Source organism: Pleurodeles waltl, chromosome 4_2 (assembly GCF_031143425.1).
Source record: "Pleurodeles waltl isolate 20211129_DDA chromosome 4_2, aPleWal1.hap1.20221129, whole genome shotgun sequence".
NCBI classification, from domain to species: Eukaryota; Metazoa; Chordata; class Amphibia; order Caudata; family Salamandridae; genus Pleurodeles; species Pleurodeles waltl.
The window spans coordinates 408,295,909-408,584,266 of record NC_090443.1 but is presented as its reverse complement, the minus strand read 5'-3'; the positions used below and the strand labels follow the sequence as shown (position 1 = coordinate 408,584,266).

At 44.5% G+C, this 288,358-nt stretch overlaps 2 protein-coding genes across 6 annotated transcripts; one reads left to right on the top strand and one right to left on the bottom strand.

Annotated features, from left to right (window-relative positions):
* Positions 1-51,919: 51,919 nt before the first annotated feature.
* Positions 51,920-201,605, bottom strand: DARS2 (aspartyl-tRNA synthetase 2, mitochondrial). 5 transcript variants are annotated; one of them, XM_069231585.1, is made up of 19 exons: positions 201,482-201,605; positions 174,988-175,262; positions 169,770-169,869; positions 168,397-168,463; positions 167,169-167,270; positions 166,750-166,845; positions 162,891-163,014; positions 143,112-143,158; positions 142,378-142,484; positions 139,911-139,980; positions 137,175-137,354; positions 131,153-131,275; positions 117,111-117,173; positions 114,107-114,259; positions 112,508-112,726; positions 96,838-96,948; positions 91,149-91,224; positions 52,890-53,119; positions 51,920-52,049 (listed from the first exon to the last, which is right to left on the bottom strand). In XM_069231585.1, exons 2-18 carry the CDS (start codon positions 175,139-175,141, stop codon positions 52,938-52,940), a joined length of 1,974 nt encoding a protein of 657 aa, XP_069087686.1. In that variant the 5' UTR covers positions 175,142-175,262; positions 201,482-201,605; the 3' UTR covers positions 51,920-52,049; positions 52,890-52,937. The 5 variants fall into 5 exon arrangements, with proteins under 5 accessions (XP_069087686.1, XP_069087688.1, XP_069087689.1 ...); XM_069231587.1 differs by lacking the exon at positions 51,920-52,049 and having other exon boundaries at positions 52,321-53,119; positions 131,168-131,275; XM_069231588.1 differs by lacking the exon at positions 51,920-52,049 and having other exon boundaries at positions 52,321-53,119; positions 131,168-131,275; positions 201,456-201,593.
* Positions 201,606-202,159: 554 nt separating this feature from the next.
* Positions 202,160-245,933, top strand: CENPL (centromere protein L). The gene is made up of 5 exons (XM_069231583.1): positions 202,160-202,346; positions 211,457-211,633; positions 217,866-218,117; positions 221,104-221,649; positions 245,112-245,933. The coding sequence occupies exons 1-5, from the start codon at positions 202,287-202,289 to the stop codon at positions 245,184-245,186; spliced, it is 1,110 nt and encodes a 369-aa protein (XP_069087684.1). The 5' UTR covers positions 202,160-202,286; the 3' UTR covers positions 245,187-245,933.
* The last annotated feature ends 42,425 nt before the right edge of the window (positions 245,934-288,358 follow it).

The following is a 288,358-nucleotide window of genomic DNA, read 5'->3' as shown; positions in this document are numbered from 1 at the left end:
CAGGGAAGGGCCCAAACCGTACTGTGGCGATAATGATAACTGAGGGGAGTGTCCTAAGTAGTCCTGGGATCTGGAACCATTTAGGGAAACCTACCAAAGCTAGACGTTTAAAAAAAAAAATAGACACCCAGGGGAGTCTCCAGAGGTGTGGCTTGTGTGAATTCCCCAAAGTTTTGTTTACCCAAAATACCCTGCAAAGGTGAAATGTTGAATAAAAACTGTATTTTCCTTGCATTTCTGTGAAGTAAACTACAGGAATATGCATGGATCCACAAATCTTACCACCTAGCGTTCCCCAACTTGTCCTGATAAAAACGCTACCCCACTGGTGTGCCTGGACCTGGTGCCCGTGACAGGAATGGATCACACAAGTGTCAATGGTAGTCCTTGCATGAGTGCTACTATTGACACTGGAGTGATCCATTCCTGACGCGGGCACTAGGCACAGGTACACAAGTGGGGTTGTATTTTTATCAGGACAATTTGGGGAACGCTCGGTGGTAAGATTTGTGGGTCCAGCAGGACAAGTGGGGAAACACTGGGTGATAGGAGTATTTTGGGTCCCTGCACATTCCTGTAGTTTACGTGACGGAAAAGCAAAGAAAAATAGTGTTTTTAATCAATGTTCCACCTTTGCAGGGTATTCTGGGTAAGAAAACTTTGTGGAATCCACACATGACACACTTCCTTGGACTGTCATAGGTGTCTACTTTTCTGAAATGACTGGATTTGGTAGGTTTCCATATATAGCCACCAATCCCAGGACCAAATAAACAGGTGACTGTTTTAGAAAACCAGGCTGTTTTGTGATAGGTAATTATGATGTCTCCACAATACGGTTTGGGCACTTCCCTGTTGCGGTCACCTGCCCACCTATACAAGAGAGGCAATGTTTTTCTCTGGAGTCTTAGGGGAACACTGGGTGGTAGACAATTTGTGACTGCTTGCAGATTACAGGGCTTTCCCTCATGGAAATGCAAGGAAAATGTGTTTTTAAGCAAAGTTTGAGATTTTCAAGGATCCTGGGTGAAGGAAAACTGGTGAGAGCCACGCAAGTCCTGCACCCTTGGATTCCCCTGCTACTAGTATGTTAAAGTTAATCCACCACTCACATACTGATTGGTTTTAGCATCTCCAGAAATTTTGGTTTCAAAACATGAAAAAATTACCTGAATATTGAAACCAAACCTTCTGAAGGTGAGCCATAAAGCCACTTCAAGGCACCAACCGCTTTATGGTCCATTCACACGCCATTCACGCACAACACTTTCATACCGCTGGCCATGGGCCCAATCCAACCAATCACTGCACTCACATCAACTTACCACTGCAGACAAGGGCCCATCACATTCATACGCCACAGGATGGAAGACGTTTCACTACATTTTACCACCTGTCAAGTAACTGCCTCCTTCTTCCTGAACATTACCGAAGGCATGCGTAAGGAACCTTAACTCAGCTCATCCAGCACCTAGGGAAACTTTGCAAACCTATGCATAACTAATGGCTCCCATGACAGCCACATGAGGCTCAGGAAGACATATTTTTCGTGCACCTTTAGCGCATTCACGGTGCTAAATCCAACTCCTTCCAGTTTGTGGGTGTAAGTTGGGGTGTCCGAGTATGCCTTGTGAGGCCTATTCTTCGAACTGAGAGAGCATATCTACCATTGAAACTAAGGCAGACATGATGGTGAATACATCCTAAGGATTCTAAAGTTAAAAGTCAAACAAATATCCTGTGGGACTCATTCACCAACACTTCTAACTTTGCTTTGAAAGTGAAGCTACAACTTGAGTTTGCACACTTTCAAACAAGTAGAAACGTTGGTGAATATGTCCCACAGGACATTTGTTTGACTTATTACACTTACTCTGGTTCTCGTTGGCAACCATGGTGGCCCATGTGTAGCATACGTAAGTTCCCTACCAAGCACTTCAAAATTCAGGCCCGCCTTCAACATTTTGCCACACAGGGTACTCAGAGACAATGTGGCAAATGTTCTGTCCACCATTATCTGCAGCGTGGGGACTATAATGCACTTTAATCAAACAGAACACCTACTATGTTCTGACGATGGATAAAGGTGTCAAGCAGGCCATAAGGAAGTCGATGATTTCCTGAAGTAGATGAACTAAAATTCTGCAGCTGCTTGCCTAACGAAGCAGTGGCCCATGGACGTTCGGTATCCAGGCACAGCCACTGAAGGTTTTACCCAATGGCAGCTCCACCTCAGTCGATTTTCCAGAACTTTGCTTTAGTATGACATATCGTAAAGCAAGCAGAGAAACAGAGGCCTGGGTGAGGTGGGCACTGGGGACAGTAATAACGACTCTCCTGCCCCTTTCCATGCTTCAAACACGTTTTACAGCAATGACATTGACAATCCTTTTTGGGTGTTTTAGGAATTCGATCAGCAAAGTGGTGCTCCTGCAGCCTTGCCACATCCTCCCGAACATATGAAGTGGAGGCTGCTGCTACTGTAGCAGTAGTGAGGCTTTCAATTACAGACAACTGGAAGTCAAGGAAAGGCATGAGTCATCCTGTGACTGTCTGACAATAAATAACATATGCATTGTATGTTGCAATCTCGATCAGGTGGGTAAACTGTTTTTTGTACCAAGTGCGAGTTTTACGACACACATTGTATGGTTGAAGAACCTGGTTGTTCTTGTCCACTCTGCCCATGTACTTATTGTAATTAAGTATACAGGTGCCCTTGTGGACTTCAGCCATCTGACCCCAAACCGGGATGGGGTAAGTACTCTCATCATGAATTGTAGTGAGCACGTATACATCAAGCCTATCTGAGAACTTGACTGCGAGCAGTTCGTTGGAATGCAACACAGTAGTCTGGGATTTCTGTAGCTTCTTGCAAACAAGCACCTGCAGGAATCCTTTGTGGTAACAATGAACTGTACTGCATACCACAGTGCCAGCTTTGTAGAGCTCACAGAACAGCTCTACTCCTGTATAGAAATTGTCCACATAAAGATTATAACCTTTGTGAAGGGGTGGCTGGATAAGCTCCCATACAATATTCCCTGTGATTCCTAACGTGGGAGGGCAACCTACAGGGTTTAGCATGGATTACTTCCCTGTATACACTCTCAAGCTGTAGACAAAGCCAGAAGAGCTCTCACACAGTATGTACAGCTTGATTCCATAGCGAGCCGTTTTCTCGTAATGTACTGTCTGAACAGCAGTTGCACCTTTCTACAGGATCAAGGACTCATCGGCTGCTATATTCTTTCAAGGAGTTTAGATCTCTGGAAACCTGGCAGATAAATGTTCCACGACAGGCTGAATTTTGAACAACCTGTCAAGGTCTAGATGGTCCTAGGGCAATGCAGCAGAATTTTCATTGAAATGCAGCATGCGCTGCAATAGCAAAAAATGATCTCTGCTCATGTACGGTGCAAAGACAGGGGTAACCCAAACCGTGCGAGTCATCCAGTAGGACCGCAAGGTGGATTTCTGCACTAACCCCATTTTGAGCGTTAGGCCCAATAAAATCTTCAACTCTGCCAGCGAACTGGGAGTCCACTGGCGTGCCCTAGAACGGGACCCTAGAGTGCATCCATGCTCCCTCAGAAATAGTTTTGCATGCAAATTTGTTTGCTGCATAATTTGCTGAAGGAAATCAACATCCAATAATAGATGGACATGGTCGACTGGCAAAAAGTTGTCCGTATCGACCTTACATCCTGCATAACCAGTGAAAGGTAGAATTTGGGGCTGAAATAAATCGGGGGTGCTGCCAAGACAGCACTCTGCTTGTGCTTGCCGCCGCACGCACCTACTCTTTGAGTTGGGCTAACCCGCTGTTGTCCTGCTGTACAAACTGTGCTTGCAAAGGGACAGCATGACTCCTCATGGTCTCCCTCAATATCACTGGAAGAGGTGTCGTCGGATGGGACTCCGCCGACTGAAAAATCACTCCCAGATTCTGCTCCATTGTCCTCTCCCTCAGATGCTGTCTCACTCTCTGATCCTGCCTCAGAGCTGTCTGCCAAAACCTGAGTCAGCTTCAGTAGCAGTCAACCAATGAGAAGCTAGCTCTCGATGTGTTTTTGGGGAGTGATTTTTACTGTGCCGCAATCAACCTATAGCCCTGTTACAAGACATATAAGAAGGATGCAGGTTGCACAAAAAACTCCCCATCATCCCAAAGGGTCCAGTACTACGTGGGAAGCAGCGATATATAACAACAGATATGGAAGTTCTGAATCGGCTCTGACTGCTCCTTTCTTATTGACTATTGAGATTTTATTCAAAGCCCCTCTGTGATTTCATGGTAAAGGTGTGTTAAAGTTTACATTTACACACACACACACACACACACATATATGTATAATGTACGTATATTTACATCATGCCATGGTCTAACTGCTGACATTGAAACTGTTGAATAAGGTTTGAATCCAGCAGAATTAACCTCCTGCGATACTGGTAAAATCACTTAATCAACCCTTGCCTAAAAACCACAAGCATTACCAAAGTCAATAGGTCCTACTCATGCAAGATCTACTAGCTTTGTCTATGCTATTTCTTTCCCATGTACAGCAGCGTGGCTGCTATGCAGCATGCCTGAAAGTAAAAAAAAAAAAAAAGTGCTATGACGCGGTCAATGCTTGCTTCATCATAGTGCTTGTTTTGGTTTATTTTATTTGAACCACGCTGCACAGCAGTCACACAGCTGTAAAATGTGGCAAAAAAGATTGACAAAGCCAATAGATCTCACCTAGGAGAGACCTACTGGCTTGATTATTGCTTTGGGGAAAAAGCAATATGATAAGGCTAGTGCTGGCCCTATCTAACTTCTTCATTTTTTTTCTGGCAAGAGGATGGCGGAGGGAGGGGCAAACAACAACTGGGTTTAGATCAGCAAGACCTGCGAAAGCAATGACAGGGGAGGAAAAGGGAAATAGGGAAGCATCAACTCAGGTGAGGGACGGGGCAAGGAAGGACATCAGGGCAACAATATGGGAGCGGGACGGCAAGCAATGACGAGAATTGGGATAGGGAGAAAGGAGAGAGCCTGCAAATACATACTCTTATCAAGTGCTACAACTTAAATAAAAAATTACCTCTGGTGGTGCGGGACCAGTGGATGGACACTGACCACGGACCATAAGAAGTACTTGGTCCATGCTCCACTGAAGGGACAAACACAAAGAGAAAGTGAAACTGGCTTTAGCTGACCAATTAGAAGCAAAGAAATGAGAGGGACGATGAAGCCAAATAATGGTAACTAATGGGTAGGCTCCAAGTCCCATAAATGTACACCAAATGTCCCACAGGTGACAGCTCATGCGTTGTCTCAGGCGAGACATAAAAAAGAATCTGATCTAGTGTGATATATTATATATTCTGGTGCTCACCTGATGAGCTCTGATGCCCTAGGACCACTTTTGCACTAAGTAAATTGAAAGAAAAGTGCTCCTTCTAAATATTCCCTCCTCGTTAGATCCTGGTTTCTGTAATTTTATCTCAACTTGATTTCCCACAAACAATACTGCTTTATGTAAATACAACTCATGTTTGATGTACCCCGGCTGCAATCAAAATCTAGCCTGGCAATTACCCCTGGCTCTTCAGAACGAGATTCAAGCTGAGCTTAAGTCACTGGTTTCCCAATCTGTAATACCCAAAGGCACCACAATTCAGCAGTACCCTTATTCGTACCACAAATGTATATCTCTCTATGTGTTTCATCCATCTTTCCCATGTATTACATATAAGCAATGTAATAACTAGGCAAGCATTTACCAAGCCAATAGGCTTGCCTTTAGAATCCCAACACAAGTAAACAGAGACATTTACGAATGCTGGTTCCATGCACTGCATGCATGAGAACGGTGTACCTCATTGGAGCCTGTCCTGTTTTCTTTGCTAGTGCTGGATCAAAAACAGCAAACAAGTATTGTTTTCTATATAAAATGCATATAGGATATGAAGAATTGATTATTCCACAAAGAGCAATTGTTGAGTGTACTTTTCAAATATAAAATAATCCCTCTTGAATTCCAATGGTAGCACTTCATAAAAGGTGCAATGGTACAACAAATAGCCAACAGAAGAAGTGACACAGTTATACTGCTCTGGGTGGAGCCAACGCCCACTTCATGCATATTTAACAGCAGTAATATGTTGAGCTGGTAGATGTGCTATCGAGAGAGACAGGCCCACCACTCTCTCGGTGTCAACCCAGGCTCTTTTGTGAGTGTTACGGGAAGAAGAGGGGGCAACAAAAGCCCTGTGATTACCAGACTCTTATAAATTTAAATGTGGTGTGGTATAATCTGAAAAGGCTGTGATTTCAATTGCGAATACCTCCTCTCTGCCCACCACATAAGCGCTATAGTACGCAATATCTGTACCATTATCGATACCGCTTTTTATGTGCTTCACCAATCCACAGTCAATTTAAGCAGCACTACCCGCTTGATGATCTCGGGTGAAGCTTTTTTTCTTATTTAAGCTGAACTCTCTCAAAACATGCAGATTACCATGTGGTTTGTGAGTACCCTCCACCCTTAAATATAGGGCTGCTTCAGCCACCGTGTGCCAATGCCATACTTCATTTTCACACTGTAAGGGTAGCCGCCATCATTCCATAGGATTTGGGACCCTAAAATCATCGTAAAGTTTCTGATGTTGACACAAAGATATCTCCTAGCCAAGTTCCATTCTAGTTGCACGGAAATAGAGTCTGTGAAAGTACGAATATTAAATGGCATCTATAACATTAGCTTTAGGAGACCCATTCGCTACGAGGAAATACCAAAGTAAACTGAACTAGCAGTGAAATGCTTTTCAGCCTAGTACACGAGGTACTCATGATTCCGGGTTGTCTACTAGGAACACACAATTTATGCTCAATCCATCCCACCCTCTTTCACGCTTACTTGTAAAGTCATTGTCAAAATCCTAATGATTATTGCTTAAATTAATGTTGTCTTAAGTGGGATACTGGTGGTTCACCAATAGTGATCACCAGATCCACTTCTCACCATAAATGCGTTTCATTATTATTTAGGTAAACATTCAGGAAACTGTGACCCCTCGCATGCCATGAACATAAGAAAGATACTGGGGAGGTTTCTGTTGGGACATGAATGTTTTCTGCATGGCATTAGGGTGTGTTCCCCTGCCCTGAGTGTCTGACTGCCTGCATCTGGTACGCTGATTTCTCAATTTTTTTGGCCTTGGCATCATGATAATCTAGCATGCGTGCAGAGGCCTCTCCTTGATATGAGTAAGTCCTGGTCTTGTCCTTTGACCTGGAGGGGCGCACAAAGTGTGGCCTCATTTTATAAGACTGCACTACTGCCCCAGTCATGGGTTTAGTACATATGATGGTGGTAGCATGCCATGTTTTGAGACTTACTAGTGTGATCAGACTTTTTTTTATATGAATCTCCGGAGTGAAGGCCTACTGTTCAATTTGTGTTAAGTCTCACTTCTTTGCACTTCCCAAGGCCTTAGCTCTAAGATCTAGAGACTGCCTTAAGCATGTTGAAGTGTGTAGCCTGCGTGGCTCATGCATGCTGTGTGTGGGTGAGCCAGAGTAATAGAGACCAGTGGTAACCTTTTTGCTTACCCCTGACCTGGTCTTGCACAAGATGGAAGTGAGAGCTGGGGTCGCAGGCAGTGAAAATGTATTGCTCACATTCCTGTAACTGGAGGGAAAAGCGAGTGCAGGAATGGTTAAATTAGTTATTCTGTGAGGCCTTTTGTTAGCAAGGAGCCGCTGATTGGTCTAGCTAAGCCATTTGATGAAGGATAGGTGTGTGGTTGGAGGACTGCAGATGAGGGGGCATATTTACAAACAATTCACGCAAGGCAGCACAGCAGGTAAAGTTGCTGCGCTATGTTGCAAGAAAGGAAGAGAGCAGAACTGCACCATGGCTTAAAATAAATGCCAGTTTTCTTCTCTCTCCTTGCGCTGGTGCACCAACGTATGTACACTTGAGTTATGCCCAATCTTAGACCTGAAACCCTCAGGAGGTAGTTCCCCAAATGTTTTGCCTTCACCCTCCAGTTTTGCTATATTCATTTTTGTTGGCTTTAGGACTCTGTGCACTTTAGCACTGCTAACCAAAGCTAAAATACTTTTCCTCACTCGTTTGAACATGGTAAAGCTGAATTACACCCAATTGGCACATTTAATTTTACTTATATTTCCTTTGTAAACTGGTACTACAGGTACACAGGGCCTGTAAATTAAAAGCTACTAGTGGGCCTTCAGCACGTATGCTGCCACCCACTTAAATTGCATTTTGAAACATGTGCCAGAGCTGCCATTGCAGCCTTATGCAGTTTTGATCTGCCATTTGGACCTGGCAAACAAATGTTTTACCAGGCCTAAACCTTCCTTTTCAATAAATATGTCACCCCTAGGGTAGGCCCTAAAGAGCCCATAAGGTAGGGTGCAGTGTATTTGAAAAGCTGGACATGTTCTTTTAAGTTTTACCGGTCCTGGCAGTGAAAAACGCTTACATTTGTTTTTCACTCCTGCAAGGCCTACTTTTCCTATAGGAAAACACTGGGTTAACTAATTACATTTAATAAGTGGTAACTTGATTGGGAACTAGTAGAAATGTCATGTCATGTTTGCACTCAAATGAATTGTAAGTTGAAACCCTCTTCAATATTAAAGTTGGATTTTGCTTCGCAACTCTGAAAATGCCACTTTTAGAAAGATGACATTCTCTTTAGCTAACTGTAAAGAAATGGCTCCCTGTTGCAGTTACCCCCCACTTTTTGCCTGATACTGATGCTGACTTGACTGAGAAGTGTGCTGGGACCCTGCTAACCAGGCCCCAGCACCAGTGTTCTTTCACTTCAAATGTACCATTGTCTCCACAATTGGCACAACCCTGGCACCCAGGTAAGTCCCTTGTAACTGGTACCCCTGGTACCAAGGGCCCTGATGCCAGGGAAGGTCTCTAAGGGCTGCAGCATGACTTATGCCACCCTAGGGACCCCTCACTCAGCACAGACACACTGCTTGCCAGCTTGTGTGTGCTGGTGGGGAGAAAATGACAAGTCGACATGGCACTCCCCTCAGGGTGCCATGCCAACCTCACACTGCCTGTGGCATAGGTAAGTCACCCCTCTAGCAGGCCTTACAGCCCTAAGGCAGGGTGCACTATACCACAGGTGAGGGCATATGTGCATGAGCACTATGCCCCTACAGTGTCTAAGCAAAACCTTAGACATTGTAAGTGCAGGGTAGCCATAAGAGTATATGGTCTGGGAGTCTGTCAAAAACGAACTCCACAGCTCCATAATGGCTGCACGGAATACTGGGAAGTTTAGTATCAAACTTCTGAGAATAATAAACCCACACTGATGCCAGTGTTGGATTTATTAAAAAATGCACACAGAGGGCATCTTAGAGATGCCCCCTGTATTTTACCCAATTGTTCAGTGCAGGACTGACTGGTCTCTGCCAGCCTGCTGCTGAGAGACGAGTTTCTGACCCCATGCGGTGAGAGCCTTTGTGCTCTCTGAGGACAGAAACAAATCCTGCTCTGGGTGGAGGTGCTTCACACCTCCCCCCTGCAGGAACTGTAACACCTAGCAGTGAGCTTCAAAGGCTCAAGCTTCGTGTTACAATGCCCCAGGGCACTCCAGCTAGTGGAGATGCCCACCCCCAGGACCCAGCCCCCACTTTTGGCAGCAAGTCCAGGAGAGATAATGAGAAAAACAAGGAGGAGTCACTGGCCAGTCAGGACAGCCCCTAAGGTGTCCTGAGCTGAGGTGACTCTGACTTTTAGAAATCCTCCATCTTGTAGAAGGAGGATTCCCCCAATAGGAATAGGGATGTGCCCCCCTCACCTCAGGGAGGAGGCACAAAGAGGGTGTAGCCACCCTCAAGGACAATAGCTATTGGCTACTGCCCTCCCAGACCTAAACACACCCCTAAATTCAGTATTTAGGGGCTCCCCAGAACCTAGGAAACCAGATTCCTGCAACCTAAGAAGAAGAGGACTGCTGAGCTGAAAAACCCTGCAGAGAAGACGGAGACACCAACTGCCTTGGCCCCAGCTCTACCGGCCTGTCTCCCCCCTTCGGAAGAAAACTGCTCCAGCGACGCTTTCCCCAGGACCAGCGACCTCTGAATCCTCAGAGGACTGCCCTGCTCTAAAAGGACCACGAAACTCCTGAGAACAGCGGCCCTGTTCACCCAAGACTGCAACTTTGTTTCCAAAGGAGCAACTTAAAGGCAACAGCGTTTCCCGCCAGAAGCGTGAGACTTGCAACCCTGCACCCGGCAACCCCGACTCGACTGGTGGAGAAACAACACTTCAGGGAGGACCCTGCGGCGACTCCGAGACTGTGAGTAACCAAAGTTGTCCCCCCTGAGCCCCCACAGCGATGCCTGCAGAGGGAATCTCGAGGCTCCCCCTGACCACAACTGCCTGACTCCCAGATCCCGACGCCTGGAAAAGACCCTGCACCCGCAGCCCCCAGGAGCTGAAGGATCGGAACTCCAGTGCAGGAGTGACCCCCAGGAGGCCCTCTCCCTTGCCCAGGTGGTGGCTACCCCAAGGAGCCCCCCCCTTGCCTGCCTGCATCGCTGAAGAGACCCCTTGGTCTCCCATTGATTCCAATTGAAAACCCGACGTGTGTTTGCACACTGCACCCAGCCGCCCCTGTGCTGCTGAGGGTGTACTGTCTGTGCTAACTTGTGTCCCCCCCGGTGCCCTACAAAACCCCCCTGGTCTGCCCTCCGAAGACGCGGGTACTTACCTGCTGGCAGACTGGAACCAGGGCACCCCCTTCTCCATTGAAGCCTATGCCTTTTGGGCACCACTTTGACCTCTGCACCTGACCGGCCCTGAGCTGCTGGTGTGGTATCTTTGGGGTTGCTCTGAACCCCCAACGGTGGGCTACCTTGGACCCAAACTTGAACCCCGTAGGTGGTTTACTTACCTGCAAGAACTAGCAATTACTTACCTCCCCTAGGAACTGTGAAAATTGCACTGTCTAGTTTTAAAATAGCTATATGTGTTTTATTTGAAAAGTATATATGCTATTGTGATTATTCCAAGTTCCTAAAGTACTTACCTGCAATACCTTTCATGCAAAGTATTACATGTAGAATTTGAACCTGTGGTTCTTAAATTAAAATAAACTAAGAAAAGATAATTTTCTATACAAAAACCTATTGGCCTGGAATTGTCTCTGAGTGTGTGTTCCTCATTTATTGCCTGTGTGTATGTACAACAAATGCTTAACAGTACTCCTTTGATAAGCCTACTGCTCGACCACACTACCACAAAATAGAGCATTAGAATTATCTCTTTTTGCCACTATCTTACCTCTAAGGGGAACCCTTGGACTCTGTGCATACTATTCCTTACTTTGAAATAGTGCATACAGAGCCAACTTCCTACACTAACCATTTGGTGTGTGCAGCCTGTTCCTGTGCCACATGACTAGGTGTAGTTGGCAAATGGCCTTTTTATATTCCTCCTGGACAGTATAAAAAAAACGCGACTGGGTGTTCGTAGGATGGGCTGTCCTGCCTTAATGGGAAGGGCAGGGCTGTCACTATCACACTTGCTCTTCAAAGGAGCTGCCTCAGCCCACACACAAAGAACTTCACACTATCCTTTTGTGAACCCAGACCCAGTGGAGCCAGGGCAGGAAGACAGGAAGGGCAAGAATCCTCTGTAGGGGGAAATTTCCAGAAGGTTCTTCCACTTCAAAGCTGCCATCAGGTGTAAAAATAGGACCCTCAGACCCACTCTTCTGTACCCTCCTGAGCCTGTGGACACTACAGAAGAAACACTGTCCTTATGCCAGATGACTGCCCTGCTGCTTGAGGCCTGCCCTGCTGTCTGAGAGGGAAAACTAGGCCTGTTCCCTTCACTCTGGGCTACCTGAGTGACTCCAAGGGCTAGTTAGCTGGACTCCTGTTCTGAGCTACAGGGGCACAACAAGCTCTGAAGGCCACCCTGTAACTGCCCCTCTAACCTGCTTCACTGAACCTGCAAATGGACCTGCCTGAGCACTGCTAGCCTCTGCTAGACTGAGTTCCTGACCCTCAAGAAGTGCCTCCCAGGTCCTGGACCCTTGCTGTGTTATCAGTTGAGCTTCTCCCGGAAGAAAAGAAGTCGTTGGTTCCTTGCGACTACAAACACATCAAAGATCTTGCCCCCGACAACAGCACGCTCCAATGAACCTGACTCTTGGCAGCTTACTGACCATCAGCATCAACAGGAGATCTGGATTTTGAGCTACAGTATCAACATCCCGTGGCAACTGCCAATGCGAAGCTCCAGCAAGGACTGTCTGTAAAGCCTGGTCTGCTCTCCACACTACAGCGACGACCGTATGAGTCACCCCCCTACTCCTCCACCGAGAACTGGGCTCTCTGCCCCATCTTTGAGAAGGTACCTTTTTCAGCAGGACTAAGCTGGTCTCTGCATCCGGTCTGCACGCCATCAGCCGGCCTGAACTTGTGACGTTCAGCCAGTCTCGCACCACCAGATAACTGCGACTGGCACTTTTTGCTTTTGGGCGACATACTGATCTTCAATCTTCGGAATTGAATATCTCCGATCCTACTGACTGGATTTTTGTCATTTTCGTGTCAAATAATTGATTACATTTTACTCTAATTTTCTTAAGTTGGTGTGGGATATTCCTTGTGTTGTGTTTTAACTTTATTACTGTTTGTCTGCTGCATAAATATTTTACACGTTGCCTCTAAGTTAAGCCTGACTGCTTTTGGTCCAAGCCGCAAGAAGGTTAAGTACAAGTTAATTGAGTAACTTTATGTGGATCACTCTAACAAGGAATGGGACTGTTGCTTGAGAAAGGCTCACACACCCACCTCCCTCAACCAACAATCCAATTTCTCAACGTCAGAATAGGTGTTTTGTGCAGGAAAACATACTTGCCTCACAAAAACTATAATTGGAGGCTTTTTCTTCTATGTATGTATGCTGCAGAACGAAGCACACATGCAAAGAAGAAATGAGGAAAAACAGACATATTTAGCCTCTTTGCGCCAGCCTGTGGCAGGTGTGCCATTTTGAAGCAAACCCATGTCTACACTTCTTTGACCCAGGTCTACATCTCTTTGAAAATATAGGTTTGAGTCAAAATCCAAGGGTGGATGTATGAGAAGGCCCATGCCCCACCCAGATAATGCCTCTCTGATGCAAAGTAAGGCAAGGAAGCGCAAAGCACTGCATTTATTTACTATTTATTACAAAGCCATGGAAATCAACTTTTGCATGGATTTGTAAATACCAAAATGGACTTTCCAACGGTGCTGCATCAAAAAAGTGAAGCAAAATCTTTGTAAACCTGGGCCTCTGTGCTTGTCCCTCCCCTGGAGCATAACCTCTTTCCTATCTCCCTGACTTCTATCATTTCATTGCTCACATTTAAGAAACTAGGGCCTCATTTAAAAGCCCCTTCGGAATGTCATTTCTTTTTTAGTTTTTTTTTTACATCTGGTGGCACAGTGTGCCGTACCATATTTACAAGGCCACGCAAAGTCACCTGGTGTATGGGGTCCCTGGGGCCAGAATGGGCCGGGGGCCACGCAGCCCCCTCTCCTCCTTTTATTGAAGGACGGCCCCGGGGGGAGGAGGAGGGGATTGGGTCCCTGAACTGAGACCAGCCTGGGGAGGGGGAAGTCTCCCCACACAGACCATTACGAGGTAGCACTTAATAACTAACCATTAGAAAGTGCTCCAGTTGGATGGACATTTTGTGCAAACTGTGGACTCTTGTCCCCGAGGCTTTAAAGTGATATGATGTGGGGAGCTGTGCAACCCCCCTCAGCCCTGGGGCCTGCCACCTCCCAGGGGCTACGATATAAGAGTAAAGAGGGTCCATGGCAAACCCCCGAGCCCCAGGGACCACAACCTCCCCGGGGCAAAGCTCAGTTGAGGGGGGCCACGTGGCCCCCCTTGAGGAGCCAGTGATGGCCCTGGGGACTGCCTCCTCCCCAGGGCCGGCTCCTGCTATGTCCTGGGGTGTCCAGCCCTTGGACATAGCTGTTTGCTTTTGCCTGGTGGGAACTGACAGCTACCACCAAGCAACAGCAAACAAGGTCCGCTTTCTGACACTGAGAGCTGTCAAACAGCTCACGCTGGCAGAAAGCACACAAATATGCGTGCAGGGAAACAGATGAAAACATTACTCCCACAAGCAGGGAGCTGCTTTTTAAAGCAGCTCCCTGCTTGTGGGAGCAATGCCGGCTCCCGCAGGTCCTGTCAATCTGTCTCTTCCATCCCATAATGGGACGGAAGAGAGAGAGAGAAAGAGAGAAACACATTAAGGAGTCACCTATGGCCTAAAGGTTAAGGTCACAGGCCCTTGCACTAAAAGTTGAGGGTTCTATACTCCAGGTGTGCCCAAGGTCGTTTTCCTTCTTTAATGTTTTTTAAACTTCAAAAATTTTCTTTTCAGTTTGTCCAGAAATATCTCATTCTAAGTATATCATTCATCAAAGCCTAAAAAGCTCTCTCTCTACCTCTCATTCTCTCTCAATTTCTTTTTCAATCTCTTTCTCCCATATGAAACCTTACGCACCCACTCACAGACCCACTCAGACTCTCACACATCCACTCACAGACCCACTGAAACCCTCATGCACCCACTCACAGACCCACAAAGACACTGAAGCACCAGCTCTCACACCTAGACAGACACTCTCACAGCCACTCTCACCCCCAGATACACCCTCTCACACTCAGAGAGACAGGCCGGGCCAAACTCCCAACACACACAGCTAAAGGGCTGTGCGCAGCGTGGGGTTGGGTGGTTAGAGGGGTTGGTCACAGGGTCTGGCTGTGGGCCAGGCCTTAGAGGCAACCCCTGCGGTGCACGGCACAAGGTTGGGTGCTTATAGGGGGTTGGCCTCAGAGCCTGGCTGAAGGTCAGGCTTTGCGGTAAACGCCACGCACAGCAGTGGTTGGATTAAAGTATAGTAATGAAAATTACTATATGTTTAAAAAAAACAGACATTCACTGAAAAAACCAAAGGTTACAGGGACGTTATAGTTAGGAAACAGAATTTAAAAATCCCCATAGAAATTCACTTTACATTCAGGTTACAGAGACATTAGAGTTAGGCTCACATTTTGAACATACAAAACCACAGAAATTCACCTGTTATTGTTAGAGCTATCTCAAATAATTATTGATTGATTGGTTGATTAATTAGCTGTGCATGCAAGGACGCTAGTTATAGTTACATTAGGGAGCGAGTTATAGTTACTTGCATTAAAAAAAACTATAACTGCTGAATTTCTATAGTTTTGTGCGGCTATATTCAAAACCTAACTAAAACATCCCTGTAACTTTTGTATTTTTCAGTAAATTTCAACATTTTTTGTATATATTTTAATTTTGCAGCAGGGTTTGGAACTCAGTTGCTCCATTGCAAGGGGGCCGCACTGAGAGCCGCAGTGGAGTCATGACTCCAGGATTATGGAAAAATAACAAGTTTTAAACCACTTTACAATGATAAACGGTCCCTCAGTCACTCATTATTGTACATCAAGGGGTCAGAGTACCTCTATCTTGACCCATTTTACTGTTATCAGGTCAAATTTCCATACTCCTGGACCGTGCATTGGTGCATAAGATAGCGGCTGCAATTTTTCCCACAGCTTGCGATCAGCAAATCACAGTACTCCTTCGGTCGCACCAAGCAGCGATGCTCCACGCAGGAGCCACGAAGGTTCCACGTTGCTATATAAACAAATTTGTTTTCCACTTAATAACAAATAATCTACTGAACGGATTTACACCAAATAACAAAAAGGCCCATTTCTGGAGCAAGAGCTACCTTACTACCAAATATGGTGTAATTCCGTCCATTGGTTTTGGCGCCATCGCTGTGCAAATTCCCTATGGAAAAATGAATGGGGATAATGTGTTTTGGGACCCCCCCTTTTTCTCGGCCCCCGCTTGATGAATCACCCGAAACTATCCAGACAGTAGCTGATGTGAGCATGAACGTTTTTTGGAACATTTTGTGAAGATTCATGAAAGGGCACCAAAGTTAGCAAAACAAAAAAACACTTTATCTATAGAAGCTAGGTCCTAACTATAACTACCTAGTGGTGACCGTCACTAGTTTTTTTTTTTATAAAGAATTTTATTGATTTTTGCAAAAGAAAGAAAAACCATAATACAAACGTCAAAACACGATGCCAACGGGCACCGACAGTCACTAGTTAACATATTATATATATATATATATATATATATATATATATATATATTATAGTGACCTACATTGAAATCGTAAGCAAACATTCATATCTATATCCTTTAGCTAAATAAACATTAAGAGAACAATCAAGCAGCAACATACTGGAGTTTGAAAAGCGTTTGAATTTAATATGAATAAACACCTCTATTAAAAGAGGCTCACCTTACTGGAATAGATGGCTTAACACTGCCTGGCCTAAGCCTGTGTTGCTGCACTATGTCGAGTCTAGGCAGTAGTGCTGCTTGAACATGTGGGTGCTCTTCCATGCCGCTGCACAGCATATCTTCTCCAGCAGAATGCCTGCAAACAGATCAGCTGAAGGGGACACTGCTGTTGTAGGATGCGCTTTAACTTTTGTTGCTAGGGGTTTGCCCGCTTTGGAATGGCAAAACTGAATTGTTGCTGAAATCCATTGTGCTATTGTTGCTTTTGTCACTGCAGTCCCTTGGCGACCTTATCCATAAGAGACTAGCAGTTGATCCGTTTTGTGAACATGCTTAGTTCGGCAGAGGTAAAAATACTGTTTAATGTCAAATCTATCGAGAGCCCTTTCAGCGGGCGTGGCTGGATTAGGAAAAAATGTGCGAAGTAGGAAAGGCTCATTGAGATGAAATTGAGAAGGAACCTTTGGAATTCATTTTGGGTTTGTTCTGAGAAATTCAACTGTGAAACGTAGAAAAGGCTTTTGTGTCGTGAAGGCCTGTATCTCACTAATCCTTCTCATAGATGTGACACCAAGTAATAGAGCAACTTTCCACATGAAAAACTTTAGGTCAGCCTTATGAATGGGTTCAAAAGGATGTTTCAATCATTGCGAGAGGACTACTTTGAGATGCCATTCCGGGGGAGGAGCTTGCACCGGTGAGAAAGCTCTGAACAGCCCCTTCATGAATTGCTTAATGAGTCTTGTTGAGCAGAGAGATAGAGTCTGTGTAGAGCATCTGTATGTTGAAACTGCAGCAAGATGAACATAGACGGATACATGAACAAGGCCTGACTGGCCAGCAAGAGGAGATAAGGCAAACCTGTACGGGAGAGGCTTAAAACGGGTGTAAGTCATGGAACAGAATCTTTTCCATTTTAACCTGTAAGTTTTGTTTGGGCCTTTCGCTCTTACTTTGGATATAATATCTCTGCGTTCTTGAGCGATGTTTAAGTCTCGAAGCTCATAGAACTCAGGAGCCATGCGTGCAAATGTAGAAAGGCTGGCTCCGGGTGTAATATTTGGCCCTGGTTCATTGTCAGGAAGGTTTACATATTTGGAAGGCGAATGGAGCTGGTCTCTGACAGGAGGATGAGCTCCGTAAACCAATGCTGCCTGGGCCACTTGGAAGTGATCAAAATGAGGCAAAAGTGTTCCACCTTCATCCTGATGAGAACCTTGGGAATTACTGGGAAGGGGGGAAAAGCATACCCATAAATTCTGGACCATCGCATCAAAAGGGCATTTCTCTTTGACCCTGGGAGGGGGTATCAACTCATGTAGAACTTGCATTTGGTATTGCTGTCTGTTGTGAAGAGATCCAGTGCTGGTTTACCCCACTTCAAGAATATTTTGTCCAGCTGTCATTGGTCCAGTATCTTCTTGTATCTGTAGGTCCTGCAATTGGCCTCCCCAGCCATCTAGTGAAGCATCAGAGGAGATGGCAAAATCCAGCATCAATGGCAGAAACGTGAGGCCGTGTGATAGATGAGGTCTGTAAGACCACCACTTTAGCGTATTTATAATCCTTGGGGTTATGGATATCAAGTCCTCAAAGAACCCTTCTGATTGAATCCATTGGAGCTGCAGTTCTTTCTACAATGGTCTCATCGTGTGGTGTGCCTACGGGACTAGGTTGATTGCAGAAGAGATCATGCACAGGAGCGACTTGAACAGCCTCACTGAAACATAGATTTTTCTCGATATTTTGCGAGGCAAGTATGCTAGCCTCTTTTGTCTTTCCTGGGAGAGAAAGGTTTTGTTCTGAGTTGTATCTAGGTAGGATCCTCGAAACATCATTGCTTGACTGGGAGTACTTGAGGACTTTTGCTGATTCACAGTGAGACCCAGTTTGAGAAATAGTGACAGACAGGCTCTCATAGCTCTGGCAGCCTGTCTTGGAGTCGAATCTTTTAGCATCCAGTCATCTAGATAGGGGAATACCTGATGAGTGGCTGCTACAGGGGCCAAGCACTTGGTGAATATGCCAGGGGGTGACTTGAGGCCGAATGGGTACCAGCTAAGGTGAAGCAGGGATATTTGCAGTCTTTGGGATGAATGATGGAAATATGCATCTTTCAGGTCTAGAGATGTCATGAAGTCTCCACTGTTCAGTAGGTGAAAGATGTCAGAGAGAGTAATCATCCAAAAGGATTATTTGCAGAGGAATTTGTTTAGCTTCCTGAGATCTAGGATAGGTCTCCATTTCCCTGATTTCTTGCGTATGAGGGAAAATGGGATTAGAATAGTCTTCCCATTTGAGCAACCAGAACCCTCTCTATTGCTCCCTGGCAAGCATTATGAGAGATTCCTTTCAAAATAAGTGAAGACGATGGGGGTGCGCTCCCCTTGGCGGAGTGTTTGGTGGTCTTTCCATAAACTCCAAGGTATGGCCATAGGTAACTAGGTCCAATACCCATCTGTCTGATGTGATGCTTTCCCAGTAATGGAGGTGACTGGAGATATTTGCACCTACGGGGTGAGAAGAAAGTGGTGTAGCTGGTACCTGGGTGAGGTCACTGCTTGCAACCGGAGTCCTGGCTCTGAGGTGTGGCTTTCTGCAGGGGCCTTGCTTAAAGAAACCCACTGTGGATGGTTGAGGTATGCTTGCTGTTGGTACGCAGACCTGTATTGGGGATGGTAGGACCAGTACTGCTGGGAGAGTTGGTAGCTACCCACACGCCCCCCGAAAAGGCAACTTCCCGTACTGGAGGGTGTCAGGGATTTGGCTGTGTCAGTATCTCTCTTAATGGCAAGAACAATGTCATCAATGTGCTTGCCAAACAGTGTGTCCCCATCATATGCCACGTCAAGTATGTTAGATTGGACTTCAGGACTGAAAGAAGCAGTTTTAAGCCATCCCTGGCCACCTTAAAATGGCTGCGCTTGCCAGTTGATGGAAGCCTATGGAGGTGATGTCCATGGAGCAATCAATGATCTCAGAGAAGGTGCCCTCGCCCTCCTGTAAGATCTTCTTGGCTTCAGTTTTTTTTTTCTTCCGGGATGAGGTCAATGATGCAACAGATATCGGACCACATCTGCTGGGGATAGCGGCCCAGAATAGCCAGGGAGTTGGCTGCATGAACTGTGATGGCACACATGGTGGAAAACCTCGTGCCGATGTTGTCTGAACGGCACCCTTCTTTGTCCGGCAGCATAGATATAGGAGTGGACAGGTTCTTGGATCTGTACTGAGCCGCTTGAGAAATGACCGAATTGGGTTTAGGGAGTCCTGTTAAGCATGAAGGGGAATCCTCTGGGGCTCTGTACCTCTTGTCAGTAGCAGGCAGGACAGCCGCCACTGTGGCAGGTTCTTCATTTTTATGACAACCTCTTACCAGACGAAGTTGATAATGGGTATAGCCCAGATTGACTTTGTTTATTCCAGGAAGCAGTCGGATTGCTTAACAGATATAGGGAGTTGGAACCTGTTTGCCGCTCTTTCCATTAAGTTATGAAAACCTCAGATGTTCAACCAGTGGAGGCTGAGGCTCAGGAATCTTGCCTTCCTCTCTGTTGTCATCATATGATGATGGATTGTGCCCTAGAGGTGCTGCTATATGGGAAGCAGGCATAATTCTTGGAGTGCCCGACAGAGAGGTAGGTATAGGAGTAAAAGGAGACACAGGTCGTGGTGGTGCCGCTTGTTGCTCTTCAGGATGTTGCATAAAGTGTTTCCTGTAGTCAGTGAGCATAGCCTGAAGATCCTGGACCAAGGACCTAGGCACTTGTACGTCATCTTGTCTAGGTGGAGGATCACAGTAGTATCTGAAGTGCTCATAATGCCTTTGAGCAGGAGGATAATAGTCTTGATAATCTTGTCCTTCTTCATCAAAGTCATCATCTTCATCCTGGCATTTCACGTGCAGCTCTGAAGGGCTGCGAGCTGGTCTGAAATGGCCATTGTCCTCAGACTCTTCAAGGTCCAGTAAATGGCTTGGAATCAGGTGACACTCTGCTGGGTGAAGTAACTTCAGGAGGTAGTGAGGTTATCTTTGTCATCTTGATCCTCATTGATGGGGGCATCACCGGTATCGCCATCAGAGCAATGTAAGTATCCCGTCTTGACAGCCTTGAAGATGTTGTACCCCTTGTGGACAGAATCATAAGTGACATCGTCGACTGGACTGTCATCGATGGAGTCATCGTAGACAGCATCATTGTTGATGGTATCATTGATCGGGACATCATGGAAGGTGGTAGCGTCAGCCAGGTTCTCGCTGACGTGTTCTTAGTTGACGCCGCAATCTTCGTCGACGAGATGGGAGTGTCTATGGAGGCTCTCGTCGTTGAGACAGTTGTAACGGTCGTCGTCGCCAATTTTGCTTTTGACGGTGATGGTGCCATCAAGGGGGCGTTGATAAGAGGATTTACGACTTGTCATCAACGGGTATGAGGCAGAGACATGATCTCTATCCCTGTTAGACGGCATAGTTGGTGCAGATAAGGCTCTTTCTGAGGAGATTTGCTTCTTTTTTTTTTTTTTTTTTTTTTTAGTCCTTAGTCTGATGGGAAGTCTTCAGGGATTTCCTGCCCTCCTCTAATGTCTCTTCATGGGACCTAGATCTCTTGTGAGATCTAGGAAGAGGTATCATTATCTTCCTCAGAAGATGTTCTCTGAGTTTTGGATTTTTGAAGCCACAAGAGCAGACTCCACCCTGTCCTTAAATGTTTTTGAGGAGAAAGTGCGACAAATCTTGCACTCTTTCACCTTGTGCTGGGGGAAGAGGCAGAAAAGGCAATCCTTATGTCGGTCATCCATATGTACTCTTTTCTTCCCATAGGTCTTGCAGGGATGGAAAAGTTCATTTATGTCAGACATTGTAGAAGTAGAAGAAATTTCAATATCTTTTTTGGAGAAAACTGAGCAGAGCTCAGGGAGACACCCTTCACACATGACATGCAATGAAAATCTGAGGGACTCAGCCTCTCTCTTGAGTGTTCTATAGGGTGCTAGCACATGATTGGTATAGTTCAAATGTAGTCTTTTTTTAAATAGGGCACAGATAGGCTATAAAACCGATGTCTTTGTGCCGCCATAGACTACAAAAGTTTTACATACTGCTTTACCATGGAACCGTGAAACCCCTACTTTGACAAAGGGGAATGATTCAAGCATGTGAATCTATGAAAGATACAATACTGGATAAACAAGAATAAAATAAATTATCAAAATATTTAACACACTTCTGGGGAGTGAATTTTACTGTGGTGCAGTTAACTAATAAACCTGTCACACGACATAAGAAGAATGCATGCTGCACAAAAATCTCCCTATCATCTCAAAGGATTCACTACTATATGGCATGCAGCGCTATATGACAACAGATAAGGAAGGATCAATTGGTAAATAAAACACATAACAGCATCCAATCTGGGGTTTATTTCTGGATCAGCTCTTGCTTCTGTGTTCTCATTGACTATTGAGATTTTATTTAAATCCCCTCTGTGACTCAAATTGTAAAGGTGTGTTAACGTATACATAATGTACGTATATTTACATCATGCCATGGCCTAACTGCCGACTTTGAAAGTGGTGAATAAAGTTTGAATCCAGCAGACTTAACCTCTTGTGATCCTGGAAAAATCGTTTAATCAGCCCCAGCCTAAAAAAACACAAGCGTTAGCAAAGCCAATAGGTACCTATGCAAGATCTATTGGCTTTGTCTATGCTTTTTCCTAGCTATGTACAGCAGCAAGGCTGAGAGTGAAAAAAAAAAAAGAACAAAGAAAATGCTATGATGCAGTCAGTGCTTGCTGAATAATAGCACTTTTTTTATTTTACTTAGAACCATGCTGTACAGCTGTACTACATGGCAAAAAAGATTGACAAAGCTAATAGATCTCGCGTAGGTAAGACTTTTTCGCTTTATCAATGATTTCGGAAAAAAGAGCTATGATGAGACTAGCCCTGGCTATGCCTGGCTGATATGTTTTTTTTCTGGGAAGAGTAGGGTGGGATAAGGGGTAAGCAACAACGGGGTGAGGGTCAGCAAGACGGGGCAAGCAATGAGGGGGAAGGGTGGGTGTGGGGGACAGGCAACAATGGGAAACAAGGTCTAGGGAAATGGGGCAAGCAACAGTGGAGAAGGGCAGGCAACATTGGGGGAAGGGACAGAGGGAATGGATCATGTAACAACATAGTAGGGGGGATGGGGACAGGGTAAGAAACAACGATGTGGCAACAAAGTGGGAGGGGCAGGTGGAAGGGGAAAGAAACAACAGGAGGTTAAGGTGAAGCAGGTCAAGCAACAACACAGGTGGGGGATAGGGCAACAACTCCGGACAGGTAAGCAATGATGTGAAGCGGGATGGAGAGGAGGGAGACAGCCTGCAAACACATGTACTCTTATCAAGTGCTACAAATTAAATAAAAAGTACCTCTGGAAGTGCGCAACAAGTGGATGGACACTGACTGCCACCCGCAAGAAGTATTTGGTCCATGCTCCACTGAAGGGACAAACACTAAGAGAAAGTGAAACCGGCATTCGCTTACCAATAAGGAGAAAGGGAATGAGAGTGGCTATGAAGCCAACAAATGGTAACTAATGGGCAGGCTCCAAGCCTCTTGAATTTAAACAAAATGTACCACAAGTGACAACTCATGCGCAGTCTTCGACGAGACCTAAAAATAAATCTGATCTGGTATGCTACATTCTGTAGCTCTCCTAATGAGCTCTCATGCCCTTGGGCCAACTTTGCAAAATCTAAATTGAAAAAATATGTGCTCCTTCTAAATGTTCCCTCTACATTAGATCCTAGTTTCTGTAATTTCATCTCAGCCTGATTTCCTACAGACAACACTGTTCTATTGAAATATATCTCTCTTTTGAGGTACACCAGCTGCGACCAAAACATAGCCTGGAGAATAACCCTGACTCTTCAGAAGTAGATTCAGGCTGAACTTAAGTCATTGGTTCCTCACACTGTAATCCCAAAAGGCACCATAATTCAGAAGTAACTTTATGTATACTACAAATGTATATCTGTCTACGTGTTGGATCCTTATTTCCCTTTATTACATATCAGCAATGTAATAAATAGGCAAGCATTTGCCAAGCCAAAAGGCCTGGCTTTAGAATGCCAACACAAATAAATGGAGGCATTCATGAATGCTGCTCCTACGTGTAGCATGCACAAGTTCTGTTTACCTCATTAAAGCCAGTTCTATTTGTTCTGCCACTACTGGGATAAAAAGCAGTAAAAATCATTGCTTTCTATATAAAATGCATATAGGATATAAATAATTGATTGTTTCAAAAAGAGCAATTGTTGAGTGTACTTTTTAAATGTAAAATAATCCTTCTTCAATTCCAATGGTAGCACTTCCTAAAAGGTGCAATGGTATGACAAATAGCCAACTGAAGAAGTGACACAATTACATTGCTCTGGGTGGAGAAAAGCCCATGACATGTATATTCAACAGTACTAGCAGTAATATGTTGTGCTGACAGGTGTGCTATCAAGGGAGACTGGACAATAGAAGAGGTCTCGGTCTCTCTCTCATCCCGGGCTCTTATATTAGCGTTACGGGAAGAGCAGGGGGCAGTAAAAGCCTAGAACCCCTTCACCTTTAAATGTAGGGCTGCTTCAGAAACCCTGTGAAATGCTGGTTTTAATTATGCTTTACTTTCACAGTAACAGGAACTATATTTTTTCTATGGTAGTTGGCATTCTAAAATCGCAAATTTTCTGATGCTGACAACAGGATATCTCCCAGCCAAGTTCCATACTAGTCCCACAGAGGTAGTGTGTGAAAGTACGAGAGTTAGGTGGCATCTATAACCCTACCTTTAAATACCAAAGTAAAGTGAACTAACAGTTAAATGACTGGACTACAGCAACGCCCTCTACGCAGGGACCACAGCCAAGCTTCAGAGAAAACTCCAGCGAATCCAGAACGCAGCTGAACGTCTCATCCTCAACCTCCCCCGCCACGAGCACATCTCCGCCCATCTCAGATCCCTACACTGGCTGCCCATCAACAAAGGATCATCTTCAAAATCCTTGTCCATGCTCACAAAGCCCTCCACGACACCGGACCAGCATACCTCAACGAACAAATCAACTACAACAAACCAACTCGACAGCTCTGCTCCGCCGTCCTCGCCCTCGCTACAGTCCCCCGCATCCAACGCACCACCTCCGGCGGCAGATCCTTCTCCCACCTCGCCACCAAGACCTGGAACTGCCTCCCCACCAACCTATGCAAGACCCAGGACCTCCTAACCTTTAGAAAGCACCTCAAAACATGGCTTTTCGAGCAGTAACCCCCCCCCCCGCCAGCGCCTTGAGACCCGACCGGGTGAGTAGTGCGCTTAAGAAATTTGTTTGATTGATTAATATTAAGCCTACTACACAAGTTACTCGGGTACTTTATCAGGAACACAAATTTTACCCTCAATTTGACTCACCTTTTACGCTTACTAGTAGGATCATCGTCGAAATCCTAATCCCTTCAATTAATATTGTTCTAAGTTGGGTCCTGTTGATTCACCAGTAGTGATCACCAGGGCCATTTCTCACCTCAACTACATTCCATTGTTATTTAGGTTAAAATTCAGGAAACTGGGAGCCCTCATGTGACATTAACATGAGAAAGACCCTATGCAGGTTTCTGTTGGGAGTGTAGTGAGTACCAGTCTGCATGTATCAGGTATCCTCATTTGGGATTGTTTCGGCCCTGACGTCACTTTAATCTAGCGTGTGTGCAGAGGCCTAGGCCTGCCCCTGACATGAGTAGGTGCTAGAGTTGTCCTATGACCCGGAGCTGTGCAGCACAATTGTCCTCATTTGACAAAAGGGGACTACTGTGCCTGTCATGGGTTTAGTACACAGAGCAGTGGTGGCAGAATGTTTTGAGAATAGTTTAACCAGACCATTTTTATATGACTCACCAAGTATAATCCTACTGTCCCAGTCGTTCAAAGTTCTGCTTCAATGTACTTACCCGGTCCTTAGCTCTGTGTCCATCTAGCCCCGAAGTAGATCTGCTCTAGAGACACAAGATACTTACCAAGGATCCAGGTGGGACTTCTTCATCTAAGGACTGCCACTTTCCCTGAGCATAAGAGTTATAACATGCCCACCACCAAACACAGCTTAGCACCTCAGTTGAGAGGGACTTTAGGACTGCCTGCCAGCACGCTGCCACTCATTACAGTGAGCAGATATGCCCAAGACTAATGAGCGAACCGAGCAAGATTCAAGAAGACTGAATTCCCCTGTGAGTGGGTAAGGGACTAAAAAGACTAAGAGCACATAATGTGTAGGGTCGACTGCTCTGCACACGTGCTACTCCTGCTTTCCCCGCAACATTGAGGGGACTACCCAGAACCGGAAGAGAGATTGGATAACGCGAGGTAGTTGGGTGGGCACAAGACCTCCTGCCTCTGCTGAATGCCGTCTAGAGACTGTGACTTGATTTAAGCTGCTAGGATTGTGTATTATTGAGTATCATTGTGTAATAAAGTAGTTTCTTGAAAAGATAAGCACTAGGATGGACATTCACTTAATTGGTTTGTTAAATCTGAACTTGTTGAGCTCTTAGCTTAAGCACCCCCACACTACCTCCCCGAGAAGCTCGCTAACTGAGAGTTGAGTGCTGGTATGGATGTACTTGGCCCAGTTTGAAGAGCACCAGTAGGACAGATAATGGAACTTCACAAGGGAATGATTCCCTACCTCCACGGTTGTGGACTAATTCCCCCTGCTGGCCCCTTGGCCCACCCAAATATGGTCTACAGTTTCTAAAACTAACAACTCTACCCTGGACCAACCTCATAGAGGTCTTCCTGCGAGTTATGGTATGTAACTCTTTTCAGTGTTCTCATCTGTCTAATCTCTCTCACAAATAGCTGGCAGTCAGCAAGACTGGTTGCTATTTCACCGGGAAGAAGCACAGATGGACTTCAGGTGTGGAGTTTTTTTTTTATTTACTAGGGGTGCCCTCTCATGTTCCCGTTTCTTTTTCCTTAATGAGGGGTGCCCCTGTGTCTCTACTTCCCATTTCCCACATTGTTTAATTGGTGTAATGCCGCTTTAACATCCTGTGAGGCCCTTACAGGCCAGTTTACAGCTCTTGACTGGTCCTGGATGTTCCCCCAAGTCAAATCACACAAATAGCACTCACAGAGACCAACCCCGAGATCAAAATGTAAACACTCAAAGTACATATCAAAAATAGACATTTGATCTGAAAAGCATACTCAGTCACAGTAAAAATAAGGCACAGATTATCTGCAGCACAATCCTACTCATTCCTATCACTCTGCAAAATAACTGTACCTCACTTATAGACCTGGTTCGAGGCATCACAGGGTGGGCAGGGTCAACTGGAATACAACTGTGAGGGTTGGAGGTCTTCTACCTCTGGTCTCTCTCCTATAGTGGATCTACAAACTGGGCCAAGTTCAACCCTACTGCACTTTACTCTCAGGGTAGCGAGGGCAGACAATCCAAGGCCTTTCAGGGAGGCAGTGATGGGGATGGGGTAGAAACTCAGAGCCAAAGCAGTCAAACAGCAGATACAATATGTGAATGCTCAGCCCAGTCCCTTCCTTTTAAGAAAAAAAGAAGTACTTTAGTCACAGAACAACTCAGTACTATACCTAAGGAATAAGCAGCACTGTAGGGAAAGTATTCTATAGATGTAACAGGGGTTACTACACAAACAGAAGCTTTCAGTTTAAACATAGGAAAAGTTCTGTAGGTTGAAAGGAGGCAGCTTTCCAGAGTTCTGTGACCCACAGGGGAGGCCACTGGAATTATGCGGCAGGGGAGCACCAAATTATACGGCAGTGTTGACTAAATTATGCACCAAGGAAAGACAAATTATGCTGCATAATGCTGCACCTTTTTATAGTATTCATAAGTTTGTCATTTGTACACATAGTAATACAGCCTTTACAAACATTTTGCCTCATTAGTGTCAGTTTAACAACCAAATACAAAAATAAGCAAGTGAAAGATGACCAGTTAACCTTTGTGAATGGCCTTCGACTGCGCGCGAACACATCAACGCACTTTTATTAACTTTTGATCTGTTTGAGCTAGAAACAAAATAGTTTTTTGTTAAATTATGCAGGTCATGCAGCAGATGATGGATTATGTGGCAAATCTGCCATGTCCATAATTATACCAAAATAAAACATGGCCACCGACTCAGATAATTCCAGTGGCCCTGCCCAACGGCTCGTCTGTATGCTTTAACTAGGCAGTCATCCTAAACAGGTTGCAATAATCTCAATAAAGGCCTATCTAACTCTATTAGTGAAGCTCTCAGACAATGTTTTGTTCAGGTGTTAGAGTTACCTTAGGTGAAGCACGCTAGGGATCTCCAAGCACAGGTGTGCAGTCTTCAACCGAATAGTGCAAATGATCATAGGGGCTTGTTCAGGCCGCCTTGCTTCCTGTCTCCATGTCAGACTGATGGAAGCTGCAGAGACATGGACAAACACCCCAAGCTGTGGTATTCCTTCTTCTGGTCTGTGGTACAGGATCACTGACCTCAAAGTGCAGCAAAAGTCAGCTGTTATTTATCAAAACAAAGACCAACCCAATAAGTCCACCAGGGTATACATAGCAGAAGGAACAATGGTCTCTTGGGACTACCAAGAGAGTCACAGTGTGTGGTCAATAAGCGGTAACCAAATCAAATCTGAATGGTCATAAACCAACCACCGGTAGTCCCACAGCAGTCCATTATTTCTGAGCAGTACTTCTCTCTAGACTCAATGGCTAGGCTTCACTTCCTTGGACACACGATTTATGTGGACAAAGTTCCTAAGTCTCCAATCTCAGCAGATAGGCTGCCAGGTCTCAGGCAGACCCACAGCTCTCCAATGTTTACTCGCTTCCATGAACATTGCTATAAGCAAAACAAGCACTAGATCCAAACAGCTCTGTGAGTACTCTGTGTAGCACCCAGGTTCATGGTCAGTGAAGAACCTTGCAACAGGAATTAAGTGTAGATGCTTGGATCCCTTTTTAATACATGACTTTCCAGACAAGAGATATGAATTCCCTGTTGGTTCCTTTTCACATTTTATTTACTGGCAGCAGCACTGATTATTGTCTTTGTGTAAGACCATGGCTGTTCCAACAGGTAGTGATGAGACGGGCTCCAATTAAGAATACCTATAACAACATGAGCACAATAAAGTGTGAAGCTCTGCAGATGGCGGCCATCAGCCTTCCTGGATAGGCACTCAAGTGGAAGACAACAGCACCAAGCCCTGCTCAGAAAGGCAATCCCCTGCTAGAAAGGTTATCATAAGATTTCCCTAAGCAGCTGTCTCTCCATCCCTGCACACCTCAGTGCTTAGGGCTACACCCTCCAAGTTACAAATGCAGGCAATGCACATCCATTGTCTGGGGAAGCTGCACCAGGTCCTCCGCTTTGTGCCATTTCAAACCAGGGGCAATCTAAAATGGATCCTACTTGCTTCAGCATTCACACAATTGCAAACAACAAGGAGTCCTGCTACCATTCACCATAGATACATATGCGTTCAACATACATGTGAGAGGAACTCACACGAGCAGGACTGTCACACGTTGTCACTTTGAGCGAGTAAAAGGTCTGTCCAATTCTATGGATATAAAAATGTTATACTGCCATCACAGCTTACAGTACATATCCCAAACGACACAGATGATTTCCAACTAGTGAGTACACTTTCGGTGCCTCTCCTGAACTCAGAGCCAGGTCCAGGGGCTCATGGACTCAGGAGCCTAGGCCTTAAATGGTACACAGTATTTTGTGTGTTCTGCAGCAAAAAGAAAATCAGGATACCAGTTTTCCATGCAGTTGGGTTACTCAGGGCATATCTGTTTACCCTGCAGGGAACATTTCCATCCCAACACCTACCATGACTGTATGCAACACCAATACCTCACAAACCCATTCAATTATATAACACAAGAAATGTATGTAGTTATAAACCTGGATATGTATTATTTTTCATTTGCACTCACACGTTGTACCTACCAGCTCAGAACTCATTACCATGCACTTTCCTAAAACCTCTATAAATAGAATTATAATATTGTTCCTTTATCATATTAATTTCTCCTCGGTAGAGCACTATTACTATAAAGTGAACCAGCCGGAATGCACTTTTCTGTAAGTTCTTATGGGGAGAGCATTCAGGTTAAAATATGCCCTGGCAAAGCCAGTAGGTCTTGCATTTGAAACGTGTTAGCCAACCTTTTGGTTTGACCAATGCTTGTTGTCGATGGACAAAGAAAAAAAAACAGAACTACCCCCAGAATTATAATGTATTTGTTTGCATGTGTCGTCATGGATGCACATATATAGATACATCATGATGCAGCAGCCATTTTTTTATTAGTTTCCAAGATGGTGAGCACTCATCTTGGAGCTGTAAATTCAAAAACCAATATGCGCAAAAGTACATTTACAGACAGGAGACACTTAGTAGGAAATTGCAGCTGCTGGGCCCTCCTAAAATGAGAAAAAAATTGAAATATTGAAATTAAAAAAAGAACAGTTGCAGCCTTGGAAGCAAAAGAGGAGAGGGTGTGTGGAGAGCTAGTACATGTGGTGAGCAGGGAGGGGTCGTGAAGCAACGTAGAGTGGAGTGCGGTAGGGTTTAGGGGCAGATGCAGCAGCAGGCAGATATTTAATCTCCTTTCCTAATCTCGCCTGTTTCCATCCTCCCAATTACTTGGGTATCCTTAAGGTGGCATATAGAGCAATGTAACAAGAAACATAATTTAAGTTTATTGATAAAACAATACACCATTACTGTTAAAACGCTCAAGAGCAATGTGTGGTATACAAATTTATTAGGCATTCCTTCCGCTTATTGAGAGCACTGGCCATAAACCATGAGGCTAGGAGCTCCTTATAGGAAAGATGGATGCGCAAGACTAGACATATGAGTGGCACACTTTACATTTCTATAAGCAGCAATGTCTTCTATCCACTCTTTTGTGAAACACTTTAGAATAGTTGAAAAGAAGTGTAATCTTTATCCAAACAGCGTGGTCGCCGCAAATGCCAATGGTGGCAGGTGGGGAACGAACGAGGGGAACCTCTTGTGCCGCAGCCGTTGCCTGCTGCCTTGCTCGTTGTTCCTCTTCATGTGGTGTCCCAGCAATTACTGAGACACTATCACAGGCTTCCCAGCAATCCCGGCGATGCTTCCATGCTGAAAGCTAGCATGAAATCAGCACCAGGATTGGTCTGAGCGGTTTGGACTGCTGCTCAGACACAGCCCTGGAGTCTGTGCAGCTTTTGCAGCCTGGCTGTTCAACACAGCCGGGCTGGAGAAACCTAAGCGTGCATGTGTGTTTGGCCGGCCTGAGACAGACAGCCAAACACACATACGTACTCTCACCCTCTCCGCCCTCCCATTCCCCACCCCCACCCCTCCCTGCAATGCTGACTGAGCCAATAGATGAAAAATAAAATAATAGTAAGCTATCGTTTTATTTTTCCTCTCCTCCGCCAATGTACATACAAGTGACTATGTGCAGTGCAATATTCATGTTTGATGGAAGGTTAAACACTTAGAACCTCATTATGATTGGCCTGGTAAATGGTATGATTTTTATCTCACTTAAAAAAAAATCAGGGTCTGCCGAGTCGTAATTTATAGGGTGTGAAAGATACCATCCGATTATGAATTTTTTGAGGGAAACTTGCAGGTTTTGGTACTTACTACAACAAAATCTGCATGTCTGGGTAAATACTGTGCATTTTCTCCCAATATTTATCACCAAACTCATAACTGCATTACATGTGATAACAGCAATTATTGCACATATCACATTTAAACTGGCCACTTGCTTTTAAACAAGGGCATCATACAATTAGAAACAAGAAGGCTTTGTGCTACCATATGCGAAATATCATCCAGTCTAAAGATTATGCATTAGTGCTGATATAATGTTGGTGCAGCTGGCAGTTTTAGAGTAGAAATGCTAAACCCCTCCACCCACAAGAAGCATAAAGTGCTCTAGTAAGCAAGTGATTTAATAGGCAATAGAAAATAATCTGCTTACAATACACTTGTTTTACAATGTAAGGGGGGATTTGGGGTTTAATGCCGTATTGGTGCCAGTGTTTACGAAGATGTGATAATGCTATTTTGTGATTGGACCAAATCGCCTTCTGCGAACATCTTTAAATTTCTAATCTTAGGGACTTCATTATCTTCGATTATCTGTCTTTTCAAACGTAATGGCAATGTTAAGGCAACTCATTTTCTAATCACCCTGAAACATAAAGAGGGGCAACAATCGCACTGCAATGAGCTCCTTATAAAAAGAAAATGGTGTCAAATAAGCCACCAACAGAAATGAGCCAATGCCCTCCAGTTCTTCAACCTATAAGAAGTTGTGAACACTATTCACCATAACGAATTACTTCATTGCTTTAGTGGAGTCTACTGGCAGCAAAGGTACTAAGGTGGCTTACCTCCTTTACAGGGCATCCTCAAAGGAGAAAAAGTCTGCCAGTTTTGCTCAGCATATGGTCCGAAGTGCCAGCGTGGAGGGATTCGTGTCTGCTCTGCCACATGGGTTAGAATAGTACACACACACGTTTTTCTAAAATGCATAACAGTACAGAGAAAAAAAGCACTGAGCAGTATCTTTGCATATTACTTTATAGGTCTAAGGGCACCCGCCAAAAAACTAGCCACATTGTGACAGATTATTGGGGATTGCAATATTTGTAAATAAATCAGAGAAGGTTTTGCCTGGCAAAAAACGTTCCCCTCAACAAAGGCAGTATAAACCGCTGTCTAAAAGTGCAATAGTGACCACAAAATAGATAAAGTGCATTGTATCCTATGTTGAAAAATTATCACAAGAGCAAGGGGTCCGGTAATACCCATTATTACTGTATCTGAGGATCTGCTAGGATCCAATGTAACAGGTTTAATCTAAACTGTGTTAATAAAAAACGGTGATGTGAAGAGTTCACAACACAAAGGTAGGGCTCCATTCTTAAATCTGTCTTCAAAAGTACGTGTGACCCAACCATAGATTTTTGCAGCTCCTTGCACTTTCTCTCAATTTTAGCTTATTTCATAAATTGCCGCTTTATCCACAGTACATTTTTTCCCTCAATTTGCTCAAGGTCTACAAAAAAATCAGGACAACCCAACCTCTCCAGAGAATCCTTGATGTAACGCAACCACGGAATACTGAGACCTTTATCTAGGGCAAAACAGTCTCTAATGGCCTGATTTAATTCCAGTTTGGGGTTTGACCAGACTTTAAACCAGCTAACTACAGGGGCAAGGGCCAATTTATCAGAAATATAGTCCAAGCCCAGTTCCTCGTGGGCAACAAAGGTAGAAACTGACTACGGGAGACAGAGCACTCTTCTTACAAAGACATTCTCTGGTCTCTGAATCTCACTACAGCCATTATAGGCCAAGAGCCCACTACCATAGCTCACTATCGCCAATTATTTGGTGACTTAGACTTTCAATATAGCCAGTACCGGTCTAGCACCCAACCTAGCTTCAAAGTCAAAAAACGAGGTCACTGCCCTAGCCAACAAATTTCTCTATATCCTTCTTTGTGTGGGGCCCAAGATCCTCTCTCATCAGAAACAACCCCTAAGTATGGAAAGGTAGAAACCTGCCTCACCTCCTGCCCGCCACCAAAGATTTTCTTATGGCGCTTGTTTGAATTCCTAATTACCATAGAGTAGGACTTGGAGTAATTTACCTCCATATCAAGAGAGGACAGAAAATCAATGAATTAATTTAGGCCATTCGGAATTCCTTGCAGTGCTGATGTGATACGATATATCATCCGCAAATGCTGATGTGGCGTGATGTGACCTGCAAAGTTCTCAAATCTATTTTTATAATACCTGCGTATCAAGATAATTAAGGCTGTTGCAATTGCACTCATTAGCAATACATAGACATTAATTTATGTTTTTTAGGTTAATGGATTGTATTCATGATTTTTACTTCACCAAGTGTCTCATATTTGTCTGCCCCCAGGTTCTATTTGAACGCTGCATTGGTGCAGGGCTTAGCTTTTGCATCAACTTGCGCCAATTTTCACTGACCTCACAGGCTGAAGGGCACAGATTTGACCCCAACAAGCAGAGCCTGTGTGGCATCTCCATGTAACCTTTGGAAACAGGGAGACTAGGCACAGTGCATAGTCTTTTCGTCAGACACTCCACCAAAGACTGCCAGGCATGAACTCTGCCCCCACTCTACATGTTCTGAGGATCTGGTCTGCACCCAGAGCCTGCTCATCACAGGCAAAGTCCACACTCTGGAAAGAGACTGGATGCAGTACGAGGGCAAAGGCTACAGCCTGCGCCCACCACATACGGAGGAAGATGGCCCTGCCCAGCAGACACGGAGGGCATGGGAGGCACTTGCTCAAGTAAATCATAACACAGACCAAAATCCATAAGGGCTCCTTAATGAGATCATCAAGTACATAAAATAAACACCAGTTACAAACCTTCATTACTACAATCAGGACTTTATTTAACTTTGGGTTCCCAAGGTAAAAATTATAACAGCCTTCTGCCCAAAGTGTGAACGGGATTATGTAGTCTGCAGTCCACTACTGAAAAAACAACCCTTCCAGCAGGATGGGGCTAAATTTAAATTACATTTGTGTCATTTCAGTGATTTCACATTACGTTTCTTACATTCAAATTCTGAAATTACTTTGCATAGTTAGGAGAGGCTGTTGTTTTGGGTGCTTTGGGTACATTTCTTAGCATGAAATGCGTTCTTGTGGCAAAGAAATGCCAGAATGATGCATTTAGCGTTAAAATATAATGCAAAATAAAGGATATGCCTTTTCCTTATTTTTGCTAAACTTTGCATAATTACTTGAAAGCAAGTTATGTGAATTTCACACACTTTTACTGATCAGTCAAGTTACGAATTACTCTTGCATCTACATGAAAATGATTGAAAGATGTCTAGGTTCTTCCTGCTCATCTAACTGGACTCTCTCATGTGCTCAGTATTTACCTCACCAGTGACATTACAAGTTCTAGCTCTTTTATTTAATTGCGTGATTACTTAAAATCATTGCAAGGAAGAAACACAGTATAAATATGAGAGAGATAAAAAAAATGTGCATGTTAAAATAGTGTTGCACAAACAGACAATCGTCCCTGTAAAGTTCTGTGCATGTAAAATTTGTTAAAAATCATTAATGGAGATTTGCCTGAGTGCAATTCGTGACCGCACAGAAGTCCATAAGATAATTAAAGCTAAGATTCATGTAAACATATTTAGTTTAAAATATAAAATGACACCGTTTTTTTTTTAGAAAGATCTAAATAGTTGTCAGACGATTGTTCAACTGTGCTTGAAGTAGCATGCTGAACTTCCCAAATTGGGCCAGGTCCGCTGGTTCCTTTATAGAAAACACCAGTGATGTGGCCTCAATAAAGTTTCTTATGCCATGGCGATGAAAGAGAAGTCTTAATAAAGTGTGTTGTGGGTTCTGCAGAGACAGGCAGCAACATAATAGATGGATAAAAGACTCAAATTTGACATTACACATTAAATCCCCAGTGATATCATCAATGATATCACTGAAGTCGCCAAAGATTGGCCTTTTCACATCTGTTTACAGGAAGTGGATTGAAACTTGTTTTTCAGTGTTCTTTGAGGACATCTTTATTACAACTATAAAATTTCTCCTGAGTGCTACCAAACGTGGGGTGCATGTGAACCCCTCCTTGCACCACTTCCACTTTTCACAACCTCTCCTCGAGTTATCAATATACTAATCCGGAACCTGGAATTCTTAGGCCCCAATTACAAGTGCAGGGCTAAATTTCAAACCAAGGCAAATGTGTTTGCACAGGGTTCAGAATTAACAATTATGTGATAATTATCACTCCCTCACAGTTTTCCCCTGATAAATTCCGGCAGGCCAAACCTGTTGCAATGCATCATCCGAAACGTCCCGTAAAAATGCAAAACATGCGGAAATTGGTGTTTTAAATACCAACTGTGCATGTTATGCCTCATGTATTAGTTAAAAATTCAGAATAGGCCGTATTTACCACATGCGGTAAATACCTCACTCCGTGGTAATGGTATTTACCACAAGTGGTAAATACCTCACCTATTCCGCGAAACTTGTATTGAGGTCCTTAAAGTGCAGAGATGATATGAGAGTAATGATAGACAGACTTCTGTGGCACACGTGGCTAAAAGCATCTGCCCTGAACCACACCAGGGGGGTCATTCCGACCCTGGCGGTCGGTGTTAAAGCGGCGGCCAACCCGCCAACAGGCAGGCGGTAAAAAAAATGGAATTCTGACCCTGGCGGGAACCGCCAACACAGCCCGCCACTTTAACACTCCGACCGCCACGGCGGGGCAAACAAACAGCGCAGCGGTCACCGCCAACAGACAGGCGGCAGACAATGTACCGCCCACCCTATCACAACCCACCAATCCGCCACCTTTTCCGGGGCAGGAGCCCTGCCGATAAAAACACGGCGGAAACAGACCACGAACGGGAAAACGCTCACCTCTATACACTCCACGAGGAATCTGGACAGCATGGAACCCGAATTAAACATCCTACCAGCGATTGTCTACCTGCTCCTCTACCAGGAGCACGAACGCCGCCGCAGGAGACAACGGTGAGTACTGCACCTACGACACAGGGGAGGGGGGAGGAGAAAAGATTGCGGGCACACACATACGCGTCACCCTCCTCCCCCCCCCAAATCCCCACACACCAATGCAGAGCAACAACTCAGATTTACACCCCCCAAACTCCCCGGAATAATTCAAAGACAAAATAAAATGATCATTAAAATAGAAGTATATTAAAGCATATTTGAACTTAAGTGAAATATGAGATTTTTAAAACAAATAAATCACAACATGAACAATGTATACATATTCCAAAAGTCTGGCACATCTTGGCTACATGCCATTGTTCGTGGGCCAATGTGCATAAACACATGGGCAAAGCCCACACACGAGACCCGATTCCATTGGAGAGAACACTGCTGGGGCATCAGATAATAAAACCACAGGCACCTCAGGGGGAAGGGAAGGGGGGGCACCTCAGCCACATGAGTCCACGACGCCAGATCCACGAGGGGCCTCCATGCCCACTGTACCATCCTGGGGAGTGCAAAGCCACAGTCCCACAAGTCTTTTCAGTGGGTGGATTGCCCACTGTACCATCCTGGGGAGTGCAAAGCCACAGTCTCACAAGTCTCTACAGTGGGTGGATTGCCCACTGTACCATCCTGGGGAGTTCAAAGCCACAGTCTCACAAGTCTTTTCAGTGGGTGGATTGCCCACTGTACCATCCTGGGGAGTGCAAAGCCACAGTCCATCTGGTGGATTACAGACTCCACTGGTCATGGAGGAGGCATGGTGCCCAGATTGCTTCGTGAAGCCCTGCCCGACACAGATCCGGCCCTGCCAATGGGCCAGCGGTGCTTGAGATGAAGGGCCCAGCGGAGCGGTGCTTGACAGGAAGGGCCCAGCGGAGCGGTGCTTGAGATGAAGGGCCCAGCGGAGCGGTGCAGAGACGGCAGGGCCCAGCGGAGCGGTGCTTGACAGGAAGGGCCCAGCGGAGCGGGGCAGAGACGGCGGGGCCCAGCGGAGCGGTGCTTGAGATGAAGGGCCCAGCGGAGCGGTGCTTGAGATGAAGGGCCCAGCGGAGCGGTGCTTGACAGGAAGGGCCCAGCGGAGCGGTGCTTGACAGGAAGGGCCCAGCGGAGCGGTGCTTGACAGGAAGGGCCCAGCGGAGCGGTGCTTGACAGGAAGGGCCCAGCGGAGCGGTGCTTGACAGGAAGGGCCCAGCGGGGCGGTGCTTGACAGGAAGGGCCCAGCGGGGCGGTGCTTGAGATGAAGGGCCCAGCGGAGCGGTGCTTGACAGGAAGGGCCCAGCGGAGCGGTGCAGAGACGGCGGGGCCCAGCGGAGCGGTGCTTGAGAGGAAGGGCCCAGCGGAGCGGTGCTTGAGATGAAGGGCCCAGCGGAGCGGTGCTTGAGATGAAGGGCCCAGCGGAGCGGTGCTTGAGATGAAGGGCCCAGCGGAGCGGTGCAGAGACGGCGGGGCCCAGCGGAGCGGTGCTTGAGATGAAGGGCCCAGCGGAGCGGTGCTTGAGATGAAGGGCCCAGCGGAGCGGTGCTTGACAGGAAGGGCCCAGCGGAGCGGTGCTTGAGATGAAGGGCCCAGCGGAGTGGTGCAGAGACGGCGGGGCCCAGCGGAGCAGTGCTTGACAGGAAGGGCCCAGCGGAGCGGTGCAGAGACGGCGGGGCCCTGTTCAGCGGTGCTTCTCACGGCGGGGCCCTGTTCAGCGGTGCTTCTCACGGCGGGGCCCTGTTCAGCGGGGCCCTGTTCAGCGGTGCTTCTCACGGCGGGGCCCTGTTCAGCGGTGCTTCTCACGGCGGGGCCCTGTTCAGCGGTGCTTCTCTTGTGTTCCTAGGGAAGCAGATCTGGCCAATCATTCCCGCTCAGTCGCCATCCGACCTATCGCTTGCGGGGCCCTCCTGTGCTGGACTCGTGGGCCCCTGGGTGTCCTCCGTCACACCCCAAATGGGGCTGGTGGGGCCCTCCTGGGCAGCTCGCCTGCTGCCGGACTTCTTCGCCTTGCTGCCCTTGCCTTCCTTGGAAGAATCTCTGGGGCCCTTGCCTCCCTTGGAAGAATCTCTGGGGCCCTTGCCCTCCTTGGAAGAATCTCTGGGGCCCTTGCCTCCCTTGGAAGAATCTCTGGGGCCCTTGCCTCCCTTGGTGGATGGGCCAGGTGACGGTGCAAGGCTGGTGTCCTTGGGGGCAGCCGTCTCAGGCCTGTGGCGCCGGCCCTTCCCTTTTTTGCTTCTTTTCCCAGGGGGTGGGCTGGCTGTCCCCTTGCTGCTGGCCGATGTTCCTGCCCTAGGAGCTGGTGGACTCCAATAGCCCTGAACGATGGTCCTAGTAGGTGCAGGGCTTGTGGTGGCTGAGGTGCTGGTTGGAGTCTTACGAGATGGAGGTGGTGTGTCAGTTGTTGGAAAGAGGTCAAGGTTGGAAAGGAAAATCAATTTAGAAAGACAGGGACGGGTAGTTGTAGTGGGTATGGGAGTGGAGGAAGAGGATGTGGTTGTAGGAGAGTCAAGTGTGCTGTCTTTGGGTGCAGGTGCTTGTGATGGAGGCTGTCGTGAGGTGGATGGCTGTTGGGTGGGTGGCTGGCTGCCTGCGTTTGTGTGGTTTGGAAGAGAGGGTGACAGACACACTGGGAGAGGACACAGGGGACGTGTAAATGGTAGTGGGGGTGGTGACTACACGTGTGCGGACTGTTCTGGTGGGTGTGGTGGTGATGGACGTACTGGCTGATGGTGCTGTGCATGCAGGTGTGAGTGGAGACGTCACAGGGAGGGAGGAGGGAGACGAGGAGGAGGGGGACACAGTGGAGGCAGTGGGTGTTGCTGTGTCTGCATGTGGATGTTGCTTGGGTGAATGCTTGTGTGATCTGTGGTGCTTATGTCTGGATGAGCTGCCCTTGGGTGTTGATGTGTGTGCAGGCTGGTCTGTAGGTGTGTCTGGGATAGGCAGAGGAACAGGGGAGTGGGACTGGGTTGAGGAAGTTGGAGGGGGAGGCTAGACACAGGGACAATTGCTGCCGTCAGTGCTGAGGCCAGAGCGTTGAACGATCGCTGATGGGCTGCCTGACCCGAATGAATGCCCTCCAGGTATGCATTGCTCCGATGCACCTCCCTTTCTACCCCCTGGATGGCATTGAAAAGGGTAGACTGCCCAACAATGAGCGTCTGGAGGAGGTCAATGATCTCCGCACTGAGGGCAGCAGGGGTAACTGGGGCAGGACCTGAGGTGCCAGGGGCGAAGGAGATGCCCGGCTTCCTGGCCGAGCGGGCACGGGGCGAAAGCTGAAGGGCTGCTGGGAGGGCGGAGCTGGTGCGCTGGGTGGCGGCTGTACCTGTTGTTGCGGTGGGCACGGATGTTGCCGCCACCACAAGGGAGCTCCCTTCCGAGGACGTGTCGGTGTCGCTGACGTCTCCACGGGTCCCCGTTGTGGAGCCCCCCTCGCCCTCCGTCTCATTGGTTGACTCGGAGTCGGTTGCAGGGCCCTCCGGGGCCATGTGAGATGCAGCTCCCTCGTGCGCCGATGCCACTTCTCCTCTGCCTGATGATGCTAATGCACACATGAACAGGAAAACCAAAAAAAAGGGGGGGGGAGAAGAAAGGAAGACATGTTGAGTGCATGCATTGGCGGCACCGTTGGCGGAGAGGACAGACACAGAAGCCCCCTGCACTACGCTGCGCACTCGGGGTACACTACTCAATGATAGTGACTTGGCCTACAAGTCTATGGATGACAAATGCACACATAGGTGAGCCCGGGCCATGGATAGCTGTACTTAGCACCCTACAGAGGTGGGGTGCGGGGGCACAGGGCCATGTCTAACGGAGGGGCCTAGCCTACAGAAACCGCCCTGGCCTAGAGATAGCCACAGCCCTCCTCCCCCACCCAGACGCCTCCACTGTGCGCTAATATAGCGGAATGTGCTGATACTCACCCCCTTGTGTCTGCTGTGATGTCCTCACGCGCCCATCTAAATCGGGGTAGGCCACCGCCAGGATCCGGGACATCAGGGGGGTCAATTGACGACTGGCACCCCTCCTACGTTGGGAGGCCATCCCCAGCAGAGCCTCGGCGGTCTTACTGCTCCCGCGGCGGATGTCCTCCCACCTCTTGCGGTAGTGGGTGCCCCGTCTGTTGTGGACCCCCAGGGCCCGGACATCCTTGGCGATGGCACGCCAAATGTCGATCTTCTGATGGGCGCTGACCTATGTGACATGTACAGGGTTGAAAAATAAAAATCTTCACTTTTCTGCATGGTCGATGTGCGCGGCCCCCCCTCCCCAACCTTGCCATGTGGCACATGCTCTCATCTGTCGTGCGTTGCACTCCTCATTCGCTCCCCTCCCCACCATCTTACATCTACCCCACTCAACACAGGCATAGCCCATACTACGTGCTCCCAGTGTAGTTACCTGTTGGTCTGGAGGACCGTAGAGTAGCGCATACTGGGGGAGGACCCCATCAACAAGTTTATCCAATTCCTCAGATGTGAAGGCAGGGGCCCTTTCTCCAGTCGCAGCAGCCATTGTCTCTTCCAGACCGAGTTCACAGCAGCACTTCAGTATAGGTCCTCTCCTGTGGATGATCAGGTCTCGAGTGATTAAGCAAGTAGAAAATGGCGGTCACGCCCGCGGCGGTGCGTACCGCGACCGACGGGCGCACATCGTCATTGGCTCCTGAGACCCATCGGGTTCAATGTTAACCAATGCTGCTTTGCGCCACGGTCTTCGACCGCCTACTGCCACGGTGTGCCACGCCAGCGCATTGATCTCACATCCCATTGTCACACTTCACAGGTCAGGCAGCCGCCATTTCAAGGGCCCACATGGCTGACTTTCTACGGCGTCACACAGGCCTAGGCCTTGCATTGCCACTCATACAAGCCATTCAATGCATAGCGAATCGTGTGATGTGCAAGCTGTGGTTACGTACCTGTGGGTTGATTGACTCTGTGCTCCATGTTGTCCTTCCTAGGCACCGTCCGCTGGGACTAGCGAGGAGATGGAGGAATCCTCCCGTGTACAGACCGCTGGTGGACCTGTCGACAATGGAAGAACGACATGTCATACTTACATACAGACTTGACCGAGCCACTATACAGGAACTGTGTGCCCAGCTGGAGCCAGACCTGATGTCCCCCATTCGCCAACCCACAGGGATTCCCCCTCTGGTGCAGGTTCTGTCAGTACTCCATTTTTTGGCAAGTGGATCATTCCAAACAACAGTGGCCATATCATCAGGGATGTCTCAGCCTATGTTTTCTAAGGTTTTGTCCAGAGTGTTGTCTGCCCTGATGAAATACATGCGGAGCTACATTGTTTTCCCTGAGGTGGGAGATTTGCCTACAGTGAAGAGTGATTTCTATGCCCTTGGACATATCCCCAACATCATTGGTGCCATTGATGGGACCCATGTGGCCTTGGTTCCCCCCAGTGGAAGTGAGCAGGTGTACAGGAACAGAAAAAGTTATCATTCTATGAATGTTCAGGTGGTCTGTTTGGCTGACCAGTACATCTCCCATGTAAATGCCAAGTTCCCTGGGTCAGTGCATGACGCCTACATCATGCGAAATAGCAGCATCCCTTATGTGATGGAACAGCTACAGAGACACCGTGTGTGGCTAATAGGTGACTCTGGTTACCCCAACCTGTCGTGGCTACTGACCCCAGTGAGGAATCCCAGGACAAGGGCAGAGGAACGTTACAATGAGGCCCATGGGCGAACTAGGAGGATTATAGAAAGAACCTTCGGCCTCCTGAAGGCCAGGTTTAGGTGCCTGCATATGACAGGGGGATCCCTAATGTACTCACCAAAGAAGGTGTGCCATATCATCGTGGCCTGCTGTATGCTTCACAACCTGGCTTTGCGACGCCAGGTGCCTTTCCTGCAGGAGGATGGTCCAGATGGTGGTGTTGTAGCAGCTGTGGAGCCTGTGGAGAGTGAAGAGGAGGAGGACGACGGGGACGACACAGACAACAGGGACACAGTGATACAACAGTATTTCCAGTAGCACACAGGTACGAATCAACCCCGCCATTTTACATTTACTTAAAGTCTCCTGCTTCTCTACTGTCTGAGTCCCCCCCCAGTTCCTGTTAACTGAGTTGTGACTTTCCCTTCCGTTTTCAGAGCTGTGGGCCCCACTGCGTGACCTCTGCTTTGTTTGCCCATGGACTACAGCTGTGTGACAGTGGTATGTTGTCATCACAATGTAACTGAACATTTTGGCACCGTTATGTCTAATACATTTGTTAAAAATACAAGCAGACTCCAGATTTTTTTAGTGCAAGAAGTGATTTAATTCAAGTGCTAAATTTAAGGGACATGATTGTAAAACGGGGATGGGTGATGGTGGAGTAATGTCCATGGCAGAGTCCAGTTCTCAGTCGCACAGGTGCATTGTCCATATGCCTGTGGAAGGATGGAGCAGGGGCAGTTCAAGGTTGGACAGGGTGACAATGTGGGACAGTGGGATGACATCAGGGGGTATCGTTTGCTGGCGGGGGTCTTGCAATCCTACTCTGTCTTCTTGTGAGATCTCAGGTTCCGCTTGCGGGGTGGTTCTTCTTCTGCAGGAGGTGGGGTTCTGGTGGCCCGTCGTTGTGTGGGGGCCTCCTGTCCACTAGGGCCGGCGGAGGTGGTAGACTGTTCCTGGTCCAGGCTAGTGACAGGGGCCCTTTGTGGTGCCACATGGTCCCGCAATGTGGTGACTATCTGGGTTAGGGCCACGACGATGGTCCCCATTGTGGAACTAATGTTCCTCAGTTCCTCTCTGAACCCCATGTACTGTTGCTCCTGCATGACCTGGATCTCCTGGAACCTGGCCAGTACCGTGGCCATCGTCTCCTGGGAGTGGTGGTATGCTCCCATGATGGAGGAGAGGGCCTCTTGGAGAGTCGGTTCCCTGGGCCTGTCCCCCCCCTGTCGCACAGCAGCCCTCCCAGTTCCCCTGTTTCCCTGGGCCTCTGTCCCCTGGACGGTGTGCCCACTACCACTGCCCCCAGGTTCCTGTTGTTGTTGGGGTGGTGGGTCAACCTGGGTGCCCTGTAGTGGTGGACACACCGCTGATTGACGTGTCCTGGAGACAGAGGCATGGGCCCGCTGGGTGGGAGCTGTGCTGGTGTTCCCAGAGGGGGTTAGGTATGGTGTAGCCTGTGGCTGTCTGTGGGGAACCGACTGTCCCGAGGTCCCCGATGGGCCGGGCTGGTCATCAGGGTCCAGGGAGACAGAGCTGCTGTCATCACTGGGGGCCTCTTCTGGGGGTGGGATGGACATCTTTGGACCCTACGTGGCGGTGTGGTGGCGTTCGGGTCCTGCAGGGGTATAAGAGTATGGTTATTGCTTCTGTGTGTGGCATTTCGTGTAATGGGTGGGTGGCCGTGTCCCCCAGTGCTGGCATTCCCTTGTGGGGGCTTTTGTGACGGTGGCTTGTGGGGGTGATGGGTGTGTGCAGTGGGCATGCTTTGGGGATGGGTGTCCATGCTTTGGGGACGCACGCAGGGCTAGGTTTTGGGATGGGTGGGATGTGATGGTGAGCCATTTGCAAGGAGTTGGTGTGATGGGGGTGGGGGTGAGGGTGGGGGTATGATTTGGCATGCAGGTGGGGTGGGGGGAATGGAGTAGTGAAGATTTGACTTACCAGAGTCCATTCCTCCGCCTACTCCTGCGAGGCCCTCAGGACGCAGGATGTGCAAGACTTCCTCCTCCCATGCTGTGAATTCTGGGGGAGTAGGTGGGGGTCCGCCGCCAGTCCGCTGTACCGCGATGTTGTGCCTTGATACCATGGAACGCACCTTCCCCCGTAGGTCGTTCCACCGCTTCCTGATGTCGTCCCGATTGCGTGGATGCTGTCCCACAGCATTGACCCTGTGCACTATTCTGCTCCATAGCTCCATCTTCCTGGCAATGGTGGTGTGCTGCACCTGTGCCCCGAAGAGCTGGGGCTCTACACAAACTATTTCCTCCACCATGACCCTGAGTTCTGCGTCAGAGAACCTGGGGTGTCTTTGGGGTGCCATGGGGTGGTGTGGATGAGGTGAGGGGTGGTGTATGTGTTGTAGAGTGTGGTGAGTGTGGTGGTGTATGGTGTTTTGTGCGTGGAAATTGTGTGGGTGATGTTGTGATTTGCCTCTGTGTGATGGTGTACTCTATGCTGTGCTCTCTCTCTCTGTCCTTCACTCGCAATTGTGGTCGTAGGGGTTTGTGGGTGATGTGGGTGTGTGTTTTATAGTTAATTGGGTGTGTGGGAGTGGTGTGTGTATGTGTCTCAGGTGTGTGTATTTTGAATTATCCAATGTGGTAGTGTTTTGTAAAGGTGTGTGTATTTTGACCGCGGCGGTGTGTACCGCCAATGGAATACCGCGGTTGAAAGACCGCTGCGGGGATTTGCGGGTCGGAATGGCATGGGCGTATTTCTGTTGGCGTGACAGTGGTGGTTTGGTCATCGCCAGTTTCCCGCTGACCTTTGGTGTGACGGACTTTTGTGGATGTCGGGTTTTTGGCGGTTTGCCAGTTGCGGGTCAGAATGACCGTGGCGGTTTCCCGCGGCCGCGGCGGTGTTATGGCGGCCTTCTGGCCGGCGGTAAGCGACTTTTACCTCCGAGGTCGGAATGACCCCCCAAGTCTTGAGAGGGATCACACCAAGTCATGAGAGGCACTCATGATTAGCCCAGAGGCACCCATGATTAGAACAGAGGGACTCGTGATTAGAATACAGGTCTCCTGCTTCTGAGGTTGCCTGTAGACTATATTAAGTATTGAATGCTGACTTAGATTTTTAAACTGTTTTAAATGAATGTGTTTTAGTTTGCAGTCTAACTACATGAATGTGTTTGTTCATATTACGTTAATTTCATTACATAGGTATTCTGTAGCGTTCCACACCTCTGGGGCTTTCATGGCTGTGGAGTAAATACTTCATGAATGAAGTGGTGGTAAAGCTTCTTTATTGAAAAAAGGTAGAGCAGATGAAAGGGCCTGTCCTGCCATTTGATTAATTTTGTTTGACCAATGACTTTGTGTTTCACCACTGCGCATATTAGTTGCTCAATGTTCACCAGTAGCACATTGTATGTTTTGTTTAGTTGAGCCGCCTATTGGCTTTGACATTGCATTAGCCATTACATTCTGTATTCTGCCTATTGGCTTTGACATGCTGTATTCAATTTAGCCGCCTATTGGCTTTGACATGCTATTAGATATTCTGCCTATTGGCTTTGACATGCTGTATTCAGTTTAGTTGCCTATTGGCTTTGACATGATATTTGATATTGCATTTTGTATTCAGCTCAGCTGACATTCTGTATCCAGCTTAGCTGCCTATTGGCTTTGACATGATATTATATATTGCATTTTATATTCAGCTTAGCTGCCTATTGGCTTTGACATGATATTATATATTACATTCTATATTCAGCTCAGCTGCCTATTGGCTTTGACATGATATTAGACATTGCATTTTGTATTCAGTTCAGCTGCCTATTGGCTTTGACATGATATTATACATTGCATTTTGTATTCAGCTCAGCTGCCTATTGGCTTTGACATGACACTAGATATTGCATTTGATATTTAGGTTAGCTGCCTATTGCCTTTAGCGTGAAGTTAGACATTGCAGTTGAGAATCCAAGCTGTATTTTTCCAAGCTGTGTTTTTGCACAAGATGAACCAAGATGTTTTTCTTCTCACAGTAGACTAGACCTGATAAGAGAGGGTACATTGGTTGTTTTTCTCTCCGCTTGAGCTTGGGAAGAGGAGTAGTCTAGGAGATCTGGCCAGTCTCCAAAGGCTTGCGTAGTTTTCCCGAGTCTGAGAGGAGGGGGCACACCTTTGTAACGAATGTCACAGGCTTCAGAGAATTAGATTCGAATCTGCCTGACTTCGTGCTGGAGCTTGGCGCCAGTTGCCAGCATCCCGTGTGGGTAGATAAATCTCTTTCTCGCAGCTGACAGGGAGTCATCAGCTTGCAGACCCTAGAAAGATGAAGCTGTAAATAGTTTCTCACACGGTGAAGTATTTGTTTTGCTTTGCATTCAATATCTTATAAATATAACCTGCTGTGTATATTGCAAACTGATATATTTTGTTTTCATTGACGTGTGCTTGAAATCTACTGATCCGTCATTCACGATATTGCGGCTAGAAAAGAATTAACAACAATAAAAGTCTTCTTTGAACTCAGAAGTGCATTTCTGGTATGTTATGTAAGTGCTAAAAACTAGATAAGAGCAAAAGCACTACAGGGCCAACACGTTTACTTGGTACAGCAAGCAATCTTCAACTGACAATGATAACATTCTATATTACCTGATAACATTCAACAATGATCCTATTACCATTCCAAATGTCATTATGGTAAAACAAGAATAAAGTAGACAATACATCTCCTGCCTTAAATTAATAAAAATATATCTTTTCATACGAGGAAGAGAAAAAATATCAAAATAGAACAGATGGAACTAATACATATCCTAAATTAAAACAAAATGTCCCTGTTTCAACTGACTTCTAGCCTAGGAAAAAGTAACAATATCACATATAAACCCTCTCTCTTATTCTGTAACATAGGGCCTCATTACGAGTGTGGAGATCTGGAGGCCAGACTCGCAGTGGCATACGGACTGCCGCCAAATGCGTCCGTCCGAGCGCCACATTCTAACAGTGGAGGTTGTGCCGCAGTCGGACTGCCAGCACCACCAGGATTAGTTGTGGCAGTCCTAATCCACCAGGGCTGTGCTGCAAGCAGCGCTGCCCTGGGGATTACGACTTCGTTCTCTGCCAGTGATTTCATGGTGGTAAAAGGCTGGCAGAGAACAGGTGCAGGGAGCCTCAGGGGGGCCCCCTGCACTGCCCATGCACTTGGCATGGGCAGTGCAGCCCCCCCTGGCCAGCACGTCACAATGTTCACTGTCTGCTTTGCAGACAGTGAACATTGCGAGGGTGCTGGTGCACCCTGTGCACTACAGCATTGCCACTGGCTCTGTTACGAGCGGAGATAATGATGTAGGCCATTTCCCGCTGGGTCAGCGGGTGGCAACTGAGGTCCACCTACTGACCCAGCGGGAAACTCATAGTGGGCCCAGCAGGGAGGCTGCCACAATGGCGACAACCTCTCCGTCAGAATTTCAGTGGACGGCCTTTTCCATCCACTGAAATCGTAATAAGACCCATAGTCTTGCAGATACATAGGACATTTGATTACTCTACCAAATTTGCTATTAGATGGTGTTCCTGAACATTTTTGATTATGTTTCTCTTCTGAACTGGAAACAGAGTCCTGAATTAAGTCTTCTCTCTCATCACTCAAAAGTATAGATTTATTAGGAATCTCATCACCTTCTAATTTGTGTGAATCCACCCAAATATACATAATTGGATATCTCCCACTTGTTATCTTTACACTTCACAAAACTACTCATATGCCACACGTCCATTGCTCAACTTCGCAAAATTATTAAAGTATGTCTAAAACTTCTAAAGGATCACAATATTAGCTTTCTCCTTTCTTAACTTTAAATGGTAGCTTAACACGCACCACATCAAATTATTTTGCTCCCCTCTTCCTGTCCTCATATTCTTTGTATGACACTTGTGCTTTCAAAATGTTTCTTTTTACCCCGGTAGGTGACCATCTATTTAATCTAGAGTTAACCTACCACCCTTGATTGTCCTTTGTGAAAGGATCTCTCCCCCTCATGATGGTAAATGGACTGTATTCTGTAACAGTTGGGGTGATACAATATATCCACTGTTTTCTTAACACTGGATTTTCAACTTAAAAGAATCTTTACAATTAGCAAAGAGTAAAAACTTATTACGCAATTAAACCTGGTCACTTCTAGTTTGTCACTGTTTATGTTCTATGCCATTATGCTTCAGAAAATTTCCACATCCACACTTTTAAACTGCACTCCATTGTCAGTTATCACCCTTTTGGACAGTCCTTCCCTTTGGAATTACTCATCCAAACACAACACATTTTCAGCACTGGCCTTAAACTTCTGGCCATTTTGAAAATTACTCCATTGCCACAAGTACATACCATTTTATTCTATCATTGGTCCCACAATATCAACCCCTATAGGTTTCCATGCCATTTCAGGACATGGAACTGGAGAAAGTGGTGGTTTCAATACAGTGCGATTTGCCTGCTTCCATGCATACATTATATTGTCTAATTATCCTCTCTACCTCCACATCTAGTCCAGGCCACCAATATATTTGATTGTTCTCTTACTCTTAACTATACCTAGGTGTCCATCATAACAAAACTTAACAACAGACTTTTTCTAAAACCCCTGGGCGGGATCATTCTATTTCCTCTCAATACACTGTTGTGTATCACTGATAATTCACAATGCACATCCCAATTTTTTTTTTAAAAACAGAATCCAATGTCCTTTTCTCTGGCCATCCTTTCTGTACAAAATCCTTAAGATTCCTTGGAATAGGATCATTCATGCTAGCATCCACCTATTCCTTGCTGCTGATAGCATCCCCTCTATTTCCTGCAGCCCATGCTACACTTATTACTTCCCAATCACCTTGATTTTGTCCAATGGCAACGGTATCCTACTTAAGCAATCTACAACTTTATGTTTGACAGTAGGAAAGTAAACCAATGTGTACCTGAAATCCAATAGTTTTATGGACATCCTTGGAATTCTGAAGTTTGCTTTTAGAAGACCGTATGCAGACAAGACTTTTAAAAGTGGTTTATGATCCCACCTCATTTCTACTCCACACAAAGGGGGTTATTACAACTTTGGAGGAGGGGTTAATCCGTCCCAAAAGTGACGGTAAAGTGACGGATATACCACCAGCCGTATTACGAGTCCATTATATCCTATGGAACTTGTAATACGGCTGGTGGTATATCCGTCACATTTGGGACAGATTAACACCTCCTCCAAAGTTGTGATAGCCCCCAAAGTGTCTAAGATTTTCGAACCCCCAGGCTACTGCAAGTGTTTCGTTTTCAATTACAGAATACTGTTCTTCCTCTGGTGACAATGCTTTTGACGCAAATACTATAGTACATTCTTTACCTTCTGATTTGCTGACTCAGTACAGCTCCAAACCCTTTATTACTTGTGTCTGTAGTTACAGTACAAATGTGTTTTTATTGTCAAAACCATATACATTTTTTAGCCTTGCATATTTCATCCTTTGTGTTCTCAAAGTCATTTTATAAAACCTCTGTCCACACGAATTTGCATTTATCCTTTAAAAACTGTCTCAAATTGGATGTTTTGCCTGAATAATTATTTACACATTTTGCATAAAATTTCACCGACCCGAAGAATGATCTTAACTCATCACAAGGCGATGGTGCATCTTTTACCACATTCATAGATTTCTTTTGGGGTTTTATACATTCTGCTGTGATTTCACGCCCCAAATAATTATAGGCTGGGACTCCAAACTTGCAGTTTTAAATTTCTGCTGTCAAACCGCTCTCATGCAACCTTGCTAGCACACTATTCAGACTGACATGATGTTGTTCTTTACTCGCCCTCCGCCCCCACACCTCTGGTCCAGGATGTCATCTTGAAACAAATTATGCATGGCACGTCCTTAAATACCTTATGCATTAACTTTTGAAATATAGCTGCTGCAAAGGAAAAGTCACATAGGAGGCATACATATTGAGAACATCTTTGTGGTGTCATAAAAGCGGTTACGTTTTTAATCTCATCATGTAGCTTTACCTGACGGTACGCAGGCGATAAGTCGATAGATGTGAACCATTTCAATCCTGTCATCAGTGCAAGCATCTCATTCACTTTAAGAAGTGGGACTTTTGCCACAACAATGTTTCTATTCAACTTCTGAAAATCAACATATAAGTGGATCTCACCATTGGCTTTAGAGGCAACAGCCAATAGCGCAAACCACTAAGCTGCCTCCACTTCCTCAATGATTCATCCTTTAAGTATCCTTCCAGTCACGGCACCAATTTTCCCTGAAAAATATTTCTGGAAAATCATTCTTGAATTTGCCACCTTGTCGTTCACTTTCTTCCTTGACCAATTCTTGTTCTACACCATTGGGGTCTAGTATAATGTCAGATTCTCTCTGATCAATCTACCCCAACATGGACGGACCCTTTTCCACCACATAGTTTACCAATTGCCTTTCTCCCCTTAAATTCAAAATGTACCTTCCTGTTACCCATCGTGGTTATTGGCTCCCCAGTAAATCTTTCTGGAGTCACATCTGAAGGATTCAAGAACATACCCAGAACTCCCATTAACTTTTCTTCCCATACTTTCCTATCAATTATTGTAGAGGTTGATCCAGAGTCTGCCACAATGAGTATTTCCACTCCTCCCAAAATTATATTACATACAGGTTTATTTCTAGACTGTATGCCAAGGTGGTTTACGTCATTTTCACTGTTCCTTTCCTTGGTGAAAGTGACATCCTTAATAAATAATACACAATCATAATCTTTAGAAGTACACTCTCCTGCCGATAATACGGATTCTGAGTCTGTGTTCAACTCCTCTTTAATTATAGCAACATTTTTGGTATTTTTCCCTTTCCTACACACCTTAGCAAAATATCTCTTAATTCTGCATTCCCCACATTTCTGATTTTTCGCAGAACATTTTTTACTGTATGCCAGGTGATCCTTACTGCCACAGTAGTAGTTTGGTGTTGTGAAGTTACTCTTTTTGAGTTCATCCTGGATTTGTGTATCTTTCTTTTTCTAACTTTGTGAACAATATATTTCTGAAATTCTTTTGCATCAATTATAAAAGCTTTAGAGCACTTATTAGAAATGTCTGCTTTTTTAACTATAGCTACGACCTCTCCTAGTTGAGATTCCACATACACCCACAACCTTTCTTGTATACGTTTATTATTTACATGCATAATTATCTGATTTCTTATCAATTAGTCATGTAATGTGCCAAATCTGCAAGCCAATGCACTTTTTTTTAAGATCAGATACATACTCCTTAATAGTCTCTGTTTCACTCTGTTGTCTTCTGAAAAAAGTATGCATGTCAATTGCAATGCATACAGATGTTGAATGGTACTTGTCTACGTCTTCCAATGCATTAAGAAACACATCAGGGTTGATAGCAGTCCAAACCTGTTTTTTCATAGAATTGTATACCTCGAGACCCTGTGGCCCTACAGAATGTAAGAGAATTTTATTTTTCTTGGTTTGAGACAAATCAGCATCCTCAATAGTATCCACATAGTTCAGAAAGTACTCCTTCCAATCATGATACTTAATGGGAGGATCATCTGCCGTTGTCAAGAAAGGTTGTGGCAGAGTAAGCGAAAAAGTTTGAGCTGCACAGATTTGAACTCTCGGCGTATGAACCACAATATTATTTTAATATTATTATACTGAAAGGCTGTATCTTTTAAAATTAGAAAATCAAGATTACAAATAAATGGTAACGGAATATTCAAGTCAGCGTGGAATTCCTTCTTCCTGAACAGCGTACCCGATCTGCACTCTAAACTCAGAGCGTTCACCAAATATTCGTTCTTTACATTTTTTAACGGATCCCCTGCAGCATTTATATCAGTAGTGTAGACTCAATTGAATATAATCTCACTTGAAAATAGCCTCCAACGTGCTGAAGTCACGCCGCCTTCCTGATGTGCAGTGTGCGTTCCCAGCCCACAATGTCTCAATGATGCAGAAGCCACCTGGGAGGTCTGATGCTTGCCGTATTCAGTATTCAGTGCTGGAGCTGCACACACCAAGGTTCCAATGCCTGAGGTAAGCACGCTCGGCTGTAATGGTTAAATATGCGCAATGGGGTTGAGCACATATAAATGCTGTAAGTATGCTCTGCAAACTTGTATTAGCTCCCAGCCTTTGTTTTCACTACTGGCAGAACTTCTCCGTAGCAGAGGATGGTATAAACTTGCTCACTACCACTTTGTGTCGTAGTGCCTTTCTATACAGTACTCAGTCTGAACTTGCTGTCCGTGCTCCTCTCCATATAATCAGCTCGTCGCTAAAATTGTGAGTAAATACTTAACATTAACCAAATATCTTATTTCGTTTCATAAACGTAATACTGATCTGCATGTTTCTCTGTGGCTTCCCAACCAAGTTACTCTTCCTAGCAAAGGATGCAGGAAATAAGACAGTATACAAATTCAATATAAACAACGTTTCTTTCTCTATATGTAAAAAACAAGAAGTCCATTTGGAGGTTTCTTTCTATGATTATGCTTAATACCTCATATAAAGAGGTATTGAAAAATTAAATGTAAACGTGTAGCTGTAGGTTGTTTCCAATAAATTTATTATGAAAGAAGTCTTTGTTAAAAAAGTATTATAAAATAAAACTCAGTGTGAGGCTGCAGTCTTTAACCATTAGGTTAGTCCCTCTGCATCATGTTCTGATTGCTTAGCCAAGATCCATATATATTACATTTATACAACTTTACAACTACATAAAAAAATTCTTGAAGTCTGTTCAGTTTATCACTACAAGAATCACCTGCAAAGAGGCGCTGATCACTGCGCTCCAGAAATTCACAAGGAGAGAAAGGCAGTGGGCCAGCGAAGTGACTTCCTATGTCCTGTCATTTTGATGTACAAACTCAAAAATGAATGTTTGCACATTAGGCAAAGGTTACAACCAAGCTCTACTCATCTGTCCAGCACTATGAGTATGACCCACATGACGGAAGCCTGGGGCTGGCGATATTTTTCTTGGATACACCCACCACCGGAATGCTGACATCGTAGTCCCAAGAGTGACGGATATAATTGTTGAGGTGAGCTCCCAAAAGGCGAGAAAGTACCTGTTCTGTTCAATTCATGCATAGAATGGCTATCTGATTACCTCTTGTTTTGGGCCCTCTCCAATTGCCTGTTGATCACAGCATAGTGGTTATGGGTTCTCCTCATTGTCTGCTGGCCATGTGACCTGGATATGATACGGCTTTAGGTCCTCAGCTGAAACAATATCAGGGGCATTGCTCATGAGGTCGCGGCCCCGGAAGGACTTGGGGAAAGCAATGACATCACGAATGCTTGATGCTCCCACAATGAGGGAAACTAATCGGTCTAGCCCTAAAAAACACAAATTATGGGACAACATGATTCTGTGAACATCAGCATATTTATATTTTTTTATAGCCCATAATACATTCAACAAAAGAACCCATGCTCAAGAATGGCTCCCGTCTCAAAATTGCTACCTACAAGAAAAAGTCCATGAATGGAACAACTTTTTCTATTCAAGCAGTCAAATTATGGAATTCCCTACCCACAAACATAAGACCCAACGATAATCTCCACCTCAGAAGACTAGCCAAGAGATGACTCTGCCCCACATGACGACTATACTAACAATTCAAGGATATACCTCAACAGTACACTCAGACATGAAAAGGAATATGGCTCTCGTTATACAAGTATGTCATTGTACTTTGCACTATGCCTCATATTATAATTAGATTCATTTAAATAAATATGTGTATATCAGACCATGTCAAATTTAATGTATCTATGTAAATATTGGTGCACATTTAGAGGGTTATGCCTGCTTCCTTTAACTACAATAAGTGGCATATGTATATTTATGTATACCTAAGTTAATTACACTTATCTGAACCATGGGTTTAATCAAGCTTAACTTTACCAAGCATCATGTGTATTACATATATATAAAATATGTTTGCACTGATGGTGTTATAATTGCAATAAGAAGAAAACATTAACTTTTGGAGCCTGCGATGCTGTCTTTCCTGACTGTGGATAAGCAGAACAGATTATATATATATATATATATATAAATATAAATATCTTGCTATAAAAAATTACCCTTCCATCCTTCCCATCTCTCCCCCCTTCTGACTCATCCCAAACCTTTATGACTAATGTAATCTCTCAAATATCCTTCTCAAACTTTCGTCCCACCTTTGGCCATCTCACCCAACTTACAAGCACACATGATCACGGCTTACAAAAACAATTAATTCTTCCCCTTTACAAGTCAAATTCATTCACATCATTCTATTCCTCCTCCAAACTTGCCCTTTTTAAACCCATCCCTATCATTGATGAAATAAAAAAACAAATGTAACACAACCAAATACACAAGAAAACACACATTTTTTCTTTTATTTTGCTAACTACTAATCCTGGGTTCTTGAGTAGCAGCCTACTCACAGAAAGTGTGCTTCACTGCCTCATCAAGGGTTATAAGTGCTATATAAATACATTTACAATAATTATTGTATAGTAACAGCCGCTTTTTATAGCACTTGCAATACCGTTCGATTTCCGTCTTCTAGTGAACTTATATTACCAGTCGAGCAAGACCAGACTTTTGAACGATGAACTCAGCCCCACCTTCTACCAAAACTGTGAGTCTACTGCCTAAGCCATAAACTGGTATGCAAGAACAGGTATTGGGGATTTACGCGGTGTTGAGTTGATATGGACAGTAGTAAGGTAACAAGCTTGCTGTACTTTTTCTGTACTATGCAGACAAACAGCTTTTGATAAGTGTCTAAAAGCAAAATTATCTGGATGTGAATCTGGTTCATGCTTAGCAGTTCATTTTTGGTACATTTTTCTTTTTTGTTGGTGTGTCATCCGGTCTTGGCCCCCGCTACCTCTGCTAGGTTTTATGGTCTGGCCTGACAGTGAAGCTGTGCCAATTTTTTTTTTTGAGAATCACAAGGAGAGAGGCTTTGGCTCCACCCACATGTTGAGAGCCAGGAGTACATGTTTTGATCGGGCAGAGGTTGTATGCTATCAAAAAAAAGTGCTTGCCCTCCCCACAGCTGTGATCATTTTATTTATCCAGCTGCTTGAGCTTGAAGTTTCAGAGGCACCCACATTATGCTGTAATGCTAATAAAAGTGTCTCAGATAACTAGATAATTTATGTTGTTTTTCTCTGGTAGCAGCACAGATGGAAGAAGGGCAGTCATAAACCTATAGGGATTTTTTAGCTCTGGCTTGACAGGGCAACTGTTAACTGACCTTTTAACCTAAACCAATATATATATTTATTTTTTAATTGTTTTTATTCAAGATTTTATGAGCATACATGGCAATGGGTCATCCAAGATATTGATCAAATCATGATTACAAATTGTTCATACAGATCGCAATACAGTGAAGTACATTGCCTTTTATATCTCTTTATGTAATAATAATAACCTAACAATTTGTGTAGCCACATTAATTTATGCCCTTCAGGTTGATTTCTATCTTTTTAATCAAGTTTTTAAGCTGGAGCAGTCTTGCCTCATACAAAAAGATGCCTCAGGATGGCCCCGATTCTTAGTGCATAAAGAAGCTCTCTTGAATGGACTGTTCTCATTGTTTTCCCCCAAAGATTAAACACAGGAGTGTGGGGTCTTCCATTGATTGCAAAATATGAAATCTTGCTGTTAATGTTGCAATAAAAAAGTATTTCTTTGAGTACTTCAACGGACCCAGAATGATTGGATGTACCAAAAAGTGCTTCCCTTGGACTGGGGAGTAAAGATACCTGAAGCTTTATGCTAATTGAATGAAAAACTTGGCTCCAAAATTTAGTGATATCCAGGCAAAGAAAGCAGACATGAAGCCAACTCCCTACTGTGTAATGACATTGAAAACAATTGCTTGGTATTGATAGAGCCATCTTATTCAGTTATGCAGGAGTATAATAGAGCAACCACTTTAAAAAGAATGCAATTAATTTTTTTTTTACTCCTTTTAAAGCTTTGCACGAAGAATTGTTATGATGCTTCCATGTTGGAAGATCGAAAGCACAGGTTGAAGCAGCTGCTATCAGGCTTAGTGCGGCAGGAAGAGCTCTAGCTGACAATTCTTCAAGAAGGATACTATACCAAATACCGATCCCTGTCTGTTTCTGAGCCCACATAGCTTATGTAATTTTAAACTTTAATGATTCGGTTGAATACTGGCCTACGGAACCCATAGATTGGATAAAATGGCCTATCTGAAAATAGGAAAAACGTATACGTGCTGGAATATCTGGATTAGTAATATGAAGTTGTTGCCACGATATAACACTATCCCCTCTTAGAAAGTCATGCAATTTTCCTAGATCCAGATTTTCCAAGTTGTTTAGAGGTTTCGTAGACAGAGGTACCCCCGAATGCAGTGGCTCCCCTTAGGGAAATGGTTGAATGATAATGAGTAAAATGAAAGTTCTGAACCTCTAGACCAAAAGAAATTAGGGATCTTATATCTAGTATGCTTCGGAAACCATGGCATTTTGAGAAAGTGAGCTAGTTGAATATTATATTCCAGAAGCATCTGCTTTGAGTAGAAGTTTGAATCAACATGGGATATAGAGGCAGCTTTTACAATCCAGTCTATGTATGTTGCTTCATAATATTTTTATAATGGGGTAAGGCTAGGCCACCGTCTTCTGCAATCAGCTGGACTGTCTCGAGTTTGGTACGAGTTTTTTATTTGACCAAATGAATTCCTGCGTGAATTAAGTTAAGATACTTAAAAAACTTTTGAGGAACCTTGATTATAACATTTGAAAATATAAACAAAAATAAGGGCAATATCATCATTTTTATTAGGGCAATACGACCTATGATCGTTAAGGGTGTGCTCTGCCATTTGAGCATAAGAGCCAGCGCTTTCCTAAGAGTAGAGAGATAATTCATTGAATAGAGATCAATTATATTTGAAGAAACATATATATCAAGATATCTAATAGGATGGGGAGTCCAATAGTTAACTCAATTGAATTAATTGAGATGTTGGCCTCCGTCCCTTGATACAGGTTTGAAAGAAATTGGACTAGATTATGTGGGAAATTTAAATCTTCGAAGCACTGCAAAAAGAAGCTCCCATTGTACTAAATCGAAGGCTTTTTCCGCATCAAGCATAATTATAGCTGCTTTGATTTTGTTCACTGAATAATAATCAATAGCTTTGAGCAGGAAATTTGTGTTGGTGGAGATAGATCTTCCTGGGAGGAATCCACACTGATCGTGGTGTATCCAACCATGAGCTCAAGGTGTTATACAGGCTGCCCAGACTTTCATAAGTATTTTATAGTCACTATTAAGAAGACTAATCGGACGATAAGAATCCATTTTTTTGCTAGGCTTATCTTTTTTAAGAAAACTGACTATTACTGCCCAAGTAAATGAGGTTGGTACTTTTTCTCCATCGAGTATTGCATTGAAAAGTGCGGCTAGGATCGCTGTTATCTGGGATGCTAGAATCATATATAATTCTGCTGGAAGACCATCTTCCCCTGAAGCTTTACCAGTTGGAGATTTCTGAATGGCTTCGGCTACCTCCAACTTGGTAATTGGATGTAATAATGCAGAGTGCAGCTCTTGGTTTAATCCCGGTAGAGAGACTGCATCAAGATATACGTTGATAAGCTCATTGCATATGGCTGTCAGGATTATAAAGTTTTTGATAATGCACTAAAAAGACCCATCCTATCTCCTTAGCCTGGTCAACCTAACGTCCTAGAGATTCGTCAAAAATAGATTTGATTGGGGAAGCATTCTGAAGTTTTTTAATATAATGCGCTTGATATTTGCCCACATGCTCACTCTCTTCGTAATGCTGTTGAAAGCATGTATTGTGATTAACGATCTCTTGTTCTAAGAAAAAAATATTCAATTGACTTTTGGCCTCTTGGAGACAAATCCCTGACCTACGGTCACTTCCTACATGATGTTGGTATGCAGCATGATTAAGTTCTTGCTGAAGCCTACTCACTTTTTCTTTCCTTGTTTTATTAAAAAGGCCTTGAAAGCTATGGCTTCCCCTCTTATGTGCGCCTTGCATGACTCCCAGACTGAAAAGATAGAAGCGGTTGCTTCATTTCTAGTTAAAAAATCAACAACAGAAATTTTAAGAACAGAGATCCAATCTTGATTCATTAATAATGATTTAAACCAATATTATTCTACGTTTTTTTGATCCAATACAAAGAAATATTAATTCCCACATTGTTTACTTGTAAAGCTTCAAATTACCATACAACATTCCTTTAAAGCCAAATCTATTGACATTTTCAATTCTTGTTGTTTAGAGTTTCCCATTTGGGCACTACAGCACCTCTAATGCCAAAGTTGGCATTGCAAAACTGGCTGATGATCAAAAAGTTACACAACAACCTTTGCCTCAAAATAGGACTGCATCCATTTGCAGTGTATCATATTGCTGCACGTATGAGGGCAAGCATGGCATACTCATTCTTTTTGTGCAAAATGATGTTAACTCCTTGTGATTTGCTTTTTTCACAAATGTGAATGAAGTAGTTATTTGGAAATTGTAGCTTTCCTTATAGTATGCAAAAGCAGCAGTTCAGAAAGTCTTGGGGCAATTGATATGTTACTTTCACTATTATTTACCATAAACAATTTCTGTAGTACTTTTACATAGATTAGCTTTATTTTCTCCACTGAATTATTCCTTGTTTTTTATGTAAGAGAGTGAAGTCTCATAAACAGTGTGTTTCCCTCTATTGCCCGACATTCGGATCTTCAGTCATTTTAAATTCTTCACATTTTGTAAACATCAAAACTTTCAGAACTGTGGAAAAGAGAGCCAGAGAAAGGTCAGAGGATTACGTGATTGGTTGTCTGTCACCGAGTGATGCCTAATGAAAATGTCACTCCATGTCAGTAGCTACCATATTGGGTTTGTACTTGACCAAAATGTATCGAAAGCTCTTCGGCATGTTTATCTGTATGAATATTAGAACATTCAGTAAGACAATGTGGAAGGGAATTATATTGTACCATACCCGTCAGCAACAAATGAAAATGAACAAAGGATAATGGGACGTAAAAGTTATGTGAAAATATACGTTAAAACATACCCTTTTAAACTAACAAAACCAATGAAATTCACCAGTTCTAGTTATCTCAAGTTTGTCCAAAGCCAAAGCTTGTTGTTTGTAACGTTGTGTTCCTTGCCGTCAATTTTCTAAAAGGTTTAGTATCAATTGTATTTTCTCTGATGTACACCAACAGATCTAAGAAATTGACTTCGGTATCACTGATGGTGCTCATAAAATATGCATTCAAAAGGTTGTCATTAGTATCTCGAATAAAGGCTTTTGCACATTCAAATGAATCTTTCCAAATAACAAAAAGGTCGTTTATATAACAAACCTATAAGATTACATCTTCATTCCATGACTTTGCATGATCACTTAAGAGCACCTGCTCCTCCCATTTGCAAACATATGAAAACGAGCTTAGCTGGGGCAACGCAAGTGTCCACTGCTGGAACCCTCACTTGACAAAACAATTCTTTGTTGAACAAGGGGAAAATATTTTCCAAGCACAATTTAATCATGAACAAAAGAACTTGAGAATGTCTATACAATCTTAAGGGACATCCCCTAAGAAAGTGCTCCGCCGCATGCAGACCATCACTATGACAAATGCTGGCATACAAAGTACCAACATCTAGAGCAGGGTTCTCCAATGTCGGTCCTGGAAAGCCAGATCTATGCCATATTTTAAGATAACTACATATTTCTAAATGTGGATATGCTTAAAATCTGGCATGGATCTGACCCTTTAGGACCAACACTAGAGAACCCTGATCTTTAGACATAAGTAAATAATCTTGTCATAAATCCTGTTAAGAAATTCATCTGTGTCCTTTACAAACAATGGTAGATTACATACATGTTCTTGGAGAAAATAGGCTATAAATTTAGAAGTGTATTCAAATATACTGTTCCTGGTGGGTATTATTGGTCTTCCAGGGGCCAGAAGCAAATTCATATGTACTTTTAATATCAAATAAAATAATGGCATTTTAGGGTAATCATTCCTTACAAAAAGATATTCTTCTTGACTTAACAAATCTGCATTTCTCAATTCGATCAATTCAGAGTGATAACAATACTTTGCTTGGCTAACTGTTTTCCGACTGCTCGTGATATAATAAGCTGTATTATTAAACTGCTTGTACACTTCATTTTTATGCATTTCTAGTAGCTAGATCACAATATTACCACCTTTATCGGAACGTCTGACTACAAGATCCATTTTGGCTTTCAACTTTGCAATTAAACTTCTATATTGCCTCTGATGATGGTTTGGCTTATTCAGTTTCTTACAAGTGGCACTATACAATGTTTTATTTCATTAACTACTAACTCATTGAATACGTCAATCGAATCTTTAGGTGACACTAGAAGAATAGTAGATGCCAGCTTTAAAGGCATATCTGCTTCTCAATGCATGTCCAGTTGCATTGATTCAGTTATATCCTGCTCTGATGTAGATTCCATGATGCCTAAAGTCTCATTTACAAGTTCTTGTAACTCCTTCATTAGTTTAAAATCAGAAATTATGAGAAGATCTTGATTAGCATTGCTTCTCGCTTTCTGTAGACCTGGCTGTTTATTTTTCAGCTGGTGAAATTTAATTAACTTAAGTTTGCAGATGAATTTGAAAATGTCAGCTCTTGTTTGAGTGTGATTGAATGAACATTGCAGGCAGTAAGATAATCACAGTGATAAAATGTGTTGTTCTGCCTTAGAGTAATATTTGAAAAACTGAATTGTATTTACATTAGAAGATATTTTTTTCTTCCATATTTACTTCTGCTTTGCCTTAACTGATGATGTTATGTTGCTTTCTTCTTCTCTTCCTCCTCCTTTGTTGCTTCTATATTTTTGCCCCGCGATCTTATAGTCTGGGGTCGATCGAGTCTTAAAAACCGCAAAACCTCGATCACTAATAATTGGCATGCCACCAAACTTTTCCCAGGAGCCGCTAACTTTCTCTGGTTCAGTATCTACTTCAGAACTAATTTTAAATCCAGTTTCACTTCATTGATTTTCTCGTAGAAGCCAATTACCTTCAGATAATCTCAGTTGTTTTAAATTAGCAAAGAGGCTTGCAAAAGTGTAGATTTGGCCCTTTTTGTAGTCTAAAGTATCTTTTAGAAATGTCTGGGATTTCCTCAATTTGATAATTTCCTCTTGTTTTTTCAAACGGATTTTCATTACATCACAAAACGTGATCACCAGTTCCTGCTGACGCTCTCTGTTCAGTTCCTCAATTAATTATTCTGCTTTTGTAAAGCTACTGTCAATTTCTACGTACTTCACTAAAATATGATTCAACTTATTAGATGTTTCAGTATTACTCATTGCCCATTTTTTAAGTAGCTCAGTTTGAATTTTCAAAGATGGGGCAATTTCTAAGGCCTCTCGGTATACGACCGACCTCCAAATACTTTTGTAGTGATTTGTGCTCCCACCATTTGGATTGCTCACTGGAGTTTTTCTAACTGTCTCAATTTATTCCTAAAATCCTTGTCCTTAAGACCTCCAGTGTTTTTTGATGAAGTGCCATCTTTCGTCTCATTCAGTACATCTTTAAACAGCCTTCTGGCTGCTTCCTCCCTTTCCTGCAAGTTGTCAGTGGACATCGGACTTGTTCTTGTGTTTAAAAATGCAGAAATGCACACATTTAGAGCTTCACACAATCGGTGTGAAAAGATACACTCCCCTCTCCCACTTGTCCGTTCTTACCCGAGAGCTTTGTCCTGCAACATCAAAGGTCCTCTGACTCACCCGGTTACAGATATAAGTTAGCAGGTGTTCTCCGTGTTGGGGCAGAGGGTTCAGCAGCGGCTTCCACTTGCTTTTGGCAATGCAGTGCTGCGGTTGAACACCACTGCTGCACACGATGGAGGGGGCGAAGGAGGGTCTGCTTAAACCGGCTCATTTTTCTCAGTAACATATATGCAAATATCTATCTTTCCACTGAATAAAACCTATATATATATATTTTTTTGTTTTCACTGAAAAGAACAAAGGTTACAGGGACGTTATAGTTAGCAAATAGAATTTAAAAAACTTTAGAAATTCACTTAAGAAAACTAAGTTACAGGAACGTTATAGTTGGGTTCTGAATTTACTCGCACAAAACGAAAGTCCCTGCAGCTAACCACCCAACCCCACGCTGCACACACCCTTTGGCCATGAGCAGCAGGAGTAGGGCACGAAGCCTGTCTCTCTGGGTGTGATAGGGTGTCTCTGGGTGTGAGTGTCTGATTGCACTCCAATAGATGGAGGATTTCAGATCAATTTTTAATATGGAGTTGCAGAGTAAATACACTTGCTTTGCCTTCGCCAAGCCCGAGAGTGAGGATCATTTGTCATTTCCAGAAGTGAAGCTTCAACTGGGGCACCTGCTACGTTTATATTTGTAAGTGCTTCCTGTTGAGGGTTAATTTCTGTGAAATGAGCATCTTGGCCAGAATGGAAGCTTACCTACTCGTTTATCCAACAAGAGTCCACAGTTTGCACAAAAAGTCTATCCAACTGGAGCACTTTCTACTGGTTTGTTAGTAAGCACTACTTTGTTAAGTTAATGGCCAGTGTGGGGGAGGGGGCCGCACTGCCCACCTCCTCCGGCCGATTTCACCCCCAGGAACCCCATCCCCTGGGGCCCACTACAATTCAATTAGGGGGGAAGGGTGCACGGTCCCCCTCCCCAGGCTGATTTCAGCCCCAGGGACCCCATCTCCTGGGGCACAGCCATCTGTCCTGGGTGCCCCACAGCATTAATTTCATCATTTGCCCTGGGAAGGTGGCGGTCCCTAGGGCCCATAGTCTCTGGGAGGTGGTGGGCCCTGGGGCTTAAAAATGCCCTAGGAGGGGCACCTCCCTCCTTTATTTTTTATATGCCCCTGGGACGGATTGACATTAAATAACAAAAAGCATAATCTGCGTACCGAAAGCTACCTTTCTGCTAAATTTGGTGTAATTCCGTCCAGTGGTTCGGGCTGTAGTCGTGTTCAAAGCTCCTATGGGAATTAACATGGGAAATGCACTTTTTTTTCTTTTTTTTAACCCTCCCCTCCCCCCTTTTTCCCAGCCCCCTCTTGACGGATCACCCCAAAACTTCCCATGTATAACAAGATTCTCAGGAACATTTTAATGGGAAAATCTTGTGAAGATTCATCAAATGGCACTAAATATATAGGCAAGTCAGAAAATGCTTTTTCTATGGAAACATGATCCTAACTATAACCCAGTAGCTGAGAAATATATATATTTAAACAAAAAAAAAAAACACAAGGTTATAATAATGTTTCATGCTTTAGGGTAACTATAACTCACACCCTCTACCTTGCACAGTTTTCTCATTAATAATTTAATTACAAATGTTGCAGTGATATTTCAAGGATGTAAGATGTCAGGAGTGATGTAAGATGTGGAGTAATTAGTGCATAGCGAGGGCACGAGTTACATTTAACTGACAACACAAGTTATAGTTACTTCATTTATGTTGTAAATATCTATATTTTTTTACTTTAAGCTTAGTTTTTTTCAGTGAATTTCTAAAGTTTTTTTCCAATGCAAAGTAAGATATTATTATCATACCTAAGTATAATGCCACTTTAACTTTTGGTTTTCAAATTTTTTTTTCAGTTAATTTTTAGGGCTTTTTTAACATAAAGTAATATTTTATTACTATACGTAAAGCCACCCCCACCCCACCCCCATGTACCCAAACCCCACACCCTATATATAGAGCAGATCTATTATCTTTCTCCAAAAAGTTCCAATACTTTTAATCAAATGTATATTTCAATAAAGCACACAATCGAATGTTTATTAATATTGATAACTTAAAAATATTTAATTACATTTTATTTAATTATATGTCTGTGACTCTTTCTTTTTACATAGTTTTTATTATTACAATTTGAGGGTGAAAAATGTGAAAATAAGTAGTCAGTGATATATATTGTTTTTTCAAGAATAAAATAAAACCTTTGAACACTTTACACCCAAAAAAAGGTAATCATAAAAATAACCATATAAAAGCATTGTATTTGATATTATACAGCTTCAGGCCACATAAAATGCAACCATACAACCAACCAACCCCTGGTAGCACTGCAGTCCCAGCTGTAGAGCAAAAGTTCCAGCCTGTGAAATGCTTTAAAAAAATATGGTAAGTTCTCATGGTGTTATGGTTTCAATGATCCAGGAGACTTAGGACCTGAGTATGAGTTTAATGGTCGGAAAACCAGAGCGCCAGACCCGTGGTGAGGATACCACAGCGGACCTGACGGTCTCTCCACCTGCCCTATTACTAGTTTTCCACTGGCCTGACCAGCGGAAGCCAAGGTTTCAGTTGGTCAGCCCAGTGGAAAACGTGCAGTGTCAGTCGGGGGGGCGACCAGCACCCTCAGAATGTGCACTCTCTGCTGAGCAGACAGTGCGCATTCCGATGTTGCTGGCGAAGGGGCCCCTACATAGTCCACGACAATGTCATGGACAGTGCAGGGGCCCCCATTTGGCCCCCAGCACTTATTCTCTGCCAGCCTGCTCATGGTGATTGATCTGCCATGAAAAGGCAGGTGGAGAACATGGTTGTAATCAGCAGGGCAGCACTGACTTCAGCGCCTCCCCCCCACCTGAACGCAACAATGACCGCTGTCAGCCCATCAGAGATCCTGGCAGAGACAGCAATCCCCGACAGTCCGACCACCAGGGTTATAATGTGGCAGTTGGACCACCACCGCCGCAGCAGTCTAACCGCCACCGCGAGTCTGGCGGTCTTGAGACTCGTAATCAGGCCCTTAATATTTTTACTAGTGTTGCTGGGGGAACTCCCACCAGCTCCACAACCCCCCCCCCCCAACCTAAGTACATTAAAAAGAATTTTTGGTAATGTGCCTACCCCTTCTAGGGACATCACCAAAAACAAAATATATGTAAATAGCCCCCCCAAGACATTATGGGGTGGTCCTTGAACAAGTAGTGAATAATAGATGAGCAGCTGTGGCTGCTCATTTATTATTCACCTTTTGGGTGTCCCAGTTCCACGTACTTTTTTTTTTGTATAGGAGGCTGCGGTGGAACCCCCAGAGCACACACGGCCTCACTGGCTCCCTGCAAGCAGCCCAAGAAGGCCATGCAGGAACCAGATTTTTTAAAATATAATTTAAGGGGTGTTATGGTGCCCACTAGGGGTACCTCAGGCCATTCTTCTTTTTGGAGGATGAAGGAGGGAGCCTCAGGGCTCCCCCTGGCACCCTGCTCCTGCAGGATCCGGCATCAATACACTTATTTTTTTATATATTGGCATGCCTCAGTGCCCTCCTGGGGCACGCCACAGCTGGTCCAATGTTAAGGCCTGCGTGGGGAGGCCCAGGACCATCGCAACCCTGCCGTCTCCCCTACTTGCACCCATCGTGGATGCAGAAGGAGCTGGCATTGCTCCAACCCCACCAGAGCAGTTTTCTTTTGCTCCGGTGGGGTGGGAGCAATTCAATACTTTTCTCTGCCCAAGAGCATGGGCAGGGGAAATGTTTTGTTCTCCCCCCAGGCGGGATCAGCATTGTGCTCCTGCCCAGTGGGAAAACAGTTGCACTATCCCTGCCTGCGGGCTGGGAAATAGACTGTCACCGGGGTTGGGGACACCGTCACTGAGCCGGGTCCGGGGGATGGGATTCCTATGGCAATTATATGGCTTATGGCGGTGGGCTGCACAACCCCACTACCCTTTATTTAAAACATGACCCCAGGGGATGGGGTCCTTGCTGCTTCTTCTGGCTCAGGGAGGGGGGCTGCGTGCCCCTTCTCACTATTAAATTATTTCCCCCAGGGGATGGGGTTCCTGAGGCCTTTTTGTGTTCTGGGAGGGGAGCCGCATGCTCCCCTCCCCTTAATCTGTTTTACGGACTCAGTATCCCCAGGGTCTTTTCAGGAAGGGGGCAATGCGGCCACCCTCCCTTTCAATAATATGTCAGACCCGGAGGATGGAGTCCCCATTGCCCCTTGGCGGCTTCGGTAGGGGGCCATCCACCCCCCTCCTCTTCACATATATTCTCACCCTGGCCCTCGCTCTCCATGGGGGGGTTGACTTTGGAACAAGGGGAAGCCCCTTTAAAAAAAAAAAAAAAAATACCACAAATTTGTGTCAACATTTAATTAAACAAATAAATAAAATAAAACGCTAGTGGCCCTTAGTAGTCTCTCTCTGGGACCCCACCACCAGGCCTAGAGGGCCGGGAGGTCCCTACTCTGTCCCCTATGTCTTTTTGTTGCATTTTTATACAACTCTGGACTGAGTCCTGGGTCATAAGATGGCTGCCACTACTTTCTGATTGATGTGATGGCATCCATTCAAATCTCAGCAGGAGATCTGTCATGTCCACAGATCCTCCACGGCGTGATATATACGTAAAATTTTTTTAACCTTAAGTTCTCAAAAAGAACTGAACAGATTTACACTGAACCTCAAAAACAAAATAGTTACTTTCCTGTCAGAGTAGTTTTGCAGCTTGAAGAATGTTCGGGATTCACATGTTGTGCATTATTCCATCAAGGGTCCGGAACTCTCTTTTTCTATATTAGTCCTTCTTCTATTTCCTCCTTTTTTTGTTGGACGCAGACTGTCCCCACTCTCTGATGCCTAGTCCAACCTCTCCTGAGGTCAGAAGCGTCTCCCCGGAAATCTCCTTGTGTGGTCGCCATCTTCAGATTCTTTTTTCCCCACAACCATCTGTTTATTCGATGTTTCGTGGTCTTCCTCTTGTCTGTATATTCTTTGTCTCTTGTTACTTTTGCTTGCCTCGTTTCCTGGGGAGGTGGCAGGGTCACATGTGAATCCAGAGAATTCTTTAAGATGCAAAACTTCTCCTACAGATAGTAACCATGTTCTTTTGCAGCATGAATCTTATCTGGAATCACATGCTGTGCATTGATATTGTAGCAGCTTTCTTCACTGTGGAAGCTGGGTTGGAGTTGAGGTTGAGCTTATAATCAAATGTTTATGTAATCTCTGTCCTACATGTGCCTCTCTGTTTATCTGCACGTTGATGCAGTAGTGTTTTGTGAACATGAGTTTTGACGACCTAGTAGCGGTCATACATATGTTCTTTAACAGAACAATTGCCAGGAAGGCTACTGTAGCTCATTTCTTATGTGTCAAATGAGCTCTTGGTTTAGTCTCTACTTGAACGCCAGCTGTCCTGTGACACATCTGGATTGTTTTAGTAATCCTCCCAATGCATTGCAACATTGCTCTTACTGACTGATTTTCCTTTGTTATAATTTGAGATTTGAATGATATGAAGAGTTGTCTTCCTTTCCTGACAGGCTGTTTTCTCCATGTTGCACATTATCGCCCATCGGGCATCTAGAATATGTAGTGCTCTTTCTTTGCCCGTATCTTTGGTTCTTGGAAGAAACTCAGTATTTGGATTGTCTGTTTTAAGTGAAACTGGGATATGACCTTTGGTAAGAAACATGGTTTGGTCCTCTTGACTATCCTGTCCTTGTATATTTGCATGTATTGTTCCTAAATCGTGAGCGCTTGCAACTCACTTACTCTATGGAGAGATATGACTGCAATTAGAAAGGCTGCTTTAAGTGTGGTAAATTTTAAGGCAGTCTTGAATGGTTCAAAAGGTTCTATCATCAGTTGGGTCATCACCATATTTAGGTTCCATGTAGGTGTTAGTGCACTACTTGGTGTGAATATTCTTTTGGCCCCTCCCAGAAATCTTTTGATTACGGGTGTAGTGAAGTAGCTTCTTCCTATGTATACCCTTGTGTACGCCATTAATGCTGCCAGATGCACCTTTAATGAGGTATAGGTTAGCTTGCTGTCTAGCAGTTGCGTGAGGTATCTGATAAATGTAGTGTCTTTGATCCTGTCCTGAAAGTGGCCAGCTCTGTCACTGCTTTGTATATCTCTCCCACTTGGCTGTGTAGCATTTTCTTGTTGTTGATCTTGCTTCTCTGAGGACCGCTATTGTTTTTTCTGGAAGTCCTAGGTATCTGAACTCGGTCTTCAGGCGCCATGCTGCTAGATACAATGTGTTCGGTTCTGGGTAGAGAATCTTCCCCCGTTGCATGGAAAGCACATCTTGTGACATTAGTAGTCTCTGCACATTGTTGTGGGCCATCTCCATAAGGTCAGAGAAGAACCAGGTCTGTCTCACCCACTTTGGAACAATGAGAATTAAAGTCAACTGCAACTGTCTGCATTTGTTGATTACTAATCGTAACATTGGGATCGGGGAGGAAAGCGTAAGCAAATCTCCCTGACCAGTCTATTGACCGTGCATTCCCCAAGGTGTGTCGGTGTGGATGTCTAGATGCGAAGGATTGGCATTTTGTCTTTTCTGGTGTTGCAAAAAGGTCTATTTCTGGTGTCCCCCATCTTCTGAAGACCTTTTCGATTACTGTGTGATTGAGATACCACTCATGTGAGGCGGATGCCTGTCTGATCGGCTTGTCTGCATCTACATTGTCTTTTCCTGGTAGGTGTATCACTTTTATGTTCATTTGTCTCTAGACGGCCCATCTCCAGGTCTTTTATTCTAACCTCACAAGGACAAAGGATTTTGTTCCTCCTTGTTTTTCGAGGTAGAAGATAGTTGTTATGTTGTCCATTTGATTTTGTATTGATTTTCCCCACAGGTGCCTCTGAAAGGCTTTTAAGGCTAGGGACACTATCTTTTTCTCCAGTATATCTGTGTGTCACACTGCTTCTTTTTTTTTTTTTTTTAACATCTTTTTATTATTATTTATTTAACATTGCACACAGGGATATACAAAATGAAAAGAAGGGGAGGGAATGAAAGCAAATGTCGATTGTAATGTGAGAACATATAAAATTACACGTTTATGTTTTGCACCAAAGTTGTAGTACAGTCTTTGTGTACCGCATCCTTATCTTCTTGCCTCCCTTGGTGCGTATTGCTAGTAATCTTAAATATATTTTGGAATGAAAAGAAAAGGAAAGAAAAAGACAGGTGCTGAGAGACGTTTAGTGTGTTAAAGGGAAAGTGCAGGGAAAAGGGTGGATATGGGGAGCCTAGTGGCCCATCTGCAGAAGTATCGGAGGTGTTCTGTTGGTTGCTCGCGATTAATGGGTGTATGGGGTGTGTTTCGTGATTTGTAATGGTTATGCTTTGCTTTTTGTTTTGTTGTTATTCACTTGTTCGTTATTTTGTGCTCAGGGGGGGTGCTTGTCGTCTTTACTTTCTAATGTTGTGACAAAGGAGTTCCAGGTCTCTGCACCCTTTACTTTAATCCCTCTGTCCTGCAGCGACTGCAGTGTGTATGTGTAAGGAAATGCCTCCTTGGCATGGTTGCCCCCTGACTTTTTGCCTTTGCTGATGCTATGTTTTGAATTGAAAGTGTGCTGAGGCCTGCTAACCAGGCCCCAGCACCAGTGTGCTTTCCCTAACCTGTACTTTTGTATCCACAATTGGCACATCCTGGCATCCAGGTAAGTCCCTTGTAACTGGTACCTCTGGTACCAAGGGCCCTGATGCCAGGGAAGGTCTCTAAGGGCTGCAGCATGTCTTATGCCACCCTGGAGACCTCTCACTCAGCACAGACACACTGCTTACCAGCTTGTGTGTGCTAGTGAGAACAAAATGAGTAAGTCGACATGGTACTCCCCTCAGGGTGCCATGCCAGCCTCTCACTGCCTATGCAGTATAGGTAAGACACCCCTCTAGCAGGCCTTACAGCCCTAAGGCAGGGTGCACTATACCATAGGTGAGGGCACCAGTGCATGAGCACTGTGCCCCTACAGTGTCTAAGCCAAACCTTAGACATTGTAAGTGCAGGGTAGCCATAAGAGTATATGGTCTGGGAGTCTGTCAAACACGAACTCCACAGCACCATAATGGCTACACTGAAAACTGGGAAGTTTGGTATCAAACTTCTCAGCACAATAAATGCACACTTATGCCAGTGTACATTTTATTGTAAAATACACCCCAGAGGGCACCTTAGAGGTGCCCCCTGAAACCTTAACCGACTATCTGTGTAGGCTGACTGGTTCCAGCAGCCTGCCACACTAGAGACATGTTGCTGGCCCCATGGGGAGAGTGCCTTTGTCACTCTGAGGCCAGTAACAAAGCCTGCACTGGGTGGAGATGCTAACACCTTCCCCAGGCAGGAGCTGTAACACCAGGCGGTGAGCCTCAAAGGCTCACCCCTTTGTTCCAGCACCGCAGGACACTCCAGCTAGTGGAGTTGCCCGCCCCCTCCGGCCACGGCCCCCACTTTTGGCGGCAAGGCCGGAGAAAATAATGAGAAAAACAAGGAGGAGTCACTGGCCAGTCAGGACAGCCCCTAAGGTGTCCTGAGCTGAAGTGACTCTGACTTTTAGAAATCCTCCATCTTGCAGATGAAGGATTCCCCCAATAGGATTAGGGATGTGCCCCCCTCCCTTTGGGAGGAGGCACAAAGAGGGTGTACTCACCCTCAGGACTAGTAGCCATTGGCTACTAACCCCCCAGACCTAAACACGCCCTTAAATTTAGTATTTAAGGGCTTCCCTGAACCTAGGAAAACAGATTCCTGAAACTACAAGAAGAAGAGGACTGCTGAGCTGAAAACCCCCTGCAGAGGAAGAATAGAAGACACCAACTGCTTTGGCCCCAGACTTACCGGCCTGTCTCCTGCCTTCCAAAAGAAACCTGCTCCAGCGACGCTTTCCAAGGGACCAGCGACCTCTGAATCCTCTGAGGACTGCCCTGCTTCAAGAAAGACAAGAAACTCCCGAGGACAGCGGCCCTGCTCCAAAAGAACTGCAACTTTGTTTCAAGGAGCAGATTTAAAGACCCCTGCAACTCCCCGCAAGAAGCGTGAGACTTGCAACACTGCACCCGGCGACCCCGACTCGACTGGTGGAGAACCAACACCTCAGGGAGGACCCTCCGGCGACTCCAAGACTGTGAGTAACCAAAGTTGTCCCCCCTGAGCCCCCACAGCGACACCTGCAGAGGGAATCCCGAGGCTCCCCCTGACCGCGACTGCCTGAACTCCATTTCCCGACGGCTGGAAAAGACCCTGCACCCGCCGCCCCCAGCACCTAAAGGAACGGAAGTCCTGTGCAGGAGTGACCCCCAGGAGGCCCTCTCCCTTGCCCAGGTGGTGGCTACCCCGAGGAGCCCCCCCCCTTGCCTGCCTGCAACGCTGAAGAGATCCCTTGATCTCTCATTGAAAACCATTGTAAACCCGACGCGTGTTTGCACACTGCACCCGGCCGCCCCCACGCTGCTGAGGGTGTACTTTTTCTGCTGACTTGTGTCCCCCCGGTGCCCTACAAAACCCCCCGGTCTGCCCTCCGAAGACGTGGGTACTTACCTGCTGGCAGACTAGAACCGGGGCACCCCCTTCTCTCCATTGAAGCCTATGTGTTTTGGGCACCTCTTTGACCTTTGCACCTGACTGGCCCTGAGCTGCTGGTGTGATAACTTTGGGGTTGCTCTGAACCCCCAACGGTGGGCTACCTTGGACCCAAAACTGAAACCTGTAAGTGACTTACTTACCTGTTAAAACTAACATTACTTTACCTCCCCCAGGAACTGTGAAAATTGCACTGTGTCCACTTTTAAAACAGCTATTTGTGTTTTATGTAAACAGTATACATGCTAATGTAATGATTCAAAGTTCCTAAAGTACTTACCTGAAATACCTTTCAAATGAGATATTACATGTAGAATTTGAACCTGTGGTTCTTAAAATAAACTAAGAAAAGATATTTTTCTATAACAAAACCTATTGGCTGGATGTCTCTGAGTGTGTGTTCCTCATTTATTGCCTGTGTGTATGTACAACAAATGCTTAACACTACTCCTTTGATAAGCCTACTGCTCGACCACACTGCCACAAAATAGAGCATTAGTATTATCTCTTTTTGCCACTATCTTACCTCTAAGGGGAACCCTTGGACTCTGTGCATACTATTCCTTACTTTGAAATAGTGCATACAGAGCCAACTTCCTACAGTATGCTTCTGCCCAACGCAATAGTTCCCTGTGCCATAGTTGTGTCTCTGGTGCGTTGGGGGCCTTCCAGTGCATAGCTATTAGTCGCCTGTACAAAACTATCGCTAGGTCTATGCATTTGTGTATCTGTTTTCTGCCTTTAGGTCTTTCTCTTATACCCAGCAAGCAGAGTTCCGGGTTGGGAGATAGCGGGGTGTCTAACCATTCGGATATTTGAAATATTATGTCACTCCAAGCCTTCAAGATCGGGGGGCATTCCCAGGTCATATGAAAGAAGGTGGCTTCAACTGTTCCACATCTGGGGCATTTCTGAGATGAACGAGGAAACATACGTGTAAGACGGTGTGGTGATAAATATGTCTGATGTAAGTAGTTGAACTGTGTGTATCGGAGCCTGGGATTACGTGACACGGTGTGTGTCAGTGCTACCGCCTGGTTCCACTTGTGTTGTGGGAGAATGTTGGCTAGAGTCTGGTCCCATCTGTTTTTGGCTTGTTCTTGGCCTTGTGTGTATTTTGTGGTAAGGATTTTATACGTTTCCGAGATATTGGTTGGATTTTGCAAACAATTTAGTAGTTCATGTAGGATGGGTGCTACGGAGGGTTCTTTGTTACCGCAGTTCCAAGTGGCCCATATTAGTTGTTGCATCGCGCCATATGTGATGAAATTGCCGCGCCCCAGGTTATGGGCGTTGGACAGTGCCTTGTATGTTATTATTTGTCCGTCGCTGAATAGGTCGCCCACTGTTTGTATGCCGTTCATCAGCCAAGCTGTTAAATCTAGTTTTGCAGCTACCCTTTCGGCTTTGGGTATGTCTAGCAGTGGTATCTTAGGGGAGTATTGTGGTGTCTTGTCACTGCTCAGTACGTAGCGGTGCCATATCCGCCGTGCATTATGAAGTAGGATGTTTTGCGTACGTCGTGGTTCGTCTCTATCCATTAAGTGGCGTATTATGTTGGTGTGCCCCAGTTCGCTATGTATAATTTGTGCTTCTATATTGGCATGATCGCGTATCCATTTAAACACCCATTGTAACTGGGCGGATACATAATATAGTTCAAGTCGCAGCACTCCTAACCCACCCTGTGTGAGTGGTTGGTGTATTTTGGTTAGGGCCACTCTGCGTCGGCCATTGCCCCAAATTAGATCTGTCAATATGCTGGATAGTGTTTTAAAAAGGGAGGCTGGTAGAGTCAGAGGTAGCGCAGAGAAAAAATATAGCAGACGTGGCAGTACAACAATCTTAGCTATGGCCACTCTGCCCAGTGGGGAGAGTGGGAGTGAGCACCAGAAGGGCAGAGAGCCTCTGAGGGCTCTGATCGTGCGTCCTAGGTTTCCCTCCCTGAGGTCTTGAGGGTCGTGGTAGATGTTTATTCCCAGGTACTTAAATGTGGTGTAACACCATTTCAGCTCATTCAAAGAGTGGTCTATACGGCGTGTCTCTGGAATCACTCTCATGGGAAATACACAGGATTTCGAGCAGTTTACCTTTAAACCGGATATGGCACCGAACTGATCTAGCAATTCGAGTATACCCGGGATGGAGGTAGCGTAGTTGCGTAGGAATATTAACGTGTCATCTGCGTATAGTGAGATTATGCGATACTGGGGGCCATCTTGAATGCCCCACGCGGATGCATGTGTTCGTAGACGGGCAGCTAGGGGCTCCATGGCGAAAGCGAACAACAGTGGGGATAATGGGCAACCCTGTCTAGTGCCCCTTTCGATTCTGAACTTCTCCGATATGGTTTCACCTGTTTTGACCCTAGCTGTCGGTTCAGAGTATAAGGTCCTGATCCACCTAGTATATGTCTTGCCGAAACCCATTAGGTCGAGTGTTTCTAGTAGAAAAGGCCAACCCAATGTATCAAAAGCCTTTTCAATGTCCAGTGACACCGCTACTCGTTCGTTTTCGTTCTCTGGGGTGTTTGCCATCATACGGATAAGGTTCCGTATATTGACAAATGTGTTTCGGCCGGGTATGAATCCCGACTGGTCGTGGTGCACCAGTTCTGGTAGCAGTGGGAGCAGTCGGTTTGCTAGTATTTTGCCTAGCAATTTGCAGTCTGAGTTTAATAGTGACAACGGCCGGTATGAGCGGACATCCATAGGATCGCGGCCTGGTTTAGGCAGCACCACTATTATCACCTCGCGTTGTGATTCAGACAGTTGGCCACGTTCTAAGGCCTCATTCAGCATTTCGTAATATGGCGCTAGTGTTTGCGTCTGAAAGGTGTCATAATATTCTATGGGGAGGCCGTCACTTCCCGGTGCCTTTCCGTGTGTCAATTGACGTAGTGCCTGTTGCACTTCCGCGATATCTATTGGTCTGTCCAGTTTCCCGGCTTGTGTTGGTGTGAGGTGATTTATTTGTATCCCACTGAAGAACTTGCGCATCTGTTCTTGTGATGGAGATAGGTGCGCCCTATACAGTGTACTGTAATATTCTTTAAAAGCGTTGTTTATTTCGGTTTGTGTGTTTATGATTTCTCCCGAGTTCAGGCGCAAGGCTCCGATGGGTGCATTGTGACGTTCGCTCTTCAAGAGCCACACCAGGAGTCTGCCTGGTCTGTCACCCTCTGAGTGCATGCGGGCCATATGATATCTGTAGTCGTACTGCCTCAGACCGTGGTCTGCATCATTCCACAGTGTTCGCTGTGCCGTGAGGCCCGCCTTGTCTATTGTACCCTCTGCAAATTTACATTCTGCGGATCTTACGTTTTACTCATGTACGCGAATTTCGTTTGTCAGTGTTTGACGTACCCCCTTGGACATTGTCATGCATATGCCCCTAACTACTACCTTATGTGTGTCCCATTCGTTTGCTTTGGATTTCGTGGTTCCGCTGTTGAGTGCAAAATATGTGTTAATTTGAGTGGCTATTTCCTGTCTGAAGGGGGGATCTAGTAATAATCGTGGTTGCAGGCACCACGTCGGGATACGTGTACGCGGTCTGCCCCACTTAATATGTGCTATGAGAGGGTTGTGATCTGAGATCACTCTCGCGGAGTATTCTGCTTTAGTGAATTTGTGTATCAAGTCTTGTGAGCTGAATATTAAATCTATGCGGTGTGCAGGAGGTGCACAGGTGAGTAGTAGGAGTACTCCCTATCTAGTGGGTGGAGATGTCTCCACACGTCTATTAGTCTACGCTCTGATAACCAGGTTTGCAGCATTTGTGAGTTTTTCCTTACTGGGGCGGCCACTAGTGGGGGGTATGACCTGTCCATGTCTACTTGTGGGACGCAGTTCATGTCCCCACCCCATATGTTAGGTAGATTTAGGGAGTTTGATAGGTGTGATATGGTGGTTTGTAAGAATTCACCTTGTTTAATGTTGGGGATATATAGCCCCGTAATCACCAGTGGCTCGCCGTCCTGCGCACCCACCAGCTGGATGTATCTGCCTTCCTTGTCTGTTATGATATGTCTTGTGACGTAGGGGACACCAGGGGCTATCCAGATCAAGACCCCCCTCGCGAAAGAGGATATTCCTGCCGCATATATCTGTCCCGCCCAGCTCTTTTCTGCTGCTTTGGCGTCTGCTGGTGTGATGTGCGTTTCCTGTAATATGGCAATGTGTATGTGGTGGCGCTTTAAGTGTGCTCGTACCTTTGCTCGTTGTTTCTGCTCGTCGCACGGCGCAGATCCGGTACAACGCATTAGTCCCCCACCCGATTTCCAACCCGTATGTGTAGGATTTTGGTAGCCCCAGGAAATTGATGTTAGCACCCGTGATGAGAGGGGAAAGAAAGAAAAGCTGTAAAAGACAATAAAAAGGATATACTGGGCAAAGCCCAACTTTAAACGCGGTGGCACAACTGGTGCCTAAATCGTGTAGTTGGGGGCGTGAGCTGGTAGAGGCCTGACCCATGTCCGTGGCCCGCTGCAGTGTTGATTGTTTCCAGCGCCGGCATGTGGGTTTCCGTGCAAAGCAGCGTTGGGGTTTCCGCGTTTGCGCTCGATCCCGCCGGGTCATACCATCTTTAGTGTGGTATAGCATCGCTCTTACCCGAGTTCGGTGTCCATTGTTGTATTAGTGCAGATGTAGCTAGATTCCACTTCTTTAGGGTTCTGTCGCGGGATTCTTATATTTCGTCTGCCGTGCGTGGAGTAAGGCGCGGTCCCCTCATCAGCAGGGAGGGGGAGGAGCTGGTTCCGCTGTGTTGCGAGCCGCTGTCGTTGAAATCTGCTTCGTTGGTGGTGCTCAGCTGCGAACGCAATAGTGTGCTGATCTCTTTTAAGGCTTGCGCCTGATCGTCTGCCATTTGTGTTTTGGTTGGGCGCGCCAAAGTGTTTTTCTTTTTTTTTCCCCCTGCGGGGGTAAGGTGTTATCCAGTCTTCCTTCAGCCTGTCCTCTTTAGCTGGATGTACTAAGCCTTTCGCATGTGCCCATGTCCAGGCGTCCTCCGGTGTTGGGAATATGAGTGTTTTTTCATCTGAGATTATCCGGAGGCGAGCTGGGAACATGAGTGAATATGTGATTTTATTCTCGCGCAAGACTTGCTTGACTTTGAAAAACGATGCCCTCTTGTTTTGAACTTCCGCTGTGTAGTCCGGATAGGCAGTGATGACACAATTCTCCACGTTAGCTGTGCCTGAGGTTCTGAAGTGCTGTAAGACTTGGTCCCTATCTCTGCAGTTTATAAATCTCGCTATCAGTGGGCGGGGTGGGGCGCCCGGGCGAGGAGGTCTGCCTGGGATTCTATGTGCTCTTTCTATGATTGGCACTGTAGCAGGGTCTAGTATTTTCATTGTGTCTGTAAGCCAGTTCTCCAGGAATTCTTCAGCCTTGGGCGATTCTGTTCTTTCTGGGATGCCTAGGAATCTGATATTGTTTAGTCTAGCACGGCCCTCTGCATCTTCGGTCCTGCGCTGCAGCAGTGTGATTTCCGTTTCCAGCTGCTGTATTTTGTTTTTCATTGCGGTTACTTCTGGTTGGACGTCAGTTAATGCTATTTCTGTGATGACGACCCTTTCAGTTAGCTTGCGGTGATCCGCACGTAAAATAGTAATTTTCCGAGATTGCGGAATCAATCTTGCTCTCGAGGGAGGTCTTAGTGTCCATGACTGCTTGCAGAAGTTTTTCAAATTGCGAAGAGTGCGTGCGCAATGTCTCATTTACTTGCGAAATGGTTGTTATCTGTAAGTCTGGTGGTGATCCGCGGTCTGAGAGGGGCCCCAGCTTGGGCTGTTTGGGTTTGACCATTGTTTCCAGTAATGGTGTGCTATTGGGTCAGCCGTTGCCTTTGCAGCGCAAGGCCATTGCAGGCTCCAATGGGGTAGTTTTAACTTCCCACAAATGGCTTTTTGGGGGGGGCGGTGGTGGGCTGTGTTGGGCTGCGATTATCACGTCTGTGTAGGTCTTAATGGTGCCCGACTGAGTATTAGCTGATTTTATGCCGTTGTGGACAGCTTCTTTAGCCAGCGGCGTGGTTATATTGTTGTCTAGGCCTGTGGTTCATGTGGAGCCCCTCGCGGTCCTGCCGCCGGGCGGGGCTCGCGTTGACCGTTGTGGCCTTCTGCTTCTTTGAGCAGTTCGGGGCACCCCTGTTCACAGGTCTACACCGGCTCCAGTGCCGCTCCGGTCGCCGCCCCCACTCTCACCTCGATTGCTGCTCCTGGATGTCGCGGCCCCGGCTGATCCTCATTCGCATTGCTGCGGTCGCCCCTCGGGCTTACTTTGTTCACTGCTACTTCGGCCTCTTCGTTGTGGGTGCCCTTCCCGCGGTCACCTCCAGCAGCTCCCCCGGTCACCAGGGCCCGGTCTCGGGGGCCCCGATGCTCCCCGAGGCCGCGCACAGCTCTGTGGCCGCCCGTCCTCGGACGCCGCGATCTCTGCCCTCACCGCACCCGGCCCAGTGGGTCGATCGGCGGTGGTAGTCTAGTCCGGCACGCGCTCTTAGGTGGCGCCGCGATCCGGGCTCCGCTCAGACGTCCGGGCCGGGTCGCGCCCTCTGGCGCCTCCTGCCGCTCTGGGCCCTCAAAAGCATTCGACGTGCTTGCTACGCTTCTTCTTGTGTTCCGTATCCTTACGAGAGGGGTGCAGTGGGGGACACCTATTGCAGATTTGTTATTTATTTGGCGCTGGGTACAGGATCGATGAAGGATTTGGGTGGGCCGCGAGCGGAGCTCTTAGTTTAAGCAACCGCTCCAGCCGCCATCTTGGCCACGCCCCTCGCACTGCTTCTTCTGGTCTGCAGATCACTCTGATCTTGAGCTTCCCCATAGGAGCTCCCCATCCCAAATGTGAGGCATCTGTAGTGATGGTCATTGTTGGAGTTGACAATATGAAGGGTCTTCCTGTTGTTTTATTCGTCTTGTTCCATTCCACCATTTCCCCCTGCACTCTTTGTGTGACAACCACTAGATATTCCCAGCTCCCTGTAGCTTATGAACATTGGCTCTGGATCCATTCATGTATTGGTATCACGTGTGCCCTTGCATATGGTATAAGAAGTATGTAGGAAACCATCATTCCCAGCATCTTCCCTACAGTCCTCATTGTCAGAGACTGACCCTTCTAGTATTGGTGAGTTTCTTGTGTTATCAACAGTATTATCTTCTCACAAGGGTACACTTTCGCCTTTCGCTGTGTTGAGTCTCGCTCCTGGAAGAGCTTCTCTTCATGTGGTGTGAGGGACGATTTTTCCATGTTTATGGAAAACCCCAGTCTGTGGAGTGTAATCCTTAGTGTTTTTATGCTTTTGTGTAGTGAGTTCACCTTCAAAAGCCAGTCGTCTAGGTAAGGTTACACATGTATTCATTGCCTTCTCAGGTGTGCTGCAAATGATGCAAAGCATTTTGTAAACACTGTGGATACTGATTTTATACTGAATGACAATGCCCTGAATTGGCAGTGTAGTCTGTCTATGATGAAGTGCAAGAATCTTTTGTGCGTGTGGTTCATTAGGATGTATAGATATGCATCTTTAAGGCCTATGGTCACCAAATAGTCTTCCTGCTGCAGCTGCCGAATGACATCTTGCTGTGTTATTTTGAACTTCTAAGTCTTTATGAAGAAATGGAGGTCTAGTATAGGCCACAGAGACCCATCTAGTTTTGGTATCAGAAAGTATCCCGAGTAGTTTCCCTGGCTGATCTCCTTCCGGGGCACCCCGCTATGGCTTTTGTTTCTGCAACAATTTTCTCACCTCTTGTTGTAGGCCGGTCTTTTCTTGTGAATGGGTGTTTTATTTCTATCCTCGCCCTGGTGGGTGTTTGACCAATTCTATTCAATAGCCATGTTGGATGATGTTGTGTATCCACTAGTCGTGAAGTGACCTTCCTCCACTCCTAGAAGAAGGCTCCTATTCCCCCCAACTTCAGAGGTGATGGGTGTGTCTTGGTTTTTTAAGTCTCTTGCTCGCTGATGCAACCACCCCTCTCAGTGGCAGTGCTCTGCCTCAAGCCCTCCTGTGAAATGGTTGTCTCTGTGGTCCTTGGTACTGCCACTGTTGAGTCGGTGTCTGCATCTGGCTTGTACTTTGGAAGTTCTAGAGTGTAGAAGTAATTTGAGAGCCCCTATTTCCCACCTGTCTTCTAACAGGTGTACTTCCTTGACTTTGCTGACCCCTTCATTGCAAGGCGCCCATCGATTTTGAAAGGGGTGTTAATGATATTGGCCCGAATTTCACTTTGAATCCCAACAGCCGCAGCCAGGCATGCCTTCTTAGGGTTGTTCCTGCAATTCGTTGTCTGTTCACATTCCTGCAGCTTCTAGTGCATATTCTAAACAGATGTTGGACGAGGGATGTCGCACTCCTTTGATATTGCTCTGGAAGGTGTTTCATGAACTTTGCCTTGTCTTCGCAATGTTGGTAAGCATATCTGTTGAGCAAGGCATTAGAGTTAGTGATGTGCCATTAGGTTCCTGCTGTCCTTTTAAATTTCCTAATCACCATATCCATTCTCTTGCTCTCTTTATCTGGAGGCAGTCTGGAGGCCTCTGGCGGTGCTGCGATGATATAATCCATTGGCATGTTACCTCTATTATATGCAGAGTCATTTGAGGAGTGTTTGTACTTCTTTCCAGCCCTGGGTGTCACTGACCTGCAGGTTCCTTGATGGCCTCTCTTCCCTGGTTCAGTGTGCTCTGGAGCATGGGCAAATATTGACTCTTTCTCTTCGAAGGTGCAAATGTCTCTAGTAAAAAACCTGTTATAGACTTCTACTCCTCCAATTGTACACCATACTTGTCTACAGCCATCTTTATAAGTTGGTTGTACGTGTCTATATCCTCTGGAGGTGAAGGCCTCAACGGGTATGTGTCTATTCCCTTCCCTGGGGGACGGGCACTGAGGTCCTGCCATTGTGTGTCGAGGCATTCCAAACCTTCAGTATCTTGAAACAGGCCCTGGGACTCTGGGTCATTTTCCTCATAGAAGATCTCCTGATCCTCTTCTTCTTGTGGCTCTCGCGTCATTGGAAGCTCCAGTTCCTCTAAGTACTTGTCCTCTTGTGTGTCCTCTGTCTAAGCTTTCGACAGAATTGTGAAATATTGGAGAGATGCATTGAAATCTTTCTTCTTCTGGACGATCGCGGACATTTTGGCTTTGAGGCGCCTTTTTATTCCTGTCGATCTTGATTGAGTGCCCTTCAGTGTCAAGTGTGGGTGTCAATCTCTTTTTTTTTTAACTTGGAGGCCTCAGGTGCAGATGTTTCTGTTGTCCATTTTTTAGCTTTTTCTCAACTCCGGGCATACTTTGATGCTAGTGTCTTCTCAGATGTCCATCCACCTGCAGTGTCCTTGGTGTGGGACCCGAGGGGCTCTTTCGAATTCGGTTTGCCTTTGGTCGCTGATAACTTTGGTGCAATGCAGTTTTGGAGGTTTTCAAGATTCTGCTGATCAAGACTCTGCCTCTTTAAAGTTACCTTTGGCTGCTTATTTTTATATTTTGGTAGTGTCGCTGACCTCCTTTTCGATGCAGAGTCCTCTTCCTCGGATCCTTTTGCAACGTTATTCTCCTCCTCACTTGACAACGCAAGGTCTTAGCGACATAGTTTCCTTCTGTCCCTGCTTGGCATAGTGTGCTTGCCTTTGTTTCTCCCTTGCTCTTAAGGTCTTCGGTTTGAACTCCCTGCAGGCCTTGCAGTTGTCGGTGCTGTGGGCTTTTTATAGGCAAAGGTTGCGCACTAGATGATCATCCTTCTGGGCACCAGATAGTGGCAAAAAGGTGTGTTTGACATACTCGTTGGAACAGAGGGCCACATGCCAGTGCATTCTCCAGTCTTCCTTGACATGTGGTCTCGTAATTCCCTTAATTCTCCACGGGGCAAAAAACTGACTAGATTGATCTCCAGAACTTTGATGTTGTCTTCGAGAAACCCTTGGTATAACCCTCTTCTTTTGGTGCTTGGAAAGCTTTTAACAGTGCTTCTAGACTGAATGGTGGAAAAACTAATCTGAAGATGGGATCACACGTGGATACTTCCGGGGAGAGGCATCTGACGTTAAAAGAGACTGGACTAGGCACCAAAAAGGAAAGAGAAGGACAATTCTACAAGAGGAGACTTCCGGACCCAACCACTAGATGGCAGAATAATTCACAGTATGTGAATCCAGATAAGATTCTTGTTGCAAAAGCCGTGTTTCAGGATCAAGATCTAGATTTTCTGCCAAATTTGGTGTAAATCAATACAGCAGTTTGGACTGTAGGTGTGTCTAAAGATCCTACTGAAAAAGTAATGGGGAAAACGTGTTTTGGAACCCCCATCTTTTCCGGCCACCACTTGAAAGATCACCCTGAGACTTTTTGGAAAGTTTTGTGGAGAGTCGTCAATCGGCACCAAAGTTATTAGCAACACAAAAGGCATTTTCTATGGAAACATGATCCTAACTGTAATTACCCAGTGACAAACTCCTCTAGGAAATATATTTATATAGCTATATGGTGTTGTAAAGTCCGGCAGGGTATCGCAACACGTTGTAAAGGTCAATGCATTGTACTGCCCGTTGGGTAAAGGCATGTTAAGTAAAGCCCTACCTTGTAAAGACTGATATTGGATTGCATTTGCCAAAGAGGTGATGGGTTCTTAAAGTTTGGGAACGGGAGAGTGCTGGCCAATAGCACTGTGTGCTAATCTGGAAGTACTGAAATAGTAGTCTATAATTGGTATATGGCTGCTTTTGACTGTTAAAATGTATTTATTTCCTGTTTGCACAGCTAGATTGGAATGTTTTTCAGATGGACCAACACAAAATGATTTTGATGCACTGTATGTTTGGCTTCAGTCACTGCTGTTACGTTAGACCCCCACCCAATGAACTTAACATCAGCGCATTTACAGAACTGCATTCTACCTGCTCACATTAAACCCTAAAAAGCATTTCTAGTTTGTGCGGCCATTGTGGAAAGAGGTTCTTGTAGGAAAGTAGCCTCTTTCTTGGCATGGTTAACCCCATTTTCTGCCTGTTGTCAGTATGTTTGACTATGTCTACTGGGTTCCTGCTAACCAGGAACCCAGTACATTTGCTCTCTCCTCTAAATTGTACCTTTTTCTTCCCACAGTTGGCGTATTGGTCCCCCCCACCATGTAAGTCCCTAGTATATGGCACCTAGGTACCCAGGACATTGGGGTTCGAGGGGATAACTATAGGCAGCAGCAGTTATTCTGGCACCCATATGGAGCCCATGCAAAGGGTTCGGCAGGCCTGCCATTGCAGCATGTGTGAAACAGGTGCATACACCCGGTTTCACTACATGTCCCTACACCAGGTCACTATAAGTCTCCCCTATGGTAGGCCCTCTCAGCCCAGAGGGGAGGGTGCAGGTACCGGTGTGTGAGGGTATCCCTGCACTAGCAGAAGTGCCCCCACAAAACTCCAGATCCATTTTCCTGGACTTTGTGAGTGCGGGGATGCCATTTTACATGTGTACTGGACATTAGTCACTACCTATGTCCAGCTACATAATGGTAACTCCGAACGTGGGCATGTTTGATATCAAACATGTTGGGATCATACCCCAATACTGTTGCAAGTATTGGAAGTGTGATTCCATGCACTCTGGGGGGTCCTTAGAGGACCCCCAACATTGCTACCACCAGTCTTACAGGGTTTTCTGGGCATCCCAGCTGCTGCCACCCCTCAGACATGTTTCTGTCCTCCTGCTGCTTGATCTGATCAAGCCCAAGAAGGCAGAACAAAGGATTTCTTTTGGGAGAGGGAGGCAACACCCTCTCCCTTTGGAAATAGGTGTGACTGGCTTGGGAGGGGTTGCATCCCCAAACCACTGGTTTGCTTTGAAGGGCACATATGGTGCTCTCTGTGCATAATCCAGTCCACACCGGTTCAGGGACCCCCCCTCCCCCCCAAGTCCCTGACCTGGCACGAAACTGGACAATGGAAAGGGGAGTGACCACTCCCATGTCCATCACCACCCCAGGGGTGGTGCCCAGAGCTCCTCCAGAGGGTCCCTGGGTTCTGTCATCTTGTTTCCAAGGTTGGCAGGGAACTCCGGGAGCATCGGAGTGGCCAGGCAGGTGACGTCAGAACCCCCTCCTGATAGGTTCTTACCTGGTTAGGTGACCAGTCCCCCTTTCAGGGCTATTTAGGGTCTCTCACTCTTGGGCTGACCCCAGATTCGGCTTGCAGGGTTCCAGCAGGACTCCTCTGCAACCTCTGCTTTGGCTTCTGGCCACTGGAACCGCAACTGGGCCCTCCAGGAACCGACAAACGCTGCTACAATGAAGAAGACTATTCTGCAATTTTGTTTCTAGTCTCCTGCCAGCTTTGCAACATTTCCCCAGCCGTGCATCCTCAGAAGAGTGCAACTCTTCAGTCTGCACAAGAAGAAGAAGGAATCTCACTTGGAGTGAAGGATTCACTCCCCTGCAACCGCAGGCACCTACAACAAGCGACGACCGACCGCATGGTTCCCCTCTCCTACTGAGCTGCGTGGATCCTGTATCACAGGTGGTGGTCCGGAGTAGACCTCTTGGCCCTCTCTGGCAGCTGTCCAACTTTGGTGTAGGTAAGCCTTTGTCTTCCCACGCAGGACAGTACCCCTGTGTACAGCATCTCTTGCAGCTGCCAATGCAAGTTTACACGGGATCTTCAGGCAACGTGTAGCTCCAGCCCCCAGCACTCCATCCTGCAAAGCACAGCCTCCTGCGTGGTTCTCCTGCAGGGTGGGCTCCTTCTGCGACTCCGGTGTCCCCGTCCTGTGGGACTCCTGTGGGTGCTGCCTCTGCTCCTGTGGACTCTCTGTGATGCTGAGGGTCCCCTGTGACTCTCCCTCCTGGGTTGAGTCCTCCTGGGCCTTCCTGGTCCCCGGCAGATCCTCTTTTCCGCCAACCGCCAGTTTGCCTTTGCCAATGCTTGTTGGTGGAATTTCTGCACTGACACCAGTCTGCAATCTTCCTTCCAGCGAGGGACTCCATCAGGAACTCTTTACCGGCTCCAGGGCTGCAGTACCGACCTGTTCTTCATCACGTCTACCAACTCCTGCATCCACATCTGGGTGGGTAGTACCTCCTACTTCTGGACTCCACTGTGACTCTTGGACTTGGTCCCCTCTCTCCACAGGTCTTCTTTCTTCAGGAATCCACAGCTGGTTTTCTTGCAGTCTTCTCTGGGTGTCCTCCTTTTGGGTGGTTTGGGGAAAATCCAGTGTTTTACTCCTGCATTCCTGGTCGATGGGGGTACAGTGTTACTTACCTATGTGGTTTTCCAGTACTCCCAGCTCCCCTGTACACATTTTACTTACCTAGGTGGGTGTACCTTGTTCATATTCAATTTTTTTAAATATATGGTTTGGGCTCCCCCCTAGGGTCACTATTTGTTATTGCTATTTGCACTGTTTTCCAAATTTTCTGTGCCTGTTTCTGATTACTAGTGTATAGATTTAGTGTATTACTTACCTCCTAAGGGTGGGTTACCTGCCTAGTATTTTGTGGTAATTTGTTCCAAAAATAAAGTGCCTTTATTTTTGTACAACTGAGTGTTTTCTTTCATGTGTGTACGTTCTGTATGACTACAGTGGTATTGCATGAGCTTTGCATTTCTCCTAGATAAGCCTTGGCTGCTCATCCACAGCTACCTCTAAAGAGCTGGGCTTCTAGACACTGCCTACACTTCACGAAGAGGGGATACCTGGATCTGGTATAAGGTGTAAGTACCACAGGGACCCACCACACACAGGCCAGCTTCCTACAGTTCTACAACAGAGCATTGCAATAATAGTATAATAAGGTCAATCAATTATATGCATGGAGGTATAAAGGAGGTCAGATGCTGTGTACAAGCGTATTAACTGCTTATGTTACTGGTCTAAGATGAGGTCAGACTTCATTCTCTCAAGAAACAAATGGAAAATAGTGTTTTTTGTGTTTTTTTTTAAATAAGGTGGCTATTAATTCACTTTATGCCTGGCACAGAGGTGCTTTGCTATACGAGAGGAAAACTATTGGAAGCTTTCATTCACAAAATTAAGTATTCGGCAGGAAGTAGCTGGATCCATCACATACCCATGCATTGTCTGGTGCAATGGATGAACAGTGAAGCATCCATTGGTGTGGTGGTAGCGTATTCATCCCCTTCACGTAAATGTCTGCTTCTAAATCTTAGATTGGTGTCTACTGCATCCTCAGCACGAGAGAGGACAGAATCCACCACTGATAGCCACCCTATATGTACTAATGTCAGGGGCTCAAATCTCCTGCTGACACCTCCTCAGCACTGCAGCTCTTTGATGGATCCAGTCCCTACCCTAGGCCTCCATTGCAGAACAGCGCTTGTGTGCAATTATAGCTGCAACTTTTCTCGGAGGCTTCTGAGGAGACACCTCTCCTGCAGCCCAGCCTCAGGGACGGGGGCCCTCGAGGTGCAATGCCCACTTATCACAGCATTTTCACCCTGGAGAGCCATCTCAACTGTACAGATACCCTAAGTACCACCAGCTTCAGCTTCCACCACTCACAAACATTGCAGGTCGTTGACCATAGCCATCCCCCATGAAGTGTCACTGCTGTTCCTGCTTGGATGACGCCCCTCCAGCAATCTACTTATTGGGCCAGTACATACGCTGGCGATAGCAAATAAGAGCTGCTCTTCACGGCAATGATGCTGAAACTGGGGTAAGTATTGAGCATATGAGGGGAGTCTTCTGTTGAGGCTGTACCTGAAACGTGAAGGAAGCTTGCTCTAAAGCTGAAAGTACTGTACCTGTCCTGTTTGATGGATGTGTATGCTGCTGTTGCATCTGCTGTACCCGTTATGTGTGTGAGAGGAACACTTGCATGGCTGGTGGCATGCAGTACCTTACCTGACGCTTGAACTGATGATGCCTATGCTCTAGCTCTTCTATGAACAAGGGAAGACTACACTGCTGGGTCTCATGTTACCTGATCTGCTTGTGAGTAAGGGAAGCTTGCACTGCGTGTGTCCATGTACTACTCGTGCAAGGGTCGCTTCTTCTGCGGATTCCTGTGTTTTATCTGCTTTGTGTGTGCAGGCGAAGCTAGCACTGAAGAGAAAACATTTTCACTAGATAAAAGTCAAAATGGTTGGCACTGCAAAAGCTTGCTTTGCTGCTTTTGTTTTGGAATGCAGGTTTCAGATGAGTTCAATTTCACTGTGGAGTGTTTGGAAACCTTCAAATATCCAGTAAGATTTGAAGAGCACCAGCACCAACCCATGATTTGAATACTGAATTACTGAGCATCCATTAGCAGAGCAAATATACCTTGAGAGGGGCACAATACATTATGGTATAGGCCTCGACTGGCATGAGGGAAACCAGATCTCAGGTTTGACTTTTTACAGCCAACCATGAAGAACGATATTTGAGGCTGAAACGTGAACATTGCATATGAAAACAATTAGACTGACAGAATAATAGTGACGATCAGCTCTTCTGTTGTATGGTGATATCAATTACATTTTAACTATTTAGAGACTGATGGCTAATACAAGCCCAACATGCTGACAGTGACCATGTCACTGATTCACCTAAGTGGTAGGGGTAGCGGAAGTGACATCACATAACACCATCTGACCCAATGGCATCAGATGAAGTGACATCACAACATAATCTTTGACAGTGAATCCTCTAAAGAAGTGATGTCACATGACTAACTCATGACACTGCTGAAGGTATGAGCCTCTTAAGGGCACATCTGTCTAATAGCACAAAAGTAACTAACACAGATAAATAATGTATGTACCATATATATATTATAAATAAATAGTGTGCATCTCATGGTATGATAGTAACGCTACACATTTTTTTTTATTCTATGAAAATGTATGCATTTGTTGGAAGAAAAGAATATAGTGCTACAAAAACACAGGACACCAGAAAGTCAAATTATCTGTGCCATAAACTATCACAATTTAATGGTTTGCCTAATGTATACCCCAAGTATAAAATGTACTGGTAAATTAAAGTAAGACGAACAAAAAGATATAAAAAAACAATAATGCTTTTGTCCTCATGTATTACTTCAATTAGACCACATTCCGAAAGTGAACTATTCTAATGACTTGCAAGTATGTATGTATGTTTGAGGTACTTTCATTGCGTAAACCTACCCAAAAGGCAGTGGAGCACTGTAAGGAAACAGGCATTAGTTGTGTGGCCTGCACAAGTAATGGGTCCAAATTTCCCTTCCACTGGAAACCAAACAGCCCACTGTAGTGGTCGACTCTCTCAGGGTAGCAGAGCAGAGCAGTCTAAGACTTACTCAAGGGAGGTGGTGTGGGCTAGTCATCACTATTCGCTGGCACACAATAATAACACTCAATAAATGGTTGTTCAGTCTGTGCCTTTTCTTTTGAAAAAAGAAAAGTACATTTATTACACACACTCTACTTAATACTATGAATTCATTTACAAATCTACATCAGACTGCTGAACATACCTTTTGATGATAGTGCCTAATCACCTCTGAACCCTTAAAGGGGTTAAGACCAACATACACATCAGGTAAGTACACTAACTTGATCAAAGATTCAAGCTCAACAAACCAAGTCAAAACATCATCATTGTACGAGAAAAAGCAATAATAAAAAATAACCATGTTTAAATGCACTCATTAAAGTTAATAATAAAGCATTGACCTTTTCTTCAGAAATCGCTGTCAGCATTATTCTTTTAATAAAGCATTTTAAAATGGCAAATAACTAGTGTATCTGTGTGTTTTTTATGTACATTTAACTGGTAATAATGCATTAATAAAAAAAGGGCCCATAGGGCTTCACATTTGGTTCACAAAGCATTTAACCATAAACTTCTACCCTAGAGGGCACTGCACAACATGTACACTCTTTTTGGAAACCTTTAGATCACACTGACTGTGACCATAAACTTTGTCTCTAGAGGGCACTGCACTCTCGGCTGAAGAACACATGCTGCAGTCTAGGGAATGCTTGAAACTTGAAAGAAAGTCCTGGGTAGTCATCTCTTCATGGACCCGTAAACCTAGGATCAGTATTTAAAAAAAATGTCTTTGGGCTTTTTTTGTGGGGGTGGGAGACGGGGGGGGGGGTGAGCTGCAACACTCCTTCGATTCCCTAAAACTCGTTTTAAATGACTGGCGGTTGTCCTGCTGTCCTAGGGCCACCTCAAGCAGCAGAAAAGGTCTTGGCCAATTTCAGCCCTACAGGGCATTATGGACCGCTCCTCTGGGAGCACATGAATATCATTAAGCCAGCTCCAGAAGCTTTCTTTATTGAAGCTGTGCAGCATGCAGTTTTACATTTTTCCCTTTTTTCTCAGAGGGTGCTCAGTCCCAACCGAGCACCCTTGTGTGCTTACTTTGTAGGGGGACAGCCCTAAACCCCCCCAGCTGGCTTCCAAAACAAACGGCACTTCCGCAGCGGCCATGCTTTCCTTAGACACGGGCATGGAAAGTGGGGGAGGGTACCGCCACTGGAGGCGGAGGACCTCCTCCTTAGTATCAGTGGCTGGGGATGGCGTCCATGGACCCCCTTTTTGGCATAAACAACGGGGTTGATGGGGTCCATGGGCTAGCAGAGGGTCTGGGAAGGGGGCGCCACGCACACCCCTCCTCAGAAATTTTGTAAGTGTTGGCACCCAGGGAGATGTGGACACCGGCGGGGGAGTGGGAGGGGGAGAACGAATGACCCTGGGTATGAAAATAAACAAAAAAAAGGTCAAGGAATAATCCTTGCACCGACTCCTGGCCCACCCCAGGGGGTTTGAGCAGTCGGGCAGCAGAGCTCCATGATTGCTGAGGGGAGGGGAGGGAGGAGGGGGGGGGGAAGAGGGGGTTAAAGGTCAAATCCTTCCCTTGCAGATATCTCCAGCTCAATTGAGACGTTTTACTACATCGTGTGATCATTTTGCTCCTGGTGGTGAACCCTAGCCAACTGGAGCACTTTCCTCATGCCTCCTGCCCTCTAAGGTGGCAGAATTTCCAGGGGACTGGTTCCACTGGCTCCTTGCGTCAGCCTTTGTCTCCTGTTTCTTCTGAGCCTCTCTCCTCTGTGGTGCAGAAGCCCAGTCTTTACACCCACTAGTCCTCAGTGGGTGTAAGGGGACCAGCTTTCCTGGTCCTGGGGAAAGCCCCACCAGTCCTGGGGTTAACTGAAGTTAGAGTCCTTAGTTCAGTTGGCATCACTGGGTTCTTCCTTTCAACTATCCATGACTGCTGCCTCCAGCCTCAGTGTCCAACAGAAAAACACAACCAAGAGCGAATTCCCCACCCCTCCCTTATGAAAGACCTTTTATGTGGGGGCGGTAGGTTCCAGAAGTGAGGCACCTCTGACCTACCCTGGGGTGCATCATTACTTCTCCCCCACTGTCTCAACCTTCCTGCACAGCCTGCGTGGACATTTCAAAATGGAGTCACCCAGGATTCACTTGTCACATCCGCCCTGGGGGCCTTAGCTATACTCCTTTCTGACATCACTGTCAGGGACTTTCCCACAAGATTTTCAAAGAGAGCCTCCTCCTTTGTTGGCTCCAGAGGTCTGGGCACCGTCCTTTGTTCAGTGGGCTTGGGCTAGCTCATCCCTGGCACAGTGTGACAGTTGACTGATTGATGCAGATCCTTTACCCCCACCCCTTTCCTCCTCAGGAGCGGAGTCAAGTGCTGTTAATTGCTCCCTTTTTGTGGGGGAGGCCTTGTTCCTGCCGCTGGAGAGAAATGTAATTAATTTAGCACAGCAGGGTGACAAAAGGCCTTGGTTCTGATCCTGAGCTGAGTCAGAGAACCTTGACATTCCTGGATGACCCATATATTGCACAGGTATCTTTTAAAACTTGTGGAATTGATTTTGCACACGAATTACGCAACAATTCGATATGTCACTGGTCTCCGTAGGCCAAAGGGAAGAAAAGCTGCACTCCAAATCAGCCCTTCCCATAGGTGTATGATGGAGTTTCACTGGAGACAAGACAACAAACCACACTGACTTTCCCTATGAGTGTACAGTGACATTATGAGACCTACCCCAGGTCAATATCCAATCCTGCAGAGTTCCCTCTGTGCCAGGCTACCTGTGCGCAGTTACCATGTATGCACCACAGGAGTCTCCCACCTGCAGCTCTCACATGAGTGCACATAAGTGCACACACATTCATGCGTAACAAGCCAAGTGCCCCTTACCCTTGGTGCATCGCAGTGGGCTCATCTTAAAAAGGTGGACACTGGTGGTAAACATGCGCAGTTTACTTTTCATGAGTTTACCATGGGTGAGTCATCAGTTGTGTTGTTCACCCACAGTAAAAAAGGTTGCATACCAGATGGTCGAAAAGCAAAAAATCAGGGCGGATTTGATGGGCAGAACCCATCTCCTTAGAAGCACGGTACAGGGTCAAAGGCAAGCATAAAGTCAGTAGGTGATAATAGAGGTAGCTGAGTTGTGGACTGTTAATGCATTGCAATGTACAGTTCTTAAATTACTCCTTAGCACTGTTAATTTATTTTGATCTTCAATACTTGTAAGGCATAATCACTTTATTGAAACTCATCATTTTTTTTCAATGTTATAAAATCTGCAATGTCTTGTTTACAAAATATGTATTTTTTTCATTTCATTTTTTCATTTCATTCACAAGAGTGTACATTGCACTGCTGAATATATCAGTTTAATGCCCCAAGTCACAATGAGAGCTGCAGAAAGTTAACAGAGCACAGCAGGGCACCATTCACCTTCCGTTCTTGGCATTGCCTTTGCCACTACTGAAGCCAGGGGTCACAAAAGCAGAGACAAAGAACACAAGGGGCAAGCAGGGGTTGCAGCTGTGAACCTTGGTGCCCCCTAAATTACGTCTATGGCAGTGATGCCACGGTGATTTGGTGACTGGAATGAACTGGAGAATTTCCATAGCCTGTAGAAAACAGGCAACTGACGTCACCTACCTAACGCAATTCCTCCATGTGGGGGTGCTCCAGATTCCAATGCTTCCAGCAGGTGAGTGAGCAAGGAAACGTCTTCCTGAGGGACAAGAAACACCCATATAAAAAGACATTAATAACTTGACTCATGATTTGAGACCAGAGTGAGGTAATTCAGCTGCAAAGCAGAGAATGTCAGTCACTCTGAAAATTCTTAGGTTAACCACATATGCTACTTACAACAATTGCATTAAATCTTACCTCTGCTAACGTTTCACCATAAAAATGCATAGGTTCTCTTGGCGATCTCCTTGTGGTGAACTACTACATTGTGAACTACACCGCACTCTCATAAGCAGATCTCATCAAATGTAAAACATTCTAAAACGAGGGCACCCAAATCATATGCTGCATGAGATGCCATGACTACTTCATGCCCTGCTGGAGGCTTCCATTTAAAGAAATATTTCAGTTGAGAGCACAGGGTGTTCCCACTGATGCAGCGAGGTACATCTTTTCAAAATCATCAAGTTTTATTAGCCTTCCAGAACCCTATGATCATCCAGCCACAACTTTCACACCTTCCGGCTTTATAGAAAGAAATATGTTACATACCCTGTAAGCGTCTGTTCGTGGCATGCAGTGCTGTAGATTCACATGCTATGCATACTCCTGCCATCTAATACTGGGTACGGAGTTGTGAAAGTTGTTTTTCTGCAAAGAAGTCTTACGAGTCACACAATCGAATGACTCCTCCTCTTGTTGATTATACGCATGAGCATCGACTCCATTGTTGGATTGTTTACTCTCTGCTGTCAGGTTTGGACATGTGTGCCTTCACTTAGTGCTTCAACTATGCTTCCATTTTTCCATCCTTATCTATATCCGACAGTATTATTGTTCACGCATTCTACATCTGCACCTCCTTAAAACCTTTGCCAGTTTAACCTCGTCCGACCAAGAGCCCTTCGGGGCACCCCCCTTCTGGGCCAACCTTTGACGTTATTACCAGCCCCTCTGAACATATGTTGCTGGTAATGGAACAAAAGCCTTTTATGTTCTGCCTGCCTTGTCACACGAAATACCTGCACACAGACCAACACTTGGTGTGCAATTTGTATCTCTCCCTGGGCCACAAAGAAGCAGACTGCAACATGTGTAATTTGTTTTGGTCGAAGAAGATACTTGGGCTGCACTGCAACCCCTGCCCACCCTTCCAACCAAGCCCACCAAAAACAATTTGGCTTCAGCTGCACAGTCAGAGGTCCACCACTGCTTCCCACCACAGTTGGATCTGGAAAACTACTTTGGATACCCTGCCCTTAGGCCGGGCACCGAAAGGACATACCAAGTCCAAGCCTTCAGCAGTGCACTCTTTGGACAGGGGACACTCTTCGGCGCCGACTCGACCTTTGGTGCCAGCCCAGGAGTCGACTCCCTTCACCTCAACGAAGCCTCACACTTCAAAGCCAAAATTCTCGGTTCTGAAACCCTCAGAGCCGAAAGTGACTAAGCGTTCATCAGCTTCCACTTCACTCATTAAACCGAATTTTGAAAATCTGGACATTTGACAACGAAAAATTCAAACCCAAGCAGGGACTGGCCATTTACTTGCTACGCCCTCATCTCCTCGATCACTTAAGAGGAAATTGACTTTTGAGGAGGCACTGGTACCCCTTCCCCCTAGGAAGAAAACCATGGACAAGGGCATCAGCCCTGCCTTTCTTCCAGTTCCTTCCACATGTCCCCCTCCACCACCTCCATCAGCACATCATTCTCCTCAACCATTATCTCTACCACAAGACCCCCTAGATATATCACCTCAGAGGGTGTGTTGGGGGTGAGGGGCTACAAGGGGATCACGACCCATGGGACATGTATGACACAGATCCCAATACAGGAAATTACACTGATCTCTACCCAGCTCGCCCTTCCACGCCTGAGGACGCAACCTATTACCAGGAGGTCACTGGGAGAGCAGCAGCTTTCCACAGTGAATAACTACACAGGGAACCACTAGAACAAGACTTCCTTTTTGACACTTTAGCTACCACAGACAGGGACACGCAGTATCAGCCCATTCTGAAGGGTATGATGTGTCAGCTGATGGCGTATTTATAGGCCAGAGTGGATATAAAATATAAGCCAGACCATCTGCCCCTATTTTCATTCAGGCCCAAGTACCACCGGACTCCATAGTTACCAGTACTGCACACAAGAGGGATAACTCTCAGGCGACTGGTGATACTCCGCCCCCAGAGAAAGAAAGGAAGTGGATAGACACCAGTCATTGGGATATCACCAACTCCCAGGCTCTACTAGCGCGAACAACAATGCTCACTGGTCAAAATGGAGGAGCTACTCCAGTACCTTCCAGAAGAGCATAGGAAAAGGGGTCAACAAATTGTCATAGAGAGGCAAACCATTACTAACACCTCTATTTGCAGCGTCCTCGATGCAGCAGATACTGCACCACAGGGAATTAACACTAGTGTTTTCCTAAGGCGACACACTCGGCTAAGGTGTTCTGGCCTTAAATAAGGGGCCCAACAGGCTGTTTTTAATATGCTTTTCGACAAAGCATTCCTTTGGTCCGCAGATAGACTCCACCTTAGAAAAGTTCAAGAAGGACACCGGCACATTTAAAGTAATGGGAGCATTGCAAACACCAAGTCCCAGGGGGACTTTGTCACCCAACCTACCATGGGGCCTACAAGTCTACCTCTACAGAGGCTTCCACCTCACAACAAAAGCAGACGCAAAGTTCCTACACCAAAGTTTTCTACCATGGCTCGTTCAGGGGCAACAACAAGGTTACAGGTAAGGGTGACTCCCATCGCAGAGCAACACCCTCCATCAAACAGTCACTACCCTATTCTTCCCAGACCACACAACACCTGTTGGGGGCAGACAGCAATTTTTTCACGCAACATGGCATTCTATCACCACAGACAAATGGGTATTAGCCATTACCTAACATGGCTATTGTCTGAAGCTCATTACCACACTCCCAACATTCTACCTTGCGTTCACAGGTTAATGCAGGAACATCAAACACTACTCAAGCAGGAAGTTGAAGCCCTTCTCCTCAAAGTGGCCATAGAACCTGTACCTGTTCAACATCAGGGCTCAGGTGTATATCCCTATACTTCCTAATTCCCAAAAAGGACGGGTCCTTAAGGCCAATTTGTGATCTCAGGCTTCTAAACAAATACATCCTATTGGAACACTTCCATATGGCCCCCTACAGGATGTCATTCCCCTTCTTCAACAGAGTGACTGTATGGAAAAACACTAGACCCAAAAGACGCCTACTTCAACATACCAATACACCCAAGCTCATTACAAATACTTAAGAATTGTCATTTCGGGCAAGCACTATCAGTTCAAATTTCTTCCATTCAGGGTGACCACCACACCTTGAGTGTTAACCAAATGCCTAGCAGTGGTTACAGCTCATCTGCGCCAGCACACATAATCAGTGTGAACAACACACTCAGATGACAACAGATCTACTCCACATCCCAGGGATTACTATTAACATCCCCAAATCTCACCTATAAACTCTACAGGTTCAACCATATTTAGGTGCACTCCTAAACACACAGTTAGGATTAGCCTATCCCAAACCCGCTCAAATTCAAAACTTTCAAACAACATTGCCTCAAGTTGAGACAAACCAGAAACTCACAGCGAGGACGAGTATGCATCTGCCAGGAATAATTGCTTCATGCACTGCCATAGTTCCCAGCGCAAAGTCACATATGCATCCATTACAGGAATGTCTAGCTCGTTAGTGGTCCCAATCACAAGGTCAGTTCACAGATCTAGTGTCGACAGATCACTATACTCACCGTTCTCTGCAATGGTGGAACACCATCAACCTGTTAAAGGGGCGGCCTTTTCTGGACCCTGTTCCCCACATCAATCTCACGTCAGATGCCTCACAGACAGGTGGGGTGCTCACCTACAAGACCTCACAGTACAGGGTCTCTGGGATACCAAATATCAATATCTACGCATCAACTACCTAGAGCCTCAATGTGTTCGCCTAGCATTGGAAGAGTTCCTACCTCACCTGCCTCACAGGTTTGTCCTAGTCCGGATGTACAATATGACAGCCATGTATTACCTACAAAAACAGGGGGAAGTGCACGGCCTTTACAACTATCACAACTGTCTCAGACCATCTGGAAGTGGACCCTACATCACAACATTCACCTGTTGGCGTAATACCTTCCGGGAACAGACAAGGCATTACCATGAGTGGATACATGGAGCCTGGCCTCCACACTGGAGCAGGTCAAATCCGTTATTTCAAGGACTATCCTTGTGACTGCAATTGCCATGTCCTTCAACTCAAAATTCTCTGAGGAGGCTTCCACCTTCCTGACATACTTTACAAATACAATAAATAATAAAATTAAAAAAGCTTGGTAAGTGCCAGGCACAAAGTTTGCCCAAAAAAAACACAGTCCACGGGACCTCAAGTGCTCTTAAAAACTGATGGATGTCTTCTTAGCATCTTGGTGCATCCTAATAACCACTGAATTTGCAACCTCAGACACCAGTGTTGCTTTCCTAACTGTTCAAGAGCAGCCACCAATTGCAGCTGATACATAACATGCTAGGAATGTAGTACAGGGCACAAGTTATGTTAGCACAGATGTCACAAAGGTGAAACACTGGCTCTGCACACATATGATGTGTGTGATACTGAATGTACAGCAAGTATTGGTGAAGGCCTGGCATAGCATATACATCATGGGATGAATACTAAGTATACTCATAAGCGATGAGCACAACATAGAAGTCAAGGTTGTCGTGTTTTTTTCACAGAATAGGGACAGCACAGACTGGTCCTGGTGGCCTGACATTACGTGTACACATTATAAATGTGAGAACTGGCACTGCACACAGAATGAACTTGATGAGCACACATACTTGTGCAAATTTATCACAGCAGAGTTAACAAATGATGGCTGTAACATTGCTATGTTTTTAACACCTGGTGTAGTTGAAAGATCAGCGCAGCACAGAAATTAATAATACACTGCTTTGTTTACAATGTGTAAACAAATGCACCTGGTAGACAATACCACAGCGTACAAATGACAGGAGTAAGTTGGGGAGTGTTAATACTTTTACAGGTGACACAATAGCACCAACCAATAGACTAATGACAGGATAAGAGGATGGTGTGTGAACATGTGCACAAATAAAGGACTGTCACTGCACACAAAATAGGTGTTCTGCACTTTAATGGCTTTATGAGAGGAGTGTTCAGCTCAGTGTGATATTGCCATTACCTCTTATAAGAGATGTACTGCCAAACTACTATTGGGTGTGATAATGCCTTATGAGGTTGAGAATTAAGCACAGCAATACACATTTCAGAAGTGTGCTGTTGCTGTCACACATCTCAGTTGTCAGACTGACACAACATTATCAGTGTGGGCTACATAGATTATTGTGTGCTCCTGATGGGAAGTAAAGTCCAGCATGTGTTTACTTCAGAATGTGCTACAGTCACCTCCTACAGCAATAGATTGGCATGGCACTGCTAGATGAGGTATTGCCAGCCACACCTCACTGAGGTGAAAATTAGGCATCCGTGGCATATTATAGTGGCATTTCATACAGATGGCACAGTAGTACAGCACTACTGAGGTGGTGTCCCTAGTAGAAGGATACTGATCAAGTATACACCTACCTTCAGTATGTTCTCTAGCACATGGCGCTGTAGTTCAGAGTTGTGGATTCGAATGGAGCCACCTCCTATCTCACTGCCATTCAACACCAGATCATAATGCTGTCCCCGAACCTGGAGGAAAAGGGGGCAAGGAGTAAAAAGAGAGGAGAAAAAGAGATTCATAAAGGTGTAGGTACGTAATACATATGTGGTTTATATGTAAAAAACAGAAAATTACATTATTTACTATTTGCAAATACCTAATAATAAGAATCTAGCCGAAACACATACCAGTCACACCTCCCATAAAATACCACAAAAGTAGTAACTGACCAACATTATAAATGTACACAGTAACTCCAAGGAAAAGGGTGGTTTCATAACTAGTAAAGAGCAAGTTACTTACATTTGGTAACACCTTATATGTTAGAGACTATTTAGGTGCAGATTCTTTACCCTAGAATAATCCCCATACGTCAGACTGGATCAGGAAGTTTTCAAATAATACTGCTAGGCACCAGTAGGTGGAGTTGTTCGACTCCGTGTCAGTGGCGTCACTCGCACCGGAAATTACTTGCACAGTACCTATATAAGTGCCATCCTGGAGAGCTGACATCAGTTATTTTTGCGACTTTCCACAACAGAAGCGTGGTTTCATGATAAAAACTGACCTCTGGTCTAAACTACTAAGGCTCTGAGAAGGGTGTCCCTTACACTGCAATTGGCTTGCAGAGCAGGGAGGGTGGGAGGGCCGGTAAGAAATCTGCAGATATGACTGAGTCTCTTCCAGGTAAGGTATTACTAAAGGTAAGTAACTTGTTCATCTGACAGACTTCTAGTTGCAGATTTCTTACCTCAGAATAGATGCCCAAACTAGTCCTCCATGGAGGTGGGTCTGCAAAGACAATTTAAACCAAGAAAGCCCTGCAGGACCGAATGGGAGAAGTGCCCATTGCGATGGACCTGAATGTCTAGACAGTAGTGTTTGGGAAACGTGTGCAAAGATGCCCACGTTGCTGCCTGACAGATATCCAGGACAGGGACTCCGCGGGCTAATACAGTAGTCGCAACCTTAGTTCTGGTGGAATGAGCATGCAAACCCCCACGGAGTCTACAGAACCTTCATTTTCGTCTCTCCTACATACCCCATGAAGAGTTAATCTCCACTCTTGTGCGATCAAGGCAGAACAACAACGCTCTTTTTGGGTCCATATAGTGAAGTCTCTTCTCTTTGGAGAGCTGAGGGGGAATAAACAAGGTCGGCCTACATGGAAAGGAGTCACAACTTTCAGAAGGAAGTAGGCATTTGTCTAGAGCACCAGCTTGTCCGGATAGAAGGTGGTGTAGAGAGGGTATGCCAAGTGTGCCTGCAATTCGCTTACCCTTATGGTTGATGCAATAGCCACTAGAAATACAGTTTTGCTGGTCAAAAGCCTAAGAGGGGAACTGTGCAGAGGCTCAAAAGGTGCACTCATTAGGAAGGTTAGACAAAAAGAATAGCTCCCACTGGGGCATGATGAATGGCTTTGGGGGAAACGTGTTACAAGCCACAACAGGTGACTTGAACAAAGAAGGTTGGTCCAGCAAGCGCAAAAATGCTGAAATGGCAGATAAATAACCTTTAACTGTGCCCAGAGCAGAGCGCTGCTGGGCCAAAGATAGAGCAAACAGAACATTAGAAAGAGGTGCAGAAAAACAGTTGATGTTTTTACAATCACACCATGCCACAAATGTATCCCAATGGCAGGCGTAAACTGAGTTGCTGGACAGAAGCATGCTGCCAGAATAACAACAACAGACTTCAGGAGGAACGTCGAAAGCTGTCAACTGTCACTGCTCAATCTCCATCCATGAAGATGAAGGGTGTGCAGGTTTGGGTGTAGAACCCTTCGCTGCTGCAGCAACAGAAGATCTTCTCCTAGAGGCAGCCTGATCGGGGGACCGTTGCTCATGCTCAACAGCTCGGGATACCAAACTCTCCATGTCCAATCCGGAGCCACAAGAATAGCTTGGGCCCAATAGGTCCTGATCTTCTTAAGACCTCTGGACAGGAGTGGTAGAGGTGGAAAGGCGTTCAGTAGGTCGGAGATCTGTTTGAGACAATTAGCGTATCTGAGCAAGAGTCGCCTTGGACTCCAGTGCACGAAACTGCTGACATTGCGCAATCTCAGCAGTGGAGAGCAGATCTGACCAAGCTCCCTCCTACTGCTGAAAGAGGACTCGCACCACCTTCAAATGGAGACACCATTTGCAATCCACTAGGCATCTCCAGCTGAGTTTGTCCGCCCTGGCATTTTGAGAGCCCACCAGGTGTTGAATCAACAGGGAAATGCCCTGGTGTTCCAGTCATGTCCAGAGACACAGGGCCTCTTGACAAAGGGTTTATGACCCAATCTTCCCTGTTTATTGAAGTATCATATGGTGGAGGTGTTGTCTGTGAACACCTGCACGAGAGTGCCCTTGATGAAAGGAAGAAAAGCTTTCAATGCCAAGAGAATCGTCCGAAGCTCCAACAGGTTGATGTGGAGCCCTGGAGACAAGAGGCCTCTGATCTCAACCTCTCCCAGATAGTCACCACTTCACAGAAGTGGCTGGGGGAGGGTGAGGGGTCTGCAACTGACCCAATTGTGATTCGTCAGCTACCACTGTAGATCTTTCACAGTTCCTGCTGTGATCTAGACCATATCGGAGAGATTCCCCTGATGCTGCGGTTATTTTGACTTCAGGTCCCACTGCAGAGAATGCATATGCCAAGAGGCACGGGTTACAAGCAGGATGCAAGAGGCCATGAGGCCCAATCACCTCAGGATCCTTCTCACCGAAATCCAGGATAGAGGCTGAAACATCAGTACGTAGCCTGAATATCCTGGACTCGCCGCTCAGGAGGATAGGCCCAAAACTGCTCTGGGTCCAAAGCAGCTCTGATGAAAGGGAGCATCTGAGAGAGACTCAGATGAGACTTGGACATGTTGATAGTGAACCTGGCAAGTGCAGAAGATTCCCTGTAATCAGAAGGTGGGAGACTATTGCCTGTGAAGAGCTTGTCTTCAAAACCTAATCATTAAAGTAGGTAAAAACTGGAGCCCCTATAACCTACGCAGATGAGCTGCAACAACTGCCATCACACGAAGAGCGCTGGTAAGGCCGAAGAGGAGCACAGCAAACTGAAAGTGCTCTTAGCCCACTGTGAACCTCAGGTAACGCCCGTGGGCAGGCAGGATGGGAATGTGGAAATATGCATCATGCAAATCCAAGTCTCCTGGAACCAGGGCAGACAGAACCTGCAAGTTTGCGAAAATTCAGAATTTCTCCTTTTCCATGAAGTGCTAGAGAAGGCGCAGGCCTGACCTCTAGCTACTTGGCCCATTTGGCCTATGGGACCCGCGTCCTCAGCCATGAAAAGGCTACTAAGTCTGCAGGCTATGGTCACTGGGAACGTATGGACGTGGTTGGAACTCCCTTATGTGGCCACAAAAGGGGTGGAAGATGGACTGGGGTTGACAAGGGCCCATAGACAAGCCCCAAGGACCTGGCTACAGCTCTGATTTCCTTAAAGTGCGCCAGCGCTGAGTCCGCCTTCTCCCCAAAAAGATGAGAGCCATCAAGGAGCATGCCGGTTAGTGAGTCTTGGACTTTCCCTGACAAGCCAGTGGGTCTCAGTCAGGCATGGCGCCACAGGGCCACTGACTATAAAATCTGACCCAGCAAGATGGTTATGCCCAGTCCACATAGTATGGTTAATTATGCTGAGTCACTCCTTTCAGCAGTAGCATGGGAAAGTATGGCTCGGGCCTCCTTTGAGACTATCAGCAGCCTTGTGCAACCGAATCCCAGATCGTATGAGAATATCAGCCGAAAAGGCACGCAATGTTCACCGACCACTGTGCAAGGCTAGTGGAAGAGAGCATTCTCTTGCCAAAGATATTCAGCCTCTTGGATTCCATGTCTGGTGGAGTGGTAGGGAATGTGCCAGGATTGACCCTAGATGTGGAGGCTTGAGTGACTGAGCTCTTCAGGGTGGGGTGCTGGGTAAGGAAACTGGGGCCCTCAGGAGCAGAGCAATGTTAGTGGGCAATTGTCCTATGCACAGGTGTCCCTGTGCAGGGCTTTGACCAAGCCCAGAGTAGGATGTCAGTAAGGGCTTCATCAAAAGGGAGTAAAGATTTGGAAGGGGCGACTCCCAGCAGAAGAAACTCTGTCAAGACATTCGTCTTGACTGCCACTAAGGGAAGTTGATGGTCCAAGACCTCAGCCGCCCTACTCACCACCATAGTGGAAGAGGCTTCCTCCTCTGTAGTCACGGTAAGAAGAGAGACCAACCCAGTATCAGGTGAAGTGTCTAACCCACTGACCTCCGCCGGTTTCTCATACCAGTTGTCCTCATTCTCTCCAGGAGATGCTGGTATCCATAAGGGTGTTCAGACCCCTCCTATTTGTCTCCCTCTCTGGGCTGTCAAGGGCAAAAGGCACAAGCTCTGATCCATACAGCATGGTCCCAGTCGGCGCTGGAAGACACCCGTCTGGCTCGGTGTTGGAGCGGGAATGACGATGGGGATGAAAGCCACCATGGGGCGTTGGCAGCGCCGCAGGCATCAACACTGGAGTGGGTAACGAGGAAGGTCTCAGTCTCGCAGGTTGCTCCACTCCTGATCTAACATGGGATCCATGGGGCCAAAGGGTGAACCCAACAGCAAGGTTCCAGTGGGGGCCCCTCCTGAGGCCTTGGGGCCCAAATTTGCTCCAGAAGGGCTGAGGCCCCCCAAATATGAGGTGCATGCCCTCTAACAATTCTTTAATCTGGGCGGGGGTCGCTCTGGGAAAGTCAGGGAAGCACGGAGCAGACAGTGACTTGGACGAAGCATGAGGCCTAGAGTGCCGACCATCCCACTCCTTGTCAGAAGACTTCGACAGGTGTTGCGAAGTTGAAGATCTTTTTGATTTCTTACATCTGTGGGGAAGCTGGATTCTGGGTGCAGTACCTCTCTGCTCCCACTTTTTTGCCTGGTTTTGATGCAACAACTTTGACTGAAGGGCACTGGGTTCCTGCTAACCAGGTCCCCAAGTGCCAGTGTTCCTTCCCCTAAAACAAGAACCCTAGTCACTTGATCCCCAAGTGACCAGGCCTTAAGCACCTTTTGTGACTCCCTATTAAATGATACCCCTGGTACTTAGGGCATGGGTACTGAAGAGGATCCCTAGAAGCTGCAGCACAGCTTGTGCCACTCTAAGTGACCCAGCACCAACCTCATACAGACTGCCACCGCGTGACAAAGGTGCTCCAAGAGTGAAAATGCAACATGGCACACAGCCAGTGTGCCATGTCCCCTAAACACTGAGTGTAATATTTGTAAGTCACCCTCTGCAGCAGGCCTTATACCCATAAGGCAGGTTGCATTATATTACATGTGTGGACATATCTGCAAGAGCAGATATGCCCCTACTATGCCTTTGCTGATTCTTAGACATAGTAAGTGAACAGGGAAGCCATTTTAAGTACATGTGCTGGTCAATGGTTGAAAAGAATTCCCCAGCTTCATGATGACTTCTCTGAAACTAGGGATGTTTGGTATCAAACATCTCGTATTAATAACCTCTCACTGATTTCAGTGATGGATTTATGAATACATGCACCCAGAGGGCACATTTGAGGTGCCCCATGAAAACTATCATCCTCTGGTGAGCTGACTAGTTATAGCCAGCCTGCCACCAACAGATGAGGTTTTGACCCCCCCAAGGTTGACAGCCCTTGCTCTTTAGAGGTCAAAAACAAAGCCTGCTATGTCAGAGGTGTTGCACACTCCTCCTACTAGGATGGACCTGCAAATCTGCATTTCAAGGAAGTAAGCTTCAAAGGAGCCCAACACCTTTGGTATGCAGTTCTGGCTCTCCTCAGAGGGAGATGCCGACCCATTCATTTAGCACCTGGACAGGCAGGAAAATTAGTTATACAGGAGGCATATTGCAATTGCGGCTGGACACACCCCTAGGGTGACCAGCCTGAAGTGAACACAGCCTTAGGAATTCTGCCATCTTTGTGTGGTGGAATTAGGAACTCTCATACTAGGTGATACCCACTCCTCAAAGGAAGTGGTCATCTAAGGGGTGTAGTGACCCAAAGGGTAAGGAGGCCTCTGGCTACCACCCTTCACTCCCCTTAACGCCCCTAAATTGAGTATTTAGGGGACCCCCTGATACCAAGACCTCAGATCTTCGCTTAACACAAAAAAACAAGTGGACAAGAAGCCTTCTGAACCCGAGAACCGAGGAGCACGACTGACTTGGCGCCTAGCCTGCCTGTTGCACCCGACCCTCGAGGAGCAACTGATCTGTCCTGCCGCTGCAGCCTCCAAGAAACCAGGAGAGCTGCCAGTGCTTCGCAAATCACCAAGAAGAACTCCCTTGGAGCAGAGGATCTGCTATCCTGCATCTGCAGGCAATCCAAGAAATAACTGTGAGGACAGGGACTGCAAAAAGCTTGATGCCGGACAGCACCACTGCACCCAAGTATCCTGGCTTGAGCTAGAGTGGGCCAGTGGTGCCAGAGTGGTTCCCAGGCCCTCCAGAGATAATGTGCAATGGCTTCTGCCACTTGTGCCTGCAGACCCTCCCATACTGCAACCGCCTCCAGTGAAAGTGACCCGATAGTCCACTGCACCTCTGAAACAGGACTCCCTGCACGGAGGAGAAGAGGACCACAGGTGTCCCTAAGTCCCTGGGACTCGTGAGACCTCAATCCACTCGTTGGTTCGGTCGGACTGGACTCCCAGGCCACGCCTGCAGCCTGGTTCTGTGGGCCCTCCTCTACCACCACCAACATCTAGTGACAGAAATCTGATGGTCCAAACCACCTCTGCACCCGAATGCCCCTGACCAAGGAGAGCAGAACCAATGGTGTTCCTACAGCATCGCAAGACTTGAACCCTCTTGGTAGTTCGCCCGGAATGGACTCTCAGTCCACCCATACAGCAACTCTGTGACCAGACCGATCCCCATAGACTTACATGGGGCACCCAATGTTGAACTGCACCACTGCATCCGACTGCCCCAGTGCCGCCTGAGGTGACCTGTTGGTGTGACCTTGGACTTTGCTCCACACATAAGTTAAGTCCAGCAGACTGGTCCCGTAAGTCGCTGTACTATACCTATATGCAGTGCTTCTTCTTCCTCCAAAGGACAACATTGCCATATCTGAAAAATTTACTAAGTGACAACCTTTGCAAACTCTAAAAATTCATAACTCGAAAAGTACTATCCTCTGATAATCTTAACTGCTCACCCATGCTACCACAAAAGAGAGCATCTGGGATGTCATTTCTGCCTTTGTGATACCTTTGGGGTTTTCCTGGACTCTTTACAAAGTGCACCTCTTTAAGGTCCACTAAATAAAGAGCCAGTTTCATACACCCATGAAGGGTCTCGGGACCTTCAACACAATTGGGATCTTGTGTGCTGAGGGGACCACCCATATTGGGAGTGCATAGTGCTGCAGTCCTTGAAGATCCTGGAGTTGTGGTGCCTCGCCAAGCACCACAAACAAACCAAGTGTGGGTCATTCACAGACATCTGCCTGTGACAGGAACCCCATGGTTTCAAACTGGTCAGTTTCTTTGGGGACACACTGTCACACCAGAAGAGAAAATCTCTCAAAAATAGGGTTTGACAGAAGTTGAGAAAAAAGCCAGTCAAAAAACGGTTTTGGCTAGCTCTTCATGGATCAGAGCTATCGAGCGTGAAAAGGAAAGAACTGCACGCCAAGGTGGTGCTTTTGCAGGTACCGGCGCATGTCATTTCTGACGTAGGCTTGATGATGTGAACCGAACTATGCTCACTAGTCAAGAAGGGAAAACATGTTACTGTGCATCTGCACCAGCTACGAACAGCAAGCAAACTAGAAATTAAGGCACTCAGCTGTGTTATTTGGGAAACTGGGCCGAAATACAAAGAATACATGATCCAACAATGTAATTTATTGTGAACCATAAGAATAAGTAACCACACGTGCTCGTTTAGCAAAGTCAAACCACAGTGACCACAGATTTGAAATCGTCCAAAAGAAGCACTTCATAAAATGTTAATTCTGAGAGTAAATCATTCACTGATCTTCAAAACTAAACTGACCATGTGATGTTCCCCTGCGTTGTCTTTTTGACCTTCCCTATGGTGCTCGCTGTTCCTGGTGAACTCCTAGGAACCTTCTTTATACTACAGTGCTTAGAAGCTGCTACAAGGTGGTGTTCAGCGTGCCACCAAAAAATAAAGCCAGCTGAATGCAAGTATGATGCTCCACACAGTAGAGTCAAAATTAGATGCTGAATGCAAGTATGATGCTCCACACAGTAGAGGTAAAATTAGATGCCTGGCCACAAAGGAAGAGGAGTGGTCCACATATGGTGTTAATTTAACTCAGTCAGTTGATCACATGCTGCAGGTCTGTAGGGAACCTACACACCACAGGTTTGAAATACTTCCTCATCCTTTTATCTTTCAGAGTTAGATACACTCTGTGGTGTGCACTACAATAGTCCTTATTATCATTATTAAATATGCCCTGCTTTATAAGTTAAAAAACATTTCATATTGAAATTACATTGGCAGATTGTGTTATGTAATTCACTTCCAAAGTGTAAACTACATCAATGCTCCAGCACAAAACAGTCTGCTTTGAGCAGATCCAATGTGTAGGAAAGTAGCATCTTTCTGACATAGTTACCCACACGTTTTGCCTAGTGTCAGTGTGTTCAGACTGTAGAACACTGGGATCCTGCTAATTAGGACCCCAGTGTTCATGCTCTCTCCTCTAAATTTGGTTGCTGGTAAAGTTTTACACCCAACAATTGGCATACTGGTGCAACCATGTAAGTCCCAAGAATATAGTACTTGGTTACCCAGGGCACTGGTACACCAGGGGTCTCCCCTGAGCTGCAGCTCCCCAGTGACTGTGCTCTCTCCCTCTAAATTAGGTTGCTTAGGACTTAGCACACCCCACAACTGGCATACAGGTGCCCCCGTATAAGCCCCTAGTATATGGTAGTTAGATATCCAGGGCATTGGGGCACCAGGGGTTCCCCATGGGCTGCATGTATTGTGCCACCCATGTGAAACCATGTAAAATGTGTCTGCAGGCCTGCCATTGCAGCCTGCGTGAAAAAGTGCATGCATCCTTTCACTACAGGTCACTGCACCAGGTCAGTGTAAGTCACCCTATGGCAGGCCCTTCTATCCCAGAGAGCAGGGTGCAGGTACTTGCATATGACGGCAACTCTGCATGAGCAGAGATGCCCCTACAAACTCCAGCTCAATTTCACTGGTCTTCGTAAGTGCGGGAAAGCCATTTTACCTGTGTACCCAGCTAGACAATGGTAACTCCAACCCTGGGCATGCTTGGTATCAAACAAGTCGGAATCATTCCCCAATATTGTTGCGAGTACTGGTTGTATGATTCCATGCTCTCTGGGGGCTCCTTAGAGGACCCCCAGCATTGCTCCTACCAGTCTTCTGGGCTTTTCCGGGAAGCCCGTGCTGTGCCATCCCTCAGACAGGTTTCTGCCCTCCTGCTGCTTAACCAGCTCAAGTAGAGGAAGGCAGAACAAAGGATTTCCTTTAGGGAGGGAGGCACCCCCTCCCTTTGGAAATAGGTGTTACATGACTTGGGAGGGGTAGCCTTCCTAAGCCACCAGTATGCTTTGAAGGGCACAGTTGGTGCCCTCCTTGCATAAACCAGTGTGCACCAGTCCAGGGAACCCCGGTCCCTGCTCTGGTGCAAAACTGGACAATGGAAAGGGGAGTGACCACTCCCCTGCTCATTACCACCCCAGGGGTGGTGCCCAGTGCTCCTCCAGGTGGCCACTTGATTCTGCCATCTGGGATCCAAGGTGGGCAGAGGCCCCTGGTTGCATCTGAGTGGCCAGGTCAGGCAGGTGACGTCACAGCCCCCTCCTGATAGGTGGTCACCCTGCTAGGTGACCAATCCCCTTTCCTGGGCTATTTAGGGTCGCCTCTTTGGGTGGATCCTCGGATTCGACGTGCAAGATTCCAGCAGGACTCCTCTGCATCGTTTACTTCATCTTCTGGCCACTGGGACTGCAAATGGACCCTTCAGGAACCGACAATCTGCAACTCCAGTGATGACTTTGCTCTGCAACATTGTTTCTCCGGCTCCTTCCTGCAACTGCAATATTTCCCTGACTGTGCATCCTCCTCTGACAGGTCTTCAGCCTGCACTAGAGGCAAGAAGGAATCTCCCTTCGAGAGAAGGAGTCACTCCCCTGCATCTGCTGGCACCAACTGTAACGACGACTGGCTGCGTGGATCCTCTCTCCTCCCGAACTGCGTGGATCCTGCATCACAGGTGGTGGTTTGGAGTGATCCCTTTGTTCCTCTCTGCCAGGTGTCCAACTTGGGGAGACGGTAAGCCATTTCCTCTCCTTGCAAGACGGAACCCTGTGTACCGCGACTCTTGCAGCTACCAAATCTCGTTTGTTCCTCCTCCAACGGCTCTTCGGCTCCGTGTAGCCCCGGTCTCCAGCACTCTTCCCTGCAAAGCACAGTCTCCTGCCTGCTGCTCCAACGATGTGGGGCTTCTTTTCAGGTGTGCTGTTGGGGCCTCACTGCGACTCCTGTGCCTGCTGCCTGTGGGTTGCCTGTTGGGGCTGCCTCCTCTTCTTGTGACTCTCCCAGCTGCTGAGGGTCACCTTGGACCCCCTACTTGGGTCGAGTCCCCTGGGCCTTGCTGGTCCTCTTCAGCCTTGCAAAACCTTATTCTCTGACTTTTTCATTTGCCAAGGCTTGTTGGTGGATTTCCAGCACCACTGGCTGACTGCATCACGACCGCCGACTTCCAACATCACTTGCATCACCTCTGGAACTCCTCTTCTGCTCCTGTGCTGCACTGCTGACTTTCTTCATCCACCGTTGACGTGGTCCTGCATCCACTGAAGGCAGGGTAGTGGCTCCTGCCACAGCTGGACACTCCAACTCGATCTGGACTTGGTCCCCTTCCTTTGCATGGGCTCTTCTGTCAGGATGTACCTTCGGTTTCTTCCTGTCTTGTCTGGGGCGTGCACAGTCCTTTTCCAAAGTTCTCCTGTGGGTTTGGGGGAAAAAACAGCTACTTACCTCTTCCCTCCTGGTCGCTGGGGGGCACCCTAGTACTTACCTTTTGGGGTTCCTAGTTCCCCCAGCTTCCCTCTACTGATTCCACTTCCTTGGGTGGGGGACTGCCTTTCACATTGCACTTACTTAGTATATGGTTTAGTCTCCCCCTGCGGCCTTCATTATTTCCTACTGCTTTTACTATTTGCTATTGATTTCTATGCTAATCACTGACTTCTAATGTGCACATAATAGTGTGTTTACTTACCTACTAGTGGAGTACTGCCTGTACAGTATTTTAGTATTTGTGTTACTATAATACCTTTATTTTTGTAACACTATATGGTTCTTTCATGAGTGTTACTGTAGTGGTATTGCATAAGCTTTGCATGTCTCCTAGATAAGTCTGGGCTGCTCATCCACAGCTACCTCTAGAGAGCCCTGGCTTCCAAGACACAATTTACACCTCACTATTAGGGGACACCTGGACCTGGTATAAGGTGATAACACAATAGGTGCTCACCACAAACCAGGCCAGCTTCCTACAGTGACCACCTCTCCCTTTGAAATAGGTGTCTCTGGGCTGGAGTGGCCTCTGAACGCCACCAGACTGCTTTGAAGGGCCCATCTGGTGTCCTCCTTGTATAATCTGGTTTGCACAGTTCATGACCCCCCATTTTCTGCTCTTGTGCGAAACTACACAAAGTACAGGGGAGTGACCACCCCCCTTGTCCAGCTCCTCCCCTAGGGAGGTGCACAGAGCTCTGCCAGGTGGCCAGTTGATCCTGCCAGCTTAGCAACATGGTGGGCAGAGGCTCCTGGGATCATCTGACTGTTTAGGCCAGGTAGATGGCGTCCCGGACCCCCCTCTGATAGGTGGGTCACGACAGAGTGACCAACCCCCTTTTGGGGTTATTTAAGGGCTCCCCCAGGGGCGGGTCCTCAGATTCATTGACCAAGACTCTACAAGAAAGTCTCTGCAAGACATCTTCTGCCCCTGGCCTCTGGAAGCACTGTTGGTCTGCTTTTGAAACTGAAACAAGACTGTATCCAGTTGGGAGAGCTTCCACTGCAACATTGTTTCTCCAGCTCTTGCAAGATTTCTGCAACATCCGTAGCTGTTCATCCTTCAGGGTCACAAGGGCTTTGTTTGCATCCAAGAGGCAAGAAGAAATCTCCCTTGGTGTGAAGGAGTCACTCCCCTGCATCCGTAGGCACCTAAAGACGAAAACAACCGGTTGGTGGGTCCTGCTGTCCCACAGTGAACAAAAAGGCTCTGCTTACAAGTGCTGGTTCTGTGGTCCTCGCTGGGTTCCTCTTGCCTTCTGACCAACTTGGGAGATGGTGGGCTCTTCCTTCAGCCACTGGAACGGAACCCCTGTGCAGCGCGACTGTTGCTCTTGCCAAGGATTGTTGACTCTTCTTCCAGGAGATCTTCAGGCTCCAAGAAGCCCCAGCCTCCAGCACTCTGCAATTCAAAGATCAGCTTCCACTCTGCAACTCCTGCGACGTTGCTACTCCTGTTTTGTTGTATCACTGAGGCCTTAATCGACTCCCTGTGCCTGCTGCAAGTGGCTCACTCGTGGGGGCTCCTCCTACTCCCAGATGGCTTTTTTCCCTGCTGAAAGCCTGCCCTGGCTCTCTTCCAAGGGTTGAGTCACTAGGACCTTGTTGGCCCCCAAAAACCTACAATCTTCCTCGCAACAACTATTTTGTTTGCCAAAGGCTTGTTGGTGGTCCTGCCAGCCACTGACCCTCCTGCAATCCGGCCACCGAAGGGGAACAGCTAATGGGCAACTCCAAGAATCTTCTGCATCCCCTACATTTTGCAGCTGGACTTCTTCCTTCACCGTCCTACAGGAACTTCCCCTCCAAGAGGGTGAACATTGCCTACCTGTACTGCCTGGACATCTCCAAATGGTCTGGACACTGTCCTCTTCTTTTTCAGGTTCTTCACATCTGGAATCCACCTTTGGGTTCCACTGGCTTGGTCCATGGGTTGCACCAGCAGCTGGACAACTGAGGCTTCCTCTGGGTTCAACAATGATTTCCAATGCCACTTCTCCTTTATGCACCTGGGCTCCCTGGCGTAAGTACTCCGGTGTTCTGGGTATCCACTGGTAGGGGCACTATTCCAAACTTCTTTGTGCCAACTGGTTTTCTTGGGTCCACTGGGAAGGTTCCTGAATCCATAAAAATCCAACTGCCTATGGGACTCCCGGCTCAATAACAACTCTGCACCCGGGCACCTGTGGGATTTCTGGTACTTACCTCTGGTAATTTCTTACTCCCCCTGCCTCTGGGATTCTAACATGTCTACCTTGATTGGGCACCTCCATTCTTATACCACTTCCTTAGCAAATAGTTTGTTCCCCCCATAGGGCCTCGTGTATTTCTCTGTTATTCCTGTTTGTTTCTAAGTGTATATTTCGGTGTAGATATCTCCAAGTGGAGATATACCAATGTTAGTATTGCAGTAGTGTTATTATAAAGAATACTTTATTTTTGCAACAGCTGGTGTGGTTCTTTCTTGTGTGAGAGTTACTGCCTGGCTATTGTGGTATTGCAAGTGCTTTACAATCCTCCTAGATAAGCTTCAGCTGCTCACCACAGGTATCCTTAGACAGTCTGTGCTACCTGGACACAAACACTATCACAAAGGGTTGCCTGGACTCGGAATAGGGTGCCACACCATAAGTGTACACCATATACTGAGCCAGCCCCCTACACAAGGCTCCTCTCACACTGTGTGGACCATAATTATGTGGAAAAGGAAAGAAAAGGGACACATATGTAATTGTAGCAGTGGCAAACTAATTGAACTCTTGGCATGTCATTTGCCTTCATTCAAGTCTGTCAGGGCTGCCTGTAATTGGAATGATGTGAATGTGAGGTACAATTTCAAGGAAAATGGAGAAAAAACTTTGAGTCAGCACTTGGTGGCACACTGAGCCACCAAGTTCAGTGGCTATTTAACTCCTTCAAACTTTGAAATTTATCGAACCCTGCTAGCACTGGTTAATGTGCAGAAACATAACTGTTTCAAAGTAACCCTCATTCACAATAACTAATAGTAAGCTCTGACACAAATAAGTGAAAGCAACTCAACAATCTGTCTCAGTGCTGACTTAGGTACTTAAGAAACAGAGGAGCTACTGGAGGTCATGCCCAGATATTTGGGATACATTCTGAACAATACTAAAGCTCTGGCCTCCAATTCCTTACTATGGAATATTCTCGATGTAGACTGAGCAGCAAACATCTTCAGTCACACAAGTAAGATTCTCTTTGTACTTGGACTAGTTCATCTCAGAAATGTTTGGCAATAACAACAAAGGATTGTTTCGACCTAGACAAATAGAACTACTGGGAGAAGGTGAACACAATTACATTACTCACTGCCTGTCGACGGGCTATGGCTATGGTCAATTTTGGAGGAAAGATCACACATGAAGGCATGCAAGATGTATCACATCCTAAGTAGTTCAGAGTTCTGTTTGAAATTTGGAATGGAGGCTATCATTAGCATCACTCAAAAGTCGCTAAAAAGTCTCATCCTCCACATCTCTGGCAATAGTCTGTTATATCCTAATGGTGGTTTCAGAAACATACTACTGCCCTCTCCATGAAACCTACGTGGTTCAACAGCAGAGGTACCTGACTGCTCAAAAATGTGTAAGACGTGCAACAGATGCTTTGCTGCATCATAGATCTACTGACCGCTACCCAGTACAAAATGGTGTAGCTAAGTTTATATAGACGCTGTGGAGGCAATTTCGGAGTGTCTTCCCAATTATATTAATATATACTACCAGCATCCTTGCTAGAGGATTCTACAAACTAGAGTGGCATAAAGAAAACCAAACCGAATGTTTGTGTGCATCTAGTGTTAAGTGGCACATTGAAACATTGAAGAATATTTATATTCAATGAAAAAAAAAAACAAAGGTTGCAGGAATGTTACGGTTATGTACTGAATTTACTCGTACAAAACCTAAGAAATTCAGCAGTTATAGTTATTTCAAGTAACTATAACTCGCACCCTAAGGTAAGTATAACTCGTGCCCTCACCATGCACTGCTAATTACCCCACGTTATACATCACTCATGACGTCTTTGATATTATCAATGGTGTTATCAATGTAACATTTGCAGTAAAAAAATTATCAGAAAATTGTGCATGGCGAGTGTGTGAGATATAGTTACCTCAGGGCATCAGTTATAGTTACTTTAGATAACTAACTATAAATGATGAATTTCTATGGTTTAGTATGTTTACAATGAGAGCCTATTTATAACGTCCCTGTAATCGTTGTTTTTTTTAAGTGAATTTCTATGTTTTAAAAAAAAAAATCTATTTCCTAACTATAATAATGTCTCTGTAAGCTTTATTTTTAGTGAAAAAAATATATATATACACACACACACACACAAACAGTAAGTCCTTAGATTTTATATATATATATTTTTTTGGTGATGTGTTATTGTTTTAAATATATAAATATATTTAACATTATGACTGTAAAATTGCAAAGACTAGGTCACGTGCAAACTATAATTGTGATAACAAGCAAAAAATGCACATTGTATTTTTAGGTACCTTCCTGGGGTCCGAGTAAAGGAAGACGCAGTCACTTGGGTGGGGAGCAGTGAAAGGGTGGTGGGCTGATTCCAGCCAGTCGGTCTGATCTTCTTTAGGGAGGAAGAGCGGGAAATCCACTACCCAGAGAAAGTGGAACAAGGATGGGTCTCGCAAGACAATTCCACGGGACTCCAAAAATGTGGCACACTCCAGTCGCAATTTACCTAAAACAGAGCACTGGTGGACGGGAGAGAATTAGAGAGAGAGAAAAAGAATAAGAGACAGAAAGAGAACCAGTAAATTGTGTGTGGAAAAACACAAAATGTAAAGACAAATAGATCAATTTATTTTTATTTTTAAGTTGACACTTTTCAAAATGTTCAAGTTAAGGACAGATGGCCACGGGGAGTTAGCAGATGGAGACCTGAAGCCAGCCCAGGTGTAGCACCATGGGCAGCCATTTGCTAGGGGGCAGTACTGAAGTTAGAAGCATACAGTAGCCACTGGCGGCCAGTTATTTTAGGAGAGATGGGGGCGGGCAGGACACACAGGCACACATGCACACTCATGCTTACTCATTCACACATCCATTCACCTAACCTAACATCAGCCAATGAGGGAAGGCAGCAGTCCCAGCCTCGTCACTGAGTGGGATGGGGTCAGTGAGACTGCTGACCCCACCCCACTCTGCGACGAGGTACCACTGAATGACATTTGGCCCTGGGCGCTTCAGGGCTTAAAACTGAAGTGCCCATATCCGAAGCAATCGGTGACGTTCCCCCTCATCATGAGGGGAAGGGCCAAGAGGCAACTTTGCTAGGCGGTTCAGGTTACGTCCACATGGCTGTGACTTTTTCAGCCCAGCAAAGTTCAGCTCAGGCAGCCGGGAGCCTGCGCTAATAGCGCATGTCTAGCTCCTGGCTGCCTGACCTGAAAATGAAGAGTGCCTGTCAGGCTGACCTTTGCTCAGCCTAACAGACACTCTTCTTGAGGGGCAAAAAATGGGGGAGGGTGCGAGACCCCTCAGCCCCACAGGACGGGCCATGCCTTAGAACACTGCACGACACTTACATAAACGAGAGGGTGATGTGGTGACAGGGGTGAATCCCACGGGCTTTAAATAAGTATGGTCTGCCAGCAGCAAGCACAGTGATTGCTCGAGTGCAGCACCACAAGCTGTTATAACCTGGGTTTGACTTCCACATTCTGAAACGCCAATTTCCAACACAATCTGCATCATTTACTGTACTCATTTCGTTGTACCAAAAGAATGGCTCTCACACTCCAAAAGATTCACCATACTAGTCTTGCCATGCTCTACACTTATTACAGCATTATAACACTATAATTAGGGAGCACTGTGTAAATAAGGTATTTTTAGGAACAACAAAGACACTTTAGTACATATTTCTGTTCATATGAAGGTTTATGATGGAGACCGTACAGAATCTGTGTGACAACTCTGCAGGTGAAGACACAGTGTGGTGGACAGGAGGTCCTGATCAGATCTATGTCTGGATCTTTTAACTCTGAATCACCAAAATCTTTCCAATCAAACATTATGTTGGGTTGAAAACAGCCCTTCTTTCAGGCAGAGAGGCGGTGCCTCTTGCTTACCGTGGCCTCATGCTCCCCAGCAGCAACAAGGAGAACGTCACCGGCCTTGGCACCCGTGAGCTGACTGAGTTGTGCTTTTTGTTCTTCAGTCCACAACTTGGCCAATCGAGCCTTCCAGCTGCCATCGGGCCTCAGGATTAGCCAGGATACATCCTGCCCATAGAGAAATATTATGAAGACGTGACAGCAACTGGCCACACACAGTGCCCAACTCAAACTTCTCCACGGTCTCCAGGCAGGGAGAGTGTCACCTGTGATAGATCAGGCCGCCATTCTTTTTTTTTAAGTGTATTTATTAGTTTTCTGATAACAGTACAAAACCATAACAATGGACACAAAAGAATAGTGCAAAACATCAGTATATTGTAGCTCATCCCCCGACGAAGTGGGATAGCATAGACAAATCCATAAGCTCACGGTTAGCAGTGTTGAAGGCATTATGACAGTCACAATATGGCATGGATATTGGACAGTGGCCAATATTTTCGACTAGAACAAAATGAGTGACACCACCAATAATAAGAGTGAGCATGCCAACAGTTACCAGGCAACATACTATGCACCTGGGACCCCCACCGGCTATCAATGAATCAAGTACAATCAAATACAAGTGATGACCATAAATAAAACTGCATGTCTACATTCAAGTGTAGTGATCAACATGCAAGTGGGCAAATCATCCTGCAGGTCATGGTACGGCGTCCCATACCTTATGATTTTTTTGGGAGCATCCACGGGCTCTATAAGTCACTCTCTCAGCCTTATATATAGATCCATTCCTCGCCTCCACTCTGTAATCGTGGAGGGCTAAGGAGAGCCCCAATGCTTGGCGACGTCGCTCTTTGACACCACCAGTCCCAGGTCACTGAAAAGGAGTTTGACGTGCGGCAAATCTACATCTGTGTGGATGCAGAGTAATATGTAGGGGAGTTCCGTTGGTATCTGTGTTTCGAGCACCTCCCTCAATTTGCCTATATTATTTACCCAATATTTCTGTATACTCGGACATGTCCACAGAGTATGCATGAACATGCCCTCAGGGGACCCACAGCAGAGGCATGTCGGGGTCCTTCCCATCGAGTGCAGTCTCACCCTATCATAATAAATCTTGTGCAGGATTTTAAACTGAATGAGTCTCAGTCGGATTCGTATGGCCACTGTGCGGGGGCGCATTAGGGAGGTCTCCCAGTCATTATCATCCATTGGCCCCAGGTCTCCCTCCCATTGGCACCTGAGACACCCGAGTGTATCTAGCATATTATTGTTTAAGGTTTTGTATATCCAGGAGATGTCTTTCTCTTCCACTGTGCCCATAAGGAGACAGCCCTCTAACGGGGCGTAATCTGGAAGGCCAAATACATCTACGTTTTCGGCTCACCAACCGTGCGCTAATTGGATGTAACAATAGTATTGAGATCGGGAAAGAGAGTATTCCTCCTGTAGGTCGGAGAAGGTCTTCAGTGCACCCTACTTTATAAGGTGACCCAATTTAGAAATACCGATGGTTGCCCATCCTTGAAAGTCCAGCAAACTACCCAGTTCCCTCAAGTAGGATCCCTCCCATAACGAAGTTACCCTGGTGAGTGTAGCATTCCAACCTATCTTGCATCCAGCCTTATGCCAAGCCTCTATCATAAGTTGTGTGGGTAGCAAGAGGGCTTGCGTGCCCCTGACCACCATATAGGTAGTGCAGGTAAGATTTATGCATGAATTGACTTCTCTCAAACAGATATGTAGGGTGGCCCCCCGGTGTGTGTTTCCAGTCACTTTTTGCTGTCAAGTGAATTGCCCAATAATATGCCCTTAGGTCTGGTAGAGCTATCCCCCCATGGTATGAGTTTCGGTGGAGTGTCTGAAGTGAGATTTTGGGGTGTTTCCCGCCCCAAAGGAATGTAAGGACCTCCTGATCTACTTTGGCAAAGATGTCATCCGGCAAGTTCATTTAGTGGGAGTTTCCCCCATCGCTCCTTGTCCTTGTGGAGCTCAGAGATAACTGCTGTTAGAATTTGCGCTCTTCTTTTAGTGGGGTCTGTCGTAATGTAGATCCACAAATATTTAAAGCCAACTCCATCTATGTTTAAGTTAGCCAATGGTAAAATACATACACTGCGGCCCCCCCATGTGGAAAAATTTCGATTTGGACCAGTTGATTCTATAGCCCAAATAGGGGTCCATATTCTACAAGTGTCTCCCAGACCCGGGCAAACGTCTCTATCGCTGGTGACGCATGCCACCTTTCTTGTGATCCCTGCTTCGCATCAGGACTAAAAATGGATGGAAGATCCAGGAAGTACTTCCTAACTACCCCAATAATTGAAAATAACTAATGCAAGGAGCATTTTCAAAATTGCAGTGGTCTAGCTGACCCTTTTACAATACATATGGCCAGTTGGTAGAATCACATTGGAATACAAAGTTGGTAGACAGTAGACTGATGGGAGGTCAAGAAAAAAGGAAATAATTTATGTTGGAAATTATCTGAGGTTGTAAATTACGATCACAAGAAGCCAAGTAGCAGGGGAATTTACATTTCAGGCATTGCATTTCCTCTTACAAACCACTGTAATCTCGAGCTTTAGTCCACTAGATCGAGATGCATTTCCCAGAAGCCCAAAACTAGAAACATAGCCACTCTGACGTGGACTCATGTGGTAACTCAATAATTAGCACATTTCTTGCCAATTTTGCCTTTAGGGACATAACCCATTGTAGAGCAATCCCGTCACTGAGGATATTTAAGGAATGAGTGACCAACGGAAGGCTTAATATGCAGGATATTCACATAAGTAACATAAAGTAACTATGTTGAGAAGTAAATTACATAGTCAGTGGCTGTTCTGAAAATCTGGCTTAGCCCAAGACAGGTTTAGGGTGTTTATGGATGTGGGCTCCAATGTGTGTACTTTCCATCTAGCGGTAGAGAGGATCAAACAGCAGACTGAATGAACTCTGAAGAGAGAACCGGATTACCACCAGGGAGTAGCAGAGTCTCCACTCTACATACCTGATTGCATTCGCTCTTGGCCAGTTGTCCCAGAGTCTCCAAATCTTTGCCCTTCAAGTATTTCTAAAGAAGAAACCAAAACGGAACAAAAGGATTCACATCAGTGTATGGTGAGATATTTTATGACACAGAGAGACTGCAATGAGAGATTGTCTACCAATATTCATGAATTCCAAGAAATGACAATCACCACAACAAAGAAGCAAAGGAAGAAGGAGGGCCCCATCTCAACAGCTGAGCAGCAGAAGTGGTGGAGTGCCCCAACCAACCAGACATTGTATAAAAGTCTAATCAACACTGAAGTCTTTACAAGTTGACAGACAGAGGCTCTTTGTTTTCATCCAGCAGCCAGAGGATCACTATATCACGTGGGATATATTGCTTTCATAACAAACAAAAATGCATCCACTAAACCAACTACCACCATATCATTAAGGTACGTAGATGTAGAGTAAATAAATCTGTAAGTTGCCTAGATGATACAGTAATGGTTGATATATTGGATGCAATATTTTTGTAGGTCAATATTTTGACCATGATATAGATACATACAATTGCTAGACTCGACAAGTATGAGTCTCTCAAATAGAAGCGTGGCACCCTTCCTGCTTTATCTCCCCAAAACCCAGATGGAAAGGAATATTAGAAGGCTCGGTATGAAGTTATTTTTGTGCACTGATACTTTAATTTGACACGGAGTGTGGTAATAGTTGCAAGAGATGTATAAAATATTAATTGTGCCAGCAAATACGTGAGGCGTGTTACTGTCACAAAACATTCAACTGCAGGAGAAAATTCTGTCAAGAGTTTTAGACAAATACTTTTTCCTAGCCACTGCAGATTTTTTTTGTTGCAAGTATATTTTTCAAACTTCATGATGTTTGTGGAGAAAAACCCTATGCAGTTCTACACACACCTGATTAGCAACACCTTTTATTTCCAGCTCTGAAATTAAGAAATGTTTTAACTAAATGTGGGAAGCTACACAACACGACAGTAAGACTAGCAAGGCGCCCAGAGGAAAGGAGAAGGCATTTATTACTGTGTAATGAATGGTGCTAGAAGAAAGACTATAGTCAATTGTGCTAAAGAGACCTGCTTGTGGGAATAGCCTGTCGTGGGAGGGGACCATCCCAAACTATAAGGACTGAGACATGGGTAGCGGTGTTGTTCTTCAATTTTTTTTTTTTTAGTATAATGATACGTACACAAACTTGCATTTTTGTTTGTATCAGAGATATTGCTAATCGGTTTAAGTTTTGGATATGCATATTGATTCTCAAATCAAGCTAGCAATGGGGAAGACAGAGCACTGCAGGAAACTACCCTCTTTTTGGCATGGCTACCCCCACTTTTTCCCTGCTGTCAGTATGCTTTGACTGTTTGCACTGGGTCCCGGGTAACCAGAACCGCAGTGATTGTGCTCTCTCCCTCTATATTTGGTTACCTAGGATTTTGCACATGCCACAATTGGCATACTGGTGCCCCCATATAAGTCCCTAGTATATGGTACTTAGGTATCCAGGGCATTGGGGCACCAGGGGCTGCAGCATGTATTATACCACCCGTGGGAGCCCATGCAAAATGTGTCTACAGGCCTGCCATGGCAGCCTGCATGAAAAGGTGCATGCACCCTTTCACTACAGGTCACTGCACCAGATCACTGTAAGTCCCGACTATGGTAGGCCCTCCTAGCCCAGACGGCAGGGTGCAGGTACCTGTGTGCGAGGGCACCCCTGCATGAGCAGAGGTACCCCTACGAACAGGGCTGGCTTTAACGCTGGTGGCGCCCAGTGCAACAGTCTTTTCTGACCCATTACCACCTCCTCGGTTTCACTCACTACCATCCCGCAAACGTGCCCCTCATCTCTCTATAGCCCCCCTTCACATACATTAATTTGTTTTAAAGCGCTTGTAAAGGCCTCTGTTCTTTGCTGCAGGCATATTAACCCTCTATGCTACTTTATGGTGATTCGAAGCTGCCCGCTAGACAAACCTCCCATCTCTCTTTCTAGCAAGAACATTAATGACAAGAGGTATCTTGACATTTTAGTTGTTTCCTCAAGGCTGGGCGCATAAGGACATTTTCAGCAGGTGCTTTTAAATCACAAGTTTCGTAAGTCATTGCTAAACACAGCGCCCTCCTGAGGTCAGTGCCCCCAATCCAGGTCAGCACCCGGTGCGGCTGCACCGCTCACACCGCCTTAAAGTCAGCCCTGCCTATGAACTCCAGCTCCGTTGCACCGGACTTTGTGAGTGCAGGGACCCCATTCTATGCGTGTACTGGGCATAGGTCACCACCTATGTCCAGCTACATAATGGTAACTCCAAACCGGGGCATGTTTGGTATAAAACATGTCGGAATCATACCCCAATACTGTTAGAGTATTGGTTGTATGATTTCATGCTCCTACTGGTCTTCTGGGGTTTTCCGGGCAGCCTGCACTGCTGCAGCCCCTCAGACAGGTTTCTACCCTCCTGCTGCTTGACCAGCTCAGGCAGGGGAAGGCAGAACAAAGGATTTCCTGTGGGAGAGGGGGGTAACACACTCTCCCTTGGAAATAGGTGTTAGATGGCTCGGGAGGGGTAGCCTCCCCAGGCCACTGTATGCTTTGAAGGGCACATTTGGTGCCCTCCTTGCATAAACCGGTTTGCACCAGTCCAGGGACCCCCGTCCCTGCTCTGGCACAAAACTGGATAAAGGAAAGGACCACTCCCCTGTCCATCACCCCACTAGGGATGGTGCACAGAGCTCCTCCAGGTGGCCACTTGATTCTGCCATCTTGAATACAAGGTGGGCAGAGGTCCCTGGGAGCATCTGAGTGGCCAGATCAGAGAGGTGACGTCAAAGCCCCCTCCTGATAAGTGGTCATTCTGCTAGGTGACCAATCCCCCTTCCTGGGCTATTTGGGGGTCTTCCTCTTGGGTGGGTCCTCAGATTTGACACACAAGATTCCAGCACGACTCCTCTGCATTGTTTACTTCATCATCTGGCCAATGGGACTGAAACTGGAACTACCAGGAACCGACAATCTGCAACTTCAGCGACGACTCTGCTCTGCAGCATTGATTCTCCGGCTCCATCCACAAACTGCAACATTTCCCTGGCTGTGCAACCTCTGAGGGTGGGGACTCTTCAGCCTGCACAAGAAATAAGAAGGAATCTCCCTTGGAATAAAGGAGTCACTCCCCTGCATCTGCAGGCACCAACTGCAATGACAACCGGCTGCGTGGATCTGCTCTCCTCCAGAACAGCGAGGTTCCTGCATCACTGGTCGTGGTCTGGAGTGGTCCCCTTGGGCCTCTCTACCAGCTGTCCAACTTGGGAGATGGTAAGTCCTTGCCTCTCCTTGTAGGACAGTACCCCTGTGCATCGCGACTCGTGCAGCTACCAAGGCTTGTTTGTTCCTCCTCCAAGGGATCTTTAGGCTCCGTGTAGCCCCAACCCCCGGCACTCTTTCCTGCAAATCACAGTCTCCTGCTTGCTGCTCCAGCCACGTGGGACTCCTCTTCAGGTGTGCTGTGTGGGCCTCACTACAACTGATGTGCCCGCTGCCAGTGGGTTGCCTGTGGGGGCTGCCTTCTCTGACTGCTGAGGGTCACCCAGGACTCCCCTCCGTGGGTCGAGTCCCCTGGACCTTATTGGTCCTCTTCAGCCTTGCAAAACCTCTTCTCCGTCTCTTGCATTTGCCAAGGCTTGTTGGTGGTTCTCCAGCACCACTGACCGACTGCATCTCAACCGCAGACGTGGGACACCACTTGCATCACTCCTGGAACTCCTCCTCTTTTCCTGTGCTGCATTTCTGACTTTCTTCATCCACTGTCGACCTGCTCTTGCATCCACAGAAGGGTGGGTAGTGGCTCCTGCCATCACCGGACACTCCACCACTAACTGGACTTGGTCCCCTTCCTCTGCAGATCCTCTTCTGTCAGGATCCACCTTTGGATTCTTCTAGTCTTGGTTGGGTCTTGCATAATCCTTTTTCTAAAGTCCTCCTGTTGGTTTTGGGGAAAACCAGTTGCTTACCACTGCTCTCCTGGTCGCAGGGGTCCCTTTTACTGATTTCACTTGCTTGGGTGGGGGACTGTCTTTCACAATCCACTTTTTTTTAGTATGTGGCATAGGAAATGCCCTTTTGGCATGATTACCCCCCACATTTTGTCTGATATTGATGCTGAGTTAAAACTGATAGTGTGCTGGGATCCTGCTAACCAGGCCCCAGCACCAGTGTTCTTTCCCTAAAAATGTACCATTGCTTCAAACATTTGGCACACACCTGGCACACAGTTAGGTCCCTGGTAAAAGGTACCCATGGTACCAAGGGTGGTGTGGCCAGGGAAGGTCCCCAAGGGCTGCAGGATGTATTTGGCCACCCTGAGGGACCCCTCACCAAGCACGTGCACACTGTCATTGCAGCTTGTGTGTGCTGGTGAGGAGAAAAAGACAAAGTTGGCATGGAATCTCTCTCAGGGTGCCATGCCCACAAACCACTGCCTTTGCCATAGTTAAGTCACCCCTCTAGCAGGCCTTACAGCTCTAAGCCAGGGTGCATTATACCACAGGTGTGGGCATAGTTGCATGAGCAATATGCCCCTACAGTGTCTAAGACCATTCTTAGACATTGTAAGTGCAGTGTGGAACTATAGAGTATATGGGCTGGGGTGTTGTCATTACGAACTATACAGCTCCATAATGGCTTCACTGAAGTCTGGGAAGTTTGGTATCAAACTTCTCAGCGCAATAAACCCACACTGATGCCAGTGTTGGATGTATTGAAAAATGCTTCACACCTCCTCCCTGCAGGAATTGTAACACCTGGTGGTGAGCCTCAAAGGCTCAGGCCGAGGCCTCCTGTTACAGTGCCTGAGCGTACTCCAGCTAGTGGAGATGCACGTACCCCAGACAAAGCCCCACTTTTGGCAGCAAGTCCAGCAGGAAAGTTAGGGAAAACAAGGAGGAGTGACCACTTCAGCTAAGACCACCCCAAAGGTATACAGAGCTGAAGTGACCCCCCTCCTTGCAAAATCCTCCATTTTGGTTTGGAGGACCGAGAACAATAGGGTTAGGTTTGTGTTCCCCTCCCCATAGGGAGTGGACACTGGAAAGGGAGTGGACACTGGAAAGGGTGTAGTCACCCTCAGGGACAGTAGCCATTGGCTACTGCCCTCTGACCCCATTAACACCCCTAAATCCAGGATTTAAGGGCTCCCCTGAATGTAGCTCGTCAGATTTCTGGTGACCTCAAGATGACGACAAGAAGAAAGAAGGACTGCTAAGCTGACCCTCAGCAGAGAAGACTGAAGACACCAACTGACTTGGCCTCTTGACTGGGGCCAACTGACTTGGCCCCAGTCAAGAGTACTGCCTGCACCCCAGAGGAATAAGATGTCCTGTGGACAGCAGCCCTGTCCAGAAAGAAAATCCAGCAAAGGACTCCGGAATCGCCCCGGCTCTGCGAGTCTGCCCACTCTACACCAGACGCCCACTGCCTGTGTCCAAATGGCCCAACCAACTAGACCTGATCCCTAGGCGATTCCAACCTAGTGTCCACCCTGGGTTGACACCCCTCCCCCCCCCCCCCCAACAGGCCGACACTTGTAGCCTAAATCCAGAAGACCCCCCTGACTGCGAGAGAACCGGACGAAGAGTCCAGACATCTAAAGGTACCTGCAGCCCCCAGGCCTTGGGGAATCCAAACACTGGTCCAGCAGGTGGCCCCTCCTCCTTGTTCAGCCTGTGGTTTTCCGGGAACCGATCCCCTGAACCTAGCCTGCTGCATCTTTGTGACCCCCTGAGTCCCCCTATTGAAAAGCATTGGGAGCTTGACGCTGTGTTTGCACCCTGCACCCGGCCACCCCTGTGCCGCTGAGGGTGTGTGTTTGATGTTGACCTGTAGGCCCCCTCGGTGCTCACCTAAACCCCCTAGGTGTGCCCTCCTAAGATGCGGATACTTACCTGCAAACAGGCATGATACTCCATTTTAAATCCTGCATCATCTTTGACCTCTACACCCGGCCAACCCTGTGTTGCTGGTGGTGGGTGTTTGGGGTTAACTTGAACTCCAACCTGTGGACATCCTAACCGTCAGAGACTGGAACAGTAATTCTTGTACTTATCTCAAAACTGTACTACCTTTTCTCCCCCCAGAACTGTGCACTGTAAACTTTTAAAAAAGATATTTGTCATTTTCTTGAAAAACGTTTAACTTGCCAAATTGAAACAAAGTGGTGTTGATACATATGTTGGAAACGTACTTACAAATGTACTTACCTGCAAACTGAATCTTGTGGTTCTAGAAATAAAGTAACAAAATATATTTTTGCTATGTAAAACCATTGGCCTGAAGTTAGTCATTGAGTGTGTGCCTCCTTCATTGCCTGTGTGTGTACAACAAAAGCTTTGCACCACTCTCTGATAAGCCTAACTGCTCGACCACACTACCACAAAAGAGAGCATTTGCACTAACTAATTTAGCCTCTGTTAAGCCTCTGGGGAACTCCTGGACTCTGTGCATACTATATCTCCCTTTGTTATGGTATGCACAAAGCCAGCTTCCTACGTGTGGTTTGGCCCTCACTGTTTATCTATATTTTTGCCAATGCTTATTGCTTTGTATGCTCTTTAGTAATTGCTAATGTGCATATAATAGTGAGTTAACTTACCTCCAGTTGGGGGTTGCCTATTAGGTATTCTAGTATTTGTGTTACTACAATAAACTACCTTTATTTTTGTAACTCTGCGTGGTTCTTTCATGTGTGATAGTGTTGTGTGACTATAGCGGTATTGCATTGCAGTTCTCCTAGATAAGTCTTGGCTGCTCATCCATAGCTACCTTTAGAGAGCCCTGGCTTCCCAGACACTGCCAACACTTCACTAATAGGGGATAACTGGGCCTGGTATAGTGTGTTAACACCATAGGTGTCCACCACACACCTGGCCAGCTTCCTACAAGCACATCACCCGCCAGGGCACAATCATTGCTTTCACCTCAGGGCTTCGTGTCTGCAGCTCAGCCCCCCGAAGGCTCTCAGCAGAGTCCCGATGCTGCCAGAGAGCAGGGCGGCCATCACAACACCCTGTTTATGCCCTCTATGCAGCTCTCTAATCACACTCTGCTGCAAAAGCAAAGGTCTGAATGCAGTTCTAAAACATGCCAGAGAAAAGTCACTGCACGAAGCGAGTGCACACAGCTTCATAAATGTCTGTTCAGTGCATGTACGGAGTAATAAGAAGGCTTATCTTCATGCTACAACTGTCATTCTGGCTTTGGCACTGGGGAACCAGGTTTGGGCATCGGCTAAACAGCCTGTTTCTCTGGGAGAACTACTTTATCTCCCAGACTCTAGAAAATGAATGCAACTTATGGAGTGCTGGTCGTAATTGAAAAAAAAAGAACTTGTAAAATGATGAGCAGCTAACAGGAAGACACTGATCAGTAGCCACTGGCAGTGACCAGAAGCTGTACTTGGTCCAAACTCCACACGATGGCATGGACGACAGAGCAGAGCAGGAAGTCAAAGGAGACGACATACTGTCCAATCAGAAGCTGGTATATTAGAGTAACGTTGGAATAAGCCAATGGTAAGTTGAGGTGAGGGGCAGGATCTAAGCCCCTTTTAAGATTTTTTCTTTTATTAACAAAAGACTTCGCAAGCACAGTGCGCAAACACTTACCGTGCAGGCGCAACCTAAAAAGGTGATATAGCGTGGCTGCACCAATACAGCCTGTAGTTCACTCACCTAATGAGCTGAAGTGATCGCAATGAGAAAGAAAGTTTTGTGAGTCAGAAGGCACAGCAAACAGCCATACATGGGCTCATGGAGTGCACATTAGGTCATAAACAGTTTGGGAGGTAACGTGCATTAATCCTTCAATAAAATGTTATCACATTTAGGATAGGTCCGGTAAATGTAAAAGGGCTGAAATGGCAGTCAAACATATTTTCATAGTGTCCACTGCTTGGCTTTGCTGGGCTTATGACAAAACAAAAAGTAAAACACGCAACAGTCTGGCTAGCAAAGAGTCTGTACTGCGGACTCCAGGCCACAAGTTTGTTCCTGCACCAGGCATAGATGCACTTTTCAGAATGACACCTTGACAAGAGGATGGCATCCACAATCTCAAGTAGCAAATCAACTGCAGTTAACTGCAGCTGGTCAGTCTCCAAGCATGGAGATGTAGATTGACCAGGTTCAGGAGAAAAAAAAACTCTGCCCTGCTGCTGCAACAGATCCTACCGAAGCAGTAGCCTGATCGGAGTATGAATGCTCAATCCCAGACACTTTGGGTACCACACATTGTCTTGGCCCAAATGGGACTACTAGGATGACTTAGGCCTGTTTGTTCCTGATCAGAACGTGAGGCGGGGGAGGCGGTGGCAGAAAGGTATACAGGAGTCACATGCTCTAGCCTGAATGAGTCTTCTGGAGAGTGTGTTCTTGGGAATTTCAACGCTATGGAGTCATAACATTGCGAATTTTGATAGTGGCGAAAAGATATAGCCAGGGCTCTCCCAACTGTCAGAAGATGTCCTGTGCTACCTAAGGATGTAGTCACCATTCATGATCCACTACGTGTTGCAGTGCCCAGGATCCCACTTCACCATGCTTGCTGCAATACCACATTTTGATGGCATAGTCTGTGAGAACCTGCATCAGCCTTCCCTTGATAGATGTCAGGAAGGCCTTTAACCCCAAGTGGGTAGCCCAGAGCTCCAACAAATTTTTGTGGAGCTGTGTTTCCGCCAGTCATCTCCAACTCTCTCAGATTACCAACCCAAACCCAGCAGTGACATCTGTCACCACCGTCAGGTCTCGGTGGGGAAGGGAGAGGGTCTGCTGCTGGTCTGGTTGCAGTTAGACACTGCAGCTCTTGTGCAGTCTCCTCTAAAACCTGGATGCCAACAAGCAGGTTTTCTTGGGGCAAGGCCCACTAAAACTTAACAGGCCACTGCCTAACCTACATATGCATCCTGGCAAACAGGCCAAGCAGGATGCATGAGGCCAACAGTTTAAAACGCTACAAAGCCATACTCTCCCAGATTCAGGAGTGGGGCTGAAACATCAGGATCACAATCTGAATGGAACCTGATGGAAGGCTTGAAACTGCACCATATCCAGAATGGTTCAGACGAATGGAAGCCTCTGTGAAGGGGTCAGGTGTGACTACGGAACGTTGCTCGAGAACCCCGAATATGTCAAGAGGTTTGACTTGGTCTGGAAATAGTCTACGATCGACTATATCATGCCCACCATCAATAAACAGTTGTCGAGGTAGGGAGAAAACTGTCATATCCAACCTCCAAAGATGTGCTGGAATCATTGCCATGACTTTCACGAACAGCTGAATGGGAGCACGGCAAACAGAAAATGTTCCTGGCTGACCTTGAACCGCAGGTAGCATCTTCAGACGGCAGATGGGTGCATGAAAATATCCAGGGCAGACAGAATCTGGATCAAAATGAGCGTTTTGAATTTGTCCTTCCTAAGGAAAGCAATCAGAGTGCGAAGATCTAAAATAGGACGAAGGTCTCTGTCCTTCTCTGGCAGAGGAAGTAATAGTGGTACCAATGTGTCCCTATGTCCAGGTCAGACACCCTCTCGATGGCCCCTTTAGCCAACAGGGCCTGCACCTTATGCATGAAGATAGAGAGATGCTCCTCCGAAAGCCGGTGTTATGGGGTACAGGTGGGTCGGAAAAGAATGGAAGATGTTAGCTGTGTTCGATTACCTGGAGAACCCATTTGCTGGATGCGATGCGATGCCACTCTGGAAGAAAATCTCTCATCCTGCCTCCCACGGGATGGTTGTGTGCTGCTAAGGACAAAATAAAACATTTTGGAGACTGATAAGGGACAGTGACCTGCATAATGTCTGCCTGGCCCCCCCATCCTCAGTCCTGAGAGGACTGGGACGACTGCTGTGGTGGAGCTTGGCGGCACCTACACACAGGTCCCCGGAATAGTTACAAAAGGTTCAGAACTGTTGAGTAAACAGTTGTGCAGGGGTAGACAGGTCCAAAGAAGGCTCTGTCGATCTGCTTTCTTCAAAATGCTCCAGGGTAGAATCAGCATTTTACTCCAAAAAGGTGGGACCAATCAGGAGACATAACCATTAAGGACGCCTGCAGCCCCAGTGGATCACTTCCACATATGAAAGTGGAGCACTAAATTAGTGCCCACTGCACATCCCAAGAAGTCAGTATTATCCATGCCAGCTATAATAACATACCTTGCTGCATCCTGACCTGCCTGAATCATTTGAGCCAGGGAGGCTGAATCTCCTCTGGGATTGCCGGGAAGATCTCACTGGCTATATTCCAAAGTGCATGTGTATCACAACCTAATATTCAGACCACACTGATGGATTTACAATGCCAAGCTGGAGGATGGGAACATCTGCTTTCCGAATGCCTCAATCCCGTTTCTTTGCTGTCCAGAGGGGGCGTAGGGAATTTATCACAGATAACTTTACTGCTGGAAGTTTGGACCACCAAACTCTCAGGAGTCGGGTGGTGTGTAAGAAAGTCTGTGTAGCCTGGTGTTGGTCTATGGGGCCTTGCCCCTTGCCTGTTTACTGGCGAGCCAGAGAAGGGCTTTGCCCAAGTGAACATGAGGGTTTGAATCAGGCCACACTGAAAGGGAGAGAGGCCTCAGATGAAGCTGGACCCGGGTGCAAAACTTCAGAAAGCACATTAATTTTGACTTCCACTGAAGACAGCTGTACGTTTAGGACCTCAGCTGCTCATCTAATCATTACAGCAAAAGATGTACTCTTTTCCATATGGGGTCCAATGGGCGGCACCAACTCTGGTGTCTGGGAAGGCATCCAGCCCACTGGCCTCTTGCAAATCTATGTGAATGGCATCATCATCACAGTGTGGGGCTAAATCACCTCCAACTTCTCCATCATCATTAGGCTGATCAGAATCTGACTCAGAAAGGTGATGGAGCCTCAGAAGAGGAGGGGTTTTGTATGAATCAGAATGCACTGGGACCAGGTGAGCTGAAGTGGATTCAAGGCATGACACTGTCCGGGACCCCCGGACTGGTCAATGGAAAGGGGATTAATCACTCCCCTGTGCATCACCACCAAAGGGATGGTGCCCAGAGCTCTTCCAGGTGGCCACTTGATTCTGCCATCTTGAATCCAAGGTGGGCAGAGGCCCCTGGGAGCATCTGAGTGGCCAGGTCAGGCAGGTGACGTCACAGCCCTCTCCCGATAGGTGGTCACCCCGCTAGGTGACCAATCCTCCTTTTAGGGCTATTTAGGGTCTCCCTCTTGGGTGGGTCCTCAGATTCGACATGCAAGATTGCAGCAGGACTCCTCTGCAACGTTTACTTCGACTTCTGGCCACTGGAACTGCAAACAGACTTCACAGGAACCCACAATCTGCAGCTCCAGCGACGACTTCGCCCTGCAACATTGTTTCTCTGGCTCCTTCCAGCAACTGCAACATTTCCCCAGCTGTGCATCCTCTGAGGGCAGCAAGTCTTCAGTCTGCGCTACAAGCAAGAAGGAATCTCCCTTGGAGTGAAGGAGTCACTCCCCTGCATCCGCTTGCACCAACTGTCGATGACCGGCTGTATGGATCCTCTCTCCTGCAAAACTGTGTGGATCCTGCATTACAGGTGGTGGTTTGGAGTGGTCCCCTCTACCAGCTGTCCAACTTGGGAGGTGGTGAGTCTTTGACTCTCCTTGCAGGACAGTACCCCTGTGCACTGCGACTCTTGCAGCTACCAAGGCTTGTTGGCTCTTCTTCCAAGGAATCTTCAGGCTCCATGTAGCCCAGGCCTCCAGCGCTCTCCCCTGCCAAGCACAGTCTCCTGCTTGCTGCTCTAGCGACACAGAATTCCTCTCCAGATGTGCTGAGTGGGCCTCACTACGACTCCTGTGCCTGCTGCCTGTGAGTTGCCTGTGGGGGCTGCATCCTCGACTTCTGGCTCGCCTCACTGCTGAGGGTCGCCTGGGACTCCCCTCCTTGGCTTGAGTCCCCCCCGGACCTTCCTGGTCCCCAGAAGCTCTGCAACTCTTGTCTTTGCAAAGGCTTGTTGGTGGTTGTTCCACACCACTGACTGACCGCAACTCCTTTCGACGTGGGACATTGAATACATCACTTATGGAACTCTTCTCCTCCTGCTCCTGTGCTGCATAGCCGACTCCTGGTCTTCGCTGTCGACCTGGTCTTGTATCTCCAGAAGGGTGGGCAGTGGCTCCTGCCCCAACCGGACACTCCAAATGGAACTGGACTTGGTCCTCTTTTATTTGCAGGTCCTCTTCTGTCAGGATCCATCTTCTTTTTCTCTTAGTCTTGGACAGTCCTATTACGAAGTTTGCCTATGCGTTGGGGAAAACCAGATATTTACCTCTTCTCTCCTGGTCACTGGGGGCACCCTGGTACATACCTTTTGGGATTACTAGTTCCTCCAGCTCCCCGCTATAGATTCCACTTTCTTGGGTGGGGGCCCACCTTTTGCATTCCATTTACTTAGAACATGGCTTTCTCCCCCTAGGGTCTCTACTATTTTCTGTTATTTCACTGTTTTCTATTGCTTTCTATGCCCATTCCTGATTAATAATGTGTATATAATAGTGTGTTTACTCACCTGCTAATAGAGTATTGCCTATACAGTGCGTTAGTAGTTGTGTTACCATAATAAAGTACCTTTATTTTTGTAGCACTGTGTGGTTCTTTTATGTGTGTAAGTGCTGTGTGACTGTAGTGGTATTGCATAAGCTTTGCATTTTAACTAGATATGTCTTGCCTGCTTATCCACAGCTACCTCTAGAGAGCCCTGGCTTACTAGACACTGCCTACACCTCACTAATAGGGGATATCTGGACCTGGTATAAGGTGATAACACTATAGGTGCTCACCACACACCAGGCCAGCTTCCTATACCCCGCAAGTAGGTGGGATTATTCAGTGCTTATGCCTATTGATAAGAATCCCCTGGAAGAGAACCAGGTGTGTGTTCTAGGGGCACAGACAACATAGAGGACGGATCCTCAGTCAGTACCCCTACTGGAGGACCTTGTGGATCCTTGGACCTGAAGGCATGCCAGTGGGAAACGGAATAGTGCCAGAAATAAACAGCAGGGTGTACTTGAAGGCCTTGACATTCTTAACAATGCCAGTGACCTAGGGAAATCAGGGTACAATGGGACAGGTTGTGGTATTACGGGATGACCGGGAATCAGGAGCAAGATTGGTTGACACCTTGACATCCTCCAGACTTCTCTTTGGACAGAGAGTGGAGTGATGGTGTAGAGACCTGCAGTGACTTCTTGATATTCCTCTTGGACTGTGACTATTGTACAACTTCGCCAGTAAAGATGATCTGCCACAGGAGCGGCTCGAGAGTAGGAACGAGTCTCTGTCCTCGACTTGGAGCAGGTCTTATGCGAGGTCCAAGACTTCTTTCATTGTTCAGCGTCATACAACTTCACATCACTTCACTGTCCATGATCTCTTTTGTCTGCATAAAGGCACATTATTTGCAAGTCTAGGAGTCGTGCCCACAACACAAAAATATGAGGCAGACCGCATTCGGGTACGTCACTGCCATCCACTTCCGACATTCAAGGCATGGTCTGACTCCTGTAGTCTTTGGTAGGGACAGCATTCCCATGCACACTGGAAAAGAATTTGTAAGGAATTTGTCAACCAAAAAAGGAAGTGAAGCTGTGGATCTGGGTAGGAAGGTTCAGAAAGCAAGTTAGTGATGCTGCAATGCAGGAATAGTGCTTATTTGCAGCTTCACTCTGTCACTGCTGTAGTGGAATGAAGTCAATGTGCAGCTGCTAGGCGACATGCAGAGTACTGCTCTGAAAGTGTCCAAATCCAGTCAGATGCCTGAGGAATACTCTACTGGTGAGGAATCTGCAGTTCGTATCCATCAGAAATGCCAACTACTGGTGTAAAGAGTGCAGAAAATAGAAACATTATTAGAAAAGAACAGACCTATCGCTCACAAATGGCAATCCTCACCACAGTCTCCAAGTACCAAATCGCTTACCATTCATATCTGTGATAACTTACTGCAGATGCACTCACCGCTCCTTCGGAGATACAGATGGCTTTGACAGTGCTGTCGGGCTGCTTCAGAGCTCTCTGCATGAACTCCGCTTCAGACATCCTAAAAAAGTCAGTGATGTCCACAATCTGATGGAGAAGTCAAAGAAGAGAGTCAATGGGAGTAGGTATCCACTGAGAAAGATTAACAAAACAACATAGAAGTTAGACTTAAGAACAAACAGAGATATTGAGTTTTCATTATGAATATGGTGATCTAAGATTACTCCCCTATGTTTTGGTCAGGCAAGTTGTCCTGGCAGAGTAACAGGCCTGCTTTTGTTTTGCCCAATCCCAGACCCCTCTTCACGTTATTGTATTATATACCACTTCCCCTTCCTGATGCTTCTACATTTGCCCAATCTTATGCGGGGCTATTCTTCATCTATACCAAATGACAATTGTAATTGAATATATGGGCACAGTTCCATGCCTCACATCTGCATTTGAGAGGAAGACTGGAAATACAGTTATTTCTGAGAGGCAGAAACATACAGGGGACATAAAAGGGTTACAATGGATGCCTCAAAATTGGAACCATGGTTTATTGTTCCAGTTTTTACAGTAGTCCGTTTTTTAATAAAAAATATATAGACCATGCTTCTATACAGCTAGCCTTAGTAAATTATATCTGGGCAGTGATTAATTTGTAAATAAAAATGTGCCAGTGCCCAAAGCCCTCCTCTTAAACATGCAACTGCTGCAATTAAATGTGCAAACACGAAATACTGAGGCAGCGTGATCCTGAAGCCATCACGGGCCTCTTCAACCCATTGATAGCCACTCCCTGCCGTTTCAGCTCACCCTTGCAGCGTTCTGCTTTCTCCCTCTTTGTGACCCTTTCTCGTTTTTCTCATCCTCCGTCCGCAGTAAATGTTTCAGGCAGAAAAATCAGTGCCAGTGCTCTGCACCGGAAAAAGCAGCACACATTAAGCACTGCATCGGGGCTTTAGTAATTGCAGGTCTTCTTCGTAGCAAGATCAGAAACATTTTTAAAAATTTGTTTTATAACTTTATTGTTTTTTTTGTAATCTTTTCTGTTATCAGTCATGATTTAACAATACAACAACATAAGAAGTACAACAATCAGTGCATATTAATAATTCAATGAAGGGACGGTCTCATAGACCTGGTCATGAGCGAAGGACAATACATACATCCAAGGTCACATTGCCGACCGAGCAGGGCCCCTTGCACTCCACGACACTCCGATGCCCAAGTGACCCATCAACCCACATGGAAGGAGACCATCTGGTAACACTTCTAGCCTTCAAAGATCATGGTATCAAAGATTACAGTAGTGCCCCACATCACTCCCCCTCACTAGCGGCATCCATAGAATCGTGTTTATCCTCCTGTAAAATTATGGAGACCCCCACAGCATGATTGCCTCCGAGGCCCCCCTGTCCCTGCAGGCATTACGCATATGCACCTCTTCCACTACTTCCCATTCAAGGAGATCCCTCTGCCACGAGGCCAACTGGATCAGAAACATATTTAGAGTGTTATGTACATTCCCATAAGCATGATGGAAGTATTTCTCCAAGTAGGATGTTGAGCTCTGTGTGCTTTAGGGGAAGTGTTCTAACTGTGACAGTCTTCTTTGGCTATTTCATTCTTATACAATGGAAGTCACAATCTTTCACAATTTATGCAGAATCATAGTCATGTCTGCCTTTAGACACTGATGTTGCCTGACCTTATCTTTCTAAGAACTGTGAAAGCGTCAAGCCATCCGATCAATGACAGATACAACACTTGATGTGACATTTGTCTGGGTTAAATGTCTACTTTTGACCATGTCAAGGTTAAATAAGAACACATACAGACATATAACCATAATAGTGTAGTCTGAATTGACGTCCTTTCACCTTATATCTTCATAAGGAAGCATCTGGGAAGCACACCTTGATGCACATAATATATTTCAGACATTCCCAAACTTATGTCAGAAATTCCAATTTCTAATAAGATTTAGTTTATAAGAACTATTGCTTGACCACTTGTCAGGAGGGGTCCTATGCCCACATATCCCCCAGGATTCTACCAGAGACGGTCTCACCTACTGCCAGCAAACTTTGCAGATGCTACATCTCGCCTGAAGCTGATAAAGGTGAATCCCGGAGGAAGACAGGACCACTACCGCAGCTCGTGTTTGCCCTTTGCAGGGAGCACTGTCTTCAAGTCTCCGCAGATAAAGACAGCCTTTGCTGTCAACAAGGTATGCAGTGTGTCTTATCTCCCTAAATAGCTCTAGACTGCAAGTTGCTCTGCCTTCCAAGCTTTCCTAGTATAGAAGTAGTTTTTAGATGACATTTTAAAACATGCTAGAAATGTTCATACTATTTTTGTTATTTATAATGTGTCTTCTTGGTGTTTTTAAAATATTCTGTGTAGTTGTTTTGCTGTACTAAGAAACAGATTCTTCCTTTAGTAATAAATACTTTTAACTTATTGGTGTTTATTATTCTTAGTTCAGTGTGTGTGATACAGTGAATAACGAAATAAGGTTTGTGATTGTTACCACAATGCTATGATCCCTTTACAGGACTGTTAGTAACCCAAAAGCAATACTTATTTGTCAATTACACTTTGAATATCTTCTTGTGGGCTACAATAAGTAGTCTTTCACATTCATCACTGATGTACTTGAACCAAGTTCACCCATGTCACATTTCTTAAAATGTCACTTTTATAGTTTGCATTTCCTGTTCCAGTCATTTCTGCCAGTGCAGAATGACTGTGAATGGCCCAGCTGTTGGGGTTTGTGTATTCCTCCCAGACAGTAACAAAAAGGCAACAAGATGTGGGCAGGATGGGCTAGACCTGCCAGGAGGGCTGGCGGCAGAGCTGTACCCTGCCCCAGTTACACTTCAAAGGACCTTACCTCCAGCACACACAAAGAAACTTGACACCAGCGTTTTGGCAACCCACAGTTTGGAGCCTTGACAGAGGAAGGAAAGAGCTTTCAAGACCCAGCTGTAGGGGTAGGCCTGTATATACCCTCCCACACAAAGGCTGGAACAAGGTATAAATATTAGACCCCAGAAACATTCTTCAGATCACTTCTGGACATGTAGAAGACTCAGAAGAAGGACTGCCCTGCTGCTGGAAAGACGTCCTTGATGCGTTACCACTGGGGAAGGAAGACTGGACCTGCTCCTTGAACCAGGACCACCACAATGACTCCAAGGTCTAGCTGGCTGGTCTCCTGTGTGTGCTACAAGGATACAAAAAGCTCAATAGATCCTGCAACTTAATTGTGCCCCCTCAGGCCCTGGACTCTTGATGAGGTGCTAAAGTGGCCTCCTCTGACCAAAATCAAAAACCTGGAACATTTTCCAGTAAAAACTGCTCTGAGAACCGAAAGCAGACAGGGACATACCTGTAAGCCAGTCTGACAAAGGTGCATCGCTGGTGGGATTGACTTTGCTGCAACTTCTGCTACATTCTTCTTCTCAGCAGCAGATCCTCTTCAGCGGAACTTCCCAACAGCAGTATCCATCCTGATGGAGCCCTCTTTGGATAAAGCCTGCACTCTAGTCCAAAGGTAGACATATTCCCCAGGCTTGATGAACAGGACCCATCGATGACGATATCCTCTGCCTGGAAATCCAGCTTCTCCCAATTGGAGCTTTTTCTACCCTTGTTGACAGCTTATCAGGACCTCGTCCAACGGCTCTCTGGCTTTGACAACCCTGCCTCAGATACAGCCAGCTGCCTTGCCATGTTGAGACTCTACCTTCTCAAGAACTTTTCCTGAAATTTCTTTTAGGTCCGAAGGTAAGTAGAGACTTGGCCCAAACCACCTAGTTAATCTACCCCGGGTGCCATCATGGTCAGCCCTAACTATTGACTTTGACCCGGTCTCATGCGACAAGAAGCCTAAGGTTGATGGCTTTATCTTTTAGGTGCCAGATTTCAATAAAAACATAAAAAATTCATAACCTCAGTTCTACTGATTGGATTTATTTGTTTAGATGTCATATGTATTTAATGCTACTCTATTTTTCTAAATTGGTATGGGAATTGTCTTACCAGTTAGAGGCACTGGAGTTTTGTGTTTTTCTTTTCTTTCTTTCTTTTTTTTTTAAACTAACCGTCAGTGACTGCATTTTTGATATCTTAGGAAAAGATGTAGACTTCTGCAGTCATCAGAAGTTTGGAATAGGGGAAATGAGTGACCTAAATTGTACCTACCCAAAATTTGCTAACCTTGAGCCTTAATAGCTGCAATTTGAGTACTACATTAGGAGTATTCTTTCTTTAATGCCAAATACTTACAGGGTGGGGCTTAATGTGTGGCAGAGACCAATACAAATAGTGTCATTATTCTTGCTCAACTGTATTTTGCCAATGCAGCTTTAGCCCATGCCAAAATACAAACACTACCTATGACTAGACCTGGGAGAGATTTAAACAATGCTGGTGTAATATACGTAATTTTGAGTTACATCTGTTATACAAAATTCCCCAAAATTATGCCATTCCATCACTTCGTGTAATTACATGCCATTCACTGATGGCGCAATTCTCTGTAAAAATTTACTGCAAACACACTGAAACAACAGAACATGAATGGGTGTTGTTTGTAATGCTTTAGTTCGAATGAGTTCTTGTAGTACAAATTGACATGAGGATCCACTGTGCACTAAAATATAGTGTCAAATGTTGAATTTGCATTTCACTTAATTTTGTGTAATTCTGCTGTAATTTTGCATAAATACGCAAAAGCAAATTATGTGAATTTCATACACACCTACTTAGGACTCCTTGAAAGAGTGAGACAAAGGTATCATAAAGATAATTTCAGCCCAGGAATAAGGGACTGGACTTAGGATATCCGACTCCACCCCTAGTGAGGGGTATGCATGCTGTACTTCTGCAGAGAGCCATACTTGTGTGCTGCTCACTCAAGGATCTCATTAAAATGGTACTCAGCACTTTTGACTGGGAGCTAAAGTATACATTGCACAACACAATGGCAGGTTTGCCAGTGTATACTACTGCTGAAAGTAGTACTGTAAAACAATTAACTCAAAAAAATGAAAAATTCGATATGGATAAGTTAAAATGAATGTGATGCATTTGTGCAGAAAACCTGCCCAGCTCTTTCCTAAATTGTATCAGATGACTTCTCAGACTGGTGACAAACACTAGAACAACGGTCTTCCTCTCACTGCACAGGCCCCATCGGCCTCTTTAGTATCTGGCTGCCTGCTGCTAAGGCCTCTCACATTATGCTGTAGTAGCAAAGGGCCAACTCTGGTGTCTACAGCCAGAACATTTATGCAGCTAGGAGCAGCATTTGAGGAAAATCTGGATAGACATAGTCCAAGGACATATGTTCAGAGTTAAACTAATACAGCACAGTACACCCTTCAGGGAGGAGTCAAATGCGCTTCAAAAGAATGGCAAGAATACATGGGTGAAATCAATGCTTGAATGACCATATATTTTACTTTTTAAGCATTCCACCTATCCTATCGTTGGGCCCTCTTTTATGTTGATTAAACGTATTCACACTGGAAACTCTCACATAAAAATGGTCATAAACATTTTTAATGGGATGAATAATGTGCACGGAGGTATGGTTTGGTCATACACCAAACCACCGCCATAGTTCTAAACAACTCAACAACTGCTCCTCTATATTAAATTTACTGAATTTTGTGAAATGTGCCATCTGCTGGAAGGTGGTGCTTCAGAGTACAGGGCAGGAAGGTATGTTATGGCAGTGCAGAAAAACTGCAGGTTCCTAAGCCAAAGTACCTAGTGCAGAAGAACCTGAGGAACAGAGCAGTCCATATAAGTTCATGAAAAGGAGTGCTGTTTCAGTCCTTAAAAACAGGAATTGATTATGTAGGAAAACGGCGAAACACAGAGAATGCCTATCATTTGCTAATAGGGTTATCGCTATACTTAAAAGGAAAGCTGGAGATCCTGTTGTAGCTCTTGGCTTATATTAGAAGGCAATCAGGGGACCTACCTTCATTCCAAAGCGCGTGTCCGGCTTGTCAGTGCCATAGGTGGCCATGGCTTCCGCGTAGGTCATAGAAGGGAATGGTGGTGTTAAGGCTTCTTTCTCCTCAGGCCAAGAGTACTGTAGCAAACCCTCTATCAGCCTCTGTATCCCGGCTTGATCCACAAATGACATCTCAATATCCACCTTTAAAAAAGCACAAGACAAACATGAAAAAAAACAATAATCACTTTTACAGATTGTCAGCCAGCGCCACACAGGAGACAGTTAGACACCTTTCTGGTTACGGTCACAAAACTTGTGACCATAACGAGTCTACTCAAGAATGAGGAACAGAAAATGCAAAGCCACCACTGCCAACTTGACTTGTCACATATAATGGCAAACATTTTTTGTCACGTGACCCACTAAAAGTTTCCAAAGACAGCAATCCGTCTCATGATTTCAGCAAGCAGCTGAAGGGTCCTTTGCGCTTTGGTGATCAGGAAGGGAAAGCAGGACAAATAATGAGCTAAAGAATGTTTAGATTTGTGCATGGAGGGGAGCTTAAAAAAAAAAAAGAGGAGGTGGAGTAGGTTATTTACCTTAACTGTTTTTGAAGTGATTATCTGTATTTCAAAACAGCGTCAGCTCGTTATATATATTTTGTTGTCACTTGTGAATATTTAAATCAAGGGTACAAGAATTAGGTTAACACACTTTTTTGATTTCCCAAAATAGATAGGTAAACTCTGCATGAATTTCATATAAATGTAAATAAAAGTATTTACATGTGCAAAAAATCCATGATGTCGACATGTTGCTTAAAAATCTTTCTCCTCGCCGGAAGAAACATTTTAAAGAGACATTTTCTCCCTGTTAGATAGCACCTGAGCCTAAGAGGAACTGAGCCCTTCTACTAATTCAAGGATATAATCCCCATGCAGACCCCCCTAACCCAGACCACACAAAGGGAGGTTGAAACGCATCAACATAATGTGATGTGGAGTAGGCTGTAAACAAGACTTGAGTGACTCACTGCAAGGAACATACACAGTGAATGGACTGAAACATGATTTTTTCTTAATGTTCCTTCACCCACATTAAGGACACTATTAATTAAAAGTTATATTGACATTCGGAGGAAAGCAATATAAAAAAGTAGACTGTTTATTGAATTCACTGTTTTGCAGAAATGGTGATTATACAATTTTAAAGCTTTTTAATGTGTGGGCTCACTAGAATGGTTGCAAGTGGGCATTCAGTCGGAAAAAGAAGCATGTTGGGAATGGAAATTTACTGTTAAACTAGGGTCTTGTGGTTTGGCAAAAATGTACAAAGCAACACAGTAAATTAATTACGCAAGCACAAAAAATGTCAATGTGCTTGCTCTTACGTTAAGCAACATGATGCTATGGCCGCCTGAGGTGCATGTCTTTATGTTTACAGTAGGTGCAGGAGACAAAGTGCCTGAGCTTAAGGCATTTTTGTGTAACAGACTTCATAAGTTTAGCATGCCTACAATGTGTAAAGTCATTTTAATTTTGAGGATCTCTAAGGACATCCATTGTAAGATTTCCAGTGTAAAAATAAACATAGGGCTAGGACGAGGTGCCAGGCTGAATATTCCTACTTATTTCATTTCTTAGTTCAAAAGAGAAACCAGTGTAACCAAGGGAATTTTCAGAAGCCTAATTCCTGTACTAGAAGAAGGGACTCGGGCCCTATAAAAGAGAAAATAGAATACAAATACAAGTTTATGAATACTAACATAGCTTCAAATTTGGAAGTCTTAATTTGAAAACAATACAATTTAGGAAGTGCATCTTGTTGGATTTGGTTTTCTGGCTATAAACTGTCTCCACAGGAGCATAGGAAGAAAAGTGAAGCAACTTAAAGTGAAAAAAAAAATGAGTGTCAAAAACTGAAAGGAGAGCAACATAAGCTTGAATTCAGGCACCAGAAGCAAGAGAAGGGAACAGAATAGGAGCCGAACAAGAACAAGGAGACGGCAACTGAAAGAGGTACGCACGGTAGAAGTAAGACAAAAGACTGACATCAGGAGATGTAGGAAAAGAAAGCAATGAGAGTGCAGCGAGAAGAAAAGGAGCAATGAGAGTGCAGCGAGAAGAAAAGGAGCAATGAGAGTGTAGCAAGAAGAAAAAAAGCAATAAGAGTGCAGCGAGAAGAAAAGGAGCAATGAGACTGCAGCGAGAAGAAAAGGAGCAATGAGAGTGCAGCGAGAAGAAAAGGAGCAAAAAGAAGAGAAGGCAAATAATACACAGTTGTGTAAGTCGTAGGTGGGAACTGGAAAGATGATGGGTGAGATGTGAAAGGAAGTAGAAAGAGGGAGGAGCATGTAGGAGGGAAGTGGATTAGGTGGAGGAGGGGAAAAGAGGATGGGCATGAGTGACAGAAGAGCAGAGTAGTGGTGCCAGTAAGAGAAGGAGGAGCACTGGTGGATGCAGGAACACTGCTGGAAGGAAAAAAAGGATAACACTAAGTATTATGAAGGAAGAGAAGCCGCCACAGGCGGGGCAGCACCAAGGGCACGATAAGGATTGAGCAGGTAGAAGAAAGGAGAACAGAAAAGGATAAGCGGTACTATCTTCTCCTGTGACAGACATACTTGGGTACCTGTAGCAAAAGCCAAAGTGCTACCACATGAGGGATAAAGATGCCACCTTCGCCACCTCCACTTAACCACTACCAACCTTCATCATTAGTACGCTTGGAAAAAAAAGGACAAACGTTTGCGATTACCTGTGTGAATTCAGGCTGTCGGTTTGGTCTAGAACCCTCATCACGATAGCAGCGGGCAACCTGAAAGTACCTGCAGGAAAACAACATGCGGAGTTTCAACTTTCCACAAACGCATTCCAGCATGGCAGCCTCGGTTTTCATGAACCTGTTTCATTCTTAAATTCTGTGATAAAGAGGGTTATAGAGAGATGACTTCCTGAGGATGACCTTTGATTCACTCCGCCAGGAGGAAACAAGGGAACTGCCTACAATCTGGATGCTTGCAAAATGAAGGAGTTTTACACACCCTCATTGTTGAATTCATGCTAAAAGTATGCATATTAGAGAAATTTAGCACAACTTTCAAAAGATCTCTTTAAGCACTGTGACTACATCAAACACCAAATGGTGGTCTTGCCTGTGTATGGTAAGATACAGAAAACCGCTAAAGGGAGAGGGAGGATAATACCAATAGCCAAATTATGATCTCTATGTAGGTGTCCGACAAACGATTCCCAAAGAGGGACAGTTTACTGTCAATGCTGCCTTGGAATCACCTGGGAAAGAGATAGTTTGGGAGGTGACCTGAATGCATTTCACTAAGAATGAAAAGACTTGGCTTAGGATAAGGTACACCAATCAGCACTTAAGGCAAGAGTGCTGCAATCCTTTCACCAGTCTCAAGATACAATCTCATTAGCGACTTTCGAAGCTCAACAGTCCACTGTGAGATTTTACACTTCCACTTGTGACTCAAAGGGCTTCAGTGGAGAAGGGAACTCAAAACTCCTTGGTTCGTAACGCTAATTTTAATGTTGCACTGTGAAATCCTAAGATCACAATCAAGAACAGGAATCCACATCCAATCGGGAGCCTGTGTAGTTTTAATACACCAATAAAGGTGCATTGAGTAAAGATTTGAAAGAATTTATGCTTTCACAAATTGCAACTGAAGGAATACTGATGAAAATGTCCAAAATCATCTCAGGCATTCAGGATCAAGAGTACCCATTTTGGGACACACTGTAACATACAACGATGAGTCAGGGAAAGAGACACACAGAGATTGCGGATGGTCATGAAACACAAAGGTCCTACTGCAATAGATTTCACATATTTTCTTGCAGCTGCTAGGAATATGGCTTATTTGTGGATTATTTTGAACTCCAATACCACGAGACACACCAAATTCAAGAATTCTAGAATGCTTGCCTCTTACATGCCTGGTCTATACTTTATTTCCCTTTCTACATTGTGGAATCCTGGCATTCTCTTGAACAGTGCTGGGAGACAGACACAAAGAAACAATGCAAACTAGAAATTAACAGAGCACAGAAGCACAATGCAGGCAATGTGTCAATACCAACATCCCACGGACAGTACAGTGCCTCTTACAGGTTATTCCTTTGTAGTTAGTATTGGTTCACGTGAGCCTCAATGGTTCCTAGACTTGGACTTGTCCTAAATCTACTGGGTAGTCATGTACTTTGGTAGCACACAAGAAATGCAGCATCAACGAACACAATGCCTTATGAGGGGCAATGCAATCTTTTGGATGTAACAAAAATGGAGAAAGATTAAACACATACTAGCAGTCAGATCTATTACTTTGATAGAATTCATGTTTTGCAAGGAACAATACTGGGGTGCCTCTAATGCTCTTGACTATATGTAAAGGCTGGATCTTGCTACGTTAACATGCAGCATTTGGGCTTCCAAGCAGTTCCCGAGACTACATTTAATTAAAGGATTTATAGGGACAATCAAAATCCAGATCTGAAAGCAAAAAAGAGAACCTCTGCCTCACCATGCCCAATGCTTTAGAGACAATGTCTTGGTCTACTCTTCAGAGATGGCAGCTTGGCTTTGACAGGAACCACTTTACCTTTTAGACTACATTGATGCAAAATAGCTCCAGAAGCAATTTCTCTAGCTATGGATATTACCACTTCGGATGACTACAAAAACAATAAAGAATTCCCTAATTTGCTACCAAGTGTGCAACCTAGAATCAGCAGTATTGAGTAAGTTGATGAGATGAAAATGCCAGTCTGAGCTTCTCCGAGGCCGTCCTCTGCATGTGCCACAGTATGACAGAGGGAGCATGGAATCTCAAAACTCTTTCAGATAATTTCACACATAACCGCCATAGATGGCTATCCAGGCAGTATTTATAGGACAATACTGATTACGCATCCTCAAATATACTTCATTTTTTTGCTATCCGGAGTTGAATTCTGGTGTGTCTTTTGCTCAGGGAGTCAATATCGAGAAAAGAGGCAACCTATTTAGTATGGTCCAGAGGGTTCTGACAAATGATTGACCTTGCACTAATTGGCTTCCAGGAAATAATTTTGCCACAATGTTGAGGTTTGGCACAACAATAAGTATGCCAGCAGGAAAACAGCTTATGCGCGTCTGGTGTGTCAGGCCACATGACAGAAGGGAAGGCTTGCTGTAAGATAAGCCACTGGGAAGTTGTGCTCACCTATCCAGTCCTCCGACCATGAGAAGCTGTTTAAACTGCTGGGGACTTTGTGGCAGTGAGTAAAACTTCCCCGGCTCCCGGGTTGGCACCAGGAATTCCTTTGCGCCCTGGAACACAAAAAAAAAAAAAACTAAGAAAATAGTTGTTCGAAAGAGCTAGGAGGTAAAGAAGGTTGGTAGTTGGGGCATAAATGCACGAAAGGAGCGAAAGAAAATACACAGATTTTGAGGCTGTGGAAAAGTGAAAAAATATTTTTTTAAATGAAGAGGAATGAAGAAAATGGAGTAGGGGAAAGAAGAATTACTGAAAATGATAGGGCCAAACACATGAAGAAACTGCACTAGTGATGGCTATTGCACATTCCACAGAAAAATTTCACTCGTCACCTGTGCGAATAAATGCAACCTCTCCCAGTCGCCTCCAGTAAAACTACACCAGTTGGTATAAAATCGAAAAAAAATGTAATACCGTCTTCAGCTCTTCACAGAGATGAATTTCTACTGATCTCACACAAGCATGTTGACTACCACTCACACCGGACCCATGTGCAGTACCACTGCTTTAACAATAATATAACGTACTCCCCATCACTGGGAAGGGATAACAAGAGTTTGTGACTTTATATATTTACCACAGCCACTGTCTCATCGACTAATGAAGAGCCTGTCTCACTGGATGGATATGCTGCCTGGAGGAATGGGCACAGAGCTATCCCTTAAGATGACTGTACTTACGCCAGGTGTCCTCTTGAAGAGGGTTGGGGTTTCCACATCCACAAATCCTACATAGAAAAACAATGGGAGAATTCAGTTTAGGAGAGGTCTCAGTCCCAGTCCTTTCTATCCTAATATGTCAACTCGAAGCATACGCTTCTAAAATGAGGCCTGCAGGACCCCCTCCCTTCCCCACAGAAACCTTTTCTTTATTTAGTCTTTTATCCCGGTTTGCCCCTTTTCTGGTCTGTTTAAAATTATTCGGCTTAGCTCCTTCATATTCTATGTGCCTTATTTTATTTTTTATCATTTAACTTCTGTCCCTGATCTTTATTGTTTATTCACTGAGTCTTTTTTACACTCGTGTCACTGTTAACTTTTACCTTATATGTTTATGTTTGCTGTTTTCCTGTAAGTTTCTTCTTTTGCCGTTTACATTTAACATGTTTCATCTTTATCCTCCTTTTTAGGGTTAAGCTTGCAATAGCATGCACTAGCGCATGAACCTAGCTTGCGAGTCACTACTGTTGACAAAAAGTGCTTCGAGCCGGTCCACTGATACCATGTGTTGGCTTGTGTGGCACTCTTCTTTACAACTTCACATTTGGTCGCTGTGGGCCAAGCATCATTTCCGTTCATTTCTGCGGAGCACGGACCAAGCACTGATTGATTCTACTTAATCAGTGCCCGTCTCCTGCTCCTGATGTGACTGAGGTACTATTTTGTTCTTTTTAACTTCCTGTGCCCTGCAAACAGAAAGCGTGTGACTGGCAAAAACATGCCCAGCAGAACAAACACATTTGCAAAGTTTTATTTTCTATATTTAACTTTCATTTATTTTGCTAAGCCTTCTTTGCTCACTTTGCACTCATTTTTTGTTTTTGCTTGTGGGCGCTGTTCTCAAAAAATGACAATTATCTTGTTCTAAATACTGCAAAGCAAAATTGTTTCTTTCTTATGTGTAATTTCCAAAATGATGCTGTAACAATAATGCAGTAAACACCAAACCACCCCACATCAATCCACCCCAATAAAATCTGCCCCACTCCAATCCGATCCAGCCCACTACAATCCACCCAAAACCAATCCAGTCCACGCCACTCCAATCCACCCCACAATCCACTGTATTCCAGTCTAACCCAACTCATTCCAATCCAAACCACTCAACCCAATCCAAACCACCCCACCCCAGGCCACTCCAATTCTCCCAATTTACTCCAAACCAATCCAATCCACCCCATTAGAATCCAATCCACCCCACCACACCCTAATCCAATCCACCCATCTCAATCCTCCCCATGCCAATCCACTCCACCCCTCACCAATCCAATGCCCATAACCCTACTCCAAACCAGCCCAAATCAATCTACCCTAATCTAATCCAATCCATTCACACCAATCCAATCTATGCCACTTAAATTCAATCACTATAATTCAATCCACCCCAATCCAATCCAATTTAATACACTCCAATCCACCCCACTCCAAGCCATTCCAACGCAATCCCATACAATTGACACCAGTCTAAACCAATCCACCCCACTCCAATCTACCACACTCTAATCCATACCAGTCCAATCCACCCCCTATCCACTCCACTACAATCCAACCCACCCACCTTAATCCACCCCACTCCAATCCACCCTTCACCAACCCAATTTAGCCCACCCCAAACCAATTCTGCCCTCTCCAATCCACCCAACCACTAATCCAATCAACCCCCACTCCAGTCTAATCCAACCCCTCAACTCCAATCCCCCACACATTCAAAAAAATCCAACTACTCCAGTCCAATCCACCCCAATCCATTTCATCCCACTCCAAACCACCCCAATCCAATCCACTACACCCCACCCAATCGAATCCACCTCAAACCACTCTGTGACTCTTATTTTTTGGGTGTAGCTCATCATTTATTTATTTACGTCTCTCAAACATAATTCTTCCAAATAGTTCTGTTCTTCATTTTTTTGCTACTTCCTTCGGACAAGTGCTTTCATAGCTATACAGGTGAAAATGTAGAAGCATTAAGGTGGCCTCTAAAGTAAGGTTTGTCACACACTGTTACCCCCACTGACATTTCTTTTCAACTCATATAATCATTTACAAGCTTCAAAGGGCTGTCCTGAAGCAGTATGCTGCAGTACAGAAGAGTAATGGTGGGGGACTTCTCGCAAAGCTTCTGATGGCTTCAGCTCTTGCACAAGTAGCGGCAGCCACATTCTTTATTTTTACACTTCTCCGTGAGAATGGTCTATTCAGCTGCAGAATGGATCCATGTGCTACTACTGGGTCAGCCAATCAATAGTCCACTAGGAGTATCGAATGGTCTGGGACATGCTTCTTCTATAGAAAAGGGTATTGATGCCTTCAACTTAAATGCTAGCTAGTCCAAACTGTAAACAAGAGCCGTAGAGGGCATAGGAAGATTACTGCCTGCTGTTCTCACTGCATGATTACAGGAAACGGACAACCCATGGAAGCCTAGTAATACGAGAGGCCAGGAAGGTGGTTTAAGTCCCCTTTTCTTTTCTCAATGTGAAGCAAAAGTAAGCCTAACAGACAGGACTTTTGTAACTGGTGCACCTGAAAATGGCTGTGCTAAATCCCCTTGGCTACTTTTACCCAAGACCTGTACCCTTAATTCTGGGAGTTTTTCAGCAGGAATAATGCTGATACATTATTTTGTGTTTCAATGTTACTTTGTGTGGGCAACATTTGCAAATACATTTGATTGTGTACATAGTAGAAGTTGCATTTCCTCAGGGTGTCCCCCGTTTATCGGTATGACAGCTGTTTAAATGTGTGCTGCTGTGCAGAATGTTCCAGTGACAGCCAGATCTGAAGCCCCTGAGATCTCACTATTGAAATGTTGAAGAGGGTGCTAATGTGTAGGAAAGTGGGTCAGCTGAGAACCAAAGGGAGAAGAAACTGGAGTTAGGCGTTGATCCAAGAAGATTTGGAGGCCAAGAGCTTCAGTTTTATGCAGTTTACCATAAAAGGAGCTTTTGGACAGATAGCCCTGGTGTAACTCATTTGGGGTTTACCTATTGCATCTGCTAAATGTATCCAAGAGACATCCAAGGTGCCAGAGACTGCAAATGGGTTTTAGCAAACCAAGGTCTCTTCTTCAGTAGAAATGTTGCTAGATGATAGGAGGATCTAGAGGAAATCAATGCCTCAGGCGAGTTGCCGGATTCCACTATTCAGATATAGTGAAATAGCGGAGACTTTCCCTTGTTTGGTTAGACCAACAGATGGTGAGGTATGAGTGTGCACTGGACAACTGGTTTATAGCAGTTTCACAGTAGGAGCCAGTAGGAGCCAGAATACGCAGTCACAGCAATGTCAATCTTCTTTTGAAAATGCACACAAAATTGGTAATTCAGTTAAAGGGAGAATAGTGGTTTAAAGTTAAACATGCTTTTTATTTCAAACAATGTGTGGAGTTGGTGCAATAGTGGGATAAACAGATACTAATAAAGAGTTTCTACAATGTGAGTTGGTCGGGAGTACAGTCGAAGTGCTAGTCCAAACAATATTACATATGCCATATGCAAGGCAAAAATAAATCTATGTAGAATTGTTTGAGTAGAGTCTTTGACCCAATATTTTCAGTTGCAGTTTGAAATTTAAATAAACAAAATAAGGTTTTTACCTAAAATAGATGATTTGGAAGGTTTTATTACAAATTGAGCACAATGGTATGTTCCAGAATGATGTCTTTGACCGCATAATAGTCAAGTTGAAATATGAGTTAGTTCAGAAGGCAAAGCAGAAGCATTATATCTGTTGATGTAAGAGAGCATCTAGGAAAATATATAGACATAGCACGGCAAACACATAACAAAAAGGTTGATGGGGTTAGGGCAACATATTTTCAGACATGTTTCTGTGAGAGGGACACCACATAATTTATCTATAACAGAGTTCCAGGTAAATAAAAAAAATTAAAAAAGTGGAAATTGGTCTTCAGGGGATCATTAACATCCAAAGTCATAGCGCTTTGAAGTAGTGACTCAAAGAGAAACACAATGTTGTTTTGGGCTTTAGTAAGACTGAAGGAGGGAAAAGCTGTGTAGTTACTGATACACCCCTGAAAGGATGAGAGTAATAGAGGGAGAGAAACTCCTTAGACGTTTTGAGGAAAACTGGAGAACAGAAAAATTTAAATAGCACATATGCTGGAATATTATGGGGCATACTAAAGGCAAAAAAGTCTGTTGAATATCAGCTATTCACGTCTGAAGTGAAACTCGAGAGGCAACCCTTGGAAAATAGCCCTAAATTGTCCCAGAGTGAGACACTGATTGAGAGCAAGCAGTCCCCCACCTGTACCCACATTCTTTCTCGATTCAGAGACTTGGCTTTACAGTATAAAGCGGAAGGCTGGTGTAGATTAATGCAAAACACCCATGTATAATAAAAGATTGCTACCTATTTTGATGCCTTCTCTCGCACTTATCAATTCAATCATTTTGATAATGACTATATATCTCTAAGGTGGCTGATCTTTTTTCTCACTTGTCAATCACCTAATTAAAACCCTGCAAACAGCTTCTCTGTATCTACCAGAGCAATCGTGTTTACACCTAAAAATGACACTCTGTTTACCCTTTCATCACCTTAACAACACCCAGTGTGATCTCCCACACTATTGTACAAAGGCACACTGATGACATCAAATGGCCTGAATTACCGCCTTCGACCACTCGAGAGGCCAGCCTTCTATTATTAGTTCAGCACCACGCAATCTTGTGCAACGTTCTCTGTACACAGCGGAGCTTTGTGCATTTATCAAAAGATTGTTTTTGGAGCACTGTACTGAGCTGTAAACCCAGCTTGGATACTTGCACGACTGGTGTTCTTGGGCATGTACAAGGCTTGGATGGAGGCAGTTCCAAAATTAAATTGAAGTTCACAAGTAGCCCTTGTGCAAAGAGACGCAAGACTCCTGTCTCCCATATTATGACCATCTTCCAATACTTCTTAGCTTGGCTGACATTTTTTTCACCTCTTAACCTTCTGCTAGTTCCAGCAACCCAAGTCCAAAACAAAAATGTGTCTGACATTGCTGCTATGAGATCTTACAAGTCTATTCTCTACCACCTGTGCCAACCCTTCATGAAACTACCTGTGATCTCGACTATCCTTGCCTGGTTCTCAGGCACTCACACAGCTGCTCAGCCTATATCTCTATTTGTTTCATTGTGACTTGCTTGGGCCACCCAGTCACCAGCCAAAGATTCTGCTACCTTTCCTACATGTTCCTTTGGCAAAGCCCATTTCTATAGATATATCCTAATATGTCTCTAGCCCATAATTCCGAAGCCTCCAACTCCATTAAAATACACATATCAATTACACATAGGCAATGACCATCCAAAGCAGAGGTTCCAGCTAAATTTCTAAACTCCAAAATATGTTTTTTTGATTTAGTGGTTTATTGACTCTGTAATGCACGGAGTCCTGCCAACCAAGCCTCAGTTCCAGTGGTCTGACCCTTTAAATGTGTATGTCGGATTGATTCACCCACAATTGGCATATGTTAACTTACTTATAAGTCCCTAGTATATGGTTCCATGGGTACCCAGTGCCTGTAAGTTGAAGAGGCCTTCATGGACACAGCATTTATTGTGCCACCTTGAGTGTGACGTGGTAAAGCAAGACTCCCGGTCTGCCATTACTCGCTGGCCGAGCAGTATAAGAACTGCTAACTCAGCGTTGCCATTTAAAACAATGGTAAAATCCAGACATTCCTTTTTAATAAGCACAAGCCACCCCTAAGGCAGGGTGCAGTTTACTAAATCAGAGAACATGCTTTTTTTACACGTTCTAAGAGTAAAAACACTTAATTGTCATTTTTTATGTAGGAAGGCTAGTAGCCCCACTGGTGAGCACAGGGTTGTACGCTGACAAATCAACTTTGATAACTTCTGAATGAGACTACTAAAATTGGCACTTCAAGGTATCCAAAAAATGATTGCACATAAAGCCTGATTTGATGCCCAGTCGAATTTAATGTAACTTAGACAGTTGCCACTCTGTTGCCCAAAGTCTTCCAGTGAGAGTTTATGGTTGCTGGACACAAGGAAGGTTTCTGCCCTCCTTGTGGGAGGTGTGAATAACTCTTAAGAAGGAACACAAAAGGGACTGCCGCTGGAAGTTTGGAAGAGAGGGCTGCTCTTTTGTTCTGGTAGAAAGGATGGTGCCGGGGACACACAGTGGGGAAACAGTTGCCAAACCAGTGTTTCTCATGGGCGAGTAGCCTCCAGGTAGCCACAACTCTAGTTTGGGCTACCAAGCTCCACACACAGAGAGGGCTTCTGCCATCTCAGGAGACCGAAGAATATTGCATTCTGGAATATGATGCAATTTGGAGTCTTTTGCCATGCAGAATTAGTCTGGATGCCTATTTTACCTTCTCCTCTCCAAAAGAGCTGATTTATTCTATAGATCTTTAGGGCAAGGTGTAGGTATGGTTCCAAGTCAAGATAGGCAGAGGTCCCTATTTTTTTTCGTTTTAAATGTTTTGTTAATCATTTCGGTTGCCATAGACCGTACTGCACACAATATGAGAGCAGGGCCACTGGAATGATGTGATGGTGCAGTTGTTGCATTTTTCCCGCAGTTATAGATTTGCCACATTTGCTTACCAAAACTGCAGCGACATGTGTTGTTGCACAGTCGGACGCATTTTGCAAAGGTTTATTGGCCACATTTCTGCTGTTTACTTCTATATTTTAGTGTTAAATCAGTACTATTGAGGTGTAACCTGCGCTCTGGCAGTGTTAACAAGTGTAAAAGTGAGAAAATAATGAAGTGACACTATCATTAAATTTGCAGCATTCTGCCACATAATTAGCCTTTTCTTGCGGCATCATTTAGTCAACCCTGCTGAATAATTTAGCCCTCCCCTGCAGCAAAATTTCAGTGGCCTTGTATAATAGTTAATGTACAGGTTATCCAGCATGGAGTTGACATATATTCAGCAAACATACAAGCTATATTCTATATATAAAAACCATATCTATGAATAAACAGCAAACAAGAACTACAGTGCAGTGGCCCATCTCAGTAAGTACTATACCAATGCTTCCCATTAGAGGTCCAACACCGTTACACAGTGTCTCCTGAAGTCAAGCATGTCAGTCCTCCCAGTCTGATTGCCAGCACCACATAAAAATATCTTTCCAGTCTGTGTGGGTTATGAATAGAATCAGGTAAGTGGAAGCAATGTCTCACTCAGCTGTCTTGTCTGAATTTCACAAGTAAGAAAGACCAATACCTCTTCCGGCCACATGTCAGTCAACGGTTTCCATTGCATGCTGCGATGCTCTTCAGCGTGCGGTTTTCTGCTGCAGCCCAGGTTTGGACGCTCTTCCTCCACCTGCAGTGTGGTAAACTCAAGGTGGGTTGGGTCTCTTGAAATTCGATCTTGTAACTTCCTTCTATGATCAACATCAAAAGGTCTGAAAGAGATTTCTGTGCTGATGGAGATTGTACTTGGTGTATGGGTGTCATCTAGGGAAGTTTGCTCCCCCTCTTTTGATGCTTCTTGACAACGTGGATCTTTGTAGAGGTTTTCTGAAGAAATTATTTTTAGTAGATCCTGGTGACAATTTCCTTGACCTCAACTGCATTGTTCCAGTGCTTCTGTGCTTCTAGAAGACCTTACAATTCTTGCAATTGGACGGAGCTCCAAATAATGTGTCTCTTTGACCAAACACCTTCAGTGCTCCTTCCTCTTGCCCAGCATTCTTTCTTAAAATCCCACAAATAGAGGAGTCATGTAGCTGCTATTCCAGGACCACCTGGCAATGCTGAAGGATGTGAACCATAGAATGGCAAGTCAGAGATGAGCTCCACCTGTCTCTCGGTGTGATCTGTGCACCTCAGTTCTTTTTGATGGCTTGAAAAAACAATCTCTAAGCCTGAAAGCGGAGACTGTGAAGTAATTGTGAATTCAATGGGTCTTGAATCTGAGAGGTTGAGAGCACCAGCAAAATAAATGTTGATATTAGGAAACCACATTTCTGTTGACCTAATCCCACAGAAGCAAGGTACCCATAAACAGTGTGATGTCTACGAATGAGAAGGGCTATATACAAGTCTGCATGACCAGGTTTTGGAGATTATTTATCTCACCTGACCATATATAATTTAAGTTATCATTCTTAATAAGGATGTTCTGCATTGTTCCTTCCATTTTTTTGAAGTGATTTCATTCAATCCCTGTTATAAGGGAGAGTCAATTTGTTTAGGCTTCCGATAATGCCTTGTGGTTTTGTGTGCTTGGGTTTAGATACCATAAGCCCTGTCCGGAAGGATAGTTGGTAAATCCAATAAAGCTGCAGGTATGTTTGAATTTTATGAAGCATCATTTTTAGCATATAAATCTTTATAAGTTCATCAGATCATGGGCAAACAATACAGAAAGAACAGATACATGTGGCTCTGTAATTTTGATTGATAAACTCTTATTCCCAATATTTGCATCTGTTCCCAAATCTCCGATTTAAGAAGACTTTATTTAGTAGCAGGCGGATTGGTTAATCGCAGGCAGGTTGTGACAGATGCAGTAGCATTTTATAACACTGGACTTTTATACAGAGCATGTTTTACTACTGTATACTTTATTTTTAAAAAGCTTTGGACAAGGCTGAATGTATAGTGCGTAAAAAGAATCTGAATTCTTATTATGTTAATATCTGCAAGTACCTGGGCACTCATGGATATAGTCGAATAACAAAATGGACTGTTCCTAGTTTTTTGTACAGCAGTTTTAACAAGAATACACAACTGATGGCGGTAAAGTAATGTGTCTTTATGAATAGTTACTGTTGAATTTTTGTATGACACTTGTGTAATGAAGAGTAGTACACTGCTGAAGGTGGATTATCATATATAAATATAAATATATATATATATATATACACATATATACACACACACACACACACACACACACACACACACGTACAGGCCTCAAAAAAGTATTAAAAAAATTCTGGGCCTGCAGATCGAGTAATTTGAATAATCTACTCAACCTCACTGTAATGTACTTGACCCAAAACGGGTCTCAAATTGTGTGATCCTAGACAAATAATTTACAGTCGCATTTTTCTTCATTCACACATATGAGTGCACCTTCATTATGTGAGTTCAGCATTTATGTTGTAAAAAAAATCCTCTTTTGTTTGATTAAATACACTAAACGTTTGCTCCATGTATAGTAAACCTAGCCCACATATAGGGTACACATGATCCATGCATGACTTGCTTCTTAGTTTACTAATAGCTTTGCCAACAGGGCAGGAGTGTTTCTCTGTTTATGTTTAAACACTCGCTTTTAATAAATATATTACTAAAGCATGATGTGGTAGCGCACTGTCATTTACAGACAGTAAATTTCCAAGAAATCTCCAAAAACCTTCCCACTAACTTGCAGCTTTACTGATAAAACTATGTAGTATTAACAATAATCTGTGAAAATTGGGTTTCAGAAAACATTTATCATTTGCACATCACCAAGTAAAGTGTTTGAACTTTTTTGATCCTATTTTTTCATCACACAGAAGTACAAAACAATTTCTTTCACAGATACTGGAATATATTCTGAAATGTTTATAAAGTTGACTTAGTTATATAAATGTTGTGTGTTAGGAAAAACCTGATACCAACAGCCTCTCATTTCACATAGCTCAGACAGTCCACGTTACAAAATCCTGGAACTCTGCAGTCACAAGGAAAAGTATTTGCACTGCAAAAAGACAAACTGGCATTTGACCTCTGTCTCTGAACACAGAGCAAATGTGACAAAAATAAAATTTAAAGGCATCTTAATTGCTAATTCAGTTTCTGACTGAACAGAACACTTGTTATGTGTCCCCTCGCCAGGAGGGGCGAGTAGGATAAAACAAAATATAGCTCGACCTCATAAAATAAAACTGGGCATAGCAAGTGGTCGAGTAGATTTTTTGAGCCCTGATATATATATATTTTCTGTAATTTGTTTGGCTATGTTTGGACTTTTACTTGAAAAAGGTGATAAGCATAAATTAACCCATTTAGCCTTTCGACGGCCCTGCTGAATACCCCAGGTTTTTCTTCATACTGGAAATAGGTGTCTATCAGCTCTATGCTCTATGAGCGCCCGCTATATCTCTTTGGACCAAGTTCCTAACAGGGTTCAATGTTATTCAGAAGAGAAGGCAATTTGTTCTTTATTGAGGCAACTTATCCTTATTTGAGTCTGTGGATGCAGAGGCTCCTGAGACTCAAAGGAAAACCTTAAGCCAGTGGATATTTTGGCAGGCACAGAATTTGGCAGACACACTGAAAATAAGGAGCAGCATGCCAACAAGGTGCCTTAAGGAAACTGTTTTCAGTCCTCGAGCCTTGGTCTAATAGTCTGTGTTCCATTATTGACCCATATGTTTTATAGCATCACTTCGTCCCTGTATGTGGCACCATCTTCAAAATGGCTGGGCCCTCCACAATCAGCTCCACATGGTTAGACCTCATCACGTATTATGTCAGTTATTTATTGCTTCAGACAAGTGTTGTGGTGTTTCCATGGTGAAACTGTTAATTCTTCAACCACTCTCTATTACTGTGCAAACAGAGTGAGCTTTGTGGCAACTCATTGTAGGAAATTCACTTATTTTGGCATGGTTACTCCCACTTTTTGCCTGTTTATCACCGTGTTTAGACTGTTTTCACTGGGATCCTGCTAACTAGGACCCCAGTGATTGTGCTCTCTCCTCTAAATTTGGTTGCTTTGGTACCTTTTACACCCCACAATTGGCATACTGGTGCACTCCTGTAAGCCCCTAGTATATGGTACCTAGGTACCCAGGGCATTGGTACACCAGGAGTCCCCTCATTGGCAGCAGCGTTTATTATGCCTGCAAACTGTATCTGCAGGCCTGCCATTGTAGCCTGCGTGAAAAATTGGCATGCACCCTTTCACTGCTAGTCACTGCACCAGGTCACCTTAAGTCACCCCTATGGTAGGCCCTCCTAGCCCAGAGGGCAGGGTGCAGGTCCCTGTGTGTGAGGGCACTCCTACATGAGCAGAGGTACCCCTATGAACTCCAGTTCCAATGCACTGGACTTCTTAAGTGCAGGTAAGCCATTTTACCCGTGTCCTGGCCATGTCTACATAATGGTAACTCCGAACCTAGGTATGTTTGGTGTCAAACATTTTGGAATCATACCCCAATACTGATGCCAGTATTGGTGGCATGATTCAATGCACTCTGGGGGCTCATTAGTGGACCCCTCAGTATTGCTTCTACCAGTCTTTCAGGGTTTGCAAGCAGCGCACACTGCTGAAGCCCCTCAGACAGGTTTCTGTCCTCCGGCTGCTTGACCAGCTCAAGCAGGGGAAGTCAAAATAAAGGATTTCCTGTGGGAGAGAGAGGCAAAACCCTCTCCCTTGGAAATGAGTGTTACAAGGCTGGGGAGGGGTAGCCCCCCGCTCCACCAGCTTGCTTTGAAGGGTACATTTGGTGCCTTCCTTGCGTAATCCAGTTTGCACCAGTCCAGGGATACCGAGTCCCTGCTCTGGCACGAAAGCATACAAAGGAAAGGGGAGTGACCATTCCCCTGTCCATCACCACCCTAGTGGTGGTTCCCAAAGCTACCCCCAGTGGCCTCTTGATTCTTCCATACTGAAAACCAGATGTGCAGAGCCACCGGGGAGTATCTGTTTGGTCAGGACAGGTGACTGACGTCAGTGACCCCTCTCATAGGTGGTCACCATGCAGAGTGACCAAGCCCCCTGTCAGTGCTATTTAGGGACTCCCTTGCAGTTGGGTCCCCAGATTCAGCGTGCAAGAGTCCACCAGAACTCCTCTAAAATGACCTCTTTTGCTCCATTGCCACCGAAACCGCTGCTGGACTTCACAGGAATCAAACAAGCCTGCAACTACTGAGACGACCTTGTCTTGCAACATTGTTTCACCAGCTCCTTTCAGCACTTGCAACACTTCCACCACTGTACATCATCTGGGGCTGTCAAGATTTCAGCTGCACCAAAGAAGCATGAAGAAATCTCCCTTTGAGCAAAGGAGTCACTCCCCTACAACTGCAAGCACCTAAGACAATGACAACCGGCTGCTGGGATCTTCTGCCATCCTGCTCCAGGTAGAATCTCCAACACATGTGGTGAGTCCGAGTGGGCCTCTCTGCCTGCTGTCCAATTTGGGAGACGGCTAGCCCGTGCCTCTCCTTGCAGGACAGTACCCCTGTGCACCGTGACTCTTGCAACAACCAAGGTTTTTTTACTCTTGCTCCAAGGGATCTTCAGGCTCCAAGTAGCCCCTGCCTCCAGCACTTCTTCCTTGCAAGGACAGTCTCTTCTCTGCTGCTCCAGCGGCGTGGGACTCATCTCTGGGTGTGATGATTAGGCCTCACTGCAACTTACTGTGCCTGCTGTCAATGGGCTGCCTATGGGGCTTACAACTGCTGCTGTCTCTCCTGACTGCTGAGGGTCAGCCCGGACTCCCCTGCCAGGGTCGAGTCCACTGGACCTTGCTGGTCCTGTTCTTCACTGCAAATCGTTTTTTGCTCCACCTTGCATTTGCCAAGGCTTGTTGGTGGACCTCCTGAACACTGACCAACTGAGACCCGGCGACCGACATGGGACATCATCTGCACAACTCCAAGGACCTCTCTGCAGCTCCTCAGCTGACCTTCATCTTCCCCCGTCGACCCGGACCTTCATCCACAGAAATGTGGGTAGTGGCTCCTGACCAGTCTGGACACTCCTGTGTGGACTGTACTCTGTCCCCTTCTTTTGCAGGTCCTCCTCTTTGGGAATCCACCGTTGGCTTCCACAGGACTGGTCCTGGCCTTGCAATCTTTCTTTTCCAACTCCCCTTGTTAGTCTCTGGGAAGACCAAGTAACTTCCTATGACGGAGAGCCCTGGCTTCATTCACTAATAGGGGTTGCCTGGACCTGGTATAAGGTGCAAACACCGTAGGTGTCCGCCACAAACCAGGCCTGCTTCCTACATTCATCAACTCACATTACTGTTTTGGTGCAGGCCTTTCATATTCTCATTGGTATATTGTCCTAGAAAGGGTAACTCCTCCTTTCTAGTTTTCAGTACTGGTCCCTTCTCCACTGGATTGGCTACAGTTGAAGAAGGGTTTTGACATGGACAGCGATGAAACTAATAGGGACATTTTCACAGCAAAAGGAAAGCTATACCTCTTAAAACATTGCTTGGGTATTGAAGGACATACTTTTTTGAAACATTTATTGAGTTAATACCAGTGTGGGGAAAGCAATGCTGAAATTCTGTGGACCACAGTGGCAAAAATGCTGGATAAGAGATACAACCTAAGGAAGAGTGTTGTTCCAATGTGTTCAATTTCTTAGTGAACTGGTAGATAGTTATGTGGCAATGATTAAGGCATTGGTGGGCACTTGTAACCATAGAGGTTTCATGTAAGACATTATTAGAGACCAAGTGGTGAACAAATAAAGGCAAGTGTGCTTGTGGTCAACTGAGATTACCACCCTAGAATAAGCTGAATCTATTGGAAAAGAGACAGAACACTGTAGGTAACTGTATGACGGGCATAGCTGTCTTGCATGTGTAGTTATCCAGGGAGGTGTGCAATGTTGGTGTGGGTTAGAGTAAAGAGGCCCTACTGAATAAAAGAAAACACATCTGAAAAAAATGCTAGCTGCAATGGCAACTGTTGCTTCTAATGTGGAAGCGATATGCATAGTGGGAATGTTAAGATTTGTTTCAGGTTGGGACATCGTGTATTTCAAGTGTAACAAGATGGGGCACCTTGCTATGGTTTGCAAAGTGAGTGGTGAGGCAAAAAAACAGGTGATATGGGGGAGATGGATAAAGTATAAGGGAAAGCACCAGTGAGGGAGGGCAACACTGAAGATGATGAACGTTATGTGTTGGCAATAGAGGACAAGAAAGGAAATCTTCTATACTACAACTTGTTAGTGTGTTTAGTGTGAAACGTAGAAGTAAGACTTAGGTTCCCCAGATACCCAGATTGAAAGGAATGTTTTAAATAAATGCAATAATTTCACTCATAAGACCAAGATTATAAGATTTGTATATGGCAAGAAATTCGTGATGGTTGTGGGAGAAATTCAAATTTGTTTTTAATGAAACCTCCAGAGAATGCCACCATTTATGTGGTGAAAGATGAGTGATGTTTGTTGGGGTGGGTTGAACAAAAAGAGTTACATATAATTCTTGATTCCAACCATTTTGATCCTGTGACTAGTTCAAATGAGATTAGGTATGTGTCAGAGGAGGGAAGACAGATTTAACATAACTATTTTTAGATGACTTAGGGAAATTAAAAGGCTTCATTCATAAAAGATTTTGAAAAAAGATGAACCCCCTAGTTTAAGGTTAGGAAAGAACTAATGGGATTAAAGGATGAGCCAAAGAAGTTAGTGAATCTTTACTTTCTTGAAGAGATAGAAAGTATTGACGAGATAGAAAGTTGTGATTGGCTTTCCCTAATTGCTTTAGAATGCACAATACTGTGTGTGGACTTGGGAAACTAAACAGCACAATTGGTGGGGGTCAATTAAGCACCCCTGCCTAATATTACAGACCTTTGATGATTGGTATTTATAACTCCAGATAAGTCCTCTGAATACCTTCATATGGACTAGCACTGCAAAGTCATGAATATAGCACCTTTTGAGATGCCTAAAGGGACGTATCGGCGTCTGCTTTTGCTCTCTTCGGGGATCAATTAATTTGTTGTTCCAAGGTGTAGAAGTGGTTACATACATATAGGAAGATATTTTTAACTTTGGGGGTAGTCTCAGTGAACATGATAAGGTGCTCGAAAAAGAGCTAATTATTTTGAAGGAGAATGGAGGTGACACTCAAGAAAGATAAATGTAGAATTAGAGGCAAAGTTTAATTAGGGCAACAATTCCCTGAAAAAGTGGGTAATACTAAGAAACATTTTTAAGATCTATTAGTGATTCCCACAGAGAAGGGCCAATTGTTGACATTCCTGGGGTTAGCTGGGTTTTATGCATGTTTTATTGCACTCTTCATTTAACATTTTGCTGAGTTCACTCCACGTCCAAGACTTTTGGCTCAAATAGAGAATTGCATCAGATAACCCTCTGAAAGTTGTAGTCTCACATGACAAAAGCATTGGGATGGCAGATGTGAAAGGGTTGGTCATTTGTGCTTTTCTGTTTAACAGATTTCAAGGAGGAGGTTGTAGCATTTGCCTTGAAGGCACTGAGAGGAGCAGAGTCTAGCCACTCAGTAATTGAGGGAAATGCACTTGCATGTTGGTGGAGGTGCATTACTTTGTGGGGGTGGGAATTTTTACTTTGAGCACCAGTCCTCAGAGAGCACACTTTACCACTGGTAATCACTGCTAAAGTGTTTGTGCTTTGTCCCTTAAACATGGTAGAATTGGCTTGCACCCAACTGGCACATTTAATTTACTTGTAAGTACCTAGTAAATTGGCACTACATGTAACCAGGGCCTGTAGAGCAAATGCTACTAGTTTACCTACAGCACTGACTGTGTCACCTAATTGAGTAGCCATTTTAAACATATCCCTGGCCTGCCACTGTAGCCTGTGATTGCAGTTTTAAACTGCCACTTTGACCTGACAAAATAAACCATTTCCCAGGCCTTAATTTTCCTTTTTATTTAAATATAACTCATGCCTGGGTTAGGCCATAAACAGTTCAAAGGGCAGGGTGCAGTGTATTTAAACAGCTGAACATGCTCTTTTACCATGTACATGTAACATGTAGGTCCTGGTAGTGAACATCTCTTTATGTACATGCTTTAGTAGTGAACAACTCTAAAATTCGTTTTTTACTACTGCAAGGCCTACCTTTTCCACAGGATAACACTGGTAACCTTATTATATTTAATAAGTGATAACGTTTAATTGGGAGCAGGTAGGAATCTCAAGTTTGGTGTCTAAAGAAATCCAATTTGAAACCCTCTTTAATGGTAAAGTTGGATTTTAAGTCACGATTCTGAAAATGCCATTTGACATTTTCTTGTCTCAACCATCTGGTTCCTGTAGCCTGTATCCTGGGTCACATGACCAGGTGTAGCAGGCAGCTGGTCTTTGTGTATTACTCACAGCCACCTACCACACTTTCACATCACAAAGGCTCTACATCAGCACACTCACAAAGGGTTTCACACTAGTCGTTTGTGCCCCAGACAAGCTGGGACCAGGTCAGCAAGGCAAGAAACTCCCAACACCCTTAAGGGTGGAAACCTCCAGAACCTACTCCAAAGCTGGCACCAAGTATAAATATTGGATCCTCAGACCCAACTCTTCAGTACACTTCTGGACCCATAGAAGACTCAGAAGGACTGTTGTACTGCAAGAAGGATTGCTATTCTGCTGCCCTGCCATTGTGCTGCCCTGCATGACTACTTCTACGAGAGTACTCGCAACGCAGCCCACAGGGCCTCATAACCGTCGCTGCACGATGCATTCTTGACACGGGACTTAGCAATGCTCCGCAACCAGGAGTCAAGGTACTATTTTCAGTGGGCCTAACATGGTCCCTATATCCGGCCCACCCTCCATTGCAGTCAGCCTGAACTTGTGGCTTTTTCCCAGTCCAGCATGACCAAATAACCACAGTTAATGCTTTGTCCTTCTAAGCACTTTTTGTACCTAGATCTTTAAAACTGCATTTCTCTGGTTCTACTGGGGGAACTTTTGTCATTTTGATGTCAAATAATTTATAAAATTTTACAATCTGTTTGAAGTGCTGCATAAATACTTTACACACTACCTCTTAGTTAAGCCTGAATACTTTTGTGCCAATTTACCAGAGGGTTAAGTACAGGTTAGTTTGGGGTTGTTTGTGACTTCACCATGACAGGAATTTTAGTTGCTTCCCGAGGAGAGATTAACCCCCTCCCCCCCTCAACCAGTAACCCCAATTTCCTACAATGTGGCTGTGAGAAAAATGTAACAGCCGGTGCTTTGCCAACAAGTAGATGTAGAAGGGAATGAAGCATGCGTGGTGAGTAGTAAAGGTGGTGTGTGACACTGTGCTTTGTATGAAGAAAAGTGGTTTGACAAATTTGAGAACGAATTCTGCCTTTCACGAATGAAGCATTTTAGTTGTGAGTGGTGGCCAAGAAGTGGTGATTTGGAGGTAGAAGATGACGCTTATAAACATATTGTTGAGGAACTGATTATAAGGATGGATACTGTCACAAGATTGGGTTTTTGTTGGTCATTCCTACTCATCTGAAGAAAAGAACTTGGAGCGTATTTGTTAAGGCCATGTGTGCATGGGGGAAATGAAGAGGAGAGTTCATGAAGACTTTTGATGGGCAGTCCTCAATAGGGAGTGGGGCATCATGTTAGGGAGTGTGTGTTGAGGATGACATATGATAAGTTCCAAGTCACTATATATTTGACTGTGAAACATGTAGAGCTGTCCAAGCATCTATAGAGTAGGTTAGCAGTAGATGTTCCTAGTCTGGTTGAAGTAAGAGGGAGTTCACCTAACTTTGCTATTTTGATGTTGGATTATTATTCCAAGTGGCTGGAGGTCTATGGATAATGTACCAACCAGGAGCGTTTTGCAACTTCTAAAAGACATCTTTAACAGCAGAGGTTGTCCAGAGGAATTAGTCACACACAATGGACTCCCACTTATGGTTTAGTTTAATAGATTTATAAAGCGCATGGCTACCCAAAGGCCTCCCAGCGCTGAAAGAGGACGAAGACATAACAGTGGAAATAAGTTTATGCTGGGAAAAGTAGAGTCTTCAGTTTACCTTGAAAAGAGAGTTCAGAATTGTTTGTCCGAAGTGATAAGGGGAGGGAGTTCCATAGCTTAGCTGTTTTGAATGTAAAGGATCAGCCTCCCCATCTTGTTTTTTTTTTTAAACACGACAGGTGTTAATTAGAGCGGCAGATGATGATCTAAGGGATCTCTGGGGAGTTTAGGGTGTGATCATATGCTTGATAAGCAAAGGTCCCCTATCATGAAGAGCTCGGTGTACCATACATAAAGCTTTGAAATGAATCCTTTGCTGGATGGGAAGCCAGTGAAGGGAGGGTAGGGCTGGCTTGGCACTATCTGCAATCTCCTTACTACACCGATGGGACAGCTCAGGAACAGAACATTCCCATAGTCGAGGTGGGATAATATAAAGCCTGAATAATAAGTCTTTTGGCAAGAAAAGGGAGAGATTTGAAAAATGTTCTGAGCATTCTTATGAGATTGAAGGAAGAAGCCGCTAATTTCTTTGCATGCTGTTCCATCGATAGACGGGTGTCCAGCCATACTCCTAGGCTTTTGGTGACGGAGTATCTTTGTATGATCGAAATGAGGCACATGAAAACTTTGCTTTACTATACCAACAGTTATATCAAGGTTGTGAAGGATCAATTCCAGTTAGTATGACTGAATCGTTTGGAGTCAAAGGAAGTTCCCAGAAGAATGCTATGGGGCAAACATACCACTGTCAGTAAAGCCTTTGTTCCTTTCACACTGTTAAGAGAAAAAGTTACTGGCAGTTGTTGAATAAGTAATTGATGGGTAAGAAAGATCCTAGTAAAATGAAAAATGTGTGTGAAAGGTACTGCAGATGAAGCATGAAGGGAAGGTGTGGAAAAGTGCAAGGTGTAGCACAACACAACGCAGGTTCTCTATTCCACAGTGGGTAAAGAGAGTAAAAAGGGATGTGGTGATATTGGGTATCAATAAGGCGTGGAACAAGAGTAACGCCTCTGTGGTTCCAAGTAATATGGAAGACGGTGCGAGTGAAAGACTAGGTCAGGTTGATGAAGTGATACGTAGTGCGCTGGGTAATGTAAAGCCTGTTTGAGAAAGGAAATTTGACCAAAAAAAGAACTTTCTTAGATAAAAGGATTTTGTCATGTGTTAGAAAATCTAAGGAACTTGGGTGGTGGGGGTGATGCATTAATTATTCCCAACATCGCCATGTAGTTTCTTTATTTTTGTTTTTCATTTTAATAGTCTATCTGCTTGTTGCAGTATGCGTTTCAACTCTGTTTAATGTGAATTAAATAATGATTGTAGGGAGGGGGAAGTGTTGGCATATTGCTAAGGGTTGAAATGTGTCCATGGTAGAATGCTCTTGGGGTAAGAAATGTTCTATATATCTTTGTGTGGTAACTTTTTGTGGGTCAGCAGTTGCTGCTGGTTGGACGTGAACTTGAGTCTCCCAATAAGTACTCTCCATCTACACCTATGCCCAGTGTATTTTTGTACCTAATTGTCACAAGCGTTTCTGGTGTTTCACACTATGGGCCTACCTGCCAACGGATCCTGCCGCAAATGAGGACAGACTCTTTGCTGGAGGGGCCCTACAGCTTCACTCTGAGAACTCCAGAGGCCAACACCTGGCTCCAGTCTAGGTAGAGAAAAGACAGCAGGAATCTACTAGAATCCTTGCCCCAAGTGAAACTTCCCCCTCACCCCCCTGACCCAGTAGGGTCCTGGAGTTAGTGTGAAACAGCATATAGGACTCTCTTTGAGATAACAGGATAAGAAAATACCATGAATGGTAAGTGACACATACTACGTGTGGGGGTAGGGCAAAAGAAAAAACAAAGGCAGACACTGCATGGAACATCCTCCAGGAAGGTCGATTCCGCCTTCATAAATACAGACTCAGCCAGGGAAAAGGGACACAGAGAAAATGGTTGAACAGGTGCTTAACTGCCCAAAGAAAAGATGGGATTGGAGTGAACAATTGAAGCAGTCATACAGGCAAAACTAAAGGCACATAGGCTTGCCTCACCATGCAGATTGCAGAGGTACTCTCTCATCCTCATCACCATCTGGGACCTCAAACGAAGATTGTGCTGCAGCTGCTGGCTGCGGAGGTCCAGGTAGCGGTACTGCATCCTTAGTGACTCTGTTTTCTGAGAAACACAGAACGAGACACATAGTAAGCAGGAATGGGTCAACAATATTTAAGGTCTCTGCGTAACAATAACTCAAAATCAGTGCACAACTGCCATCACTGCTGTACCTTGCTTACAAACACTACATATAGGAGGTCTTTTTTTCATGGAGGAACCAGATTTCCAGTGCTGGGCTTTTTCTTAACTACCTACAGATTCTGGGAGATGAAGGCTTGGTTTACATCAAGTGAACCAGGGGCAACAAAGTCAAGTCCAATAGTGCCCATAGTGACTTGAAATGGTATGGCAAACCTGCCTGCTGAATAGCACATCTGTTAAGAATCAATTAGCCTGGCCCAGGGACTTTTGACAGATATTTTTGCAAGCTGAAAGGACAGTCCTATTATTACCCATTTGTGTACTTCACACTATAAATTGACTCCTAAATAAAAGCTGCCCTTTGCCAAACTCTTGGTATTTATACCAGACCAATAACTGACTTACCCCGGATTGCAATAAGTCACATTAAGTGATGAAGACTTCTTGGTCTTTGTTAATGGCAAAGGTACTTGCTTGGTTTTCCCCAGAAGAGATTTCTTCTGGATCATGTGGTTGAGGTAGGATAAGAGGAGGCATTGATTAGAGGCTTGGGAAGAAGGTAGTTCTTTCTTTGGAAGCCTTGAAAGCCTTGGGTGACGCCAAGGAGGACTGGAGTCTGGTCCGTGCTAGGTCATTTTACCATGACTGTGCCCATTTTGTACTGCTTGGAGTACCTCACCCATTTGGGGGTGAAACAGATTTATCCTATCAAATGGTAAGTGAATTTCATTGCTGTAAGAAACCTGTTTTAAGTCTCAAAATCTTAAACAATCCAATTGTGGTATGGAGACCGGAGTCAAGTAATTTGCAGTAGACTTTTGGACAGCAACAAAAATTCAGCAGTTTTTGCTCTGCCACTACTCTGCAAATGCTGAGTATAAACCTGTTTTTATTAAACGTATATGGGCAATGGTCACACTTGTGCCAAAGGTGTAAAATGCAGCTTCAGTCACACAAAGTACTGATCTGCATGATGCGAGCCTTTGTCTAGAGTGGCACAATCAGAGAACAACAATGGCTTGGAATGCTACTTAGAGTGATTGCCAGTAGTTAGGCTTTTTTAGGCTTTCTTCCAATCACCTAGGGTGTGACTGATGTAAAATGCAAGTTGCCACCAATGTATTGGTATTAGCCCACCTAGATGAGAAGCCACTACACGGATATATTTTCCCATAGTTTCAGGCAGTTAGTATCCCTGTTCATATGAGCAGGCAATACTTCACCATTCACAGAGGCGCACATCACCAAAACAGCATGAACAAGTGAGTTCACAGAAACAAAGATGTTGTCATCCGTTGAGGCCCTGCATTTGTTACACAGAAAAATTGAAAAAGTTGGTTCAGAATGTGGTTTCTTCAAAAGGTCTGGCAAGTTAGGCTCCAAGTGCATACCATTTTGATGGAGAAGTCAATGTTGCCTTCAGAGAGTAAAACTCTGACATTGTCCACTAGGGGAGCTAGTTACGGAAGGGTGTTGCTAGCATTTGTCATAACTGAAAAACACTAGTCCAATGAGTTACTCTCTTTTGCTCATCTGTGTATGAGTTGGAGACATCAGCTTCTTGGGTGGGGGTGCTTTTGGAAGCATATCAGTCCCTAAAGTCAGAAGTGCCAGCTAGAAAGCCTGGGCTGAGAGCAGGGGCTGGTACTTGTTCCAATGTCACCTACCTGAGTAGCTTGTAAGGAACTGACATTGTGCCACTGTTGCAATTTCTAGTGACAGAATAACTAAAAACAAATTAAAAAAAATAAAAAGACTCAGCAACAGTGGAACTGGGATTGAATTTTTTCTGAAAGTCTCACAGTCTATAGGACTCAGAATGTATCCAGCACTAGAATGAATGGCAATCTGTGGGCAGAGCTGCTCTCTGGGTCAGTAAGATTTTGCTTTGCTTCGATGTATCAATCTAGTTATTACATAACAGACAGCAGTGTGTGAAATGCAGCAAACTCTCAAAGTAAACAAATAGCAAATTTAGATTGTTGTACAAATGGTGCCCAATAAACACAGACAGAGGTTGTGAATAGGGTACTGGACAGCTTCTGTCCAAAATGTGTCTCCTTTTAAATGTGCTATGGGAAACAAGAAAGGATAGTCATAGAGTTTTCAGCCCAATGTAGCAAATGAGAGACAAAAGGCTCAGTTGAGAAAAAACAAACTGACGAGTAAGGAAGTGGATCTTGGCAGGTGCTTGCTATGTGCACATCCTGCACCTCCTCCTTTGTCTTTTGTATCAGAGGTCTTCTCTGGAGACCAGGAGGAACCTGTTCTCTTCAGTTTATTTTTATAGTGTGGCTTTTTGTACAACAAAGTAGAGGACTTCTAATCATTACCAAAATTGTGTACTGTGTAAATGTGATAGTCAACGTATATGGATCAATATTAGCCCGGAGCAGAATAGGTCTGGATAGAATGTAAATGGCACTTACCCGAGGATCTGACTCCCTGGGACCACAGGCGCTGAATGAGACTTGGGCCCCCAAAACAAGCCCAGGGAAAGAAGAGTGCTTGACATTTGGTGAAACTACTGAGCCCCTATCCATCCACAATGGAATGTGTGCCCAGGTCAAATGCACTTGAATTTGGGCATGATGACTGGGAGAGAACCTCAACTAGATGGTGATCCTGGATATGCACAAGGTTTGGCAACTTAGGGGCCTTTGTCTTTATTGAATCAATGACTGGATACTTCAAGAAATGGACTTCTGTATGCTGGTTGAAAGGTGGAGGTTTGAACCAGTATTATCATTTGCTCAAAAGTCCCTGACACTTTTTGCATTTGGTCTACGAGTGCGAAATCTAAGCCAAAGGGCCATTTAATAGGATGCCTTGCTTCCCCTCTTGCTGCAAAGATGGTCAGTGCAATGGACAATTCATGAGCCTCTATTCTTCCCTGTTGACTCATCATCTTTTAAATCACAGCCCGAGTCCCCCGCAGTATAGGATCAGACTTCCTACGGTCGCACACAGAGAAAAACTGTGCACCATATGAATGTTCCCCAAGGAGAACACACTGAGTGAATGTAGGTCTTCTACTGCACACTGCTTGGGGCACAGCACACACATCTTGAAACTGATCATTAGAGCAGTGGTTCCCAACCTGTGGTCCGGGGACCCTTGGGGGTCCGAGAAGTCTTCTCAGGGGGTCCACGAGAGCCTAGAAACTTAAAAAATATTAACAAATATTGACAAATTAGGTCCCCAGCTTCCAGTAATGACTCAGGCGGGTGTCCCCGGATTCCCATGATGATTCAGTGGGGGTCCCTGGGTTCCATTAATGTTAAAGTGGGGGTCCATAGAAATCAAAAGGTTGGGAACCACTGCATTAGAGCTTAAGCTGTCTGTGATGAAAAAGGTAGAGAAGAGTACAGAAATAGCTACAAAATATAAAGAAAGGTTCAACATAAACCATGAAATCACTGGCAATAAAGAAGCACGTCACAATAGAAAGTATATTACTCAGATTAACTATCTCACTAGCCGGCCTAGAGTCACAATTCACACCCCGAGTGTAGTTACAAAAGATTCCCATCACTGATGTTTCCGTCAATAGGACATTAGATGACAGGGGGCATGCAGTTTCTATGGGGCCTGAGCTCCAACACTTGACTTGCACTCTCACAGAGATCTTCATCACCACAAGACATTAGCCACCTTTGCAAAGTCCTTGATTTCAAATGGCAACTTCTTGCAGGAGTTGAGAATCTCGGCACCTGTAAGCTGAACCTCAATATCACCTGTTGGCATTTTCTAAAAGAAAAAAAAAAGTTGGGAGAGATGAGAGCCATTTACAAAGGAATGCCTGTCTTGGGGTTAAAATAAAAAGTACGATAATGGACAAGAAACATATAACTGAGAGATGAATGAGGAACTAGGTAAAAGTGAAGATGGTGTGTGAGACAAAGACAAATTAAATGAAAAGGTGGAGAGTTTCCCAGAAAGTATAGAGGCCACAACTTAAAAGAGAGGTGTGCATTGGATGCATTTATCTGTTGGAGGTAGATCAACGTTCTTTCCAGCCCTAGCTAAAGGTCTTCTTGTCATGCAAAGTATGAACAGTGCTCAGATCTCACAGAGTTTGCCTGTCCCTCAGGTCTTGCAATGACTGTCCCGCTAACTTGCACCACAGACTCCAACGGTGCCGCCGTCAGGAGCTTCTTCAAGTAGGAACTGGACTGCAAATGAAATAAAAGGAAAGTTCAGCCTTGTGAACACAGAATGAAGAAGACCATCACCTTCAAACACACAACATGCTACGAGGCAAAGCCACAGAATCTTAGCAATGCCTCTGCTTGACCTACTTTAGAAAAGATACTATTTCAAAAGGCCCTTCTAGGTGTATGTGATGAAGGGAATGTTTCCAAATTCAGTATGAAAACCAGGCATTTGTTGGACTCTTTAAAAAGAACTATAACCAGCAGGTAAAAGACATTACTCTTACAGAGATGACAGAAAAGACATAATACCAAATTTGCAGTTGGCTATGAAAGGAAAATGCTCTGACAGTTGGTGGAATTGCTACATCTGGCTTAAAGTGGAATGCTTGAAATTATCTCAGTAACTGGTAAATAATCTTCAGGAAAAACACTTTAAAGATGTTCTCCACCTTAGGGATAGCACAAAGGAGGAAATTTCAGTGGGCAATTCACCGTTGAGTTTGGCACTTTCTCCAGAAATCTGAATATTTTCCATTGTCAGCCCACATCTAAATCAGGCCCTTTATCTTGTCTCCTTCGTTCCTCTTTCATACTCTCCCATCCCTTCTTCTCCTTTGTCCTCTCACGTGATCTTGATGAAACATACAGTAAGATACTACTGATCAACATAACAAACTCAGCAAATAGAACTTTACCAGCAGAGATGAACATGATACACCACTGGATGTTGCAACTAGATCCTTCTGCAGCACATCACCCATAGGGGGCTGAAGGAGGCCCTTCACTACTGCATGTTGAAGCATGCAGAGAGACATGTAGAGTGATGCTCTCCACTGCATATCCCCCCTTATTGATTGCGTACATTTTATGAGGGTGGCAGGCCATGCTGTAGTCTCAGCAGGATAAGGACTGCAGGTGAAAAATGGAGGGTCACAGTGTTAGCTCATTTCTGCACATTACTTTTGACTGCGCTGCTGGCAAGATTTTTTCTTTTTAAAATGTGTGACAGTGCAAGTGGGAATCAGCTTCTTTTGTGTAAATGACACATTTCCATTTAAATCCTTATTTAGATTCCATTCAAGAGAGAATCCACCCAGTGAGGACAAGTCTCAATGTGCCACCATTGCCAGATGACAATCCCTACCTCATCCTGCGGGATGACTATCTGTGTAAGTCCGTGAAAATCGCGCAGCACCACAAATAGACCCTGTCTGGGAAGAAAAAGCAAACAAAAAATTTAAAATTACATGAACCAGTTTACTACAAGTTGAAGGATATGACACAGTCAAACTGGCATTCACAAGAACAAATGTATACCAGACATCACCACGGACAATGAAAAATGTGTGTAGTCTTTGCACTGTACATTAATCGCAGAGAGTCTTTAGACAGTCCAAGTTCTTATAACCACAGACTTTAGAGAAATTAAAAGATACAGTGAATTTAGAGACCCACTAAAGAAATAAATCTACAGGTACCAATAAAGCATAACCTTTTATTAACATTATGTTCTAGAAAAACAGACAGACTGTAAAATAACTCTGAGTAGCTTTCATCAGAAAACTCTACAATTTGATTGCCTGCAGGCCAAAATCGTATTAAACCTTTACCTGGAATCAATTGGGAAGCACTGGAGTCTACGATTACACTAACTTACTCAGACTGCAGCAATACCAAATCTCACATCAAAAAGCCATCGAGAATGCTGCAGTAAGACTGGCAGCTTATAGAAAATGCTGGGTCTCTACAACAAAGCCCTGGTGACACACCACTGGCTTCCAGACTATGTTTGAATAAACTTTCGAACTCTGTATCACCCGCAAATACATACATAACTTATACCATGGTCATGCGGCCCTGGACTATCCCTCCTCCCACTAAACACATTTTATTTTGCATCCTAGAAACCACTGTACATTAAAAGGCAGCCAAAGCTTTGGAGTTTAAGAAACACAGGTATTGCTGGCACCCATAGCAGTCGCAAAGCACTCTCTTGCAGACTAAAACTGAATGTGCACCTCTTCTAAACCTTATCGTACTGCTGCTGTAGCTGGTATATGGCAATTCACATCATGGTGTAGCAATATACAAGTTTCCACACTCCTGAACACACCGGTAAATGCTGAAAGATCTTTAGTGTTAGGATTCCATACAGCATAGAGGCCACAGCCAGTGCAAACCAGAGGAAGCAGAAAGCGGACAAATTCCAAAAATGCATGACACTGCATTCCAAATAACAAAGCAACAGTCTAAAAAAAAAAATACAACAGGCGATGGAAGTAAACAACAGGCTTGCTGGCCAGAGGGGGGAAACGCACCACAGATAAACAAGACATGATGCCACAATCATACATATGTCAACCGTACTAGAGGACAAAATAGGCTAGTCTCTCCAAATCTGACTCGCGTATGGAGAATTATTTAAAAAAATAACTGCAATGTTGGAAGCCAGAGTGTAGCAGGAAAGGATTCTGTTGTACATGCACCGAAAACTCTTTTGTGACAGAGATTACTAACCTTTCATACTGAAGCCACCCACAGAGAGTCACTTCCTGGCCCACGTGTGTCGAACGCAGCTCACCGCAAGTGTGGGTACGGCTAACAAAGCTGTTGAAATCTGTGGAAATAAACAATACTGAACTGTGAACACACATCTAGCCAGTGTCATATTTTGTATGTTTTAGTAATATTGCAAGCCCTGTTTTCCATTACAAAATGAGCCAAGAATGAGTATTGTATGCACCTATTTGAGCTGTGAATCCTGTAAAATTGAGCTTTTCTTAGAAGGGGATCAATTCCCTTCAGCCTGGGAACACTGTTTTAACTATATTAAAGCACAACCAAAACTATGTCCTGTTGTACAGCATTAAACACAACTTGTGGAGTTACTTAAATAACCAATCTCTATCAGAAAAAGGGATCAGTACTTACATTTTTATGATCAAACTATGTTTGAGACAACTATACTAGATGACCAGAAATAAGTGGTGATCCACAAAGAAAATGACCGCCAACTTCTTGATGACATCAACAGTTGTTTATTGGAGCAGAAATGTACAGTGGCCCACCACCATGTCAGCCCTTTTCCAGGTGCATTCCAATTACCATCTTTCAAATCCAAACATTCTTCCAACCATTCGACCTCCAGATTGAAGGAGAACACGCATCTCACATTCCACCAGCACATGTTCAGACAGATCACAAAACATTCCATATATTATTTCTCCCAAAAAAACACAAACAAAAAACAAAAGTGTACTCATACAGCTGAGAGTGAACTCAGCTGTGGAACCCAAATGCATGCTCTCATCCTCAGACACCTGCTTGCTATAACATTCTTCCACCTTTACCAAACTCTCAGTTCCACCAGTAGCATTCGTTAGCTTTGACAGCATTTCCAGAAACGTTGTCAATCATAACCAGACCCCCAAATTTTGAACACTCCAGAGCCATGTGACCAGTCTTTCTGACACACACAACATCACCATAGGTACATTATTATTTGTTTTACTTTGACAAGAGGATGAGGAGCAAAGTCCCATTTCTGCTTGGTTGGAGCTGTATCAACATTACTCCTCAACATACAATACAGATTTGATACTCCACCACCATGATCCATTTACTTCCTCATCTACACTGGGCAAAGTTTAGACATTGGTTTCCTTCCCCTCAAAGTTGGAAAGGTGACACACCTGTTGTAATGTGTTGTGCCGTCCAACAGAAGCATAACATGGTTTAACTTCTCTCAACACAATGCTTTTGCTGACAAGTACCCACTGTATAACTCTCCCACCACCCTATTCAACAGTTCAACTAAACCACAGGTTTGGGAATGATAAAGTGAACTACTCAAATGTTCGACACTTGGAGATCTAAGAAAACACTCAATTTCTTTACTCACAAATTGAACGCTATTGTCAGGCACTAAGTATTCTGGAAAGTCTTCACTAGAAAATGCATCCTTAAGAATTCAACCATATTCAAGGTGTAGGGATCTGATAAAGATTTGACCCCCAGCCACTTAGAATAGTAGTCAACTAAACTACAGCATATCAAGTTTGTAACAATAACAAGTTTAGCAGTCCAATCAAATCTATTGCTCACTTAACCCAAGGACCAGTAAGTGTAGGGACAGGGGAAAAAAGTACAACATAATTTTTTTTTTAATCAAATCCAGCGCAGACCACACAACTTTTAACCACATCTTCAAGATCTCTGTCTATTCCTGGATACCAAAAAGTATCAGATATCTAGAGCTTGGTCACAGTGCAACCCTAGTAGACATTAAACGCAATGGCTGACCTCAATTCGCCAGGAGGAACCAGCTTGTCAGCAAGCATCAACAATCTCTTCTCCACTGTCAGCTCATCAGACACCTTTACAAAACGCTGTACACTACCCTGAAGATTCTTTTCTCCAAGCCAACCTATTTTGAAAAAATGTACAACTTCCGCCAATACCAGATCATGCGGTGAAGTACATTCCCAATCACTTTCTGTTACGCAACCTTGTTTCTTCGAGTCATCTGCTACAATCAGAAAAATGTTTAACTCATTCTAGGCTGGACAGGAAATCTGAACAGATAATCCGCCCTTGAGTGGCTTATGGCAAGTTAAAATTGGTCAAAACTTTTCCACAGTCCATAAACAACTCCAAAGCTCTTTCTCAGTAACCGAAAAAGGTTTCCGTCACTGTGACAACAAATGAAAAAGGTACAAACTAACAAACTTGCATTGGTAGCATCACAAGAGAACAGAGAACAAGTGTGCACATCATAATGAATGAAAGCACAAAGACAGTAGTGCGCATTTGCTATGCGGGTGATAACCTGTTCCTTTAATGAGGTTGTCAAACCCGCAGACTGTTGACTGGATAACACAAATGAGGTGTGCGCATCACCAAGAATGAGCGCACAAAATAAGACGGTGCTACAAAGAGGTTATTAAGCCTTTGGAAAAGCGCATTACAAGATCTGGACTGCACCATGTGTTCCACTACAGCGGTGTCCGTTTGTCGCTAAGCCACCAACTATGCTAAGCCTCACTTCCAGATGGAGGCCTGAAAGTTGCTCAGTGAATTACAAGAGAAGGCTTGCAACACACCATGCAGTACATTGTTGGGGTGTCGGCTCATTGCTAAGCAACCAGACATACTAAGCCTCAACTTCCAATTTGAAACCTGAATGTTGCTCAGCGAAGCACAGGAAGAGACTTGGAGAGCACCATGCACTACACTCCAATAAAATACCTTAGAGAGTTGGCGCCACTGACTGAAGACTGGCCACAGAAAATCTGAAATTGGCATAGGCTGTTGGTTCTGATCAGCAGGCACAGTATGTAAATGGCCGTTCTATAGCCACAAGTATAAAACAAAATAGATTTAAGTTATCACATTATAATTACATACACCAAACCTATCTGACGCCCAGTAAACTGATCTGGATCAACCCTGGCAGGGTGGTGACGTATGCAAGTTATGGACAGTATGTAGCGGATTTCCTTCCTATGACCTGGGTATGCCCACCTCTTCAGAACTTCAGAAGGTTAAGGGGAAATTAACACGCATAACAGGTATATGGGTGGAGAAGACAGTACAGATGTTCCTTCTGGGCATTCTGAAAGACTCTAAAAATCATAAAATGCCAGAGCGCATGGTTGCACTAGCTTTAGTATTGGTCAAGCGCAGAATACCAATACACTGGGTTGCCCCAAAAGTCCCTCAGGTGCAGGTGTGGAAGAAAGATTTGGTGGAGTGGGCAATAGCGGATATGCAACATATGGGGCAAGTTGAAAAACTTGAGGAAGATCTCTGGAAGTAGGGTGGGATGAGCAGAATTGAGGAACAAATAGATAACCACACACATGGCGAGAACTCGGGAGAGAGCAAAGATACTGATTGTTGAATGTCAAGGTTTATGGTATGGAGGGTTGCGCAGGACATTTGTTTCTGTACACTGGCTGGATGACATGGATTGACTGTTTGATGCCTCTCTATCCTTCCAGGATGGTTACAACTGCATTGTTTACATGCCTAGTTTTGTTAAACTTCTATAGAGAATTAAAAAAAAGTAGAACACAGAAGAAACCACTGGAAGCAGGATGTCAGAAACATCCAAAAAATTTTGGGCAGTCCGCAAAGACCAACTCCTCACCAAAAGGCTTTGCGATGATTCACATAGAAAATGACAGCCAATTTCTTGAAGGTCTTGAGAGTCATTTGGCCAGAAATATATAGAAGACCACCAGCATGGCAGCCCTCTTCTAGGTTAATTACAACTGTCAACTCTCACAAGCCAAACATTCTCTCAACCACTCAACATTCCCGGTGGAAGTGAGAACCTGAATCTCTCTCACATTACACCAGCACACCCTCACAACAGATCTCAAGATACTAGAAATGCTTGTATATAATTGAAAAGAAACTGCCCAATTGAACAAGGGCAATCCCCAAAATGCATCGAGGCAACAGGCCAATGTTTTTAAGCTTTACAATGTGATGAACTTCTCAGTGCAAATTATAAGATGATAAAGAAACACGACTGGATCATGAAAGCTGGGGTATTACTTTTTTTATCATATCATTTGTAAACAATGTGATCGCAAAGTCGTTAGTCAGTAGAAAATGGGACACATTTTCTAGCAGTGATTCACTGGTTTGTAAAAAGATTATTCGCCAAAAGTCAATTTTCATCTGTGGCTCATTAATATGTGGCAGACTCATTTTTCAGGAAGCCTCATTAATATAAGGCATACTGAGTTTTCAGCGGTGTCTAATTAACTTTGGGCATTTTAATGTTTCAGCAGTAGTTCAATAATGTTGGGGGGTATTAATTGGTCAACACATCCTAATATGGATGCAGATTGATTTGTTCAGTAGTGGCTCAATAAAGTATCATGCTGGTTGTTGTACAGTGCACATCCCACGAAAGGTTGCCTTCAAACATGACTTACTCACCATTTCTGTAACCACTCTCATGATAGGTTCATCCCTTCAAAGGCCAACCATGAGCCAGTGCCCCTCTCTTCTCAATGATGTAGTTACAGGCTCAATTACAGCACTGTTCCTAGATGGGTGGCCTTTATAACACAGCAGTTTTCAAAATAGTGTTGTGAAAAGCAGACGTTGCCAAATGAACAAATTATAATTGAACAGGGTATTTCATCGATTTAAAATAAGCCCACAAGGGTATTTTTATGTCAAAGTGGCTTTCTGGGTACATCGCCTACTAGCCCAATCAAACAATCCCCTTATCCATCCCAGTCCAAGTCATCACAATATCAGAAACTCAATAACCCATGTATTATCTGGTTCTTCCACCTACATCAATGCTTCATTCCTTTTTGACGGTTCAATTGCTTCATCAACAACTCCCACCCATTCACGTTTTATCCACTTATTACCTTCTTTGGAGCACATCTATCTGCTACCACACAAATAAGATGTACCCTGCATTTCAATGTGATGGTAGATGTCAATATTCTATGCACACCTTTGTGGCTTTGCAGGACTCCTTTTAGTTGACATTATTTACACTGCTAAGAACAAATACAGTAAGTTATATCAGATATAAACTGATGGGGCATTGTCAAAATAAATTGAGAGAAAGAAAGGTGAGAGTTGCAGCATACTTCCCATTAACATGAATTCTTTTTTTTGTTTGTTTAACATGTCACCACATATTTTGACCTGGAAACCCCAGTTTGACCAAGGCACTGGGCGGTGTCCCATTTCTTACCTGTTGTGCCCCGGTTCATCCACCGTCTTGTACTGCAGAATAGGCTCCTCTTCTGTGTCTGTACTACTTTCTTGGAAACAAGCAATATTGCGGTACTGGCTAGCCTTCGGTTAATGAGCCGGAAGCCATGCTGAAGAAGCATTTTGCATGGCATGTTAGCAGGATAAGGTCCAACAGTCTCGGTTCTCACTTAGTATGGTCTGCCTTCAACTTCAAGTCAGGTATTTCAAATTGAAAAGGTTGATAGCATTGGATCCAGGCATGCATCTACAAGGCTAAAAAAGTAAACATATAAAAAAAATTGGTTATTCTTCTAAGTATTTTTTTTTTTTAAGTATATGAGCTGTATTCCCGAGCAGTACAATAATTTACATATTGGAGAGCCAACTAATGTTAACATACTTGTTAAGCCCTAAAGGACTTCGAAGCTGCAGAACTTTAAAAAAGCAGATACCTAAAGTGACTTTTTGCAATCTTCATTGTCTATACACCCAGGATGCTCTATTCTGAGTAATACTTCCAAGCAACTCACAATAATGCATTCATGTCTTTGTACCAATATCTATTTATTTTTCGCGTTTATAAATCACAACTTACCCAAATCGGTATCAGCGTGCTATATAACAGAACAACACTTAAGATCAAGTTAACCCTTGACATAGAACCAACAAACAACCGATGTTCACCCCAGGCAATATGGTGCACAGAGGAAAGTGAGTTCAGAATAAAAGAAAACACAATGGTTAAATGTCACAGGAAAGCGAGTGGGAAAAAATGAAGGAGGCAAAGGGTGTAGGAGACTATGTTTAAAGATTACTGTAAGTGTTCACAAAATAGGAAAGAGGAAAAAACACAAGTGGTGAGATTTCACGAAGAAAGGAGCCAAGAGTTACTTGAAGATTCAGAGTATCAGTAAAGTGGTAAACGAAGATAGGGAGAGAGGTAAGAATGGTACATGCGTTAAGGGGCAGGTGTGGAAGAGTGTAAATGACGATTCCAAGATAGAGAGAATAATCAGGTGAGAGACAGCAACCAAACAGAGAACTGCGAGTGAGAAACCTCAAAGACAAAGGAGCAAAGGGTTTATGATAAGAAAAAGGACAGATGTAGAACAGGATGAGAAACTAGAATAAACTTGCCTGTTACACCAGTGCCATTGCGATTAATCTCATTTTTAATATGAACTTTCATTGCAGACAGACGAAACTCTATTTTGACTTGGTACTTCGTTAATAAGGGTTGTTATTTGGCAGCATTTCATCATTATTAGAAGGATGAAAAATTACTTTGGTTTAAATCTTCGGCCTGCAGGTTTTACGAGGGTCTATAAAGTTCACCCCATCCTACTGAGCTACCTTCTTAGGAAGACTGGCAGAGACTCGGTCTTCTGGGTCTGGGTCACCTGAACAAAGGCATGTTGTCTACCCAAGAAATCAACACGGTTTTAGAATCCGGTGCTTTATCTGGGACTATGCTTTAGATTTTTATATTCTCAAGATAGAAAAGTATAGAGGTTTTACTTTAAAACAAGCATTGGCAAAGCCAATAGGTCTTTGCCATATTGTACATCAGTGTGGCTGCTGGTCAGCATGGCTAAAAGTTAGTGGCGTGGAGTAGGGGGGAGTAGAGTGGAGGATAGTAGGGCTCAATGGTTCAGTAGCAGAGATTGTTGTGGCGTAGAGTGGATTGGAGTGGAGTGGGTTGGAGTGGACTGAGGTAGTGGGGTAGATTGGAGTAGAGTGGGATAGAAAGGAGTGTGGTGGATTGAAATAGGGAGAGTCGGATTTGAGTGGAGTGATTAGATTGGATTTGGTGGGTGGACTAGACTGACGTGATGGGACTAGGGTAGGGTGGATAAGACTGGACTGGTTTTGAGTGGGGTGAATTAGAGTTGGGTGGATTAGACTGGACTGGAGTGGGGAGGATTGGAGTGGACTGGAGAGTGGTGGATTGGATTTATTTGATTGGAGTGGGGTGGACTGCATTGGAGTGTGGTGGATTGGACTGGAGTTGATTGGATTAGACTGGAGTTAAGAGGATGGATTGGGGTTGGGTAAATTGGATCGGGTAGAGTGTGGTGGGGTGGACTGAAGTAAAGTGGGGTTGACTGGATTTAATTGAGGTGGGGAAGACTGGAATGGGGTGGGTTGGACTGGAGTAGGGTAGACTGGATTGGGATGCACTTGAGTGAGGTGGAGTGGAGTGCGGTGGATTGGATTGAGTGGGTGGATTGGATTGGTGTGGGACAGATTGGCTTGGGGTGGGGTGGACTGGTGTGGAGTGGACTGGATTGGTGTGCGTTGGGGGTGGGTTAGATTAAGATGGATGGGGGTTGGTATAAGGTGGATTCTACTGGATTGGAGTGGGGTGGGTTAAGTTGAATTGGACTGGAGTAGGGTGGACAGGAGTAGGGTGGACTGAACTGGGGTGGTGTTGACTCGATTGGGGTCAAGTGAGGTGGTCTGGAGTAGACTGAAGTGGAGTGGATTGGAGTGGAGTGGGTTGGAGAAGAGTGTGGTGGACTGGAGAAGAGGGTGGCTGGAGTAGAGTGGGGTGGATTGGAGAAGAGTGGGGTGGATTGGAGAAGAGTGGGGTGGATTGGAGAAGAGTGGGGTGGATTGAAATGGGGTGGGTGGACTGGATAAGGTGGATTAGAGTGGGATGGATTGGATTGGGGTGAGATGGGGTGGGTTGATTGGATGTGGTAAAGTGGATTGGTCTGAGGTGGAATGCACTGAGGTGGGGTGGGGTTGATTGGACTGGTGTGGGTGAGATGGATTGAGTAAGGTGAATTGGAGTGGAGTGGACTGGAGTGGGGTGGAAAGGAATGAAGTGAGGTGGAGTGGTTTGGGGTGGGGATAATTGGATCGGGTGGGATGGATTGGATTGGGATGGACTGGACTGGAGTTTGATGAACTGGATTAGAGTGGGTGGATTAGATTGGTGTGACGTAGGGTGGATTGGATTGGGGTGGATTAAGGTGGTGTGGGATGTATTGGATTGGGATGGACTAATGTGAACTGGATTGGACTGGGGTGGGGTGGAGTAATGTGGACTGTGCATGTTTCTCTCCCCTAAGGGACAAAATCTGTCCCTTGGAGAATACTGTCAGGCAGCTGGTCTCCTCTTTGAACGCTACTCCTGGTAGCCAGCTTCCAGCAGAGCCACAGACGCAGCCAATTAGCTTTGGTCGCAAAAGCATTTCACTGAAACAAGCGGATAGTGGATCTGGTGATCATTCCAGGGATGCTTTGCCCAGTACTAAATCATCTGATTTATCTACCCCCGGATCAACTGCGGAGGAAGGTCACTTCTCGTCAAGTAGTGAGCAATGCTGCCTGTACTGAAACTGTAAGAAACACAGAAGTAATTAATATAAGGCTGCCTAAAGTGACCCAGGACACTTTGCATCTAGTGCCTGAGGTTAAGTCATATGTAATTATCCTGAAAGATGTGCCAAAGTGCCTGAGGTTACATCATATGTAATTATCCTGAAAGATGTGCCAAAGTTGGCACCCCATGCTGTAGAGATCTGGGAGGAACTAAACAATAAAGTAGTAAAATGGTTATTGAAGTACAACTGTGATATACATCTGTTATATCAGGAAATTATAATGGTGAGAAGAGTGAATTGGATAGGCCTTTCTAGGAACACATGCCAGGGAGACTGTGTTGTTGTCAATTTTCATTCACCAGAGGCCTTTTATAGGGACCTCTACGACAGATCAAAGCCATTACTGTGTCAACCAAGCGTAATCACAGTGGTAATTCTTGGGTTCTTTTATAACCCCCAGTATGAATTCCTACCCACAATAGAATGGTTTGGAAATAATTTATTTAAAAATCTAATACATATGCCCCCTTGAATCCATCCAATAGATTTGCTCCACTCAGAAGCCTTAAGGAGACCCCTAATGCGGAACAGAAAACAATGTTTAATTATGGTGATGCCCATCAGAAGACAATACCTAGGTTTGAGTGGGCATGTACGAATCCCCCATATAAAAAAAAAAAAACTTACTATTAGATCATGGAACATTGCTGGGGTTAGGAAAAAGCTAGAAGATGAAGAATGGCTGAATACTGTACAATCATCTCATCTAATTTGTTTACACAAGAAACCTGGCATGTGGGGGCCTTCCAAATCGAAGGGTATACTCCTGTTTTCACATCAGCCACGCCTTCAAATAATGAAAGGGCAAAGGGAGACTTGGCTACCCTGGTTTCAACAGAAGTCCCTTTAACACCAATGAAAACCTACACAAGCGTGCCCTTTTTGCAGGTATTAATGTTTCAACAGTTGAGAACCAGAATATTGTGCTAGTAATTTTTTATAACAACATCTTCAGTAACTCCAAAAGTCGAGTAATTGCAGCTCTGGAAAGAGAATTGGAGGTCTTTAGTAAATGCATTAGGCATGACTGTATTGATATGTGGGCAGGAGATTCTAACTGCTGTAAATGTGATGTCTCAGGTGGGACTATCTGTGGATATATTAATGAATATGGAAATGTTCCACCCCACTATTCCCATTACCCTTATGGTGAGGGAACTAATGAAATGTTAAATAGGTATCATTTAGAGCAGGTCCATGATGCTCGAAAGCCAGCAATCCCAACCTTCGAGGGTAATAAGTATCACTCTACAATGGATCATATTCTGGTGTCCGAAAATGGCTTAAGATTAATTGAATCTTTTAAGGTTATCAGTAGCACATATAGTGATCATCAGTCTCTATCACTAAATCTTAAGATTAGGCTAAATCATAGAGATAGGGAATGTCTAACAGCACATGTTGATACCTGGGGTAATAATAGGATAAGTGTTAAACAGACAGGTATAAATCTAGCTTCCTTCCTCGATAAAACAGCATAGGAGAATCAGGGGTGTGGAATTCCTATAGCCTGACACCCAGGACATATTGTTTAGAGACAAGGACAACAAGTTTTCATGTTTATTTTGTCCTTGGAACAAGCAGGCCCAACCCCAGCACAAACCCTTTGGGTGCCAGTTTACAGGGAAGGGAATTGTCTGCAGTTGAGGTAATATTGTTATCCATATGCTAATACTGTTCAAACTTGTATTTGTGGTACATCAATGCAAAACCTTTATTATTAAGGTGAGCTCTCTAAATAAGTGTTGTAAGCTCGGACTGCAATATTGACTGGTTCCACTAAGACAAATTTGGACACACACACACATTTGAAGAGTTGATCAATATGTGGCTATGAGTAATGCTCCCAGGATGCTCTCTGATTAGTTGCAAATGTTTTCAAAAGCTTGTAAGCAAGACTGAGGATTCCTTACTTTTCAAAATAAAATGTTCAGAAAAATATACAACTAGGGGGAAAAACGTTTTGCTAAATTACTGCAAAATTGTAGGCACCATTTCTTTGAAGCATCTTTTAGTAAAATGTTTTGATGCATGCTAGTATTTCCCAAAAAATATTCATAATTGGGGGGGGGGAGGGGTTAAAAAAAATAAAATAAAAAAAAATTCGATGTATCCTGTTTCACCAAGATTATGGGAAATATGAAAAGCAAGCATTGGCAAAGCCAACCAATCAGATATTGGTAGTCAGTCTTTTGTTTTTCACAATGCGTGTCTTTTATTGGCATAGTTTTTGAAAAAGTTTATTGTTGTAAGAGCTGCCAACCCTCACCATTGTAACAAACATTGGCAAAAAGCAAAAAATATTTACATTTTCAAAAGCACACATTTCTTCAGTAGTTCCTGGCACTGAACGAAACTACTATGTCTGCCACTATGCTCCTTGTGAAAGAGCAGAATGCTATCACTCACAGTAAAGCCACCTGATGGATAGATAGAGAGAAATAGCATTCTAATGAAAAAAAGGCCTTGGTTAATGCCCGACCTAGTTAGTGGCCCAATTCCTAAAGAAAGACACAAAAGTGCACCTGTGGTATATGTCTCTGCATTAATGCAGAATTATAGCTTTCATGAATTCAGAAGAATTTACAGAAGTAGACCAAGAAATAGTATTCCTAGAAAATATTTGTGAACTGTATTATAGTACGAGCAAATATGCATGTGTAGATTTGCTCATGCGAACATCTATTAGCATTTCCAAGTTTACTTTCCCTCTAACCACTTTTCCCATCCCTGGAAGGACTTCTAATACTGCCCTTGTCAGGAGTATATTTCCAAAGTTTCTGAGTATGGGAAAATATTAGAGAAGAGCTGGTGAAAATCCTTAAAACATGCATGTGTATAGGTTTGCGCAGACTCAAAGGCATTCCAACCCTGGAAGGATTGCTTACTGCTTCTTCCAGCCCCAGTATGTCAGTCTGCAGAAAGGTGGCAAAATAAGGAAACTGCTAGTATTCCAGTCCTACTATAGTATTAGCCCTGGCATAATCAGAAGGCTTTTATCAAAGCTCGTATATACAATGAGATTGTTGCCATCATTTATTACTGCACTACATGGCACCAAAGGGACAAGTCGATTTTTATAGGACAAGTAGATTTATGAAGTGACCTGTCCCATGGACAAGTAGATATTTTATTAAACTCCACACCCCTGAGAACTGGCGAAATTAAAGATTGTATAGATAAAAACATTACCCTCTCTTATACTATGACTGCTTTTTGTAAAATTACAGCTACAACCACTGCCAACCTTAAAACCTCAGGTACAAATACCAAGAAAAATTAATAATGGTTAGTTTGTCCGTCATTGTTCACAAACAAGTCAGGATCTCAAAAAAGCTTTAAAAACCAGGCCAAGGAATAATGAAATTGTCTTAATTTTTCCTCAAATGTTTAAACAGATCCTATACATGAGAAAAACAGTGCAACCAGAGAAGGCATGGGATATTTTAGTTCAGGCGGCCGCACAAGATATGCCCTTATTCTGGAAGACAACAAATCACCCCTTCCTCAGGGATCAGACTACCCCTAGGGTAAAGGTTTTAATCCAAGGGTCAGAATGGCTAAAGCATTATGGTAGGATACTTAATCCTAAAGATGAAGGGCTAGTAATAGATGCCAAAAGGTTATTAATGATAGGCCCATCATTGTTAAAACCATTTAGCCAAGAAGTTACTAAAGACTTAGAAAAATGTGCCAACTAAAAGGAACCTGGCACTGATGTGGTGCTCATAGATACCTTTAAATCTAATATTCCTTTTGGGCACCTACTCTGACAAGAATATGTAATGCAGCAGTTAGTGGTGCACTGCCTGCAACCTGGACTGAGAGCATTATTGTCCAGATCTTTAGGAGGGATGCAAGATGCTACCATCCCACATTTCTATTAGATTTGACTGCCAAATTAATGGGCAGAGTCCTCTTGGAGAGACTGGAGACCTCGGTGGATGAGAATCATGTGCTCACAGACTCCCAAATATGGATTCAGAAATTAGGTTGCGACCATGGAACAATGTATCAATTTACACCCTATTATAAGCAAATATACTCCGTCTCTTGCTGACTTAATAGTGTATTTGATCTAGTAAATAATGTAAAGCTATGGCAAACACTGGATAAAGTAGGGGTGCCTAAAGATATTATCTGTCACAATTATACGATTGTCTGCCTGGGTGCGGTATGGGACAAAGAAAGAATGTAAAACACATTTTAGGATCACATGCGGGATCCAACAAGGTTGTGCCCTTTCCCCCCTTTCATTCTCCCTTTACAGTAATGGGGTGGAAGGGTCATTGCGAAAGCTGAATGCTGATGTTCCAAAGATGGTTAAGCGACCAACTCCCGTCCTCATATACACGGACGACGCAGGTCTCCTTTTTTGAACCGCAAAAATACTGCAATGCCTGATTGACAACTTTGCCGCGTACATGGAGAAAAAAATTTATAAAGTTCAATTTAAAGAAAACATATCCCATGGTGTATGGGAAACCCAAAAAGACAGTATAAGACTTTAGCTGAAACCCATACCTTTACTTACCGGGGTATACAATTGTCAAGTAAGGGACACTGGTGTCCCCAGCTGGAAATTGGTAAATTTGTGTTCTTAAGATCATCAGAAGCCAACTTTTATTTTGCCGCTAAAAGAAGGAATAAGCCAATAAGAGAATTCCTGATGCTATATAAGAGTAAGTGTGTAACTGGCGTCTGTTATGGAGCGCCATTATGGGGAATGTCTAATTGTTCATTGTTACAGACCCAAGGGAATCTCTTTTTTGCGTAGATTATTGGCTGTATCGAGCACAACCCCAACTTACATTGTACACAAAGAGCTAGCCATACTTTATATAGAAGATAGTATCAGCATAAGCCCACTCATTGTCTGGCGCCATATTCTGCGTAAAGTTGGCACCCAGTTTACCAAAGACATCGAAGCAGACTGTCTAACTCTTGACCATAATACTAGAAATTCCTGGTTGGCATATGTTAATAGCCTTTAAAAGGGAGCAGGGTGTGAATATTGATATTTGAGACCATGCTAGGTGTACTGTTTTGAAATGGAATAGGCAGATTGTTTTGGGCTAGAGTGGGACAGATTGTTTTGCACTGGAGTGGGGGGTTGTTTCAGATTGGAGTGGGCAGATTGTTTTGGATTGAACCTGGCAGACTGTTTTGGACAGGAGTGGGCAGACTGTTTTGCATTGGGAGAACTGGAGTGGGGACAGATTGTTTTGGGTTGGAGTTGGGCAGATTGTTTTGGACTGGAGTGGGGCAGAGTGTTTTGGACTGGTGTGGGGTATATTGTTTCAGATTGGAGTGAGGCAGACAGGACTGGGGCAGATTGTTTTGGTTTGTACTGGGACAGATTGGAGTGGGGTAGATTGTTTTGGATTGATGTGGGGTGGACTGTTTTGAAATGGAGTAGGCAGATTGTTTTGGGCTGGAGTGGGACAGATTGTTTTGCACTGGAGTGGGGGTGTTGTTTCAGATTGGAGTGGGCAGATTGTTATGGATTGGAGCCTGGCAGATTGCTTTGTATTGAAGTGGGGCAGATTGCTATGTATTGAAGTGGGGCAGATTGTTATGGATTGGAGTGAGGCAGATTGTTTAGGATTGGAGTAGGGCAGATTGGAGAGGGGCATATTGTTTTGGATTGGAATGAGACAGACTGGAGTGGGGTGGATTGTGTATGGTGGACTGGATTGGAGTGGGTGGTTTAGATTGAAGTGGGGGGATTGTAGTTGGGAAGATTGTTTTGGATTGAGGTGGACAGATTGTAGTAAAACAGGTTGGATTGTTTTGGATTGTATTGTGGCAGGATGGAGTGAGGCATATAGTTTTGGACTGGAGTGGGACAGATTGTTTTGGAGTGTGGCAGACTGTTTTGGAATGGCATAGGCAGATTGTTTTGGATTGGAGTGGGACAGAATGGAGTGGGGCAGACTTAAGTGGGGTGGATTATAGTAAGGGGGACTGGATTTTAGTGGGGCGGATTAGATTGGAGTGGGGCAGATTGTCTCGCATTGGAGTGGGCATATTGTTTTTGGATTGGAGTGGGGCAGGTTGTTTTGGATTGGAGTTGGGCACATTGATGTGGATTGGAATGGGACAGATTGTTTTATTGGAGAGAGGCAGATTGTTCTGAAATGAAAGGGGCAGATTGGAGTGGGTGGGTGGGTTGGGAATATTGGAGTGTGGTGGATTGGAATGGAGTGTGGCAGACCGGCCTGGAGAGTGGTGGACCGAAGTGGGGCAGATTGTTTTGGGTTGGAGTGGGGCAGACTAAAATGGGGCACATTGTTTTGGATTGGATTGGGGCAGACTGTTTTGGATTAGAGTGGAGTAGATTGGAGTGGGGCAGAATGTTTTGGATTGGAGTGGGGTGGGTTGGAAGGATTGTCGTGTAGTGGACTAGAGTGGATTGGGGTGAGTGGTTTGGATTGGGGCGGATTGGATTGAGGCCGTACTGTACGATTGTGTGTTAAAGTATAATTTTGAAAATTACACATAAGAAAGAAACAATGTTGCTGTGCAATATTTAGAGCAAGATTATAGTCATCTTTTGAGAACAGCATCCACGAGCAAAGAGAAAACTTGAGTGCAAAGTAAGAAAAGAAGACTTGGCAAAATAAAAAAAGTTAACTATAGAAAATACAGCTTTTCTGTGTGTTTTTTGTCCTGCTGGGCACCTTTTTGCCAGTCAATCGCCTTCAGTCTGCAGGACACTAGAAGTTAAAAGAAGAAAATAATACCTCAATCACGTCGGGAGCAGTGGGCGGGCACAGATTACGTTGAATCAATCAGTGCTTGGTCCCTGATCCACAGATGGGAACAGAAATGATGATATGGCCTCCAGTGTCTAATTACAAGACTGTAAAGAAGAGTGCCACGCAAGCCAACAAATGGTAAGCCACGGGCAGGCTCCAAGCCCTTTTTTAACTACAACAGCGCCTTGCTTGCCATACGCAAGCACTAGCGCATGCTATTGCAGTCTCAACCCTAAAAACCAATGTCAGCTATGGTACAAATCTGCATAAAGGAAAAATTAAGATACAAAACTGTGTTTAGTGATTGAGTAAATCCTTTAACATTTCAAAGGAACAAAGCAATAGGGTATTTTGTCAGGAACCGGAGGTTGCAATTGACAGTGTATTTCCTTAAGAAAGTTAAAGCTGAAACACAATTTTAAATGAGGAAACACCCACATTAAATAAATATATCAGAAAAGGCATGCTGTAGCCCAGTGTCGTGGAGCTGCAATGATTAGTGGAAATGTTTCTTTGTGACAATGAGGTATCTTCCCTCCTGTGTGTCACATATCCAAAGGGGCACATTTAAGTGGAATGTAGTCAGTCTTCAGCTGGTCTTATTGATGTATCAGAATAAGTCCAACACTCACTGCGGAATATCCCCTCTCTTTATCAGGGGCTCCTGCTCTCGTTATCAGGGTACCAGATCTAAAGGGTATTTCTAACTGTAATGTCTTCTCTATGGCAGGGTATCTATGCTTTCATAAAGGAATGTGGTATTTCTATAGCAGGGACTCTCTTCTATCACTTGGAAACGCAATCCAGGTAGCACTTACTAGTAAAATATCCTAAGAGGCAGATGGCCTCTGCACTCCCCAAGAAGTAAAAGGACCCAGGTGGCACATTGTGCTAAAAGGTCCCCTCACTGTGACAAGCAGACTCGGTCTCTTGGGGTGTCTGTACCCACTAGACACATCATGGGCGAATGTTCTCTCCATTTTGGGAAGTTGGCGCTATTCTTAAGTGAAGCTCGCCTGCCTAGCTAAACCTACCAGGAGATAGTTGACAGCCTTTTCGTAGGCTTTATAGAAGTTTTTTCCTGCAGTTGTCATGGGGCGATGAATGCTGGTCACATACACAACCTGGCTGAGGTGAGATATGCACAGTGTTCCTGGAACTGTAAAGGTACAACCTTGCATTTTTCAGGTTAAACAAAGTTTTGAGTATTTACAGACCATTCATTTGTTAACATACTGCCATGCCTCGGCATATGAGAGAGTATAATCCTGCAGCAGCGAGGGTTGGAATGCTTCACTCCCAGTCCCAGACTGAGATGAGGTAGATGGTATGTTCTGAGCATTATAGTAATAAATACAAACAATAACTGAATTTACTCCAGTCTAGGTCTGCCATGAGATCGTAGCCCTGCTGTAGGGGCAAATAAAGTATACATGTACAGGGAGTGCAGAATTATTAGGCAAATGAGTATTTTGACCACATCATCCTCTTTATGCATGTTGTCTTACTCCAAGCTGTATAGGCTCGAAAGCCTACTACCAATTAAGCATATTAGGTGATGTGCATCTCTGTAATGAGAAGGGGTGTGGTCTAATGACATCAACACCCTATAGCAGGTGTGCATAATTATTAGGCAACTTCCTTTCCTTTGGCAAAATGGGTCAAAAGAAGGACTTGACAGGCTCAGAAAAGTCAAAAATAGTGAGATATCTTGCAGAGCGATGCAGCACTCTTAAAATTGCAAAGCTTCTGAAGCGTGATCATCGAACAATCAAGCGTTTCATTCAAAATAGTCAACAGGGTCGCAAGAAGCGTGTGGAAAAACCAAGGCGCAAAATAACTGCCCATGAACTGAGAAAAGTCAAGCGTGCAGCTGCCACGATGCCACTTGCCACCAGTTTGGCCATATTTCAGAGCTGCAACATCACTGGAGTGCCCAAAAGCACAAGGTGTGCAATACTCAGAGACATGGCCAAGGTAAGAAAGGCTGAAAGACGACCACCACTGAACAAGACACACAAGCTGAAACGTCAAGACTGGGCCAAGAAATATCTCAAGACTGATTTTTCTAAGGTTTTATGGACTGATGAAATGAGAGTGAGTCTTGATGGGCCAGATGGATGGGCCCGTGGCTGGATTGGTAAAGGGCAGAGAGCTCCAGTCCGACTCAGACGCCAGCAAGGTGGAGGTGGAGTACTGGTTTGGGCTGGTATCATCAAAGATGAGCTTGTGGGGCCTTTTCGGGTTGAGGATGGAGTCAAGCTCAACTCCCAGTCCTACTGCCAGTTCCTGGAAGACACCTTCTTCAAGCAGTGGTACAGGAAGAAGTCTGCATCCTTCAAGAAAAACATGATTTACATGCAGGACAATGCTCCATCACACGCGTCCAGGTACTCCACAGCGTGGCTGGCAAGAAAGGGTATAAAAGAAGGAAATCTAATGACATGGCCTCCTTGTTCACCTGATCTGAACCCCATTGAGAACCTGTGGTCCATCATCAAATGTGAGATTTACAAGGAGGGAAAACAGTACACCTCTCTGAACAGTGTCTGGGAGGCTGTGGTTGCTGCTGCACGCAATGTTGATGGTGAACAGATAAAAACACTGACAGAATCCATGGATGGCAGGCTTTTGAGTGTCCTTGCAAAGAAAGGTGGCTATATTGGTCACTGATTTGTTTTTGTTTTGTTTTTGAATGTCAGAAATGTATATTTGTGAATGTTGAGATGTTATATTGGTTTCACTGGTAATAATAAATAATTGAAATGGGTATATATTTGTTTTTTGTTAAGTTGCCTAATAATTATGCACAGTAATAGTCACCTGCACACACAGATATCCCCCTAACATAGCTAAAACTAAAAACAAACTAAAAACTACTTCCAAAAATATTCAGCTTTGATATTAATGAGTTTTTTGGGTTCATTGAGAACATGGTTGTTGTTCAATAATAAAATTAATCCTCACAAATACAACTTGCCTAATAATTCTGCACTCCCTGTATATATGCAAATCAAACAAAATGGCCACTGTAATGTTCCTTTGATAATGGTCAGGGGTCGACCAAAGTATGGCAGGTGATACTTAGCACTTTTTGTAGTTTTGCAAGATTCATACTTCGTCATTGTTTTTTTTAGGTGGATTTGTGGTAACGGATTTAACATAAATACATCACTTTATATCTGAACTTAAGTACCTTCTGCTGTTTCATTCAACATGCCTACCTACACTGTTGCTAACTAGCTGTAGGCACTGCAGTTTTGAAGTTGCTGCTGTTTTGGCGCTATATGAAATAATGTCAGTACTCAAGGATATGAAGCTGTTGCTTTCAGGTCAGAAACCATTAATGACAAAAGCATGATTAAGTTTGTACAAATCGGTTGGCTTTATTTTACATTATCTCTTGACCTATTAATATTGAGGTAATTTGTGGGCTCTACTGTTCTTTAACTGAATCACTCAAAACCCAAATCCCTATTTGTTCAGACCCACATCTTTCATTTGCACACAGAAGATGACCGCTAGATTTCTTCTCCTCATCAATTTCCTTCACTACCCTCTGCTATAGCAGCAGGAGTTTTCAGCTCCCTATGAGTCCAAGATGACACAGTGAGTCACACCAAATTATATCTCTCCCCCAAATGAGTTGTGGACAGTAGTATAACATCTAGCCCCACCATATATAAATGTGGCAAATACCTTGTGACTCCTGAATTGTTCCAGGTTGAGCTCACTCTCTTAAACACAGCCCTCTACGTCTCCCCATCTAGATCCTATTGACAGTCGGGTTCTTGGACAATTATGACAATCACGTAGAGAGATTTGAATAAAATTCCTTTTGGAGTGTTCCTGTCAAACTGTCCTCACAGAGATCTATAACAATCCCTTATTGTGTGGAGTGCCTTAGGGATCTGCATTACCAATTATTTTGTTTAAGGTATCTATGTCCCCATGGCTGAAATTGTTAAAGGCTTTGGTTTGTAAATTGTTTTTATCAGGCCAAAGGTTGCCCCAGCCTGCTTTTTGCAGCTTAAGTTGCGACCCAAAAACAGTTCCTTTTCTTTTCAAGCGACTTTAGAGTCTTGATGGCTAACTCTTTAATTACCTCACAAATAGACGACGTGGATGCTTGTTATTTGGGTCTGCCTAAGACTACAATTCACACTCTAGGTTCTAGTCTACTGCGACTGTTGGCTACCAGTGGCTTTTTGTGCATTTTGGTGCTTTTTCACTTAAATCTTGAAAAGTTCCCATCGCCAATTCACCTTAGTGTATTTTTGTTATTTTGATGCAATTTTGTTTATTAATTTTTCTCATCATTTTTATAAATTGCAGTGGGATTTTTATTTTACTGTGCTTCAAACTTTTTAACTATTTTGATACTACTAAATGCTTTATGCATTTTCCATAAGTTAACACAGTCTGCCTGTGCCATATCCACCAGGGGTTGGCCTCAGATTTAAATTTCTGAAACCTTTGATCTGACCTAACAAGTTAGTGCCTTTTTTTTTTTTTTTTTTTAAACTTGTGGTGGACTACTGTTAGACCTGACATCCTCGGCATGGTTTTCCCCTAAAACTTTTTGCCTTCACTCTTTCTGAATATATGTTTATTGGTTTTAGGACTGCAAATCAGTGATAAAGTGTTTGTGCTGTCCTCTTTAAACATGGCAACATTGACTTACAACAACTTGGCAGATTTAATTTACTTATGAGTCCCCAGTAAAGTGGTACTACAGTCATCCAGGGCCTGTAAATTAAATTGTATTGGTAGGCCTGCAGCACTTATTATGCCACCCGCCTAAGTAGCACTTTAAAACATGTCTCAAGTCTGCCATTGCACCCTGTGTGTGTACTTTTAGGATGCCATTTAGACCTGGAAAAATAAATATTTATCCAGAACTAAACCTCTCTTTTTAACACACATAAATCCCCTCAGGGTACGCTGTAAACATCCCATAGGGCAGGATGCAGTACATTTAAAAACCTGGACATGTACTTTTAGGTTTTAAATGTCTGTTAGTGAAAAACCACCAGATTCGTTTTTCACTGTTGTGAGACCGACCTCTCCTGTATGGTAACACTGGGTTACCCTACTTTAATACATGATAAGGTTTGAGTGGGTACAGGTAAAAATGTCATTTTTACCCTCAAATGAATTATAATTTAAAACCTTCTTCAATGGTAAAGTCGGATTTTGAGTCACAATTTTTAAAATGGCACTTTTAGAAAGTTGACATTTTATTGTCCTAACCATTTTGTGCCTGCAGCCTGTGTCCTAGGTCAGATAACTAACTGTAGTTGGCAGCTGGCCTTTGTGCAGTCCTCTCAGACAGTATGGCAATGGAGGGCCTGGGTGTTGGCAGGATGGCCCATCTATGTGACAAAAGATGTGCAATGGGTTGCACATGAATCTTTGGAGGCAAGATGATGGATTATTGCCTCATCCAAGATAGACACTCCCAGGGAAGAATTGACAGGCCCTGGGTGTAGGAAAATAGCTCCCTGTTGCAGTTACCCCCCACTTTTTGCCTTATATTGATGCTGACTTGACTGAGAAGTGTGCTGGGACCCTGCTAACCAGGCCCCAGCACCAGTATTCTTTCACTACAAATGTACCATTGTTTCCACACTTGGCACACACCTGGCACACAGATAAGTCCCTTGAAAAAAGGTACTAGTGGTACCAAATGCCCTGTGACCAGGGAAGGTCCCTAAGGGTTGCAACATGTGTTGTGCCACCCTGAGGGAACCCTCACCTAACACATGCACACTGCCATTGCAAATTGTGTGTGTTGGTGGGGAGAAAAAGGCAAAGTCGACATGGCATCCCCCTCGGGATGCCATGCCCACAAAATACTGTGGCACAGGTAAGTCACCCCTCTAGCAGGCCTTACAGCCCTAAGGCAGGGTGCACTATACCACAGGTGAGGGAACAGCTGCAATATGCCCCTACAGTGTCTAAGTCTATTCTTAGACATTGTAAGTACAGTGTGGCCATATTAAGCATATGGTCTGGGAGTTTGTCAAAACTAACTCCACAGCTCCATAATGGCTACACTGAATACTGGGAAGTTTGGTATCAAACTTCTCGGAATAATAAACCCACACTGATGCCAGTGTTGGATTTATTACAAAATGCACACAGAGGGCATCTTAGAAGATGCCCCCTGTATTTTACCCAATCCTTCAGTGCAGGACTGACTGTTCTGTGCCAGACTGCCACTGAGATGGGTTTCTGCCCCCCTGGGGTGAGAGCCTTTGTGCTCTCTGAGGACAGAAACAAAGCCTGCCCTGGGTGGAGGTGCTTCTCACCTCCCCCTGCAAGAACTGTAACACCTGGCGGTGAGCCTCAAAGGCTCATGCCTATTTTTTCTTTTTTTTTTTTACAGCATCCCAGCTAGTGGAGATGCCCGCCCCTCCGGCCACTGCCCCCACTTTTGGCGGCAAGGCAGGAGTGGATAATGAGAGAAACAAGGAGGAGTCACCCTCCAGTCAGGAGCTGAGGTGACCCCTGTCTTTAAAAATCCTCCATCTTGGTTTTGGAGGATTCCCCCAATAGGATTAGGGACGTGCCCCCCTTCCCTCAGGGAGGAGGCACAAAGAGGGTGTAGTCACCCTCCAGGACAGTAGCCATTGGCTACTGCCCACGTGACCTAAACACACCCCTAAATGTAGTATTTAGGGGCGACCCAGAACCCAGGAAATCAGATTCCTACAACCTACACAAAGAAGAAGGACTGCTGACCTGAAAGCCCTGCAGAGACGACAACTGACTTGGCCTCAGCCCTACCGGCCAGTCGCCAGACTCAAAGAACCTGCACAGCGACGCATCCAACAGGGACCAGTGACCTCTGAAGCCTCAGAGGACTGCCCTGAACCCGAAGGACCAAGAAACCCCAGAGAACAGTGGCACTGTTTAAAAACAGCAACAACTTTGCAACTTTTAAAGAACTCACTCTTCCCACCGGAAGCGCAAGACTTCACCCTCTGCACCCGACGCCCCGGCTCGAGCTCCAGAGAACTAACACTGCAGAGAGGACTCCCAGGCGACTACAAGTCCGTGAGTAACCTGAGACGACCCCCCCTGTGCCCCCACAGCGACGCATGCAGAGCGGATCCAGAGGCTCCCCCTGTCCGTGACTGCCTGGAACAAAGAACCCGATGCCTGGACCAAGCATTGCACCCGCAGCCCCTAGGATCAAAAAGAACAGAACTCCAGTGCAGGAGTGACCATTAGGCGACCCTCTGCTTAACCCAGTCGGTGGCTAGCCGGAGAAGCCCCCCTGTGCCCTGCCTGCACCGCTAGAGTGACCCCCTGGGGTCCCTCCATTGACTTCTATTGCAAACCAGACGCATGCTAAGCACACTGCACCCAGCCGCCTCTGTGCCGCTGATGGTGTGTTTTGTGTGCCTACTTGTGTCCCCCCCCCCCCCCCAGTGCTCTAAAAACCCCCCCTGGTCCGCCCTCCGAAGACGCAGGTGCTTACCTGTTGGCAGACTGGAACCAGAGCACCCCTGTTCTCCATAGGCGCCTATGTGTTTTGGGCCCTCCTTTAACCTCTGAACCTGACCGGCCCTGTGTTGCTGGTGCAGTGACTTTGGGGTTGCCTTGAACCCCCAACGATGTGCTGCCTATGCCCAGGAAACTGAACTTGTAAGTGCCTTATTTATCTGAAAAACTTAGCAATACTTACCTCCCCCAGGAACTGTTGATTTTTGCACTGTGTCCACTTTTAAAATAGTTTATTGCCATTTTGACTAATACTGTGTATGTTACTGTTCTAATTAAAAGTTCCTTACTTATCTATGTGGAGTACCTTGCATTTTATGTATTTACTTCAAATCTTGAATCTTGTGGTTCTAAAATAAATTAAGAAAATATATTTTTCTATATAAAAACTATTGGCCTGGAGTTAAGTCTTTGAGTGTGTGTTCCCCATTTATTGCCTGTGTGTGTGTACAACAAATTCTTAACACTACCCTCTGATAATCCTACTGCTCGACCACACTACCACAAAATAGAGCATTAGAATTATCTAATTTTGCCACTATCAACCTCTAAGGAGAACCCTTGGATTCTGTGCACACTATCTCTCACTTTGAGATAGTCCATACAGAGCCAACTTCCTACACTGGGGCACTGAAATGAACGTGCTATCCTAAGGCAAGGGAAGCAAATATAGTCACTGAAAAAAAAATGCATGGAATTGTGACAAATACGCAGTAGACCAACAAGATTAGACATAAACTTGGAAAAGTTCATTAATACCAGTCTGCTGTGATGTCACATACTGTCTGTATGGGAAAGCAGACGACCTCATTGGACTACATCTGTAAAAGAACAGAAAGCGCACTACATTTTTTCTGTTTAGCCCCGTTGAACCAATAGTACTTTACATTGTATAAAACAGAATCACAATTATGCAGCAAATAAGTTGTTGTTACAGTGAGCAGCAAGATATAGTTTCCTTCAACAGAGGAACTTCTGTTGGCATATTACTGACTCAGTCTCAAAATGTATACAATAAGATTAAACTAGGTCATACAGTAATGCAGATGTTTAAGATTATATCTTATACCACAAGCAAAATGATCATGATGTATACAGAGATTATCTTCTTTAAATGAGATATTTATGCGTGCAGTAACGTGCCACTGAAAGTCATCTGAGGTGTACTTGTCCATGTAGTGCTATACTGAAGTGGCATTAGCCAAGTGGCATTTAATTTTCGTCTTTTGATGGGTTATAGTTTCACTTTTTCTGTAGCTTGCCCAGAGTAGATTAATTTACAAGAACATAGCATTCCATACACAACTACTGTTAACTTGCAGCTGCTATGGCGGTCCTTTATTCACATTAATTTGTAGTTGTACAAAATAGTAAATGCTGCATTAATTGCTTTTAAAATGGCCAATAAGTGGAGGAAGCCTCAGATGAGTGGTTATGGCTGCCCTTTTTGCTGGAGTTTTTTTTAGCACAATATGATTTTTAATGTTATACCCTCTTTTACACACTGTGTTTAGTAAGAGTATCATCCGAATTTGAAAAGACTGTGGCACTGTATTTTTTATGATTCTATTTTATTGTTTTTGTAACATGTACAACATTACAGCAGTTAATCAGCAATACGTCATTCTATACCATCAAGACTTTTTACATTAAAACCTCTCCATGTGCAGTTATAAGTCCTGTGACCAACACTCCTCAAATGTTCCTGCTTTTGGTCATCCCCTCTTTTCTTAATACCTTCGTCAACTTTGCTGCAACAAATCCTCCAAGATATTCGTGGAAAGGTGAAGCTTTACCCAATCTCCAGTAATGAAAATTGTCACATTTAGCTATTAATGTACCTATTGCAATCAATGTACGGGAGTATCTTGACTCATCTAATTCCTTGCTGATCACAAGGATCACCGATTTAGTCTCCAATATCACAGGCAGTCCCATTATTTCTCCCAATAGCAAAGTTTTCATGCACAGTATTTCCTGTGGATGGTGGTGCGCCAGTGTTTTTAAACAGCTGTATTCATTAATTCCTGCACTGAAAGTTGTCCCACATCAAGTTTACTTTTGCCATATGTTTTGTCTTTTAAGTCAACGGGTACTCTCTATGGCAGGGCCAAAACATGTTTTTGTGGAAAGTTTCACCAGTTACTTTAGATACTTTGTTTCTATTGGTCATGATACTACAATCTTAAATTCAGCATTTAATCTGTCTTGAGTCTACGGCTCCCTCTTACTTGTAAAAAAATGAACAAAGGACAACTTTGCCCTTATTCTTGTAGGATGACTGCTTCAACTATGGGTGACAACTTCAGCCAATGGCTGCTTTGTGCAGGTTTACATTTAAGTGTCTGCTGCAGGGCAGGCATTTAGATACATACTTTTACACAACGAAGAGGGCATACTAGTTGTTTGGATAAGATTTTAAATCACCTCACATGGCAGTACTAAGTGCTAGACAAACATTACAATACAATATGTTATTTCACTTGCATACAATGTTACCTTCTAGCTATATATTGTTAGAATGGAATGCATGCTGTCTCACAAAAGCCTCCTTCCACTGTGTTCCCAAAACCCTACATGAATATTTGACCTGGACTTAAAACTATAGATTGAGGTATCTCCTTTTTTATTAAATGCCCTTCTCTTTACCCTCTTTAATCTGCATGTCTCCTCTCTCTCTCTCTCTCTCTCTCTGAGGAGGTCAGCCTACTCAGAGTCACATGTCTGTTTGTCTTTTTACCTATTACCATATTTCTGCAAATTAAACACACCTTATTTCATATCACACTGTGACTCTTGCAGCTCCCAATGCTTGTTTGTTCCTCCTCCAAGGGATCTTCAGGGTCCTTGTAGCCCAGGCCTCCAGTAGTCCCTCCTGTGCTGCACTACTGACCTTCTTCGTTAACTGTCGACCTGGTCCTGCATCCACAGAAGAGTGGGTAGTGGCTCCTGCCACAACCGGACACTCCATCATGAACTGGACTTGGTTCCCTTTCTTTGCAGGTCCTCACTGTCAGGATCCATCCTTGGGTTCTTCAGTTCGTCTCTGGGTCTTGCACAATCCTTTTCCAAAGACCTCCTGTTGGTTTTGCAGAAAACCAGGTACTTACCTCTGCTCTCCTGGTCACTGGGGGACACTCTGGTACTCACCTCTTGGGGTTCGTAGTTCATCCAGCTCCCTTCTACTGACGCCACTTCCTTGGGCAGGCGACTGCCTTTCACATTCCACTTTTTTAATATATGGTATAGCCCTCTCCTAGGGCCCTCATTATTTGCTATTGCTTTTACCAATGCCTATTGCTTTCTATGCTATTTACTGATTGCTAATGTGTATATAATAGTGTGTTTACTTACCTCTAGTTGGGGTATTGCCTATCCAGTATTTTACTGTTTGTGATACTATAATTATGTACCTTTATTTTTGTAACACTGTGTGGTTCTTTGGTGTAAGTACTGTATGACTGTAGTAGTATTGTATAAGCTTTGCATGTTTCCTAGATAAATCTTGACTGCTCATACACAGCTACCTCTAGAGAGCCCTGGCTTCCTAGACACTGCCTACATTTCACTAATAAGGGATACCTGGTATAAGGTGATGACACCATACGTACTCACCACACACCAGACCAGCTTCCTACACCAACAGCCAATAATTGTAAGGAAATGCCTCTTTTTGCATTCTCCCACCAAAGATTTGGACTGATGCTGCTGGTGTTTTCAACTCTGTGAGCACACTGAGGACTGCCAAACAGACCTCAGTAACAGTGTTCTAACCCATTACAAAGTATGTTGAATAGGCTATTCCCAACTGGCATAAAATGACTTAATTATAGGTCCCTAGTATATGGTACCAAGGCTAGCCAGGGAATGTAAGGCAAAGTGTCCAACCAGGGCTGCAGCACTGATTGTGCCATCCTGTGTGTTACAAAGTACAAAATGGCTCCCAGCCTCCCACTGCAACATGGAAGTGCAGCTTTAAAACTGTGAGTTTGACTTTGACATTTAAAACAACGGCAAAGCCCCTACTTCCATTAACAATATATATGTCTCCCCTAAGGAAGGACTATAGAGCCCTAAGGCAGGAAGCTGTATAGTACTAAGTAGGACAAACAACTTGCAAATTGCCATTTTTGCTGCAGAAAGGTTAGCAGACCCCCTGGCTAACAAAGAGTTACCAGCTGACCTCCTCAGTCAGGCTAACTTCTGAATGGGACTACTAAGATGGTTACTTCAAGCAGGGATGTGGAATTCCTATAGTCCGACGCCCAGGACACATTGTTTGGGGTCAAGGACACCAAGTTTTCATGTCTATTTTGTCCTTGGGACAAGTAGGTTGAACCCCCTGCAGCAAAAACCCTTTGCTGCCAATTTACAGTACCACATTATGGATCAGGGAAGGGCATTGTCAGAAATTAAGATACTATTTGTGTCCATATGTTAATGTTGTTCGCACTTGTATTTATGGTTCATTAATGCAAAGCCTTCATTATTAGGGTGAGTGTTCTCGGGAAATGTTGTGATTCTCGAGCTGCACTACGGTCAGTGGTTCCAGTATAAAAATGTTCATACAAGTTTGCAAGTTAAACAATAGGAGGCTAAGTATAGTGCTCCCATAATGCACTCTGATTAGATGCAAACACCAAATACCTGCAGAATTTTGAAAGCAAGATTCATGATTCTTTGCCTTCAAAATACACTGCTAACAAAAAAATGCAACTAGAAAAAAAAATGTTTTGCTAAACTACAGTGACATTTTAGGTACCATTTCTTTGAATCATCATTTAGTACAATGTGTAGAAGCATGCTAGTATTTCCAAAAAAAATCATTATGGAAAATCAGGGTAACAGGTTTCAACAGGATTATGGAAAACATGAAAATAAACAAGCACTGGCAAAGTCAAAAGGTCTGACACCGGTGGTCAGCCTTTTGGCTTGTTTTGACATGGTTTTTGTATAACTTTATAGCTGTGGGAGACGTTGGTACCTCACCGTTATCACAAACATTGACAAAAATAAAAAACATCTTTTGTTCTCAAAAGGCACACATTGCTACAATGTTCCTTGCACTGAAAAAAACTTCTTTGTGTGCGGATATACTCCTTGTGAAAGAGTAGAGTGCTGTCACTTAGTGAAGCCAGTCTATAGACATACAGAAAGAGACAGAATTGTAATTAAAACAAAAAGTCTTGGTTAACACTAGAACCAATTAGGGGCTCAATTCCTAAATAAAATCACAAAAGTGCAACCATGGTATATGTCCTTGCATGAGCGCAGATTTGTGGCTTTCCTGAATTCACAAGAATTGAAAGAAGTAGGCCAGGAAATCGTACTCCTAGAAAATATCTGTGAACTGCATTTTTGCACAAGCAAATATGCATGTGTAGATTTGCTCATCTGAAAATCTGTTGGGCTTTTACAGGTTAATTTTGTCTCCCACCTCTTTCCCCCCCAACCCTGGAAGACATTTTAATTCTGCCCTTTTAAGGAGTACATTTCCAACCTTTCTCTGCATAGGAAAAAAATAGAGAAGAGCTGGTAAAAACTAAAGTTAGTAGGTTTGCACAGACGCAAAAGGGAATTCCAACCCCAGAACTATTAGTTACTGCTAGTTCCAGGCCTAGTATGTAGATCTGCATAAAGTGGCAATATTAAAGGAATTGCAAGTATTCAATCTCTACTATATTATAACTCGCATAATCAGAGAGGCTATATTCAGAGCTCTTGTATAATGAAATTGCTGCCATAACTTGTCGCAGTACTAAGTGGCATCAAACGGACAAATGGATTCTTTTACAGGGCATGTCGATTTATGAAGCAACCTTTCTCATGGACAAGTACATATTTTATAAAATTCCACACCCCTTATCAAGGTATCATAGCAGTAAACTCAACCTGACGCCCCAAGTTTAATTTATTGCCACTTTTAAGGAAAAGCAACTCTCCCCCAGACCAGCGGTGTATGGAGATCAGTACCCCAGCTGCAGCTGGCCCTGTACTAGCTCAAAGAGGACTTTGAGGGACACTGATCCCTGTGGTCAAAGTCACCTTACCTTACCCATGGACCGAGGAATAACCACAAGGACACCCCTGTTGACCAGACTGAACCAGGGCATCTTTCAGCATCCTGCATCCCCAGCATCAAGACCACTTCACTGAAGTCTAGGGTGGTCTTGATGTAAAGTGTGGAACTAGACTTGAGACTGCTTACGTAACTGCTTCAGTAACCAGGTAACTGTCCAAATACTGCCCCAATCGGGACAGACAACTCTTTCAAACTTTTCAAAGGTTTGTAAACTTCATGGCTACCAATGTTCGTTTGCGGTTAGGACTAAAAAGCTGAGCTTTATATTTTACTTAAAAATCTATATCTCCGGAAGCCTCCAGTGGATTTTGCCCAACTTGGTGTCTAAAAATTCATTAAAATATATAATCTATTTTCATAAATTGGTGTCAGATTTCTTTTGTGTTGCGTGACCTTCCTATTTTGTTATTTACAGCTTCTAAATGCTTTACACTAGTTGCTTTGTTTAAGCCTTGCTGCTCGAATCCACAGCTACCCAGGGTTGAGATGAAGGTTTTACAAACGGGCATAACTGGACCCAACACAGTTTTGGGAGTATATAACATGATAAGGTTGCACTACCATACCATATAATACACCACAATCCTCATAACAATAAAAACAAGCATTTGCAATGCAACGGGTCTCGCGTTTGCTCATGTTAGAGCTGATAGCGTTGTAAACTCCTAACCAAACTTTTCACTCGTAATGAAACCTATCAGCAAAAGTGCAATTATGTACGTAACCGGAAAAAAGTGCAATTAAATGTGTAACAGGTTCAATACTATGCAAAGCGCTCGACTTCTGCTAAGCGAGATCACATTGCGAAAATAGAGAAAAAGTAGTCCACAAACCGAATGGAAAACAGCGAGCCTTGCATGTTTTCTGTACTTGGTCGATGCGCTCGAGGAGGGCTATCCACCAGAAAAGGCATGACGTATGCATGCCTTCCTCTAATGAAATCAAGCAGATTCTAACAGGCAACCCCACGAGCCAATGAAAGTTGGTCAGGGCTCCGAGCCCTTTTTAATTCCTAAAGCGTCTCGCTTAGCGAAACGCATGCGCAAGCGCATGCGTCGCAGGCTCGACCCTAAAAACACTGGAGTAGACACTAACTTTGGATTCCAAAGTAGCATGCTACCCACCATAAAGCGCTTCAATTCCTTGTCAGGGACATTAAGTGCTATATAAATACAATAAGTAGAGCACTTTGCACTACAGGATTTGTGCTACTATAGTTCCCAGTGCAATAAGGCTGATTTCTACGGATTGTACTTACATTTGTTGACTCAGCCCAAGTTCTGCTTTGTGAAAGCAACATCATGGACTGTCCTGACTTCCAGATTTGATAGCAAATCATTATCTCTGCTACTACTTACGGCCCCTAGATGCAGTCCTATCTATGCTACCAGCAAAATTCCTGTTGATAAGTTCAGACACTCAGTTTAACAGGCATAACAGCCATGCTCAGAAGCTCAAGGAATGTCCCATTAGAAGTAAAGCCTTCCCTCTGAAAGGCAGCATTACTGCCTCATTCAGATTATGGCAGTACTGTCGGGGGGGTTGGTGAGAGCCTGTAAATGCTCAGCAGTCTTTATTAGCCATACTTAAACTGTCCCATTATAACATGGCATTTCTAGTGGGAAGAGCTAAAACTGTCTCACTGAAGGTATACAGAACAATTGTGAAGGGCAGGGACAGTCCTATTAAATGTATAGCAGTCTTGCTACTAAATGTCAAACTAATCAGACTTAAAATAATCATCCCTGCTAAGTATTGCAATGCATGTTCCATTAAACCTCCAGCAGTCCTACAAGAGGTGTTTGCCGTGTCCTTAAAAGCATGTTCATGCTCATTCCACCAAATATTTCCATTGTGCAAAAAGCAGGTCTACTGTCCCTTTTCAACTCGTGTGAGGAAATAGTCCTATACACCGGAAGTAAAGTACTGGTTCAAATCAACTGGTGCATTTTCCCCACAGGAAAAATCATGATGACTAGAGCTAAATTCAGAGGACTGCACACGGCTTATAATAATAAGCAGTTGAATATTCACCGACTTCGGTGCTATAAAGAGCTATTTTCCAAACACAAGGAGAAGGGGCTTGGGACAGGTGGAGCATGGCTTGGGTTGAAAGGGGAGTCCAAATGTTGTTGTTACTGGGGTATCTGCGATCCAAAAGCAGGTCCTGCGGCTGGTGGCAGCATTCTCAGAGTGGATGAAATCCGTGGTGAGAAAGTAGACTACGAGGCCGTATGTGCTACGGGTGCATATAATGGGCCAATCCACAGTTTTGCAAAGGCTCCGCAATACTGCTGCTGGGCATCACCATTGGTGAAACAATTGACCTCAAAGTGCTGTTGGCTACAAAGTCAGAACTGCTTTTCGGTTTCACGTGCGGTTTTGGACAGTCCAGTTATTTAGAGGCAAGCGCTCTTCACCCTCAGATACCAAGAGGTTCCATAATTCTGTGAAATCATATGCCACTGCATGGACAACAGGAAGTCACTTTTCAATGAAGAGGCTCTGTGATCCACACGGTGCTATCAAACGTAGGAGAAACATTGGGATAACCGTGCACAGAATATTAGCAACATCTTTAACACCGAACAAGGAAACTAACACATTAAAGAGAAACTGTAATGACTCCCTGGATTGCACGGAAAAGAGGAATTACGTGCACAAAATAAAGGCATTTTAAAACAATTGCACATCGAGTAACTAAGTTCTAAATACACACATGTGGTATATGATAATGCCGCTTACTCTCACAGCATGCGCTTTTTAACTCCTCGACCCAGTACTATTTCACTTCATGCTTTGCCCGACCTCTTCCCTTTCGCAGACAGCTGCAGCTGAGAATGTTGCATGCTAAGGCAGAATAAATCCACTGCAGAACAACAAGGTCGATGAACAAGCTTCCAATCCCAGACAGAAGTCATACATAGCAGCTCGTTTTTCCTTAAGCCCTCTCTCTCTCTCTCAAACCCGCCCTGCCAAACAGCTTATCGAAGAAGGCGGCCATTACAAGAAAGAAAGCATGTTCGGTTAAAACAAGTGAAATTATATGAAGCCCTTTAAGGAATTCCGCGAGAAGTATTTCTCAGAACGATCTATCTATTTAATTTTCATAAAGAACATTGTGTAAACTATTTATACACCCGTAGAACTATAACTGCACTAAAACTAACATGAACTCTTTAAAAAAAAAGTCTAACGGTTTGTGTCTATTCATTTTCTCAAACATGCTAAAAACGACATACGATGAAATGTTCTTGGCGTGATACTTATTCTAGGGCGTGGCTAGGGTCACAAAGGTACGAACGTTTTCTGTGGTGCTGCTTTAGAAGCTGGAATGCTTCGAAATCCAATAGGAGAAGGGGGCGGCGCTTCCGCACCAGTCCTCGCTTGCAATAGGATGCTTGAATTCCTTTCGCCCAAAAAAACACTATCACCCGGCTAACGTGCGCGGTCTAGTGTCTGGGGAAGATTGTGTTCAAATCGTCGTCTTGGGCTGAGTTCAGAGGGCTTCGCGCTCCCGTTGGCGCCGAGGCGCGGCTGGTATCTAAAAATGTCCGGTACCGGCCGACGGCGGCGGAGGAGGAGGCGGAGCGATGCGGGACCAGCAGAGGTGAGAGACCGTTTCTTTGTTGCATCTTTTACGGCTGCACAATTTACCCTGCCACTAGTTACACTAAAGTAGTTTTGGAGACTGTTCTACAAACCTTACTAGGACCTGTAGTTTCATCTATCCATTTTTAGTTAAGCGCATTATAACCCCAATATGCTTAACGGTATTCACTGAAAAAAAAAAAACGACTCTGCCTTATTGGCATTCCCATGACTTGGAACAGTTGACATATATTTAGTGTTCTTCTCTCCCTCAAGAGCCCCACTTAAAATAATTGCAGAGGAGAAGGTTTTTAATTCAGCATCCAGTCGCCGGTGCATTCGAATACCAAGACTGCCTAAACTTGATTCCTGCCAATACCTTACACTACCCTTCACTTTTTGTCCCTGTCCCACTTATGATGGTTTTCTAAATGTGCAGGTACAGGGTATCATTACTTTAATCCGAGAGGGAGAATGACTGGCAACTTTCACACTGCTCATGAGTGACGACATTTCAATTGTTTCAGTGTGTTTATAAGTGACGTTCTACTGCCAAATGGGTGACCCTTCGAGTGACTCTTACGGGTAAAAGCAAGTACTGAAGTCAGTGTAAAGTCATTAATATCAGATACGACCTCCTTTGAGCAATGCACAGCTGTAAACATGTCTTGACACTGCAGCAAAACCACTAAAGTGCAAGGGCACATATAAAGAGGGAGAGAAAGAGATGCCTGTTAAGAGACCTGACTTTCAAGCACAACACAAAACACCCTTCTTTCAAAGCAAGTTGGCAAAGTTAAAAAATATGAATGCTAAAAGATCATTGTTATCATTAATATACTAGTTCTCTTCATACAATGCAAATGCCTAAATTACCCTTACATTCGATCTATGTTGTTTTCAGAAAAAATTGCTGTAGTGGGTGAGCAATTGAAATTACTTTTCCCCATCTACTCAAAGATAGACTGACCTGTGCTAATTTTTTTTTGCCCATCCTGAAACAGCATCTTGGTGCTGCTCTCTTTGGTTCAGCTCTTCTTTATAAGCCATCTGATCTGGGGGACTGGTGTTGGGCTGGCTCTGCAGGGAAAACGTCCTGCCACCCTGACCCTCTCCAAAGTAGAGCACTGTGAGGGGTGGCACAGGACCAGTGAAACTTGTCTGAAGGTCCAGTGTGATGGCAAGCGTGGCACAAAAAACAAAACAAAGATGCAGCCCACCTGTGTCATCACTGGTCACGAGTGTGCAGTAGTGCCTTGGCTATAAGGCGCTGCCAGAGATTATTCATGTGCGGTGCTGAAGCAGACTTGTGTGGTCATTTGGACATATGGCCTGCTCGAGAGACTCTGGGCCAGCCAGGGCTCATCTTGATTTCTCTGAGGCCCATGCCCGCCTTTCCATCTCAGTGTATAGTTAAAAAAGCATTGGTATAGCCAATAGGTCTGGTCTTTCGGACCTTACAAGTATTTAGCCATGCAGCACCGTAAACCTTTATCAGAAATAAACTGTGCATTCCTTCATACACTTGTCATGAGACTGTAATGGTCAGAACATCTCCTAGAGAGCACCACAATAAAAATAGCATTCGGAAGAAACATGGTCATGTAACTATACAATCAGCCCCTGGATGGCATAACACATGAAAAGAGAGCAGGGAGCATTGCAGTGTAACCATATATACAGCCTCTAGAGGGCATAGTGCATTACACGTTTTTAAGCCTAGCAGGCTTGATAGAATATTGTCACAAACAAGGCCCTTACAACATTAGCTACTCCCAGCTTTAAAGCAAAAGCTCCAGCCATTAGAGAGCTTACAAGGGCTTTGAATGGTGGGACAGGTTATGATTTTGGAGTCCCTCCCATCTTAGTGTGGGGACCCAAAAGATAAACTGGACAGAAGGAGCACATTGTGCTGAACATTTTGGTGGTGGTCCCATTGTCCTAAGACCACCATAGGCTGAGGTATGGCTAAAAATGTGTTGTAAAAGGAGTGCCCTGCAAAGCATTATTGGGTGAGTTTCCTAAGTGCAGTGAATATTGTAGTATTGGCTCTCCCGCTGTGCCTGGAACAGCCCAGTGGAGGGTTTCCCTTGTGTTTTCTATTTAAAAGACATCAGTTTATATATTTTTCAATTGCTAAACTTGGGAAGAATTTAGGAATTGGGCTGCAAATTTAACGGGGGCCCATGTAAAGCGCTCCAGTCATCTGGTCGCGTTCCCACTATATAAATAAATAAAAAAACAACCCCCTTCCAGCTTGCAGCCTTTGTCTGACAGAAACAGCGAGATGCCAGAGGAAGAAACATACCCCCACAAGCGCAAAGCAGAGAAGCAAAAGAAAAAAAGTAGTGTGCTGACACTAAGGTATATGCCCGATCATGCAATAATCCATGTAACAGGGTCAGTATCCAAGGCAGTAACAAAACAGTGTCAAGGCAGGAAAAACCTGAAGCATTTACCTAACAAACCAAAGGAATTTTGAAAGGCAGGCCAAAGAACAAATGAAAGTGATGTGTGGTGAAAGCCCACAGAAGTAGAGTACAGCATGTCGCGAGACAGCGCATATGTGCTACCTAGGCTCGACCTAGAAACAAAGATTGCCAGTGCAGTTCTGTTATACATAAATGTTCACTTTGAGCTTGACAGAGCTGTCAAGTTGAACTTCTGAACAGCCTTGTGGTGATCAGTGTAACAGCCATGGCATGCCACATAGTACGGGCCACCAGGCTGAGGGAGTCTTAACGTGTCACCTTTGTGGCCAGCCTGAATGAAGCAGCAGTAGTGACGTGTGGTGCCAGTTGTGTTCATACTCACTATTGCTAAGTTTCTTGTGAGTTAGGTGCCATATGCAGGCTGTGTGGTGGCACCACAGTGTGCACTCGGTAAGCAGCTTATAACTCAGTCAGCTAATGCAGCTGCTTCTAAGTTGCAGTTTGTGCCTTGCAGCACTAGTGGTGTGAGGAGGCAATACTAAAGCATTTCAGTGCAGTGATGTAAACCATTACGCTAAAGTGTGTTAGTCTAACCCCTTGTGTGGTTCTTGCCAGGGCTGAGGGAGAGTATTCCCACTTTCAACGTCAGTCCTGACCTCATCCCCAGAGAGCAGTGCCTTAGAAAGGTCTATACTAAGACCGGAAGAGTCCAGCACATGCAATAATCCTCTGATTATTCTTCAGTCCCAGACTGGCACTGTTGATAAATCCACTCCCCTACCCAATCAAGATTTGTGGCAATTGAAAAAAGACAGCATGTATGGCCAGTTCAGAGGTTTAAAGGAGACCCTGTCATGAGTGATGTAATATGTAAGGTGCCTCGTAGGGGGGAGTAAGTTATATTTAGCTTGGGTAACTATAAATGCTGAATTTTTATTGTTTTATGTGTGTGAAATCTGAACCTAACTGTAACGTCCCTGTGCCCTTAGTGTTTTTTCAGTACATGTCTAAGGTTCTTTTAATTCTATTTCGTAACTGGAACACCTCTGTTACACATATATATATATATATATATATATATCACAATCATTTAAAAAAATATATAAATTGTACTACAATTTGATCCATAAGTTCAGTTTACTAATAGACATTTTCACAAGTTTATAAATACATCTTAGTCACATTCATTCTTATTATATATTTTGAAACAAAAAATTAAGGTAATTTATGCAGTCTTTATAAATGGAATACAGCGAGTCGCGTGTTTTTTTTATTTTTTATTTATGGATCCATCACAAATTCTTCTGACAAATAAGGTGTCTGCGGCTTATATTGCGGGATGATGCCAGCACACCTTAAATACCAAGACTACAACACAATTAATACAAACATAGGCTGTTGCAATTTCCATAAGTGTATCGCAGCCTCTTCATGAGTGACTGTGTTTGGGTTTGTGTGAGTAGGTGTGTGGGACTGTGAGCGGATTTGTTATCTTTATTTATTTAAATGGGGGCTGGATCCACTGTGGAGCACCCAGGGGTTGTCACGCTGCGCCACAGATTCTTGCATGCTAAAAAGCCGTTTTTGGACAATTTCTTGCCCATGAGGGGTCCCTCATAGACTTCTCCACCACTCCCATTGGGTCAGGGTATCTCTACCCTTACCCCTTCTACCACTTTTACATGTTTTTTTTTAATTTTTTTATTGAAGCTCTTAACTGGAGGCATCTTTGGAGAGAACACTGCAGTTGGTCAACTTTTGGGTTATCTGAAGATATCTAGAAAAGCCCAGAGAACATGCCTTCACCCTCTGGATATGGAAGGCTGGCTTTGTTTCATGACTGTGGCAGCCAATCTCTATATGACAAAAGCAGAAATGAGCAGGCAGATCACAGGGTGAATTAGAACGGGGAAATAGGGGGATTCCCCAAAGGACAGGCCTTCTAGAGCCTTAGAGAGAGCATGATGGGTTTCAGGAAGACAAAGCCAAAAAACAAGTTATGGAGAAGGAAGTGGTACAACACACAATGGCCACAGGAGGAAGGATGGGGCAAAAAAACTCTTGTCGCTGAACACACACACACGGGACAATGACAGATGGGTGCCGAAAACCGGGGTCACGGAATTTGGAAAATACTGAATTAATGGATTAAGGCTAGGAGCAAGAGGTGCCAAGAAATGTGTGTCATAGAAGAAGGCTGTCAAACAGTAGTAACATAAAAATGGCCATTTGTCAATATAAAAGTGTTGTGGGCCTAAAAAAAAAAATCTTAGATGGTGGTCTGGCACAGTCACAGGAGTTATTATAGCAGGAGGGAGCTTAGCTCTGTAGACAAAAGTACGCCATTGCACATGCCAATGAGTAAATGACAGACCTACACACACATCTCAGACTATGTTGCGGATATGCAGAGAAAGAAACACAGTACATCTGGTTCAGTAAAAAAAAAAAAAAAAAAAACTTGGTGAGCTTAAAAAAAAAAAGCATTGCTTCATAGAAATAAAGAAGATGCAATACTACAGAATTACAGGTGCAAAACCAATGTAACTATGAAAAAGTAGAGTTGTTTTTACTATTTTAAAATCGATAATTTAAGAATGTTTTGTTGTTTATTTTACCCTGATGACATGAATTACCAACAATGCCTTGTTTATCTGTCGACACATATGTTGTATCAATATTTTTACATTGTACCCAAAAAAAGCCTTAATGGCACATTTGTTCCCAACTGTTCCTTAATTTCTTCTATCTTAAGTCTTTCTCCCTTGCTTAGTCTTCATTTGGTTACATGGTAGCCTAAAGCAGTCATGGATATCATAATCATTGAGATTAAACAATCATAATTGTAAGATTATACAATTGATGAAGGGGTGTAGGAAAGTACTCTCTTTCTGGAATGGTTATCCCCACTTTTTGCCTGCTATCCGTGTGCTTAGACTGTTTTCACTGGGATCCCACTAACCAGGACCCCAGTGCTTGTGCTCTCCCTCTAAATGTGGTTGCCTATGACTTTCTGCACTCCACAATTGCCATAAATCCCTAGTATATGGTACTTGGGTACCCAGGGCATTGGGACACCAGGGGTCCCCATGGGCTGTAGCATGCATTGTGCCACCAATGGTAGCCCATGCAAAAAATGTCTGCAGGTCTGCCATTGCAGCCTGTGTGAAAAGGTGCATGCACAGTTTCACCACAGATCACTGCACCAGGTCACTGTAAGTCACCCTTATGGTAGGCCCTCCTAGCCCAGAGGGCAGGGTGCAGGTCCCTGTGTGTGAGAGCATTCCTGCATAAATATAGGTGCCCCTACGAACTCCATCTTCATTGCTCTGGACTTCGTAAGTGCGGGGAAGCCATTTTGCCCGTGTACTAGACACAGGCCACTCACTACCTGTGTCCAGTTGTATAATGGTAACTCTGAACCTGGGCATGCTTGGTATCAAACATGTCGGAATCATACCTGAATACTGTTAACAGTATTGGTTGTATGATTCCATGCACTCTGTGGGGCTCCTTAGAGGACGTCCCCAGTATTGCTCCTACCAGTCTTCTAGGGTAGGGGTGGAGCCAAAGCCCCACTATCGGTAGTGTCTCTAAAAGCTATTTTTCTGTTATTTACATAAGGTCTCAAACAGACCTAAAATGGCATATATAATTTGTGGGTTGGTTTTTTTTTTCCGTCCCCAATCCAGAAGGATTATGGCATGCATTTTCAGATGGGACTGCTCCATTTTGTGGCAGGTTTGAACTACGTGTCCTTTTAATTGTACAGATAAGTTAAAATTAATTTGTGTGCATCTGTTTTGTGATTTAGTTGTAATGCAGCCTGTGTTCCAAAGTACATCAGAATGCTGTGCATTAGTATTGATCTGGTATTCTAAAGAGAATGTCCACACAGTAACATTTGAGATAGTTATTTACAAGCAAGTGTAGCTTTGCAGGGAAGATTTGCTAGATAAAGTAATGGTGGAAGGTAGTTGTGGTGTAATGGGAATGTTGGGAAAGAAAGGTCCCTCACATGTGGATGGACTTGCATCTCTGCCCAGAGTGCCCCAGCTGTACTGTCTGGATCCCTAATGCTTGTCTGTCTTGTCACGGGTGAGCATGAATCATGCATGTGTGCCATGACGTAGACCTGTCTTACAGAATGCGGTCTTTTTGGACTGGGATGGGCACCCATAGCACTACCCTCATAGTCTTGAAAGGCTACTGCTTTTACCAGGAGTTAAGCCGCAGGAGCGCAGCGGTGGCAGCATACTATGTAGTGATCAGTAAGAGTGAGCAGGTCATTTTACCTGTGGCACTGTAGTGAGACATACAGGCTCACTCATCTAAAGTTCCGCTGCTTGGTGTTTGTGTGGTATACGTGCAATGGGTGTATGCATGCCTGTAAATGGCACAGTGGTAATGCAGTGCTGGGCACTTTGTGTATATTAAATGTGTGTGCCTGTAAATGCTTCACTACATAAAGGATGTAGTGCTGTGCAGTGCCTGCTAAATGCATGTGCTGGGTGTCTGTACCTGTGAATGGTGCACTACATGAAATACTCTGGGTTGGGTGGGACAAACTGGAGGAAGGTAGAGTTAGGCTCTTCTCTATGCTGTAAAGGGGCATGGACACATCTCGGGAAGGAGGTGGGGTGACTAGAAGACTCATAAATAGTAGGGCTGAGACCCCGGGCTAAGCTTTTGATATTCACATAACTGTGGCTGACTTCCAGTTGTAAACCTTTAGTCACTCCCATGGCCTGTATTGTGAGGCTCTCAGATGTGGAGATGATCCTGTGGTGGCACACTGCTTTCTGGAGGAACAGAGGAGAGGTAACTTTGAAAAGAAGCAGAGCCCCAATATAAACTTCGAAGACTTGGACTCTTCATCACTCTTGCTGTCTGAAAATGAACTATAAGAAGTGGAGCTTTAGACCCCAAAAATTGTAAACTGCTTAGCAGCCAGTCGGGCTGTGAAAGGATGAGAAGCTCACCAAGACTTCTGCCTGTGACCAGGACTGGGGCCAAGGTCTGCTAGTCTCCCACCTGGGTGAGGAGACATCACCCAGGGGCATTACCTGCCTTTAGAGCCTGCAGTGCCATCGCCTGCCTGATTGTCAAGACCAGTGTGCCCTGTGAAGGAGAGGAGAGCATTAGAGGGAGCGAGCTCCAGTGGGGGTGATCCGGTGAGTAGATACCTCTAGCAAGGTGTGAGGGGCCAGTTACTCCACTAATCAGGTCTGTGCCCATGTGCAGGTAAAAATCTGCAACCTCCATATGCTATAGTAGGGCCTCTGTGAAGTGAACTGTGTCCATTGCTACACCGAACGGGCCGTCGTCTGTGTGCAGTGCCAAGTTGGCATCTTCATATGTGAGGTGGAGCCGTCATGAAGATTGCTACTTTGTTGCTCGACTACAGCCGCTGCACAGAGACATAACTTTGACCCTGTATGCCAGTAAGCCACCAGGACAAAGTATGAGGTGTTGTGGTCTGGTCGAGACTGGTGACAGAAGAAGGTGGCCATCATGGCCAAATCCATGACCGAGGACCAGCACCATGATCGTCGTACCCCTTCCCTACCTGTGTGGAGGAACTTAGCAAGCATCCAAGGCGCATCAAGCTCCCAGACCACTGCAGGACCAATGTGAGGGACTAGAGGGCACCTGACGAGAGCCTTCACGGTCTACGTGTGAAAGACTTACCAGAGGCAGTTGTTGTAGCTTCCGCGCCTATGAAGGGGGGGGCGTGCTCAGAGACTCTGGTTGCTCTAATGCTGCGGGTGCAGATAAGACTGATTGTTTTTTTTTTGTTTTTTTGGGCCTGATATCCCTAGGGAAGTTTGCTTGTCAGATATCACTTCAGAACTGGAGTGGGACTCCTGAAACTCCGACTACTAGTGGGTCTTAACCTGAATGTCACCTAAAGTGAATGGATAATAACCACTACCGTTAGCCAGAGGAAAATTACTTAGTAACCCGGCTATGAAATGCTAGAGCCCTGACCTCCGAGGATTGGGTGTATTGTTAGTGAATGTCATCTTTTACTTTGTGGTTTTATATAAATACTCCTTTTTCCATAAAAGCAAGTATTTGATTGGCCAGTCATTTATTGCTACTGCTGCACATATTCTGAGTTGTGAGCCTGTGTTCAACCCAGCCACCCCCAGTGTCTACTTCTGCCCTCAAGTAACCTTGGACTGCGCTACCACTAAGAGTCAAGTGTGGGTGGGGTACTTGGCCCCGTTGCTCAGGATCCATAATAGGTTGGGTCTGGACCATCATCCCCCATGGTTGATCCCAGTAACTCTGGCTTGCCCTGTTGCCCTCGGAACAGGATTCTGGTAGAGAACATAAGTAATTCTTTTTACAGGTTGAAATGTAGATATTCATGTTTCTGCAAAGCGCAACTATCCCTAGGGGGAAATTAAAAGAGTTCTTTGAATGGAGGAGAATGAAAGGTCAGCATAAGCAACAATGGTGAAGTATGGAGGGATGAAATAAGAGGATATCAAGTGTAGGAAGCTGTTCATTGTGCTATAACTGAAGAAATATGTGTCCTCAGTATTTTGAAGGGTCGGCTTAAGCATTTCCATCCCAGTGCATTAAGGGAAACCATATCTGTTGATGTATGCACTGTGTTCTCTGATAATTTTTCATTTGTTTTGTCCACTTTAACTTAAATTGTGGGCCCTTTTCTTTTTGTCCACAGATTATGCAAACTCCTGAAGCTGGGGATTCCACCCCTGCAGGCACAACCACTGCCCCTCGTGAAGTCCACTTTGCGAACACTGGCTTTCCCCATCGAGGCTTCACCTCTGCTCGTAGAAACACTCCCTTCCATAGGGGTCCCTCAAAAAGGAGAATCCCACAACACAGCCAGCTGGAGGTGAGATGCTTGTAAATTTTCTTTACACTTAGAGGAGTTCTCAAGTTTTTGTTTTCATTTATGTGATGCCTCATAGGATCCAAAACTTTGGATCTTTAAACTTGCCTTTAGAATTACGTGCCCATAATGTGAATGGGCCTGGGATGCGATTGTGATGAGTTGAACAGTAATGTGTGTGACACCAATGCTGGATCCCGGACAGCTAAACATTATTGAAAAGTAGACAGAATTCTGAATTCAGCAAGGGGTCATTTGTGTAGATCATTTAAGGTTTTCCTTCAGAAAGTAACAGCTAAAATAAATAAAAAATATTGAAATTGTGGGGGGGGAAAAAAAAGCCATATCTGTCCACGTTTTCTTCCATAACTTTTTCCAGCTATGGCAGAATTTTGAAAGCAATATACCATTGTGTCTGCTGGACTCTTCTGGTTGAGGGGATATGCAGGGCTTGGTCAAGAACCCTAGGTACCCAGAGCCAATAAATTAGCTGCACCTTGCAATGGGTTTTCATTGTGTATTGGGTATACAGCAATTCATTTGGTAAACATAAAAAGTGGAAAAATAGGTATCAAGGAAACCTTCGTATTTCCAAAATGGATAAGGTGTTGAGAAGCAGTGGTTATTTGTATATCTCTGAATTCCCGGGGCCCCATGATGCTAGTATGTGAATTACACGGCATTTCTCAAATAGACTTTATTCTTACATACTGTCTCTAACATTTGAAAGGAAAAAATGTAGGGAAAGGCACAGTAACACTGTTTCTGTTACCCAGAATCCTTTGCAAATCTCAAAATTTGGCAAAAAAAAACACTTTTTCCTCATATTTCAGTGATGGAAAGTTCTGGAATCTGAGAGGAGCCACAAATTTCCTTCCAGCCTGCATTCCCCCAAGTCTCCCGATAAAAATCCTATCGCATTTGTGTGGGTAGGCCTAGTGCCCGCGACAGGAAATGTCCCAAAATACAATGTGGACACATCAGAATGGTCTATTACAAAACAACCTCTTTTTGCAAAAAAGGGGGAGGGATGTCTGTGTTTTTGGTCCTAGGTGCAGCGGGGAACGCTGGGCAGTAGGAAATGTGTGCCAGTGCGGTGATCCTACAAAGAAAAGTGACAAACGTGCATTTTTTTTTTTTTTCCTCATGCAAATTTTGAGGCTTGCAGAGGAGTCTGGGTAAGAAAATGTTGAGGGATCCACGCAAGCCACACCTCCCTTGACTCTACCGGGTGTCTAGTTTAAAAAAATTTCTGGGCTTGGTAGGTTTCCCTAGATGACTGTCTCACCGGGGACCAAAAACGCAGGTGTGCCCTAGACACTTACCATGTCACGGGTGTGCTTCGACACCTGATTACAGCAGAGCGGGTTTTTTCATTTATAATTTTACCATACATACTGGTTGGATTTGGCACAAGGGTGAGTGATGGTTCAATAGATCAAATTTTATTAACAAGAGATTTCACAAAAATGAAATGCACTGTTAATAACTGAAAGGCCAAAAAAAACGGAACCAATGACTCTCAGCATGTGAGCTGTAAAGCAACAAGGCATCAACCGCTTTACAGTCCATTCACGCACCTTTCGTACATGGCATGCACTAGACCATTCACACCGCCAGCTGCAGGCCCAGCACTTTACAACTCTAATCAACTGACGGTGCCATTCAAGGGCCCATCACTTTCATACGCCCACATGCCTGACCAGCAATCACACCAGCTGACGTCCCCACCTGATAGACTAAAGTGTAACCTTCTACCCTGTTGTCATTGCTGGTTCTTGACTGTCAAGTGTAGTCTCCAAATACTCCTCAGAATTACTGGTGTGTACTTTTAGGGGGTGTGCTGCCCATACTGTGTTTTTCTGTGTTTCTTTGTGGTCATCGGCTTCACCAGTGTACATCTTCAACTCCCTTGTTTTCACTCTTGTCCTGTTTCTATGTGTTTATTGGCCTTCTCCCTTTTACTCTCTCACTAATAAATTAACACAATTGGAATGTTTCAGGCCTGGTTAGACCGTGTGCATCTGACCAGTGACTCACTTCTGCCCTGCAATAATCGGACTACACATACAGGGAGCGGAGGACAGTCTTAGTCTCAGCAGTGCCTGCTTGTTTCTCAACGTGTACTTGCCTCTCCTTTTGCATACGTGTTTATCTATGAAAGGGCTAGGTAGAACTAGTTTTGCAACATATGAATGTTAATATATTGCCCAAATAGTTTAACTTTGTGATGAGATGCTACATAATACTTTCACACATTATCTTGAGTGGAAGCAGCCTTACAGTCTTGTGAAACACCAAGTTATCAGATGAGGTTCAATCTAAAACCCTCTGCGCTGAGCTACTCCATTCAAGTTTTTGGATATGATACATAATTAATAAGCTTTAATCTCATTCAAATGCTGAAGCACAAATTTGTTAGGGATTTATAAATTCCACTGCCAACACACTACATCTGTGGGCTTTAACAACTCCCATCCCGTTCATTCGTTACTTGGCCTGCCTTTCAAAATTCACTTGATTTAATAGGAAAGTGCTTCACGTTTGTCCCACCTTGAGGCTGCTTTGTTACCGCCTTGCAGACTGACCCTGTTACATGGAGATTGCACGATCGGACATATAGCTTAGTGTGTGGTGCACTATTTTTTTTTGGGTGGGGGGGGTCCTAGATGTATATTTTCTTTTGCTAGAAATGACAGCTCTGTCTGGGACACCAGTGTCGCAGGCTTGGTCGTTTGGTTTTCAAAGCGCTGTTAGGGAACTCTGCATGCCTCATGAAAGTCGCTTGGTCAGGAAACCATCAGCACCTGGAGCCTGGAAGAACTTGCCCTGAAACGATAAACACGTCCCAAATGCACACAAAAGGCAGATTAACATAGCCTTTCACAATGAGCACGCAGCTCCATTGTAAATAACGTTGAAAGACTATTTAAGATCTGTACAGAACATGGCGTGACCCTGGGAAACAGATATGTTGCCTGTCGAAGACTGGCTTTTTGATCTAGTTCTGGATGCCTTTCTGCTAACGGAAGAGAACGACTATTGGGAAGAAATGAGAAAGGGGTGGCACTCAAAAGCAAAAAAAGATGTATAAGGATTTCTTTAGCGTCCACAAAATCTTGATTAAGAACACCGAAGTGCTGTCAAAGAGTAGTTCCTGGCAAATAAGTTTGAGCTGGCTGAGAGTGGACTCTAGCAAACAGCGATTTGGTGGCTCTTGTTTGCTGTAAATTGAACCAGGAGATCTTGATTGCCGCCCCCCCCCCCCTTCATTCGACCTGTCCCAATAATTTAAAGAAACATTATATATTTCTTATTCCTTCTTTCCCCTTACCTGACCCTTAATTGTTGGAAAAATTGCACACCAAACAGAACACAGAGGTCAATATTACATAAAGTTTACACTGGAGCAAAATAAAAGGAAAAGCTTATGTGACAGGGAATGGAACAAACGCATTTTGCCCCAGCTCACAATAAATAAATAGCTTCGATTCAGACCGAAAAAAGAGAAAGCACATTGTGAAACATCTATAAAAACACATGACTTGTTTGATAGCAAATCAGTAATGTTCAACAAAAAACATATGCTCCACAAATAACAACTATTAGAAAAATGAAGGTAACTATTTTTTTCAACATTTGCACTTTATTTGGGATATGAAATAGGGTACGTTGGCTGTAGGACCTGGTGTTTCACCAGTTATGGCTTCTAGGGATGTATGATCTGTAAATGAACTAAACTGTAAGAGGGTTTGTGTAATGCGATTTTGTGCAGGATGCAAGGGTTGGTGTTAGGCAGTACTTGGATGGTAGAGTTGATCTCCTTAATAATAACCTTTATTACTGATATGTCTATTATTTGTCGACCTTGTCATTACTATTGAGGTGTGTCCCATCTGTAAGACAGAAACTCTCCAAGGAAAATAGTGTGATTGCACGCCTGCCCCCCTATATTGGTTGTTGTAAAAGGGACATTCCTAGTATCCTCTTGAACTCTCCTAGCAAAATTCTTAATGTGTTTTTCATTTAATATTCAGGGATGGTGATGTGTGTTTTCAATACTTGTGACACAACAGCAACTCATTAATATTGCAAATAACTCTGTGACTCTTCCATTTCTCATATGTGAGGTCCTGTTTTGGTGTTAAAGAAGCATTTTTAGGGGCGAGCGCAAAGCGCTCTGTCCTGTGTAGTAATCTTTGGGCTTCCAACCACACCCAGGTCACGTCAGTCACTTTCATTGGTTCGTGGGCTTGCTTTCATTTGTGAAAGGCATGCAGGTCATGCCTTTTTCGGTGTTTAGCCCAAATACACAGCACCGGTAAAGTACTGAAAACATACGAGGATCGATGTTTTCAGCATGGTTTCCGGACTACTTTACCTGTGTATTTTCCATGCAGCACGATCGCGCTGGGCTTTACATTGCACGATCACGCTCGGTTTGTCCGTTTTCAATTTCAGCACGATCGTGCTGCATTTTACATAGTGCGATCGCGCTGCGTTTCTTTCTTTTTCTTTTTTTTCTTTCAATTTGTGTGGCAAGAAAAGTCCTGTTAGCAGTTTAGAATGCTAATAGCTCTAACTCGAACAAATGCGAGGCCCATTGCATTGAAAATGCTTGTTCTTCCCTTTTTTTTTTTTTTTTTTTTTTATGCATGCTGCATGAAACAAACACAATATATTTCCCTGAAAATGTCAGTAGCAGTCCCTCACATCACGCACATTTAAAAATAAATTACCAGAAAACGATACTAAAAACAATCTAAGAAATGTGCAAGGTGATCAGGGCAAGACTGCAGTAAATGGAAGTGCTTTAGTTATATGCAGGGCCACTGGAATTGTGGCAGAAGATCAAATTATGTTGCAGGGTCGACCAATTTATGTGGCAAGAAAAGTCCAGTTATGCATTTTACAATGGCAGCAGCTCTAACTCAAGCAAATGCAAGACCTATTGCATTGCCGTGCAAATGCTTGTTTCTTACGATGCTGGACTTCTGCATAGGTATCCTTCTCAATGGCACTTAGTATCCAGATTGTGTATTTGAAATCACAAATCTCGTTTTATTCTTTCAATTTTACTTCTCTTTTACATCTCCTATAGTATGTTTTTAGCACAAAGACTAGCAGCTAAATGGCATTCATTGCTTATGATAGCTGCAGTATTAATGAAACTTGCTGGAAGTTACGTTTATCTGGCTAAAGTCTCCTTGTTGCGTCCACCATGGACGCAGTCACTTGCAATATGGCGCAGCCCCAACATGGAGATTCTGAAAATGTAAGAAATGCAAGCTGAACCTCCTAGATGGCACTGGTGTAAATCGAGCCCCAAATATTCATAGCACTTTAATGCAATGTGCTGTTGACAGAATCCTTGATGGAAGTGGGCAGTGGCTATTTAAGAAACTTTGCACTTTGGTACTTTAATGTGTGTGCAAAAAAGTACTGAGCACATTACAAATTTGACCATTGGTGCCCTCATTACTTTGGATTTATTAATGGTTGCTGGGAGTCGGAACTGAGATCTACAGAAGCAGCACCTACTTAAATTTCTTACCCACTTAGAGAGAGATATGAGCACCTTCCCTCCCCCCCGCAACCCAACCCAACCCAAACTTTCTTTGCTGTGTGCCAAGGATGCAATGATGCTCAAGCCAAATGAAACATTAGTGGACCTGAGGAGCCCTTGGTGTTTCCTATTGGCTCCTTTTTGAAGACCTAAAAAGTGAACCGCTTTTAGAATAATATACAGTTACCAAATCTTTTTGCAGCCGCAAAATCCTACCTTCAGATTCATCCACAGAGTGAGTGATTTTTGTGTGTTTGCTTGATTTGCTGCTTTTATTGCTCTAACCTTTGTTCTTAATTCCTAAACTTTTTATTCACTATATGACTAAACAAAACTGTTGGCTTTGTCAATGATGGTATTGTTAGTTATTTGTGCTCCATTTCTGCACTGATCTACATTCTCTCATGAGAACCCATAACATGCAGCCCGTGTTGCCATCCAGAAGTAAATTGTTGTGGCAAATAAAGAGGTTTCTGCCTCCGCTAGGATAAATAGACTGACCTACATTCAGGGTCGTGAAGTACCCTTCGGAGATTAGCCTCTTTGCTAGAGGGAGAAAAGTAAAATTAAAATATGCAGCTGAATTCTGCTACAAGCTGTGTTAATCTATATTAAATGCACTCTTGGTGTTTCAGTCAAAACGTGTTGTTTTCTTTTCTTCCCACGCAGGAAAGCCCCGATCCACAAAAAATAGCACCACTTCTGCGGAAACAGTGGAAGTTGTATAGTGTGACGCCAATGTACTGTTTCTCTCATACACGCCTCAAAGACTATTCCCGGCAGCTGTCTGTGTTCATTGCTGCAGAAAAGCAGAAAGGGGTGGCTGTGCAGGTGGGCTTGGATCTCGTTGTGAAAGTGGCTCTTTCTACCCTCTTGGGCCTCAAAGGCAGAGAACGTGACCCGGGTGCTATTCTAATCCAGGTAAAGCCGAGTACTGATTTAATTTGCATCACAGCCATGGAAATGCGGCAGCTTTGGGTGTCAACTGCTATTAAGAGCACTGCTGCAGTATGTAATGACTATAGCAATGTATTGCTTTGATGTAACGTTCTTTGCCCACATATGCTTGAGATTAGTATCGGTCCAATTTACGGCTATTTTGCTGATTTATAATTTTCTTCTGTGGCACACGATGATATCGATAGAAACAAAGTGATACAAAATCAACATTTTTGCACTTAATCTTGTGCACTACATACCTAACATCATCTCAGTTTGCCAGCCTCCTCTGGTCTATTTTCCATCGAATCATTTGTTTGGTCCTACAGTGACTTAAATGGTCCCTTTTTATTCTAAATGTTTCTGCTATTTTTGGTATTAATTTCCTTTGTTTCTATCCAGACACCAGCCAGTCTAATTATGCCTAATGAATTTATACTGGACACCTAGTTGAAATCCAGGTAGCATCATCTCATTTCATCTGCCAACTCTTTCTGTTGTATCTCCTTAACATCTGTAATTTATTGCCGTTTTCATAGCTAAGTGCTTTGCCAAAGTCCGTACTTATTGCCTTGACTTCTCAAAATCGGATATTAAAACATACTCCCACATCAGATCAGGTTGTACTAATATCACCATGTAACTCAGCACACTCTTCGCCATTTTGACTTTACAGCCAACAATACCATGACAACTGAACCCTTAATTTCAAACCCTTTCACCCTGCAGAACACCGCCTTTCAACACACACAAAAAAGATTGTCCTATGTTAGGAAGGGTACAATTAAGACCCTGTTGCATGCTCTTGGTGCATCCTTTTCTGTTCTATACCCCTTAGAGGTCGGTGACTAAGCACAGAGCCATGTCCCTTTTGGAGATCCTCCAGAATGATAACCCACAGCCATGCCCAATAGTCTGGTGCATTGAGCGCTAATGTTTCTTTACTTATTCAATGGCATATGTCAGCCAAAGGGTGATGGTTCAGTGCGGTACCAGCAAATGTGGCTGGTAAGTTGCCTGGCAGTGCAGTTTCCCATTGTACATATCTTGGTTGGCAGGGTCCTTATAAGGAACCGACGTGTCCAGGAACGTGCAGTTGTCCTAGGCAGTTCATTGCCGACATTGAGAGGGAGAACGTCCGAATGAGAGTATTCTTCTTGAGTATTAGTTGAAACCTGGGAGCTTCTATAAAATGTTTAAGATGATGGAGTTCGAAGGTTGAAGTGAGAGGCAGATGTAGAGGGGTTACATACTGGTTGTGGGTTTTGTGATGTTGACACAAGTATAATTGTTTATGTGAATGATACCTGGGTGCAACTTGAGCTGCATATAATATTGTGTATCCATCTGGGAATATTTCTTCAAAAATTGGGAGAAATGTGGTAACTGATCATATTTCGGAGAGGATGAGAGTGTTCAGATTCTTGTCAATCAGATCTTGTTTATCTATATGTATGAATGCATTTCAGGGTTAAGTGGGTGTGTAAGAGTGTATTGTGAGTAGCATGAGTGGGAGGATTGGTTTAGTGTGGGGTTGTATAGCGACACATGTCTGAGATTGAGATGGATGTATTTACATGCATTATGTGTTTCCTGGTCATAAACGCCAGGTGCCTTTGTCCCTAATGAATCCGTTTAAAGAAGACCACGGTAGACACACAAACCCCCTTTGAACTGAGAGGTGATATGATTGTCACTTGAGTTGCTGCAGGTTCTTGAGCCAGCATACTGATGCTAAAGAGCAAGGTTCCTTTCCTCGGGAAGGTGCTGAGGTCATGCTTTTGCTACTCCAAGGCACGCGAGGCTCCCTCTTTGCATCCTTTTGCAGATTGCATCAGAGGTTTCAGTAGTTTAAAACTGAGTGACAGAAAGAAGTTATGTCTAATATCAGTCCTCCCAGCCCCGAAACTAAAAACCCACATCTCGATGTATGGCAGCTTAAATCACATTCATTTCTAGCTGTCTGCCTGTGCTTCCAACCCCTTCTAGAAAAACTTAATTTGCTCTTCTGATTGAGACCTTTTTCACTAGATTAGAAGCAGGGGGGTTAATGCAATAATTTATAAAATAGCTCTGTCTGACTTAGGATGATGCAGCTGTTATCTTTGTTTTGTGATTTGCGACATGTTAAGTATCGCATTTAGGTATTGTTAGTTAATCCGTTCAGTTGAGGAAGAACTGAGCTTGTAACTTAGTCATATTAGAGTGTGATCAGGACATAGGTTTCAGTAGGAAGAAAACTTTCTGGGAACCTGTGGGTGAGGTAGCAGCATCATCAATCCTTGTTTAGTACCTAGTTAAAAAAAAAAAAAAAAAAGTGAATGATGAGATGGAGGGAAGTGCTAACTACGCTTATGGTCGTCGATGTCTAGGTAATGCAAAGTATGGATCTTTCCATGCATTCATGCCTGACATTGTATTCTCTAGTAAATAAATAGTTTGGAAGGTTGTCCATGCTGCTCGGTTTTTGGGAATGTTTTTAAGAAAGTGTTTTTTCTTGCCAATGGATTGGGAATGTTTCAGAGTCTGAGATCTTGTCCTACAATTGAACTCTAGTTATGGTTGTTCCTGCTTCTTTGATGTTCTGTTTTATGGCAACGCCTTGTTTTCTGGTGGGTTCCTACTAGAAATGATCTGCGCTGGGCTTTCAGAGGCCGATTAATGCAGTCGATGTTCTTCTGACAATAAAATGTAAAATTTACATTTGGCCTAGAGCTTTTAAATGTGATGTCCAAGCATAGATTCCTACTGGGCTCCTGTTAAGTTGTCGGCTTCTGTAGGTATCTTTCTGTCTTTAGCAATGTGTTCGATCTCAATTTGAAAAGAGTATTTCATACTTGGCAAAAGGGGGGTGGATATACGAATGTTGTAAGGACACAGGTTTGATTGCTTTCCATTTTCAGTGTTTTGAATGTTCATTAACTTGTGCACTCTTATACTTTTTTTTTTTTTTTTTTTTTTTTTAAAGCTTATGTCAAAACCACAGTTTGCAGCGTCACACTCTGAAGATAAAGTGGTATGGACAGGCTGGTTCTGCTGTACGTTTGGGGATGAGGAAGTGTTGGACTTTTTACCAGAGACTTTTACGTGCCTTCCTTTATTTTTGGTGAATGGCACTGAGACTTTCACTGCATTAGTTGGTAGCTGGTTCCAGAAGACATTTGACTGCTGCATTAGTGACTTGGCCATCAGCTCACGTGACCTCTCGTGGATGGCAGCCATGTGGACAGGCTATGACATTCGCAGTCATCTCGCCCCAACGGAACTCTTGTTTTCTGTGCCTATCCATCCGCAAAGCCTTGACATTTCCTATGCCATACATCCAGAAGATGCTCGAGCCCTGTGGGATGATATTCATAAGAATCGGGACGAGGTCACGGAGGAGGAAGTGCAATTGTTCTTGAACTGTTTGTATTCACATTTCTTCCGTCACTTCAAGATCCATCTGTCTGCCACAAAATTGGTGAAAGTCTCCACTTCTGTGGCTTCAGTTCACTGTGATGGAAAAGTAAAGGTAAGGGAGCGGATTGTAAGGGTGTAAGTAGGCCTTCTTGAGGAAGGCATTGTTAACTGCATAGTTGCTGTGTGCTTGCCTCAGGGAAACAACCCCAAGAGATTTAAACATCAAATCAATTTGAGCCTTATGTAGAGGAAGGGGTAACTCACTTTTTATTATGAGGTCCCGCATATAAATGTAATAGATCAGTTAAACAGTCTATCAAGAATTAAGCCATTAACGTTTGCTTTTTCTAACTTGAGTATCTATAGAACACGATTTTAGTAGTGTGTAGGCCTTCACGATCCAATACCCACCAGCACTCCTGTCGTTGTTTTGCACCCTAGCCTTGCTTGACATTGACTTCAGAATCATTGCATGAATTGATTAATTCCAGGTCTTCAGTGGGCAGCCCATGCATTTCCAAATGCTCTGACAAATTGTAAAACCTTGACATTCCACTGTGAACTTCTGAATTAGTTACATTGGCGTTCCTATATACAACAACCACATAATCAAATGCATACATCCATCTCCTGGAGTTAACAAACTGAAGGAACGAAGAGATACAGACCTAATGAGGACTATTCAATTCAGCCATTTGCCCTTTCCTCATAATTGTAAATGTTTGACACAGTTAAGTAGAGTCCAAAACTCCACATGCATTATGTAGGATGGGAAGCAATGTCAATTAACTCAAAAGCCAACTAGTTGGTGTTATAAGTAGGCAGTGATGCACTGGTGTTAGCAACCTGGGTTGGTATAAGACAGGTAGAGTTTTTTTATTTGTTATTATGCTGTACAGCAAATGGCAGCTTGGAGGATGTCATTGACCGCTTGATGACAAAAAGTATGGTTTCTTTCATATTCTGATGCATCCGAAGAATAGAGCATATCTATTATAAGAACTTGGATCTTTATTTTGGCTGGATTGCTACAAACTTCAAGGATTACTCACATCCTTGTCTGAGTGAAACCTCATAGTCTAAGCTAAACATCCTGGTAGTTATGGCGTAGAATAGGCAGGCTTAGCTTAGGACAATGTGTAAAGTATTCATGCAATACCAAAACAGTAGCAAAGTCTAAATACAAACAATACAAATCTGAAACCAAATTAGAAAGAGTAAAATATAATAAACAAAATGACAAAAATACAAAACCTGCAGATATGTTTGTGTGTTTTTAAGTTGAAATAGCACCACAAAGCTAGTGTGTCAATCATAGTAAGTGATTGTTGTAGACTTGGACCTATGAGCAATTTGACACTGACAGCTATGGAGGGCTGGTCGGATACACTAGCCAGTTTGTTCTGGTCGAAGAGTTCACCTTCTGAATTTAATCCTTTTCAGTCCTAATCCACCACAGCACTACGCTTCTAAAGCTGCCAAGTCCTATGGGGAAGCACTTTGAGATACCGAGACTGCAGCGGGCCTAGTCCAGGTCCAGTTGCCAATCATCAGCTGGGTAGTTGCAGGAAAAGGCCTTTCTTAGCTTGTTGTGTATCTAAAGCTTTAACAGGTCAGCCTTATGAACCTTAAAGTCCACTTCTTTGTCCTGGGTACAAGAGAGAGCACGTTCAGTCCTTCAGGGTTCTTCCCAAATTGAAAACCGGTTCAATCCTCCTCTGATCTTTCTCAGGTCCAGGAGTGTTCTGAAATGGGTGATTGGAGTTACCACATGTATGCTTGGCAAGAGCTAGCAAGTGGGAATCACTGTGGGGCACACCCTAGATAACTAACGTTATCCAGGGCTTAGGCTACCCACTTTGGGTTTGCAGGCCCTGGGTACACCTTGTACCATATGTAGGGACTTTTATACAAGTTACATATACTAATTAGGAATTTGCCAATTCAACCATGTTTAAAGGAGGAGGACAAGCACTTACTGCCGGTTAGTAGGGGTAAAATGCACAGAGGTCTGCTTTTTTGGCAATTAGCAAGTATTCAACCAATTCTTGGAACAGCTCTTTAATCACTTTTGAGAGGATTGGCTAAATGCTTGTCAGTCATGGCAGCTCATCCAGACTACAACACCTTGCGTGTGTAGCTAGGTGGCTCATTGTAAAAGGAGAGTTTGATCGGTGGACGATCCAGGCCATTCAAATGTCGAACCTTTCAGGTTTCACATTACACCTTTTAGAAGTCTTTATCTGTAACCCAGTGAACAGATGAGGTTTTCAGCAGTAGGCTATAGCAACTGAGAAATTGGTGGTTATTTTGACTGCGGGGAGACTTTAGGACTTCAGAGCACTATTTCTCTTTACTAAATGTATTTCAATCTTTGACTGCGAGAACAGTGAATTTGTTGGATACCCCGGCTTCATGCATTCCTCTACCTGGTACCTTGTAGACCTGTGAGGCAAATAGAGAAGTGGCTCAGTAGTCGATGGTTTTTGGTATGACAGGATGCTCCTCTTATCTTCATTTCCCAATCCTCCCTCCCACCTACTCGCTCTGACCAAAAACTGCCTCGCAATCAGCAATCTTTCTATTCCTGTCTCCAACAACGATGGTTAGCAGCCGCTCGCAACTACACATTAATGTCACGTTGTGGGTTCAAACAAAAGCACGAGAGGGTCCTTGACAAAAGCCACTAAGTTCTTCATGGTATTGGTGAACACATTCCCCAGTAAACCCATTCTTTGGCGGAGCCTGGTGTTTGGAAATATTCAGCACTGCTCTTCTTTATAGTGTGTAATATGTCTGTATCATTGAACATGTAGCCAACTACATCTTTGTGCTGTCATTGTAGGTGCTGCGCACTTTGAGCTTAATGCTACTCGTAAAACGCCACCGTTGAGCACAGATTAACAAAGCGAAAATGCCAGTGTTCCTTTGTGCCCGGGCTGCTCCTGCAACCCCAATTGGCTCTGCTGTAGTAGTTGAAAGGCAGCTTCATTTTGCTGCTAAGCTTCTCGAAAACACTCGGAAAGTTGTTTTTTTTATTTTATTTATATTTTGACTAACTTTCCCGATCGGGATTTGAGTACTTGCCACACGTTTGATGTACTTTACTTTGGGCCCACTTTTATTTATTTATTTATTTATTTTATCTGTGTGATCTCCTTTATTGCTTAATTTGAGGTCAAGACAAACATGACATACAGTATACTGTCTGTCGAGTTTAGTCCATTCAATATATCTTCATGCGGCACCTATCTTTCGGACAGTCGTGGTCAGTTTGCACTGGTAGAGAATACTAAAAGTCAGTTACTGCTTCCACGACTTGAGTTTTCCTACCCAAAAGCATTTTTTTCAAGCATAGTTTGTGTTTTGCTGGAGGTTAATTATTATTATGTAAAACAACCATTAAAGTGGTCAGTCCGCTTCCTTTTTTGGGTTCATAATTTTGACTGTTGGCATCGTGTGGTGCTGCAGGCCACATACTCTGTACTCTAATGCCATCTAGTGTTGGATACATAATATTGAAAGGTGTTTCTCTTCACCAATTGAACATGTTTGTTACCTACGACGGATGATTACGTCTCCTGAAACCCACAGGAACACAGGCCTCTCTGTTGATTTGATTGTGTTCACCAGTGCAGCGTACCGATAGACTCCAGTTCTTATGGAATAAGAAGCATCAAAGGATTTACGATTGGTTTTGTCCATAAAAACCTCACCTGAAAAATGTTCGTTGTGTTTTTGTTTTTTTGAAGTTGTTTTTTTTATGCCTGTAATTCTGATGCTCTTTGCCTTTATTTGTGCATTACCTTCACACTTGACAACCTTTTGGTCATGATTAGCAGCTGCGTTCTTGGCGTCATTCTAGTATAATGAAGAGAGGTGACCTTGCATGCGGCCACATGTTGGCTACCTCTTCATAAATACTAACAACTCTACGGGTAACACATGCTTTTCCTCTGATATTGGTCGTAGCATGCTTGTGTTTTGGGTGAATTTCAACCAGAACTGAAGAAGTTCTTGTGCGGCTCTCTGGACTGCACTCTCGAATTGTTTCTGGTGGTGGCAAATAGTCACCCTCACTCTTCTGTCTTCTGAAGATGGAAGCAGGGTTTTAAATTGGTAGATAACTGCAGTGCGTTCAACAAATGGATGATAGTCATAAGATGACAGTGCTGGTGTGTGTGTGTGTGTGTGTGTGTGTGTGTGTGTGTGCGGGGGTGGTGTTTTTTTCCTTCCTGACCAAGAACTGTCCTGTTCAGGGAACATTGAGAGTTTTAGTAACTGTACTTAACACCTTCCTTCCCAAGGACCTGCTTCGACTGCACACGATTACTAAGGTCACTACTACTTTTTGGCCGTTTCCACAGAGAAAAAAAGGGCTTCTTCATAGATCCTTTGTTTTAAGAAACACACTCGTCCTTTAATTCATATTTTCACAGATTTAAAGGAGTAACCATTTTTGAGTGAAGCACGCCTCATGCTTTGATCTCTTTAAGGAATTGCTGGATTTGTTTTGGGCCACACTTCTGAAACCTGTTTTTCAGGAACGGTTTTAGGGTGTCTCTTCTGTTTTTGTAACCTACTAAATACATATTGGACACATTTGACGACTCCTCTTTCTCTCTGGTATAAGTAATACAGTGTTTTTTTTCCCCAGAATAAATCTTTAAATACGTACTCTGAAGGGGAAAAAAAGCTTAATTCCTCAGAGCTATGATCTCCCTTATTTCTGGTTGAATCTGTTAATCCTCCCATAAACGCAAACACATGGCTTCAATATCAATGCGGCTGTTAACAAGGAGGAACCACTTGGGGAATTCCGCAAGGGTCAGTCTCTCATATACTCACCCATTCCCTTCCTTTCGCTCTCATATATTCGCTATTTCTCATTTTCGTGCTCTCTCATTCTCTCCTAGTTGTGAGAGCAGTACTTTCGCCTCTGAGCACTGCAGAGATCTGGAGGACTTGTGTTTCTGAAATACAGTAAGGCCGAATTGGTTTTCCATTCTTCCAAGCTTTGTACATTGACTGCCATGAAATGGGTAATAGTAACACAATATTTACAACACTTGCAGATGCAGGTGTGCTGTATGAAGTGCTATATAAAAATGCATAAATATTGTAGCTTTCTATCTCCATCTACTTTTTAGTCTTCCTCCATAACAGACATATTATCCTTTCATGCTGAGCTCCTATCTGTCTTGATAAAAGCTCCATTGTTTGAGGGCGAAGGCCTACACCTGAAGGGGGCTAGAGGGGTCGGCACAGAAACCCTGCTAAGGCCAGACAGAGTGCACCGGGACTACGAGCATGGGTGTGCAAAGGCGCCAACAGGAAGTGGCACCCCACCCCCTTTTTGTTACAGGGCTAAAGCTTTGGAAGGGGCCGGGGCACAAAAACGGAGAAAGGGCAGAAACTCCTGGGCCAGTAGGAGGCCTTGTAATGATTTGAGTTCACCTCCGCACCCTCGGGGTTCACGGTGAGGGAGTGAATAAAAAGGGTCTGTCCTGGCTGAAACCCCTCTTTGCACCTGGTCAGTGATTAGCGGGGAGAGCTGAGCGGTCACCACCATGGCTCTGGAAGGATGAGATAGTCCGTGCTTCACAATCACGGCAGCTTGTGGTGAAGCCAGGAGGTGCCGCTGAGGCTCAAGGAACGCCCAACTTCCACTTCGAAGCACAGGAGTGCCCAGCTTCATTCCATAGAGGGTATCTGGCATAAGGGACCCGGCCATCGCCGCAGCACCGGAGACCAGCAATGCGGTGCTACCAGGTGTCGGCAGCATAGGAGTCCCCACCGCAGCCCAGGAAGGTACGAAGGCAGGCTGCGCAGGGAGACTAGGACGTCTGACGTGCCATCGCGGAGCACGGTGAGGGCGGGTGGCCCCAGTGAGGCAGCAGAATTTGGCAGGCAAGTGACTCCCAGAGAAGCAGCGCTCCACAGGCAGAGTCCTGTAAGCCATGCCTCATCCCCCTGGTAACCCTAGCCAGAGTTAGGAGCTCTGGGGGAGTGAGCAAGACACGTGCAGCAGTCAGGCTTCACGGAAGATGAGCAAAAAGTGGAATTAAAAGTGCGCTAAACAAGTAAGTGCACGAACCTGGTACCAGCCAACACAGGCCCGGACAGGGGGACTTTGACAGAGTGCCTGCCTATTGTGCAGCATTTAACTAGTACTGCTCATGCCTATGAGAATCGGAAGAAGTGGGGAGTAAACGGTTCAAAAGTGTTTAGCCAAGAAGGCCAGTTGTCCTAGGTTAACAATGATCGCCCTACGGTAACCTGGGAAGCAAAAGCAGACACCATCAGGGGGAGCACCAACATCTGTGGGCATGCAGTGAACACCTCAGCACCTGGCAAAGCTACACGTAATCACTCGCAAAGTGAAGGCAGCTGCTACTGCAGCAAAGACTAAAGCTAACAAAGAGGGGCAGCCAGGGACAGCCTTTGGTTAATGCAACCTGGCTGCTGAGCAGCACAAGAGGCGACCAGGGACCGCCCAGGTAGGCTACTCAACCCGAGTTCAGCAGCGAACAAGCAAATAAATAAAGGGGGCCAAGAAGCAGTCGGACAGCCCTTGGGGCGCGACACAACCTGGCTAAAAAAAATAACACTAACTGCAAGCAGCAGGGGACTGCCCATTGAGTCAACGCAACCCAGCTGCCAGATATCTAGAAAGCTTCTGTTCCGCAGCCCAATATGGAGGACCAAGGCACCAGCTAGTCGTCCAACCTAGAAGAAATACCGAAGGTCGCAAGGGAGGTGGTGTCAACATATAGCAAAGAATGAACCCTAAAACAAATCGGAGGAGAGGGAACAGGGAAGCAGCCCTCGAAAGAAGCACCCAGCGATAAAGGCAATAACGAGATGGCGCAGGAGAAGACAGACACAACTAATGAGCCAAGGAAACAGCAAAATGCAAGCAGAAGCGGCAAGAAAGGGGACAAAGAGGACACAGGAGTACCAGTGACAGCGATTGGGGGCTCCAGGACCTACCAAGCGAGCGAAGACAAATAATGGTGAGCAAATCAACTTGATCCTGCAAGAATGCTTAGTCATTTGCGCTATTGCTATTTGTAAAAGTGAATTCAGGATCTACTGTTTTTCGTGTTCTGCCTTTTTAGGTCTGTTAAGACCTTGTTGATTTTACTAATATAGGTATAATATACTTATATAGGGGCTTTCAGCCACCTCTCTTCAGCCTTTGGTCTGTTGGTATCATTCACATTTGGTTCCACCCTCTACAGCATATAGCATGGGGCAGTAAGTCAGCCTACATAAGCCACTGGTCAACCTCACTTTTAGTGACTGCGTTTTGCTCTCACAAGGAGCACATCTGCATGCAATGTAGTTCCCTTCAGTGCGTGTTTTTGTTTTTGCTTTATAATTACTTTAGTGTGGTATTTTTGTCGATACTGTGATTGCAGGATGCTTCTGATGCACATTTTGTTTTTATCAGATCCCATCTCCTGTCAAAGCTGTTGTAAATTCGTTTTGGAGTATTTCGCTTTACTTGACTGCTGCTATTTCACAACATAACAGATTGTGTCTGTTTTAAACTTGTTCTGTATTGAGTTACCCTCTATTTTATTTTCCTCTTTCTTTCCTCCCGCCCTTCATTTATTTTTCTTTCGTCCTACTTTTATTTTTTCCCTTTCTTTTTTTACAATGCTTGCATTTCATTATTTTTCTCTATCATCCTTTCACTTATCAATCTTTGCCTTTCTGTCTTACACCTTCCTACTTTCTTTTGCCTGCTTGCCTTCTTTCTATTGCCTTATTTCTTTCTTTCATCTGCCTGCTTTCCTTCTTTCTATTTTGCCTGGCATATTGCTTTCTTTTCTAAGGCAAGAGGTTTGCCACCAATGCCAGACTGACTTCCTCAGACCTGAGTTAGCCAAGACCTTTTGCTTTTACATTAGTCTGATTGGTGACATTCACCACCCACTCCAGCATGCAGTAAGGGACAATGTATTAGCCTATTTCAGCCTTTGGTTGACTATTTCAGCCTTTGGTTGACTTAGGGTGGCATGCCATGACTCCTACTATCATGGGGAACACATCCAAACACAAAAGTATTTCTCTTCAGTGCCAGGGAGTTAAGAAAAAATCTTGACCAAACAATTGCCAGAAAGCTGACGGCCAATTCCAGTCCTATTTGCTTTGCCAAATTCCTTTTATGTTTCCTGTTCGCCTGGGGAAGAAGCGCCTGTTACTGGAAATGTTCAAACGCTTTCATCTTGAGTTCCCCACTCCACCGTGTTGTGTGATCCACTGCAGAAAGTCTACAACCCCCCTCCCCATAAACCCCATCCTCCTGAACCCTCCAGCACCTCATCCGTGAATCCGTTTGCCTGTCGGTCACCCGAGAGGAGATAAATGTTAGTTTTATGACGTGAATGATCACTGTGCGTTTGTGCAGATCTTTTCATAGTGAAATTGCAAAATTAATATCAGAATATTGCGCCTGGATTACATTTTAGCCTCTGATTGTTTGGTTCTTTCAAGCAAACAAGGCACACTTTTTTTGGGGGGTGGAGGGGGGGAGGGGATTTTGGAAGCGCCTCCAGCACGATGGTGAGCACAGGTGATTTATTATTACTATAAGGCCACAGGGTAAGATGCAGTTGGCTGGACCATTGTTATGGAGTTCTCTGAAGCTGCTTTCTTAGAGTAAACAAGCTCTCTTTACCTCTTACCATCATCTGCAATATTTGCCAAAATGGTATAGGCAGGTGAACAAATCTGATTACCCGATACATAATGTTTGGAAGGTGACTTGATGTTAAAGGATTTGGCGTGTGACCTTACTTTTTAAAATAGCAGGTTTTGGTGTAGAATGTTGTTGAGGTTCGGCGCATGTCCAAGACGCTTTGGGGTTACTTATGTGTAAATGGGGGTGGAGTGTACTAGACAGTGTAGCATGAGTATGTGGTTCCATATGTTGACTTCCTGTCCCTTGCATTTGTAGATTGCATGTATTGGTAGTTCTGGTGGATACTTCTACTTCCAGATTCTTCACTTTAAGAATATCCCCAGGTGCCAGGCTGGATTTGGAAGATTTTTCAGCTTAGAAATCACACGGGTCAATCAGTGATGTCGAACAGATCTGTGTCTTCTCTGCTCTGCCCCAGAAGTAACAGTCTCTCACCCAGTCCCTTACTGAGGAGCCGATGCTGCAGCTGATCCTGATGCACCCAAAGTTTATGGGTCCATTGGCAAAGCTACAACAAATTGAAGTGTTTAAAGAGGCCATTCTTTGCGTTTGCAGCACCTTAATAGCTCCCTCTGGTGTTCCGTTTACCCCCCTGGATCAGCAGAGTTCTCCAGCTGGATTACAGCTGGCGGGTCTACCCTCGACGCGGACTGTGCCTCACGAACCTGCTTCAGTCAGTTTGAACTCCAGTCCTGATTCCACAGCTGCTCCATGATCTGAACCAGACTTGCCACGTTGACCCTAGCACCAATGCTGTAGGAGAATGTTGAACCCATAGGTCTGTCCAGCTAAGCCAAATCTGTGTATAACTCCACCACGCATGACTTCATTTCCTACGTGCCTTTGCTCCCTTCAGTCTGACTCTGACAAGACACTGCCTTTACCAAGAGGTTGTCTTCCGGTATTCCAACAACTCTTTGGATTGGAGTCTGACCAGAGTTGACCAGTTGTTTTTGATAGTGATGAATTTTCCCTATAATGTGACAATAACAAGTTTATATGGAACTACAAGAGACCAGTTGGGATGATAAGTGGTTAGTTCTATGGCACCCTTTCCATGTCCTTCGACAGAAGAGCCTGCTACCTTCGCCGTGCTGATCAGAAGGGCACCTGAAGTCCTAAATTTACTACTGCCTTTAGTCAAAGTGAAGACTAACATCCTTACCGAGGTTCTCCAGTCAGGACAATCCTCATCAGAACCTCCACTAGCATTTAACAATGCCCTAACTGACACTAATGGCCACTTGGTCCAAACCTTGCTCTTGTCCACCAGAGAACAGGAAGTGTCACTGGGATCTGGCCTACAAAGATGTGCCATTGCCTTTCTCATGCAGCATCCTACTCTGAAGAGAACAGGTCTCCACCAGCAGAGTTAACCCCTTTTCCTTCTCCGTGACCCTGTCAGACAGGGAGTTGAAGAGAATGGAGGTGTTTGGTAAGAGGATGTTTTCATTTGCTTGCCTCGCCCTTAGGTCAACGCCAGCTGCTTGCTGGGATGATGTTGCCACGCATTATGGGAGCCAGTTGCTGACATTTTACCTGCAGTGCCAGAGGAATTCAGAGCTAGTATGGCATGGACCAGGATCCTGTCAAGTACCTCATCCGCTCAGGACTGGACATGGCAGATTTTTGACACTAGCATGAATGAGATACACTGACGTTTTGGGTGACATTCAGGTGTCACTCATGGAAATGCTATTCAACAGGTCTTGACACTGCTGAGACAGAAGGTGCTACCCTTGAGCACTTTAAAGAAATAAGAGCAGCTGTTCACTCCTGTGGTCTTTCTGCACTCGCAAGGCAGTATCCACAGCATTTTGGACTTGCAGCATTGCACGGGGTTTCACCTTCAGGCAATGTCCAGGCCCACCACCTCAACAAGTGGTATGCCATTCCTTTCTGTATAGGAAATGTAGCAAGCAGTGCTCAGGTCAATATGTGCAACACACTTTCCAGTTACCAGCCCCTATGGCAGCAGCCACTTTAGTTTACCTTTAGTCGCTTAACACAATAGTGAGGCAGTTTCACCCTTTTTGTACAGATGTGGCAAGCAATAAAATCCAAAGGGGCTATGACCTGCTATTCCTTTCTGTTCCAATGCCTATTCCAGATTACATGAGTGACTTTCAGAGTACCATTTGTCCATTATCCTTCAGCAACACAAGGCTCTTGTGGACAAAGGCGCCATGGAGAGGGTCCTGTCCTCAGAAATTAGAAATGGATGTTACTCCCACTATTTCCTAGAGTCAGAAAAGGTTGGAGGGCTTTGCCCTGGTTTAAATCTTCCACTGCTCAACTTCTTCCTATAGAAGAAAACATTCAGGATGCTCACATTGGCCCAAGTTCTCTCAGATTCAGCAGTGGCATCTGATGTCTCAGTGGGCCCCGCACCAATGGAAGCTATCAGACTATTCAGATTTCATAGGATATTGCAAAAGTTCTACACTAGTGGCTGCTCAACTGCAATTTGACCAGTGGCAGACTTCTTTCCTTGCCCCAAAGGGCTTATATACTGGTCACTTCAGGGTGGGTAGGTCGTCTGGAAGAGCTGCTGATTAAAGGACGCTCGTCTCAAGCAGAGATCTGCCTTCTCATCCACCAGAACCAGCTACACTTACAGGCTATTAACTTGATGTTGAAAGCTTTCCTGTCAACCATCAAAGGAATCTAGTTCATGTCCTCCCAGACAATCCCACTGCTATGTGGTACTGCAGCAAGTGGAGTGGGGCTCTGCCTCCTTTGAGCAGAGACTAAAGCTTTCATTAGTTCCCTATATATGCATCCTGCCATTACCTTGCGCTTCCAACCCCAAAAAGTAATAAACTGTCCTTGCTGAAGCAGTGGACCGACTTGGACTGATCGTATTGCTTATCAAATGTACCTGATATAGTGCTATCTCGTGTGCAAATAATGTAGTTTCTTTTTACGGTTCTGCAACCTCAGATTGCAAGCAATCTTAAAAGCCTATCTCTGGCTTCCTAAAGCACTGCATGAAAAACTGACCTTGACTTAACAAACTCGATTGTAGATGCTCCCTTTTTTTTTTTTTTTCTTCTTCTTTCCAATGACCCTCTCCATTTCCATATTCTGAGTTGGCTTTACCTAGTGCGAGGAGGCATGCAAAGTCACAGGCATGTTTCCAATAATCACTATTATTGCATGTCTGCAAATTGTCCGCACTCAATACTTAAACTCTTCTAGTTTAAAAATGAATCCCACCAATCATCTGCATGAGCTCGCATAACCTCCAGTACTGATCACATCTAACTTCCCTTAATTTAAACTGAGGCAAGGGAACCTGAGTAAATCCATGGAATGGTGTCCTTGCAAGCACAAAACTAATTGCTGTAACCAATAACCACTGGACTAAGCAGTAACCCTGGATTTGGAGCAGTGTGCTTACTGGTGTAATACATCTTGTCAGGGGTTGTACATGCTAAATAAATGGAAATGCACCGCTGAGACAGTTACCAAGACCAGCATTCCTGAGTAGTACCAGATGTGAATGCCAGTATTGGTTAAAGAAAAATAAGTAGTGAAATCAGTGCAGCAAGCAAAATGCAAAGGATGTGTACCATTTAGTTTTGTTACAAGCATTATTCCTATAGTGCCTAGAAAACCCTGGATGAACACATGTTTTTCAGATGTTATGATTCCCTCGTCATCTGGAGCACATTTTCTCACATGAATCGTCCCAAAGATTGGCTATTGTGAATTGAATCTGCATTCTGTCCATTGTGTCTATCCACAAGTCACCCGCTTCTCCCAGCTGCAAGAAGGATACCTTGCCAGCTGTAGACAGCATGGTGAACTGGAGTGAGTGGGGTTTGAGAGGGTTTCCTTTTTTTTGCTCCTATATTTTAGGGTTCCTGGGTTGCAAAGTGTCATTGGTTCAGTGGTGAGGTGCTGCACTGGGCTAGAGTGACTGTCCAAAAGGTGTGAGGTCCTGCGAGGTACATTTTGCATTGGGGGTGGGTGCTAAGCCAAAAAGTGGGAAGAGAATGGAGCTGGTTTCAACTGGGCAAATTCAGCTCATCCGAGGAAAGGAGGTTCTATGGCTTTGAGTTACAAATGGAACAAAATCCTTTACATATATCGAAGTAAATGCCTGCCATTAGTGCAGCGCTTCTCTGAGAAATGTCATTAGTATTTCAAAGCAGCTATTTTTTTTACAGCACAATGTAGAAAGAAAACACAATATAAAATGAAGAGGGACATCATTAAGTGCATAAGTGGGCAGCCCGGTTAATCAACAGAGGAAGGGTGGTCGGTTGGAAATGCTTACGGAGTTATCAAGGCCTACTGCTTAGCTGTCTTTCTCTGACTTCAATCAAGCAGTCTCCCGAACTGCGCTGAATTGCAGTCATATATGCCTTACAATTTTGTGCTTTCTGTTCCTTTTTCTCATCAGGTCAGGCAGTTGTAGTCTGACAGTTTTACACATGTTTTGCTTTTCACTAATGACCGAGCAGACAAAAATCTCTGGAATGCACTTCTTAGTCCAAAGAAGACGTTTATTATTTCACTACACGAGGTTCCTAAAAGGAGATTAGCATGTTGAAAGCACACGATTGGAAAATAGTCACAACAATGAAATGAAAACATGCACAGCTGATTCTCCACTGCAATATACACAACAAATATATGTATCTATATTGTAAGGCAAAGCAAATAATGAATAAAAAATGCATCACCGTAGGGCCTGTCGGGTGCTTCATCTTTCTCATGCCAGCAAGCAGATGACCCCGTTCGGCTGCGAATGAGAGATATCTCTACCCTCACGGCAAATCTATATCAGGCATCTGACATCTGAATCCTGATTGAGGCCACTGAATCTCTCTGTCCACTGGGTCTGTTTTATATCTTAAAAAAACAAAGGAGCTTTCTGAAAAAAAAATTTTTTTTGCGAATCAAACATGCTGGCTAGTTTTAGGTATGCTTTGAAAATAACATGTTGGGGTTTGGCCACAATCCCAAGATGTCAAGTCAAAGCAAGACTGTTCCCAGCCGTCTGAGTACATCCTCATCAACCTAGTGTCCTAGGATAGCAAGTTGGTATAGAATTAGGTAGAAACATCATGAGTCCTAATCATGCAAAGGTACACAGTCCACCTGTAATGTTTGCTGGAATATAAATAAAAGTGAGGTTCCCATACAAGAATAGACAACCAACCGGCAACTTAAACATGCTTAATGAGACTGGCAGCAGTCATCAGATGATAACAAGCCATGTATTAGTTCGAGGAAAAATGTAATCAAACAGGTTGACAGAACATCTGTGGTACTCTTCATTGTTCCCATGCAGAACTTTGATCTGTGAACTACAATTAGCGCTAAATGGATCCATAGGTTTTGTACTTTTAAAGCAGCAGGAGGGTTGCACAATGGTTGATCAATCAAGTTCAAGCTGGGGGTGCTGTCCCTCTCCTCACCCCCACACACAAACGCCTGAAGGGAGACCGCACACTCCTGGTCAGTGGCAAGTCGTCGTATGATCTGTAAAAGAAACCAGTATGATTTTTCTTGCAAATAACATTTGTCATCTGAAATGTGCTCCCATTTTTCCTTTCCTTGTTTTAGAATCAGCAGGAAATGATAGAGGCCCTTGGCTATAATTTCTGCAGGTTCTGGAGGGACATTTGGGGATTCAACCCACACCTTAGCACTGGGGTTTTTATCAGCTGAACCACAACATCCCTTTCCTTGCACTGTTAGAAGTGCTGGGGCAATCCCCTTCCCCACCAGTCCTCTATACACCTAACTTATGACAAGTTGGACAATTCTGTCTCCAATCTGTATGAATAAATCAGCTTCTCTGCTATTTAACAGAATAGCTTTGATTTTCTCTCTCTCCTGGTAACTTTCCTCTCCCCAATTGGCCTTTGACTTTGTGGGACAGATCTCTGTTGTGTATGCTGACATTGCAAAACCACAGTTTTTATCAAATCTAGAGGAATGTGCATCCCTCTAATCTCTGCCCACCTGTAAGTGTTTTTTTTCTCCCAGGTGTCCACATTTCTGAGGCGCCCGCTTAGCCATCCCCACCAAGCCAGAATTCTGGGTTGCCACTTCTGCCTCTGAAAATTTTGGCTTTGTCGTCTGCAAGGGAATTGAACCAGCGTTCTAGTGAGTCAATGGGACAATGAACATCTATGACTTTACTCTGTTCTAACATTTCCCAAATTTCCTGCCTCAACTCTTTGCCCCACACCTCCTTTGAGTAGAATAAAACCGTTATGTGCATGCCATGTGGGAAGCCAAGTGGCTAAACCCATTGGCAGTGGACCAAGAATCGGTGTAAATGTGACCAGTCCCAGGCAGCTCTTGCTTTAGAGCCTGATACACAGCGACAACTCTGCATATCGGCTACTTTTTCCTTCTCCTGTGGTGGTCAACAACGTTTTAGTAACTGGATTGTATGACACTGCTTTCCAATGTCTTTTGGTACCCAAATATTTGAATGAACCATTAGGTAACCAAACATGCTTCCTATCCTCAAGGGACAAGGATTCAAATGGTGCACCCCATTTCACTGGTGACTCTTATCTGTGGTACCTCCTTCACCCTCTTCTCATCCTGAACAGGGGCTTGTGACACCTGTTCATGTAGGGCTGCAGTGCCTGCCTGTCCTACTTGAGCCCTGTTTTGTATGTACCATTTCCAGTGTTTGATACTAGCCTCTTGTGCATGCCCTATACAGTGAGATTTAGGTGAACTCATCACCCACTGCATGATTGGCATTTCAGGTCTCAGAATTACATTATGGCCTAGTGTTATTTGCTCAGTATCCACTAGAGCTCAAATAACCGGCCAAAAGCTGTTTTTCAAAAGGAGTATAAAGCTCCCCAAAGTCAGGTAGTTTTCTAGTCCAGAGCCCCAGGGGCACCCTCGTCCTCCCTTGTTTTTGCTAAATACTCCAATTTGCATATTGTCGCTGAACATTTACATGTAACTCGGTTTCTCCCTCTTGCACTGGCCCCAAGTCTAAAGCCTGTTGAATTATTTTATTTGCCAATTCGAAAGCATACTGCTGCCCTTTACCCCATTCAAACTCCTGTTTTTTTTTCTGGTTACTTTGTACCAAAGGGTTCAGATTTTACTCCGATGAGGGTCCTGCTGTTTCCAAAAATCAAACAATCCCATGAAACTCTGTGTCTCTTGCTTTGTGCGAGGAGTAGCAAACTCCAAAATCTTTTGTTTTACCTGTAACAATATCTCTGGACTCTTCTGGTTGTGGGGGGATATAGGGCTTGTAGGTTCATCAAGAACCCTAGGTACCCAGAGCCAATAAATGAGCTGCACCTTGCAATGGGTTTTCGTCCTATACCAGGTATATAGCAATTCATCTGCTGAAATATAAAGGGTGAAAAATGGGTATCAAGAAAACCTTTGTATTTCCAAAATGGGCACAAGATAAGGTGTTGAGAAGCAGTGGTTATTTGCACATCTCTGAATTCCGGGGTGCCCATACTAGCATGTGAATTACAGGGCATTTCTCAATTAGACGTCTTTTTTTTTTTTTTTTAAACACACACACACACACTTACATTTGGAAGGAAAAAATGTAGAGAAAGACAAGGTACAATAACACTTGTTTTGCTATTCTGTCCCTTCCCCCCTCTTCCCCCCCCCCCCCCAAAGTCTAAATCAGGCATCTGATGTGTGAATCCTGACTGAAGCCACTGACTCTCGCATGGTCTGTTTTATATCTTAAAAAAACAAAGGAGCGTTCTGGAAAAAACCCTCCTTTTGCGATTCAAACATGCTGGCTAGTTTAGGTATGCTTTGAAAATAACATGTTTTGGGTTTGGCCACAATCCCAAAATGTCAAAGCAAGGCCGTTCCGTGCCATCTGAATGCATCGTTATCAACCAAAGCCCTTGGTAAGTAAAAGCATGAAAACAAGACAGAATGTACAGTTTACAATGGGGAAAATCACTGGCAGTATTTAACATGGCAGTGTTGAATGCTACGATAAAGTCAATAGGCAGAATGAATCTAAGGCTACACTAATGTGACGGTGGGCAGCTAAGCCAAATGCAAAGTGGTGTAACACGAAGTCAGTGGTCAAAACACACATTTCAGTACAACATGTAACTCCCAGACCACTCCTGTTTGTTGCATGGAAGCTTGGCACTTTAGGGCCATAAGCCTAATGAATGTGCATATGCAACTAGGAATCCAGCAGAAGACCAATCCCCCTACCAACAGTTGATCAATTCTTTTAAACTCTTTAGTCCGGCCAGTTATAATTTTCAGGAATCTTCCAGCATCAAGAGTGTGATGTGCTCTTTCTGTAACATCCTTCCCCCTTTTTTTTTTTTGTTGAAAAAGAATGTTCTGAGCCTCAGGGTCATTTAAGTGAAATTTTCATGGTAGATATGAGGAGAATTGTGGATTTGTTGGCTTGATCTTGAAATTGCATATATGATTCCTTAATAGTAAGGGCCTGTATTTCATGTGATCTATTGGACTGACTCCCAGATATTCTGTGCTTCCATTAATAATAGTCAAAAATGCGTGCCTCCGTGTATTTTTAATATATTTATTTATTTGCATTTTCTAAAGACACAAAGGATATATTATGGCATATGTTTCAAGTCTTTGTATAGTAGCTTTAATAGCGGGTATAATTCAGTATCGGAGCTTAAGGTGCTCCATAATGGCCAGGTCCATATCTTCCAAGGCATTAAGCAGGCAAAAGGTTTCTTGTCACCCAAAAGTGATAATGCCAGCAAGGATCGTTGAAGCAGGCTTGGGCTACTTAAAAACACTGGGCTCTCCATCTCAGCTAGAGGTGAATGGGGGGGAGGGGTATCAGTGAGCCCAGCATAATGCTTTGTCATAATCCTTGTTTATTCCAGTTTATCTGCTATTTCTTTTTGGATGCAGGTTGCAGAAGTGCGATGTCAGTGCATTTATTCTGGGGAGGGAGGAGGGAGAGTGGAATGGAGGTTGCTATTCTGAGGCAAGATACTTCTATCAAGGCCCCCCTACCAGGAGCTCCCAAACTCAAATTATTTGCGGACAATAAGCTATTGTCTTGCTGCAGAGCCCCAGAACATTGTGCGGGCTTACAGGCAAATCAGGCTTTTTCTGACCTGGGAGGATGTAGGGTCAACCATACCAAGTCCGAGGCACTTTTGTTAAATAGCAGCGAGTCAGTATTGCCTTTGGAGATGCAGGGTAATTTTGGGGCTTTTCACCCTACTAGGTGCCTGGGTGTATATGTTTCTCACTATTTGGCAGGTATCTATTCACTAAATTATCGGTCCCCTCCTTGAGAAAGCCCAAGCTACTCTAAACAATTGGCAAATAATTCCATTGACCGTGATTGGTCGTATCTCACTGGTCAAAATGATGATACTCCCAATGTTTCTTTTTATCTTCACTAATGTAATTATCAAAGTTTCCCTTTTTTTTTTTAAGGACATCAGTCAGATGCTCCTTCAGTTTATATGGGCTAATAAATAACCTTAGCGCAAGCTTGAAACACTTGAGTTAACTGTCAAAGATGGTGGCCTAGCTTTACCACATTTCAAGAACTATTACGAGGCTGCATATCTGGAGTGGGCCATTACTGCTACTACTCCCGGGAAATCCGACAACAACTTTTATCTTAAGCAGATGCTGTTTGAGGCTAATTTCTAGGTTTCCCATTTCTTCAAAATTCCACGGCTTCCGGAGGGGTACTAGGTACAAATTCCCCTACTTTGTATGGTCCATAGGTGTTTAACTTCAACGGGCGTATCATTATTCTCGATTTCATGTTTTAATTTCACTGTGTGAACCAGAGGCATTGGGCCTCCGGATGCCTCTAAAAACTAAAGCGGAGTGGGAGAATTTGGGGTTTTCCAAGTTTGATGATTTTATGCTGGCTGGGAATGTTAAGACCTAGGAGCTACTTAAGGCTAGTAATCTAGCTATTCCCGAATCCTTAATTTTTTCCTATCTGCAAATTTGCCATTTTATCCATTCAATGCTCTAATCATCCCATAATTCAACGAGACACTCGCTTCCACAATCTCCCAAGCCCTCTTTGTATGGGGTCAGCTAGAAATGTGGAACTGGTATCGTATCCTCCAGCAAGAGCTTCAGGGCCAAAAATCATCCCTTTGGCTTCTAGCAGGATCAAGGCCGCACCTGGTGTAGGGTTGACTTTTACTGCTGGAAGCAGTATAAAACACACTCCTATAAAGCACTAAGGGGTGATATATATATATATATATATATATATATATATATATATATATATATATATATATAAAAAAAATTTTATTTTATTTTTATGGCTTAATGAAAATGGATGCTCTACTATACATCCCTCTTCTGTTAAAAAAAAAATGTTTCTCTCGCTTTCACAGGAATATTTTAGATGTCATCAGAGTGTGGGATACTGGTTGCATGTCTGTTTCATTTGTCCAGTTTTAGCTGGGTTTTAGGATAAGGTGTTCCAGTGGCTTAATAAGTGGCTCCAGGTGCTCCTAGTTCTGGACCCTTTGGGGGGCCATGTTAGGATTTCATAGTTGTCCAGGTCTGTTCATACTATCTAAGTAGTTCTTCTTTGTTTAATTGCAAGGTAATTGATCTTACGATAATGGACCACAAAACCTCTGTCATTTGCATGCTGGGAGCTCAAAATGAAATCAGTTCAGTTTAAGGAGCAACTTTATGCCAAACAAATTGGTGTGATTCAGAAGCATCAAGACATTTGGGGGAAAGCTGAAATATCTGTAGGGACAAGAAAGGTCTAAAGGGGTTCCACGATATGCTTAGCAGAACAAAGGAATACGCTGATCGTAAACATTTATTATGAATTATAAAATGAAATTTGGTATGTATTTAGTACAGATTGCATATGTTGGAATGCTCGTAATTGATTTTCTATTTTTCTGGTGAATAATGTTTTTATGCACTTCAGTGTGTTATTTGTCCACCTGCATATATACTAAATACAAATTTGAAAAGAATTGTTTTCTGTAGTATATAGGATGGCTCCCAGAATTTTGATCATTCTACATGATTGGAGTTTAAATTTGACCCCCTGGAGGGGTAGCGCTTATGTTTTGCAAAGCCACAGATAAACCTTTGTAGGATTTCTGTCTGTTTGACAAGAAGGAGCTTTACCTAGCCAGTTGTTGTTATGGTGACTTTTCCTTCTCAGATACGTGGCCACTTGTGGCAGATGTTTTTTCTAAAAATAACGGGAGGCGTTGAGGCCAAATGGGAGAGCTTTGAGCTAACAATGATGGCCTGCTACTTTAAATCATTAATATTTACAATGGTTTGAATATATGGGGGTCATGGAAATAAGCATCTTGGAGATCCAATGGTTTCATGTAGTCTCTGTGATGCTGAAGGATGTTGTGACCATGGTGAAGAAAAAGGATAACTGGGATAACATTTTGTTGTAGCTAATTGATTATAATGAATTGTACAGGTATAACAATATTTTCCTTGTGTCATCTTATAGATAATATTATACAGTTGTTACTAAGAACATTTATTGTACCATAATTCTGGCAAGATGATAAAGAATTCTTGTGAAATAAAAGGGAAAGGATGATGGAAATGAATGGAAAATAGGAGGGAGAAGAAGCCAGGTAAAGAAATGGTTTAGCATATCCTTAGTACTTGGAGTTTTGTGCAAAGCTATTGTAAAGAATATTGGGTTATTTCATTTGGAAAACTACTACTTCCAGGAACCATCCCAACCCTTGTTAGGGTGAATCCCCAGTCACTAAATCAACCTGAGCTCAACCCCCTGGTAGCTATGTCACAGAGGAGACCGGTTTAACTTGGAGGCAATGTTTAATGTTATTACTGTTTTGCGTCTGCTTAAATGAAGTAAAAATAACTTTTTTGTGATCAAGCTTCTCCTTGTAGACCCATTCTAGAAAAAGGCAATGTATATATCCCAGTGGATAAAATGAACAAACCCGAAATTGCTCAGCAGAAGATTACTGTTCTACTCTGCACTTAATTTATATATCTTGTTAAATCTACTCAAGAATCAATGTACTGCAAAAGAAAAGCACACTTTGAAAATGCATGTTTTTGATTTCCGTACAGTGCACTTTACATTAAAATTTGACTTATTTGAACGGACATTGCTGCTTAACATATTTGCCCAAGAAGCACTAATCTCTTAAAACCATAACACATACCCACATTCTCCTCAAACAATGTACATTAAACTGATGATGCTCAATTCTTTCTACTAAAGTCAATTGATAAATTTAATTAATATAAAATACTAAATGAGTGACATGCGTAATATGGGCTTATATTGCCATCCTTGGGTTCAGGTGACCTAAACCAATCTGCCTTAAACTTTGTGGTTTATAGGTTTCTCCAGGATCTCTCCCCCCCCCCCCCCCCCCCCCCCCCCCCCCCATGGCGACATAGATCCAAATTACATCTTACTTTGTATGTATTTAGGTGGGGAGTGCCTCTTTATGTATGGTTGTTATTTACCTCTGGAAGTGCATTTTTTTTTTGTTTTCTTAATAACTTTGGTGCTATTTAAATCTGCATAAAACATTTCCATAAAAATATATATATATATCCATTTTGAGTTCCTCAGTGACGGGCTTTTTGCAGAGCCATCAAACTGGCAGGAAAACCAGGGTGAGATGTCACAAAGGTGACTCTTTCAATTTTACCACCTATACGATTCTTCTCTATACAAAGTGTGAACTGAATTACACAAAATTTAGCATGTAGGTAGAACTTTACTGACCAAAATGCCTTTGCATTTGATATGATGTAAATATTTTTAGTAGCTTTTGAGAAATTGGCATTTTAAAAGTATTCTGTTCTGGGCTTTGAGGCTACATTTTAGAGATATGGCTGTTAAACTACAGATCATCTGGATTTGCCAATCAAATAAAAAGCGCTCCACTGAGGGAGGAAGCATTTTTCTCTTGTCCATTGATCATTTGTGAATCTTCTGCACTCTGATTGGTTGGATGTCACAGAAGTTAATGTGGCGGCTGCTATTACCCAGCACTGTAAGGAATAAGGGGGTCAGGGTAAGCTTACGCTAACTCCTCAGACTGATGTTATTGTGAGGAGAGAGGTGCAGAGCCCCCTTGGCATTAAAATTAATACGAAAAATATTTTTTTATTCTGTGAGCCACAAACCTATGCGGATTCATGAATTCTAGACCCCCCTCACCATCCGATAAATCTACCCAGGATTTCAAGGTTCAAAAATACTGCAAAAAGCAGAATGTTTAAATGAATATGGGGTCTCTACAGTTGCGCTTAGTAACTCCTTCTGTGCTTGGCCTTTGGCAATGTACAGCAGTATTTGGTGAGAGGGCCTGGCAATAGGCTAGACCTTATGGCCAGTTCCTGTTATTCATGGGCCGTACCCTGTGAGGGTTGGCTGTCCATGGTGGGTTGTGCCCTGGGTCTTGGCCATAGGCCATGGCTTACCACCACTCTTATGGCTAGAGGCTGTTTGCTGCAGTGGTTGAGCACTTGTGGCATGTTGACATAGGGCCTCATCTTGGCCTAGGCCCTACTCCCAACCCATCCTGCACATGGCCCATAGATGTGTACAGTGAGGTTTTGGTGCATGCAGCTGGTTGGAGGCCCTGCCTGCAGTAGGTTGGATGTAGGCCGGTCAAATAGGGGCCCTGAGAATTAGGGGCCCAATGAAGAGTCTGTCAAGTCAAACTGCCTTGTTCTGTGTAAATTGCAGCGTTTAACTGGTACTTAAACATCAGGTGCTTTATAGTAAGTGGATTGAGAAACCAATATGATTAACTTTAATCTTTTTTTTTTTTTTTTAAATATAAACCATCTCAGTTTGTAAAAACCTTGTGGGGTTACACTTTCCAATTTGACTCCAGGTTCTCCTGTAATTGAAACCTCCATCTTGGTTGAGAGAAGCTCACAGAAATCTCTGTCAGCAGCCGCAAACAACCAGTTACAGAAGTTCTTTTGAGCAAGAAACGTCTCCCCACTTAGTAGCATGATCTTATGGTATGCGTATGTTATTGCCTCAGCACCAAAACACCTAATGAACTTGGCCAAAGGAGCTACATACATATTAAGCAAGGTAAGACTCGGGAGCCCTGAAGGACTCCCCAGTTAAGTTTACAAATTAAGTAAAAGAGCCATAACTGATTGAAGGTGCTATTTGGAACATCCACATTCCAAATGTAGTCTTTGCTCTTTACGCTTTGTGAAGATTGAGTAGAGTTAGTCAGCTTATCAGTAACTCAGCAAACAATTGTGTACTACCTAAGGAAAACAAAAGCTGAAACATTGTAGAGGAAATATATTTTTGTTTTTTGGGTGTCCATCTGCTTGAGTCACTTTTTTCATGGATATTAATTTTCGTTCTGACTCGTATCCTTTGGGGTCCAGATTTTTGCTCTGCCTGGCTGTTTTCTTTTTGGCTTTCATTTTTATATATAGACTATATGCAGCTGTACACAGTTTATTATCCTTTATTAACCAGTTATGCACAGTTCCTGTAGTGGAGTATTGCTGAAAAAGCAGCAGAAACACCTCTGAATATGGACAGTCACTCGGACTGTCACTAGGCCGACACCTTCTAATGCCGGGGAATTTAAGGACCCCGGAGGTGGTGATTTTATACCATAGGCTCTTAATTCAAAATAAATAGTAATGCTTCCTGCAGGCAAAACAGCTGATCAGATGTCTTAAGTTCAGCACGGCTGGTGTTTAATGTGAAAGGCAAAGTCCCCCACCCCCACTTGCATATCAATCAATGAACAATGGTGATTTCGGAAACTGTAATCTACAGCAGTAGCTGTCCGGACTTTGCATTTCTTTCCAAGACTACATGCATCTTTCTCCTAACATTTTGTTCTCTCTTTCAGTTCCTGTGTAGCGATCATCTCACCCGGGTCTTGGCTTTACTGACGGAGCTGGCCATCAATCAAATACAGTATTAACCACTGGGATGTTGCAACACCAGCATTTTCTTTGAGAGGCGCAAGTGAAGTTTAGCTTCTCAGTGACGCACCCTTCTGTCATCGCTTATTAGTCCATAACTGGCACTTTGAGCTGTGGATACCAGGCTAAAATGCAAGAATATAACCGAATTCTTGTGGTTGATCACATATCTCAGCCATTTCAGAGGTTCAAGATACTTCATCTTGGAGTCTGTTCGCAAATTTGCTTTTTATACTGCTGCATAACGTGCATGGCTGCCCAATCCGCTGTTTGAATTAACGAAACATCATAGGTGGCGTTACCTTCAACTTCCAAATGCACTGTGCACAGAATGTTTCTCTGTGTGAACGAAGTTTCGATCTGCTCATCAGCTGGAATCTGGTATTCATTGCAATTTGTCACTCTCAGTCCTCTGTACCATGAAGATCTGCAAAGGACAGAGTCTTGAGCTGTTTTGAACTAAAAAAAAGTTGCTGTGTTCGAGCCTATCACCGTGGAGGCCTGGTGAATTTTGCCTTGTTTAGTAACTTAAGCTTCACGTGGATCACCAGTATGTAGACAGTATCTTAAATTATGTTTTTAGGTTACAGAAGGAAATTCCACACAGTGGTACAAAACGTCTGCAACAAATGAAAGATGAGACTTTTTTTGGACATCTTTTCTGTAAATTTCTGAAATATTGTATTGCTTTAAAATGAGGCACTTTAAATTGTTTTACCTGTAAATAAAACGTGTTTGTATGTTTAGCGCTGTTAGCTTTTAATTATCAAAATTTGACAAATATCTCTCTTTTTTTGAGTGGACCAAGAGTATGAAATTAAAGAATGATCTGGTTAGAAAGCTCACTGATCCAAGTGGATACATTTGAGTCTACGGTAAATGTGAATACTTGTGCGCGAGCGCTGACCATGCTTTAAAATGGATTGGGACCACTTTAAGAATGGGTCCACAGACTAGGCAGCCTCATGTTTTAATAGAGAAGGCCGATTTTGAACAAGATTAGTGAGTGACTTGTAAGGAAGGAAATGAGGCTGTGTACGTTTGATGTGAGAACTAACATTGGTGATATAGAAATATATAATTGTGAAGAGGAGCAAAAACGACTGGGGTAAGGATAGAATGTTAGTATAAAGGCAAGAAAGATAGGATTAGCCAGATATGGGGGTAATGATGAAACTGGGCTTAAGATTTTATGAATCGAAGTTGGTTGAGGCAAGTGGATTGTGCAGACTGAAAGCTGAGGCGTGCAATTGAGGACTTTGAACGGGGAGTTATAAATCGTGCAAACTAAGTTCAGTGAAAATGCTTCTGAGCAAATTCATTGTGCATGCATTATCTGTGGACTTGATATAATCTTTAATCGGCCAGTGTGCGCTCTTGTATCCCCCACTAGACCATTTTAGAGCCCAAACCAACTGATGCCATAACTATATGTTGTGAATAAAAGGAGGCTTGTTAGTTTGCTGCTTTGCTCTAATGGTGTCCCAAAGGGCAAAATATTGTTAATAGATTGGTGCCTGCAGCAGAACGTTTCTACCCCCGGAAAAAAATGGGTGCCCTTTACTGGGAATCGTGGCAAAAATCATGGTGTATTAAAAAAAAAAAAAAAAAAAAAGATTCTACTTCTGTTTTGGCTGTTTTTTGGGGGACGAACTGAGTCAGAGTTTGGTTGATAATGTTTACACAACATTTTCTAATGGATGCTTGGCCTCATTGATAACTTTTGAGACTTTCTTCGGGTGTCTAACTGGATCTGGGTGTTTTTTCTGCAGTAGTCAGTCACTCACAAAAGGTGGTGCTAAAAAAAAAGGTCATGAGCTGGGACATGAGGACACGAAGTGATGTCAACACAGTATATAAGGGATTAGTGGTACCATTGACATTTGTTCCTGTATTTTATTTTTCTGTAGACAAGGGACTCTGAGCCAGTGGCTCAGGGTTTGATTTTTTTTTTTTTTTTGTGTGTGTGTGTTTTCTCTCCTTTTTAACATGAAATCTTAAATATGTTTCTTCCTACTTTTTCAGGCTTCAAGCCATATCTGAAACCGAGGTCGGTCACAGATTGATTTCCTCCCCCCCCCTCCTCTCCATGGCCTACATATGATACTTGAGAAGATACATGACACCATGTTGTGATTTGTAAGCCTTCATATTCCCACCTAAAGCAATAAGGCAACGTCTTGTTTGTTGTGGGGATTCATCCTCATTGTACGCCCTTTGCCAAGTCTGCATCCTGCACCACCACCTTCACCAATGTAACTCACCTTAACTGTCCTCTACACGCAACACCATTACCACATAGGCCCCCCACCTTTTTCTTCTTTCTCCTCAATTTTTTTTGCTTTGCTGCAGTTACTCCCACAGATCTACACAGCCACCAACCACATTGACAGCAGGAGCAGGCATTGTTGGCTAATGACTATCCATTCCATTTTGTTCCCCTTTATTGCAGTTGCTTCAGTATCACAAGCTGGAAATCAAGGCGGGACCAGGAGCAGAGCACATTGCTTACCTGAGCCCACCCTCCCCCCCCCACACCACCTACCTGTTACCTTCTCTATATCCTTGGATGAGGCCACCGGCTTACCATATGCCCCTTTGCCTACCTCACCACCTATAGTTATCCCCTCCCGACTGCTGCTCCTAGCACTGCCATGTTTCCACACCACCTGCATATTCACCTCTCATCCAATTCCACTCTTACACCATCTTAGTACATATGTCACCACCATCTCCACGATCTACAGGTGTCACTTATGTTGACACTCCAACCCTAAATAAGGAGGGTTGATGGGCAGGAAAGGGATAACTTTGAAGTTTAACACTCCGTCAACACCATTCAGCAGAATGGCTTTTCCAGTTTTCAGTATTTGTAGATGTATTTAAATAGTATTGTTATAGAAATCAAAAAGTCAATAGAGTCAAGGGTATTGGCATAAAACCAAAATAGTAATAATATTGCAAAATGCCAGGAACTTAAGTCGCTGCAGCATATTTGATAAATAATCAAATTAGTCATAAATAGGCCTAAATACAGAAATGACCACAAGCATCTAGTCCTCTTTAACCCCTCCTGTGCTGTGGACGTAATGGTAATGTCCAATGGCATAGTGCTCATGTGCAAAGGACATAACCATTATGTCCTCGGCACTGAGCTCAGAGGGAGCGCTAGCAAAAAGGTAGGGATGGAAGGGGAAGCCCGTTCCCTTCCACCCCTGACCCCCGTGACATCTGATAACGACAGCACGCATTCGCGTGCTGACCTCATCAGAGGCCACTTCCCCATTGTGCTGGAAGCTCAGCTTCCAGTGCGATCGGAAGAGAAATGCAAAGCATTTCTCTTCCGATCATGTGATGGGGGCCCGGAGAGGCTTCAAAGGGAAGGAAAGGAATTTCCTTCCCTTTGAAGTCTCTCAGAGCATTTAAAAAGCCGGATCATAAAGCAATCCGGCTTTTGAAATGCTCACAAGACACCAGGGATTTATTTAATAAGGGAAATTGGCATAAGGGGAGCGACCCCTTAAGCAAGGGTCGCTCCCTAGGGGGGAAATTATATTTAGGCCATTTCAGCCTATTTTTATGAGGCCAGTCTGCCCCCAAGGGGGGCAGAAACCAACAGGGAGGTATTTAAAAAGAAAGAATTTATGGAAGGGGAGCGACCCCTTAGGCAAGGGTCGCTCCCCTGGGGGGGGGGGGCAAATTTAATTTTGGCCCTTTCTGGGGGGGCAGATCGGCGTATTTCTATTAGGCCGATCTGCCCCCGGGGGGGGGGGGGGGGGGAGGGGTGAAACCACTTAAGCACCAGGGATTGGTGTGTGTGTTTTCTTTAGGGGGGCAGCCCCTCGGGTAAAGGTTGCTTCCCCATGGGGACACATTACTGTTGGCCATATCTGCCCCCGGGGGGGACGGGTGCACTCTAAAACATCTTATCCCACAGCAAGCAATAAGACATTTGATGGTTTTGGTTTTACATTTGGGCCTTGAGAGCTTTGCTAACTCTCAAAATCGTCCCACCTGGAATAGTGAGGGCTGCACTTTATGGACTTTGGGACGCTGCCATGTAGAAAAATCCACAAGACCTAGACACACCTGAAAACAACATCTGGGTGATTCCAGGGTGGAGTGTTTCACATGCACCCCGCATTTTCATACCCAACATGCCCTGCAAACCTCAGACTTTGCTGGAAATCACACATTTTCCCCACGTTTTAGTGATGGAACCTTCCGGAATCTGCAGGAATCCACAAACTTCCTACCACCAAGCATTGTCTCATCTATACAGATAAAAATTCTGCTGCACTTCTCAGCCTAAAAATGTTTTTTTGCAAACTGCCCTTTTGGACCCCCCTTTGGTTCCCCTCAATATAGACATGTTTTTGGCTCTTCCCTTTCACAAGTACTTGGCCCACCTACACAAATGAGGTATCATTTTTACCGAGAGACTGAGGGGAACGTTGGGTGGCATGACATTTGTCCCAGTGCGGTGATCCCACACAGAAATGTGGGGTGAAATGTGAGGTGTTTTTTCTTTTTTTGGGGGGCTAAATGTGAGGTTTGCTGAGGATTCTGGGTAAGAAAACATTGGGGGATCCACACAAGTCACACCTCCCTGGACTCCCTCGGGTGTCTAGTTTTCAGAAATGTCTGGGTTTGGTAGGTTTCCCTAGATGGGTGCTGAGCCCAGGACCAAAAACTGTGATCACCTCCCCCCCCCCCCCCCCAAGCAAGCAAAAACAGGTAGTTTTGTATTAGATAATTTTGATGTGTCCAGATAGTGTTTTGGGGCATTTACTTTCACGGGCAGTAGGCCTAACCACAAAAGTGAGGTACCATTTTTATTGGGAGACTTGGGGGGAGGGGGGGAACGCGGGTGGAAAGAAATTTGTGGCTCCTCTCTGATTCCAGAATGGGTCACCGAAAGGAGAGGTAATTCTTTTTTTTTTTATTTGAGGTTTGCAAAGGATTCTGGGTAACAGAACCTGGTCAGAGCCCCACAAGTCACCCCAGCTTGATTTCCCCTCGGTGTCTAGGTTTCATAACTGCGCAGGTTTGCTAGGTTTCCCTAGGTGCCGGCTGAGCTAGAAGCCAAAATCCACAGCTAGGCACTTAGCAAAAACAGCTCTGTTTTCTTTGTGAGAATGTGATGTGTCCACGTTGTGTTTTGGGGCATTTCCCGTCGCAGGCGATAGGCCTACCCACGCAAGTGAGGTACTATTTGTATCGGGAGACTTGGGGGAACACAGAATAGCAAAAGAAGTGTTATTGCACCTCGTCTTTCTGTACATTTTTTCCAGTCAGTGTGTAAAAAAAAAAAAAAAAAAAAAAAAAAAATCTATTTGAGAAATGCCCTGTAATACACATGCTAGTATGGGCACCCCGGAATTCGGAGATGTGCAAATAACCACTGCTTCTCAACACCTTATCTTGTGGCCATTTTGGAAATACAAAGGTTTTCTAGATACCTATTTTTCACTTTTTATATTTCAGCAAATGAATTGCTGTATACCCGGTATAGAATGAAAACCCATTGCAAGGTGTGCAGCTCATTTATTGGCTCTAGGTACCTAGGGTTCTTGATGAACCTACAAGCCTTATATATCCCCCACAACCAGAAGAGTCCAGCTGACGTAACGGTATATTGCTTTCAAAAATCTGACATCGCAGGAAAACATTAGAGTAAAACGTGGAGAAAAATGGCTGATTTTTTTCACCTATTTCAATATTCTTTTATTTCAGCTGTTATTTTCTGTCGGAAACACTTGTAGGATCTACACATGACCCCTTGCTGAATTCAGAATTGTGACTACTTTTCAGAAATGTTTAGCTTTGGTTTCTCACCCATTTTGGTCACTAACTGGAAGGAGGCTGAAAGCACAAAAAATAGTAAAAATGGGGTATGTCCCAGTAAAATGTCAAAACTGTGTTGAAAAATTGGGTTTTCTAATTCAAGTCTGCCTGTTCCTGAAAGCTGGGAAGATGGTGGTCTTAACCACTGCAAACCCTTTGTTGAAGCCATTTTTTGAGAAAATACCACAAGCCGCCTTCTGCAGCCCTTCTTTTTCCCATTTTTTGTTTTTTGTTTTTTTTTTAAACTAAATTTTCAGTGTATTTTGGTTAACTTCTTGGTCTCCTGCAGGGGAACCCACAAGGTCTGGGTACCTCTAGGATGTTGGAAAAAAGTACACAAATTTGGCGTGGGTAGCTTATGTGAACAAAATGTTATGAGGGCCTAAGCGCGAACTGCCCCAAATAGCCAAAAAAGGCTTGGCACAGGAGGGGAAAAGGCCTGGCAGCGAAGGGGTTAAGCAACAAGCAGGAAAGTATGGTTCTTTCTCCAAAAGTATGTATGTTATGTTCTGGACGAAGAAAACTCACAAATTCATAGCATGATTTTACTTAGATAAGCATGCTAAAAGTGCTACTTGTGCAACCAATCATCTATTAAAATCAAAGCAACGCATACTTGTACATTGTTTTCATTGGCTGTGAATTACATTATTTGTTGCACAGAAGAAATTATGTTTTGTTAGTGCAAAAACACAGGCATGCTATTGCACATTCGGAACAACGGTGTTTTAAAGCATTGCAAGTTTACAACATAAGTACACCCATTTCTGAGAAAGTTAGATGTAAGTATTTCTTTTTTTCTATTTGCTCACAGAGTCAGAGTTTAAGCGAAATTTCAGTGATTTCTTGAGAGTGAGTGAAACATGAACGTGTGCAGCTAATGCACAACAAATAAACATACACTTTTCTGCAGTGTGACAAGCACTCCTCTTAATGCACCTTAGTTGTGACAATAAACCACACTTAAATTAATCACTGTTTTCTAACAAAAATATGTTACCTTTACAAGTCTCCAGTCTAATTTTAAATTATCATACCACAACACTGCATCTGTCATCTTTCTTGTTTTTGTTGTTTTTTTTTTTTTCTTTTTCCCTGCTCTTCCTTCTTAAGGCTCTCAAGATATCTTAAAATGTCAGTCTTTTGTTGGTCAAGAGCAGTCACGCCTTTGCCGATTGTCTCATTGTCTTCTTGTAATTACATCTTCAACCCCTAACAAGAACTTATTCACAAAACTTGAATATTAGAAAAACATTTACCACTAGAACTATGTTTGCTTGTGAAACAATCTTTTTTTTAAGTATAACTTTTCTGATCCCACTAATCCATAACCCTGTCTTTTCCAAGATCCTAGGTTTTCTTGGTGGGAGAGTATTATTTACACCATTGGTCGAGTTATCAGTATATTTATTAATACTCTTCTCCTCAATAATGTTCATAAAAGCACATGATGGGTTATTTGCTAATCACTACTAAAGTGAGCATTTTTCTGAACCTCATCATTCAAAGCAACACCTATAGGAGGAATCAAAACACCAAACGCACCAATGTTTGTTGACTGACCCTCTTGTTTCTCTTTAATAAGGTGCATATAAGCCAGACTATTTGCATAGTATATTTTCTGAAACATTAAAGCTAGATGACATCAACTTGTCCATTCTTGTGATAGGGTAAAATAAGTTGTCTTGATGCAACTGTGATAAATACCTATACACGTATGAGTAACATAACCGATCACTTAGAACCTATCCATAATGTAATTATTAACACACATAAATTAAAATTGGTTCCTCATACTCCATATGTTTATTTCACATCGGACACATTCATTTTTTTTTCTTTTTCAAATGTCTAAGACTAGGATGTATTTGTGAATTTTTAATCTGTTACTTCTCTTGGATCTAATCATTTTTTTTCTGAAATTATCTTTGTTTTCCTGTGTTATTCTCTAACATGCTCAACTCCAACCACTTAAGTATGCTAGTTCTCCCAGTGTTGGTACTATGAAAATATAAAGGACTTATAAAATGTTCAGATGTTCTCTAATCTAAAGATAGTCTTCTAATAGCAAGTAAATGTGTAATTAGAACATCATGATCCATGTTGGCTTCTCCGAAATAAATCTAGTTCATCATAAGTTAATAGTATATGGAACAGGACAGACTGCAGCTTAAAGGTAATTGAATGTCGCACCTTTGGAAGTGGGTGAGTACAGTTATAAGTCAGACCAATTCCTTATGTCTTTATAATTATTTAAAAAAATATTAGTTTTCTTCAAATTTGTCATGACAGCCACTCCTGTGCTCTAACCTGTGATATTTAGTATTATTCAAAAATATTGAACTATTAACAGTGTTTGGGTGATACAACTGCAAGAGGTAGCAGGCATTTTCGCCTCTTACTACAGTGATTTATACAAAGCTTCCTCGACGATCATTCCAGAACATGCCCGACAAATCTTGCATGATGTTCCCTTCCCAGAATTGTCATAAACAGACATAGACATCCTTGATGAACCTATAACGGGGGAAGAGATAGGTAAGGCAATCAAGTCACTGGGAGCAGGGAAAACTCCTGGACCCAATGGGTTTCCGCTGGAATACTACGAAAGGTTTAAAGAAGTGTTAACGCCGCAACTTCAGGCCCTCTATGACGAAGTGGCCCAGGTAGGTTACTTTCCAGATTAACTGAACACTGCCACCATAGTGGTACTCCCTAAGACACTGCTGCCGACCAGGTCCTGCATGAATTACAGACCAATTTCACTAATCACAAAATAAAAATCTATGCCAAAATTCTTGTAACCTGCCTCAAGAGGGTCCTGCCACTTCTGATTCACCCTGACCAATGTGGCTTTATTACCAACCTGGGTATGTGTCATTGTATACGTCGTCTCCATGTACCGTTGGCTCGACATCATCACATTCCCTCCGATGTAGCACTCCTTTTTATTGATTTCGAGAAGGCCTTGGATACGGTTGACTGCTAATCCGGGCATGTCTGGGGACAAGAGTTTGCCAGATGGTCCAAGTCCTATACATTAATCCTGTAGTCTGGGTTCGGGTGCTCTGGCAATCATGCCCTTAGCTCGCTTGGTTAGGATGGACCCAATATACAGCGGGTAGCGCTGGGATCACACTTATGAGGATTGAGTGGTGTTGTACGCTGATGACGTCCTAACCCTAGTTTCACAAACCCTAGTGAAACTGGCCCACGGAGCCTTCATCTGCTATGTTGCTTTGAGGAGGCTTCAGGCTTACAAATTAATCTGGCCAAGTCTGTGCTGGTGCCATTGGCCCCATCCTGCGACTGCTATGATTGGCAAGATGAAGTTCCCATCTGCTGACTGAGTTTTAAATACCTTGGCGTTTGGGTGACTCTCCTCCCTGAGCTGACATGGGCCCTGAACATGACCGCACTGGCATCTAAGGTGAAGTGGCACTCCTTGCCATTAAAAGCCTTGGGTTGTGTGGCCTTATATAAAATTATGATCTTACTGCGGGTCTTATATGCTCTTCAGAACTTTCTGCTTCCAGTCCCTGGTACGTGGCTCCGGGCCTTAGACCGAGCGGCAGCCTCCTTTCTTTGGCACGGAATGAGACACCACACTGCACTACAGTACTGTCAAAGGGGCCCTAACCAAGGAGGGATGGGTATGGTCAACCTACAGCTATACTATTTGGCAGCACAATTGCTCGTCATTCACAACTGGTTCAATGGGGGCTGGATGGACCCGGCTTATCAACTTGAACTAACAGCACTGAGTTTTCCTCAGATACTAGCTCTTCTTTACGGAACCCCAATCCCTCGTGACCTCGAACCTGTGACCAGGGTTGTTTTCCTTGCCTGGCGGGTAGCTTTGCAGCATACGTGTTGGGAGAATGTAGTTACTCAGCAGAAACACCCCCCACCCCCATGCTTTCTCCGGCATTGGTTTTATTGGGGGGGGGTAATAGAGGGAGTGAGGGCTTTTTTAGCTACCACGCTGATGATAGCAAAACGAGACACTGCAGCTAGCTTGAACTCCTCCACTATGCCGTCCCTTCTGAAGTGGAGGCACTGGTAGACTAGTGCTAGTCAAGAAAGTTCAATCTAGGAGGCAAGAGGATGCCCATGCAAATACATAAAGGTGTGGGGGAAATGGCTGAGTCTCCTACCATGAACGTCCAGGGATACAAGAGAGTTGGGGTGGACTGATTCTGTATTCTGCTTTGTTGGATTACTTTGCAAGGTATACGATTGTCTGCGTGCAACAAATCCTCTTCTCTATATCATTTCATGTCTTACCCTGTGGTGTCCTTTCCAGTATTTTCAAAATTAATAAAATTGTTAATAAAATAAAAATAAACTGACAATTTGACTTGGCAATATAACCCCCCTTGCCAAGCCTTAAACTCCCCCATTTATTGCAGATGTCTCCCTGATGGTGGGCCCTAGGAAGACCATACAGCAAGGTGCATTGTAATTAACAGGTTGGACATGTACTTTAACATTTTGTATGTCCTGGTAGTGGAAAAACTCCTAAATGTGTTTTTCACTGCTGTGAGGCCTACCTGTCTCATAGCATAACATTGGGTTGCTTTATTACAGGTGCTTAATTTTGATTGGGAACAGTTAAGTATTCCATGTTTTTGTCTATAAAATTGTAATTAAAAATCCTCTTAAAAGGTAATGACTGATTTTAAAATTGCTACTTTTAGAAACGTGGTATTTTCATGCTCTGAGCCATTTGGTGCCTGCAGCCTCCCCTGGGTCACCTGACTGTGTGTAACTGACAGACTGTGAATTTCTCCCAGATGGTGATACAATAGAGGGATTAGGTAGGTCTAAATGGTCCATCTGCTGGCAGGATTTAAGGGGGTGAGAGCTGGGCACAGCTCTACTTGCAACTGAATAGGCTGTGCTCTGGCTTCGTGCAATGGGCTTGGCACCTCCACATTGTCTCTGTAGCCAGCTGGGAGTCGGGAAATTCCAAGCACTTCAAAGATTCAAAGAGAAACCTCTAGACACTTCTGCCAACTTCAAAGAAGGCACCAGGTTCACAAATAGGGCCTTCAGACGTACTCTTCAGTTCACTGTCTGGACCTATGGAAGGACGCTGAGGATTGCTTGCTGCTGTGTACTCCAAAAGGCTGCTTTGCTTCCTGGAGCCGTTCTTAAACCCTCTGAGGCCAGACCTGCTGTTCGAGTCTGCATCTTCACCTGAACCCAGGACTACAAGAGTGACTCCGCGGGCCAGTTTGCTGACCTGTTCAGAGCCACAGGGACATCACATTCTCCCATTGTCTTGAACCTAGACTGACCCTGAGTGATTGGATTTTTGTTGCCTTGGTGTCAAATAATTTATTTAAATTTACTTACTTTTTCTAAATTGGTGTAGGATGTTTGCGTTGTATTTTCACTTTATTACTGTTTGTGTACTGCATAAAGATTTTACATGTTGCCTCGAAGTTAAGCCTGATTGCTTTTTGTGCCTAGTTACCCAGAGTTAAGCACAGTTTAATTTAGTGACTTTTGTCAATCAACAACCCAATTTCTCAGTTTTGAAAAGCTTTTCCATTCAATCACGTCCAACTTGTATAGGTCCAGCAATCTTGCCATCTGCAATAGCAGTGAATCTTGTAAAACATATCTCCAATCAGTATATAATCCATTAATCATCTTAGTATAATTTTCATCCTTCCTTTTCCCCCCCTTTCTCTTCTGACATCTTATTGTGTACATCTCTTGTTAGATGTTTGCACTAATTCACAAGCAATGGCATTTGCCTTTTATGCAGATTCTTAATTTTCATTTCATTCCATTGACAATGTAGTACTCATAGCACCTTATTTAGCAACCTTGTAAGCAACGTTGCTACCACTTGTAATCATGTCACCACCATGTCTATATGCAGCACAATTTACTAGTACTGTTTTCTTTGGCAAATGCAAAGCATAGAGCAAATCAAGAAAGAGTGGTATATTTTGAATTGGTATCCCAGCAGATGTCATAAAAAAAAACCTGTGACCCAACTTGCACAAATCATGCAACACACTAAAACTATACTATTCATTTAGATTGTAACAGTCAGTGTTTTTGTTATGCAGAAAGCTTTTTAATAGCGACAATTCAGCCACTTGGGCTGAAGTTAAATTGCTCGAGTATAATGCCTTGATTGTCAATGTTCAAACTGCATGTGTTGCTGCTAAACTTTCTTTAATATCTCTCCAACGTGAGCCATTCCAAATAAAATAAAATCGGCCAAATCTAGTGGTGCTTCTTGAATAGCAGGTATTGAATTGATGCATAACTGTTACATAAATTGCATCATGATCAACATAATTCACCCCATCATCACCTTCATTTCTTGATAGTGGGAAAAGTAGCTGGATTCAGTGTTTCCCATATTTTGATAGACACATTTTGAACTGCCAACATCAATTGCTTATATTTAGTAAATGTGCTGTATTTCAGATGCTGAGTTCTTGTGTGGGTTAAGGGACTCAACTGAATAAGGCTTTACCACTGAGTGATCCATAACAGTAGATTCACTCTGAGCAATGACAATGATGGTCACCACTAAGGATTACATACATCCAGGCTATGCAGCTGCTACTGAATCTAGAGTTCTGGAAAAATAAGCAAGAGGTATCTTGGCATTGGCTTATTGTTTAAGAACATGATGAGCACCCTTGTTTTTTTATGACAAAATAAATAAAACCCTTTTCATAACATGGCATTCCTAAAGCGGGTGCCATACATAAAGCATGTCTTAGGAAGGCTTCATGCATTTGCCATTCCAAGGTACTGGATCTATGATCTCACCATGAGTCAATCTCTGCAATTTTGTGGGTCAAGATTCTTCACTGAATGAGGCACTAACACTATTATACTGTGACCAGTAACAATGCATTCTCTGTGCGCTAAGGCTGTCACTGTTAAGGATTCCATACATCCAGGCAATGCAGCAGTTATTGGATCTAATGTAAAAATTAACAATAGGTCTCTTTGAATTGGCATGTTGTGCAAAAACAGTGAGCACATTTTGCTTTTCACAACAGAATAAATGAAATGTTTGATAATCTGGAATTCCTAAAGTGGGTGCTGTACTCAAAATCTTGTCTTGGCTCCAGGAAGGCTTTCTTGCATTCATCATTCCAAAGTGCTGCATCTGTGACATCCCTGAGTCAATCTCTGTAATGGCTTTGCTATTAAGGACAAGTTGGGGATCCACTGACTACAGTAGCCAGACCTTCCTCGAAAAACCCTCACTTCTGTCTGTGTTGATGATGGGTTTATTCCCAGGATTTCAGAGATGCAATCCTAGGACTCCTTCCTTTCTCCTTTCTAAATTTAATGTCCTAGATGAGCAATGTCTGTCTGACCCTACTGTAACTTTGTAGGAGAAAACCTATGCCCAGCATCAGTCACATTATTCAGTAGTGTCCAACGTGGATCCCTCTCAGCAATCAAATCATCAATGTTTTGTAATAAAACAGACTTCCAAGGTAACTTTAAGGATTCCTACTACCATTAAAGTATTTGGGAGGAAATAAAAGGTGATCTGTGAACCCTTATGGGATTCTAACCAAGAGCTTATCTCTTAATATAAAGGAGAAAAGATATTGACTATCCCATGGGTACTCGCAGAAACTTTCCCAGGGGCCAAAAAGTTGGGTCGTGGTTGACTGAGAGCCCCATTGATGCAAATAGGGAGTGGTCGGGAGGGGTAAGATCTATATAGAGGAAGCAATGCATTTACATCTACTATCTGAATTGAATTGCGCAATGAGGAACCAGAAAGCCTGGGATCAATCCTGGCTTCCCCACTTGAGCAAATTGTGTGATCCCAGGCAATTGTTTTATTTTTACTTTCCTTCCTTTTCCTTCATTATCACATATAACAGGGCCTTGAAATACATGACTTCGGGAAGTGAGCCATACAAAAACATCTGTCTTTGATTTAATAAACTGTAATGTTGTTCATGTAATACTAGCAACCCTGATCACCCAGATGGGTGATATAACAACTTGCTTCTTAGTTCCCTATTTGCATTGTTGCCAGGATGGGGGAAGCATGAATGTTTCTAAATTCATGTTTGAAGACTATCACTTTAAAAAATATATTTATACTTCTCAATGCACAGATATAGGCTGCTTTACGAAGGTGAAATGGTTCTGCGTGTTAAAGAAATACACTTCTGAATTTTGAGGAGACTGCTGCAAGATGTCTTTATAAATGGTGTTCCTAAAGTTAAGCAGTGCAGGATACCGTATTTACTATCTTTGACTGGAATTAACCTTTAAAAAAATGCCTGCTTATTTAAAATTTTTAGGGTCGAGCCTGCTTTGCTCGCGCATGCGTATAGCAGGGAGACTCTTTAGTATTTAGAAAAGGGCTCCGAGCCCTGTCAACTTCACGTCAGTGCTTTTTATTGGTTCGTGGGCTTCCCTAATTAAATCGGCTTGCTTTCATTAGTCGAAAGCAGGCATAGGTCATGCCTTTTCCGGTGGCTAGCCCTCCTCGAGCGCAGCGACCAAGTACAGAAAACATGCGAGGCTCGCTGTTTTCCATCGGGCTGGTGGACTTTTTTTAAAACTAATTTACGAGCCCAATCTCGCTTGGCAGAAGTCGAGCGCTTTACCTACTTGATTTCACTTTTTCGGGTTACGTGCATAAATGCACTTTTGCCCGATAGGTGAAAAGTCGGGTTAGGAGTTCACAACGCAATCGGCTCTAACACGAGCAAACGCGAGACCGATGCATTGTAAATGCTTGCTAATTGTAGTGCGGTGTTGAGTAAACAGCAGCCCAATGCTGGTGTTGACCAGGGGGCCACACATGCCACCGGGCTGTACTTTGACTATCACTGGACTTTCCTCATGAAGAGGAATTAAGAAAAATGCGGAACACATATTGACTGTGAATCACTCTGCATCTGCTGTGATTTGAGTTTTGGTGCCAATGAACAACTTGGGACCACTATCTTGTTAATTTTTCTCACGCCTTGAACAAATCTCCATTTTTCAAACCCATTATAGGTGAATTACCTTCACCCCCAAAACATATTTTAGAATGCCTTGTTCTACTATCCTTTCAATCACCGGTACAATCCGTTCCTCTTCTTCACTTGAAAGTTTATGTTGAGGAATACATGGATACTCTGCATCTGGTTTCACTGCAGTTTGTGATGGCTTTGTACTTCTAATAACCCTAATGTCCTTTCCAGTAAAATTTCAAACCTCCGTTTTAACTGTCATAAATCTGAAGTTAAGTCCTCATATGTTAGAACTGAAAATATACCATTTCTCACTTAATGTGGTTTCATCTCGGTAACAGAATCAGGATTTTTTTTTGTTTAAATGTAGACAGCATCCAGTGTACAATAAATTACACAATTCAATTAGCTCTATAGACCACGACCCAACAGATTTTTACTAATCATGAATTCAAAGTCATTTATGGCTGAGTTTTTTTTTTTTTTAATACTGCAACATATGCTAACCACTTATTAACCACATATTTATTTGAAATGCCTACTAATTGGACTTCATTTCCCTAGATGGGTAGGTTAGGAACTTCCACCGGTCTAACTGTGGTTTGGTAGCATCAGCATCAACTAAAAATTAGACAGAATGGCCATTAAATTCTCCTTCTACAAATGGGCCATTATGGTGTACTTTTAAGCTAACACAAAGCATAGAGTCCTCTCTTTTCAGGCACCTTCATTGTGCCTGCTTCCCTCCTTGTTGACCGCCGAGTGTAGTTGCAAAATGTGAATGCCAATCACTGATTATCTCACTTGGGCTTGAACTGCATTTTGTTGACATTGAAAAATCTTTTGAGATCTATTGTAGTAGTCTGTATCTCTGGTAAGAGTTGTAGAACTGTATTCTGTACATTCTTCATTTAGGCCAGGGGGTCTGGGACCATTGACTGCATCACCCATTCTATGGCATTGTAATCTTATCCTGTTGTCAGGCTTAATTCAAAGCATCATCTGTGCCCCATTAGCATATAACTTTACAATAAATCTGCAAATGTTCTTCCAGTGCCCTTCTTTTCCATAAGTGTGACAAGTACCAGATCTCACCATACCATTGTTAGCATTATTATTGAAACCTCTGCCTCGATCTTGTAACCCAACTCGACCTTTGGAGGTCCCTGTCAGAATGCCCTGCGGGGCACCGCCAGCCTGTTGGTGCTCCCGCCGACCCTGGCCCCGGCGGTCAAGGACCGCTGGGGTCAGAATGACCCCCTTAGTGTGTGGGCACCCTGGCACTAGCCAAGGTGCCCCCACATCGTTCAGGGCTAATTCCCCGGACTTTGTGAGTGCGGGGACACCATTACACGTGTGCACTGTACATAGGTCACTACCTATGTACAGCGTCACAATGGTAACCCCGAACATGGCCATGTAACATGTCTAAGATCATGGAATTGTCACCCCAATGCCATTCTGGCATTGGGGAGACAATTCCATGATCCCGCGAGTCTCTAGCACAGACCCGGGTACTGCCAAACTGCCTTTCCCGGGGTTTCACTGCAGCTGCTGCTGCTGCCAACCCCTCAGACAGGTTTCTGCCCTCCTGGGGTCCAGCCAGGCTTGGCCCAGGAAGGCAGAACAAAGGACTTCCTCAGAGAGAGGGTGTTACACCCTCTCCCTTTGGAAAAAGGGGTCAGGGCTGGGGAGAAGTAGCCTCCCCCAGCCTCTGGAAATGCTTTGATGGGCACAGATGGTGCCCATCTCTGCATAAGCCAGTCTACACCGGTTCAGGGATCCCCCAGCCCTGCTCTGGTGCAAAACTGGACAAAGGAAACGGGAGTGACCACTCCCCTGACCTGCACCTCCCAGGGGAGGTGCCCAGAGCTCCTCCAGTGTGCTCCAGACCTCTGCCATCTTGGAAACAGAGGTGCTGCTGGCACACTGGACTGCTCTGAGTGGCCAGTGCCAGCAGGTGACGTCAGAGACTCCTCCTGATAGGCTCTTACCTGTGTTGCTAGCCTATCCTCCTTCCTAGGTAGCCAAACCTCCTTTTCTGGCTATTTAGGGTCTCGGCTTGGGGGAATTCTTTAGATAACGAATGCAAGAGCTCATCAGAATTCCTCTGCATCTCTCTCTTCACCTTCTGCCAAAGGATCGACCGCTGACTGCTCAGGACGCCTGCAAAACCGCAACAAAGTAGCAAAGACGACTACAGCAACCTTGTATCGCTGATCCTGCCGCCTTCTCGACTGTTTTCCTGGTGGTGCATGCTGTGGGGGTAGCCTGCCTCCTCTCTGCACTAGAAGCTCCGAAGAAATCTCCCGTGGGTCGACGGAATCTTCCCTCTGCAACCGCAGGCACCAAAAGAACTGCATCACCGGTCCTCTGGGTCCCCTCTCAGCATGACGAGCGTGGTCCCTGGAACTCAGCAACTCTGTCCAAGTGACTCCCACAGTCCAGTGACTCTTCAGTCCAAGTTTGGTGGAGGTAAGTCCTTGCCTCCCCACGCTAGACTGCATTGCTGGGTACCGCGTGATTTGCAGCTGCTCCGGCTCCTGTGCACTCTTCCAGGATTTCCTTTCTGCACAGCCAAGCCTGGGTCCCCGACACTCTAACCTGCAGTGCACAACCTCCTGAGTTGTCCTCCGGCATCGTGGGATCTCCTTTTGTGACTTCGGGTGAGCTCCGGTTCACTCTTCTTTGTAGTGCCTGTTCCGGCACTTCTGCGGGTGCTGCCTGCTTCTGTGAGGGCTCCCAGTCTTGCTGGGCGCCCCCTCTGTCTCCTCACGCAAGTGGCGACATCCTGGTCCCTCCTGGGCCACGGCAGCATCCAAAAACCCTAACCGCGACCCTTGCAGCTAGCAAGGCTTGTTTGCGGTCTTTCTGCGTGGGAAAACCTCTGCAAGCTTCTTCACGACGTGGGACATCCATCCTCCAAAGGGGATGTTTCTAGCCCTCTTCATTCTAGCAGAATCCACAGCTTCTACCATCCGGTGGCAGCTTCTTTGCACCCTCAGCTGGCATTTCCTGGGCATCTGCCCAATCCCGACTTTGTCGCGACTCTTGGACTTGGTCCCCTTGTTCCACAGGTACTCTCGTCCGGAAATCCACTTTGGTTTCATTGCTGGTGTTGGTCTTCCTTGCAGAATTCCCCTATCACGACTTCTGTGCTCTCTGGGGAATATAGGTGCACTTTACACCTACTTTTCAGGGTCTTGGGATGGGCTATTTTTCTAACCCTCACTGTTTTCTTACAGTCCCAGCGACCCTCTACAAGCTCACATAGGTTTGGGGTCCATTCGTGGTTCGCATTCCACTTTTGGAGTATATGGTTTGTGTTGCCCCTATACCTATGTGCTCCTATTGCAATCTATTGTAACTATATACTGCTTGCATTACTTCCTTTTGCTATTATTGCATATTTTTGGTATTGTGTACACATATCTTGTGTATATTTGGCATCCTCCTACTTAGGGTACTCACTGAGATACTTTTAGCATATTGTCATAAAAATAAAATACCTTTATTTTTAGTATATCTGTGTATTGTGTTTTCTTATGATATTGTGCATATGACACCAGTGGTATAGTAGGAGCTTTGCATGTCTCCTAGTTCAGCCTAAGCTGCTCTGCTATAGCTACCTTCTACCAGCCTAAGCTGCTTGAAACACCTCTTCTACACTAATAAGGGATAACTGGACCTGGTACAGAGTGTAAGTACCCCTTGGTACCCACTACAAGCCAGGCCAGCCTCCTACATTGGTTGTGCAGCGGTGGGATAAGTACTTGCAACTACTTACCACTTTGTCATTGTGTACTTTTCATAAGAGAATAATATACAAAACAAGTTCAGTGTATGTACACCTAACCAAAAAGTTTTGCTTTTCTTCTCTTACTCTATTTGCTAAGTGCTGAAAAGTACCTCTAAACTTTCAAAAAGTTTCTAAAAAGTTGAAAAAGTTTTTTTCTGTTTCCTTAAAAAGTCATGAAACTTTTTCTTTCTTTTTTCTGTCCCTAAACCTTTTTCTATCATGTCTGGTACAGGTCCTACTCTTGATCTGGTCAGCTCTGCTTATGACAACCTTAGCCGGAAAGGTGTGAGGAGTCTCTGCATTGATAGATGTTTAGGGGTAGGGACGAATCCCTTTAGAGAATTGTTAATTAACATGCTCATTGAAAATGATAAGGCCTTAGCTGGCACATCAGTTGAGAAGTTAGGAGATGGTTCACACTCTGATTCTGGGGCACCCCCAGTAAGAATGTTAGATGGTATCCTTCCCAACCTGCCCCTTAGCAGTCCACCTAGCATAACTGGTACTAATGTGAGCTCTCATCACAGTAGGGATGTCATTCCTGCAGGCCAGGTTGTTAGAGTGCCAACTGTTAGGGACAATTCACCCTCTGTTCATTCACATCATTCTTCTGTGTCAAAGCATGCCCAACCCACTCACCCTGATGACAGAATGTTAGAAAGGGAGCTCAATAGATTGAGAGTGGAAGAGTCCAGGCTGAAGCTTAAACAGGAACAGCTGGCTCTAGACAGGGAATATTTAGACTTAGAAAAAGAAAGACAGAGGTTGGGGTTTGGACCCCTTGGTGGCAGCAGCAGTATTACAGATAGTAATCCTGTGAAAGAGCATGATTCTAGGAATCTGCATAAGATAGTTCCCCCTTACAAGGAGGGGGATGACATTAACAAGTGGTTTGCTGCACTTGAGAGGGCCTGTGTTGTACAGGGGGTCCCTCAAAGGCAGTGGGCTGCTATCCTATGGCTATCTTTCAGTGGAAAGGGTAGGGATAGGCTCCTTATTGTGAAGGAAAGTGATGCCAATAATTTTACAGTTTTGAAGAACGCACTCTTGGATGGATTTGGCTTAACCACTGAACAATACAGGATTAAGTTCAGAGAAACCAGAAAAGAGTCCTCACAAGACTGTGTAGACTTTGTTGACTATTCAGTGAAGGCCTTGGAGGGGTGGTTACATGGCAGTAAAGTTTCTGACTATGAAAGCCTGTACAATCTAATCATGAGAGAGCATATTCTGAATAACTGTGTGTCTGATTTGTTACACCAATATCTAGTGGACTCAGATCTGACCTCTCCCCAAGAATTGGGAAAGAAGGCAGACAAATGGGTCAGAACAAGAGTGAACAGAAAAGTTCATACAGGTGGTGACAAGGATGGCAAGAAGAAAGATGGTGAGAAATCTCAGGATAAGCATGGGGATAAGGGTAAAAACAAAGATCCTTCTTCAAATCCTAAACACTCTTCGGGGGGGGGGGGGAATAAAACAAATTCTTCCTCTTCTTCTTCACAACCTACACACATTAAAAAGCCTTGGTGCTTTGTGTGTAAAAATAGAGGCCATAGGCCAGGGGATAAGTCCTGTCCAGGTAAACCCCCTGAGCCTATCACCACTAATACATCAAGCTCTAGTGCCCCTAGCAGTAGTGGTAATAGTGGTGGGACTGCTGGCAACAGTCAAACTAAGGGTGTAGTTGGGTTCACTTATGGGTCCATCATAGAAACTGGGGTAGTCAGTCCCAAGACAGTTTCTGTCACACCTAGTGGCATTGGCCTTGCCACACTGGCTGCTTGTCCCCTTACAATGGATAAGTACAGGCAGACAGTTTCAATAAATGGTGTTGAGGCCCAGGCCTACAGGGACACAGGTGCCAGTATTACTTTGGTGACTGAAAACCTAGTGGCTCCTGAACAACACATCATTGGACAACAGTATAAGATTATTGATGTCCATAACTCCACTAAGTTTCTTCCCTTAGCTATAGTTCAGCTTAGTTGGGGTGGAGTTACTGGCCCTAAGCAGGTGGTAGTATCACCTAGCTTACCTGTAGACTGTCTCTTAGGTAATGACCTAGAGGCCTCAGGTTGGGCTGATGTAGAGTTTTATACCCATGCAGCCATGCTGGGTATCCCTTAGGAATTGTTCCCTCTCATTTCTACTGAAATGAAAAAGCAAAGGAGAGAAGGCCTGAAAACTCAGGATCCCTCTCCAACAACAGGTAAAAAGGGTATCACAGTATCCCCTAACCACCCTGCCATTCGGGATACCATTCCTGTGGTGGGAGAAACCTCTCCTGGGGTGGCACCTGTTCCAAGGGAATTATCAGCTGGCATAGCTGTACTCCCTGAGGTGGAAGTACCTCTCTGTGGGATAACTAATATTGGTGAGAAAATGAGCACCATTTTAGTTAACATGGAGCATCCCTCCAACCCTCCCAGAGAAACTTTAGTGCAGAAACCCTGCTCTGCCTCACAACACTTAGGACAGCAACCCTGCCCTGGTATGGAGCTCATAGGACAGCATCCCTTCCCTGCTCCAAGTCAAGAGAAACAGCATCCCTGTTCTCGCTTCCAGCCATATGGACAGTTTTTGCCCAGCTATGGCTTTACTGAGACAGCATCCCTGTCTGGCATTCTCATCACTAGAAATAGGTCCAGTGGACAATTCCCACTGTTCTAAACTAAAACTTACTGATAGAAACTCTGAAAATATATCTTCACATCGTTGCTTAGCTAAAAAACTTCAAACAGGGTGGTTTACATACCCACAGGGAAGTAACCATATAGTGGATGATAAAGGGAGTAACCAGTCTATGGCAGAGCTACTCTCTACTTATCACCACTTAGACAATAAAGTCTCAACTGGCCAAGGTTAGCCTTATTGTCCTTCGTTTGGGGGGGGGGGGGGGGGGGGAGTTGTGTGAGAAAGTAGCCTCTTTCTAGCCTTGTTACCCCCACTTTTGGCCTGTTTGTGAGTATATGTCAGGGTGTTTTCACTGTCTCACTGGGATCCTGCTAGCCAGGGCCCAGTGCTCATAGTGAAGACCCTATGTTTTCAGTATGTTTGTTATGTGTCACTGGGACCCTGCTAGCCAGGACCCCAGTGCTCATAAGTTTGTGGCCTAAATGTATGTGTTCCTTGTGTGATGCCTAACTGTCTCACTGAGGCTCTGCTAACCAGAACCTCAGTGGTTATGCTCTCTCTTTACAAATTGTCACTAACAGGCTAGTGACCAATTTCACCAATTCACATTGGCATACTGGAACACCCTTATAATTCCCTAGTATATGGTACTGAGGTACCCAGGGTATTGGGGTTCCAGGAGATCCCTATGGGCTGCAGCATTTCTTTTGCCACCCATAGGGAGCTCTGACAATTCTTACACAGGCCTGCCACTGCAGCCTGAGTGAAATAACGTCCACGTTATTTCAGAGCCATTTACCACTGCACTTAAGTAACTTATAAGTCACCTATATGTCTAACCTTTACCTGGTAAAGGTTGAGTGCTAAGTTACTTAGTGTGTGGACACCCTGGCACTAGCCAAGGTGCCCCCACATCGTTCAGGGCAAATTCCCTGGACTTTGAGTGCGGGGACACCATTACACGCGTGCACTGTACATAGGTCACTACCTATGTACAGCGTCACAATGGTAACCCCGAATATGGCCATGTAACATGTCTAAGATCATGGAATTGTCACCCCAATGCCATTCTGGCATTGGGGAGACAATTCCATGATCCCCGAGTCTCTAGCACAGACCTGGGTACTGCCAAACTGCCTTTCCCGGGGTTTCACTGCAGCCGCTGCTGCTGCTGCCAACCCCTCAGACAGGTTTCTGCCCTCCTGGGGTCCAGCCAGGCTTGGCCCAGGAAGGCAGAACAAAGGACTTCCTCAGAGAGAGGGTGTTACACCCTCTCCCTTTGGAAAAAGGTGTCAGGGCTGGGGAGGAGTGGCCTCCCCCAGCCTCTGGAAATGCTTTGATGGGCACAGATGGTGCCCATCTCTGCATACGCCAGTCTACACCGGTGCAGGGATCCCCCAGCCCTGCTCTGGCGCGAAACTGGACAAAGGAAAGGGGAGTGACCACTCCCCTGACCTGCACCTCCCAGGGGAGGTGCCCAGAGCTCCTCCAGTGTGCTCCAGACCTCTGCCATCTTGGAAACAGAGGTGCTGTTGGCACACTGGACTGCTCTGAGTGGCCAGTGTCAGCAGGTGACGTCAGAGACTCCTCCTGATAGGCTCTTACCTGTGTTGCTAGCCTATCCTCCTTCCTAGGTAGCCAAACCTCCTTTTCTGGCTATTTAGGGTCTCTGCTTTGGGGAATTCTTTAGATGATGAATGCAAGAGCTCATCAGAGTTCCTCTGCATCTCTCTCTTCACCTTCTGCCAAAGGATCGACCGCTGACTGCTCAGGACGCCTGCAAAACCGCAACAAAGTAGCAAAGACGACTACTGCAACCTTGTATCGCTGATCCTGCCACCTTCTCGACTGTTTTCCTGGTGGTGCATGCTGTGGGGGTAGTCTGCCTCCTCTCTGCACTAGAAGCTCAGAAGAAATCTCCCGTGGGTCGACGGAATCTTCCCCCTGCAACCGCAGGCACCAAAAGAACTGCATCACCGGTCCTCTGGGTCCCCTCTCAGCACGACGAGCGTGGTCCCTGGAACTCAGCAACTCTGTCCAAGTGACTCCCACAGTCCAGTGACTCTTCAGTCCAAGTTTGGTGGAGGTAAGTCCTTGCCTCCCCACGCTAGACTGCATTGCTGGGTACCGCGTGATTTGCAGCTGCTCCGGCTCCTGTGCACTCTTCCAGGATTTCCTTTGTGCACAGCCAAGCCTGGGTCCCCGACACTCTAACCTGCAGTGCACAACCTCCTGAGTTGTCCTCCGGTGTCGTGGGATCTCCTTTTGTGACTTCGGGTGAGCTCCGGTTCACTCTTCTTTGTAGTGCCTGTTCTGGCACTTCTGCGGGTGCTGCCTGCTTCTGTGAGGGCTCCCTGTCTTGCTAGGCGCCCCCTCTGTCTCCTCACGCAAGTGGCGACATCCTGGTCCCTCCTGGGCCACAGCAGCATCCAAAAACCCTAACTGCGACCCTTGCAGCTAGCAAGGCTTGTTTGCGGTCTTTCTGCGTGTGAACACCTCTGCAAGCTTCTTCACGACGTGGGACATCCATCCTCCAAAGGGTAAGTTTCTAGCCCTCTTCGTTCTTGCAGAATCCACAGTTTCTACCATCCGGTGGCAACTTCTTTGCACCATCAGCTGGTATTTCCTGGGCATCTGCCCAATCCCGACTTTGTCGCGACTCTTGGACTTGGTCCCCTTGTTCCACAGGTACTCTCGTCCGGAAATCCACTTTGGTTGCATTGCTGGTGTTGGTCTTCCTTGCAGAATTCCCCTATCACGACTTCTGTGCTCTCTGGGGAATATAGGTGCACTTTACACCTACTTTTCAGGGTCTTGGGTGGGCTATTTTTCTAACCCTCACTGTTTTCTTACAGTCCCTGCGACCCTCTACAAGCTCACATAGGTTTGGGGTCCATTCGTGGTTCGCATTCCACTTTTGGAGTATATGGTTTGTGTTGCCCCTATACCTATGTGCTCCTATTGCAATCTGTTGTAACTATATACTGCTTGCATTACTTCCTTTTGCTATTACTGCATATTTTTGGTATTGTGTACATATATCTTGTGTATATTTGGCATCCTCATACTGAGGGTACTCACTGAGATACTTTTGGCATATTGTCATAAAAATAAAGTACCTTTATTTTTAGTATATCTGTGTATTGTGTTTTCTTATGATATTGTGCATATGACACCAGTGGTATAGTAGGAGCTTTGCATGTCTCCTAGTTCAGCCTAAGCTGCTCTGCTATAGCTACCTTCTACCAGCCTAAGCTGCTAGAAACACCTCTTCTACACTAATAAGGGATAACTGGACCTGGTACAGAGTGTAAGTACCCCTTGGTACCCACTACAAGCCAGGCCAGCCTCCTACAGGTACCAACTGCTTACTTTTGACAGAGACCATAGCTAGATGCTTTCCAAATTGGTGTTCAAAATTGTTTTGCATGAAGCCCAACATGCCAATGCTAATTAGTGGTTAGGACAGGTGTTCACTAAATTGACGCAAATAGACAAACGACTGAATCTATGCTTTGTTGAACTGACGCGTTATTGACACTCTGCTAAATTGATCTATGTTTACGACGTGTTATGTTTTGATGTTTGTGATTCTCGCCTTAATGAAATCTTATTAAAGTTGCCATATCGTGACTATGCTATTATGTTTCTTGGTTTTATGATTAACACATCTACTTTTAGAATTGTAACTAATAGGGAATAAAACTCATAAAATTCTACTAAACTGGTGTGGTTATTCATGACTGCAAGGTTATGGTAGTATCTTGAATTGATTAATGACTTTGACTAAAGTGAAAAGTGTTGTGATAAATATTGATGACATTATTGATGTATTGTTTGACATATTGATTAGTTATCTCATCCTAAGGTGTCTCTCAACTGGGTCAAAAGATTCATTGGCCTAAAACAAGTCCCGATGTGTAATAAATTATCATAAAGGGACGTGTTAACAGTTCTGGTAGCAGAGCGACGGTTTGGCCCTTTGGGGCCCTAGGAAGGAGAATTATTATGTAGATTGTTTTTCTGAGATAATGCAAATTGGAGATATGATGTATTTCTAAATTCACCATGACTTTCCCGGGATCTCGGAGCCTGCCTAAGTGAGTTGGGGATGTTCTCGGCGTTTTAGCATGTGTGGTGTAGGATTTGCGCTTGCTCAGCTTATGCATCTTGCAGGTGATTTGTGAAGTTTGTGTATATTTAGGCCAGGTAATGTTGTTTTAGTAAGAGTGGGCGTACTCCGCAGTATGAGAGTAGGGAAGTTGGCGTACTTCATATGAAGTGTGGTGCTTTGCGCTCAAAATTATCCACGTGGTTGGTTGTTAATGTACGGACCCGTCGTGGTCTAAGACTCCAGAGTATATTGACAAGTGTAGAAGACACTTGGGTTTAAGTTGTAATTTGTTCGATTTAATTAGGTCAATTGGGCGTGGTTGACAAGTCGAGTTTAAGTCAATTGTGTGAATGAAACCTTCGATGGAGATTTGGCAAGTTCTAAAGTGCACTAGAGCAAACCATTGACAAGTCAAGAGTAGGATTTGCGTGTCAAATTCTGCTTGCAGGTGTGTGACCTGAGAAGGAGAGAGTAGCGGCCGAGGCTTCAAGTGAAATCTCTGTAAAGTTCTGAAGCAATTGTATACCCTTCCTGTAGTAAACCAGCAAATTTGAGGAGTTGTTGTTAAAGGTGCTTGCAGTAATTTGCATTAGTTTGGTGTGAATCTAGTGAGGTCGCGCACGAATTGGCTGCCGTCCGTGAGAGGCAATAGGTTGAGAAAGGTGGGTGAAGAGTGTCCTGGGAATTAAAGTCACTTTCTGATTAAATACAAACAAAAGAAAAGACGCAAAAATGAATTTTATCAAGGCTTTTAGAAGCGCTCTGAAAGGAGACACATACATTATGGCGAGTGAGGGGGAGCCTACACCGCCTGAAGGTACTCCAGCTTATATAGTCATGGAAGAAAAGGGTGTCTCACCTTGCTTATGGATGAAACAATGGCGCAAATTGACAGAGAAGGAGGGATGCTTGGCATTTCCGGAGCATGGAACGTTCAATACAAGAATTCTAGAGAATTTGAGGTGGATGTTAAGTGTACAAAAGCCACCTCCGAGGCCAGCTCAGTCCGAGGCATTAGCAGTCTGGGATTTAATGGCTATTAAACAAAGGCAACAGAAATTCGAGAGCAGAATGAAAAGGGCAGAAAAGACTTTAGCAGAGGCTAGATGGGACAATGAGAGCAAAATGTGGAGACGGGGAATAGTTGACGGACTAAAATTGTTTCCAGCAATAGCACAGGGAGACGAAACACAGGGGAAGAAAGCCACCTGTAAGACAGACAAGGACTCTAGTAAACCAAAAAAGACTAAGAGGTCTTGGATAGAGGAAGACGACTCAGATGACGAAGAGTTTTTTAATCAGTTGTTGCATGATCGCCCGCCACCTTATGCAGTGGATGACAATGCCCCGAGCACTAGTGCGGGTCCTGGGAACCAGACGCAGGAGAAGGGAGTTACTGATACAGTACAGTCTAGCGATACAGGTTTGATACAGAATGGTGTCAGTGTGCCCACTGCACCAGACATGCAGATACAGTTGCAACCTCCACTGCAGATACAGAGAATCTATCCAGACGTCCCAATACTAGAGACTACTACAAATCTGATATTGCCATCCGACCCAATATATACAAAATCGAGGTTAGTACAGATTGAGCCAACTCCGCAATTGCTGCCCCAGCCGCAGCAACAGCTGATACCAGGGTATAGTCCAGCAGCAGGACCTCCATTAGTACCTGCCCCAGCTTCAGTGAGTCAAGCTGTGGGAGTCACTGCTCCGTGGGGTTTGGGACCAGGTCAGACACCAGCTGGCATATCATTACCAATTACTGTCGGTCCACCAGTGCCATTGTATGCGCAAGGTAAGCCTGGTATGTGTGATCAGGGTGTAATGACCCAAGATGCAATAAGATGAGGGTCCATAGGAACTCCTCAATTAATGGCTTCGGGGGAGCAATCAGTTGAAAGACCAAGGTCTTCGTTAGACCTTAGTCCGGTCGGAACACCTTTTGAGGCAATGAGACAGGCAGGGCTAGTTGTGCTAACCCCACAGACAATGAGTACGAATGCTTCACAGTCGCCAATGATGCATGCAGGGAATATTTTGCTGCAAGGTTTTACGGTGCAGCAATTGAATGAGTGGTTAGAAAAAACGTACGCTTCACAAAAGACTGCAGTAACTGCAGAGAAGCCAGAAAAATAAGAAAAAGATGAGTACCTGAACTTTGTGAGACTGGGCGTAGAAGCTGCTGAACTAGTGGAAGGGACAATAGGGGTAAACAGATTAGAATCGTACACAGAAGCAGAGTTAAGGTATCTGTGCCCCAAGATTACTAAAGAAGTGGGGAAGGTGCATCAGAGGTTGGCGAACCTGGCAGACAAATAAAATATTGACATTGAGAATACTAAGCATTTGAAAAGAAGTTCTAGACTAGACTTCGACTCTAAAGATTTTGATCACATGAGGTCGGCCGGAATAAGGGCGCATCTTAAAGAAATACTGCAAAGTGCTCAGATCTGGGGAGCCTTAGAAAAATCGGAAGTCAGATGGGCAAAGAAAAGAGATAAGGAGAAAAGCAACAGTCCGGGATCGAGTCCGACTAAAGCCTCACCAGACACTGGGACAGTAAAGATACTACCAATGAGAGAAACAGCTGGAGGGGTTCTAGTCCATGTACCGTGGTCCAGGGGAGACATTTTGTCATTTACAAACGATTATCCCAGGTTGAGGGAGAAACCGATAGAATGGTATCAGCAAACGGATAGGTTTGTAAAGCTTGCGAAGTGTCTCTGGGAAGACTTGAATACCTTGTTTGAGATTATAGTCCCACCCGATTTATGGCTTGAGTGTAAGAGAGGTGTAGACTGGCTGACACAGGAGCCAGCAAGGGATAAGGCAACCGGAGCACCATCTGAGGAGGTGATGAAGTACTATCATAAAGTAATTGAGTTTTTGAAGCAGAAAGTTTTGCCGAAAGTGACAGACTGGCAGAAAATCGACCGGACCTCACAGGAGGTTAAAGAGTCAATCCATGCTTACTATGAGAGTTTATTGAAAGCGTTCAAACATTACAGTGCCACTGAGACTATTGAGCCGAAAGACATGAAACATCTTGTGTTTAGATTCATTGAAGGGCTGAGACCAGAGGTTAGCCAGATGATTAAAAATCATTTGATCTGTTGGCAAGCAAAGCCGATTGATGAGGTGTTGCAGTATGTGAAATACTGCAGTGACGAGATTGAGCTGAAGCAGAGAAAATTGAAGGAGAAAGTGATGGTGATGCAGATAAGGGCAGCGCAGGTAGGTATGCAAAGGAATGGAATCCAGCAGATGGTACAGCAGCAACCGAAAGGGAATGGAGTGTTTCAGGCGCAACCGAGAGGCCAAGGTCGAGGTTTTGTGAATCGCGGTCCAGACTTGAATACTGTGGTGGTTCAAAATGACGTACAAGGGATGAAAAAGATGTCACCTTGTCACGCGCGTGGGGCATTGGAAGCGGGAATGCCCGAATGCGGTGCATGATGGTGTCGTTCAACAAAGCACTGATGTCGGTACATTTCAAAATGTGAGAGGTCCAAAATTGAGAGGTCAAAATCAGAACTTCCAAAATAACACGGTCCAGATGCAGGGGGTTACAACCCATGCAGTAAATGCAAATGCTGCGTGTTCAACCAGCACAAATGCAGCAGGTACAACAGCAGGTTCCCATGGTACCTAGACAGCAAATGCAATTACCCTTAGCTCCAATGGGACAGCAACAGGTGATGCTTCCTCAGCAGGTCACAGGTCAAGTAGTGAGTCAAATAATACAGTACAGCAGTTCCCGTTACGTGGAGAAGATGGAATGAATGGTCGGATGAGAGTTCAGACAGTGAAGAGTGCAGGCTTGCAGCGTAGATCAGAGGGGACCCTATGTAGAAGTTAAGGTGATGGGTCACAAAGTTTCATTCTTGGTTGACACGGGAGCTACACGCTCTACAGTCAGAAGTGCAGAGGTTCCGAAATTGCCACTTTCAGGGCGTACCATAAGAGTGGTAGGAGTAGCAAACCAGTACTTACTTGACAAATCCAATTACCGACCCGGTTCAAGTTGAGATTGGGAATTTTCAGGGACTGCATAAATTTGTAGTCTGCGATTCAAGTCCCGTATCCCTACTGGGAAAAGACTTTCTGTGCAAAACTAAATGTTCAATTACCTGTTCCAACGATGGAATTGAGGTACAGCCAAACAGTGATGATGAAGGGGATGCTGGTCAGTTTTCAGAGTTAGAGACAGAAAGGACCGCAAATGAGGATTACCCTCTGATAACTTTATTCCCGATGCTTACAGTGACTGACTTACCAGCCGAGTTACAGGGAACAGTGACAGAGAAAGTGTGGGACTTAACAGGAAAAGAAGTGGGGCTGATAAAAGGAGTGGAACCAGTTAAAGTACAAGTGAAGCCAAATGCAGTGTTTCCCCAGGTGCTGCAGTATCACATGGCACAAGATGTCCTTATTCAGGTGTCACAAATAATTGCGGAGTTTGTAAAGCAAGGAGTTCTGAAAGAGGTATTGAGCAGCCCATGTAATTCACCAATAATGGGTCTGAAAAAGCCTTGTGGGAAGGTTCGAATTGTGCAGGACTTAAGGAAAAAAAAAGAGCTTGTGGTAAAGTGTTGCCCCATTGTGCCGAACCCAGCAGTGATTATGTTTCAGGTCCCGTGTGATGCAGAATGGTTCACCATTGTAGACTTGTCACAAGCTTTCTTTTCGGTGCCTCTTCATGAGGACAGCCAATTTCTCTTCAGTTTCAAATTCCTGGACAAGGTGTACAGTTGGTGCAGAATTCCTCAAGGGTTTTCCGAATCACCGTCTATCTTCAATCAGATATTGAAGAAGGACTTGTAGTCATTAGAACTGCCTTTCAGTTCGACTCTGGTGCAATACATTGATAACTTACTGATTGCATCCGGGACAAAAGACGACTGCAGGTATGACACAATTGCCTTACTGAACCATTTGGGAAAGAACGGACATAAAGGGGGTCATTCTGACCCCGGCCGGCGGCGGAAGCCGCCTGCCTGGCTGGAACCGCCAGAATACCGCTGCGCGGTCAAAAGACCGCCGCGGTATTCTGGGTTTCCCGCTGGGCTGGCGACACTGAAAATCTTTGTGGGGCCCTGTTACGGGGGCCCCACGACACCCCTTACCGCCATCCTGTTCCTGGCGGCCAAAACCGCCAGGAACAGGATGGCGGTATGGGGGTCGGAATCCCCATGGCGGCGCAGCTGGCAGCGGGAAACCGGCGGTACACCCATGAATGCCCATGGGAGCACCGCCAGCCTGTTGGGGGTGCTCCCGCGGTCGTTGGCCCTGGCGGATTTTACCGCCAGGGTCAGAATGACCCCCAAAGTGTCTCCAAAGAAGCTGCAGTACTGTCAGAGAGAGGTAAAATACTTAGGGCACTTGATTGAGAGAGTGTAGGAAGTTGGGTCTGTATGTACTATTTCAAAGTAAGAAATAGCATGCACAGAGTCCAAGGGTTCCCCTTAGAGGTAAGATAGTGGCAAAAAGAGATAATTCTAATGCTCTATTTCGTGGTAGGGTGGTCGAGCAGTAGGCTTATCAGAGGGTAGTGTTTAGCATTTGTTGTACACACACAGGCAATAAACACACACTCAGAGACAATTCCAGGCCAATATGTTTTTGTATAGAAAAATATCTTTTAGTTTATTTTAAGAACCACAGGTTCAAGATTTACAAACAATACTTTAAATGAAAGGTATTTCACTTAGGAACTTTAGGAACTTTGAATAAGCAAAATAGCATATACAGTTTTCACACAAATGGCATATAGCTATTTTAAAACTAGAGACAGTGCAATTTTCAACAGTTCCTGGGGGAGGTAAGTGTTTGTTAGTTTTGCAGGTAAGTAAACCACCTATGGGGTTCAAAGTTGGGTCCAAGGTAGCCCACCGTTGGGGGTTCAGGGCCACCCCAAAGTTACCACACCAGCAGCTCAGGGCCGGTCAGGTGCAGAGGTCAAAGTGGTGCCCAAAACGCATAGGCTTCAATGGAGAAGGGGGTGCCCTGGTTCCAGTCTGCCAGCAGGTAAGTACCCGCGTCTTCGGAGGGCAGACCAGGGGGTTTTTGTAGGGCACTGGGGGGACACAAGTCAGCACAAAAAGTACACCCTCAGCGGCACGAGGGCGGCCGGGTGCAGTGTGCAAACAGGCGTCGTGTTCGCAATAGGTTTCAATGGGAGACCAAGGGGTCTCTTCAGCGATGCAGGCAAGGGGGGGGGGGGCTTCTCGATGTAGCCACCACCTGGGCAAGGGAGAGGGCCACCTGGGGTTCGCTCCTGCACTGGAGGTCGGATCCTTCAGGTCCTGGGGACTGCGGGTGCAGTGTCTTTACCAGACGTTGGGTCTTTGAAGCAGGCAGTCGCGGTCAGGGGGGGCCTCGGGATTCCCTCTGCAGGCGTCGCTGTGGGGGCTCAGGGGGGTCAACTCTGGCTACTCACGGTCTCGTAGTCGCCAGGGAGTCCTCCCTGTGGTGTTTGTTCTCCACAAGTCGAGCCGGGGGCGTTGGGTGCAGACTGCAAAGTCTCACGCTTCCGGCTTCTTTGTTGCAAAGTTGCAGGCTTTGTGGAACAGAGCCGCTGTCCTCTGGAGTTCTTGGTCCTTCTAGATGCAGGGTAGTCCTCTGAGGCTTCAGAGGTCGCTGGACCCTGTGGAACGCGTCGCTGGAGCAGTGTCTTTAGAAGTGGGGAGACAGGCCGGTAGAGCTGGGGCCAAAGCAGTTGGTGTCTCCGTCTTCTCTGCAGGTTTTTCAGCTCAGCAGTCCTTCTTTGTCTTAGGTTGCATGAATCTATCTCGCTGTGTTCTGGGAGCCCCTAAATACTCAATTTAGGGGTGTGTTTAGGTCTGGGGGGTTAGTAGCCAATGGCTACTAGCCCTGAGGGTGGCTACACCCTCTTTGTGCCTCCTCCCTGCGGGGAGGGGGGCACATCTAATCCTATTGGGGGCAAGATGGAGGATTTCTAAAAGTCAGAGTCACCTCAGCTCAGGACACCTTAGGGGCTGTCCTGACTGGCCAGTGACTCCTCCTTGTTTTTCTCATTATCTCCTCCGGCCTTGCCGCCAAAAGTGGGGCCGTGGCCGGAGGGGGCGGGCAACTCCACTAGCTGGAGTGCTCTGGGGTGCTGTAACAAAGAGGGTGAGCCGGGTGTTACAGATCCTGCAGGGGGAGGTGAGAAGCACCTCCACCCAGTACAGGCTTTGTTACTAGCCACAGAGTGACAAAGGCACTCTCCCCATGTGGCCATCAACATGTCTGGTGTGTGGCAGGCTGCTAAAACTAGTCAGCCCACACTGGTAGTCGGTTAAGGTTTCAGGGGGCACCTCTAAGGTGCCCTCTGGGGTGTATGTTACAATAAAATGTACACTGGCATCAGTGTGCATTTATTGTGCTGAGACGTTTGATACCAAACTTCACAGTTTTCAGTGTAGCCATTATGGTGCTGTGGAGTTCGTGCATGACAGACTCCCAGACCATATACTCTTATGGCTACCCTGCACTTACAATGTCTGAGGTTTTGATTAGACACTGTAGGGGCATAGTGCTCATGCACTTATGCCCTCACCAATGGTATAGTGCACCCTGCCTTAGGGCTGTAAGGCCTGCTAGAGGGGTGACTTATCTATACCTATAGGCAGTGTGAGGTTGGCATGGCACCCTGAGGGGAGTGCCATGTCGACTTAGTCTTTTTATCCCCACTAGCACACACAAGCTGGCAAGCAGTGTGTCTGTGCTGAGTGAGGGGTCCCCAGGGTGGCATAAGATATGCTGCAGCCCTTAGAGACCTTCCCTGGAATCAGGGCCCTTGGTACCAGGGGTACCAGTTACAAGGGACTTATCTGGATGCCAGGGTGTGCCAATTGTGGAAACAAAGGTACAGGTTAGGGAAAGAACACTGGTGCTGGGGCCTGATTAGCAGGCCTCAGCACACTTTCAAATCATAACTTGGCATCAGCAAAGGCAAAAAGTCAGGGGGTAAGCATGCCAAGGAAGCATTTCCTTACAGAGAGGGTCTAGGAGAATATCAAAGGAAAGGGTGACAGCTATACTACAGATGAACCCACCGACAACAAAGAGAGATGTCGGGATGTTCTTGGGAATGCTGGGCTACTGTCGCCAGTGGATACCCAACTTTTCAATTATCTCTAAACCATTGATAAAGCTGACAGGCAAGGAAACTAAGGATGACCCGTATACCATAACTCTGTCCAAGGAAGAGCTTGAGTCATTCATGGAATTGAGGGAGTGCATGTGCAGGGCACCAGCTTTAGGTATGCCTGATTACACGAAGGCTTTTCTACTGTTTTGTCATGAACGTGATGCTTGTTCTTTGTCTGTCTTGACACAGGTCCATGGAGGTGCAAACCGCCCTGTAGCGTATTTTTCAGCTACCATGGACCCAGTCGCAGCAGCCTTACCGGTTTGTTTGCGTGCAGTTGCAGCAGTTGGTCAAAGCCTCACGCAGTGTGAAGGCATAGTAATGGGACATCCCTTAACAGTAATGGTTCCACATTCAGTTGAAATTCTATTTACTCAAACTAAAACCCAGCACATGACAAATGCCCAACTTACCCGATATGAGACAATTATTCTGGGGTCACCAAATGTCTCCTTAAAGCGATGTACTGTATTGAACCCGGCAACTCTACTTCCTGTTGAAAGTACTGAGATTAATAATGAAGAGGAAGTGGAGCATGATTGTCTTGAGGTAACAGAACTATGTACCAAGCCCCAACCTGACATTCAAGATACGCAGTTAAAAGAAAATGACTGTATTATGTTTGTTAATGGATCCTGTTTGAGAGACTCAGTCGGAATACTGAGAGCTGGTTATGCTGTGTGTACAATCGCTGGTATTATTGAAGCTTCCTGGCTTGAGAGAGTGTATTCCGCACAAGTGGCAGAATTAATTGCCCTTACTAAAGCATGCCACGCAGCTGAGAACCTGAAAGTACCTATTTATACTGACAGCAGATACGGATTTGGTATTGTACATGATTTTGGCCAACTGTGGTCACAGAGAGGTTTTATGACCTCTTCTGGTTCTCCAGTGAAAAACAGATTAAGGATTTGTTTCATGCGATTCAGTTACCTCTTGAAATTGCCGTGGTGAAATGCAACGCTCATGTTAGATCACAAGACTTTCTGTCAATGGGAAACGGCTATACAGATCAAGTCTCAAGGTTTTGCGCATTGAACTGTACATCGTTCAAGGACCAGTGGGAATTGTAACCGCAAACTGAAAATGAGACATGTTTGAACTTTGCATTAAGAGTTGTCGACACACTAGATGAGTTGAAATCATTACAGGGCCGTGCAAGCAGGGAAGAGAAACGCTCTTGGCAGAGAATGCAATGCGTGCAAAGAGCTGACGACTTGTGGGTCTCAGAAGAGGGGAAACTGGTTTTGCCAAACAGTCTTTTGTCACAATTTGCAAGGCTTTATCATGGACAGGCACATCTTGGGAGAGATGCAATGATCAGGTTATTCAAAATTGACTGGTTTAACCCGAAATTCAGACACGCCGCAGAGGTTACTTGTCACAGGTGCATCATCTGTCAGCAGATGAATGCAGGAAAAGGGACTGTGGTAACTTTGAGCCACATAGGGAGAGCTGGCGGTCCATTTAGCAGGATGCAAATGGATTTCATTGAGGTGCCTGTTTGTGGAGGATTGAGATACGTGTTGGTGATTGTGTGTGTTTTCAGCCTCTGGATTGAAGCTTACCCCACACGTAGGAATGACAGTCTCACAGTTGCTAAGCTGTTGCTTAGAGAACTAATACCCAGGTTCGGGTTTCCGGTCTCTTTAGAATCAGATAGGGGCAGACACTTCGACTATGAGGTGATTAAGCTCTTGTGTGCTGCTTTAGACATTGAACAGAAGCTGCATTGTAGGTACCGCCCTGAAGCATCAGGACTAGTAGAACAGATGAATGGTACCTTGAAGTCGAGAATGGCAAAAATGTGCGCAGCTACCAATATGAAATGGCCAGATGCATTGCCCTTAGTGCTGATGTCGATGAGAAACACCCCTGATAAGGAAACAGGACTATCACCCCATGAAATCCTCAGGGAGAGAGCTATGAGGCTACCCGCAGTACCCGCAAATGTTCTTGTGAATATCACGGATGAAACGGTGTTGGACTACTGCAAAGGTTTGGCTGATGTAGTTTGCTCTTTTTCCCACCAGGTGGAAGCCAACACACTGCCACCGATCAGTGATCCAGCTCATACCCTGCAAACCGGTGATTGGGTGGTTGTCAAGAAGCACGTGAGAAAGTTGTCTGGAGCAGCGCTGGAAGGGGCCATATAAAGTTATACTGACAACAACCACTGCTGTGAAATGTGCAGGCGTTCCAAATTGGATACATGCCAGTCACACAAAAAAGGTAACATGTCTGAATGATAAGGAACTTGAAGCAATTCCAGAGAAGGAAGTCTCAGGGCCAGAAGACAGCCACGGGGGGAACTGAGACTACAGGAGAGCTCACTGGGGACGGCCTAGTCCCTCAAACAGTAAACGAGTTCGAGAGAGGTGACAGTGAGCCTATCTCAGTAGAGGCAGCAGGAGAACTAAATCAAGGAGAGGTTCTCCCAGAAGTAGACGGGTACGGGTTAGAGCTTGTACCTGTTACAAACCCAGAAGAAGAAGAAGGGGAAATAGTAGAGAGGAGTCAAAGCACACCGGCATCCCCTGAGCCAGTTGCAGGTCCGTCAAGAGAAAACACCATAGCATAAGAGGAGGGTGCTGTTCAGCCTCATGAAAGGACAAGCAGGAAGAAGACGCATAAAGGTAATAACTGGCCAGAGAAGCAGGCTGCAAAAGAAAAGGTTGTACCAGGTGAAACTATAACAGAAGAAATCGATACAACCCGAATAGAGGATCTAAGTGAAGGAGAATTGCAAAGTGAACGCAGGTTGAAAAGAAAAAGAACCACAAATAGAAGGTACGCAGGTCCTGAATGGGCATATGCAACGACATCTGATGGCAACAAGAATTCTTAGCCTTCTGTTTTGATCGAGAAGTACCAGGCCAATACTACGGTATCTAAAATCAATCAGAGAAAGAGACTGTGTCAAAACCGAAATTGAAATTGAAGGCTGAAAAGCTGAGAAAGAGACTTATGAATTACCGGATGTGACACTGATAACCTGAATTGACTTTGAAACCCGATTATGACAAGCTGCTAACCTAATTTGACAAAAGGGTCCTGGAGTGAGTGAAACACTGTAAATACACGCAGAGAGAAAGAGAGACATTGCATCAAGAAGACATTTTATTTTTTTAAAGAGTTTTTTTTATCGTCCTCAAGTTGATTGTTTGTTTTGAGTTATTCTGCTATCTGATTCTTTACAGACTATGGCTCATAATAGAGGTAGTAGCAAGAAGGGTAAAGTGTGTGGTTGGTTAAGTATGATATTAGGTATTGTGTGTGCGATAATAATTGTAGGTGTGATTGTGGGAATGCCGTGGTTGGATAAGAAAGCGACTAACAATGCTTCAAAACCTACAATGCTAACACCATGGGAAAAGTTTGAGCAGGATACAAAACACTTGCATGAGGGAACTAATTTGAAAGGGGAACTCTCCACTAATGTCTTCTATCGCTTGCTGAATGAGTATGTTGAAACCATGGATGCAAGAAACTGTTATGTGTGCACAAAGATTCCTTCATCAGTACAAGAGGGGGTTACCTATCATAGTCTTCCATTAACTTACGGGATAAGCTGTAGTCTGCTGCTAACAAGATTCTATGATCAGGAGCATGTGCAATATTTTTATTCAAATTTGGATGTGGTGTTTTCCTTTGTGCCTGTGATTGAGTTTCTGAACAAGTTAGCTAAAGAGCATAGCATAAAATTAGTTAGAGGTTTCTTTGAGCTGACACTAACCTTCGGCACAGCTTATGCACACCGCAATAATTTAACCTGCTTATTAACACCTGTAGAGAAAAGCTTCTTAGATCACACTGATGATAGATGCAAAGCACTGAAAGAGAGACTAGAAAAGGGGCTAGAGAAACGCACATATGCAAATGATTATGCTTACACTGCAATAAAGACGCAAGGCAAATTAGCTATAGATGCATTACATGTGGGGAGGCTTTGTATATACAGGCCAAAATCTGATCATGACCTTTATTTGTGGGAACGAGTGAATGTAGGCATGTGTTTCTGTTTCAGAGTAAATGGACATTCATGTTAAATGGACAGGATCCAGCGATTTCTGGGATCTATTATATCTGTGGGCTTAACGCTTATTACCGTCTCCCTAAGGGATGGTATGGGGATAGTTTTCCCAAAGATTTACCAGATTGATGACTTAAAGCAAATACCTAAAGCGTCTGAATTACAACATGCTAGACAAAAGTGAGAGACAGCGGCTGCTGTTGTTGGTGACATATTTGGAGCCATAATTCCTTCAGTAGGGGTTATTCTAAACTCCATAAAGATTCGAAAGTTGTCAACTATTGTGGATAACATGCTGACAAATTTTACAGGGGCTATACTCCTGATGGATACTGAACTTGCTGCGGAAAGAGCTATGACTCTTCAAAATCGGCTTGCTTTAGACATTCTTTTAGCAAAGAGCGGCGGAGTCTGCAAGATGCTCAACGAGCATCATTGTTGCTCGTTTATACCGGACAATAGTAAAAAGATTAGCGGTATGCTTACTAACCTAACTAAAGATAGTGCAGATTTGAAGGAACCTGGAGTGTGGGAGAAAGTGGCAAAAGGAATTTCCAGAGTAGGGAGCTGGTTTAGCAACATTTGGAATGGGGTTCTTGCAAAAATACTAGGGGGTCTATTAATCGTTCTGGTCTGTTTATTAGGTTTATGGGGAGCTTGCAAAATTAATGACAAAATTAAAAGAAGTTGGACAAAGAGAAATGAGGAAAGTGAAAGGGAGAAAATGTTTAATGAAATTTGGGAAAGTTCACACAAGGGACAAGATGTTGAAATGTGCATTATGCTTAAGGTGAAAAACTAAAGGTGAAAGGTCGAAAGGAAAAGGTTTGTGTGATGACGAACGTCATCAGAGGAGGGACTGAGAGAGCGTAGCTTATATAATCTATATTAACATGAAGCGTTTATGAATTAATGTGTGCTAATGCTGCATAGAAACTGTAGTAATGAATTTTTGCTTAAACGTACACTTGAAATGTGACCACGGGGAGTGGCCGCCAATGTATACGGGGACTAATAGAAATGACTAAAATTGATAAAATATGATATTAAAGTATGATTTGTACTAATCAATTAATGATTATGTTATTACAGTTATGCTAAATGAATCTTGTAGGCCTTAAGTTAGCATGAGCCGAAGCTTAGCTGCTTGGCTCTCATATTAAATGTATTTTTCCTATCCTGCAGTGGGCTAACTCGCAAAAGGACATGACTGTAAAGAAATGGCTTCCTGTTGCAGTTACCCCCCACTTTTTGCCTGATACTGATGAGTTGACTGAGAAGTGTGCTGGGACCCTGCTAACCAGGCCCCAGCACCAGTGTTCTTTCGCCTAAAATGTACCGTTGTCTCCACAATTGGTACAACCCTGGCACCCAGGTAAGTCCCTTGTAACTGGTACCCCTGGTACCAAGGGCCCTGTTGCAAGGGAAGGTCTCTAAGGGCTGCAGCATGTCTTATGCCACCCTAGGGACCCCTCACTCAGCACAGACACACTGCTTGCCAGCTTGTGTGTGCTGGTGGGGAGAAAATGACTAAATCGACATGGCACTCCCCTCAGGGTGCCATGCCAACCTCACACTGCCTGTGGCATAGGTAAGTCACCCCTCTAGCAGGCCTTACAGCCCTAAGGCGGGGTGCACTATACCACAGTTGAGGGCATAGGTGCATGAGCACTATGCCCCTACAGTGTCTAAGCAAAACCTTAGACATTGTAAGTGCAGGGTAGCCATAAGAGTATATGGTCTGGGAGTCTGTCAAAAACGAACTCCACAGCTCCATAATGGCTACACTGAATACTGGGAAGTTTGGTATCAACCTTCTCAGAATAATAAACCCACACTGATGCCAGTGTTGGATTTATTAACAAATGCACACAGAGGGCATCTTAGAGATGCCCCCTGTATTTTACCCAGTTGCTCAGTGCAGGACTGACTGGTCTGTGCCAGCCTGCTGCTGAGAGACAAGTTTCTGACCCCATGTGGTGAGGGCCTTTGTGCTCTCTGAGGACAGAAACAAAAGCCTGCTCTGGGTGGAGGTGCTTCACACACCCCCCCTGCAGGAACTGTAACACCTAGCAGTGAGCCTCAAAGGCTCAGCCTTCGTGTTACAATGCCCCAGGGCACTCCAGCTAGTGGAGATGCCCGCCCCCTGGACACAGCCCCCACTTTTGGCGGCAAGTCCAGGAGAGATAATGAGAAAAACAAGGAGGAGTCACTGGCCAGTCAGGACAGCCCCTAAGGTGTCCTGAGCTGAGCTGACTCTGACTTTTAGAAATCCTCCATCTTGCAGATGGAGGATTCCCCCAATAGGATTAGGGATGTGCCCCCCTCCCCTCAGGGAGGAGGCACAAAGAGGGTGTAGCCACCCTCATGGCTAGTAGCCATTGGCTACTAACCCCCCAGACCTAAACACACACCTAAATTGAGTATTTAGGGGCTCCCAGAACACAGCAAGATAAATTCCTGCAACCTAAGAAGAAGAGGACTGCTGAACTGAAAACCTGCAGAGAAGACGGAGACACCAACTGCTTTGGCCCCAGCTCTACCGGCCTGTCTCCCCACTTCTAAAGACACTGCTCCAGCAACGTGTTCCCAGGGTCCAGCAACCTCTGAAGCCTCAGAGGACTACCCTGCATCTAGAAGGACCAAGAACTCCTGAGGACAGCGGCTCTGTTCACCAAAGACTGCAACTTTGCAACAAAGAAGCAACTTTGAACCAACACACGTTTGCCGCCGGAAGCGTGAGACTTTGCACTCTGCACCCGACGCCCCCGGCTCGACTTGTGGAGAACAAACAACACAGGGAGGACTCCCCAGCGACTACGAGACCGTGAGTAGCCAGAGTTGACCCCCCTGAGCTCCCACAGCGACCCCTGCAGAGGGAATCCCGAGGCTCCCCCTGACCGCGACTGCCTGCTTCAAAGACCAGACGCCTGGTAAGGACACTGCACCCGCAGCCCCCAGGACCTGAAGGATCCGACCTCCAGTGCATGAGCGACCCCCAGGTAGCCCTCTCCCTTGCCCAGGTGGTGGCTACCCCGAGGAGCCCCCCCCCCCTTGCCTGTATCGCTGAAGAGACCCCTTGGTCTCCCATTGAAACCTATTGCGAACCCGACGCCTGTTTGCACACTGCACCCGGCCGCCCCCGTGCCGCTGAGGGTGTACTTTTTGTGCTGAGTTGTGTCCCCCCCAGTGCCCTACAAAACCCCCCTGGTCTGCCCTCCGAAGACGCGGGTACTTACCTGCTGGCAGACTGGAACCGGGGCACCCCCTTCTCCATTGAAGCCTATGTGTTTTGGGCACCACTTTGACCTCTGCACCTGACCGGCCCTTAGCTGCTGGTGTGGTAACTTTGGGGTTGCTCTGAACCCCCAACGGTGGGCTACCTTGGACCCAATTTTGAACCTTGTAGGTGGTTTACTTACCTGCAAAACTAACAAATACTTACCTCCCCCAGGAACTGTTGAAAACTGAACTGTCTAGTTTTAAAATAGCTATTTGCCATTTGTGTGAAAACTGTATATGCTATTTTGCTAATTCAAAGTTCCTAAAGTTCCTAAGTGAAATACCATTCATTTAATGTATTGTTTGTAAATCTTGAACCTGTGGTTCTTAAAATAAACTAAGAAAATATATTTGTCTATATAAAAACCTATTGGCCTGGAATTGTCTTTGAGTGTGTGTTCCCCATTTATTGCCTGTGTGTGTACAACAAATGCTTAACACTACCCTCTGATAAGCCTACTGCTCGACCACACTACCACAAAATAGAGCATTAGAATTATCTCTTTTTGCCACTATCTTACCACTAAGGGGAACTCTTGGACTCTGTGCATGCTATTTCTTACTTTGAAATAGTACATACACAGCCAACTTCCTACAATGACCCCTTGTTGTTTTCTTCAAACTAGAAGCTGAATGTAAACATAGTAGATCCGTTCCCATGAAATCCACATTGCTTGTAGAAAATATTAAGCAAAATGAAACAGTGTAGATTAATGTAATTTACAAGGTCGTTTAAACCGGTGAAGACAATGGAGCTACTGACCAAAAGATGTGCAAAGAATTACAGAAGGATGAAATCATACCGGACGTGCTACCTCCGAAGACGTCAATCATGTGGACCAATAAAAACCTTGTAAAATAATATGGGGTGAAAGATTAATGACATAATCTATTTTCTAATTGGGTAAAGATAGTGGGATATAACCAAGGACCAATAACATTTTAGGGGAATGTACAACGAAAAAGGGATAAAAAAAAACCATGACACAGAGAACCGTTAGAATTAGGTAGGGAATGCTATTGATTTTATCCAGAAACTTTGTCACTCTGTTGGGTGACTTATTGGTTTTACTTAAACCATCTTTGTCCTAGAATTGCCCATTTTACACTTTTCCTCCTTATGAGGGAAGTGCCCCTTCTGCCCCGGAGCTGAATTCTGACTGATGGCATTTTGACTGATGCCCTGAAGACGAAGACTGAACCCGAGTGCTGACCTAAACCTTGGAGGGTAACTATGACAATGAAATCGTGATTTGTCTTTTTGCCTTTCCTTTCTAGGTACCAACTGCTTACTTTTGACAGAGACCATAGCTAGATGTTTTCCAAATTGGTGTTCAAAATTGTTTCGCATGAAGCCCAACATGCCAATGCTAATTAGTGGTTAGGACAGGTGTTCACTAAATTGACGCAAATAGACAAACGACTGAATCTATGCTTTGTTGAACTGACGCGTTATTGACACTCTGCTAAATTGATCTATGTTTACGCCGTGTTATGTTTTGATGTTTGTGATTCTCGTCTTAATGAAATCTTATCAAAGTTGCCATATCGTGACTATGCTATTATGTTTCTTGGTTTTAAGATTAACACATCTACTTTTAGAATTGTAACTAATAGGGAATAAAACTCATAAAATTCTACTAAACTGGTATGGTTATTCATGACTGCAAGGTTATGGTAGTGTCTTGAATTGATTAATGACTTTGACTAAAGTGAAAAGTGTTGTTGTGATAAATATTGATGACATTATTGACGTATTGTTTGACATATTGATTAGTTATCTCGTCCTAAGGTGTCTCTCAACTGGGTCAAAAGATTAATTGGCCTAAAACGAGTCCTGATGTGTAATAAATTATCATAAAGGGACGTGTTAACAGTTCCAAGCTGACGCATGAAGATAACCCGATACCAACCATTGTGCGCATTCAGAACTATAAGAGATCAGGACTCCATTTTAGGAGCTTAACCAGTGATATGTACAGTTTGGAAAGCGGCCAAGAAAGGTATTCTTTGTACCCAGTTCATAAAATGAGACTACGCCTGCCAAATAATGGTCCTTAGAAATTGACAATGTGGTACATAAAAGGTAAAGAGTAAGGATGTGTTCCACAATATAAAAATCTGTGTAGCGATGCAGTGGTGGCGAGGAGTGTGAGAAGTGATTATAAAGTAAAAGAGAAAATACTGCCTAGTGAAACATCAGTAGTATATTTGGAAAACTACAAGATTTTTACAGTTTTGTCAGATTACAATCAGCACATCTAGCCGTGTATAGAATTCAGTGTCAGCGTTTCAACTCGTAAAATATCCATTTGGT

Coding starts and splice junctions, on each gene's coding strand:
- CENPL (XM_069231583.1), top strand. CDS start 202,287: ATGTCCGGTACCGGCCGACGGCGGCGGAGGAGGAGGCGGAGCGATGCG. Junction 218,118..221,103: donor CGGGTGCTATTCTAATCCAG/GTAAAGCCGAGT, acceptor TTTTTTTTAAAG/CTTATGTCAAAACCACAGTT. Junction 221,650..245,111: donor ACTGTGATGGAAAAGTAAAG/GTAAGGGAGCGG, acceptor TCTCTCTTTCAG/TTCCTGTGTAGCGATCATCT.
- DARS2 (XM_069231585.1), bottom strand. CDS start 175,141: ATGCCATGCAAAATGCTTCTTCAGCATGGCTTCCGGCTCATTAACCGA. Junction 168,464..169,769: donor GGGTGGCTTCAGTATGAAAG/GTTAGTAATCTC, acceptor TTTTCTTCCCAG/ACAGGGTCTATTTGTGGTGC. Junction 53,120..91,148: donor ACATGGAGGAATTGCGTTAG/GTAGGTGACGTC, acceptor TGTGTTTTTTAG/GGCTAGACCGATTAGTTTCC.